This window comes from Pyrus communis, chromosome 17 (assembly GCF_963583255.1).
Source record: "Pyrus communis chromosome 17, drPyrComm1.1, whole genome shotgun sequence".
Lineage (NCBI taxonomy): Eukaryota > Viridiplantae > Streptophyta > Magnoliopsida > Rosales > Rosaceae > Pyrus > Pyrus communis.
In genome coordinates, this window is record NC_084819.1 from 808,099 (window position 1) to 1,090,075 (window position 281,977).

At 36.8% G+C, this 281,977-nt stretch overlaps 25 protein-coding genes, 4 long non-coding RNA genes, 1 other non-coding gene and 3 pseudogenes across 63 annotated transcripts in view; 18 read left to right on the forward strand and 15 right to left on the reverse strand.

Annotated features, from left to right (window-relative positions):
* Window positions 1-1,466, forward strand: part of LOC137723071 (uncharacterized) — a 7,843-nt gene extending 6,377 nt beyond the window's left edge. The window contains exons 11-12 of the mRNA XM_068462226.1: window positions 677-796; window positions 1,174-1,466. Coding sequence (XP_068318327.1) covers window positions 677-796; window positions 1,174-1,350 — 297 coding nt within the window. The 3' untranslated portion in view covers window positions 1,351-1,466. The remainder of the gene's footprint in view (window positions 1-676; window positions 797-1,173) is intronic.
* Window positions 1,467-4,265: 2,799 nt separating this feature from the next.
* LOC137723072 (uncharacterized) lies at window positions 4,266-6,116 on the reverse strand. Its single transcript, XR_011066846.1, has 3 exons — window positions 5,960-6,116; window positions 5,064-5,149; window positions 4,266-4,891 (listed from the first exon to the last, which is right to left on the reverse strand). It is a non-coding gene; the product is annotated as an uncharacterized lncRNA (long non-coding RNA).
* Window positions 6,117-14,287: 8,171 nt separating this feature from the next.
* LOC137723073 (uncharacterized) lies at window positions 14,288-18,668 on the forward strand. The gene is made up of 9 exons (XM_068462227.1): window positions 14,288-14,774; window positions 14,875-14,967; window positions 15,214-15,318; window positions 15,850-16,002; window positions 16,406-16,504; window positions 16,611-16,739; window positions 17,219-17,398; window positions 17,916-18,032; window positions 18,265-18,668. The coding sequence occupies exons 1-9, from the start codon at window positions 14,424-14,426 to the stop codon at window positions 18,427-18,429; spliced, it is 1,392 nt and encodes a 463-aa protein (XP_068318328.1). The 5' UTR covers window positions 14,288-14,423; the 3' UTR covers window positions 18,430-18,668.
* Window positions 18,669-19,999: 1,331 nt separating this feature from the next.
* LOC137723074 (O-fucosyltransferase 1) lies at window positions 20,000-24,852 on the reverse strand. 2 transcript variants are annotated; one of them, XR_011066847.1, is made up of 10 exons: window positions 24,755-24,852; window positions 24,486-24,654; window positions 23,363-23,441; window positions 23,211-23,281; window positions 23,019-23,107; window positions 22,419-22,542; window positions 22,048-22,331; window positions 21,197-21,326; window positions 20,316-20,998; window positions 20,000-20,229 (listed from the first exon to the last, which is right to left on the reverse strand). XR_011066847.1 is itself a non-coding variant. In XM_068462228.1 (9 exons), exons 1-9 carry the CDS (start codon window positions 24,760-24,762, stop codon window positions 20,393-20,395), a joined length of 1,560 nt encoding a protein of 519 aa, XP_068318329.1. In that variant the 5' UTR covers window positions 24,763-24,852; the 3' UTR covers window positions 20,000-20,392. The 2 variants fall into 2 exon arrangements, 1 of the variants encoding a protein (XP_068318329.1); XM_068462228.1 differs by having other exon boundaries at window positions 20,000-20,998.
* Window positions 24,853-26,894: 2,042 nt separating this feature from the next.
* On the forward strand, window positions 26,895-31,324 carry LOC137722927 (tubulin-folding cofactor B). Of its 2 annotated transcripts, XM_068462054.1 has the most exons (8): window positions 26,895-27,272; window positions 28,046-28,164; window positions 28,293-28,354; window positions 28,531-28,572; window positions 29,671-29,804; window positions 29,997-30,066; window positions 30,856-30,907; window positions 31,012-31,324. In XM_068462054.1, the coding sequence occupies exons 1-7, from the start codon at window positions 27,016-27,018 to the stop codon at window positions 30,901-30,903; spliced, it is 732 nt and encodes a 243-aa protein (XP_068318155.1). In that variant the 5' UTR covers window positions 26,895-27,015; the 3' UTR covers window positions 30,904-30,907; window positions 31,012-31,324. The 2 variants fall into 2 exon arrangements, with proteins under 2 accessions (XP_068318155.1, XP_068318154.1); XM_068462053.1 differs by having other exon boundaries at window positions 30,856-31,324.
* Window positions 31,325-32,034: 710 nt separating this feature from the next.
* TRNAY-GUA (transfer RNA tyrosine (anticodon GUA)) lies at window positions 32,035-32,122 on the forward strand. The gene is given in 2 exon segments: window positions 32,035-32,071; window positions 32,087-32,122. It is a non-coding gene; the product is annotated as a tRNA-Tyr (tRNA).
* Window positions 32,123-32,160: 38 nt separating this feature from the next.
* On the forward strand, window positions 32,161-35,542 carry LOC137722995 (actin-related protein 2/3 complex subunit 4). Its single transcript, XM_068462140.1, has 8 exons — window positions 32,161-32,291; window positions 32,536-32,601; window positions 32,859-32,911; window positions 33,695-33,722; window positions 34,376-34,450; window positions 34,742-34,846; window positions 34,936-35,025; window positions 35,333-35,542. Exons 1-8 carry the CDS (start codon window positions 32,289-32,291, stop codon window positions 35,420-35,422), a joined length of 510 nt encoding a protein of 169 aa, XP_068318241.1. The 5' UTR covers window positions 32,161-32,288; the 3' UTR covers window positions 35,423-35,542.
* Window positions 35,543-36,218: 676 nt separating this feature from the next.
* LOC137722350 (protein NO VEIN-like) lies at window positions 36,219-63,167 on the reverse strand. 3 transcript variants are annotated; one of them, XR_011066755.1, is made up of 15 exons: window positions 62,525-63,167; window positions 61,924-62,255; window positions 60,979-61,645; window positions 57,566-57,661; window positions 56,658-56,838; window positions 55,404-56,042; window positions 52,786-54,506; window positions 51,966-52,178; window positions 48,749-51,016; window positions 46,505-46,614; window positions 43,482-43,902; window positions 43,094-43,408; window positions 42,490-42,747; window positions 36,646-37,847; window positions 36,219-36,554 (listed from the first exon to the last, which is right to left on the reverse strand). XR_011066755.1 is itself a non-coding variant. In XM_068461331.1 (14 exons), the coding sequence occupies exons 1-14, from the start codon at window positions 63,116-63,118 to the stop codon at window positions 36,756-36,758; spliced, it is 8,907 nt and encodes a 2,968-aa protein (XP_068317432.1). In that variant the 5' UTR covers window positions 63,119-63,167; the 3' UTR covers window positions 36,219-36,755. The 3 variants fall into 3 exon arrangements, 2 of the variants coding, with proteins under 2 accessions (XP_068317432.1, XP_068317434.1); XM_068461331.1 differs by having other exon boundaries at window positions 36,219-37,847; XM_068461333.1 differs by lacking the exons at window positions 60,979-61,645; window positions 62,525-63,167 and having other exon boundaries at window positions 36,219-37,847; window positions 61,924-62,054.
* A 2,988-nt stretch (window positions 63,168-66,155) lies between these two features.
* LOC137722351 (protein NO VEIN) lies at window positions 66,156-83,204 on the reverse strand. Of its 2 annotated transcripts, none has more exons than XM_068461334.1 (13): window positions 82,520-83,204; window positions 81,443-81,780; window positions 80,076-80,739; window positions 79,268-79,372; window positions 78,484-78,679; window positions 75,288-77,062; window positions 74,352-74,564; window positions 71,758-74,025; window positions 69,886-69,995; window positions 69,074-69,476; window positions 68,672-68,986; window positions 68,115-68,372; window positions 66,156-67,740 (listed from the first exon to the last, which is right to left on the reverse strand). In XM_068461334.1, the coding sequence occupies exons 1-13, from the start codon at window positions 82,973-82,975 to the stop codon at window positions 66,616-66,618; spliced, it is 8,226 nt and encodes a 2,741-aa protein (XP_068317435.1). In that variant the 5' UTR covers window positions 82,976-83,204; the 3' UTR covers window positions 66,156-66,615. The 2 variants fall into 2 exon arrangements, with proteins under 2 accessions (XP_068317435.1, XP_068317436.1); XM_068461335.1 differs by having other exon boundaries at window positions 81,443-81,713; window positions 82,520-82,651.
* Window positions 83,205-84,705: 1,501 nt separating this feature from the next.
* LOC137722554 (probable methionine--tRNA ligase) lies at window positions 84,706-92,457 on the reverse strand. 3 transcript variants are annotated; one of them, XM_068461586.1, is made up of 18 exons: window positions 92,303-92,457; window positions 91,377-91,560; window positions 91,136-91,280; window positions 90,887-91,040; window positions 90,567-90,722; window positions 90,068-90,298; window positions 89,809-89,952; window positions 89,244-89,334; window positions 89,060-89,166; window positions 88,822-88,936; window positions 88,240-88,358; window positions 88,059-88,124; window positions 87,802-87,930; window positions 87,557-87,700; window positions 86,820-86,940; window positions 85,878-86,089; window positions 85,693-85,794; window positions 84,706-85,096 (listed from the first exon to the last, which is right to left on the reverse strand). In XM_068461586.1, the coding sequence occupies exons 2-18, from the start codon at window positions 91,510-91,512 to the stop codon at window positions 84,866-84,868; spliced, it is 2,403 nt and encodes an 800-aa protein (XP_068317687.1). In that variant the 5' UTR covers window positions 91,513-91,560; window positions 92,303-92,457; the 3' UTR covers window positions 84,706-84,865. The 3 variants fall into 3 exon arrangements, with proteins under 3 accessions (XP_068317687.1, XP_068317685.1, XP_068317686.1); XM_068461584.1 differs by having other exon boundaries at window positions 85,878-86,092; XM_068461585.1 differs by lacking the exon at window positions 92,303-92,457 and adding an exon at window positions 91,698-91,718 and having other exon boundaries at window positions 85,878-86,092.
* Window positions 92,458-94,526: 2,069 nt separating this feature from the next.
* Window positions 94,527-100,204, reverse strand: LOC137722626 (probable sucrose-phosphate synthase 3). The gene is made up of 12 exons (XM_068461674.1): window positions 99,640-100,204; window positions 98,549-98,781; window positions 98,390-98,453; window positions 97,579-98,274; window positions 97,226-97,360; window positions 97,012-97,143; window positions 96,747-96,923; window positions 96,613-96,666; window positions 96,451-96,513; window positions 95,297-96,247; window positions 95,079-95,206; window positions 94,527-94,947 (listed from the first exon to the last, which is right to left on the reverse strand). The coding sequence occupies exons 1-12, from the start codon at window positions 99,916-99,918 to the stop codon at window positions 94,659-94,661; spliced, it is 3,201 nt and encodes a 1,066-aa protein (XP_068317775.1). The 5' UTR covers window positions 99,919-100,204; the 3' UTR covers window positions 94,527-94,658.
* Window positions 100,205-105,319: 5,115 nt separating this feature from the next.
* LOC137723175 (uncharacterized) lies at window positions 105,320-105,937 on the forward strand. Its single transcript, XM_068462349.1, has 2 exons — window positions 105,320-105,688; window positions 105,815-105,937. Exons 1-2 carry the CDS (start codon window positions 105,320-105,322, stop codon window positions 105,935-105,937), a joined length of 492 nt encoding a protein of 163 aa, XP_068318450.1.
* An 8,744-nt stretch (window positions 105,938-114,681) lies between these two features.
* Window positions 114,682-122,989, forward strand: LOC137723141 (uncharacterized). Of its 2 annotated transcripts, none has more exons than XM_068462312.1 (16): window positions 114,682-115,080; window positions 115,166-115,267; window positions 115,372-115,438; window positions 115,526-115,707; window positions 115,892-116,146; window positions 116,926-117,009; window positions 117,107-117,154; window positions 117,259-117,323; window positions 118,027-118,075; window positions 119,269-119,527; window positions 120,077-120,198; window positions 120,706-120,786; window positions 120,885-120,959; window positions 121,593-121,777; window positions 121,881-122,028; window positions 122,371-122,989. In XM_068462312.1, exons 1-16 carry the CDS (start codon window positions 114,733-114,735, stop codon window positions 122,566-122,568), a joined length of 2,268 nt encoding a protein of 755 aa, XP_068318413.1. In that variant the 5' UTR covers window positions 114,682-114,732; the 3' UTR covers window positions 122,569-122,989. The 2 variants fall into 2 exon arrangements, with proteins under 2 accessions (XP_068318413.1, XP_068318412.1); XM_068462311.1 differs by having other exon boundaries at window positions 121,881-122,031; window positions 122,371-122,988.
* Window positions 122,990-123,986: 997 nt separating this feature from the next.
* Window positions 123,987-128,235, forward strand: LOC137722823 (uncharacterized). Of its 2 annotated transcripts, none has more exons than XM_068461924.1 (6): window positions 123,987-124,311; window positions 125,222-125,491; window positions 125,597-125,675; window positions 126,563-126,690; window positions 127,321-127,561; window positions 127,802-128,235. In XM_068461924.1, exons 2-5 carry the CDS (start codon window positions 125,252-125,254, stop codon window positions 127,552-127,554), a joined length of 681 nt encoding a protein of 226 aa, XP_068318025.1. In that variant the 5' UTR covers window positions 123,987-124,311; window positions 125,222-125,251; the 3' UTR covers window positions 127,555-127,561; window positions 127,802-128,235. The 2 variants fall into 2 exon arrangements, with proteins under 2 accessions (XP_068318025.1, XP_068318024.1); XM_068461923.1 differs by having other exon boundaries at window positions 125,222-125,503; window positions 127,802-128,211.
* Window positions 128,236-129,087: 852 nt separating this feature from the next.
* On the forward strand, window positions 129,088-130,995 carry LOC137723732 (pentatricopeptide repeat-containing protein At1g50270). Its single transcript, XM_068462926.1, has one exon. The coding sequence runs from the start codon at window positions 129,126-129,128 to the stop codon at window positions 130,968-130,970; it is 1,845 nt and encodes a 614-aa protein (XP_068319027.1). The 5' UTR covers window positions 129,088-129,125; the 3' UTR covers window positions 130,971-130,995.
* Window positions 130,996-135,726: 4,731 nt separating this feature from the next.
* LOC137722970 (uncharacterized) lies at window positions 135,727-140,650 on the forward strand. Of its 3 annotated transcripts, none has more exons than XM_068462107.1 (12): window positions 135,727-135,839; window positions 135,940-136,042; window positions 136,125-136,188; window positions 136,316-136,417; window positions 136,521-136,585; window positions 137,046-137,141; window positions 137,312-137,391; window positions 137,507-137,723; window positions 138,310-138,365; window positions 138,985-139,080; window positions 139,427-139,610; window positions 140,368-140,650. In XM_068462107.1, the coding sequence occupies exons 1-12, from the start codon at window positions 135,787-135,789 to the stop codon at window positions 140,488-140,490; spliced, it is 1,239 nt and encodes a 412-aa protein (XP_068318208.1). In that variant the 5' UTR covers window positions 135,727-135,786; the 3' UTR covers window positions 140,491-140,650. The 3 variants fall into 3 exon arrangements, with proteins under 3 accessions (XP_068318208.1, XP_068318210.1, XP_068318209.1); XM_068462109.1 differs by having other exon boundaries at window positions 137,046-137,120; XM_068462108.1 differs by having other exon boundaries at window positions 136,319-136,417.
* Window positions 140,651-140,747: 97 nt separating this feature from the next.
* Window positions 140,748-144,055, reverse strand: LOC137722969 (uncharacterized). Its single transcript, XM_068462106.1, has 4 exons — window positions 143,689-144,055; window positions 143,440-143,566; window positions 143,149-143,319; window positions 140,748-142,000 (listed from the first exon to the last, which is right to left on the reverse strand). The coding sequence occupies exons 1-4, from the start codon at window positions 143,874-143,876 to the stop codon at window positions 140,912-140,914; spliced, it is 1,575 nt and encodes a 524-aa protein (XP_068318207.1). The 5' UTR covers window positions 143,877-144,055; the 3' UTR covers window positions 140,748-140,911.
* A 19,622-nt stretch (window positions 144,056-163,677) lies between these two features.
* LOC137723508 (pentatricopeptide repeat-containing protein At1g62720-like) lies at window positions 163,678-166,101 on the reverse strand. Its single transcript, XM_068462705.1, has one exon. It carries the CDS (start codon window positions 165,948-165,950, stop codon window positions 164,052-164,054), a length of 1,899 nt encoding a protein of 632 aa, XP_068318806.1. The 5' UTR covers window positions 165,951-166,101; the 3' UTR covers window positions 163,678-164,051.
* A 7,223-nt stretch (window positions 166,102-173,324) lies between these two features.
* Window positions 173,325-175,001, reverse strand: LOC137721694 (pentatricopeptide repeat-containing protein At1g62680, mitochondrial-like). The gene has a single exon (XM_068460720.1). The coding sequence runs from the start codon at window positions 174,718-174,720 to the stop codon at window positions 173,779-173,781; it is 942 nt and encodes a 313-aa protein (XP_068316821.1). The 5' UTR covers window positions 174,721-175,001; the 3' UTR covers window positions 173,325-173,778.
* Window positions 175,002-179,470: 4,469 nt separating this feature from the next.
* LOC137722248 (disease resistance protein RPV1-like) lies at window positions 179,471-187,159 on the forward strand. 6 transcript variants are annotated; one of them, XM_068461210.1, is made up of 8 exons: window positions 179,471-181,704; window positions 182,489-183,223; window positions 183,589-184,693; window positions 184,789-185,028; window positions 185,103-186,035; window positions 186,122-186,653; window positions 186,690-186,741; window positions 186,877-187,159. In XM_068461210.1, exons 2-7 carry the CDS (start codon window positions 182,706-182,708, stop codon window positions 186,737-186,739), a joined length of 3,378 nt encoding a protein of 1,125 aa, XP_068317311.1. In that variant the 5' UTR covers window positions 179,471-181,704; window positions 182,489-182,705; the 3' UTR covers window positions 186,740-186,741; window positions 186,877-187,159. The 6 variants fall into 6 exon arrangements, with proteins under 6 accessions (XP_068317311.1, XP_068317310.1, XP_068317308.1 ...); XM_068461209.1 differs by having other exon boundaries at window positions 179,471-179,825; window positions 181,101-181,704; window positions 186,122-186,741; XM_068461207.1 differs by having other exon boundaries at window positions 179,471-179,852; window positions 186,122-186,741.
* A 219-nt stretch (window positions 187,160-187,378) lies between these two features.
* On the reverse strand, window positions 187,379-188,789 carry LOC137723177 (pentatricopeptide repeat-containing protein At1g12775, mitochondrial-like; annotated as a pseudogene).
* Window positions 188,790-188,882: 93 nt separating this feature from the next.
* LOC137721674 (uncharacterized) lies at window positions 188,883-190,093 on the forward strand. Its single transcript, XR_011066698.1, has 4 exons — window positions 188,883-189,085; window positions 189,451-189,514; window positions 189,871-189,902; window positions 189,987-190,093. It is a non-coding gene; the product is annotated as an uncharacterized lncRNA (long non-coding RNA).
* A 1,139-nt stretch (window positions 190,094-191,232) lies between these two features.
* Window positions 191,233-192,880, forward strand: LOC137722609 (uncharacterized). 3 transcript variants are annotated; one of them, XR_011066780.1, is made up of 7 exons: window positions 191,233-191,404; window positions 191,523-191,581; window positions 191,784-191,917; window positions 192,127-192,190; window positions 192,431-192,542; window positions 192,619-192,726; window positions 192,820-192,880. It is a non-coding gene; the product is annotated as an uncharacterized lncRNA (long non-coding RNA). The 3 variants fall into 3 exon arrangements; XR_011066778.1 differs by having other exon boundaries at window positions 192,633-192,726; XR_011066779.1 differs by having other exon boundaries at window positions 192,638-192,726.
* A 207-nt stretch (window positions 192,881-193,087) lies between these two features.
* LOC137722611 (uncharacterized) lies at window positions 193,088-195,605 on the forward strand. Of its 2 annotated transcripts, none has more exons than XR_011066781.1 (5): window positions 193,088-193,369; window positions 194,009-194,084; window positions 194,596-194,682; window positions 195,161-195,221; window positions 195,362-195,605. It is a non-coding gene; the product is annotated as an uncharacterized lncRNA (long non-coding RNA). The 2 variants fall into 2 exon arrangements; XR_011066782.1 differs by having other exon boundaries at window positions 194,035-194,084.
* A 2,428-nt stretch (window positions 195,606-198,033) lies between these two features.
* LOC137722251 (pentatricopeptide repeat-containing protein At1g62720-like) lies at window positions 198,034-200,383 on the reverse strand. The gene has a single exon (XM_068461221.1). It carries the CDS (start codon window positions 200,230-200,232, stop codon window positions 198,334-198,336), a length of 1,899 nt encoding a protein of 632 aa, XP_068317322.1. The 5' UTR covers window positions 200,233-200,383; the 3' UTR covers window positions 198,034-198,333.
* A 4,556-nt stretch (window positions 200,384-204,939) lies between these two features.
* LOC137722249 (disease resistance protein RPV1-like) lies at window positions 204,940-211,684 on the forward strand. Of its 9 annotated transcripts, none has more exons than XM_068461213.1 (9): window positions 204,940-205,230; window positions 205,319-205,371; window positions 205,440-205,468; window positions 205,618-205,854; window positions 207,150-207,835; window positions 208,174-209,278; window positions 209,374-209,652; window positions 209,760-210,647; window positions 210,732-211,452. In XM_068461213.1, the coding sequence occupies exons 5-9, from the start codon at window positions 207,327-207,329 to the stop codon at window positions 211,302-211,304; spliced, it is 3,354 nt and encodes a 1,117-aa protein (XP_068317314.1). In that variant the 5' UTR covers window positions 204,940-205,230; window positions 205,319-205,371; window positions 205,440-205,468; window positions 205,618-205,854; window positions 207,150-207,326; the 3' UTR covers window positions 211,305-211,452. The 9 variants fall into 9 exon arrangements, with proteins under 9 accessions (XP_068317314.1, XP_068317318.1, XP_068317313.1 ...); XM_068461215.1 differs by lacking the exon at window positions 205,319-205,371 and adding an exon at window positions 211,460-211,684 and having other exon boundaries at window positions 204,999-205,230; window positions 210,732-211,306; XM_068461217.1 differs by lacking the exon at window positions 205,618-205,854.
* A 199-nt stretch (window positions 211,685-211,883) lies between these two features.
* On the reverse strand, window positions 211,884-214,128 carry LOC137722252 (pentatricopeptide repeat-containing protein At1g62720-like; annotated as a pseudogene).
* Window positions 214,129-221,414: 7,286 nt separating this feature from the next.
* LOC137722253 (TMV resistance protein N-like) lies at window positions 221,415-226,088 on the forward strand. The gene is made up of 6 exons (XM_068461222.1): window positions 221,415-221,946; window positions 222,304-223,408; window positions 223,504-223,782; window positions 223,889-224,812; window positions 224,897-225,654; window positions 225,757-226,088. Exons 1-5 carry the CDS (start codon window positions 221,435-221,437, stop codon window positions 225,650-225,652), a joined length of 3,576 nt encoding a protein of 1,191 aa, XP_068317323.1. The 5' UTR covers window positions 221,415-221,434; the 3' UTR covers window positions 225,653-225,654; window positions 225,757-226,088.
* Window positions 226,089-226,169: 81 nt separating this feature from the next.
* LOC137721782 (pentatricopeptide repeat-containing protein At1g62720-like) lies at window positions 226,170-228,786 on the reverse strand (annotated as a pseudogene).
* Window positions 228,787-234,342: 5,556 nt separating this feature from the next.
* LOC137723699 (probable magnesium transporter NIPA2) lies at window positions 234,343-238,438 on the reverse strand. The gene is made up of 9 exons (XM_068462891.1): window positions 238,342-238,438; window positions 238,027-238,225; window positions 237,829-237,885; window positions 236,103-236,193; window positions 235,781-235,941; window positions 235,574-235,701; window positions 235,348-235,485; window positions 234,889-234,981; window positions 234,343-234,754 (listed from the first exon to the last, which is right to left on the reverse strand). The coding sequence occupies exons 2-9, from the start codon at window positions 238,151-238,153 to the stop codon at window positions 234,584-234,586; spliced, it is 966 nt and encodes a 321-aa protein (XP_068318992.1). The 5' UTR covers window positions 238,154-238,225; window positions 238,342-238,438; the 3' UTR covers window positions 234,343-234,583.
* Window positions 238,439-239,541: 1,103 nt separating this feature from the next.
* Window positions 239,542-246,943, forward strand: LOC137722540 (uncharacterized). 7 transcript variants are annotated; one of them, XR_011066771.1, is made up of 10 exons: window positions 239,542-239,728; window positions 239,845-240,506; window positions 240,915-241,355; window positions 241,523-242,042; window positions 242,814-244,306; window positions 244,387-244,946; window positions 245,298-245,366; window positions 245,558-245,644; window positions 246,008-246,081; window positions 246,212-246,939. XR_011066771.1 is itself a non-coding variant. In XM_068461567.1 (6 exons), the coding sequence occupies exons 2-6, from the start codon at window positions 239,978-239,980 to the stop codon at window positions 244,560-244,562; spliced, it is 3,159 nt and encodes a 1,052-aa protein (XP_068317668.1). In that variant the 5' UTR covers window positions 239,542-239,728; window positions 239,845-239,977; the 3' UTR covers window positions 244,563-245,268. The 7 variants fall into 7 exon arrangements, 1 of the variants encoding a protein (XP_068317668.1); XR_011066773.1 differs by having other exon boundaries at window positions 244,442-244,946; window positions 246,008-246,943; XR_011066774.1 differs by having other exon boundaries at window positions 242,814-244,318; window positions 244,442-244,946; window positions 246,008-246,941.
* A 15,992-nt stretch (window positions 246,944-262,935) lies between these two features.
* On the forward strand, window positions 262,936-264,590 carry LOC137723060 (chaperone protein dnaJ 20, chloroplastic-like). Its single transcript, XM_068462216.1, has 2 exons — window positions 262,936-263,553; window positions 264,122-264,590. The coding sequence occupies exons 1-2, from the start codon at window positions 263,077-263,079 to the stop codon at window positions 264,278-264,280; spliced, it is 636 nt and encodes a 211-aa protein (XP_068318317.1). The 5' UTR covers window positions 262,936-263,076; the 3' UTR covers window positions 264,281-264,590.
* A 10,244-nt stretch (window positions 264,591-274,834) lies between these two features.
* LOC137723579 (protein ECERIFERUM 26-like) lies at window positions 274,835-277,865 on the reverse strand. Its single transcript, XM_068462777.1, has 2 exons — window positions 277,415-277,865; window positions 274,835-275,982 (listed from the first exon to the last, which is right to left on the reverse strand). The coding sequence occupies exons 1-2, from the start codon at window positions 277,838-277,840 to the stop codon at window positions 275,092-275,094; spliced, it is 1,317 nt and encodes a 438-aa protein (XP_068318878.1). The 5' UTR covers window positions 277,841-277,865; the 3' UTR covers window positions 274,835-275,091.
* Window positions 277,866-281,977: the final 4,112 nt, after the last annotated feature.

Genomic DNA, 281,977 nt, shown 5'->3' on the forward strand with positions numbered 1-281,977 from the left:
CTCACAAAAATGGCAGGATTAAAAGGGACAACTTTTCTTCGTAAGTAACCTTCAACTTGGACAAAAATAGGGAAATTGTCATCTATTTCTCCCTTCAAAATGCCTTCAGTATAGTGAATAGTCCTATCCAAGCAAATTCTCTCTAACAAACAAGGCCCAAAAGTTAAGTGTGAATTGCTCATTTAGGACTTGCTCATTTAGGACTTGTTTGGTGTCTAGGATTGAATTGGAATGGATAACTTAAAGATATATTGAAGGTAGAGGAGAATGAGTTTTTATTTTGATAGGAATAGACATGAAGAAAAGCATCTCCGTTCTAATCGGACCATTTTGGAGAGGATCGGAATGGATAAGTTTTCTTTTTAAGTAATCCATCTCCTACCTCCAATTGGTCACAATTTTTTTAATATCCTCCGTCAACTTACCTAAATAGTGGCTTATTCTTTCCTTTCCAATCCTCCATATACGAAATGAGGCCTTGGGTATTTTTTTAATGTCACTCACACACCGACCCTTGAGTTTAACCAAAGTTGCTTTTTGAAATGATAAAAAAGAAGCAAACAAAAATGCAGAATAATATTGCTTGAAAAGAATTGCTCTCATTATTTATCTTTTCAAAGTCATGTTGTATGGACTGTGGACAATGGCCTTACCTATTTCTGCTTTCTGTGTGTAGGAGGACGATGCAAAAGTGAAGAGAGCATTCCAGACTCTTTTAACTTTTGTAGGGAATGTTGCCAAGAATCCTAATGAGGAGAAATTTAGAAAGATACGACTCACTAACCCATCTTTCCAGGTAGAACAACTTATCTTGCACAGAAACAGCTCGCTTTTGAGTCCAATCTTTCCCGTTATGGATTTTTGTTCTCCTTCCCCTTCCCTGTTAAAGTTTGCGTATACCGTGGTCACCACTCTATCAACTATTAAGTTATACTTAGACCTATCAATGGATTGGGATCTGATCCGAATCCAATGGAATCCGATGTGATAATATTACAAAATAAACCAGTAATATCTGATTATGATCCGAATCTGGTATTCCGTTGGGCCGATCCGATCAAAATCAGAGCCGTTTACTGGTCTAGTTTACTCTTTCAATGTCCATGTTTCTTGTTTTGGTCAATAACTTATGTGTCTTTTCTTTTGTTGTCAAATCACTCACTGCCCACACAGGAAAGGGTTGGCTCACTAAAAGGCGGCGTCGAGTTTCTTGAGTTGTGCGAGTTTGAGAGAATGGAAGGGGGCGAGTTCTTGTTCCTTCCGAGGGACAAGGTTGACATGGCAGTGCTGAACTCAGCTGGGTCTGAGCTCGACTCTGCAATCAAGAATCCATTTTTCGGTGTTCTTTAAGTTAAAAAGTTTGATGTTTGGATTTGTTTATTACAGCACCAATTTGTCCATGATTAAAATATGGTTTACTGCTAAAAATTTGCTTATCATAATAAACTTAAGACGGTTACCAACTACCTTTTGGTCTAGCGTATATTTCTCTTCTTGAAATTAGAAGGTGTCCCAAACTCGAATTCCATGCTTCCATTGATTAAAGTTTAGCTCACCAGTTTTTATTATGATATTTATTTTGGATTAAATAAAAACTATTCAATCTGTAGGAGTCATTTTAATTCAGTCCTAGTTGGTTAAAACCTTATAAAAATAACCATCAAATGTTTTGAAAATTAGACATCTGGGTTATAGTGTTAAGTGATAAAGTGAATAAATTTTGAAGTGTGTTTTCTTGAATATCTAAATTTGCCTTTTTTCGATAAATTATCGTTTTACCACTAGAACTATTGTCACAGTTGAAATTAACCCCGTGAATTATTTTTAAGTAAGTTAACGGTCATAGTTTATAAAATATGAATTAAATAGAGATAGAAGTTGAAACATTCGGTAAATTAAACGGTTGTAGGCTTGAGAAACGAAACTCTACGTGTATGTTGTTGTACATGTTTTTTAACATAAGTGACAGGGAATTCATTTGCACATTTTTCTAGTTAGATCGAGATTATGTCTTCTTTATAAGTTTACTAAAGCTTAAGAGATAGACTAATATCATAATGTGACATCCCACATCGCCCAGGGGAGTGATCCTTAAATGTATATTCCCATCTCTACCTAGCACGTGGCCTTTTGGGAGCTCACTGGCTTCGGGTTCCGTAGGAACTCCGAAGTTAAGCGAGAAGGGGGCTAGAGCAATCCCATGATGGGTGACCCACTGGGAAGTTGCTTGTGAGTTCCCAAAAACAAAACCGTGAGGGAATGGTAAGCCCAAAGCGGACAATATCGTGCTATGGTGGTGGAGCGGGCCGGGGAAGTGATCCGCCCCGGGCCGGGATGTGACAATTTGGTATCAGAGCCTAACCCTGGTCGTGGTGTGCCGACGAGGACGTCGGGCCCCTAATGGGGGTGGATTGTGACATCCCACATCGCCCAGGGGAGTGATCCTTAAATGTATATTCCCATCTCTACCTAGCACGTGGCCTTTTGGGAGCTCACTGGCTTCGGGTTCCGTAGGAACTCCGAAGTTAAGCGAGAAGGGGGCTAGAGCAATCCCATGATGGGTGACCCACTGGGAAGTTGCTCGTGAGTTCCCAAAAACAAAACCGTGAGGGAATGGTAAGCCCAAAGCGGACAATATCGTGCTATGGTGGTGGAGCGGGCCGGGGAAGTGATCCGCCCCGGGCCGGGATGTGACACATAAACTAATATCATAAACTTGCAGTATACTCGGATTAGTAGGATACACCCACCTCAGATAAGTGCATAAAAATCTACAATTGCTGCTCATATTAAAAAAAAAAAACAGAAATTATTATCTCCTAATTAACCTAGTCGCAACTCATCTTCACACATTTGAGTAATTAAACTTGTACCTAATGACAATCTGAATTTTTTTTAACCATTAATATTCCTATGACAAATGAGAGGATGGTACGATCTCTCTTTAAAAATGGCTTTTTTTTTTTTTTTTTTTTTTCCATTAAAACGGCGACAAAATTATATAAGTCAACAAAAGAAATTAAAATGGTATCGATACATTATTATTCAAAATTTAGAAACAACAATTACCTACTAAAATTAATATTTTCTCTTGGATTCTCATTCAGAATCGATTAAACAAAAGACAACGATTAACCCGATCTTTTTCTATTTCTAATGTTTGCCCTAATGTGTAATTTACATCCAAAACATACTTCTCACGTTTTTGTCCATTGTCAATATGCCAATAAACCAGCTATAAAATGCTTTGAGTAAATTTAGAATTTCCAACCCTCCAACAATGATAATAAATTTATTAATTGGGCGATATTGTGGAGGGTTGTTCAAAGATAAGGGTTAGGGTTAGGGTTAGGGATAGGTTTTAAAATTCTTATCTATACCACGCATGTCTCTCATTTTTCTCTATATGTTGATTCTGCAATCTTTTCTGTTCCTTTCCTCTTCTTCATGTTTTTCTTTTTTCGTTTGTTACTGTATGGCAAGTTAATTTTGGTAATCTTTCTGTTTGTTATATGTATGGCAAGTTAATTTTGGTAATCTTTGTATATGTTGACCAGTACGATTTACTTGATGACGATATATATGATGTACAGGATGTAAAAAAAGCATAGAACATTTACATTTATTCTTGTCTCCAAACCCATAAATACCTTGAAGTATAAGCTTGGGAAACAAGGCTCTACGTGCATGGCGACATACATTTATTTATTTTACACTATTATTTCCGGGAATTAAACTCAAAACTTTAGGTGCACCAAAGTGTTAAAACTACATTTCTTGAAACCAAGCGTTTAAAGTTTGTGTTTTTAAAGTAAAAAATTTAGCATTCATCCTTTTATCATTTTCTGTGGATTTTCAAGTGGTGTTGGCGCTACATGTCTACAAATTTAGGAAATTTCTCTCATAGCCACTACTCATCTCCACAAACTTGAGTAGTTATACATACTTAATAATTTATTCCCTTGATTCCAGAAAAATGTCGTTAGTTTTCTGCAAATTTTAATTAAAAAGTAGATGCTAAGTATTCAACAATATTTAAAGTGTGAATAAACAATCCATGTATAAACCACAACGTATATTGCAGATATTTTGATTTGTCAAAGTAAATTCACTAATATTAATCATCAGTAACATAAAACAATTAACCTGCAACATGAGAACATTTAAACATGAGAACATTTAAACTTCTATTTATTTGTTACAATGATATATTACATCAAGTAGAGATGGAAGAATAAATTTGTTTCAATTTGTCATTCCCGAAATTCGAATTTAAAATCTCTCACTTACAAGTCAAAATATATATTACTAGACCGTAGAACTTGGTGTCATTTTATTCCAAACTTACAAAGGGGCAGCTGCCATGGCAGAATCGCCTAACCCGCATTGCCATAACCATAGGTGATGTCCTTCATCTCTTCCTTATTGCAGGCCGAAACTGAAATCGGCGTCCTCACCATCCCTACTACGTACTGTCTTCAAAGTCGCTACCCATATCAATAGAACATCTTTGGCACCAGGTTTGTTAATTAGCAGCAAGGATCCATGGATTTTGATAGCTATTAGGGGAAGAAGGATGCAGCCTGCAGATTGGGATTATACAAAAATGGCGGTGTTTGACTATGGGTGAAGCCCGACGCAGGGTTTGGGTTCCATTTGCTGGCAGATACAGAGGGTAGTTGGGTGAGGTTTGTTCGAGGAGGATTAGGGTTTCGTGCTGTCATTCGAGTAGCCATGACTTCGCACAGGAAACACTGGCAGTAGCTAAACATGGAGGGGTTCGATGCCGCCTTGGACTACAGTGTTACACAGGAAACACTGGCAGTAGCTACATGGCGTGGCCTTGCCCTCAAGTTATTTCTAACTCAAGTTGGAGTCCAGCCATTCTCCTCTACATTTTAATAAATTAAAAAAATATATCAATAAAAAGTTGCAGAAAATTCAAACTAATTTACGAATAAAAAAAAAACCCTAAATTAATTCAATGTATAAAAACCCCTAAATTAAAAAATCCAACAACTTTTCCAGTCTACGAAATTATCAAAATCAAATTAAAACCAAACCTTGAACATTTCTTGAAAAGCATGCTACGTCCATGAGCATTGCGTAGATTTCCTCCTCTCTGAGATTGCTTGCAATCTCCTTGATCCTGGAGTGAAAATGATTCGTTAATTAAGCAACATAATTAGATAAATAAATTAAAAAAACACAATCACCGCACCTAACTTGTGAATTTAGTGAAAACATGTTCATAATATAAAAAATGCTCTTCATTTTTTTTATTTCTAAAAAGAATAATTTATTAAATAAGGGTAAAATTACTAAAAAGCAAAAGAAAACAATCCCATGTAAAGAGAGTTACTAACCATTTTTTATTTTAATTTTTTTAAAATCGTAAACTGTAAATTAAAAGTTTGTATTCAAATAAAACTAAAATATCCAAAACATAAGATTAAACTAAAATTGTGCTAATTGGCAAGAGACTAAAATTATATATGACCAGATCAAACCTAAATAGGTTTAGCCATGAACAAACATAGCTAGCTTATTATACAGAAGAATAAAAAACATCAATTATCAGATCCAGTGACCACACAGTTTAGAAAAAAACACAAATGACATTAATCAAGACCGAAAAGGCTAAAAGCACGGGATGAAGAAAGGAAAATACTTCTGGCGAAACCCCTATCCAATCCTTGAAAACTTGCGGGCCGTACAAGTTATCTATCTTTTAAAAAAATAAATTTTAATGAAAAGATGCAAATGAACTTTCCTAAAAATATTTGAAGATTTATTAAAGTTGGCGAATACAGGATTCATCAAACCTTCGTAGAAATTCTTTGTTTTATCAAATAAATTTGTAGAATTTTATGGAGTTTATAGTCAATAAAAACCATTAGATATATCAGGATGATCAATCAACTTAGATTAATTTACATATTGAGGGTTAAAAATATACCTAAATTCTGGTAAATCATGGATGCGATTACTCGTTGAGAATCGTAATCAAGATCACCAGCATATCCTCATCATCTTCATCATCTAGGGTTTTTGGAGCTACCCCACACATCCTAATTACCATCCTATGTTAGAAGATAAAATCCCCAACCAGAACCCAAAACACAATGTAAGAGTTTTTCAAGATGTACAAATGACTAATTACTGGATCAATTTATAGGGAGGATAGAGGGTTCTAGAACTTAAAAATGGGTACTGTTTGGCAAGTCTGCAAGAGATATTCCCATTCAGTATTCACCAACCTTATCCCTTTTTCCTTTTTACAGGCTCACCAACCTTCTTTCTCCACGCAAAAAAATTTAACTAATGATATAATCGCAATTTAAATTTTCAATAAACATACGAATTGGAACATGCCATAAAAAATAAAAAAATGCTGATAGAAAAAGAAAAAAAAAAAAAAAATCAAATGGTAACTCAAAAGAAACAAAAAATAAGAACATAACTGCCAAACAACTCAAGTTAAGAGCATTTTCACATACCGCGTTCACGAGAATATACGTTGTTTTATGAATGCGCAGAAGAATATTGGAAAGGTGTGACTACGTGCATGGTAATCCGTACGTACTCAATTAAATGTTTTTAGGTTTACTTACGCGCCGCACAAGTTATCTATTATTTCATGCATCAAGTATATTACAATATGACAAATTTCCTAAAAAATTGAAGTTTAGAGTTGGTATTTAAGATGTCATAATTAAAAGTGATTTTAACCAAGGGGATTTAGTGGATATGGAGTTTTGAAATGTTTATTTATTTACTAATATATATGGTAAAACATATGGGAGGAATATATATGTATATGGTAACAAATTGTGTTCTAAAAACATATGCAAGTAAATTTGCATATGTTTCCATTTCTTCTTGTTTTCATTTTTCATTTTTTGTTTTTGGCAAGTTCGTTGTGTTAATATTTGCTATTTGGTGGACCGGTACGATGTACTTGATGTCAATGACAATGTACAATGGAAATAGGGATGAATATGGAAATAAACAAATATCAAAATTATTAGGACATTTCCATTTTTTCTTGTTTTTAAACTTGCAAAGTAATTTAAAATAAAGATAGAAATTGAAACTATATAATTGAGCATCGAGCGGATCATGTGTATGTCCTAATTTTGGCTAAATCCAGTCCGCTCGTATACCATGTTACAATATACGTCCATCTCCAAATTGATTGTCAATGGATACAGAGTCCCAATGTCATGTAAACTCTCATGCAAAGATGTTTAGGGGTGTACTCAAATTAAGATTTGAAAGGATTTTAAATGATTTTAGAATCAGGATGTAATCCATTAAAATTTTAAAAGACTTTGAAATCATATTGTAGTCAAAGTAGGATTTAATAGGATTTAAAGAATACATCCAAATCCAAGTGTAGTAATTAAGATTTTAAAAGATTACATACAAATCTGTAGGTATTCAAAATGTTAAGATTTTGAAGAATTTCATTAAGTAAGAGATTTTGTAGGATTTGAAGTGAATTTTGTGCTTAATAAAGGCTAAAGAGAATCCTTTCTCCACCCTAAGCTTTATTTACAAGCTTCTCTCTCAAGCTGACTTCCCTTTCACCGCCTTCAGTGGCATACGACCGATGGTAACGTCAAACTTCAGCTCCAACTTCAAGCCTAAAAAGAAAAAGAAAAAGAAAAAGAAAAAACAAGGTCTTTTCTCCTTAATTAAACCCTAATCCCTCCTTTTTTTTCTCAATTTCCCTCCTTTTTCTTTCTGCTGCTTTTTTTTTTTCTCAATTTCCCTCCCTTTTCTTTCTGCTGCTCTAGGGGTTTCTGACCTCGTTGTTGATTGCAATTCGGCTGTGGCAGATGGCGTTAAATCCCAGTTCTTGTTTCTGAGTCACCGTTGATTGCAATTTGTTACGTAACTGGGATTTACATCCTCACTTTTGTGGCAGGAAGACCAGTGGGATCCGAATATTGATATCAAAGTACTCGTCCTCATCTGCAGTTTTCCTTTATGCAATATGAAGACGTTGCTATGGTTTAATTAATCTTGCTGCAAACTGGAAATTGTTTTAAGTTTGAGTCACCAAATGGATTTTGAATCGACGATATGTAGAAAAATTTATATTTCTCTGCAGTTCTGAAATAGATTTTGAATTGACGATAGGTAGAAATATTTGAAGGTTTAGGGTCCATGACCTCAAGGAGGAACTCCCACATGACATTTGTACATGTAAGGACTGTAATATAGGTAAAATCCGAGCATAGAAAAAGGAATAAATTGTACATAGCTGTAACATATTTCAGTACTATCTCTTAACAACGTAGCATGATTTCTAGATGACAACAAACTTGAGTACACACAGCGATATAATAGAGAAATGACTCTTACAAATGCAACATCTATTAATTCTTTCCATAAACATATACCAAAACAAGATCTACATTGGTCTTTGGCGGCGTGGAAGTCCTCTTCAGCTTCCTCTTTCTCACTCACAAGGACGCACACCCACAGTCCTACTCAAAATTTCTAGGTTGTCTGATTAAGAACAAAGGGGCAATCCTGGGGTCCTTCCTATACTTGATGCACTAACTTCAACTGCCGTGCAATTTTCATATAAATATTTTGCTCGATGGTACTTGTTCATCAAGTAAAATATTGATCTATTAACGACCTGGGATTGAGGATCACCAACAAAGTTCTTGCAGCCACTGGCATGCTGGCGAGAAACCAATGACCTGGTATTCAGAAGCAGAAACCAAGGCAATCAGTCTGCCATTCACCTAGTTCATGGTCAGGAACGAAACATGTCAGTGATACTATCATTTTCATATATATATATATATATATATATATATATATATATATCTATGTATCACTACAAATTGAAGAATGAGATTGTGAAATGCTTAAGGCCAGTTAAAGATAGATATACCTCTGGTAAATCAAAGATTCGATAGAAAACCATCCTGTTCTTCAACAACATCGTCTGCACCTTTATAATTAGTTTTCTGAAGCTACCCTGCACATCTCTGAAGATGTAGTTTTTGTTTGTGTACTTATCACCTCAGTTTTGGGTCTATTTATAAGAATGAATGTAGGGTTAGGTTTAGAGTTAGGTTTAGGTTTCTGGAAACCTCATCTAGTCCAGGTCATCGTCACTAGTGCGGCATATGTGTTTCTCTAGTTTCCTTTGTGAGTTAAGGGTAGGTTCATGGAATTTTTATCTAGTTCAGGTCATCCTCCTCTATCAGCTGGACAAGTACTTGCTTGTGTGTGTATTTCTTACCATTTTGGTTTATATTCTTTTCCATTTTTTCTTATAACTCTTTTGGCAAGTAATCTTGCTAGTTGATCTGACCAATTCGGGAAAAGTTCTTCTCTGTTCTGTTAGCGTACATATTTCGTAGCAGATGGTGTTTTACGGTAGTGACAGAAAACAATAATGTCTTGTCTTATCTTCTGTCCCAAAAGAGCTAAAATGGGCAAAGGATGGGTGGGATTTTGTTTTGCAGTTTGAATTGTTACAGTGCGGTTTTTGTAAGTGTAATATGGAAATTTTTCTTCATGTGTTTTCGTATTACGATTTTACTAAAAGGCTAATGGATTTGACCTTCAGTTTCCTGGCAGACGATTACTCAAGAGGTGACAATAAGTGAGCAAAGAGATCGAGAAAGTTTACTATTTGTTTGGGTCAGTATGATGCCGACTGCCACGATAAAATTTTAAAGGATCAGTTAAGTGGAATTGGTTGTTGAATCTATGAAGATGGTTTCCTCACTTTACTCGAGTATAACCAAGTTAGTATATTTATAATGACTACAAAATAATTAAACTTGGGTATTACATTAACGTTATTCATTTCCGACTGACCCAGTCTTTCGTCATCCTGCTTGTACTTGTCTTCCTTTTACTTACCAGTGCCTTTCTCTAGCTATCTTTACAGTATAGTGGCAACTCCCCTTCCATTTCGGGTTCATTAGTTTGTTTCCCCACCCATGCCTTTGCCCTACTTATGAGAAATTTTTTGGATGCTTTTACCTTTTTTCATTTGGTTCTGTAGATATTGATAAATTAACATATTAACTTAAAGATGTATTTTGGCATGTCATTGCTTGTGTAGATGGAAAATATCAATAAAAAAGGGAGGACCTAATCGTGGACTTGCTGCTGAATGTTATTGCGATCAGCACTCAGTGCAAGAATCTTGTTTGCTTAGAAGTTTCTTATGCTGATATGGATACAGCGACGGCAATGGTGATTGTGAACATTCTGCCTAATATTTAGTACTTAATCTTCAAGTCACCTATTGACCTGAAAGATCTTGTCTTGTTGATTGCGGGCTTCAAAGTTCACGCTTTGAACAATTGTGATGTGGGTAATGATTTGAATAATAAGTACTGGTTAGATACTGAGACAAAGTGAACGCACAATTATGTATCCAGATCGAGTTTGCTGTGAAATTGTTGCTAATTTGTCAGCTCCACCAGAACAAGAATTCAGCCCTATGCATTGATCCAGTATCCATATTTTGAATTCATGCATGTCCTTTCAATATGTCCTCCTAAACTGCATTGATTATTTCAATTGACTATATCATTGCACTGCTAAAATTTGGCTCGACAGAGACTGATTTCTTTGGGGACGGGTCCTCGGAGGATCACGTCCGATAAGTAGATAACTACTGATGATTTTTACTTATTAAGTTATGCACAACTAATGTCGATGACTATTGCCAAACATTCTTAGATTGACACCATACATTATAAGTTGGTCCCCTTCTGTTCTGGAAAAGACTCCTTGAGTGACACCATACAAATCCATATATAAGTTGGCCCCCTTCTGTTCTGGAAAGTGCAATGATAAATGAACACACGGACCTCAGAAAGTTCGAACAAATACTACAACCCGTACCTTGTAACCCACGATCAATACAATACTGTAATATTGCCCCACAAATAACAAGTTGTTGGAGTTTTTGGGATCGATAAATCCGACTGATTTTGTAACAGTAAGGAAATTGGGACAATATATTTTCCTATTAATATGTAGACGGTACAAAAAGCTTGTGGAAAATGAACAGAGGAAATGAAAATAAAGAACCAAAATGAATAATATTGCCAACGGTTGTGCTATCTACACACATTTCTTTACCTTTCAAAAACTGTTAATTTCTGTCATTTTTCATAAGAGTGTTTTCAATTGAGAGATAGAAATTTGAGATGAAAAAAAAAAAACTACATTCATGTATCATCAGAAGATCTAAATATAAGTTCTACACTAATAGGCAATATGTAAATTTGAGATCTTATTTATTTTCTCTTTGGCTCACACAACTCACCTTCTAAAGTTATAAAAAAAGAAAAAAATGCAAACACATATTTTTCTTTTCATCTTCCGTGAAGATATATAATTTACATTCTACCATCTGAAAGTTGTTCAACCAAGAAAAAAAATATAAAATGCCTATTTTAAGACATTCTACATCTCCCATCAAAGATATCTGTGATTATCTTTTATTCAACAACCCTCATGAGATTGGAATTCAAGACACAAACAACAAAGTATGTAAGGGTTGGTCATCGGCTAAGATAAATGCAGTCAGTTGCATTGATAATCACACCAGTTTTATAGAAGATTTGAACTGAATACCAACCTGTTTCATGCAAATACAAGGTTATACCAAGCTTGTATAACTAGTGTTTACAAGCTCCTCCTAGGCCCGAAAAGAGAATAGGCACAACCGCTCAATATTTTCATAGACATCTTCAAGAGAAGGAGAACTTGTTTGATAAGGTACAACGTCACAGTGGCGTTATGTGTTAATAATACAATGACATATAAAGAAAAACTAGACATATAAAAAAAAACTAATACATATATTGTATTATGACATAGAATCCTATTATTTTTAAGATATCCGTACAATAGAAGTCCATAGCCTAAAAAATGTCTGAAACTCTTTCTAGCCACAATTAAGTAGACCTCAAAGCACCAAGAAATCACAGATTTACAAGATATAGTTGCCTTCTTCTCCTTGGCATCCAAACCTGATCAAATTACACCTCATACACGTTATATTTTAGCTCATTTTGTTTTTTGGGGTCACAAGCTTCACAAAAAAGAAGTGGACAGAAATGCCCCCCCAAACAAAAAAGTTCAAAACAATCCAAAATAATGCAGGGGTATTTTCGTCATATAAATAGTGTTTTTTTAATAATTAATTATTTTTGTACAGCTTTCTTTTTTTTAATTTACAATTAGTACCTCACAATAGGCTAGCAATAATGTGATTATGTTTATTAAATATTATTTTCTCTATTCTTAAACACGTTCAAAACATCTTAAGAGGCGCGTAGTGCTGGTTATAAAAAAGGTCTTTCACATGTGCATAATAATGTGATTCAATTAGTTGTCAAAGAATTGTTGTTTTTCTTTTTTCAAACAAATGATATTATCTGCACTAAGGGGGAGGGGATGGGCTTAGCCTCACAATGAGATAACAATATTGTGATTCAATCAGTTGTTTATTAAATATTATTTTCTCTATTTTTAAACACGTTCAAAACATCTTAAGAGGCGCGTAGTGCTGGTTATAAAAAAAAGTCTTTCACACACGCATAATAATGTGATTCAATTAGTTGTCAAATGATTTTTTTTCTTTTCTAACAAACGATATTATCTACACTAAAGGGGAGGGGGGGCTTAGCTTCACAATTGGCTAGTAATAATATGATTCAAGCATTTGTTTATTAAATATTATTTTTTCTATTTTTAAACACATTCAAAACATCTTAAGAGGCGCGTAATGCTGTTTATAAAAAAGGTCTTTTGCACGCGCATAATAATGTGATTCGATTAATTGTCAAATTATTATTTTTTTCTTTTCAAACAAACGATATTATCTATACTAAGGAGGAGAAGGTGGGTTTAGCCTCACATTGAGTTAGCAATAATGTGATTTAATTAGTTGTTTATTAAATATTATTTTCTCTATTTTTAAACACGTTCAAAACATCTTAAGCGTACTGTTGGTGATAAAAAAAATGTCTTTCACACACGCACAATAATGTGATTCAATCAGTTGTATTATTTTCTCTATTTTTAAACACTTAAGAGGCACGTAGTGCCAATTATAAAAAAGACATTTCGCATGCGCATAATAATGTGATTCAATTAGTTATCAAATGATCGTTTTAGTTTTATTTGAACAAACGATGTTTACTACACTAAGGGAGAATGGGTGGACTTAGGGCTGGTTTGGTATTGCTGTGTTTTGAAAAAAAACTGCTTCTGCTATGTTGTGAGAATAAGCAGCTGTGAAATAAAGCAGCAGAGTGTTTGGTAAACTTTTTTGTAAAAGTGCTTTTGAAAAAAAAAAAACAGTATTAGAGTGTTTGGTAAACTTTTATGTAAAACAGATGTGAAAAAAAGCAGGTTTTTCAAAGCTAGGTTTTGCAGCTTCTTGTTTTTGGCTTTTTTTCATCCAAAACTGTGAAAAAAAGCTGAAGCTGAGTGTTTACCAAACACAAAAACAACTCCCAGCTTTTTTTTATAGCAGCCTTTTTCAGAATCACCTCAGTACGAAACCAGGTCTTAGCCTCACAATAGGTTAGCAATAATGTAATTCAATTAGTTGTTTATTAAATATTATTTTCTCTATTCTTAATGTAAATTCAATAGAATGTAGATGAAAATTGAAAGACCGATTTTAATGTGTGGATTCAGCTACTTTGATTGGTTTATGAGGAGTTTTTTCTAGCATTTTCGAATATTATTCATTCACTTCAAATATTTAACTTTTTTTTTTGTCATAAAAAAGTTATTGAAGCAATTAACGTATATAAATACATTTAAAATGTGTAAGTCGAGCATAGCACACCTTGGTACAAAAATTAAGAAATATGTTGCACTCATCCTATACATGCAGTTAAACAAAGTTTGTGACATGCTTCTATTATTTGATATAGTTTGCGATTAAGGGTAATTCTCAACTCTGACACTCTTGTGTTAGATATGATATTAATCAAGTTGATTAGAGCAATCTGTTTCACTCATTTAAGTTCGAATTTTACTCTTTATAATTTAAATAAATGAATTCAATGTGCTAGAAATATAACCTAATCCAATATGTGTCATAATACAATTGGTTAAACATTTTTTCTTAATTATATGACTATTTGTATTATTATACCGAACCGTGTTACTGGAAAAAAAATCTCTCGGTGGCGTGTTTTGATTCGTCTGTCAAGAAGGTTATATAACCCAACTCTCCTCAATCACTCACTCTCTGTTATCTGTCAGCCTTGTCTTCCTTCTTCGGAGAAGAGACTCGTGGCGACAAAACAAGCAGAAGAAAGAAGCTCCGTCGTCAGCTCACAGAACACACAAGAAAGAAACCCTAGATATTCAATCCAATCGATCCAATTCCCCCAAATTGCATGTTTCACTCACCTCAAATGGTGAAGAAGCGAGTCCCCGAATGGCTCAACAGCTCGCTCTGGTCCTCCTCGCCCTCCCCTTCCATCGACGATGATCGCGTCCAGCGCTACACCTCCAATCCCACCGCCGCCGGCCTGACCACCGAAATTTCAAGTTCTTCTGCCTCAGACTCTGAGCCGGCTTCCACGGTTCACCCGCCAATCCCTGTTGCTCCTCCCAAATCCACCAGGGAAGACAAGCCTCCTCCCGAGCCCCAATCCACAGATTCATTTCCGGATCACGAAGACAAGAGCAATAACACCACTCCGTCCCCCGAAGATATCTCCAGACAGTCTCAGCTCTTGGCCGAGGTTAGCCTATCTCTCTCTCTCTCTCTCTCTCTCTCTCTCTCTCTCTCTCTGCATGTGTAGCTGATAAATGATTGGGTTTTTCTTAACTTTTTGTTTGCAGCTGTCGAGGAAGGTGATTAATTTGCGTGAATTGCGGAGAATTTCATCGCAGGGCATACCGGATGGTGCTGGGATACGGTCTACAGTCTGGAAGGTGATAATGATTCGGGTTTTTTGTTTGATTTCATTAGTGTTTAGGAGGTGTTTGTTTTTAGAGAAAATGCGGGCAATTTCTGGTGAAAATTTAGCTTTATTATGGATAGAATGATACTTGAGGACTTGAAACGTACCCGTCTAGCCGATGGAGCATGACATAATGAAACAAGTGTGCAATTCTGATTTCCCATGATGCAGCCAAGGAACTGGATTAGTTTTAATGGTTGATAATTGTTGCTTGCAGCTTTTACTCGGATATCTACCACCAGATCGGGGGCTTTGGTCGTCTGAGTTAGCTAAAAAGAGGTCACAGTACAAGCATTTTAAAGATGAGCTTTTGATGAATCCTGTAAGTCATGTTTATTGTTTTCACGCTACATTTTTATGTTCATGTTTGGGTTTTAAAGATCAAACTGAAAAACTAGATTAATGGCATAGGGTTAAGAAGAACAGAGTTTGCTTTAATTGGGAGCATGAGCTATTTAAATCCATTGAGATGCTGACGAATATTTAAAAAAAAAAAAATGATACTATTGAAGCATCAGCTGGTAATGCTAATAGTGCAAAGAGTTGTTACTGGACAATTTTGTCTAGAAAGCATATGTCATTAATTTATTTCTGAAATTGAGAGCAGGGGTAACCCACAGGTTTTACTGCAAACGTTCCAATTTGGCAATGCAGTTATCATTATTTATCCTTGTAGTGTTGTATATTACATGTTTCTTGGTTCATAGCGGCTTAGCCAGCTTTGTGGATTTTAATGATTAGTTATGATAAAACGAAAACTGAAAGGTCAAAATATGCTATGTGATTCATACATTTTTCGTTTTTCAAATTCTGTGAAAATCTGGCTTTCTGAATGTTTCCTTTGGCTAGTCAGTCAGAAATCACGAGGAAGATGGATAACGGCACTACTAGCGACCATGATGAATTAAAATGTCAAAGCAAGGGGTTGCTATCAAGATCTGAAATACCTCATGGGGAGCATCCATTGAGTCTTGGGAAGTCCAGCGTCTGGAATCAGTTCTTTCAGGTAAATAGCTAGTGAACTTACTTTCTCAATTGATTAATGAGCAAACTTTCTTCCATTCCATTATCTACACAATGGAAAGTAATTTTTTTATAAGCCAACTTTAAAATAGTTTCAGAAACCAACAAACGTGTTTCACAGACTTAGAAAGTCATGGTACAAACAAACCAAGATTATTTGGGGAGAACTGATGAAGAAACCCGATGTTTTCAAGTAAATTGTGATGTGATTCTGTTAAAAGTGAAGAATGTAACTTGTTCAGACCATATGTATGATGTAGTTAATAATTCAACCTTCTGTGTAAATCTTGGTTCATTGTCATGTTTTACCGTTATAGAATGGTGGTAACAGTTTCTGGTGCAAAACCTCCTTTTGAGATATGCAACTCCAATTTTGGATCATGTAGGACACAGAGATCATAGAACAAATTGACCGAGATGTAAAGCGCACTCATCCAGACATGCATTTTTTCTCAGGGGACTCTCAAGATGCTAAATCTAATCAGGTTTGTGCTTGATGTACGGTTCAGACTACAGTACGGACAGTTATAAGATTTGTCAAATGCAAGTTACAACCCATTTGGCTAACTTAGTTCTATATAACAATTTCAGGATGCTTTGAAGGACATCTTGGTTATATTTGCCAAGCTAAATCCGGGTATAAGATATGTTCAAGGGATGAACGAAATTTTGGCACCACTGTTCTATGTCTTAAAAAATGATCCCAATGAGGAAGATGCGGTAAGAGTGCCATATATTTTCTTCTATGTTAGTATCATGTATGTTTTTCTATGTTAGTGTCATATATTTTTTTGGGAGCTGATGTTGAACTTCTGATTGTCCTTCATTTAATTTGAAATGCATGTTCTTCTGTTCAATATCTCTATATGGTTATACTTTTCCGGACTTGTAGGCTTAAGTATGACAAAAGAGGTTTTAATCATAACATGCACAAAGGGAGGGACAATTTAGAGTAATTTGTCATGAAACTATTCAGCATTGCCTATGATTTCTCTTTTAACAAAAGAAAATGATGAGTGACTGATTTGAGTGTTGGCTATGAACAATAAATTGTGCTAAGGCGTGGACAAGGGATGGATACAATGATGTACATCAGTGTATTGTCATTATGCTTTCGTGCAATAACACCTTTTCACTGTCATTCTATTTATCATTGTTGGTCACTTCTTCTCATTGTTTCCAAATGTCAAGTTTTGTAGGCCTTTGCTGAAGCAGACACCTTCTTTTGTTTTGTTGAATTATTGAGTGGCTTCCGCGACCATTTCTGTCAGCAACTCGATAATAGTGTTGTTGGAATTCGTTCCACAATAACAAGATTATCACAGCTTTTAAAGGAACATGATGAAGAGCTATGGCGTCATCTGGAGATCACGACCAAAGTAAGATATTTTATGCATCTATCTTTTTTTATTTTCCAATCTGAGTTCTCTACCTTCTAGTTTACTGATTTTTGTGCATCAAACCTGCAAACAGATGGAACACAATTGAAAAGATGTCTGCATGCTATGATATTGGTTTACAATCTGTACTTTCACTAAAAATATTCGAGTTCTTCCTGTCTTTTGGACAACAATTTTTTACTCTTAGTTGTGTTCTTTTTTTTGGGGGGGGGGGGCTCTCTGATGCCTCCAAATAAAAGTTACCTTGAAATTATATGTTACTAGATTCTTTCTAGTTCCTGGTTCAAGGTTATCCAGTGCCTGCCTTAGAGATGTGATCAAAATCAATGATTTTTCGTAGATGGCTGAGAGAATTATTATTTTGTCTCCTGTTGACAGCCTTATTAAATGCTTAAATATTCATCACGTCAAGGGCTTCATGGTTACTCAAGAATATTGTATGTAGTTCGCTAAAATACTTGCTTAGTACTGACTGGGTTTTAATTTAAAATGACAGGTCAATCCCCAATTTTATGCATTTAGGTGGATCACCCTCCTCTTAACCCAGGAATTCAATTTCGCAGACAGCCTTCACATTTGGGATACACTTTTAAGTGACCCCGAAGGTCCTCAGGTAGTATTTTTATTACTTTCTCTTCCCTTTCTTCTTTTGTTGTCAGGGTGTTATTCACCACCCTTAGATGGTCAATAATATGCAAATCAGTTGAGCTATTAAACTTGACTAGGGTTGAGGTCCCAAGATGCAAACTATAAGTGGTGCTCCACTCTTAGGAGTTTGCTTTTGGTTTTGTTTTTTTCTTTTGTTTGTTTGTATGCTAACAACGAAGCTAACTGACAAACTGTAGGAAACCCTTCTTCGAGTATGCTGTGCAATGTTGATTCTCATTCGGAGACGCTTACTAGCAGGTGATTTTACCTCAAATCTCAAACTACTGCAGAGCTATCCTCCGACAAACATCAGCCATCTGCTCTACGTTGCCAACAAGTTGCGGGTACAATCCTCAGGCTAATTTACCTTACATTCACTCCTTTTTCTTCTTATCTTCCATCATTTTGTGTTTCAAATGTCCATGTTTTGTAAATGACCGGATGTATATGCTCTTAGAAAATGGTTGCCTTCAATTAATTTGGTTGAATAGTCTGGATAGACTTGTTTCGTTTTTTCCACCAATTCTAGCAGGGTAAAATTGTCTACTGTGACACTAGTCATACGAGTTGATTTGGTGGATTGTCGAATGGTTTGCTGTTATTTTATCTGTTTGTTCTTGTATCAATATTTGGACAGAAAAAGCATGCTAACAATGATCAAGGGGTAAAAACACATAGGCCATGCGCCCCACAGGCTAGAGGGGCACAGGCTATAGGGGATCTTTTATGTATGAAGACTTGACTAACCTTATAATTTTAATTGCATTGAAACTGTGTCTAGTTCTCATTGCTCGAGACCCTTTCGAGAACAACTCGATCCCTCCTTGCGAACAATTGAAGCCTACTTTGACACCCCTCGAGTAATATGACAGCAAGTGAATATATCACTTACGACGAGATAGTTCGACAAGCACTCGAGATGGGGTCGAGCAGTTCTCGAGGGGTGCTCGAGTTGTTCTCAAATGGGGTCTTGAGCATGGAAATCAGGCTAAAGGTTTGAATGTAATTAAAACTGCAGGGTCAATTAAGTCATTTTCACACGTAAAGAGGGCAAAAAATCTAAAGCATATTGAAAAGAGGGATAAAAGCCTTCTTGGGTTTGAAAAAAAGAACTTTAACGAAAAGTTTTCGGTACTGTTCATTTTAATAAAAAATCACATTTTTACATTAAAAAATCAATCTTGGTACTATTTACTTTATTTTTTATTTTGTCTTTATCGTTAAAATTTAAAGTTTTTAAACTTTTTTCATTGGTTTTTTTTTTTTTTTTTTTTTAAAATGAGTTTTTTTTCTTCTAAAATTCCAACCCACCCCCACCCCCCCAAAAAAAAAAAAAAAAAAAAAAAAAAAAAAAAAAACCCACCATCCAAATTGACTCCGGACCAATCGAAAGTTCAGCCATCCAAGTCACTAAGAAATATTGAAAAACGACAGTAAGCAGCAGCACGCTCGGAAGCGCCCCTTGCATCCAAACTGCTATCATCTACCCTACATGATTAAACCTAACACCGCGAACTTGTATACTGAAGTTGCAAATCACAGTTTGACATACGTATAATAAAAAATACGTACTTGTATATTGAAGTTGCAAATCACAGTTTGACATGCGTATAATAAAAAATACGTACGCACAAATATTTGACATGTAAAGGTGAATCGACTCTGTACATGGATATAGCCTAGCAAAGGTGAATCAACCCTTCAAGAGCGCCCATAAAACACCGAAACCCAGAAGGATGGCAGGGTGAGGCTCTCAATAACAACTAAGGTTCTAGAGATGCCTCCACGTGAAGCCTTTGTTCCGTCCAGGCATTCGTTGATGCTCACGACTCCTCCCACCGTGGGAGCGCACTATCGAAAAGCGAAAACCAGAATGAGCAAGGAGCATACCAAGTAAGTTTATGGTAATCGTTTATTTTGTTAAGGTAAGACTTGAAAAATCGTTAGACTATGTCACTACGGCCATACATGGCAGAATCATACAAGGAAGTCGATTCAATATCATACAGTAGCTCACAAAGTATATGTTTAGATCACAGCACAACAAATTTGTAACTATCAACGTGTCTCGTGTGTCATCCAGCCACAGTATCAGTGCCAACTTGCCGTCTTCTTTGTCGAAATACTAAATCACAATGGTCGGAGATTCATAGAACATGAACCTGCCACCAATCACCAACATGGAACCGGTCTCAAATCAGACCGCCGAAAAACCATCAACTTATATGATTAGAGAAACCCCATATACCTTGTCAATTAGGCAGACAGGGATTCAACAATATGGCGGCGGCACAAGTATCCGCTAAAAGTCCTGCAACTACTTTCTCATCTTTCGGCTACAGATATTGTTGAATTTGATTCCCGGCCATCCGTTGCTTCACTCAACTGGCCCTCCAGAATTTCCAAAACATTGTCCGGTGGACATTTATCTTCTGGATTCTTTGGAGATGTTTGGCAGAAACATTCCGGCCAAGAATTTGTATAGAAAGACTCAGGTGGGATCCTCTTGTGGGGCCCGCCAAGGTTAGTCTTGAGCATGGCTTTCCTTATGGCTTCTTCAAAACCAGCTGTCCGTCCCTTCTCTCGATCAATGAAGATTGGAGCAAGAGCTTTCCTGTCGGGTCTAAGTGTGGTCCGGAAGCCATAATAGAGGCGGTGTCCAAGGAGATTGTTGGCAAAGTTGCTAGGGCCATCATATGTAGGCATAAAAATATCAGAGAGGAGACAAACCATGTAGTCCACTGCAGACCCTAACAATCCCTGGGTGTTTTCTGATAGCTCGTCTGTGGGATCCACAGAACTGTGGGTCTCAAGGTGAGGGAACAAAGCCCGAAACGGTTTCATGAATCTCTCCCCGCCAAATAGTTCACCGGCAGCTAGGTATATCCTGGTAGAATTATTAAACCTCATTGCACGTAAAATAAGGCCAACCTGCATACAAATGGGGTGACAATTTTGTTAGTATTTTAATATAGAAAATGTCATCTGTATCCTGTTATCTCAAAATGATAAGAAAAACATAAGATACCGATGCAAGGTAACAGCCATCCAGGTTAATGTTATAATCTTAATATTGATGGGCTCCATATACTGCAGAATGTAAAGCATTAACAAGATAGATAATATTACCTCTTCAGGAGTTAATGGGCACTTTCCAATGGCTCTTCTTTCCTCGTAGACAAGCTTCTTTGGCGCGAAATTTTCTTTTCGATACTTCTTCAATATCTCTTGCTCTTTGGGGTTGAAAATATCAAAGCAGCTGGAGAATAATCATACCAGATGTTAAGGCCTCAGATAAAATTCTTTTTCAAATATAAACTCATGAACTATTTCGGTCTTCGTCCAAAACAAACAAAAAAAATTACCCCTTGCCTAGCTAGTCCAGCGGCTATGAAATATGAAATTTCAATACAAGATATAGAGGCCAACAGTCTAGTCATTCCTCATTTTATGTAAGGATTTCGCTAGTAACTTACCTCATTTTAGTGAGACTACATAGAATGCACTGTTGTGCCAGAATCTTAGTTTTGCCCAATTGACACTAAAATAAAAGGTTAAAGTTCAGTTAAAGTAGTCGTGTTAAATTATTTTTCAACCTTTCTTTTACCTCTTTCTTCTCCTTGTTCTGAATCAACGAGAATCAAACCAATCTGTATCCTATGTCCCTTGAAGCATAAGTTATGCTGGGAAGCGGAAACTATGACAGGGGTTGGTTAAAGGGAACCCCCACTCCCACTTACCCTAAATATTTTACAGAAGTACCATCAAATCTTTGAAAAGTTTAACTCAATGTGTGCGTACACAAACATATTTCTACATGTAATTTTGTGTGTGATTTGCTTTGGTTTTTTTTTTCCGCTCCTATTACATTCTTGTCTTATACCATATGCAACAAAGTCAACAATTTATGTGAGATCCGACCCTCCACCCCCATGTAGATGCAAACTTGAGCATAACAAGATAATCAGATAAGAATGTACCCAGCAAATGCCAGCATATCCATCTCAAATCGAAGATGTATGGACATGAAGTGACCTCGTGAGCGAAGCTTATCTACTATGGATTGACTTATCTTCATTATATTTGTCTTGAACCTCAGAGCATGATAGTTAACTCTGCACCTCAACCGCTGATACTCAGGGTTGTCAATTTCTTCTGCCAAGCGATGTGAAAAGGGAGTAAGATAAATAGCACCATGCTCCTTCATTTTCGCAAGTGCCTCTGTAGTATACCAACTGATAGGAGCATCTCGAGGGGGACGAAGCTGAGACAAGGTTTAGAGGAAGAGGGAGTTAACATTTCAAACCTATTGAAGAACTCAAATTGATGATAAAAAATACAGATGATTTACCTGTACAGCTTTTATCTTCTTGGTTTTCCCATTTTTGCGAATTTCTGGTATTTTTTGTACGATTTTTACATCATACCTCAATGACTGGATAAAATGCTCAACATCATAGATACCGCCGAAACCACTGCACATGTTACATAACAATTTATAGACTTAACAGAAACCAGCATACAATCGACAAGGAAAGTGCATAAAGACACATTACTCACAGTTCCTCAGAACAAATTCCTATGCTTTTCCAAGAAAATATAATATTTATGTCGTTATCATAAAGTAGGAAGGGAGATATTCATATGAAACTATGCAAAAAGATGCTAATGGTTTTGCAAGAAAATCCATTCATGAAGATATCTTGAAGCTTTCTCTTTCCATACAACAAAGCAATATACCAGTCTTTTTATTCACAGAAAATATGCGACACGTCTCCTATGTATCTGTGTTTTTGTCACAATTTTATCTACCTCATCTCTCTTGGTTAATACTTAATAGCCTCAGTCAGAAAATAAAGTTTATAAGTCTATAAAATGTGAATTTTGAATACACCAAGAAGTCAAATCTGCCTATGTGAATCAAGGATCAAAGAACCATTGAAATAGATACCTGTCATCATGCCAAAAAGAGTTTGCATCCAGTTCTGGCAGCACAAGTGTAGCATTCATGATTCTTGCTGCAAGAACTGCATTACATATCTAAAACGTCCAAGGGAGTAATAGAAGGCAAATATTTCCCTCGTCAGATACATGAGTGAAAATACGTAATTACAGACCATAGAAAACAGAAAAAGATACGAACCGCTGTACGTTGTTGATTAAGACCGCCATTACAGCGCACACGTAGGTAGCCATTAGTCTCACTTGGTGGAGCTGCCACAGTAGAAGCATCAGAACAATTTTAAAACAAACTTATTGAAACCATTCATTGGGGAAAAAAAAGGAAAGACATACGGGGCCAATCAGATCGTGGAGCTGATGATGGTCTCCAACCACCAGAATCAGCACTTCTCCAAATTTTATCCAAGTTAATCTGCGCAAACATGGCAAGATAACTATGAGTCAAACTTTCAGCATATAATAACAATCAGTTCCAAAAGTCACAGTAGTTCTTATCTTCCTTGAACGAACAGAACCTCTTAACTTCTTAAGAGTGTTTTGAAGACAAAGGGAGACGTGTGATTTAAGGTGACAAACTAAAAATGATATCCCACCTTTGTTATCCCTATCGCACACATACATGAACAATGTATAAGCTTGCAAACATTAAAACTTCAACTTAGGAGCCACCACAAAATACGCAATAAAAACTCCTAGTAACATTGAGATGTCGAATTAATGTAATCAAAAGCATCTCAGAAGGGTACTTTGTAAGGCCTAATTTTTTCATATTTTTAGATAACGTAAAATTGGATATGACCTGAGTACTTTACACTTGATTGCTTCATTTTTTACATAATTTCTTTACATAAACCGATCATGTTGATCAACAAGTTAGAAGATACTGGATCATCATCCTAATTATCTTTGTCATTGATTAGAAAGAACAGAAAAAATGTTATAGATCATTAATTTCCAACAATCTCATCCATAACAAAGATAATGCTTGGCACATTGGTGGCAAAACAAAGCGGCAGAATTTAGCTTCTGGCGGTCATTTGAATGCACCTAAACATCTAAATTAACAATCAAATCACTGCCTCAACATGATAACATACCTAGAAACCACTCCCAAATACACTGATTTACTCACATAGAGCTCGTAATTTGCATAATTTCCAAGCATCAGTGACATTTGCATACAAATTATCATAATCTAAGTAAACCATAGTCTTTTTCAAGTTAAAGCTCGAGCCGTCATTCGAAAAAAGCACTTCTTCATCGTTATTACAACTCCGGAAATCAAACCGAAAGCGAAATGCCTAAACCAGCATACCAAACTCTACTCACAGTAATATAATAAAACCATCGAATTCGGAAAAACAACTAAAAAAATTTCTTATCAACCAAACAGACTAGACTTCCTCCAAAGCTAAAACTGAACGGAGTAAATCCGAAAGCTCAGCTTCCAACTAACCTCGGAGCCAAATCCAGATCCACCACCACCGCCACTGGTCGTGGTCATAACCAGAAACGAAACGGTGCAGATCAGGAGAACTACGACGCCGATCAATAGCCTCCCAAGCGTGCCCTTCATCACCCCTCCTCCTCCTCCGGCAGCTTGCTTCGCGTGCTGCCTCCCCGGTCTGCATCAAATCAACGGAAAAAATGGGATTACTTTGTGTCTGGTTAGCGGGAAAGTAGAGAATCGGAGTGAGGGAATGGAAGGAATTAGTTGGGATTTACCTTCGCATTGTAATTTGAGATGAGAAAATTCAGCTTCTTTCTTCCTTTGTTTACACTTCAACTGCTGCCACTTTGTGATCTCAAGTCGCAAGGAAAATATATTCAGTGTTGAAATTATATTAAATAAAATAAATAAAAATGAAATAAATTGTTCTTAAAAAAAAAAAAAAAAAATCTCTACTTCCGAGTGATGTCAGAATAAATAGTTATAAAATAAAGTTATTGAGTATTTGATAAACTTTTTAATCTAAGAGTTCTTTTAACAGAAAAAATAATGTATGAGCGTTAGATAAACTTTTATATAAATTGTTGTGAATATGTTCAATAACTAAAAAAAAATATGGTATTCCATGTGATATAATAATTTCAAAGAGAATAATATAGGCGCAATAATTACAATTTGTTAAATATGTGAGATATACTTGTTATTTGAAAATTTCATTAAATATGCACTAATATGTTAAAAAAAAATAAAATCACTTCTTTTAGAAGTATGCTATACACATGTTTTTATTTTTTTTATTTTACGTTTTCCTACTATTATTGACAACAGTTTTTAAAAAATACCTATTTGTTGAAATCCCCCCTAAACGTGTAACTTACTGTCAATTTATCCCCTGAACTTTAATTTTTACCAATTACCTTCCTAAACTTTTATTTATGGCCAAATTCCCATCTCCTCTCAAGTCTCACACATTTCATCCATGGTTCCGTTAGTTAGTTTGGAGGTCAAAATCGTCATTTGGATCATTTTTGTTTCCTTTTTGAATTAGCATCTGGGATTCGAACAAAAAGAAAGGATTAACATATGGGACTTGTTGTGGGTCAGGTGGGTTGTGGTGAGGTGTTACTGGGGCTGAATTTGAGGGAAAGGGCAGTGGGATGAAGGGGGTGGCTGATTGTTTGAGGTTTGGGGTCGGTGGGAAGGGGCACAATCGGGTAGAAGAGGGAAAGTGAAAGAGAGATGTGGTTTCTTTATCTTTTTTTTTTTTTAATTAATTTATTTTTATTTTTAGTATGAATCATGGATAAAAGGCGAGAAATTTAAACGGCAGGGAGAATTTATCCATAAACAAAAGTTTAGGAAGTAATTGACGCAAATTAAAGTTGAGGGGACAAATTGACAGTTAGTTTTAAGTTTAGGGGGTGGGGATTTTGACAAATACCTTTTTTAAAAAAGTAATTTTTTTTGTTTTACCAAACACATTTGATGTTCTAAATTTTTTACAAAGTTGTTTTTTTAAAAGCACTACAATCACAAATCAGCCACAATAAACACAGATTTGAATGCAACTACATACACTCCACATCAACCTTGGAAGACTACGAGTTGAAGAACTCCAGTCATAAAAAGGGCTTGACTATTATGAAACTTTTAGTCCTTTAATATGTCACACCCTAATCTTGAGATATGCCCGGAATGATAGTAAATATCTCTTGTCTCATTAATGTGAGATTTACTCTCAACACTTATTATATTAGTGTCTATAATTAATTTCTTATGTGTAATATTAATGGATATATCCCCATTCAATTCGAATGAGCAAAAGCAATATCTCATTGCATATTATGGACCCCAAACATTCATGATTTGGATGTCGGAGAGTTGAAATAAGCATCGATCTGGATATTCGAGTCTTTCAAACTGTAGCTCAATCCATGTGTCTTTAGGAACCAGACACATATAGTGCATGGTTGTTGTCAATCTGTGTCGTAAGGTGTGAGTTAAGTCTTGTAATGACCGCAACCCTTGTGTTTAGTTACCACTATTAAATTTAGAACCCTAAGCAGACTACATATGATGTTCTTGTCGTTTGGTACGCAGACGGGACGGGACGGGACGGAACGGGATGGGACGGGACGGGACGGGACGGAACGGAGCGAGAGCAAAGATGCTCTCGGATGGAAACAAGGAGGAAGAAGAAGGAGACGGAGAAGTTATAATTTTGTGTTCCACGGATGTGGAACGAGTCGTTCCAGGGGGGGTGAGGTGGAACGAAAATTCACCCAAAACTCGTCCCGTGGAACAGCTTGTTCCACCCGTTTTAGGCGCACCAAACGTGGGACGGAACGCCTTGTCCCACTCTGTTCCGTCCCGTCCCACGTACCAAACGGTACCTTAGGCACGCGCTTTTAATCATTCTAAAAACATTTTGCAAACGATCGTACATTTTTCACTTAAAAGCAAAGTGCTTCCCTTGTAAAGTCTAGAGCTTTTGTGCTTCCATAGTAAAGTCTAGAGCTTTTCACAGTAAACAAAAATGGCGTCTCAGCTGCAGAAGATCGAAGGAGACGAATCTGTACTGCTCCGCGTAACACATTCCAATCTCAAGACCTTCTCCGCCGACATCCGCTTCTCCCTCCAGAGCTCCGTCGAGTCCGTCAAGGACAAGCTCTGGCGCAAATGCGGCACCTCCGTTGATTCCATGTCCCTCCACCTCTACGACGACGCCAACACCCTGGTCTCCACTCTCACCGACAACTCCAAACCCCTCGGCTTCTATTCCCCTCACGATGGGTCAGCTCTCCCTCGCCCCCTCTCTCTCGCATGTTATTTGTTAATTGTGATTTTTTATCTGGTTGCATTCTGGATTAGTGAGATTGTTGCCTACATCATATTTGATAAAATGCCGCAATGAATGTATGTTAGAGAAGTATAAGAATATGAACAGACAAGTTGATGTAAAATTGTAATACATAGATCAATTTGGTGTATATTAAACCGAAACTGAATCGAGGGTATACAAAAAGGAGAAAGAATTGAAAACTGACTGTATGAATTGATAGGGGCTTGCAGAGCGTGTTACAATGCCCTTGTAGACAGAATTTCGCCTCTACTTTGTCGATGTCCACCAGAATTACTCTATCGAATTCAAGTTCCTAGCACATGTATTTTTCTCCGAAAATATAATGAGAGCGCGCCTTATCTTTTGATTAATTGATCATCCCGTTTCTAAGCCACATGGACGATGGATCCGTCCATGGTGATTGCTTTACTGTAAATTACTATGTCATATTGACATAGACGTATGAAAGAGATGTTGATGAGTTGCTCTCATCAATGTGGGACAATAGCACTTTTGATTTTCATTCGAACTCCAACAATGTAGAATATGATTTGGTGATTCTTTTGGTTGGCGATCTCTCTAGGTTGGCCAGCTACTCAATCTGACAAAGTGATACCAATGTTTTTTAGAAACTACTGGTTCAGAGTTGCATTGTTTTGTTAGTGAGACCAATGTTTGTTAATTGTGATTTTTTGTTTGTTTTATGTGTTTTCGAAATCGAAAGATTCCGGCTACATGTTGTAGACTTGGATCCTTCGTCGGTGACCTCCGGGGGTTGGCTGGAGGACACATCGTTGGTGGAGAAGTACACCATTTCACAGGAAGCTTATGAGAAGAGGGACGGTGAGAGTTTCCCGATATATTTGTAATTTTATGTGAATAATGTCTGTAAAATGTGTGTTTTTATTTAGTTCAATGAATATTCTTACTGTTTTGTCTGAGGGTCCGTATTTCCGGGGTTTTGTGATCAGGTACTTTCAGAAAATTTAAGGACAAATTGGTGTCGCAGAACCCATCAGCAGTTGAGAACAAAGTAAGCCTTTCCTATATATGTTATCTATTCCTTTTGTAATCAAATTATACCCCATTGCTTCTACTGGTGTTTGCTAATCATGAATCAAATTGAGTTGCTTTTGTTGTTAGTCAGCATTGCATGTGGAAGTGAATGGATATGTTGATAAGTTTGTTGACAGAAGTTTCTGTTTGTAGATACCAGAGAACTACATGGAAGATCTCTGTGTGAATATTAAGGTCCGTACTTTTCCCATTTTACTTATTGGCAAAACAAGCATTTTCAGTCCTTTAAGATGAACCTATAACATTTTATAAGTATGATAATGAACTTAGATATGCGGAATAGATGATGGAAAAGAAGAAGCTTAAGAAACCAATAGATTCTGATTGCACCTCGAGTAAATTTTTTTTAAGACATTAGTCTCTTTTTATATATTCATATCAGTACTTGATTTTTTGTGGAATCACACTGCACTTTAATGAGCTGAAGATTCATAGATCATGCAGTAAAATCTCTCTTTCTTTGAATATATAATTTATATGTATACTTTCCTGGTGGCCATAAAATCTATGAAATTTGATCCCAAAGGGTTAAAGTTTGTAGAATTGAAGTCTCCATGGAGTTATTCATAATATTGTGCCATTAAAGGGTGATGGTGTAAGACTAATCTCACCTTTAGAAACCCGAAGAAGATGAAGTCATAGTCGACTTCAATGGTCAGCTTCTCCTCTCTTGCAGAAACAATATGCTCGATTTACAATAGGTCTAAGTCCAATAATGAGCGTCATATTCTGTGAGAGCAGTGACCACTATTTATATGGAAACAATCCTTGTGATTTCCCTATTAAAATCAGTGTAGGAAACTGACAGACAATTCCAATCCAACTATGAGTGCTAAGTATCAAGATTTAATTAAAGTTTCAATCCCAAACTGATTATGACAACTTTAAACTCTTTAACAAGACCTTTCCATACCAATTTCTAATACAATAGCCGGTTTCTAGCACCCACAATAATTCTCATATTCTAACAGATTATTCTTCAAACCTTGTTGGTTTCAAGCATTAGCGTCTAGGCGGATCATTTTTGAGATGCAGTTGGCATTTTCTTCAGCATTCAATATGGAACATGAACTGTAATTTTATATGAATAAATGAACTTTTTTATACTATTTTTTCTTTCTTGTGTTCTTGTATTTTGTCTAGGAGTTGAGATAATTATTGCTGTCTATATTCTTCTTCAAATTACATGTGTTAAGTTTCAATTTATCTTGTCTTATTTCTTGTGGACCAATAATCATGATTGTCTTAGCTGCCTTCATTTATATGTTGAAGGTCGGAGATAGACGTGAAGTTGAACCAGGGGCTAAAAGAGGTGTTGTTAAATATGTCGGTCGGGCAGAACCTTTGGGTCCTGGTTTCTGGGTTGGAGTTCAATACGATGAACCTTTGGGAAAGCATGATGGCATGTAAGTGAGCTCCTAAATCATGAGAAGTCTTTTTGGTTCTCATTTGCCAATAATAAATATTGTCAGTTTTCCTTTTTGTGTTCCCAACATATTTCTCAGTTATAAAATTTAAAATGGTTTTGGGAATTAATCTTGCATTCCTGTCTTCTGCATATTATTTGTTTGACATTATTCCTCTTCTTCATGTGATAGGGTGAAAGGAACGCGTTATTTCAGTTGCCCCCCACTTCATGGTGGAATGGTTCGGCCAGAAAAAGTAAAGGTTTGTATGCCTTACTCTGGACACGCTTTAAAATGTTTTCTTTTTCCTCCTGATTTCCCTGTAAAATGTTTTCCATTTGGTTATTTGGCAAGAAATAGGAATGTGTTTGTTTTAAACTTTAATACGACCTGTTAGCTCATGTTGCCACCCATCTGTGTGCTTGGAATAAATCCCCTTGTCATGACGAAAAAAATTAAATAAGCCAAGATGACAAACACAGGGGAATACAAAGATACATACTTCAGCAAAAACCAGCCTACGCCCCCGACTAGCTTTCACCTTTCCTAAATAAACTTGTACAAAATAATGGTCAAGAACTACTCTCAAACCCGAGCCCTTGCATCCAATATGGATACCCCTTGTACACCTTCTCTCAAGTCGTAGAAGTATACTCCTTTCTCCAGTTCTCCCTCCACCAACTCACCTTTTCTTCTCAAAAGAAAACCTTTGAGTTGAATGAGGAATGAGGCGGAAGCCTCCATAACAGTCACATGCGTGATAAAAAGTTACTGAAAGCCACTATGTAAATATTCAACCAAAAAGTTTTGGCCACGATGTTTCCACATTTTGTATGCCTGCATACTCTCTGTATCTGATTCTTCACAAGTTGTTAACACCATTCTGGTGCAAAAACCGTTCCAATCTGAAATGTTAAATGCAATTATTTTAAATGACCTAGAGAAAGACCCTGCTTATGAATTGAGAGGATTTCTTTACAACATGGCCTTTTTGTGTATTCACTGTACGACTTCTTTATGGATTTGACTAATGTGATTAGTACACTTTCAGGTTGGCGACTACCCTGAACGAGATCCATTTGAGGAGGATGAAATTTAAGCAGGTCTTAAGGAGAGTACTTATGTACTTCATGTTTCGGCCTGACCCTTTAGAAGCAATCATGTTTAAGTTTCCTTAATTACATTTGTTTTAGTTGTAATTTATCAGGAGCGAGTTATGCGTGTGAAAAATCCTTTGAAGTGTTCAAGGCAAGGGAAAAGTTGTTGAGGTTCCTCAAGGGTCGGAGCGGAACCTTCGTTTTGAGTCTGCCACCCGTAGTAGGTTATTACTGGAATGCTTGCCTTGCAGCTTGTTGGGAGGAAATCTGGGGATAAAAGAGGGTAAAGAAACAATGGTCTTGTCGAGATTCTTCGGATTGGGTTTTCTTACAACTGTGTGAAGAGTTTGCCAACCGGAGTTGGAATTCATTATTTGTGATGGGATTATAGGCTGCTATGAATGTGAAGTGGTTCAGTTGTTATCATTTACTGTGTTTGGGATTATTGAGTTTGTGAATATACATAAAAAAAAATAACTAAAATAAAATTAAAAAATTTGTAAGTGTCGTGTAGCGTGCATGCTTAAAAAATGCATGTTGTGTGTGTTTAAGCGTGTGCGGAGAGGCTATTAACAATTAATTGGGTATATATATGGCCATACTGTATAACCCTAAACCTTTATTCTGCCGCAATTAGCCCCGGTGACATCCTAAAAATATGACCCCTTCCGTTGGTATACAAGTAGAGGAATGCAGCGGAAAAAACATAGGTGTGAAAATCAGTATGCCAAAATCATCTGGTTCTTACAAGGTCCTTGCCCAAACACAAGGTTGAAGTTATGAATTCATATTATTGAGTGAGGATCCTCGCCGAATTCTTTTTGTGAAGATTATGGAGATTTTCAAATCACATCCGTTCATCATACATCGTGCGGTCAGAAATTATTATAAATTTTTTTGTTTAAAATTGAATATAAACAGTACTTGACGAAAACTGGCAGCACGATATACGATGAACGGATGTGATTGGAGGATTCAGCAAGGATCCTCTCTCCATATTATTAACCCTTCTGTCAGTTTATCCGTCAAGTTAGCGGGTTGAAAAGTGTAAATGTAAAACAAAAAGTGACAAGTACTATTCAACGGTTAATAGGCAAATACAAATATATTTACGTGGAAAGGTTAACAATAGTCCGACCTTAGCTCAGTTGGTAGAGCGGAGGACTGTAGTTGTATAAAACAGACATCCTTAGGTCGCTGGTTCGAATCCGGCAGGTCGGATTTTTTTTTTTTTTTCTTCCCCTTTTTCAATTTCCTTATCAACGCTCCGAACCCCCGATCGCTGATTGCTCCCTCCTTCTCTCGCTCGCCATACATCTTTTTTACCCTTTCTCTCTCTCGCCTGAACCAGTCCCTCTTCTCTTCTCTGCTCTGCTCTGCTCCAAACATGGTAAACCCATCGGATCTGTGAGCTCAGTTTTTACTTTCTCACTCTCTGTTTGGTTGCTGAGAAAAGTGTGTAACGGAGTCGCTTTCTCGGCGGCCAAGCAGACCCTTAAGGAAAAATTTGAGATCATTAAACCAAATTTGCATGATCTCTTGGGCATATAATTCGCTTAATTTCCATTGAAATTGTTGTTTTTGCAGTTCCTTTTAACTCTGACAAGGTTTATTTTTTTTATTTTTTCTCCCAGTCGAACTCATTGCGATTGTACTTGGCGTGTATAAGGAACACTCTCGATGCCGCATTGTGTCTACAGGTAGGTCTTCACATTTACGGGTCCAGTTTTATGCGAAAGCCGAGCCCTTTTAGCGTTGTTAATTTCTGTAGAGCTCTGATTTCTTCTCTACCTACCTGTTTTTCATGTTGAGTATCTGTTATGTTTATGTGTAAAATTAAAAGAATTGGGCAGATTACACTTGTGTTAGTATTCAGATGGGAATTGGTGAATTTCCACATGCTTTTAATGCCTGATTTGATTCTTTATCGTGTGTGCGTACGATGCGTTGTTTGCAGAATTTTCCTTGTCAAGAAGTTGAAAGGCATAACAAGCCGGAAGTTGAGCTGAAGTATGTTCACTTGCTGCCGCATTAAATTCTTTAAATTCTTAATTTTAATGTTTTGTAATTAGTATGAGAAAACGAGCTGCTTAAATCTAGTAAGGTGGCCAGTAGAGAAATGGATGTCTGTAATTATATGCTATTAAACTAAGTTTTGTCACAATAAGGCTTAATTCATTACTGTTTACTGCTTTTTTGTGTTTTAAGAAATATCTAGATTAGTCGTTTTGTATGACAAGTTAACACAAAGTTTACTGGTAAATGATGTAAGGAAATCCGAGTGAGACTATTTGGATATCCGAGTGAGTCTATTTGGATATAGTGCCATTATCAGTTGAGAAATCCCATTCCCTACATTGTCAATAGAAATTAAAACATGAGCACTCCTATCGCGGAAGGTTTTCCTCATTGTGCTACCCTTTTTTTTACAGGCATGATAAACACATGCATATTGTGTATTGAGTTTACCCATAATTCAGAATTTATGTTCTTTTTGGCGGAAGTTTTATTAAAACTAATCCAAATATATAGTACAAGATGTCCTCCCTAGGAAGACTATTGCGTTTCCTATGCCTCACCATGTCCTTTAGTGATTCTTTTGTCCTTCAAATTTTCACTTTTCATGTTTTTGCATGTATTTGTAGTTTTGTACACATTTAGTAAGGTCTTATGAGAACAATTGTGTTGCTCACTATAAAATGGGTGGTTAAATTCGAAGGATGAAAGAAACTTAGAACTATTGACTAATGTGTTTAGCCGAGAAAGTGTTAATCTTCTCTTAATGTTTTGCAGGACCAGCTCGGAACTTCTGCTAAATCCTGTAAGAACCATCCTTTTGGCATGATAAAGATCAGTTGCCGCCACCCTCTTTTTTTCCTGTCCTAATCTTAAAGCTTAACAAAGTTGGTTGTTTGCCTACATGTAGATTCTAATGCCTTGCACTATGTCAGGATTTACAGCTTTTCTTTTCTTCACATTTTTTCTTTCTATGCCTACTTTAAACACTGCAGAAGTTGTGGAATTATTGTATGAGTTAGAGATTTTGGCAAGGATGCTTCCCTTTCATTCCCAAACTTTATTAGTGACCTTTTTACCATTTTTGTGACGAATTCAATGTCAAAAAAATATGGGACTTAAGCAAATTAAATATGGAAAACTTGCTGTAGCTAATGACCTGGAAATCGTCATGAGCATAGATTTCTTAGTAAATCTCCCCACCCTCTACCTTATATGCTATTCTCGATAGCTCTACAAGATCTTTCCTCTATACGTTGTGCCTATTAAAGGTGGAACTTCTAGACTTCATAGCTTATGGTTACATGATGTTATAGTTGTCATTGAACACATGAACTCTGATGAGCCAGATACTCCTAAAAAGAATATGATGGATATCTTAAGCTCATGTTACCAAGATTTCGTTATTTTTTGTTTCCGTAAATATATGACACTCATTTTGTATTATTGCTGTCACAGGTTTTGATATGTCGAAATGAGGCTGAAAAATGCTTAATAGAGACATCTATAAATTCCCTTCGGATAAGCCTCAAGGTGAATATACTTTAGTATGTAGTTGGTATGCTCAATAGCAGATGTTCGCATGGACAGTGTTGTTGTGTTTTGTTTACCGTTTTACCATTGACTCTATCTTATAAAAAAAAGCCAGAAGCTACGGACTGTGAATCGGTGCTCCGAGTTTGTAATCTGTGTACTGTCTAATTTTTAGGATAGATTACAATTCTCGCCTGCAAGATTTGTAGTTGTATATAGAATTGATATCTATATCCCTTTTTATTTTCCCCTTATCTCTCTGTTTTTTTTTGGGTGCTCTCTCTTGTATAGGTAAAGCAGGCAGATGAGCTTGAAAATATACTCACTAAAAAATTTCTTAGATTTTTGTCGATGAGAGCAGAAGCATTTCAGGTGTTGAGGAGAAAGCCAGTGCAGGTACATTAATTCTTTTGTGCATAGGACAATATATTATGTAGATGAAGTCCCCAAATTACTCAAGCCTTTTTTTTTATTTTACTGTGCAGGGTTATGATATTAGTTTTCTTGTAACAAATTATCATTGCGAGGAGATGCAGAAGCACAAGCTCATCGATTTCATTGTACAGTTCATGGAGGCAAGCATTTTTCGAAACCCTATAAAATTCCATGCTTAATAGTGTTTTTATCCGTACGAGTTTTGAGTCACAAAATAACTGGTCAATTTCTACATTTGAGAATACCAATTGCCTCTAGTTGGGGTGTCGTAGGCTGTTTTTGGAGCATGCAAATTTAATCTCTGGAGCAAGTTTCTTATCGTTACACGGCTTGAAACTCGTACAATATTATTGACGTGTATACGATTAATAGTGTATGTTTATATGAGTTTTGAGCCGTATAACGTTGTGTTCAAATTGTTAACTCCATTGCTTCTTTGGGTTGCAGGATATTGATAAGGAGATAAGTGAGTTAAAGATGTCAGTGAACACCCGGGGGAGGCTGGTCGCCACAGAGTTTCTGAAACAATTTATGTAATATTTCTGTCACCAAGTTGTATATGAATTCTGCTTTCACATACGCTGTTGAACCGTCAAGACAGTTTGTTCTGTTACCGTCTCATAACGGTTTGCCAATGGTATGAAAGAAGCTTTGGAAGTGAGTTGGTTTACATAGCCCATATGACCAGTATTACCTATGTTATAAATAGGTTCTTGTTTTAATCACAAATGGTTCCTGTAATTACGCAAACGCATTTATTCACTCAAGTCAAAAATAGAGATGTTCATCGATGTCGTCTTTTTTATCTGTTTAGATTTTTTTCTGTTTAGATTTCGTCAAAGTTAGTGTCTTCACGGACTTCGGTTTTGATTCTGTCATAGTTTGTTTGTGTGCTCAGGTGCCACGCGTGGGGCGAATTGACTGTTGAGTATTAAGATTCTCAACTTTCTTTGTTTTTGAATATTTTATTAAAATGTATGTTACATGTATGTATAATTGTTAGTCTTCTAAGTTCTAACATAACAAAAAAGTTAAAAAGGCAGCCGCGTAATCTCACAAACAAAATTTTAATGTTTTTTATTTAAGTCTCACATACAGATGATTTTAACGTTCTCTAATTTTCTTTAATTTTTAAAAATTAGAAAAAGAAAAAAAAAAGAATTAAACCCCACTCCCATGTACTCTCTCACTCTCTTCTCCTCTCCTTTCAATAAAAACAAAAATAAAAAATGTTCAAGTTGCGTTGTCTGCCTTTTGCCTCCCGTTATTACAAATCTTTCTATTGTTATAATATAATGAGTTTTTTTTAGAATAGTAATAACAATTCTAATAAGTAAAACAAGAAAAAGGGCCAATTCCCACGTAAACGTGTGACAAGAAGCTAGTATTTTATAAAATCTCAGATATAATGTACAAATATGTCTCGACTGAGCTGATACCTATGAAAAGCAACTACACAAGTTAGTTCTTTCTTTAAGTACATATATACATACACTTTCCAGAATCTATCATTATACGTACAACAGCGACTCGATTCTTCACTGAACCATAACAAGTCCTGCTAGAGTTAGTATATCGTGGCACGCCTGATCGTAGTTGCTGCAACGCAAATTCCAGCAAACCAACCGGACTAGCACATCGGTAGGATATGACACGGATACGCTAAAATCTGGTCAAATGAGAGCAGCAACTCAAGATGTAGTTGTATAAAAGCATAGCTGCTGCAATTGTACCAAAGCAGAGCAGGGATCACTATGTACCTTTCTGTTCTTGTATCTACACATGCTAGTAAAACATGTACCTGCTGAACTGAACTTTGGATGCAGCCCAAAGCCGATCAATCACATGGGGGCCGGCTTATGAAGCACCGTCACGACAGCAGGAATAATTCCTTGTGATGCTTAGGCATCGAAAGATTCAAATGCAGCTTACCCGACTGACACAATTTCACAGGGTTCTTGTATACCGAGACCCTTGCAGCATTATTACCCAACAAAATGACATGCAAAATGCTGAAAGCTTCACCTTTTTCAACTGCGAATTGCCACTCCCTCATTGATATGCGAAACCAATCTTTTGTCCGGAACTGGGTTGCTTTAACTTCAATGAACTCTGTACTATCTTCCTTCTCCCTTATAACTATGTCATAGGGAAGCCCGGTTTCGTTACATTCATTGACCCACTTCACAACAGACTTTCCAGCTTTTGCTATCAAGTATTTAAAAGCAACAAGCTCACCTAGTCTCCCGGTCAGCATCGCATCTCTTCCATCTCTTCCACTGGATGTACCAGCATGTCTAGGTTGGTCTCTTTGGCTAATAAAACTAGACGAACGCATCTCAGGAGGGTCAGAAACAAAACCTAAGTTAATAGGATCGAATTCAATACGCATTCTATTGTCAGTCTCATTGCAAGCTGCACCACAATGTTCTTGCAGATCATTGAAGTCTGGCATGACTAAAGCTGCAGATGTCGTTGCTGAATCATCTTCAATGGTCCAATTAATGTCAACTGAACCTGGAGTCAAATTATCCAACTGTCCGATAATGCCACCAGAATCATCATGCATTTCTTTTTCCAAGGCACTGCTAAACTGTGCAACCGGTGCAGTTTTCCAATCAACAGGTGGCCACTTTATTGCTTTCCTTTTGGATTTTGAACAGCTTTCCTCATTTATTTCTGTCGAAGTTACACTACTTTGGAGTGACTTGTAATTGTCTGTCAATGAACGCACTGATGGCAGGGACCAAACAGATTCTCCGCCAGAAAGTTTTGGCACCTTTTGGCTGTTCAAGATAAAAAACTCTGTCTGCTCCTCAGTTGAACCTGATTCAGCCATGATTGTGATCATATGAAGGAAATTTGCCAAGTGTAATTCTGGAATTCCGTCAAAAAGCAAACGTGATAGCTCCACAAATAATGCGTGTGAATCTGGCTCTTGGTTCGTATACAACGTGCTACCCTGTATTTATAAGATGAAAATAATTATGGCTTTGAAAGAGAGTTTCCATGTCCCCATTATGCAAGTATCACAAGTGCTTGGTACAAAATCTTCCGAATTAAAAAAGCATAACCATCAACTATTAGAAAAAGATTTACATATTATGTTACCAACATGATATGATTTCAAAGGCTAATTTGTTAACATTGTAAATATCAGTATTTTGAAGGGCTAGGCATAGGCGCATCATGAGGAAGGCAGTCGAGAATCTCCTGACCAGTGCCTCCATTTAGAAGTTTCCTAGGAACGCAAACGCCTGACTGTGGCCAAGTTTTGTTAATCGTTTCGCCTTTCACCTAACAGTCTAATTTTGTGTCCTAAAAAAGGGCATGTATAGCCACTTTGTCAGGTTTTAAGAATGAAACCGAATTATGTACCCCCTTTTCTCTCCTTCCCAAATAGAATGCCAAAACAAATTCTGTACCCTCTTCTCTGTCTGATCCAACTCCCAACTCTCTCTTGACGCCGTCGGCCGTCTTAAATAGCTTCTCCTCCAACTCAAGGTCTCTTTTCCATTCTCCACAACATGGCGGCGATAACCTAGAAATTTTACCTCAATGCTAAATGATTGCTAATGTTTCTTAAGCTCCCAGACTTAGTATATGCTATTCATTCCACAGTTTGTTTTAAGTTTTAGTTAGTAAACTTTTTAAATTAATTAGCTTAAGTCCAAAGGATTATACCTCAGCACTTACGCTTACTGCTGGCCTTTCAAACCATTGGTAAATATAGTGATCCGAATGGTAACTGGCTTGGCAACTGGACTAAAGGTCTCTTGGAAGTCAATACCTTCTTGTTGATGAAAACCCTTTGCCACTAGTCTGGCCTTAAATCTGTCAATGGTGCCATCAGCCTTTTTCTTAACTCGAAACACCCATTTACATCCAACTATATTTTGGGAAGGATGAGAGGGGACAATGGACCAAGTACCAGTAGAGATCAATGCATTATACTCATCTTGCATTGCAGCTCGCCAATGAGCATGCTTAGAAGCTTGCAGGTATGTACTAGGAACATAATCAGTGTCAACAGGAAGAGGATGCTTAGTTGCTGCATAGGCATGAGGGAGAGATTTATAAATGCCAGCCTTGGATCTTGTGATCATGGGATGAGAATTAAGAGGAAGAGGAGGAGGATTGGACTGACTTAAGGGTAAGGTGGAGGATTCAGAAACAAAGTCAGAACTGGAAGCAGCAGGGACTGAAATGGGTTGAGAAGAAGGAGGGGGAGAATCGGAGGCAGAAGGAGAAACAGGTGAAGAAGATGGTGCACAGCTAGTAGAGAGATGGGGAATATATTTCTCAAAATAAAGATCCAAAGAGGAAGAGCTTGCTGGTGAGGATGGGTTGGGACAGAAACAGGGAGGCTGCAGGGATTGAAATGGATAAGAACTTTCATCAAAGACAACATGTCTGGAGATGTAAATTCGAGTGGTGAGGGGATCAAGACATCGATAGCCTTTGTGTTGAAGGCTATATCCGAGAAAAACACAACTTTTGCTCTTGGCATCTAATTTGCTGTGAACATATGGTTGGAGCCAAGGGAAGCATTGGCAACCAAACACTTTAAGTTTAGAGTAATCTGGGGGTTGCTTGAATAATAATTCCCATGGTGATGAGGAAATACCAGAGATGGGAAGCCGATTAATAAGATAGATGGCAGTGGAGAAGGCTTCAACCCAAAATACATGAGGAACATGAGAAGCAACTAGCAAAGTACGAGCTGTCTCAACAAGATGCCTGTGCTTTCTCTCAGCACAACTATTCTGTTCAGGGGTATGTGGACAGCTAAATTGGTGAAAAATGCCATGTGTACTGAGAAAGGAAGCAAAAGAGGTACTGATGAATTCACCCCCTGAATCTGAGCGCAAAACTTTGATTTTATTTCCAAGTAAATTTTCTACATAAGATTTGAAGACAACAAATGTAGAAAAAACATCTGACTTGGACTTCAAAGGAAAAAACCAGCTATATTTGCTAAAGTCATCAACAATGAGCAAATAGTACTTGAAACCACTGTTTGAGATAACAGACGCTGGACCCCACAGATCACAGTGTAGAAGTTGAAGACTGTGAGTTGTTGTTGAAGAAGAAATTCCAAAAGGAAGCTTATGATTCTTGGCAAGAGCACAATCTGAGCAGAAGAAATCAATAGAATCTGAGCGCAAAACTTTGATTTTATTTCCAAGTAAATTTTCTACATAAGATTTGAAGACAACAAATGTAGAAAAAACATCTGACTTGGACTTCAAAGGAAAAAACCAGCTATATTTGCTAAAGTCATCAACAATGAGCAAATAGTACTTGAAACCACTGTTTGAGATAACAGACGCTGGACCCCACAGATCACAGTGTAGAAGTTGAAGACTGTGAGTTGTTGTTGAAGAAGAAATTCCAAAAGGAAGCTTATGATTCTTGGCAAGAGCACAATCTGAGCAGAAGAAATCAATAGTAGACTTGCCTTGTAAGGACAGTTTATTAGTAGAAATTACCCTTCTGAAAATAGAGGAGGATGGATGACCCAAGCGTCGGTGCCAAACTTTGACAGGAGCCTTGACACTGAGCAGAGCTGAGGGAGAAGAAAGTGAAGAAGAGCTGGAGCCTTGAAGAGGGTAGAATCCATCTCTAACGGGTCCCCGCAAAAGCATCTTCCCCGAAATACGATCCTTGACAGTGGATCCATAAGGGTCAAGGGTCAATGAACAGTTATTATCTTTGAGAAACTGATAAGCAGACAAGAGATTATGTTTCATGTAGGGAACGTGTAAAACATTCTGCAGCTGAAAGGAAGTATGAGGAGTATGCAAAGCAGATGAACCAATATGATGAATAGAAAGACCTTTACCATCACCAATATACACTTTATCTTCACCAGTATAGGGAGTGGGAGAAGAAATGTTGGCAACATCATTAGTAATGTGAGAAGTCGCACCCGAGTCAATCAACCAAGGCTGAGCTGGTTTGGCAGATTGATTGACATACATAGCAGTGAGTTTAGCTGGAGGAATCCGACCACAGATGTCAGGATTCATTCGATCAAAACAATCAAGAGCCTCATGACTGTTAGAACCACAGATTTGACAGGGAACTTTGAAATGGGAAGAGCCTTGAGGATGACGAGAGCCTTGAAAGTTACGATTTCCACGAGTGTTGGAGTAATTGCCACGGTTCATTTGGAAATTGCGATTGCCTCTGTGAGAGAAGGAATGGCCTCTGTTATGTTTGCCACGATTTGCAGATTTTGATTGTTGCCAGGATGAAGATTGGTGCTGAGCAGCGAACACAGAAGGAGTAGGTAGCAGAGGAGGCTGAGAGTGCACCGAGAAGGCTTGAAAAGGTTCAGTAGCAGAGGATGAACTGATATTTTTGCGGCGAGCCATGGACAGTTCTTTAGTGAGAAGAAGACCATGGAGTTCATCAAGAGAGGTAGAGGACAATCGAAGCATGATTGAGTCAATGAAGGACTCAAAATCATCAGGCAAGCCATGAAGTGTGGCTGCAATTAGGTCGCGATCAGAAACGGAGGCACCAGCAGCTTGCAAGGAGTATGAGATTTCCTTAATTTCTTGAAGATACTCGGAGATGGAGCGAGAACCTTTCTGAACAGATTGGAGACGCGACCGTAATTGATGAATATGAGCCTCGGAAATTCCACCAAATCTCTGTTCAAGCTTCAACCAGAGGTCGCGAGACGAAGAAACACCCACCGTGAAGGGGATGATTTCCTCAGAAAGTGTGGAATTGAACCAGATCAAGAGATTTTGATCTTTTTCGTACCATTCCTCAAAGGTAGGATTAATGCTGCGATCAGGTAGGAATGGCGATGGACATACATCAGTACCATCAATGATTCCAAGAAGCTTGTAGCGCCGTAGAATTGGGCCAAACAGCGCACGCCATGGCAGATAGTTCGATCGTTTCAGCTTGATCGGCACCATGCTGCCGATGTTATGGATCGTAAGGGAGGTGTAGGAACTCAGAGGACTTGGATTTCCAGAGAAATTAGGGTTTTGAACCGACGGAGAAGACGATTCAGGTGGTGGCGAAGATGATTGCGCCGCCATAGCTTGCAAAGATGTTGATGCAAGAGAGATCGGAGAAGAGAAACTGAAGAATCAGAGGAGAAGAACAGAAAGATCGATCAAGAATCGATCGATCGTTCGAGTCGAGGGAGCGGAAGGATCGATGCTGTGAAGCAGAAATGGCGTGATACCATATAGAATCTGGAAACTTCCTCTGTAAGCTTTCCAATTGTATTTCTGAATTAATTAGTTTGTACACTGTGAAGACATATATATATAGCCTTTGGCTATTTACAAAGATACCCCTTAACTACCTACCTTATAACAGTTCTAACTAATCACAAACATTAGCACAGCTAATTACATTTTAGAGATAACAGACTATTTTACAGTAACTGAAATGGGTGACTTGTCATTTTCCCTAATATACCTCAGCACTTACGCTTACTGCTGGCCTTTCAAACCATTGGTAAATATAGTGATCCCAACCAACTTCTGAGTCAGTTTGTATTTTGGTGTAAGCATATAGGCATTAGGAACACACACACACACACGCACTTGATGAAAGACAAAAGAGAATACCTGCAGCAGACAGCTACATCGTTGCCTCTTCTTGGATTTAATTCCGAAACTCTTTATAACGTTCTGATAAAACAGCTTTTCAACAACTACTACTTGTAGACGATTTACTATATCAAATCCAAAGTGCTTGAGTTGTGTATATTTATCAGGGTGTACACTTTGTAAGTAGCGTTGTGCATATGGAAGAGCCCAATCCAGCAATGCAGCTTTAAAGCTACAATCTCCCAGACCGGAAAATAATGCCTGACGAGTTACAGCCTGCATGCAAATGCACAAAGTGGAAAGATGACAATTACATTTCTATCAAGTGTACACTGTTTCATCTATTTATTTTCTGCATTAATTTTGCAATATATGAAATCCTAAATCTTGTAACAACATATCTTTTTACAATGCAGATAAGCGGAGGGTTTCTTCAAACAACAAGGAGCTGGGTCAACTATTCAATCAAATGAAATGGAGCATGTTTTCTCATATAACAATATAACATAGTAACAATGCATGGGCAGATGTAAAAAGTACAACGTTTAAAATTCTTTTACTTCGAACTTCAAAGCATATTGCTAATGATTCAGAGACGCACACAAAACCAAAGATATCTCACCTCTGAAAGTGCAGGAATCCCTAAAGCTTTCAAGAGAATGGAAACTTTCTTAAATAGCATCTCTACATCATCATGACTTAGTTCACCGAAGTATAAAAAATGAACGCCATCCAAATGCGTAAACTGCTGTCTTAACATCAAATCATCACACCAGCAGACAAATCCAAAGGAAGGATGTAGAGAAACCCACTTATCTTGCACAGTAGGAAGCACCGTGCATTCAATCTTCGTAAGAGACCTTTTCAGATAAAGAATATCTTCAGCACTTGATCCTGACTTCAACCCATCAGTCCATTTGAGGAGAACTCGAAAAACCTGCAACAAGGAACTCTTACATCACCGTGTAGCTTGCACTAGTTATAATATTTCTACAAACTCGATTACTTACAGCAATAGCTGCTTGTGAAGGCAAAGCAACATTTGATAAATCTAACAAAATCTGAAGGTAGCTCCGAAAAGGTGGGGTCTCATGTACTCCAAAGTGACCAACAAAGAAGTCATGAAGGCCTGGGTAGAAATTACGAAGCATCTTATTTAAGGGGATGTGATTGACAGCTGTTGAGCTGCACACAGGACGGACAGCTGTTGAGCTGCACTCAGGATGGACCGCCTTGATAAAGTTAGAGGAATCATCCCAATATACTTCTTCAGGGGACAAAAATACACCAGACACCACATCCTCGTGACTGAAGCCAGATTGATATGGAACAAATATGGAAGGTCCAGAATGGAACTCGTCCATAATTATCTGCTTTGAAGGAGCCATTTCATTCCAAACTAATGAGTAAAATTTGAACATTTGTGCTAGGCTGAGACAGAAGACAAGGAAGTGTGGTTCAATATGGGCACAAGCAAGGAAATTAACAAATAAAAGAATAAAGGAATGCGAACATACATGAATCTCACATGTCAAGCATCAAAAAAAGAAATTGAGAAACTTTTTATGTGGAATTTTCTTATCACACTTTGGAAACTGTACAGAATAGCACAAAGTCTCACAAGTCTACAATCAATAGAGGTCAAGACCAAGCTTGGAACAGAATGCACTAGTTCTGATTTTATTTAATAAGAAAAAGACATCTTATCCCTGCTGAAAAAGCTTTAGAAAACTACATTGAGAGAATATGATGACTTGGTAGAGATAAACATAAGGTAAAAGTGTAACACCCCCAATTGAGATTTAGAAAAAATACCCCTTTTGGGAGGCCGAAAAAGACTTTTGCCCCCTTTTTAAATTTTATAGACTTTTACTGTTTTTAGGTGCAAAAAGTCTTAAGTGCCCTTATACCTAGGTTTAATTGTTTTCAGTCTCCCTTAAATTGCTTTGAAACCTAAGTGTTCTGAACAAGACGAAGTCTGTAAACTGTCCCACTTCCTCATGAATTTCTCTCACTGATCAACTACCTGAGAACGATCGTGCTTTTATCTCTCACGTAAAACCAAAGAAAAGGCAAACTTACGGCGTCGCGCCTCTTTCCAGGTTCACCAACGAGTAGTCACCTCGACGAGAACCCACCACCCACCACCTTCCTCCTCCTCCCTTGAGGGGATGTTGAGAAATGTTTGCAAGATCTCTTGAGGTGATGTTGAGAATAACTTGAGGGTTTTTCGAGGAGATGTTGAGAAAAGCTCGAGGGTCTCTAGAGGGGAGAATGTCTATAACTTGAGGGTTTTTCGAGGAGATGTTGAGAAAAGCTCGAGGGTCTCTAGAGGGGAGAATGTCTAGAAAAGCTCGAGCTGTCTCAAGAAAAAAAATACAGGGCCGCCGTCTTGCTTAGTGGGGGCGTCGATTCAAGTGTCGCTTCCTACCTCCTCCACGCTGCCAGTCACTCCTTCACTACCTTGTACCTCAAAATTTGATTCTAATTTTCTTCTTAATCTCAAACCAATAGATCTGAAACTTATCCCTATCTATTATGTTGTCCAATTGTTCAATATATATATATATATATCTTTTGTTGCTTTGGTATGGATCTTTTTCTTGTGTTAATTTCACTTTCATTGACGGATGAAAATCAAAAGCGCAGCAAACTCCAAATTTTTTATAAGCATAGATTATAGTGTGATGGTATAACTCCAGGACAAAGTCAGACTACCAAAAAGGTACAACAATAATATGAACTTTGTGATGGAAACTCGAAACGTTTATGCAGGTCAGTCGTAGAAACAGAAGATAGATAAGAATAATGAGAAGAAGAGGCATTTTGTTTGCCTCGTTCCAGGTAAAAAGGGAAACAGGTGTGTCACCTAGGTAAAGTGTTATGTCACGGGCTCCATAAGTGTCCACTACTAAGGCTGCCATGCACCAACATTGTCCCACTTAACCACCTAAGCCCAATATCCTGGGTGGTATCAAGACCAATGGACCTTTGGTGTGGAGTTTTATCTCAAAAGGCCTCGGGGCAATTAGAAGTGGAACACCTATATTTAAACCTTAGATTAATGTTGTACTTCTCCGATGTGGGATTCCCTTCACATCCATCTTGGCTTGTATCAAGCCAAACTTTTACACCAATAATAAGGGCACTAAAGTTTTTGTGCATGCAGAAAAGGGCAGAAATCTATAGAATTTAAAAACAGGAGCAAAAGACTTTTTAAGCCTCCCTAAAGGGCATTCTTCCAATTTTCTCAATACCCTTGTGACCGAAAGGTCACCGGTTCGAGTTGTGGAAATAGCCTCTTTGCAAAGCAAAAGTAAGGCTGTGTACAATAGATATTCCCCCAAACCCTCGCAAAGTGGGAGCCTTTTTGGCTCGGGGTTGCACTTTCTTTGTATTCCCATGTTTTTCACTTTCATCCATAATGAGGCTCACGGAAATGGGGTAGAGGAAAACCTAAGAAGACATATAAAGAGGCTATAAGAAAAGATATGGAATACTTGGATCTAACATAAGACTTGGTGCAAAACTGAGCACAACGGTGTTCAAGGATTCATATAGCCGGCCCCACTTAGTGGAATAATGCTTGGTTAGTGATGTTGGATCCATAATGAGGAATAATGGTTTAAACTACCATTTAACTCCACTGGATAAAATTGCTTTTTATGACGAAATAAAACATAGCTAAAGCGATACTTAAGAACTCATAAATAAATCTCTTTAAAAATGAGTAGAGACTTTGCCAAGACGCGAAAACTAAGAATCACACAATCATTTGCTTTATTCGCCCCACCAGCATGGTCTTCAGAGGAATTCTAATCCGACATTAACCTAGACCCAGTAACCTGTGGCTGACATCGGTGATCTTTGCTAAAGTTTAAGTTTAACAAAACATAGTGTATGCTTAGGTATTTTATTTTGATCCAGTTTCACTGATGATAATGGTTAACCCCGAAAAGGTAGATTAAGATATAAAATACCAACGACTGCACTTCCAGATAAACGAGGGAGAAAAAAAGTAATCAAAGCATACCTGGCCCTGAATGGTTTCTCACACCTCCAGAGTTTCAAAATCTCAAGAACATCGCCAAGAGAGATTCTTGTCTTAAACCCAATATCACTTGCAAACTTTCCACTTCTCACCTGTTTCAAAGAGAAAAAGGTAGCACAATCAACAATACAGGAATTTTTAAACGACTTTAGAGATTTCAACATAGCTGAATCTGTGATTGATAACAGTGAGATGAATAATGGACAACAAAAACTCTGTATAGTTTAAAGCTTGTTACTGGTTATTTGGTTTGAAGCTTGTTGTATGATACATCCTGCATTACAATAGCAAATACTGCAGCAGATGTCACACAACTTACAAACAAACAAAAAATATTTTTGTATTAATGAGTTAATTACATATATGTTCTCTCTCTCTCTCTCTCTCTCTCTCTCTCTCTCTCTCTCAAAGAAAAGAAACTTTCGGATTTTTTTGTTTTTTGTATCTTCTCACACTTACGAGGAAAAGTACATGACCTAATGTTGAGAATATAATTCCCACATCAGGAATTCCAATTTCTAAGCATTGCAATGCAACTTATGAAACCCTGGGTTCTCCACAAATTACCAATTAGTCAACATCACAACTGTAACAGTCTCTTGAGATCATATTTCTATGACTACAAACATCCCAATGTGTGCTGCTTTCATGTCTAGAGCTCACTAGCAATGAGGAAAAACCCACACATGTGGGGAAGTGTTAGAATATCAAAACAGATGTTCGCTCACGTCCTGACATCATACACTTCTCAGAACAGTTGTAAAGTTAACAATCAAAATTATTGCTAACTTTGCATCATAGCAAACAATATATCTACGTCTGAGACTCATCTTTACCAGAGGTGTTCTGTGTCACCCAATATAATTAATGTATATGTTTTTCCCAATCTGACCACAAGGGAGGAATGCCCAATCAAATAAGAGAATCTAACTAATAAGGGCTTAAGAAACTTTTGGATTACCCATAAACATTTGTCAATTTTTTTTAACAATTAAGGACATAGTTTAAACTTTCTCTAACAATTAAGAACATAGTCGATGTAGGCAACTCACGTACCAACACTTGGGATTTTTTTTACAGGTTTTGTCCTTGGTTGTAAAAACAAATTTACCACAAGTTATTAGGAAAGTTAAAAATTTTGGCAGGGGCCTAAATGTCAAACTCCCTTCAAATATTCCAAGTCTTGCATGTCAGTGTATAAAATCATTGGCTTTTCCAACAATTGATCCACGGTTCGATGCTCCAAATTTAACATCTTAGAACTGGAACATCTTTTTTCCTAAATTTCTCAAGCTAGTTAACGATTACATGGGTCAACTTAACAAGAAAAATCATATAAGAAAAATAATACGGTAAAATCCCTTTAAAGTCATAAAGTTGGGACCAAACTAATTTTATATCTTTAAAGCGGTTATTACTTAGTAGAGGTATAGTTAAAAAAATATTATTTAGTGACTTATTTATCCTTCATGAATGTTGTATTTCCTAAATAAGATTCTTGATGATGATAGTATGGAAATACCAAAAGTTTCATACCAAGAAGCTATAAACATGCTCGAAAAGTTAGAGACATTTTTGCTTTAACAAGAAAGTGCCCATGTTGACGAAGTATTACATACGCGCAAGCTCAAAAATGTGGCATCAAATCTAAAAACTAAAGCATTGTCTCAAAGAATAGAGAAATATTTAGTTCGTCTTAAACTTTTATTTGTGATATTGCAAATTTTTGTGCTCGTTGACAATTATTACCATGTGGCTGTGTGTTTCCTTAACATGGGAGTCGGTTAGAGAGGTTTTGTATAGATTTCATATAGGGGAGAAAAGGATGCAATGAGGACTTACATTTAGACATTTTCATAATGACGAAGAGAGAAAAATTAGCAGCTCTTTTAACACTTCTAGAAGGAGTTTGTTTGGTGGAAATGAGAGGGGATAAAAGGTGGTGGAAGCTGGAATCATCAGGGGATTAATCATACAAATATTTTTAGGGTTTAGATAGTAGATTGGAAGACCAAATCCTCATATTATATCATCAGCTATAGGATGACGTTACTATCATAATTTTCAGTGTGGCTGCTGTTACTTTAAGATCTCTATTAATTCCTGTTTTTGTTTCCGGCTTCTGGACTTCCGGTTCACTGATAGTAAATTTTTGTTTTAATAAATTGTTTCTTTTCCAGGAAAAATAAAGGAAAGGCGAGTTTGAGTGTACCATGTTTAACTAACCTTTGGAACAGAATATGGAGCAGATGCACCCAGAATCGAGCGCACTGCATGACAGTTGTGATACAAAGTTTTTGGATAGTGAAGTTCATCATCCATTGTTGATACTACCCATTGCACATCACAGATACTGCTTATAAACGAAGATCTGAAAGGCCATCTATCAGCTACCGATTTAGAAATGCAGTAACCTGTTGTTTTATCACTGTAGCAATCATCCCATAATGTATCGAGAACCTCTAAGAGATACTCACAACCTTTTTTGTCGTCATCTCCGGATAATAGGGTCAATAACTGGACTAATTCAGGTGACTCCCAATCAGTGGCATTCAATCCATGGGAAATGATGTCTTTATTGAACATCAACTCATTCAATAAAGCATCGGATAAACTACTGATTCCTTTCTCAACTTGAACTACTTTCACAAAATCTGTAACACCAATTTTCTGGAAAAATTCCCTCCATTTCATCAGTCCACTTGGGAGTGATCTGGTGGCAGGATGCTTCAGATAGGAGATGTCAATCTCATGCCAAACCAGATCCACCCCATCAATCAATTTATTTATGTCAAATGGGTTTCCAAATGCTTTACTGAAATGAATTGATGCTTCAGCTGGTCGTTTAAAGCCGCCATTTGTTAATATATATGCTTTGTTTCCTAGTTCTGAGATTATGTATTCCCGTTCAGAACGACAATCATAGCAGTCCAACTGTAGGTGAACCATTACAAAGCAAATATAATCATTCATCAAATTCTTATCACTGTCTGTAAACCTGTCATCAGATATATCCGGCAAGATGTGCTCCTTGATAATTTCATGTGCGGATAACTGTTGGACACCGATCCTACGAAGCATACTTGTAACTTTGTCAGATGTCGTCACATCCACGGATGGCACATCAGCACATGATGCAATGAGAAAGCCAGGATTTACAATCCTAAGTTTAGCATACAAATCAGGAAAAGACTCAAGTCCATGCTGACCCTCAAACTCAGTCTTTAAGGCATCAAAATGCAACCAAATTGGGCCTTCATCCACTGCACCATATGTACCGTCTGAAAGAGGGATGAAAGGAATTTTTCGAAGGGTATGTATGAATTCCATTTCCATTCCCGATTCAAATGAAGCTTTGACAGAAGAACTGAATGACATTGCATAAAGTGCACTTAGCCAAGTGGCCAGCCAACTCAGTCCCATTGATTTGAGGCCATTTTGTGTATGACATAAAGAATCCATAAGTTGAAGCAGAACTTTGGGTCCATACTCACTAATACCTAGAGCTCTTGCGAGCGGATCCGGCAGAAGTATATTTTTATCCAAGAACCCAAGGCCAAGATGCTCACGCAGTAAGGCATCAGGGAGAAGCAAACGAGCCTGTTTATTCCAACCTCTTAGGACTCCGCAAGGAGGAACCCATTCATTATTTCCCCCTTCCATGAATAAGCAATTCGATGCGCGTAATTTTGCAGTAATCAATCGCGGAAGAGGAGAAAAGAAACCATGCACTTCACCCGCAAGCGGAACAAAGGACATATAGACTGTCACAGCTCTCCCGGGATTCTCTTTAAAACATGGAAGAGAACAAAATGATTTCTCTGCATTGACAAACAAATCAGGAAATTCAGACAACAGCCACTGGTTCCAGGGACTATCTCCATCTACTTCCTCTCTAGATGAAGGAAGAACAAAATCACCCTGAAGAATAAATTTCAGTCCATATGTTCTGAGAGGGAGATATGAAAAAACAGGCTGTTGGATTAGATCGGAACTGTAATCACCATTATCTGATTCCTTCAAAGTAAATGCTATTGAGATTTCTGTTGTCTGTACATCAGTACGAATGAAATCTGCTTGCAATTTCTGAGATACTACAAACCATGTCATGTTCTCTTTTCCATGTGAAATCTTAACGATACCATCTCCCACAATATATTTTCTCATGACTGTAAGGGTATCATCGAGCAAGTTTCTAAACTTTATACACTGGAGGCGGTGGAGAAAGAGCAGTAGAGATGGATGAAGATCTGAAAACATATTAATTATGTTTTTCATGACAGTTCCATCTGATACTTTTGATCTGAAAGGAAGAACAATGCAAGTGTTCCAGCTGTTACAATCCCGTTTATCATCGTCAATAGATGTCAGGCTGCTAAACAAGTCAATATTGCGAGGAGGTACAACTGTGGGCAAAATTAAACCAATCTGACCCTCACTTATATCAAACTTTATATGAAAACCATTGGAATGTATTTCTGGAGCATCTGTAACCTGCACAAAGACAACAGCATAATAATGAAACCTCAATACAAGGTCTTCAGATTGTAAATTCCTTATTCAGTCATTGTAAATATTTCTTCTTTTCTAATAAAAGTTCCGTTTCTTTTCAAAGAAAACAAAATAAAATTACAGATATGCTGAAAAGCGTAGTAGGTATGCTGAAGGCTGTAACCGTGTTGAAGTGCTTTTTTGGCCTCTTTTTTGGGTGGTATAAAAATAATAGAAGAAACTATGTAATATGGAGCAGGAGTTGACTTCCCGAGCAAACTGGATTCAAATCCTTGTTTCTTGGATGCAGTACTCGTGTTATATGGCCAAAACAAAGTTCGATGAGAATTATTTTGCGGTAAGTATTTTAGGAAGAAAAGTATCACTTGGTGAATTGGGTTTGGGTCAAAGGTAAAGGGCAAAAGAGGCTTGGTATTGGGAACTTGCCAAGGACAAATGAAGCTCACTCAGATTAGGATTTTGGAGGTTCGAACAAGAGAGTGAGGGTCTTCTGGGTTGCTGTTATTAGAAGTATAAGTTGCATGAGGATGGGCGGGACAAATTGTCCTACATTTTAATGCTTAGCAATGCTTTACAATCATAGTTGAGTAGTCGAGCTAGACCAGTGGACAACTTGCTTCCTGTCTTGAATTGTTCTTTTCTAGTGAAGGCTATTCTGACCTATTAACAATTATAAAGGTTGTTGATGCCTAGAGCAACGATCCATGATCTGGCACTAAACTTTATTCAACTTAATTACTTGCAAATTTTCAGTGAAAAAAATACAAGCCTGCGCATCTCAACAACTACACAATCAACGTGATTACGACAGAGCGGGTACATGAGAACAAAACAAACAGAAACAATGATTGAAAGCATCCAAAGTTTTTATGTATAACGTTTTAGAGAGAGAGAGAGAGAGAGAGAGACTAATGTAATTTTCACAACCTACCCGAAAAACTGATTTGAAACCAATGCCCTTCTGCCCTATGTACCCAGCATTAGATCCTTTCTTGGTTGAATTTCCAACATCACATAGTGCCCTAATGTTCTGGGCAGAAAAGCCCCGTTCATTATTCAAAACAAGAATACCTGAATCTTGAAGAATGAATGTTAGAGTTGGTTCTACATTTGATGGGTAGGTATTATCATCAGCGTTTTGAACCTGCAGCGATAAAGAATAATTAGGTGCAACTAAAACACAATAAGCATATCAGAGGATTGTTTTCAACTCCAAACTCTGATTATAGCATCAAACATATAAAGATAGTAGAAGATTCAAATTGTAATTTTATAGTATCAACAAAATATTACTGATGAAATATGCTACATACAAAAAGACCAAAGAATAAACAGATAAACTATAGAAACTCAGTAACAGTTGTCTTGCAGATATTGATGTCTGTCCATTAAAGGTAACACCACATTAGTAAAAAGGAAAATCAAGTACGTCAAGCACGCTCATTTCTAATATTCTACAGTAAGAAATCCATATGTTGAAGATCTATGCCACCTGCAGGGACAGATCACCGCCAGTAGGGATGGGAAATCTACCAATTAGCTGAAAAAATTTCTTAATGATTATAAAATTTAGGCAGGTCCAGTTTATTGGTAAAAAATTCCTCAGCCACGGTTTGACCAAACCTTACCGGTCAGAATGTTTAGAATTTAAACATGCCTATTAACACTGGTATGAACCTATTAGTTGTTGCATGGGGAGAACTATGAAGTGCACTAAGCACACTGAAAGAAACCAAAAAAGGCAGCCTTACCAGCTCAAGAAGAAAATGGGAATCCTGAGAATACAATTCCTGCGAAAGGCAATGCAGAGCTCGACCTAACCGAGCGTGCTGCTTCTTTAGGATGATACTTTCAACATTTGACAGGCTTGAATCTAGACCAAATTCATCTCTCCTGATCGACTCAATTACCAGCACTCGATCTTCCAGCTCATTAAGTTCAGTATAATGCTCTGGGTAGCCACTGACAATTGTAGCTTCGGAAGCTTCTGCACAACTAATCTTTAGACAGGCTTCAGTACATTCATCTTTTTGCTTGTCTTCCATAACAGATGCACTCATAGTCCCTTCATAAGCGGCAAGCTTATCTGACACATCTTTAATATACTTTGAGTCTGACCCCGTTTTATGCCTAACAGTGAAGCATGACGACCCAGAAATGAATGAATCAGCAGCATCATAAGAACAAAATTTATGGTAATCATCAATCCATTCTATTATTCCAAGTGATAAGCCAACTTCATGAAGCATGAGCCGCTGCTCTGTTTGCTTGCACTCACCCAAAATGGCTGAAGCAGCATGTTTGAAAACAGATTGCATCCCTGAAAGCAATACATCGGCAGCAAAACTACGAAACTCTGCAGGTAGATAGCCAAGACAATCAATGACAAATCTTGATAAAACTGATTCACCGATATTCATCCGAGTTACGTCCCTGTGTAACTCATTACATAATTTACTTGTCGAACCTTCACCAACCATTTGCTTTCCAGAAAAATCTTTTTCTTGATTAAGAAAATTCTTACTGCCATTTACTTCCAGAAGATGATTCTTCAAAATGACTTCAAATGCATGCTGCAGATGAAATTTCAAAAGGGACACTGGGACATGTTTTTCTCCCCCAGATAGTGAGAACAGAGATAACATTTTCACTGCTGTTTGGAAAGACGATCCTTGAAGAGCAGCTTCCAAGAATGAACCTACAGTAGATGAATGGTCTAACCGAATCACTTTTCCATCCTTCGTCACCAAACACAGCAGTTCATCAGTGTTGACTTCATTCAATAACCATAGTACAAGTGGACCAAGAGAGGGAGCAAACAAGAGGTCCCAATGTGACCATAAGTTTAAATCCAACATCATTGGAGCTCTGAGTAGGACTTGAATTGCATCCTTGGAGGTTACAGATTCATGGGTTTTTGTTTTCTTACAGTGCTTTGATGAGTCTGTCGGGTCACTAGTTCCATATAATGTCATTGAAAATAGAATACGTTTGGAAATTGCAGTGCTTTTATGCTTCTCCACTATACTCAGAAAATCTTCTACAGAACTATTTTCAATGGTTTGGAAACTAATCAATGGGAACTGCTTCCTAAGCAGTAATGGAATATTTAGTTTGCAAATTTCTTCATCTTCCCATAAACTATTTATAGCTTGAGAAACTAACACAATAAAATAATGCTGGAGCATGCAAACCTCCAAAGGACACTTCTCACTTCCGTCACCAGTCAAGAACTTGCACAGCTCATGTGGAAGTAGACAGGCATATTTTTCTAAAAACATTAGAAATTCCCCAAAACCAAGGCACCTAAATTCCTTGACACGAAATTCTTCAACCAACCAAATTTCACAATTGCAAAGCTTTCTCAAGAAGATAAATATCTTCTCCTGAAGTGGCTCACCGCTGATGCACATTCCATGATCAAATTCAAAATATGTAGCAACTTTCCTGATTATGTCTTCAACTGACACACCTGTGGAGTATAATCACAAAATACAGTAAGGCACACCAGTTCTGTGAAGGAATGCACATGTGGAAGGCCGAAAGGGTGCAAAACTGAAGGTAGGGAAAGGTACGGTGAAAGGACAAGTTTTTACTTGAAACCAGAGACAAAATTTATTGCACAAAACTATGCCAGTACAAGGGCTGATCCAATGTCCACAAAAACAAAAACAGAAACAGGATAATAAACAAGATCAGCCTGAAACTTAGAATCTCATAGAAAACTCCACAAAATTAACTAACAGTAGCTTTCCAATTAAGAAGCCAAATCTCCAAATTCTAAGGTAACCGATGCCCTTAAAATAATATGAAATAGTATAATTTTTATACTACATATATTAGACCATTACACACGGCAAATTTGGCTATGAAGTCAGGACTTGGCTAGTCAGTGTACTCACTCAGTGTAATGGTTTTTTATTTTATATTTTATGTACGCTGGCTCATTATCAACTTTGCTTGGTAGTTGACCAATTGTATAGGAAATGTGTAGAAAACAGCGTATAATTATTTTCTTTTAATCAAACTATCACGGATAATGTCACTCCTCAACCTTCAAACCTAAAGGAGGATGAGGTTTCACCATAAATCTTATTGGCAATACGGAGAGTAGCCCAATCCTTATAACCACATGCAAGGTCCCTTAATTTCCTCATGGAATTGACGCTCTCAATATGCCCCTTCTCGTGTGGCGTCGTTTAGACACACATGGACAACACATATTGAGCACTCAAATGCAGATTACGCAATGGTAGCTCCAGAGTTTCTGGTCCTAATCACAATAGTCTTGAAAATATGGCAAAAATAAAAGTGCGTGATGCACCAGTATCTATTACCCTAGCTTCCGGATTAAACAAAATAACCTTACCATCTACCACAGCATTGACTTTCTCTTCCATCGCTTCTCCAGCAACAGCTACTTGACCACCTGCAGGTCCACATGCTACAAATTCGCATCCACTGTTCCGTGGCATTGGTGCTCTGTTCGTACTCTGTTGTGGCTGGGGATGAACTGGAAATTTCCCAACAGATCTGTTTGACTGAGCTGGGTGCTGAACCAATTCCAAGGGATCCTCTGGAGCCAAAGATGATCCAGTCTGTTGGAAGCAGTTCTTGTGAACGTGTCCAACTTGACCACACAGATAGCAGACTTTTTTTTCAAGAGGAGATCCTCTGGATGAGCCTTTGCCCGTGTTCTTTTTCTCACTCTTTTGGATTATCTTCTGCATACACCAGACTGGCTTACCAAGAACTCTCTGACGACGTCCACGAATTCTCAGACGACGTTGATGATCCTGCTCTGGGCAGCGTGAGGCTGCCACAACATTGTTGTAATCCATGGTGAGCACTCTCTGACGACGTCCACGAATCCTCTGACGACGTTGATGATCCTGCTCCAGGCAGTGTGAGGCTGCCACAACATTGTCATAATCCATGGTGAGCACTCTCTGATAACATCCATGAGTTCTCTGACGACGTCCATGATCCAGCTCTAGGCACTGTGAGGCTGGCACAAATTGTCATAATCAATGGCTTATGAGTACCGTGTAATGTTGTAATAAGCTTTTTAAATTCTTTCCAAAGAATGTCTAATCAGAATGCAGAGTTGTCTTTAGTCACTTGGCCTAGAAATAAATGATTTGTTCCTGCTTCGATATTAATGCTTCCTATCCCTTTTTTTTTTTTTTTTTTTTTTTTTTGTTATTCACCGAAGGATACATAGCAGAATACCTTTTTCTGCTGCACAGCAGTTATTTTGACTTACTCATGCAGCCATGCTAGTAGTCCTAACATAAAATCAATGAAGATTGAAAACATTTGAAACAGAAAAAGATTACGTTATTAAAAAATAAATGGATGATGTAACAATGAACACATCATACCATGTATAAGAACAAAATCAAATTGCCCTTTCATAACAGCCATCATTTTTACTCGCTTTGCTGCTCCCTCATTCAATACTTCATTCTCTAAATGTCCTTGACCTATACTGTTTCTAATTTATTTTATTCAAATCTGATAAAAGAAAAAAAATAAGCACGTAACCAAAATTTCAAGAAAGATACAAAACAATATAATAACCATTAGTAAAATATCAGACTACATAAAGTGCATTACTCACTCTGAGTATGTTGGGTAACATGTTCAGTAATGACTGGCGGTGCATCCTTAATATTTGATTCAACATCGGTGTTCAAATATTCAGAATATTTATCAGTAGAAGTTCTACTTAATTCGTGTTGGCCAATGGATTGGGATGTATCATACATGCTATCCCACATTCCACATTTGATAGATGAGACCTGAAAAATAAGTGCACATGCAACATCAATAAGAACTAACTGGAGGAAGTCAAACAAACAGCAGTAAGTTATTATTTTATCTACCTATTAATAACAAAGAAGCAAACTTACACAAACAAGTACTACAAAGCTGAAACGATTGATAGAGATAACATAGAAAATTGGAAATTGTTAAGAATGATAAATAAAAGCATAAATGTCCTCTAGAACCACAAAAATGCATTTTTAAAAACTTTTTTTTACTACATTTATTCTTTTTCTTGTATACATAAGATGAACTTCAACAGCAGTTCTGTAACGTAATGAACTTTTCAAGGCCTTCTAAATATGCAGAAAAACTAAAAGGCAAGATACAAAGTTAAGGAAAAGCCAATGACTGATGTAGTGCCTAAGCTAACAACTGTTGCCGGCACTAGCACCATGCCTATATGTAAATTAAAATGGGAGACATGGGTAACGTTCTATTTCCAAATACTCAGGTATTATATTAATTCCCTAAGCCCTCAATAAAGAATCACTTATCACTGAATATTAAATTAAAATGCAAAGTATCAATTTAATATTGAGTTTAATTTACGGAGCACCAGTAGTACTTATGAGACTTATGCATAAACAAAGAAACAGGTATATCAGCTAGACTTCTAACATCAACCACTGAATATTGCCAAAAAAATACATAAATTTAAATGCACAATATGTTGGAGACTGAATCAACCGAATGACTTACAGCAACATTCAATAATCCAATCAATGGGTCTGAAGCAAATATTCTGCTGATTTTTTTCATCCTCTTATCATAACACTGAAGCATGCTCCAAAGTACCTACAAGCAACAGAAGCCAGTTGCTGAGAACGCATATCTGTAGAACTTAAATCAGAAGCATTACTCAAAAACAAAACTAGATTGAATCCCAATATTTCTTGGATAAAGATGCTCAAAGAGAGGTTAGACATCTAATCATGCCCCAAATAAAAAGTATCCTCATTTTGCATCACAGATTCTTTTTTTCTTTTTTCGAAAAGAGAATTTAATTGTTAAAAGGCAATAAAATTACATAGTACAGACAAAGTGGTCAAGAAAAAAACTCCTGATAGGCTAAAAAGAATAGAGAAACAAAATCAGCTGAAACAAAAAGGCTTACCAAAAAGCAGAACTAACAAATACCAGCTTGCCAATTTAAAACAAATAATTGAAGCCCATAGTGCAAACTAAAAACGAACTCTTTCCCATAACTTTTTAACCCCTACACCCACACAATCTTCAAAAACCATTTTTTGTCTCTATCAAAACCACCCAGAACACAGCCAAAGTTATACAACCCCATATTAATTTGGCCTTCTTAACCGTCCACGCCATTTGTGGCTCTTACAGAGTAAGGAAAAGCAATCCCTAGGGATGATCCCACTTTTTTCATCTTCCTGAGAAACCACAATATCACAGGTAATGAGGAAGATACCATCAACTGATTCCATATTCTTCTTATACAATGTACCCCAATGGGGGGACAGGCAAAACTTTGGTCTCCTTCTCTGACCACGCCACAAGTATTTACCATACTGTGAGTCACTAACCACTCTTTTTGCTCAATTTGAATTATTCCCAAAAAATCCAAATGCGGCAAAAAATTCACAATGCCAAGGACTAGTGCCATAACGCCCAAAAGCCAGAAAATAACAGTTTCTTGTCCAAACAAACCACACTACAAACATATAGAAACCTACTCCAAATTGGTGGAAGGAAAGAGCAATGCAAAGAAATAAAATCAGCTTCTATGCACATGCTACCAGCTCCTTTGCAACAAGACTCACCAACTCAGGGATATATAGATATATATACACATATTTATTTATCCGCTGTCCTTTTCCAGCTCGGTAAAGTGCAAATAACTTACCAACTACACATCGACAACCATAGAGGCTGCATATCGACAGCTGTGAAGCTGAAGTATGGTCAGTCATAGATCCATAAGTATGATCCCACATGATTTGTGATGGATAACAGTCCTCATAATCATGGGCAGAGTCATAGGCATGATCCTTGAGGTAAGGGACCTCCAAAACTAAAATAGGACTCTTAATGGCACCCCTCCTCATGTCTCCCAAAGTCAAATGGCTAATTGACTTAATGGGCGGGATACTGGACCTCAAATCAGCCAATCACCGGATGTCACTGGTCTTTCTTCGTTCCTGGAGTGCTGCAAGTTTGAGGTGAGTAACGGGTAGAGGGTGAGGTTTTGGGAGGATGGTTGGTTAAAGGGTGGACCGTTGAAAGAGCAGTATCCTAGATTATTCTTGTTATCGAGATAGCACGACCAGAGCATTTCAAGTTTTGTGGCTTTTTGTCTTCTGTCATTGAGCTGGAATTCTGATTTCAGAAGAAATTTGAATGAGCTGGAGATAGCAGAGGTGGCTAGGTCATTACAGAAGGTGGAAAATGTTCGTTTGATTCAATCAAGAGCGGATACTAGGTGGTGGAAACTAGACAGATCCGGATTGTTCACTTGCAAATCCTATAGCTCATTCTTGTGCAACAACGGAACTGTGCAACATTTTCCAACCTTTTCTCAGATTTGAAAATCAAAAGCTCCTCCGAAAGTCAAAGTTCTTGCGTGGTTAGTGGCTATTGGGAAGGCCAACACCTGTGATCAAGCTCAAAGGTGAAGGCTTATTTGCATTTGTCTTCATTGGTGCAGTAGGAGGAGAGTGTTAATCATGTTTTTCTCCATTGTTCTTACTCAATACAGTTGTGTGGGAAATTGTTCAAGGAAGTTAGAGCTAGTTGGATTATTCCAAAGGGTTGTTTGAGCTTCCAAGCACCAACTTCAAATGGGAGGAAAGCTAAAGCTTTGTGGGGCTGTTTGGTGTTGGCAGTTTTTGGAAACATTTGGTTGGTGCGTAACAGAAGAGTTTTTTATTATAAGGGAGTGAGGGTAGAAGAACTACGGGGTAGAGTAAGATACTGGGCAGCCCGCTGGGCATCAGTTTTGAATGAGTTCAGGGATTATTCTCTTTCTCATATAGTGAGGGATGTGTTAGCAGCCATAAAATGATTTTGGTTCAGCCTTAGTTATTTGTAAATAGCCCTACTTGAGAGGTCTTAGCTAGTTTTGCTAGATGGTGGATTTCTAATCCACTTTTTTGTAATTCATGTAAATGTTTTAATAAAATTTTATCGTTTCTTCTCAAAAAAAAAAAAAGAAAAGAAAAATTATTTGCCACTATATAAAGATATAGCCTTCCACCATGAGAAGATAATTATTCGTCTGCCAAGAAACTCAAACTCTTGAATTTGCATTCATCCACTAAATCTACCAACTTAGGCATCGGAGGATCACAATAGATTGGTGTCAGTGTGACAAGGTCTAACCTATCATTTTCTTTCTTAGTTGCACAGACACTCAAGTAATTCTACGCTTGTATGGAATTTGATACCGCATAGACAATAAAGAAAAAATCCGATGAATTCCCTATAAAGTTCCTTCTAAGCCTCAAGTTCTAAGAAATATCCTGAGGTGATGCTAGGCAAAGATTACCGCACTAGACCAATAAAATGAGTCACCATTTCAAAAACCTTCCCAAAAACAAAATTTTACATTCCAACACCAAATTAAGACAATAAAAAAAGATAGTTCTAAATTCGATCATAGGAACCCTCGACAACTCCCATCCATTGGAATGCACCATACTTACACCCGATAATAGAACACAACATAGAGAATAATAGAAGTAACTTGAAAGTTTAAACCACAAGGGATAGTTGATAAACCAGCATAGCCCAACAATTTATGACACAATTAGGAAACTAAGGATAAAAATATAAGTGAACTTATTTCAAATGTTTTTCTTTTTTCTTAAAATGCCATACATAGAGGATATAAGGATTAATAGTTACATTAACATGGAAAACCCTCTAGCATGTCGTTCCTTACAATTATTTTGAGTCGAGAAAAAAATTAGTAAATCAATGAAATGTTCTATCAACTAGAACTTCATTTAAAGGTCTAAGAAAACAATGACTATATGTAAGGCACTAACATGCATCTGACCAATATACAGGACATTGACAAGTGTTTGATCTAGACAGCAAAATGTATCTTGATAATAAGTTGTTCATATGACACAACAACAGCAACAACATACCTCAGTCACAGTCTGCTCCTTACATGCATCCTTCCAAGTTGTAATAAACTTCCTCAAAAAATCACTGGAAACTGAAAGATCAGTTTTAATCATACTAATGTCCTCCTCGGTTTCATGGTCATTCTTAGTAAAAAGAACATCTTGTTCTACCTTGTCTCTCTTTCGTAATTTTTGGGGGACAGAGATGGGGCTGCTTAGATTTTCGTATTTTCTTTTCTTTTTTACGGACCCATTACCCTCATTATGCTTTTGGGTTCCACAAGCCGGAGAAGGGTGGTTTGATCCAAGCAAAGGCCTCTCCTCTATTGCAGACATGTAAGTAGAGTTACTCACTTGGTCCGAAATTTTAGCAGATTGTAACGAAAAGTTAACCTCGGTGCATGCATGACCTTTATCTTTGTCATCTTCATGTAAAAAATCCTTACCACCTCCATCCTTTGAACTTGAAGAAACAAATCTATCTTTCTTGTCACAAAATTCCTTTTGTACAACAGAAAACACTTCAGCATGCTGAGAAATGTCACAGAAATGCTTGTCTAGCCGCTCATTCAATGAGGTAAGAATTGGTTCCTTCTTCTTATAGCGGCGCATTCTAACTTGCTCTTGAGATTTAATTAGAGCGGCACGTTCTAACTTCCTGCCTTTCCGAATAGAAGAAACGTGCACCCTATGATCATGTAGTTTACTTCAAACAAGAGCATTATAACATATAATTTTCTAGTACTTTCAAAGGACTAAAAACTTAAGTTACTCAAAACGCCTATGCACGCCAAATGTAATTTTAACCACTCAAGGCATCAAAGTGAATCAATCCAGTAGTCGCAACATTTTCTAAATCTGTGCAGGCGGGAGGGGTTGTAAATCTTTTACTATACAAAATCATTACAATTATTAGACACAATGCCTATCTATCATAAAATAGAAGGAAAAAGATGTGAGACGTACCCCAAGCTACAAATTCGAATTCCGATATTTTCCTTGCTTGCAACTGATCGCCTCTTAACAATATAATCCAAAAATTCTTCAACAGAGACTTTACGTTTATGTTCTTGATACAAGGTGAGTAAACATAGTATCTCCTCGCTAGTTATCTTAAACACTTCAGTTGTATCAGAACTCACTGGGAAATAATGCAAAACAAGGGGGTGACGGAACAAAGGGCCCAATCCCAGCACTTCAAACTCCTCAATCTCCTCATTCTTGCAGATTGCAAGTTCCAAATCATACAAAGATGTAATTCTTCGAGCCAGAACAAAGCAATGGATAAATGAACTTATCTACATAACAAAAGAAAATGAGTAAAAATTAGAAAGATTTAATACATAAGGATACAAATTTGTATACATAATTTATGATAAGTTCCCGACGCAGAACAAATAATTTCCAATTGCAAATGAAAGGACATTTATCTTTTCCATCAATTACATTCCTTTTCCCACACTTTCTAAGCAACCAAACAAAGTGTTTACCCAATATATATATATATATATATATATATATATATATATAGAGAGAGAGAGAGAGAGAGAGAGAGAGTGACTATTACCCTGCCTTCGGTGAGCATGAGGCGGTGAAGAGAAGGGACTTGATGCATTTGAAGCCCGATAAGAAAGCTCCGGTCATCAACCTTGAGCATCACAAGCGCAGACTGTAACACCTTCCACGCCGAGACGCTCCTTCCTGCCGCCACAAAATCACCGCGAGCCTTTTCGACTGCCTGATCGATGCTCTCCAGCATCTCTTTCAGGTTCTCACATGAAGTCTGAGGCTGAAACGCAGAATTTGGGAGCTGTTGAGGATCAACATTGGGTTTCGGGTTCTCGGATGAGGTCTGGGGCGGAAACGTTGGATTTGGGAGCTGTAGGGGATTAAAAATAGGGTTTTGGAGCGGGAAGCTAGGGGTTTGGATTGGGAAATTAAGGCTTTGGATAGTAAAACTAGGGAAATTGGGGTTGTGGGCAAGGTAGGGGGCAAAGGCGGGGTTTTGAGGATAAATATAGGCTGAATTGGCGGGGTTTTGGTTTTGGAGAGAGAAATTGGGGTTTAGAGGTTGTGGGTATGGTTGCTGAGGCGGCGGCGGTTGTCGCCAATCCCGTTCTCCGGCGGAGGGCGGTCGGAAAATAGAAGGGTGCCTGAACATGGCGGAAAGAAACGGAGTGAAACTGGACAGCGGTGGACGTCCCTTTCTTAAAAAATAAATTCTCAATGTGTTCCACGCGTGGCTCCCTCTCGTCTCTCCTGTCGCTGCACCAACGAGGTCGTCCAGGTGTCATTAATTTTGGATAACAATCTAGGGATCTCATGATTATGATTGTTCATCGTACATCATACGATCAATTTTTATTAGTACTATTTATATTTAATTTTAAATTTTAAATTTTGAAGTGATTTCTGACCGCACGATGTATGATAAACGATCACAATCACGAAATCTTTAAGATCCCTAAGAAAAGGATCTGCGCGAGGACCTTTTCCTATTTATTTTGTTGATGCTCCAAACTTTTAGACTTGGAAATGCTGGGTGAAGACAAGATTTATTATCAAATCACATAATGTGACAGTTAACAAATGAATATTTTTGATAATTTTTTAAAAATATAAGGAAATATTTGGACCATATTTGTATGTTAAATTATTTAATTATGAATCACATAATATGATTTACAAAATATGATTTAAAGAAATGGTTTTTTTAGCTTCACGCATCTTCTAAAACAAGAAAGATTTATTGGTCAAGAGCTGGTTAGCGTTAGATAAAGGACCCGTTAACTCATTGCACTATCAACTTTGTGTTATAATTCTAACCCCTTCTGGATCTTGCTCTTTCATTGTCTTTGGGTTTTTCACACATTATTCTAACCTTGCCGCACCCTATTTATAAGTATAAGGTGCGGTTCACATGCCATTGTTCCGTATTATGGTTCGCATTCTAAATGGACAAAGTACACTTTCTTTCAATTTCCAAATTATCTTATAGGATTCCTAATCTAATTGAACAAGGAAACTAAGATTCCTTCCTAGTTCTTTTAGGAGAAGAAACGGTGCACCCCTTACTTTACCTACACAATCCTAAACAAAATAAGACGCTAACTTGACAAGCCAGAATCCTAACAATCTCCACCTTAGTGAGTCAAACCAAGCCTTGACTGTTGCATCCCAAAGTATCTTCGAACCTTCTTGAAGTAGCTCTGCAAATCTTCAAGAACCTTCACCTTGACAATCTTCTTCTTGCCTTATTCCATCTCAAGTGAGGAGGTGCTCTACCTTAATCAATCAATGAGATTGATAAGTTCAAGCAATGTATGAACTTATTGTTTGGCACTATCTTCATAAGGAACTCCACGATATTGTCGTCCATGTGATCAAATCACGTGATGTGACAGTTCAAAGTACTAAGAAATGATTGGACCATATTTGTAGATAAAATTCTTTAATTATTAATTACATGATATGGTTTACAAAATATGGTTTAAGGAAATGGTCTTTCTAGCATCACGCATCTCCTAAAACAAGAAAGATTTATTGACCATAAGCTAGGCAGCGTTAGATGAAGGACCCGTTAACTCATTGCACTATCAACTTTGTGTTATGATTCTAACTCCCTCTAGATCTCGCTCTTTGATGTATCTAGCAATAGACAAAAACTTAGCAAAATAGAGAAAATCAGAAACACAAGATTTATACTAGTTTATCAGAACTTTTGCCTACGTCCAGTTGTGATTTCTCTGGGTAGAGAAATCACGGCTTCCTTGATTAATAATAGAGTTACAATACTTTTGCAAACACTCTTAAAACTAATCGCCTTTAAACTATCTTGATTGTCTCTAGCTTTTTCACACATTATTCTAGCCTTGTCGCACCCTAATTTAAGTATAATGTGCGGCTCACATGCCATTTTTCCAGATTATGTTTCCTATTCTAAATAGACTAGGAAAGTAAACTTTTTTTCCTTTTTCAAATTATCTTCTAGAATTCTTAATCTAATTGAATAAGGAAACTAAGATTCTTACCTAGTTCTTTTCAAAGAAGAATCGGTGTACCTTTTATTTTCCCTACACAATCCTAAACAAAATGGGACACTAACTTTGACGAGCCAAAATCTTAACAATCTCCACCTTGGTGAGTCACACCAAGTCTTGATTGTTGCATCCCAAAGTATATTCAAACCTTCTTGAAGCAGCTCTGCAAATCTTCAAGAACCTTCACCTTGACAATCTTCTTCTTGCCTCATTCCACCTCAAGTGAGGAGGTGCTCTACTTAATCAATCAATGAGGTTGATAAGTTCAAGCAATGCTTGAACTTATTAGCTGACGCTATCTTCTTAAGGAAGTCTAAGGCATTGTCGTCCGTGTGAACCTTTTCAACCAAATCTCCTCAGACTCCATCAAATCTCTGATTTTGTGATACCTTGCTTCAATGTGATGTTATCTTTCATGAAAATCCTGATTCTTTGCCAAGTGAACACTTTAGCTGTCACATTTCAGCTTCACATAATCCTGAGTGATTCTATTTGGCTTACCCAGCCACTAAGCCAAATTGCTTCATTTCCAGCTTCACCCAAAGCAATGTACTTTGCCTCTGTGGTCAACAAAGTTGTAATTGGTTGCAGTAGTGCCCTCCAATTGGTCCTCCTGCACATGTAAAGACATAACCAAAAGTTGACATTCTCTTGTTCAAGTCCCCTGCATAATCGGCATCCACATATCCCTGCATTTTCTTTTTGCTTCTCAAACATGATCACTTGTCGTCAAGAACCTTTTAAGTAACGCAAAATCCACTTGACTGCATCCCAATGTTGCTTTCATGGATTTACCAAGAACCTTTTAAGGAACACAACCTAGTACACCAAGTATACAGAGCCGTGTTCCCTGCGCATTGAAATATTTATCCCGAGATGGGTGTGTGTAGCACACAACTACATGCTTTAGTTGTTTTTCTTCTTCTCCGATTAAAAAAATTACGTTTCTTAAAAATTCAACTCCACTCATCTCCAAAACTCAAATTATGTTCGAGTAAGGCGCAGCTTGTGTTCTAGTATGAAAGGAACTGGAAAAGAATGCCAACCAAAATAACAAGGTGGTCGAACAACAGCGCGTTCTTGCGGAGAGAAAACATCTCGTATATGATCCTCGAAAGCACGTAAAAAACTGGAAAGAAGAACATTGATAACCTAAAATGCAGAACTTGAAGTCCTCAACTTTCTTTACTGTGGTAAAAAAACTGTACAGAATCTTTGATAAGCAACTGTCATCTGGTTAAAAAAACCAAGTAAATTCTGTAAATATATACATTGTTGCCAGAGACAATTCCTATCCATTGTACATACAGACATCATAGAGGAGAGGTCATTCTCACTCCTATTAAAATCAATGAAGGGGACTGAATTGTTCGAATAAATATGAAGAATCCCGGCTGACAGCAGTAACTACACAGATAAAAAATTTGAACGAACAGTTCCCGGCATGTTCAATTCCAGCACAATTTTCACCCAAAAGTCAACTTTTGCTTGGAAATTAACTGGCCTATGGCTTTCCAATTAGATTTGATAAAATCCGATTAAATAAGAAGATCATCCGCTGCCACATCAACTGAGATAGGCCAATTGGGCATGCAGAAGAGACCACATGAAGCACCTTTCAGGACTGGGACACAATGGAAAATTCCTTCTGCTGCTCAGGCATCAAGACAGCCAAACGTAGTTTGTGAAGCTGGCACAATTTTGCAAGATTGTTGAATATTGAGACCCTTGCAACATTATTATCCAATAAAACGACATGTGCAATACTGAAAGCTTCACCTTTCTCAACCGCAAATTGCAACTCTCTCATCGATATTTCAAACCAGTCTTTTCTTGTAGACTTGGTTGCTTTAACTTCAATGTACTCTCTACTATTTTCCTTCTCTCCCAGAACTATGTCATATGGTAGCCCGGTTTCGTTATGTTCATTAACCCACTTAACAACTGACTTGCCAGCTTTATCAACAAAATATTTAAAAGCAACAAGCTCACCTAGCCGCCCAGTTAAAATTGCTTGTGTCGAATTGGGTGTACCAAATCTAAGCTGATCTCTCTTGCTAAAATTAGATGAACCAAAGTCAGGAGCATCAGACACAAGACCAAAACTACTAGGATCAAACTGGATATGCATTGCCAAGTCAGCCTCATTGCCAGCCTCACCACAATTTTCTTGCAGACGATTGGAGTCTGGCAAAACTAAAGCTACTGACGTTGCTGAACAATGTTCAATTGTCCAATTAGTGTCAACTGAAACAGGTGTCAAATTATCAGTTTGTCTGCAGATACCTTCAGAATCATCACCCAATTTATTTTGTACAGCCGTGTTAGGCTGTGAACCTGGTGCCTGCGTCTTAAAACCATTTGCACGAGCATAACCAAACCCTGGTGCAGTTTTCCAATCAACAGGAGGCCAGGTTGCTGCTTTGCTTTTGGATTTCGAACTGCTTTGTTCATTTACTTCTGTTGAAATAGAACTTGTCTGCAGTGGTTTATCACTCCTCATTAAGGAATGCACGGAAGACAAGGTCCAAACAGATTCACCCTCTGGAAGCTTTGGCACCTTTTGGCTATTTAAGATGAAAAACTCTGTCTGCTCCTCATTTGAACCTGACTCTGCCATGGTTGTGATCATATGAAGGAAATTTGCCAAGTGCAGTTCAGGACTTCCATTAAAAAATAAACGAGAAAGCTCCAGAAATAATGCGTGAGAATCCGACTCTTGGGTCGTATACAAAATGCTACCCTGTATTTGTGAAATGAAACGATTAAGTGTATGAAAGTGAGAAAAATTGCAAGTACTCATCACACCAAATTCTTGGTAGAAATATCTTCCGGAATCATAAAACTATGAGAAACACCATTCAATAAGAGAAGTTGATTAAAAGGAGGAACTTTTAGGGGATGCATAATTTATATTCTCTCTTTTACCAGAACAAAGTTGGACGATGGTGTCACATAACCTGCATAAGATGTTTCACATACTAAATCCTTGTATTTCAGAAGGATGTAAGTATATTGTGGTTCCAGGTAAAGTCTAAATCAGTTTGAAGTATAATAGGAGCATTATGAAACACAAACAGCAGGCATTCACATTCAATGAAGGATGAAATAACATACCGTCAGAAGGCAACTACATTCAACTTGCTTCTTGGATTCGCTTCCAGTACCCTTTATAACATTCCGGTAAAACAGCTTTTCAACAACTACTACTTGCAAACAGTTCAGCATCTCAAATTCAGACTGCTTGAGTTGAGAATATATATCCGGGTGCACACCATGTACGTACCGCTGAGCATATGGAAGAGCCCAATCCAGCAATGCAGCTTTAAAGCTAGAGTCTTCATTACCAGAATATATTGCCTCACGAGTTACAACCTGCATGTAAACGCGAAGGTATGGGGAAGTTTTAGGTGCATGAGTTAATTTCCATAATTTAGTTTTCCATTTTCTTTTTCAAACTGATAACCCTGAATTTTGTAATACAATGCATTGTTCAACTTAATGTGGCATAATAATACATAGCAACTTTAGAGATTATTATGACTTATTGAATTCCATTTATAACTCAAACATGTTGCTTATGTTTCATACACATGATCACTTGACATGTGCATGTTTGTGAACAAATAGAGACATCTCAGCTCCGCGCACATAAAGACATATCTTAATCTTACCTCTGAAAGAGCAGGAATCCCTAAAGTCTGCATGAGGATGGACACTTTCGTACATAGCATCTCTTCATCATCTTTACTCAGTTCACCCAAGTATAGAAAATCAATGCCATCCAAGTGCTTAAACTGCTTGCTTAATTTCTTATCATCACACCAGCACACAAGACCAAATGACGGATGTAGAGAAACCCACTTATCTTGTAAAGTAGGAAGCACCGTACATTCAATCTTTGTAAGCGAATCTTTCAAATAAAGAACATCCTCAGCACTCAATCCTGATTTTAATCCATCAGTCCACTTCAGGAAAACTTGAAAAACCTGACACAAGCAACACAAAACACTTAGATCACCCTGCAGCTTGCATTCATTGTCATATTTCTCTAAACTTGGTTACATAGTACTTACTGCACTAGCTGCTTGTGAAGGCAAAGCAACATTTGATAAATGAAGCAAAATCTGAAGGTAGCTTCGGAGAGGAGGGGTCTCATGTACTCCACAGACGTTCACAAAGAAGTCATGAAGGCCTGGGTAGAAATTGCAAAGCGTCTTAATCAATGGGCCATGAGTAACACCTGCTGAGCTGCACTGACAATGAATTTCTCTGATTTGGTCTACAAACGATGTGGAATCATGCCAGTATACTTCTGCAGGGGACAACAATGTACCAGATACCACATCCTCGTGCCTGAAGCTAGATGCATAAGGAATAAATATGGAAGGTCCTGAATGGAAAACCTCTGTAATTTTCTCCGTTGAAGCAGCCATTTCATTCCAGATTAATGTGTAAAATTTCAACATTTGCCCTAGGCTGGAAGACAAAAGAAAGGCAGACTATAAAGTGTGCAATCTTTTTTTTAAGATGCAAAATTTTTGCAGACCGTGCAAAATTAAACAAATACAATGAGAGTAAAGCGTCCATATACATATATGTTTTGTGTCGAGCATTGCTTAAGGTTGTGATTTTGAAGGGACATATATCTCCATATAAGAACATTGCTTAAAATTACCTCCCGATTATGTGGATCTAATGCCTATAAAAGCAAATGATACTGTAGAGGAAATGCTCTAGGTTTAAGCACTTAAATTTCTGTGGTAATAGTATTCACAAAATTGGTGAAACCAAAACATTTAGCGTAAGATATAAGAAATAAAAGCTAACAAAATCCCTCCTGGATAAAATGAGGTCAATCATGATGGAGGGAAAATCATAATCATACCTGGCCTGGAATTCATTTTCACGCCTCCATAACTTCAAGACCTCCAGAGCATCGTCAAGAGAAACTATTGTCTTAAAGCCAATATCACGTACGAAATTCTCACTTCTCGCCTGTTTCAAAAGAATAAAAAAAAATTGGAGCACACGGATCAAGAAACTTCAAACAATATTTAAGATTTTGTACAGCTGAAATTGTAGTTATTATATCCACAGTATAGCATTGTCTCACATCCATGTTATAGAACATAGAGCAATCGCAAAGTATGCCACTACGCCTTCCAGAAACAACATATGCAAAATATTCTTGAGGTGCATTGCTCATTTCATAATGTAAACAATAGGGATTGTTAAAGAGGATTGGAATCTAGAGCTATCATTTTTTTTTTCTTTTTTCAAAATTGGTAATAATATAGTCCTGTAATCAAAAGATGCAGCCATCTCCAAATTCTAAACATATAATAAATTCTAATATCTCTAACTAGGTGTAATTTCAATTTTTTTATTTAATAAATTTTCACCTTGTACCGTCGAGTTTTCTCTTGACAAAACAGGTTCATTCCGATATAGGTACCAAAATCTCCACATTTTCTAAAAAAAAAAACAAAAGGTTCTGGAACATCATTGTAAGAATCAAATGACCACCGGAGACTGCTTCACATGGGAAGGAACCAGACCTGATTGTGGAAAAAATAAGACTTGGAGTTGAGTTTGTTCGAAAAATTAGCATCAGATATGCCATAATTATTCGGTGGTAAAATACTGAACAACTGTGCTTCACTTGACCCTGGTTGGCTCAATAAAAAAATGAATAACCACATTCCAGAACCCAATATCCCCATGACTTTGACAGAATCATAAATCTTAACCCTCAGATGTCACCACGTATGAAGAAAATGGCCAGATAATCAACAGACCATTTAAAAAGGGAGGATTGGATTCAAGAGAGGTTTTGCTTTGATGAAGATGGCATGGGTGTTGCATTAGCGAGTTTTGAGGTAAATAATGGCAACACCCAGGCCATCTTAGTCAAGTGAGGTTAATAATCCCAACATAATCCTCCCATTTTAAATCGTTTCTTGATTTTGTGGCTTTTTCTTCATTTTGCACATGTAAACAGTTGGATATGAATTAGTAGGTGAACAGAGAGGCGGTGGGGGAATTATTAAGGAAGTACAGCGTCCAAACAGCAACACCGTATAAATAATGTTAATTAATTTATTAACTACCATAAAAAATTTCTTCTTCGTAGATGCAGCATCATAATATCCTTTTGTCTTATTATGAATTGTTTTATGAAGCGAGAAACTTTTATTTATGCTTCTATGGACAAGGAGAACATTAAACATGAAAGAGAACAGACAGGCTTATCAAATCGAATGATAATAATATAATGGTGTCACCAACCATTAACACCAATATTCAACTAATTCACATAATTAAAATCTTGAAGCTAAATTGTGAATCCTAGCGATTATGAAAAGCATGTCATATTAGATAATTAAAATACGATTAGAGAAAAAAAATATATATTAGAAGATAGAAAATAAAGTTGACATATAAATAATTGTGTAGAAGAAATCCAAAATATAAATATCACAAGAAGTCAAAGTTGGACATATATTAATTTCCCCACACAGATTTTCACAGAATTATTTACAATCATTCATCAGCGGATACCTACAAATATTCTCACACCAATGTGATTGAAGTTATATAAGCTTTATTGATACCATTCAAACTGTTAGGAAAAATCGGGAAGTGATTTAACATGCAGAAAAAAAGACAAAACATGTAGAAAAGAAATAAAAAAGGTCACAACCTTTTCCCTTCGGAGTAAAAAATGGGGAATTTCGTATGCAGGTACCAAACTAACCTTTGGAATCGTAAAAGGAGCAGATGCCCCCAGAGTCAAACGCACTGCATCACAGTCATGATATAAATGTTTAGGATAGTGAAGCACATCATCCATCGCTGATGCTACCCACTGCACATCACAGATGCTACTTATAAATGAAGATTTGAAGGGCCTTCTGTCGGCTTCAGAGTTAGAAGCACAATAACCAGTAGTTTTTTCACTATAACAATCATCCCACATAGTATCAAGAACCTCTAAAAGATATTCACAACCTCTTTTGTTGCCATCTCTGGCCAATACTGACAATAAGTCGACCAATTCAGGGGACTCCCAATCTGTGATATTTGGCCTAAGGGAAATTAAGTCCTTATCCCATATCAAATTCTTAACTACTCCATCTGAAATATCAGCTATTCCCTTCTCAACTTGAACTACTTTGACGAAATCCATTATCCCAATTTGCTGGAAAAATTGCCTCCACTTCTCCAGTTCACATGGGAGTGACTTTGCGACAGGATGTCTCAAATAGGAGATGTCAACCTCATGCCACTTCATATCCACCATATTAATCAACTTCTTTATGTCCACGGGATTACCAAATTCTTGACTGAAATGAATTGATACCTCAGAAGGTCGTTTAAAGCCATGATTTGTTGATATGTAAGCTTTATCCCGTATTTCAGAGATTATATATTCCCTTTCAACATGACAATCGGAGCAGCTAGACTGTAGGTGGAGCATAACAAAGCAGAGATATTCAATCATCAAATTCTTATCCCTATCCATTATTCTATCGTCAGACATAGCTGGCAGGATGTGCACTTTGACAATTTCGTGTGTAGACAACTTCTGGACACCAATTCGGAAAAGCATACATGTGAGTTTTTCAACTGTCGTCACATCCATGGATGACATATCTGCAGACACTGTAGAAAGGAGGGCAGGATTTACGGTCTGAAGTTTTGCATATAAGTGTGGAAAGGACTCAAGTCCGTGCTGAGCTTCAAGCTCAGTGCATGAGACATCAAAATGTAACCAAATTGGGCCTTCATCTATTGCACTGTAAGTACCATTTGAAAGAGGAATGAATGGAATTTTTCGAAGGTTTTCTATGACATCCATTTGAATTCTAGAGTCAAATGAAGGTTCCACAGATGAACTGAAAAACATTGCATAAAGTTCACTTAGCCAAAAGGCCAGCCAACCAAACCCCATTGATTTGAGATCATTATGTTTATGGCATAAAGAGACCATAACTTGAAGAAGAACTTTGGGCCCATACTCTGCAATACCTAGTGCACTTGCAAGTTGGTCTGACAGCACAATATTTTTATCCAAGAACCCAAGGCCAAGATGTTCACGTAGTAAACTGTCAGGAAGAAGTGAATGAGCACGTTCATTCCAACCTCTTAGGACTTTGCAAGGAGGAAGCCATTCATTGTTTCCCCCTTCTAGGAGTAAGCAATTTGACATACGTAATTTAGAAATAATCAATCGAGGAAGAGAAGAAAAGAAGCCATGTACCTCCCCGACAAGCGGAACAAAGGACATATAAGCTGCCACAGCTCTGCCTGGATTCTCTCTAAAACATGGAAGAGCACAAAAAGATCTCTCTACATCGATAAACAAACCTGGAAATTCGGACAATAGCCACTGGTTCCAGGGACTATCTCCATCCACTTCCTCTCTAGATGAAGTAATGGCAAAATCACCCTGCAGAATAAATTTCAGGCCATAAGTTCTTAGAGGAAGAAATGCAAAAACCGGGTGTTGGCGTAAATCTGGACTATAATCGCCACTATCGGATTCCTTCAAAGTCAATGCTATCGAGATCTCTGTTTTTTGTACATCACTACGAACAAATTCTGCTTGCAATTTTTTAGATACTACAAACCATGTCATTTTTTCTTTCCCATGTGAAACCTTAACGATACCATCTCCCACAATTTCTTTTCTCATGACAGTAAGTGAATCATCGAGCAAGTTTCTGAACTTGATACACTGGAGGCGGTGCAGAAAGAGTAATAAAGATGGATGAAGATCTGAAAACATATTTATAATGTTTTTCATGACAGTTGCATCTGATAACTTTGATTTGAAGGGAAGAACAATGCAAGTGTTCCAGCAGTCACGGTCAGATTGATCACTGCCACCAGAAGCAAGCCTACTAAACAAGCCAATACTGCAGGGAGGTACAACCGTTGGCAAAACAAACCCGATCTGACCCTCACTTATATCAAATTTGATATGGAACCCATTGGAATGAATTTCTGGAGCATCTGTGACCTGCAGATAAATGCAAGCATATAAATGAAGGCATACTATCAATGTCTTTCTGGACCATTATGGATCCAGTGGAGCAAGTCTCCTAAAAACAGGGAACGAAGCTGAGAGTTTGATTAACAAAAATAATAAATAATTCACAGCAACAGTAAAACATATAATCCATAGTTCCTATAATAAGGCTTGTTAGAAATTCAAATGATAGTACAACTGTATAAGGTACTTCACTTAATGCAGCAAACAATCAAAAAAGAATAGGTGTGGCTTGACATGAGAGAGAGAGAGAGAGAGAGAGAGAGAATGACAACTGCAGTGTTTTCACAACGTACCCGAAATACTGATTTGAAACCAATGCCCTTCTGCCCTATATATCCAGCATTAGATCCTTTCTTGGTGGAACTTCCAACGTCACAAAGTGCTCTAATGTTCTGGGAAGAGAATCCTAGCTCATTGTTTAAAACAATAATACTTGATTCTTGAAGAATAAATGTTAGAGTTGGTTCTACATTTGTTGGGTAGGTATTATCATCAGCATTTTGAACCTGAGACAACAATAAAAGAATAAATACGTACAATAATTAGATGTATAAAATTGTATTAAAACATCACTAGCTTATCAAAGGCTTGTTTTCAACTTCAGACTCAACTATAGTATCAAACATATAAAGATCATATAAAATCTAAATTTGACAATATGTTGTTGTAGGAGAAATTTCATAAATGAAAGGTGTTGAGAGTATGTCCTACGTTGAGAATTCTAAGCCCTGCATAACAATATATGCTATCAGGGGCATCAGGCAACAAAACAAAATATAAATAAATATATAAATATGCATAGTTATGTTTTTCAAACTATCAACCTGGCACCATGCTATAAACAAATAATAAAGTTGACCACTTAACATGTCAGGCTGTTTACAAAGATTTCTATATGTATAAATACACATGTAACCACTAGTCAGTAAACCCAGAAAGCCGAACAAATCTTAGCAGAGTTCATTTATTAATCAGAATCCAAGAGAATGTCCAGAAATTACATGAAAAAAAAAGTATATAACAAGACCGGGCATTTATACCATAAATGAAAGAGGAAAAAATTATATGACAAGACCAAGAATTTAGACGGTAAATGTAAATGAAAGAGGGGACATCAAACAGATAGTAAAAAGGAGGAAAACATCACATAATTGAGCAGATGACTGCACTAAGCACAATGAAAGGAGGAAAAAGACAGACAGACAGACAGAGAGAGAGGGCACCCTTACCAGCTCAAGAAGAAAGTGTGAATCCTGAGAATACAATTCTTGTGAAAGACAATGAATAGCTCTCCCTAAGCGAGCATGCTGCTTTTTTAGCATGATACTTTCAACACTTTGTAGGCTTGAATCAAGACCGAATTCATCTCTCCGGATTGACTCAATTAACTGGGCTGCATCTTCATGTTTATTAAGCTCCACAGAACTTTGTGTGGAACAATATCCATTTCTAGCATCAGAAGCTTCTGCGCTATCAATCTTCATACAGATACCAGTACATCCACCTGTCTGCTCATCTGACCTACCAGATGCACCCATGCTCTGTTCAGAAGCAGAAAACTTACCTGACACATCTTGCACAATCATTGAGCTTGACCCTGTTTCATAACTAACAGAATTCATACGTGAATCCGCAGATATGGACAAGTCAGTAGCATCATTGGAACAAAATTCATAGTAATCAGTAATCCACTCAACTATACCAAGAGACAACCCAACTTCATGAAGCATGAGACGCTGTTCTGATTTGATACATTCACCCAGAATGGCTGAAGGAGCATGTTTGACAACAGATTGTATCCCAGAAAGCAATATATCAGCAGAAAAATCACGAAACTCGGCAGGTAGGTACCCAAGACATTCAAGGACAAATCTTGATATAACAGGCGTTGCCCTATTTATCTTGCTTAAGTCACTGTGTAATTTACTACACAATTTACCAGCAGCAACTTCACCAACAATTTCTTGTCTAGACAGTGGTTCTCCATAATTAAAAGAATTATTATTGTCATGTACTTCCAAACCATCTAAATAATTCTTCAGGATTACTTCAAATGCATGTTGTATATGAATTTTCAGAAGGGAGACAGGAACATGTTTTTCTCCCCCAACTAGTGAAAATAGAGATAGCATTTTCACTGCTGTTTGAAAAGAGGATCCTTGAAGTGCAGCTTCCAAGAATGAATCAACAGTTGCTGAATGATCTAACCGAATCAGTTTTCCATCTCTTGTCACCAAACACAAAAGTTCATCCGTGTTGACTTCCTTCAACAGCCATGGTAAAAGAGGACCAAGAGAGGGAGCAAACAAAAGGTCCCAATGTGACCATAAGTTTAAATCTGACATCATTGGTGCCCTAAGTAAGACTTCAATTGCATCCTTGGATGTAACAGATTCATAAGGCTTTGCTTTCTGGCCACTGTCAGTATTGATTAAAGTGCTGTTCCATAGGACATTCTCCATCTGTGCTGATGACTGTCTAGCATAATTAGTTCCACATAGTGCCATCGAAAATAGAACACATTTGGAAATCGCAGCATTTTTATGCTTTCCCACTATACTTAAGAAATCTTCCACTGAACCATTTTCGATAGTTGTGAAACTAACCAATGGGAACTGCTTCCTAAGCAGCAGTAATATTTTTTCTTTAGTAATGTTTTCATCCTCCCATAAACTATTCAAAGCTTGAGATACTAAAACAACCAAATGGTGTTGGAGCAAGCAAACCTCCAAAGGACACTTCCCAGTTACGTCACCAGTCAGGAACTTGCACAGCTCGTGTGGCAGTAGACAAGCATGTTTCTCTAAGAACATAAAAAACTCCCCATAACCAAGGGATTTAAATTCCTTGACACCAAATTCTTTGACTAGCCAAAGCTCGCAATCACAAAGCTTTCTCAAGAAGATAAATATATTCTCCTGAAGTGATTGACTATCGTTATGCCTTCCTTGATCACTCTCAAAATACAAGGTAATTTTTCTGATTATGTCCTCAACAGAAACACCTGTGAAATTTAATTACAGAACACCATAAGGCATACAAGTTTCAAAGAGAAACATTAAAAAATGAGGGAACAGAGAAAGACGAGATATTATCTTATTATAAGGAGTTAAGAAAAAATACTTTGGTGTCAATAATTTAAACCTATTTGCGGCAGTAATTTTGACTGCCTACAGCTCAAAAGTGTGCTGGGGGGTACTGAAATCCATTTTTCAATTGTTAGATGGAATTACTATTGTAAAATAATAGAAGATTGATACCCATGATGTGATCCAAAGGGGGAGGCCTTATGCCTGCTAATCTCCTCATTCCTGTGTTATGTGTAAAGCAGTGGGGGAAAGTGTGGGTCATGTAACCTTACACTGTCCCCTTAGATACAACGGGTTGTAGAGATTGTTTAGCGAGAAATTTCTGGAATACTAAGTGCTAGGAACAGGTAAACAAGTAAGACATGGTTAGCTTTTTAGACACTAGTTATATTGTAGGTTATCTGGATGGAGAGGAATAGGAGAATCTTTAAAGAGTATGAAGGGGTGGAAGTGGATAAACAATGGAAAAAGGTTAAGTTTGGGCCTCCATTTGGGCTTTGGTGACTTGGGAATTCAAAGAATTATCTATTTCTTCTAACCAGGATTACAGGTGGTTGAAGATTTCTTTGTTGTTTTCACTCTATCTAGAGTTCACCGCAGTTTCTTTGTGCTTCTGGGATTTATGTTGTACTTGTATGTATTAGTGATGTTATTGATGAGGACTCCTTGTCCACGAATTGTAATTAATGTTTTCTTCACTATTAATGGCTTGTTTACTAACTTCAAATAGGGAAAGTCTGAAATATGGGTTATCAAATGGTTTTGTATTTCCTAGTTTTTCAGGTATTGGATTAAGAATGATTCCAAATGTGTTGGTAAATCAAAGGGAAGTCAGAAAATAGAAGAAACCCCCATTCTAGGTAAGTAAACATGAAATTATTATGTGAAGAAGGTGGTCAGTCATAGGGGTCAAGGGTGTTTTAGTCTTTTAGTGCTAGGGTTTTAAAATAAAAGTTGTCGATTTGTGGTTCCAGCAGGCCCATTAGTCTTTAAATTTCCTTGATCTACAAGGATCCGGTCATTATTTCCGCTTTCTAAAGAATTGGGTTATTTCTTGTTCAATTAGTTTTAGGTTTGTTATAAGTTGCATCATTGTAATTCTCTTTAGATAGTAATGAATAATTGAATAAGATCGATGGAGTTTTTCTCCTCTCCAGGTTAGTGTGATTCTAACCCTAGTTGTTATGCCCAAGGCCTCTACAAGTGATTCATAGAAACCCATGATGCTAGTAGTTTCTATCCTGTACTCATATTTTCCCACATTTTCCCATAATCCTTTTGTCCTGCATCATTATGCTTCTTCTGTTTCAAAAAAATTAAAATAACCATCACTTACTCTGCATATGCTCAACAATATGTTCAGTGATGACCTGCGGATCCTTCATTTTTTGTTCATCTTTAGTAATTGGTTCAACATCTATGCTCACATATTCAGGACAGTTATCAGTAAGACTGCCAGTTAACTCATATTGACTGACAGTTTGGAATGTATCATACATGCTGTCCCACATTCCACATTTGATAGACGAGACCTGCAACATAGAAATGACAATGTGAGTGATCATAAACAATAAAGGATTTCGCTGGTTATCACAATACAAAATAAAACTTCCACAGCAAACCTGTGGAAAACTGAAAGAAACACACATAAGACAAATTGAGAACCTTCTAGAGTAATTTTTTTGAAAATTTTCAGATATAAAGAATGATCTTAACCTAATATACAGGCCTATAAAATGCCATCTATAAGCATAACAACAATTTTAAAAACCATTATAAGCTACTTCATGTTCTTTTCTTGTAGACTTCCCATACTCTCAGGTACGACCTTCTCTTATCTTATATACAAGGCCTTAGCTGAATCTTACCTTAAAGCATTCAAGGTAATTAAATGTATTGAACCCACGATAGAAAAACTAAAGGCAAAAGGAACCACATGAAGTACACTAAAATATGTAATACAAGAGTTAAAACACCAAAACACACAAACATAACAAAAACATATATGCATCTCCATACTTTAATATCCTCAGGAATTCAATAATAAAAAATCTGCAAAACAATAAAATACTACATGTGAAACTAATAAGCTGATAATTAAACAGGCCACAATGACTTACAGCAACATTTAGTAATCCAATTAATGGATCTAAGGAAAACATTGACTTGATTTTCTTTCTCTTCTGAGCTTTAGTATTATTATACAGCAGCATTCTATCAAGTACCTACAAGAAACAAAAGATATTTTGTGAAACCGAATTTTGTAGAATAAAAAATGAAAGAACCCTGATACTTATAGCACTCGTAATAAGTTAAAACAGCGAAGGAATAAAAAATGAAAGAACGTGGGGCAACTTTTGTAATGCAAGGAAACACAATGTATTGGAATTATTTGACATGTATTTCTTATCCTTGTCAACACCCGGGGGATATGAGAAACATCAATACGTTTAGAACTCTGTTACTTATAGCACTCGTAATAAGGCTAAGTTAAAACAGCGAAGGAATAAAAAATGAAAGAACAAGGTGCAACTTTTGTAATGCAAGGAAACACAATTTATTGAAATTATTTGACTTGTATTTCTTATCCTTGTCAACACCGGTGGGATATGAGAAACATCAGCAAACACCTCCAGTTATTCCCTGAATATATTTCCTTTATATCCACGACCTTCCCCCATTAATACAATTCACTAAAAATATCAATCTATAAAGATATCAGCCAGAAAATGAAGCACATTTCCAGGCACAATGTTTTCTTCAAATCTTTGAAACCTAGAGAATATGGTATCAGTTACACATAAAAATCAAGTTCATTATAATTCTGAAAAGCAATGAAAATACATTACATAAACAGATACCGTACCATTGGCAGGTATGTGATATCTAATCATTTGTTTACATACCAAAACAAAAGCATGAACATACCTCTGCCACAGTGTGCTCCCGACATGCCTCCTTCCAGGTTGTAATAAACATCTTCATATAGTTATTGTCAACTGAAAGTTCATCTTCATGCAAATTGCTGACCTCATTGGTTTCCCTACCATTTTCCACAGGATGGGCATCTTGAACCTTATCTCTCTTCTGCAATTTGTGCGGAATGGAGATTGCACTGTTTATGTTTTCAGATTTCCTTTTCTTTCTAATGGACCCACTACTCTCATTGTGCTTTTGGGTGCCGCTAGCTGGAGAAAGCTGGCTCAATCCAAGACGTGTCCTCTCTTCTATTGCAGACGGGTAAGGACAGCTGCTCACTTGGTCAGAACTTTTAACAGATTGTGCTGAGTGGTTAACCTGACTACCTGTGACATGGTCATTATTTTCAAAATCATCTTCGGATGAATAATTCTCATTATCTTCATCCTCTGAGCTTGAAGAATCAAATCTAATGTGCTTGCCACGAAAATCCTTATGCATGGAAGAAAACGATTCAACACGCTGAGAAATGGTGCTGAAACGTTCATCTAGCTGATTTTTCAGTGCGGAGAAAAGTGGACGCTTCCTACATTTTGTATCTAATTTTTGCTCAAATCCCTTCGCAGATTTCTTTTCTAATCTCCTGGCTTTCCGAATGGCCGAAATATAATTCCTGTGATCATAAAGTAACTTCAATCTACGACATTATAAATTTGCATACATCATTGAAAAATAATAAATGAGATGACTACATAATATCATGAGACTGTCTTAACCCCTTAGAAAACTAAAATCATGGTTAACAAATTTAACCATCAATAAACTAGGATTGATACACACACACACACACACACACACACACAAACACACAGAGGTGATGACTCATATAAATTATAAATGACCAACTACTTCATACAGGTCCACAAACGAAGCAGAAACAAAGTCAACACATAATGCTTGAGATTGGGCCATTTTATTTTATATCAAAATGTCTGTGAATCCTGAATATTATTCATGACAAAGAGATTTTATAGTTAGTGGCAAGAATTGACAAACAGCATGCATTACCTCAGCAGAAGCATGCATCAAATATCCCTGTGACTCAAAGAGAGAATGGGCAAGTACTATAAGAGATCCTACTCAACATCCCTAATACAGAAGGAAAAAAATTTAACTGCCGCATGCACTTGCAAATACTAGAAGGAATTTTACTGCATGAAAGCTTCATAAACTAGTAAATCCAGCATCTTATAAATGCATATGAACTAAAGAAAAAAATAGATTTCCTTTGCCAATGTAATTCTCTGATCACAATTCATCTATCTACAAAACCGCTTTGTTAATCATAAAGTAGAAGCAACAAATGTGAGACTTACCCCACACTGTGAATTCGTATTCCAAGATCATCCTTGCTTGCAGCTGCTCGCTTTTTAACGATGAAATCTAAAATCTCTTCAGGGCTAAACCTTTTATTGTTAGAAGTATCCATGAACTCTGAAAGTAGAGATATTATCTCCCTACTAGTTATCTTAAACACTTTAGTTGTATCAGACTTCACCGAGAAATAATGCAAAACAAGTGGGTGTTGCAACAAAGGGCCCAATCCCAGCTCTTCAAACTGCTCAATCCTCTCATTCTTGCAGATTGCTACTTCCATATCATACAATGAAGTAATGGTTTGAACGCCAACGAAACAATGGATAAATGCATTTATCTAAATTCCAATAGAAAATAAGTAAAGATTGATGGGATTTAATACATAAAAGCATTAGATCTTATAAGACAAAATACGGAAAAGATGCAAAATTTTAATATTGTATCATATGCTTCTTTGGTTGTTGAGAAAACAAGAGAAAATAAATAGTTGCATGTTCATTGTGCTTGATTGTATTACTTTTACTTTACAAATGAAACTTCATATTCAAATGAGCGAAACAAAAGACAATATGTATACTCACCCTGGACAATTAACGTCCGGTGCATATAGATAGCAAATCTCCTTGCAATTGCTAATAAAAAGGTCAAGCCTTTTAGTTGCTCTCAACCCCAATCAGAAATATTAATTTATTAAATCACCTCCATTATGTTTAAACTACTGAAAAAAATCCGATGAAGCAAGATAACTTTTGCCAAAGAAAGGGTAAAGTAAAAAAATATCCTTAAGAAGCCCAGAGTTCTCTCGACTCTTTGGTCCAAAATTCCAATTCCTCACCCCACAATCAAATGTGGTCTCTCTTATATCCATGATTTTCTTTGTTTAATGTGGTTTCTCAGAGGTTGATTACAAAATACAAATCATGTATGTTTCCCCCAATACAGAGTAATTTCAATATATTCCTAACACGCAATCAAAGTGTTTAAATTACGAAAGAAGGATTACCAATATCAATTGCAACTATTTTCCCATACTTTATTAGCAACCAAATGAAGCATTACTTAGAGGGTACCATTACCTTCGCTTCGCTGAGCATGAGGCGGTTCAGAGACGGCACTTGCTGCATCTGAAACCCCAAAGAATCCCAGCTATCAACCTTGAGCATCAGAAGGGTCGACTGCGAGACCTTCCACGCGGAGACGTTCTCTCCTGCGGCGGCAAGTTCGTCGCGAGCCTTCCCCACTGCGCGGTCAATTCTCTCGAGCATATCTCTCGAGTTCTGAGGCCGAAAGACCGCCGAGCTCAAAACCTGCTGGGGAGGAGGAGTGAAGCCAGGGTTTTGGATAGGGAAATTAGTGGGAGGGAAGGTTTGGTAAGGGTTTTGGTAGGCACTGTGGGGTATGAAGGCAGGGTTGGAGGGATAGACATATGGTGAATTGATGGCGCTTTGGAGGGGGAACATAGGGTTTTGGGGTTGTTGCGGTGGCTGACCCCGTCCGCCGCCGGAGGAGCGGCGAGAAGGTCGTCCGTACATGGCGAGGAAGAAACAGAGAAAGAGAAGGGAAAATATTTGGTGGGTGCGTGGAGTTAGTTATTATTGGAGGGAGTTTGCACCCAGCTTCGTACTGGAGACCCAGCAGCAGCTTTTACTACAGGGCTGGCTAGCCACGCTCTCTCTGCACTCGGTGGGTTTGTGAGAGCGTTTTACGGCAGGCGCGAAATCTTTTTGTTTCTGAGGAGGTTTTGTTGGGGTTTTAGGTTGAGCGCCGTTCTTTCTCAGTGTCCTCGTTTATTCGCTTTAGAGGATGTATATATACGAGTAAGTAATTTGATGATAGAATTTGCAAACTAAATGACGTGTTACAAATAGGAATAAGTACGTTTGTCAACATTTAAGTAATAAATCAATTATCAACTTTCATGTTCTTTAATTTTCAAAATTTTGTCTCCAAATTTAGTTTCTCTAGTATTATCCTTTATATATATTATCAGTTTTGGTTTTTGATATATTTTGGATGCCAATAACATCCTTTTTTAAGAACACATAGTGCTTCGATTAAAAAATATATTACCATGTGTAAATTTATTTTCCACTTGATGATGTATTATTGGATTAAGATGTCATAATGATAATAAACTTATTATATGTAAATTATTTTTCGTACATAGGCATAAGGTTTCAACTTATTTAGGTGTCATACGTATAATTAAGAGAGTAATACGTTTTGGATCTCTCCCTTAATTAATGCAATAGGTTTGAACCCTCATTCATCCGTTAATAATAGTAAAATTAAAATGAAAAATAAAAAAGACGCAAATATTTAAAATGAGAGTGGCAGTGATCCATGTATTGGGCCAGCAACGAGCCCGCTTTCACCAACCCAACACAAAAGGTTTTATGTACATACTTAATTACGTGGTCTTCCGAGTAGACATAAGAATACAACTTTGGGACTTTAGTCGAGTTGGAAGGTGTTTTGACTACTTTCCTTTTGTTTAACCAAACACTTTTTAAAACACACTTTACATTTGTTTTACCAAACACGGTTTCAAAATATACTTTAAACACCGCTTCATTTTGTTAACACAAGTATTATTTTAAAATTTCTGTCTAGCGCCGCCTAGTAGATTTTGAAATACCGCTTCATTTTATTAACACAAGCATTGTTTTAAAGCAGCTGACTACTATCCCGATTAATCTTTAGTCATTTGAAAATTATGAAATGACTCTTAGACCTGCTTAAGTGTCCACCTAAACTCGTCTTGGTGTCCCGCCTAGGTCACAACTCAGACTCGACAGAAAATAGATAACTTTCATTTTGCATATCATTTTTTAAAATAAATTATAAAAGACTTATCGGATATTTAAATAAGCACTTATTATATTCTGATTTCCCATATTTTCAATATATTCTCACACTTTCTAATCAATATGTCATTCTATTTCAAAGAATAATACTGAAAGGTTGGTTGATCTGATTCCGTTTCGTTGCTTCCCCTAATTCTAAGTACTCCAATTATTTTATTCTTCCGTTTCTATCAAGTAGACATGCTCTTATATAAGGAATAATACTAAACTCATGAGTTCAACATATTGGTACAACGCTAAAATTTTCCGTCCCAATGTAGTAGTGATTCCTCAAAATATATTGATATCATACTCACTTTCTCCTGCCAAAAGGCGTACTAACCATTCAGCATTTTAGCACGGGTAAAATTAGTTTCAAATCCAAAATATGCAAACACCTTTTCTCTGTGCTCCCATGATAAAAACAAACTAGTTTCCATTGATGAGCTAAACTTCATTGGATACGGTTTTCCAAATTACCACACACAATGTATAAATAGTAGTCAAAATCTACAAACAATGGAAGCCTGGTCCAAAACTTCTTTTCCTTTTCAATCTCTAGAGTATCAGTTGTTTCTACTTAATTGACCCACCGGCAATAGAGGACACGGTGCAAACACCGGCTGATGTTGTGAGCGGAATATCTTTGTAGCATGCCACTAGTTCAGTGTTCGTGTGCAGATCCACCTGTAAGGTCTCCCACACCTTCTTCTTCGGGTTCAAAATCTCATCAGGCTCACCTACAAACCCGGGAAATGTAACTCTCTCGCCAACTTGTGCACCTTCTGGCGGTTCAACCAGTTCAACCTGAACGTGCACCCAACATTGAAGATATTTTATCAGTAATTACATTAGTGCCTAATTGTCCATGTCCATTGAACCATTGCATACTGATATTACATGCATGCTTGAGAAGGCTATGAAAATTAATATGTTTGCATTGGTGTCCAAAAAAAGTTACGATTACACAAGAAACGTGAGTTGCAAACGCATAAGTCTTCCCAACTGACTGATCAGAAACAAACTGCAGTCACTACGACTCAAGTTCGATTGAGATATTACTTTCTGATTACCAAAACCACTACAGGACTTGTTCAGACACAAAATTTCACAATATTATCACCACGACCTTATGCATAATAGGGTCAACACCTATAATCATGTGCCTACCAGAAATTAACTCTTTTACAGAAGCAAGTTTTACATAAAGCTGTGGAAATATATCCTCATAAGTAGAAAATGTCAGAGACCAAAAGTTAAAATTAGGTATCATCAAGATCCATATTCGTAGACTCCTTCGTTTGGTCACTCAAAGAGTGATTAATCATTAGCATTACAGTGGTAAGTGGCTTAAAAAGAGCACATAAGATGCAAAGACTATTAAAGGTTACGGAGCTGCTTACTGTGGTGTGTTCACTGTTTGAAGCAGCAAGAACCATTGCTTCTGACTTAATACCCCGCATGTTTGCTGGCTTCAGATTGCAAAGAACACATACTTTCCGGTTCTGCCACAGAACAGTCAATATGAATGTTGACAGAAATTGATACTAACTTTATTATTAAAAAATTGGTAGATGGAAATACAAACCTGCATTTTTTCAAGAGGTATATATTTGACAAGTCCACTGACCACTGTTCTGGTTTGTCCTTCACCAACATCAATATCCTCTACGTACAGTGAATCCGCATCAGGATGCTTCTGAGCTTTAGTAATGAGACCAACGCGGATATCAAGCCTACTAATAGAAATCTCTGCGTCAGCTGCAGATTTTGTGGGCTGTTGCTTTTTCTTTCCAGTACCTTCTGCCATAACAATGGCCTCTTAGAATAAATTCATTTTTGCAAGAAATAGTAATAAAGGGTGTAGTATTCTTTTCACGTACGGGTACCCACACTCAGGATAAGCTATGCATTTTTTGTTTTCCAGATACAAGGAGATGCTGCGTACTACTTATAGTGAGAAGTATAACACCATATGGCGAAGTGTGGAAATTATTATTTAGAAGTTAACTTTACTAATATAAAAAACTTGTGGACCAACTGTCAAAAGAATTGATGGTAACCTCCAAAAGCAAAATAGCTCACGCTTGAATAGAAAGATCAACACAGCAAAGAAAGATGTTTAGAAAACTGTTCAATAATAACAAGGATGCAAGTCCTATTTGGGCAACAAGCACTACTGGCAGTCCTCAACAAAGACCCCTCGCATCATTCCATAGATCCCCATCACAACATAAGATGTACAAAAGAAACAGGAAAAGATTATCCTGATAACAACAGAGCATGCAATAAAGAAAGGGTCTTCCTTTCGTAGAACAGGGCTTTTTCATAAAATAGGATATATCATTTTTTTACGTGTGATTTCTTTGGGCGTGTTTGTATGGTGGGGTGGGTGGGTGGTTTGCATAAGTATAAATGCACAAACCCTATATTTAAGAATGAACTGGGGTGGTAAAAAAAACCATAGTACTGCATGTGTGACATTTTTACCTAATCAACTAAAAGCAACCAGACATAATGGAATTCTAACCTGAAACTTTCGTTTTTTTGAGTTGTGCAGCCACCTTTGCTGCTTCAGCTTCTTCCCTCTCTTTTCTGTCAGCTTGACTTCCAGCAAACTTCTGCCTCCAGAATTCTACTTCTTCATCTTTCTGTGTGCAAATGTAACATTTCACTAATGAGAATCTACGAATAGGCAAGTGATGCAACAATTATAACATAGAGAATCCAGCATTAAAAATCAAAACCAAATGGTAAGTGCAGCCTATAAACTTATCTCAGGAACCAGCTTAATTGTCCAGCCGCTCATCTAGAGAAGCTTAAAAAAGAAATTTAGATAAGAATGTACTACTCTAGTGCTTTAGGATCTTGCATGACAGTCCAAATAATAATAATTATAAATATTTGGTTGGTAACTGCATTTACAAGGCAGCATTGCCTTGCGAAACAAGCTTTCCTGTGAAGCATATGCACCATGCAATTCAGAATAACTGAAATGCTGTATATTCAAGAGCTACTTGAAGTCCCCCCTCATCCAATCTCCCTATCTTATATTTTCTTTTAATACTCTTTTTCTTGCTGATAACATCAGCAGTTTCTCCACTATTTTTCTATATCTCGGCTAGTATTCCTCTAATTTTTTTCACAGAACTCCCTTTCTAAATAATGTGACATACTGTACTAATTTCCAATAAGATCAGGTTGTTTCTTCCTTACAAGTGTACAAAAACAAATAACAGGTAAGAGACTGCGCACAGCTGGACATACCAATTCCTTGAACAATGGCTCTGGTTTACCAATCTTGTGCCCAATAGGCACAATCTCCCAAGGCCGTCTAGCCCTATCAATATCTCCCTCATCATCACAAAGTGATAAGTGTGTCTCAGAAGGCAAATTAAGTTGCTTGAATACCTTGAACACAGTTAAAGAAAAAAAATTCAGCCTGGATGATCATAGTAACTTTACGTGACCGCAAAAAATATTTCACAATAACCCGCGAACAGAATTATTACTTCAAGAGAAAATGATGGCATAAAAGGTTCCAACAAACAAGCAAGAAGATGCACTAGTCCGACTGAGGTTCTCATAACAATAGCGCAACGAGGTTGGTCCTCTTTGTACAGCTTCCAGAACTGACTTTCCTGCATAATAAATGTAGATGGTGCAACTTAGGAGTAGCTCAATCATTGGCTTTGCAGTCATCTCCAAGCAATTTCACTTGAGAAAAGAAGTTATTCATTAACTCAAGGAGAGATTAAAACATGCTTACTTGCAGATATGCGTTCCCTTCACTAGAAATGGCCATCGCTGTTTTGAGTCCTTGCTTTAGCTTAACCTGCACAGAATACATATAGGAGTGTCAAAACAATGCAAGAGCAAAGTGAAAGAGGCAGGTAGAAGAAGAAACTTTCAATCATTTGCAACAAGACTCTGATATAAATTTTGATCACCTTCTCCATAGCTTCTAAATATTGCTCCACATATTTACCAACTTTTTCAGCTAGTTTCTCTGTCAAAGGATCTGCTTCTGCTTGCGGAGCATCTGGAATAATGGAACCATATCCTTGACCTGTAACCAGAATTTGTCAAGCAGAATACATGCATAGAAAAGTAAGCACCCAATGAAAATAGAGCAGGAATTTATTCATCATCCAACTGAGAGCATAGTCTTTTCTTAAGTAATTGGACCATGTAGGAACATAAAGACAATTTTGATAACACACTCTTACATTATCAAAATATTATTTTCTTTTTGTATCAAGACTTAATAATATAAAAGCAAAAACAGTTTTCTGTTTCTTTTAAATTCAGGGAAAGGGGAGGCCAACAGTTGGCTGTGAGTGTGCCAGTAAGGGCTTTACCACTAGAGTTATAACCTGGTCCCCGACACAAATAAAATTTGATAACGAGAACAAGATTGTAATATAATGGTTCCTTAAATAATTGACTGAATAAACTTCCTCATGGTATTAATTTTTCAAAGACAAATCTGCTGACTGGTCAATACTTTCAGAAACCAATGGCTGACTGACCTGAAGGTTTAGCAACAAAACTCAAAACTCGATTTATGAAGTTGCCCAAATTATTCAGCAATTCACTGTTCAGTTTTGCTTGCAAGTCGGCCCATGTAAATAATGTGTCTGATACCTATTTCACCAAAAATGAAAATAAAAGTTAAACAAGTAAAATAAGCTACAGAGAAAGAAGGATATACATTACAAACCATCACATGAAAAAACTAAAAATGAAGATGGGTATCATCAAAGTTACCTCAGGCCTATTAGTTAGCAAGTAGTATCTCCATACTTCAACAGGAATGTTTGTATCTTTTGCATTATTTCCAAAAACCCCTATGCCTTTACTCTTAGAAAACTTTCCTGTAAAAACCATAAAAATTTAGATCACCTAATTATAATCAGATTGTGGCAAAATCATTACTAGATAGTCAGCCAACCTGCTTCATAATTTAAGTACTCTGTTACACTGATAGTCTTCATCAAAGTCCAATTTTCACCAGTTCCAAGAAGAGTGGAAGGAAACATCACCTAAAGATAAATAAGTACATAGTTATAATTCTTTTTCCAAACAAGAATACATATGCAGTTGAAATTATATCACAAACATGAATAAAGAACTGCAAGAAAAGGAAGGCAAACGCCTAAGCTTTGATTTAAAATTTCATAGTGAAACTGTGGATGCAAATAATTGCTTCTTGGAGAAACTTATGAAGCTGTAGAGATCCTAACATTCCAATAATTTCAGAATTTCAAGCAATTATACAGAGTACGACTTTCACAACAACAGTAGTGAGCAATGATGATGGAAATCCCTAACGTATTGCTCGCAAACTATACCTGTTATCACATATACAACCAACCATACAACTAAGCTAAGGATATATGGTCAAAGATAATCACTGTGCTGTACTTATGTGTGAGGCATATTTAGAAAACGGTACTTATGTGTGAGGCATTTTAAGAAAACAATACTTACATGTGAGGCATATTTAGAAAACTTACTGTGTGGAATGGCACATTATCCTTGCCCATAAACTGATACAGCTCCACATTTTCAGGATTCTTCCACCATTTTTCCCAATCATCAGTGTAACATTTAGTAATGGAGACATATCCAATTGGAGCATCAAACCACACGTAGAAAACCTACAAATTGCACCGTTGGGACAAATTTAGTAAATTTTGATAATCATTAACAAAAATGCACAGAAACTGATAATCATTAACAAAAATGCGCAGAAACTTAGTTGCATGTATTAACCTTGTCCCTGAAGTTATCATGAGGAACTGGAACACCCCACTTCAAATCCCTGGTAATACACCGCTGCCTGAGCCCCTCTTTGAGCCATGCATTGGTCGCTTGAATGGCATTCTGGCTCCATGACCCAGCCACTGACATTTCATTGATATATTGTTCCAACTTATCCTTCAGCAGAGGTAGTTCCAGAAACAAGTGGTTTGTATCTCGAATTCGTGGAGTTGACTTACAAACCTGCTTGCAATAGGCAAAAATGAGAAATATAAAGGTGTAGCATAATCACATTTTTGCATGCATAATTGTTGCATGTGAGCGGGGAAGAGTTACTTTCAGAAACCCTTATTTATTTTAAAAAACAATCAGAAAACAAGAAAAATATTACAAGGGCTAGAACAAAAAGGTTATAAGCAAGAACAGGGCTCGAGTAATACGTGCAAACAATTCATGTTTTTCTTTTAACAAAGTTTGCATATGTACATAGTACACACAACATGGCAAGTACCTTGCACTTAGGATCTTTTAGTTCTGTTGGATTCAAAAGCTTTCCACAGTTCTCACATTGATCTCCTCGTGCAGAAGCATAGCCACAGCCTTGAGTCGGGCATGTCCCCTCCACAAGCCTGTCCGCTAAGAACCGTTCGCATGTGTCACAGTAAAGCTGAATTACAGTACTAATTCAAGTTAAAATAAAATACAGAAACACTTCTTCAAAATGTAACTTGATCGCAATGCATGAAGATAACCGTGTGTGCAAAGATTCACTGACTAAACCAAGAAAATGTGAAATAATTGACACAGTTCAGTGACTGCTACGGTTGCTACCTGCTGCATTGTGTTCTCTGTGAGCCAATCATTCTCCAACAGTTTCTTAAAAATAGCTTGGCATACTTCTGTTTGCTGTGGTGACGATGTACGCCCAAATTTATCAAAGCTTATGTTAAACCATTCATAAACGTCCCTATGAATTGCATGATATCTACATACAACAATTTGAAATAGTATAAGAGTAAATCAAACAAAAAAATAGAGTTAAATTTACAAAATTACGTAAACTTCACTGAAAAATTTTACTTGTCACAGATTTCTTGGGGGCTACACTTCTCTTCCAAAGCTTTGGTCTCCGTTGCCGTGCCGTACTCATCAGTTCCACATATGTATAAGGTATTGTATCCCCGGAGACGGCAGTAGCGTGCGTAGACATCAGCACTCAATACACCTGGCCAACAAAACAAAGCAAAACCAAAAATTTCAGGAGTCTGTTTGGTTCCCAAGGATATTAGAAGGAAAATAGAATTAAGGAAATGATACATACAGCCGATGATATTGCCGAGATGAGGGACATTATTGACATAAGGCAAGGCACTTGTGATAAGGATGTTTCGCTTGCCAGGGATGGGTAGCTTGGCAACCTTCTGGTCCCCCTTGGAGGTAGCTGTGAGGTCTCCCATGTCTGGCTCTCTACTTCAATGGCTGGCCAGAACCAGATGCTTAAAAAACTGCAACCCAAGATAAAAATAAAATTAAGACTTTTTTTCTGTACTATTTCCTCATCAGATTTTTTTAGTTTTCAAACAGGGCATACTGCATAATGTATTTGTTACACATTCTACCGATTGACCGAACGGAAAAGCACCTTTAAAAGCACTTCTATGAAGCCTGAGAATCTAAAGACACTCAAATTTTATAAAAAGCAAGCACACCCAACAACAACAATAACAACAAACCCTTATCCCACTAAGTGGATCCGGCTATATGAATCCTAAAACGCCACTGCTCCAAATGAATCCTAAAAAGCAAGCACCCAAAAGAAAGAAAGAAAACAGAACTTTGAAAAAAAAGGGAAAAACTTTTGGTTTTCAAGCACCGTAGACGCATGAAATTCCCAGTTGCAATCACACGAAGTAACCGAAATATTCAAAAAAAAAAAACAAAAAGGAAATCAAAATAAAGCAATACTTCAATACGCAATCAAATAATGCATGCAAATAAAAATAGCCCAAATATCAATAAATTTACTCCGACTTTTATCTACATGGAAAACCCTAGTCCGAAATTACACACATATATATATCCAGATAAAAAGTAAAATCCACATGAAAAATAAAAAAAACTGGATAAAAGCTGGGAGGGAGTGATGCGAAAACTGAGAAGCACAGCAATTTATTAGGATCTAATTTCGGAAGGCATAGACGGAGATGAAGAGGGAGAGAAAGCAAGAGCGAAGAGAAATTGGCTTACCGAGTTGTCCGTACGGTTGCGTTGCGGCTGCGAGAGAGCGAGTGAAACGGGAGCTGCGGCAGAGACAAAGTTTGGTTTAGGTAAGTGTCAAATTTCCACAAGGGTTTTGTTTAATGAATTCTTTTGTTGTGCCAATTTGACCCTTATAACTTATAAGTGCGCAATTGAAAGTGGACCGAAACGACACAATCGTATGGACAGGGCCACAGAAAAACCTGGTAGAGAAAGAATCGAGATCCACAGGAAAATCTCGGGTAACACACACGGTTGGTTTAATGGTTATAGACGTATTTCATATCTGTATTACACATACACGTTTTAGGTTTGATTCATAGCATTTATGAATAACGATCAGAGAATGTTGAAATGCCTCTATGGGTCTTCTTAACCTCTAAAAAAGTAGAATGAAGTGACAAAGTCAACATATGGTTCTTTTTTTTTTTTTTTTTAAGGTGAATGTGTTTCAATTTTTGCTTCAAATTCATTTAATTGAGGGATTTAGTTGATAACAATTATCGAACTAGAAACGAACTTTACACGCTAGAAGTCCTCTTGTAAATTCCCCCGTCTTTACGCAGAAGCTAGTCAACATTTCAGTTGCTTATTTGTATATATTTCCTAGGAATTGGAAATTCCCATAGAAGTCAATGGCATTTTCTTAATGCAACTTTAAACTTCTTGTGTTTTCTTTTCTTGTAGGCTACAAAGCCGAACCAGTATAGAACTGTGTTGTTTTGGTGGCTGGTTTGCTTGCTTTTGTCATATTTTTGCCTACAAAGCCGAAACAACTAATAATCAACGGTTCAGTTTGGTTTGGTTTTGAACAACACCACAATTAACAACACCATAATTGAAACCAAACAAACCCAAACCCTTGTTAATCAGTTCGGTTCGGTCAGATTAAACCTATTACAACATATCAAGTGTATTTTTCTTTCTAAATATAAAAAGTTAGGAGTGTAGAATGAGAATTTTGGAGTGTTAATAACAATTCCCAAAACAAAATGCAAAATAAAAGTTATCGATTTTCTCTCTAACTGGGGAGTCACGACCTAAGCGGTTTTAAACGGACTAGGCAGGCGCCTAGGAGGGCTAGGCGGGCACCTAAGAGGACTAGGTGGACGCTTAAGAGGGTCTAGGCGCCATTTCTTAATTTTCAAACGTCTAGGCACTAATCAGGGCAGTGACCAGTCGACTAGCGCCTAAGTGGAGTTAGGCGGGGATATGTAGAACAGTAACTAGAACTAGTTTCAGTTTCATTTTGCGCTTGATCGATCAAAAACACAGTTAACTCTCTAAAGGACAAAAAGAGAGAGAAACACAAGACCAAGAGCTGAAAAAAAGAAAAAAAAAAAAAAAAAAAGCCAGTTTGATTAACATGTCTGACTAGAATCGATATGAAGTGTCATGACTCATTACAAAGAGGTAAGGTTTTGTTTTTTCAAATATTTCAATATTTTATTTTTGCAATAATTTTATTTTCCTAAGACCAATTACGATAGTATCAGTAGAACATTTTTTATCAACGATGATTTCCAGTATGATTCCTAGTTTACACAAGTAAATGAGTTTCGATTTTTAGTCATTTAATTGAGGGATTTAGTTGGTGGGTTTAACAATTATCGAGCTGGACAGTGAAGAATAATGGTTTTTACACACTGAAAGTGCTCTTATAAATCTCCCTGTGTTTACGCATAAGCTAATCAACATTTCAGTTGCTTAATTGTATATATTTCCTAGGAATTGGAAATTTCCATAGAAGTCAATGGCATTTTCTTAATGCAACTTTAAAACTTCTTGTGTTTTCTTTTCTTCTAGGCTACAAAGCCAAACCAGTATAGAACTGTGTTGTTTTGGTGGCTGGTTTGCTTGCTTTTGTCATATTTTTGCCTACAAAGCCAAAACAACTAATAATCAACGGTTCAGTTTGGTTCGGTTTTGAACAACATCACAATTGAAACCAAACAAACCCAAACCCTTGTCAATCAGTTTGGTTCGGTCAGATTAAACCTATTACAACACATCAAGCGTATTTTTCTTTCCAAATATAAAAAGTTAGGAGTGTAGAATGAGAATTTTGGACAAATTCCTTAACACAACGTTCTGTCGTGTTAAAACATCGAACGTGCAGTTGCATTGGTTCGCTTTGAGAGAGTTGGGGAAATCGCAATGAATGAATACTAGATAATATCATAATAATCATACGAACAACAATAGCCTTCCGTGAAAATAGTAGTTCACTCATGCACGAGGAATAGAAGAGTACATAATCCGTAAATACTCACAAACGAATACAAGGAATACTTTACGACTTATCCCTGTATAGAATCAATACTTAAAACACTTCAACTCACGTTCACATTCCAGCAGCAGACTTGGAGACTTGCTTCAGAGCATTAGCAATCTCATCAGCTTTTGCTTCCTCATTTACGTAGGCAACCAAAGGGCTCTCGCGAGGAACAATGTCGTCTTTGAGATAGCTTCCTGATGTTCTTAGCAGCTCTTCCGAACCCTTTGCCACCACCCCTTTCATGATTATCGTCTTATGAGTTCCAGATATCATTTCTTCATAATCGGTGTCTCCACTTTCTCCAAGGAACACATACATGTTGGCGACATTCAATCTCCAACGAACAAAAAGGTACCTAAAAAATCAGGCATAAAAAAATGCATGAATCTCAATTTATGGTATTATAGACCCAATAGAACTATCCAATTTAAAAAACTGTCAGCTTATAGAGGACCTTGTGCGCCAAGTTCTAGATATCAACAATACCTGAGTGCCTGCGCTCGAGAAGCAAGGAGAGGAACAATTTGCATTCTCGTTGAGCTCCTGGAGTACATTGGATGGCAGCGCAGTCCCCGCATCCTGAGTTTCTGCCTCAAATCATCAACTTTCCTTGCCTGCAGAAGCATACATTTTGAATTTAATCAAACGAAATGAGCCGATTATTCTCTAAATTGCCATCACTCTAGTTTAGAAAGTTCATCTACCTTACTAGGATCCTTTATGAAGAATGAGATGCAATGTGCGTTGCTTGATTTCAAGTCTTCTTGAATGTGGCTGGAAGAAGCAGAATTTCCTTTGCCTTCAGGGGCATTCAACAGCTTCAAAATTGTTTTCTTTAGACCCTCACAACCCCAACGGTAGTCAATATGTGATGCATAATCTGGATCTGGGGAAAGTCTTCCGCCGCCTTCTGTATAAGTACCAGGGTAGTAAACTTCACTTCCACTGCTACAAACCAATGCGTCAAATTCGTTTGCCTGTATCTTCCCTGATGCCAAAAACTCTACAGTTTCTGACATTGGCATAGCCGTTAATAAAGCAAACCCTGTGACCCTAGCACTTTGAGAGTCTAGTCTGACAGCCTTAAATATCTCTTGAACTACCTGAATCATTTTCATTTTAGGATCTCCAGAGCTTTCGTAGCAATCAAGCGCTATAACAATCAATTTCCGTCTCCTCCTTAACATGGGATATTTACTTGACACATTATCCAACGGCTTATTTCCGACATCTTGATCTTTTGGACCGGAATCTGGTTTCTTGATCTTGCTTAGGACACGTTTCACTTGATCTTGCACGTCGTGGTCACCAGTGGCTGCAGTCACATCAAAAGATCCATTCAATGAAGCCTTATCCCCATCAACTGAGAGCCTAAGAGACATATCTTGCACATCCTTAAGAGAATCATTGAGAGACTCGTCAGCAGCCATATCATCCTCTGGGGTGTCAGTTTGCCATTGTGGATGTCTCATGCGGCAGGCTGCAACCCTAGTCAGGTAAGTCCGGCAATGTTCAGGCCATGAGTAGAGGTGTATGTTCTTCCAGCCATTCTTTCTACATTCACTCCATAAATTCTTCTCTGATAACAACTTAAGAAGTGCACCAGCAATCGACTGCTGATCATGAGGGTCCACAAGCAAACCATTATTCAGCGCCTGAAATGCACAACGTGAAAAGTAACTCGGTCATTATAATTGAAATCACTCTCTACTTTCTCTTAGCTCGCAACCTTTTGAATTTCAAGTTAAAAGAAGTAGAAAATGAAAATCCACAACCATCTGAATAAATTCACTTCACTACATCTCAAAAGTAACAGATGTATGGATCACAATTATTGAGTAAAAGATGTAATCTATACCCGATGTATATCAACCGGTCCACCGTTTTTTGTAGCCACCATTGGAAGCCCATGTGCTGCTGCCTAAATCATAGAAAGAAAAAAAGATGCATTAAATCAAAAGTCTCACTTTCTGGAGTAAGTAAAGATCGCTTCTAAAGAAAGAATCTAGAAAAAACTAACCTCAATCAAGGTTAGCCCAAAAGGCTCCACTAATGCTGGATTTATGAAAACACCCTGTCATAATTGATCCCTTTAGCACATAATCTCCGTTAAACAAAAAATTGCTATCTTGAAACTGTGATCATCAAATGAACCTTTGTTTTTGCCGTGAGACGGTATATATCTGGAACATCTGATTGCCTGTGATGCTTTGGATAGGCCACTTGCCCATAAAGGTCATACTTATCAATTAGTTTCAATACTGTCGTAAGAACACTAGCATTGCCGGTAGACATCTCATCTATGCAGTCCCTATTCCCCATTATCAGTGTCTGTTTAAACCATTTCATTAGTATTTAATCCCAATATTTAATTGCACTGTGTAATGGTAAAATTGAATTTTTGCACAAATCCACTTACAAGATTAGCGAGCTCTCTTAGAGGACCGCATTCCCCAAAGGCTTTTAAAAGAGTGGTTATGTTCTTCTTCGGATCTGGTCTTGACAAAGCCAAGATCATTGGCTTGTGAGGATTTGTAAGGAACCGCATCACCTGCCAAAGTTTGTTGAATATGAGGACAGCAAGCTGGTTAACATTTAAGTGCACAAACATATGATGGCGCAAAGGCACTCACTTCTGACCATATCGTTGGAATTGCTTTCGGGGAAGACCCATCAGTACCACCAATAAGTTGGTTAAGTTCGCCATCAACCTCAGGCGTATCTTCTTGAACCACAACATTACTGAAGTCCATGCCGGGAGGTATAACCTACATGAGGAATGCACTTAGTTCGGAAAAGAAACATGTGCACTGCCATCATTTACGCATATTCTCTATTCCTTTTCTAATTGACCAACACTCAGAAAGATAGATCCTTGGTAAGGCAGTGCTAGGTATTTAAAAAAAAAAAAAAAAAAAAAAAAAAAAAAAAAAAAAAAAAAAACAAAGACAATCATAACTCATAAGGAACAAAGCCACTAGCGTACCACCATCCTTGGCATGTAACGGCCATGGCAATTTACTCCTCGCCTAGCACGAGCACGCAAAACTTTCTCAAGCTTGACATCAAACCCATCGTAAAGCCCCCATTGCTCTTCGCTCTCTTGTTTTGTACTTGTAATAACTAGTTCTGCAGCATCAAGGGAAAGTTCTTCTGCTTCAATCCTCCTCATAATTTTATAAGTAGAATTGATGTCCTCCTTTGATTGGCGTCCCTGCTTAAGAAGCTGTTCAAGCTTGTTTCTTCCAAGTGAGTGCCCAGTTAAAACCATTGGGACATTCAAAGCACCAGAAAGAAGAGCAGCACTATCCCCTGCATCTGCGTAGTGGCCATGAATTACATACGGCCAGACAGGCTGTCCTTTACCAATCTGTTCTCCCAAAACTTTGGACATGTTAAGAATGTGAGCTAGAGCACCATCTACAAATTCTTGAATATATGGCCAGAGTACTTCTTTGCTGAGATATTGATCACGGGGTCCAAAAGGGATTCTAATAATATATGCTCCACTGCTTTCTCCTAGACCACCATCACCATCTTCAGGACCTGCAGTTAGCATCTCTGTTGGCTCACCATAGCTCCAATCAACATCAGGACATGACACTTGGCGCGTAAAGAGATCTACCCTATAAACCCCAGGCATTCTCGCAAGAGCTCGGGAAAGCTCTACCACATATTTGACCTGATAATGTGTTCATAAAGCCATGAAACATAGTTGTAAATGCAAGTAACGGTATAAAAAAAATGAATTTAGCTTTATTTCCATAGACTAGAAAAATGTTATGACCACCAAATACCTGTCCACCTGTATCAGAGTCTCGACCGAGCTCCATGTTTTCTCCCCGGACCAAACCATGCAAACTGTTGATGAAGAAAAGTTTCAATTAGTGAAAGATTGTATTACAAATTGTAATGGCAACTACATGATAATTGATGTGTAACGTAAAGAATTATACCTGATTAGAACAATGTAAAGCTTCTTTTCCTTCTTATCGTCTGACCATACTTCCAAGTTCGAAATATTACGCTGGAACCTTTTCCTTGGTGTATCACCTAGTTGCATCTCCCCCAAACCATCCCCTTTCTCTCCTTCGGACAAGTCCTCCGACATGTCTTCAGTTGCATCCCTACGTCCTTGTTCCCGCTCCCATCTGCGGTTTGCCAACCGCTGATGTTCCTCCACCTCCAACTACAAGAGCCATGCAAGTATGAGCTATCGACTTCTCCAAAACTAAAGTGATGGCAATTGAGGGCAGAGAACACAAAGCAGAGGGGAAACATGTGTCCCATTGACAATGTGAGCAAATTGCCATCGATCATGAGTTAAAAATGGAATTGCCCTTTTCTTTTCGAAGATAATTTCTGACATAAATTACCTCAAAGACATCATTCGGTCTAAATTCAGGGCTAGTATAAACACGAAAAAGAATTCAGTACAAGTATGAATTATCCAATACCTAACTAATGTATTTCCAAAATCTTAGTAAAACAATGGAAAGAAATTAATCAAGGCGACCCCAAACAAACAAGGCTCCACGCTTTGTGAAAGTCAAGGAAACGTTTATCATAAGCAATTTTATCTTTGCTTTGTAAAGCGACTGTTTCCACGATTCAAACCCATAACCTTTTGGTCAAAAGGAGCAACACTTCCGTTGCGCCAAGGCCCGCGCTCTTCAAAGTAACCACCTCAAACAACCTAATTGCCACTAATACCACAATCTAGTCATTTTCACTTGCAAGTCGGAAGCATCACTAACTTGCGAGTTAGATAACTAATTATTATGGTTGGCTATTGTGAGTACTTTTTTAATGTACCAAGAACATCACCATAAAATAATATCACTTTGACGGTGTTTCGTAACACAATTATTCCCAAATATTTTAAGATCACAAACCTTTTTATAGAATATCGTCGTGTATAAATAAATAAAAAAACCTAATCAAAATATAGAAAAATAATTAATAATTAAACACACACGTTGCATTAAACCATTAATTTCTTTCTTATACAAATCAAAGGAGGAGGAAGAGGATTAACAACAAGAACCTGTTTCTTCTTACGGGTAAGGTGCCAAATGCGCCAGCACATATTCTCGAGCCTGGAGCCCCGTTCCCGCGTGTTGCGGGTCGCAACCACCTTGATCCACGTCCGGTAAAGGTCCGACTCATCGACCCCCGTCACCACCTCCTCCACGAAGTACTTGGTCGGATTGAAATGTCCTCTATCTCTCAGATTCTCCGGCACCGGCTTCTGCTCCTCAATGGCGGAGGCGCCGCTGTCCAGTATCGCCTCCAAGTACCCATTAATCCACTCGTTTCCGGCCATTTTCTCGTAAAATGTATTCGATTTGTTTTAATTTACAATTTTCAAAGAGAAAATATGATTGGGTTTTTAAAAACGAAAGCAGAGGAGTGATCGTGACGCAGTAATTCCCATGACATGCAGATACTCTCTTGGTTCTTCTGTGCGTCTTGATATTTTCTCGGACTTTCAATTCTGTGTGATTTTCTCGGGAAACAAACAGAAAATGTTGTGTTGCGTGTGAAATCAACTCGGCAGCAGAGGAGCTTTTGGGATTTGGAATTTGGGATTTGTGAGGAGTTTTGGTTGAGTTTGGAGAGCTAGCGAGAGTGAGAGAGAGAGAGAGAATAGAGAGATGGATGCGGAGAGAGAGACACATGGCGTGGAATGGTGGGTCCGCAATTCTGACACGTGTATAGAGGATATTGAGGCTCACGAGAGGTTGGCTTCGCACACGTCTCCCCGTGATGGTTGGTTGAGTCACTCCTTTCAAGGTCATCCGCTTCCCAATGCGAGATGACCGCATTGCTTTTCTTCGCCCGAGAGATTTGGAACCAACTGCCCCAAGCTGCTTTCCTCCGCGGGAGGGAAGGAGATTTTTTTTTTTTTTCCTTCCATTGTTATTGCATTGCAATCATTTTTTATTTTATTTTTTATTTTATTTCCAATTTCTTTTATACAATGATACTTTTTTCATAAAATTATATAAGGAAAATTAACAAAAAGTTTAAAAAAAAGTTTTAATGAAAAATGATAAATAATTGTGTAGTGAATAATATCAGAAAAAATGTAAAAATATAATTTTTCATTAAAAATGAACATTACTGAAAGTGTTTCGTTAAAACTTCTAATTATATAATGATACTTATTTTTGTTTATACATGGGGATTTGGGTTAAGCTAGATAACCCAATAAAGAATCACAATAATTAAAATCATACTCATTATCGATGTTGTTGAACTTGAAATTTCTTGCGTATGCGTAAATAAATTCCACTATAATGTAGTACTGAAGAAATTGGAAAACAACAAAGTCTGCACTATGAGGGTAGAGAATATTTTTATTTATGTATACAAAGTTATATATTTATACTAAAGGAGTGAGAGATATAGTTAAACAACACAATGAGCTAGTTATTGATAAATTTGTGTTGAATTTACAATACAATATTTGAATTTAAGCTCCCTCACTAACAAGTGAGAAAGAATAATACTGAAATATAGCATTAAGTGGCAGTTCAAGCTTTAAAGTTAAAAATAACTTTAGATGAGGATGATAATGAAAAAAAAAAAAAAAAAAAAAACCCAAGAAAGAGCTAACTACATTTGACCTTGAAATTTGAGGTGATTGTCAAAATGGTGATGAATTTCCAATTTTCTCAAATTGTATTTTGAGGTTTTGAAATTGTGTCATTTTACATATTTTGTCTTTTTGAATGTCTAAGCATGCATTATTTGACGAGTTTTTTTTTTTTTGGTCAATATAGTGCAAGTGTAAATTACATGCTAGCCATGTAAGGATCTCAAGTTCACCATGCCATGAATTTAATGAATTAGCGTAAAAACAATCAGACAAAGGTACAAACTAATATAATAAGAGATACTTTGAGATGGCACAAATTGATATAATTGTAAAAGATACTTTGAGATGCAACATAAGAAAATTGAAACTTCATGGTCCCATTTTGAAATACTTATACTGTGCATTTGATGTAGAAGTATGTGGCAGGAAAAGAAAAACTCTTCCACCTAGTGGTAATCACTATCAACCAAACTTTATATCTGCAAAAACTTTAGCTTAAATTGTTCAATCCTTTTTCAAACTGCAGTTAAATAATTATACTACCTTCCCAAACTACCTACATTATTCGTATTTTAGCACTCACGACCACAAACTGAATGATCAGCATTCAAACAAATATAATTGGCAATGCATGCACATTCAGACACACTAGCATGTATTTCATTTTTGCCTTCCTTATCAACTATACTATTATATACAACGAATTCACCATCATGTGATGTTCCGATTCACTAAAACAATGACATGTGTTAATTCGCACATATAATTAATTTACTACAACGGAATATCACAATAACGTTAAATTCGTTTCATATAAGTCCAACTTGCAGACACTGAAACTAATCACTTAAATAGAGTTGTGTTTACCAACTAAATTACTGAAAGAATTGAGCCTATCAGTATCACATGGTCCTCTATCAGATGTTTCTGTACGTAATAATGTTGGAGTTCATTTGCAAATTGTCACATATTGTCACATCCCGGCCCGGGGGGGACCACTTCCTGGGCCCGCTCCACCACCGTAGCACGATATTGTCCGCTTTGGACCCCGACCACGCCCTCACGGTTTTGTTTCTGGGAACTCACACGAGAACTTCCCAATGAGTCACCCATCCTGGGAATGCTCTCGCGCGCTACTCGCTTAACTTCGGAGTTCCAATGAAACCCGAAGTCAGTGAGCTCCCAAAAGGCCTCGTGCTAGGTAGGATGGGAATATACATCTAAGGATCACTCCCCTGGACGATGTGGGATGTCACACATATCGTTAGTGTACATATTATCAAGATACTTGATATTATATTCTTCATATTAATAGTAATTTGGTGTGAATAATACTTATCTCTTCAATTTGAATTTGACTTATGCGGGCAGTTTCTTAACTTCCTAATACCTGTTGGGAAGGGATACTTAGTATCCTATATAACACCAAAGAGGTCAGACACGAAAAGATAGGATAATAACATACATCTGCTGCATATACTATACATATCATTTGGAAGAGAGAGCATGCAAAAGTTCGCTAGAATTCAATTCGGTGCTGGAACTTTGAATTATAGATAGTTGGATCCTGAGAAACGGAAGCTTATTGAATTACGAGCACGGAATAGAGGTGCAATTCTGTCTTTAAAACACTGCAAAATTTGCAGACCTCTATCTTTTCAATCAAGTCAGTTTTCCTACTTTCTTGTTTCTTTTAGTTCACAATATTACAATTAAATTGTTTGTAATACAATATTAGATTATAATTATTTCAATTGTTTATTATAATTTGTTATCAATAAAGTTGTATTCTGATTGTTTTGTTCCAACACTTCATTCGCTCCTGTGTTGATGAGAGTCCTTCTCTCTGACTGAGAGCTTTTCTCATCGCTTATGTGAGGGTTTTCCAATTTCGGTATTCCGTGCAGCGCTCCTAGCTATGTCCAGGGTCGGTGCCCGTCCCTTCCTTCTTCTTTTTGTTTTTCCTTTCCTTACTTTCTCTTACTGTTGTCCCCCTGCTATCCATCCCGACCACCCCACAAGCCATTGATCTTACTCGACTATGTCCTCAAATTCATTTTCTTTTCTCTAATCACTGTTATCTCTCCATCTTCACGTCCCTTATCTATCCTTTGCATTTCTTATCGCTCTTTTCACCCGCACTGATTTCATACCAAATTGGATTGCAATCACTTTTGACTACGATCTGTTGCGGTCTATTGGGAAGGTGTGTGGAGTTGCGATGTTCACACCAGCTCAGGTGTTTGCACCACCACTTTCTTTTGATCTGCCTTTGTTGGCAGTGCCGCTTGTGGGATTCGCACTAGCTTGGGTAGCGATCGGAAAGGTATTCCTTGCTAGGTGATGGAGTCCCCTCCTTCCATCTTTGAGGAGTTGTTTTGTTGGATTTCTGCCGTTCGAATTCGTTGGGGTCAGTTTTCTGCGCTGATCCTGAAGTGTTGCGGCGGCGGTAGTAGCATAAATCTAGGGCTTTCTTTCGTTTTGTACTGTTTTTTAGCCTCTTTTGTTTAGATTCTTGGTGTTTTGTTTGGAAGGTCCATTTTTCCTTTGTGCACTTGGTTTGGGGCTTTGTTGTGTAAATTTTATGTTGGTAATGAGTGTAGAATGATTTATTACTCGACCAAAGTTTTTGGTTTCACAAGAAATGAGTGTAGAATGATCTAATTATTCGTAGAGATCGATAACAATCACATTAATTTCGATGGCTTTTAGTACTAGTGAAATTAATCATAAGATTAATGAAACCAAAAGAAATAAAAGCTATAATTTGCCAAAAACAATTATGTAATAAGAATTCGGCTTACTCAAAGTCGGTGGAACACTTCCATTAATTCCCCATTCGCAGCTTTAAACTAAAGTCTTGCATGTTTCAACTTTCTCAAAGTACAAAATTAGAACTATGCTTAATTAAAAAGAAAACGAATGAAAATGCCTTGAAAACTTTGAATTTTAACGATAATGGCAAAATAAAAGGTAAAGTGAATAGTATCAGGATTGACTTTTTAATGTAAAAATGTAGTTTTTCGTTAAAGTAAACGGTACCGCATGCTTGTCGTTAAAACTCCCTAATTAAAATGATATACGTGAAAGTCTTGTTTGAATCATTTATCTTTTGCATGCCACGCATTGCTTGTTTAATTTGATGAGTGTTAGACTTTATATATTTCATAAACAACTAAAAACACTAACATGAAAGAATCCATAAATTATGCTCATTTGATAAAGTACTCGAAATCAACACGGCATGTAGGAAAGATGAACTATCTTGGATAGAACCGTGCGGAATAGGCTAAACCATGGACTTCTCCTTCGGTGGAAATCGTATTGGAATTCTACGGAATAATGTGTTAGTTGACCAAAATCTTCTGCACACTCAACACTCCCTTATACTTGAACTAATGGGGCGTTCATATGAGTTTTCTGTGTGTTGTGAGTAGGGACCTTAGCCTTGTATTTATATGACTTAACCCTAATGAATCTTCCCATCATAATGTCATTAGGATTCCTTGCAGTCCAAGGATAATTGATACACCAAATCTCATTCCAAATATGATAGAATTAGGAGCTCTTATTTCCCAAGGAAATCCGGAATATATTAACTTTACTTAGGGTACAAGCTATAGCTATTAATTAAATTCTAATCTTATTAAAATTCCAAGCATTTTTTAAATTAACTGTATAGACCTATTAACCGTTGGATTATGGTCCAACGTCCAACAATGAGTTCATAGAAAACACCAAAGAGCTCCTCTCACCTTGGTACATCATTTTACGCATGTTGGCCTAAAATCCTCCCACGTAGCAAATTGATGTTCGGTGGCCTTTCAGCTGGCCTGAACGCAACATACAACAAGCTCTGTGCATGCATAACAATCCCCACGTAGCAAATTGAAATTCGGTGGCCTTTCAGCTGGCCTAAACGCAACATGCAACAAGCTCTGTGCATCCATAACAATCCCCACGTAGCAAATTGATGTTCGGTGGCCTTTCAGCTGGCCTAAACGCACGGCAAACATGCAACAAGCTCTGTGCATGCATAACACCTAGCTCGCATTCGGTGCTTATAAAACGAACCCAAAACAACTGCAAAAACGCGCACATAGAAATTAACTGAAGCAGAAAAATGGGGAAGGCGAAGCAGTTAGCACAGGTACTAGGATCACTAGAGGGTTTCACAACCAAAGAGAATTGGGACAGGTTCATCATCGCCATCCGAGACGGCAACTATGCCTTCGAGTGGTACGAGGACTGGTCCGAGCTCCAAGGCCCACTGATGTCCAATCTCCCAAAGCCCGAGTCCCAAACCCTACCGCTGCAAGTACTCGTGCCCGGTTGCGGTACTTCCCACCTGTCTGAGCACCTCTATGATGCGGGATTTAAGGCCATCACCAACATTGACTTATCTGAGGTCGCCATTTCCGACATGCTGCGCCGCAATGCGCGTATACGCCCTGGTATGAAGTGGCAAGTCATGGACGTCACTGCCATGCAGGTACTTACTATAATTAATCACGATCCATTAATCGACTCGAAATTGGAAACAAATAAAGAGCTAGCGAGTTTGTCCTAATTAATTCAGTGCTAATTATTGTTTAATCATGGCTTAATTTCACTACAGTTCGAGGATGAGAGCTTTGACGTTGTTGTTGATAAAGGCGGCCTAGATGCTTTGATGGACCCAGAGTTTGGCGTGCAGATGGGCAATCAATATTTACAAGAGGTGTCTTGTAGAACTTTGTAATACTGTATTTGCATGGCGTCGCGTGTGTACGTATTTGCAGAGAGATTTTTAATGTACTTGCAAATCCGAACACAAGCTGGTGCACAATACATTATAATATAATATCATAGCATAAGGCGTTTATAGTATAACTTATTATATAATTGTAGAATATCATTTCATTTGTATTATGTTGCGTGGTGTAGCGAAATGTGCTACGAGTAGACTAAAGAACATCTCACATATGCATGCATGGCAATCAACGTATATATTTCTCCTCACACAAAGTTTCCCATTTGGATGAAATGATCACCTGAACCGTTAATTTAATTTTTCTCACTAAGTAATACTAATTAGTGGTTGGTTTCTCATAAAGATTATTTTTTCATCCAGGTTAACAGAGTTCTAAAGTTTGGGGGCAAATTTATTTGCTTTACTTGGGCGTGGTCTGATGTTCTAGGTGGGTAATGTCAAGCTTTATAACTTCCTATTCATTCTTCATGGTGTAGGCAATTGAGTAAGGACGTCTTGTTTAATGAAACACGTAACATTTCACAATAGAGAAATTTCAATGTGCTCAAAATACGGAATGATACATCACGTATCTCTATACAAATGGTGGATCTTGTGTTAAAAAAGTAATAGCATAAAAATAAAATTTACCACCACTTATATAATAACACGTAATGTACCACTTATATTACGGGTATGAGAAAAAAATTTCTCTTCCCAATGAGAGAAAATTTGAGTTCTAGAAGATTTATTCTGAGTTGAATACAGTAAATGACCAATAATTTGAAAGAGGAAAATTAAACTAGATGGGTCCAACATTTTTATGATTCGAAGGGTCCGACAATCAATAGAATTTACCTAACGTTATAAGAATCAAACTCATAACTAGTGTGGATGACCTTAGAACTTATTGTCGGAGTCGAACAATACAATGTTCCACCACTTACTTCCTTCGGAGTGCCAAAACTTTACAGAAGGTCAATTGGGTCGGCAACATATGTCACATAGATGTACAAATGTTGCTTGCTTAATTCTCCTATATCTTTGGAGATGCTTGTATCTTCGATTACGGATAATATAAATGTACGTGCAGTGCTTGTCTATCACTTGCTATATGCATATCTCCAGGTTCGCTTTTCTCCACCTTCCGCTTCGGCTGGAAAATGGGCTTTCATGCCATTCCTCTGAACCTGTCTACCAAGCCTAAGGGCCATAACCTTCAAACCTTTATGATGGCGGCTGAAAAAGAGATGCCTACTGCACTGCATCAAATTGCAGTATCTTCACTCAAAACTGCTTCTCATGAAAATCAGGTAAAATATAGTTATTTATTGAGAGTTTTAACAAAAAAAACCTACGGTATTGTTCACTCTAACAAAAAACCACATTTTTACACTAAAAAGTCAATCCTGGTACTATTCACTTCACCCTTTATTTTGTTCTTATCATTAAAACTCAAAGTTTTCAAATTATTTTCATTAGTTTTCATTTATTTATTTTAATAAGGGTATATTTTTTATTTATAATATTTAGATGTCTTGATGTCTTAATTAATTTTTCTTACTTCAAAAAATACGTGACATCTTTTGATTTGGTCAAAATAAAAAAAATTGATTATATAGGGTGTATTCATTAGCAAGTACGTATTATCCATCTAAAAATGTGACTATCAGTAGAATTTGAGAAATCTTCTATGCGGACATTATTTGTACACATCTTTTTCTTCTTCTGCACACTCTTGATTATTTCGGTTCATGGATTCTTCTTTAATTTATTTAATCTAACGTCTACAAATAAGTACACGTGGAGAAAAAAACGTGTGGGAAAATTATTTCTCTAAAACTAATAGCTAGACTTTCATTTTTTAATATGAGATTCACTCGCACTGTATATAGTATGTGGATTGATTACACAAAATAGTTTTATTTTTTAAAATAAATTTTATTTTGGACCAATTATTATTTCTCATAAGCTTTGGTTTGTGATTTTAGGGCTGTAGCTTCCAGCTTGAAGCTTTTGAAACTGAGAACCGAATTCGTAGAGAATGCTCTACTTCTGGTACTACTGGTGGTTCTGATGCTGCTCTGCGCGCTTGAAGATCAATGAAGTGGCTGGGTCCGTATTTAAGTAGAATAATAAGGTGGATTTACCACCATGGATATGAATACATATCCTCTATGTAATGAATAAGGTCTCTCTTTTATTTTGTGTGTTTGTAATAAGAATATGGTGGATGTACCATCAAAATTCCTTTGTTAAGGAGGAATAAAAAGTATATATATATGCACAAGTTTTGTTTGTTATGTAATTTGTTGTTCTCTTTCCCTTATGAAACACAGTATTTAGATACAAGACTCACACTGACTGTAAATTGGTTCGAAACAAATTTTGTATTGAGTTCGTCTTATTCAAGTTCTACGCTTGAAAGAAACAAACCAAGCTTAATTTAAGTGGTTTAAGAAACAACTCAAACTTAAATATTGATATCTTTGATTCGTCTTTTCACTCAAACTAGGATTGGTCGTACAATCTCGACACATCATGATAAGTTAAAATTGAATTTAAATGATTGTCGCATACTGCCATTTGGGGGAACAATACTATTCATAAAGCCACTAAGTTCCTCCCTAAACTTGTATAATTGACGTCCGGTTTCTCCCTTAAACCTTTTATTAAGAAAAAAAATAAATTAAGTATGCCAGTACATCAACACACAACTCAAAAAATGGCCAAAAAAAAAAAAAAAAAAAAAAAAAAAAACCCATTGGGCATGTTAGAACTTGTATGATACAAGTTTACTGTCATGAAGATATCTTGTGTTGATAATATAAAATATATAAAAAAAAGCATATTCTTATGCCATCGGCATAGACCACACAACTTAAGAATTCATCATCACGATGATATCCTGTGACAAATACAAAACATGTGAAAAAATACACATATTCATATAAAGTGATACACTTATCATGTATTTGTCCTTTATCCATGCCTTAAAGGCTGGACTAGAACTTCCCCAAGTCACTGTCCTTGAATAGGCAAAAATAATGGAGATTCATGAAGAAGTATTGCGTTATTTACATGTGAGTGGTATTATTGGATTGATCATTTGGTGGGAAATTTTCTTCATTTTAGATATCATCATTTGTATGGCAAACACAATTAGGTTTCCTTAATAATAAATAGATAGTAAGAATAGTATTACTTGAACGAACGATGTGTGTAATTTCTTATCCTACTATAGTACTACTCATCTATTTCGCTTCAACCAAATGACCTCTTTCCCTTTAGACCATCTTCAACCTTTGGGTTAAAACCTAAAATTTTTAGCCCAAAAAAATTAGGTTTTAACCTAGAAACAGTTTTTCTCCTTCAACCCTTTTGGGTTAAATTTTTAGCCCGAGATTATTAAAAAATGAATTTAGGATAATTTCTTTCTTAGAGTAACTTTAAAAAAAAAAAAAAAAATTATGTAGATTATCCTAAGTTAATTTTATGAACATTTTAATCTCAAAATATTTAGATTCCAATAAATATTGAAAAATCACTAAACCAACACCATGAAATTTGTTGAACACTATGAAAGAATATGTGTCACATCCCGGCCTAGGCCCCCACCATATCCCTGGCTCGACTCCACCGTAGCACGATATTGTCCGCTTTGGGCCCTGACCACGCCCTCACAGTTTTGTTTCTGGGAACTCACACGAGAACTTCCCAATGGGGTACCCATCCTGGGAATGCTAATAAATATTGAAAAATCACTAAATCAACACCATGAAATCTGTTGAACACTATGAAATAATATGTGTCACATCCCGGCCCGGGCCCCCACTAAATCCCGGGCTCGACTCCACCGTAACACGATATTGTCCGCTTTGGACCTCGACTATGCCCTCATGGTTTTGTTTCTAGGAACTCACACGAGAACTTCCCAATGGGTCACTCATCGTGGGAATGCTCTCGCCCGAACTTGCTTAACTTCGGAGCTCCGATGGAACCAGAAGCCAGTGAGCTCCCAAAAGGCCTGGTGCTAAGTAGAGATGAGAATATACATATAAGGTTTACATGATCCACTCCTCTGGGCAATGTGAGATGTTACAATATGAAACACATAAAATATTTTTTTTTAAATTACTTTAGTTGTTGGATTTAAATTTTGACCGTTAGATATTTTTTTTTATCGTTGGATTTGGTCAAATTAGATCTTAACCGTTGGATTCAATGAATTTATAAATATAAAATTAAAAAAAAATATACATATATATTGTGTCAGCCCCACTAACTCAGGGGAATCTTAGGCTAAATTTGCCTCATAAATGAGTTTTAAGTTTTAACTCATATTTGTCTAGGGGTGGTTCGGTATGGGATCCCAACCCGAAAATGGGATCCCCAATTCCAAACCGAAAATTTTAGAGACGAGAAATTGAAGACCAATCCCAAACCAAAATTTTGGTATTTTGAGATGGTTTGGCATTCCCAAATTTCATACAAATTGAAATAGCAATCATACATACCAAGTTAAATTAACATGCAACCAAAATAAAATAAGTAACAAACCCAAAAACAAAAAAATAAGTTACAAACCTAATATGTTTGAAAACTAACAATACAATTTTTTTGATTTCGTGTTGAAGAATTAGACACATTTGTGGGAGGTTCGTACCAACAGACGTGGCGATAAAGGGCTATAGTTACTACATGCAGACCACACCAATTATATTGTTACTAGTCTTTAGCAACAATTCAAATGTATAATTATACATACGTTATATATTATTTATTTTCGGTTCAGTATGGGATTACCAAAAGATTGAGTAGACAATACCGAATCTCATACCAAAATTTCCGGATCGATTCAGTATTTCATCTCAAAAATTTCAGGAACTTTGGGTTGGAGTTTTTTTTGGTTTGGGATCGGCATTTTTTTGGTTTGGTTTAAGATTTTCAGGAATTTTTTCCAGCACTATATTTGTCCCAAGAGTTAAAGCAAGTTGGAATAAATAGAACCAAATTTGAGTTTTACTATAGGAAGACTTTGGATGTGGTCCCTAACTATCAATATTTTTTTACTGAAGCCTTATTGGTTTTCAATTTTTGATCGAAATCCCTGAAATTAATGTGATCATTTATTTCTATGTATGTTACTATATTATTTAAATAAAAAATTGAAATTTATAGTTGTTTATATTAATGAGATTTTAAATAAAAACCCATAATTTGTGAGATTAAAAATATTAAAATATAAATTATACTATTGTGTTATATATATATGTGTGTGTGTGTGTGTGTGTGTGTGTGTGTGTGTGTATGGAAAGAAAAATACACTTGTGAGGAGTGTAAAATGAGAATTTTGGAGTGCCAATAACACTTCCATATGTGTGTGTGTGTGTGTATATATATATAAATATGGGTACATTCATCAAAATTAACAAAAACATTATTGTACCAAAACATATGTACATTCTTCAAAACCACACAAAAAAAGTAATAGATATTAGGCTCAATAACATTAGTAAATATCTTCGATTAAACTTGACATAGATACATTCTCAAATCAAAAGAAAATAATGTACCCATTTAGTTTAAAAATAGATTAGAGAAAAATTGAATAGATTTTATATAAAAAAAAATGTGACAACCCGTCCCTAAAATTTCATTTTTATTTATTTTAATCGAGGGAATTGACGAAAATGCCCTTAGAGGCGAGGGTATTGACTTCCATTGATCAACGTGTTTTAAGACGTACGAAATATTCTTCTAGTGTATTCTTGAAGTACTCGGCAATATGGGCACGTAGGGCATGCAAAAGCGGATTTGGAATAATGGTGTGACCAATTATTATTATTTTATATATTTTCATAAGTACTATTATATTATGGGAAGATTATATTTGGTAAGAAAGGAGATAAGGAAATGAAGAAACAGAAGAGAAGGGGAGGACTGCTGCCCAATCCGATGAGGAAGCTGAGAGGGCTGCTGCCCAATCAAGAAGATGAGAGAAGTGAAGGACCAACCAGAGAATAGAGCAAGGAAGGGAAAGGAGGGAGAGGAGATGCGCCGGATCTCCTTGACCTGTTTGTTCCTCATCGGACTTGCGCGACCCGGCGGTTTTCCATCATTTTTAAGTCGATTTTTCTGCTACTCGAACCTTGCCACCACCTGAAAATGAATCATCATCTTTCCCTTTTCCAATTCCATGCAAAACCCAATTCTTTTAACCCCAATTTCAGGGGAATTGAGCTATCAAACTCATGGGGGTTCCGAAGGTTGCCACGGCGGAATCCGCCATTTGTGAAGTGTTTCTCTTCAATTACCACCACCAAAATACTCCTCAAAAGGTCAAGAACAAAGCCCAATTAGTGGTTGGAGCGTCAGAGTTGATTTGAGGACAAATCACCAAACCAACACCCAAAGTATAGGATTCTGACAGGTTCATAGCAATTTGGAGCTTTTCTCAGCCAAATTAGACTTGGTTGCAGGTATAAAACTTGCTCTAATAATTGAGATCTTCATTTCTGTGAAATTTTGGAAATAGTTGGATTTTCCAGCTAGTCGGGGCGGCTGACCGTCACCCATAGCGGTGGGTGGCTAGGGGGTCGTCGATGTCATTCTTAGGCTAAATTAGATGCCTTGAGTTCAGTCTTGGTAATTGTATGAGATAGGTTGATGGTTGGAACCTAAATTCTCTACGTTACATTATTTGGTAAAAGTGTGAATCGACGATCTGACAGTTGGATTGTCACCAAATTTTAATACATTGTAGTACGTAATATCTGAGGACCATAGAAACTTACGGATCAGTAATCCAACGTACGAATCTTCCCGAATTGGATTTGTAAGTTCATAAAATAAAATGTTGACTACCACTTGGTTTTGGCAATTGGCGAAAATCCGAACGTTGGATCGTAATGAAACATTAGGACGTTATTCTAGGAACATAATGTGGATCCTTGCAAGTAACGGATCATAAAATGTGACATTTAACCTTATGTTTTGGTGGTTAAATGTTGTTCATAAATTAATGTGTGAAGAATCAAGAAATTGAAGTAAGGAAACGTAAGTAATGATAATTAAAGTGTCTAGTTAGGCTTATCACCGATAATTATTCCCGAAGATAATAGTTCGAGAGTAGGGCGTTATAGCTTATGCATTTTATGCCATATTATGTATATGTATATACTTGAAAATGTTATAACATGGTTGAGTATTAGATTGCATCATGGTATATCTATATGTATATTACTTGCACATAATTATTGTGAACGCTTTGAAGTGCAAAGGTGAACACAGGACACCCAGGTAAGTTCAGGTGAGTTTATGGTATTAGTTGGAATGATGGAGTTATGGCATGACTACATGTATATTTTAGGCAACTCCGACTTTGTCGTACAGGTTGTAATAATAGGCAACTCCGACACTGTCATACAGGTTGCCCATGAGTCGTATATGTTATAATAGATGCAGTTGAGCTCATAAATATGCACCCTGGTGTTAGTGCTCCCGCTCGTGGCTAAGGCACAATCCTTCACGTGATGCTCACCTCCTGCACTTTACGCTCACATTGGATCCAAGGTAGGTGCTCTGTCCTGTCATATAGACCACTATAGGTGGTTCCGACTCGTATGTGACTCTCGATTATTCACACAGTCTTCACGTGATCGTAGCACTTGAGCGTACCCAGTCCTATCGTACATACCACTAGAGGTGGTTCTGACTCGTGTGCAGGGATATGTGATGAGCTATGAGTTCAGCTATACAAGCCACAAGAGGTGGATCCGATTGTCATATTGTTTGGATATTGGATGAGCTATGAGTTCAGTCGTACATGCCACAATAGGTGGATTCGGCTGACATATTACTTCCATGGAATTATTTCATCTGGTTTACTTATTTCATTATGCTGAGATGTTGGGCATGGTATACATGTGGATTTTGCTATTCCGAGTATAGTTTCGATATCGATATGTATTCTATTTTCTGAGAAATTATTTAAGTTTTACGACGAATGGTTATTACTTTTGTTAAGTGTAATGGTTTTGAAGAGCTTGTTTTCGCCCACTCACATTTTATGTTTTGAGCCCCTCCAGGTTTTAGGAGCAAAATTTCCGTATCGACGAGGATTCGTGACACTTCTTAGTACATGTGGCTTCTTATGATGGTATAACCATTATTTTTATTTTGCTGTACTTTACTTATGCTTTGTATCACGTGTGAATAGATCCATAACCACTCACCGAGCACTCGTTTAGTGAGGCACTTTTAGGTTTTAAATTTATTCATAGTTTATGCATTATCATACTTTATGGCTTCGTCACCTTCCAGGCGTCACCCAACACAACTCATTTGGAGTTCTAGTGGACATTCCGGGTCGGGGTGTGTCAAAAATGGTACATTTTACATATAACAAATTGATATATTTAAGAATGGGTACATTTTAAGATTAAAACTTGAAAAATAATTACATGAATGGGTGCATAAAAGATTAAAAAATTGAAAACATTTTATAAAAATGCTAATGGGTGCAATTATTAATTTTGAATGTACCCATTAGCTTTTTTATAAAATGTTTTCAATTGAAAATTCAATTACCGTGCAAACTTATTCTAATTTATTTATTTTAGAAATGCTTTGAATTGAAAATTAGTTAGGAGTTTAATAAAGTTGTGAGTTTTAAAATTCTAAATCAATCATTAATTTTTATTTTAAAAAAGTTATCATTGCGTAACTTGGATTAAAATCTTAGAACTCTACAAACCAAACCCCAAATAAACCCAGACAGAGCAGAGAGAGAAGCCGCAAAAATGGGGAAGAAGGAGCAGTTAGCAGAGCTACTCGGAACCCTAGGAGACTTCACCAGCAAAGAGAACTGGGACAAGTTCTTCACCATCCGCGGCACCGACGACTCATTCGAGTGGTACGCCGAGTGGTCCGAGCTCAGAGATCCTTTGCTCTCCCACCTCCCTCCCCAACCCCAAATTCTCGTCCCCGGCTGCGGCAGCTCCCGCCTCTCCGAACACCTCTACGACGCCGGCTTCACTTCCATCACCAACATTGACTTCTCCAAGGTCGCCATTTCCGACTGCCTCCGCCGCAATGTTCGCCACCGCCCCGACATGCGCTGGCGCGTCATGGACATGACCGCCATGCAGGTAATCCTCACGCAATTTTAACTCTTTTTAACTCAATCGTCATCGAATGATTTGAATGATCGGATTATCGTTGCGAAATTTACAGTTTTCGGAGGAGGCATTTGATGTTGTAGTTGACAAAGGTGGATTGGATGCCTTAATGGAACCAGAGATGGGGCCTAAGCTTGGGGATCAGTATTTATCAGAGGTTCCTTGGAATTATTTTCATATTTAATTTTATGTTGTCAATAATTTAGTTTCATTCGTAATCGGAAATTGTTTGTTGAGTGGCGTTGTATTGGTATTTTCCAGGTGAGAAGAGTTTTGAAGTGTGGGGGGAAATTTGTTTGCCTTACACTGGCAGAGTCACATGTTCTAGGTATTACTTAATTGCTTTCGGTTCTGCATTAGGTATATTTAAGTAAAATTCTTAACTCTTAATTATCTTGTGGTACTGCAACTCCAGCTTTGCTTTTCTCGAAGTACCGGTTTGGGTGGAAAATGGGTATTCATGCCATACCTCAGAAACCGTCTAGTAAGCCAAGCCTTCAAGCATATATGGTGGTTGCTGAGAAAGAGGTTTCCAGCGTGTTGCAGGATGTCACCACATCTTTCAATAAGTCTTCTTTTGCTTGTAGGGGAAGTCAGGTAAAATACCCGACCTACATGCCTTATTTACCCATAATTCTTGCACAATAAAGATTACAACTGAATAACTAGTTGGTAGTAGGGAGTGCAATTTGCAATCTTTCTTTTATGGTGTAAGCTTGGTTTCATAAATTGGTAATCTAGTTTCTCGAAAGATTGACAGAAGCTTTTTGTTGTGGATTAGGCTTCTGGACTTCTTGAAGCTGTTGATAAGGAGAACCAAATTCGTAGAGAATACTCCCTTGGTTCGGATATATTGTACACTCTTGAAGAGTTAAATCTTGGAGCTAGAGGGGATTTGACTAAACTTTCCCCAGGCAGTCGTTTTCAGCTTAATTTGGGCGGTGGATCCCGTTTCAGTTACAGAGCTGTAGTTCTTGATGCTCGGGAATCATCTGGTCCATTTGCGTATCATTGTGGGGTTTTTATTGTGCCTAAGGTTTGTATTTGTGAACTTCTCTGGTTATTGCACATTTGCACTGTATTGTACCATAGTGCACTTACACACATAAATGTAATGAAAATTTTGATCCAAATAGAGTTATTTTGACCCAAGTCTTCTGCAACCCTTTAATGGAAATGCAAAATGGAAGCATCATAACTTGTCAAATTACATATGCTGCATGTATAATGTTACCTGACTTTTATGAAATGGGTTTGTCTCATGAAACCACAGTTGATACTAGTCCTGACCGTTACATGCTTGTTATTCTGGCAATGCATCTTGCTTTCAGTTGGCTGTAGCGTTGTGCCATCCAAGTATCCAACATTGGGTCTATCTTTCATCCATCACCTTGCCTGGTTTGTTAAGAAATTAAGAGACATATCTCCATGAAAACATCTCTTTCGCTCTCTCAGGTCTCCAGTAACTAAGATAAATGTTTTAGGATATTGTATGATGTGCATTAAGGATTGTTTGTACAGTGGGCTATTCATATCGAGTTCTGCCATATTTTGGGAAAATGTGTAGCTATAAGGTATATTGAAACACGCTTTCACTTATTAGTTGTCATGGTTGTCTTTTTGAAAAAAAGAATAGGGAGGAAGAAGTTGACAAACAGAATCAATTTTATATGCTTGCGGGGCTCAAATCTACGGGAACATCATAACAATTTTACGATTATATCCTGTGTAATTCATCTCCAATCTAATATTTTCTCTGTATTCTTAATTTGTCTATTAGTTCCTGTTAAATAAATAAGTAAATTTATATTTCAGACTCGGGCTCATGAATGGCTATTCTCCTCTGAAGAAGGACAATGGATGGTAGTAGAAAGCTCTAAGGCAGCTCGTCTAGTAATGGTACAATTTCATCAAAGTCATAATATCTTTGTCGTCCTCATTTTGGAGGTTATTCTTTTTGTTGCTATTCTAAACCTGATTTATATGTTGAATTAAGATTTTATTAGATGCCAGCCATGTTAGTGCCAGCATGGATGACATTCAGGTAATGCTTATTTGTCTTAATCTTTTGATGTGGCATTCTCAATTCTGACAGTTTAACCCTATTAATTATGGTTATTTACTATCTTATTTTGGTCTCCCTTTCAGAAGGATTTATCTCCCTTGGTTAAACAATTGGCGCCTGGAAAAGATGACAATGGAGCCCAGATTCCGTATGTACTCGCATCACTTCTTTTTGTTTTATATTCCAGAACGCCAACTTAATATATATATCTATGTATAGTTTTTGGAGATGAAATGACCTGATAAAATAACATAGTTATCATCATTATTCTTGCTGTGATTTTGTCTTGTGTGCGCCTATCAATAAAATACCCCACAGATTAGTTGTTGGAGCAACCAACATAGGACACTATTCTAAGGATGCTAATACTATACTTTGAAGCACATTATAGAACTTTGGTACCTTGATGTTTTCCAAGTTGTCATGATGCAAATGCTCATTACCTGCCAAAGATCATTTCTAGTATTATTAGCACCGATTTATGGGTCCCCAACTGCAAAAATATTAAGGTTTTTGTTTTGAAGCTGCTATTATAGGATCACTGTTACCCCCATTTGAGAATTATCAATACTTATACTCAGACAGAGGTTGTCAGTTTTAAATCGTTTAATTTAGTACAAAACTAAGAACAATTTGTCCTGTCCTGACTCAATGTCATCAGTAGGGTTGACTGTTGACTTTGTGACTTGTCTAATATGACTTACACATTAATAATGAATTGCTTTTATGTTTTCAGTTCCCTCTGGTCTTGTGGTATTGCAATACAAAGTTTTATGATAATATCTCTGTACTCTATGGCTCAGGCAGTTATACGTTTCTTACACATTTGTATTGGCTGGTTGCTTTTGCAGATTCATGATGGCAAGTGATGGGATCAAGCAACGAGATATTGTTCACCAGGTTTTTTTTCTTTTCCCTTTTTTTTTTTTTTTTTTAACTACGAGGACGTTGATTTTACTTGTTTACAATTGGAAAAGGTTGGTGGAAATTATTAAGCAAATGCCATTACTTCTTCTTCTATTCATAATGCAATGGAATATAAATTATGTAGATACCAGTTGAAGTATGTAGATACTAGTTGAAGTGTTACTAAATAGTCTAAATTTAGTATATAAGCATAGTTTAACAAAGTTCCACAGAATTTAACATAGTTTTCTTAAATTTCTAGAGCTTATGGTCACCTTCACCTACATAAGGATTTGTGACTGTCTAAAGTACCTTTAGGCTTGACAGTGCTTGTTCCCTAGATAGCAAGATAGTGACTCGTATTTATGTGGTAGCTTTAAATTCTGCAGTAGCCTTCGATGCCCCTATATCCTGAGTTTAGTGGTGTTTGAGCTTTGGGACTCCATAGTTTGTCTGACTTGTTGACTTGGCTGTGATTGCCCTCAGTTTGGTGGTGCTTGAGCTTTGGGACTCCATAGTATGTCTGACTTGAAAGGGACAGTGGTGTCTTCAAACATATAAACATGGCACACTTCTTTAGCTTCTTACAACTAGAACTTGCCCAGAATAAGCTCCAGTCAAAGTTCCCTATAAAGTAGGTCATAAGAAGCAACAACAAAGCATAGTCAGAGGTGCAAGGAAAACTTCAATTTCATAGTTGAATTGCTCAAATTTGTGTTTCTTATCTGATGAAACTTGTTTAAACTATCCCATCCAGGCACGAAGCGACTGAAACATTGAGAAGGCTTTCCCTCACTAAGCCTGGCTAACTGAGATCATTTAGAAAAAGTTCCAAGTTTGGTGTTACCCTTGGCCTAGCCCATTCGCTCCCCAATTGAGGCCCACCCACTAGTCCCCAGTACCAAGGTCCACCCCACCCCAACTTTGTAGGCTTGCTCCGTTCCTGATCCCGTACTTTGACTGCTGGTTGCCCCCATACAATAATACGATTCTTATAAGGTTATAATAGTTATTTCAAAATAAGGTTTGGATCCATTGTCGATGTTCTGAAAAATGGATGCTGTGAAATTTATTATGAATGTCTTCATGTCACACTATTCTTTATCAGCCTTTGTGTATGAGATGGATACCAATCTTCTCATGTCCTTTAGTAAATGAAAACATGTTTCGCTTGCATGCATCTGCAGGTCACATCAACAATAACTGGCCCAATTATAGTTGAGGACGTGATTTATGAAACTGTTGATGGTGATATCAGTCGCATTCTACCATCCAGAGATTTGACATTTCGTCGCCTTGTTTTCCAAAGAAGTGAGGGTTTGGTTCAGTCTGAAGCTCTTCTATCAGAGGAAGGATCTAACAGTAAAGTTGTTGGTGAGACAGAGAGAAAAAAGGCAAATTCATCTTCCAGATCTAAAAGAAAAGGAATCCAGAAAAGAAGTGGTGGTATTGAATCTATTGATCTGTGTCTTTGCCAATATAATTTGAATTGAGTTTCTCTCCTGCTGGTTTGTTTTGCTCCAATCATGAAATTTATATCTGTTCTAATATTAGTATCTTCTTAATTGTCTATTGATGGAACATGAAAAAGCCTTATGCTGATTAGACAAAACCTTCTGAAAAACCTACCTGCATGAATTTTCGCTTCTTCTGACAAACCATTCTGAAAAACCTACCTCAAAGTCAAAAGAATGTAGTATAATTCTTCTCAAGAACTAAATAGCATAGTGAATATACATGCATGTTGGAAACTTTTAAAAGTATCACTGCGCCTGGTACTGGTGGGCTTGACACACGGAGTTGTAATTATCAAATTATTCTATTGTCATTGTTTTACCCATTGTAGTTTTGTAACTCTCTATCGTGTTCCATAAGCCTAATTGAAGATATCATTGTTTCTGCTTGTGTCCATTTTATCCTTTGCATTTTCCTCATTCAGTTTTACTTAATTTTGTTATTTTTAATTTGAATAATTTCGTTATTTTTAATTTGAAGAAACAAGCCACCGGCTGAAGGTCTATCATGGATATTTGGCTAGTTCTTACCATACAGGGATTATTTCTGGATTAATGTTGATCTCTTCGTATTTGGAAAGCATGGCATCAGCTCACAAATCAGTAAGCATTTTATTTCTGACTATCTTTCAGTAAAAAGGTCTTGCTTGATGGCAAAAAAAAAGGATTGGCTTCTGGTTGCTTTATAATCAAAATGTGATTAAATAAAAAAGCTATTTTAATTTCCTCCTTAGCACCCTTCTAAAGATTTCACCTTTCCTCCTTAGCACCCTTTTAAGAATGTCACCTTTAGGAGTAATTTGAATGAGGAGCTCATACAGCTTGGTAATTTTTCATCTCGGATTAGTAAAGTTTTGTTTAACTTCAATCCAGTCCGAGAAAAGTGTTAGTCTTCTCATGCCCAATGATCATGTTTTAATTTCTTTGTGTTTTAATATTTTTTTTTTAAATGAAGTTTTTATTTTCTATAACATAAATTGAAAATTGTCAATCGTGTTCTGACTGTAGAAACATTTATATATGCATGGTGTTAGGCTTTAGTTTAATGAGGGCAAATTTTTATGTTCATCTATTAAATGTACCCATTCACACTGCTATATGCATTCTCAGGTTAAAGCAGTTGTAATTGGTCTTGGAGCAGGTTTACTTCCTATGTTCCTTAACAGATGTCTGCCCTTTGTGCACACTGAGGTAATTTTACGCTTAAACCATCTCCCAGAAGTAAAAAAAAAAATCAGAGTTTCGATATCGTCTAGTGCAAATGCGGTAATCACTTATTATTTGTACAGGTGGTGGAGTTGGACCCTGTAGTCCTCAAACTTGCAAAAGAATACTTTGGTTTTGTTGAAGATGATTGCTTACAGGTAGTTCACTGTACATCATACTTCTATTTGAACACCCTATGGCACCCGCGCCCCCACCACCCCATTGTTGCCCTCAACGCTCAACTAATCACTGCTAATTTCTTTATTTTATTTTTTCATTTGAAGTTTGTTTTTAATAATATGTCTGTTATAGTGATTTTCAAGAAGGGTAAATTTCCATTAAAATCTGGGTGGGGAAGTAAATCTTTTGGGCATGGAGATCACCTTTTTTAAAAATTTCGTATGCTTCTTTATGCTTGATTGCTGGACTCGATAATGAATTTACAGTTTAGTGTAAAGCGTTTCAGTTGCATGTCAGTTTCAAATTATTCTCTGTACAATCTTTGTGATAGTGTGTAAGAGTAAAACACTGACATAAGCAAATTGACGATGATTGAGGAAAGAAGCATATCAGTTAAGATGGACAAAAGATTGGAAAAACATATCTCTTTAAGTTTGGTGTTCTTTTGTTTCCTTGTTTTGGAATACACATTGAGAAAGCACTTAGACGCAAACATAGCTCCTGGACATATACACAACCTGTAAATGAAATTATACTTTGTTATCCTTTGTATCTTGAAGTTGTATTGTACTCAATATGTATCACTTCTTAGATTTATTTTGGCGTATCAGGCGTACGTTGCTGATGGGATTCAGTTTGTTAGAAATATTGCAAATTCTGCTGCTTCTGATGAAACTTCTCTTGTTCAAGACAAGAAGGATGCTCAATGCAATACTTCTTCCAATGGTGATTTCGAAAGCAAGGTGATTTCAAAGGTTGACATACTTATTATTGATGTGGATTCGGCAGACTCAAGGTGAATTCAGACTGCACCTAGTTTGCAAGTAAATTTATCCATATAAAAAGCAATCTGATGTTAAAGCCATCAAATTCTAATAAGTTTCATTTGTCATTTACAGCTCTGGGATGACCTGTCCTGCAGCAGATTTCGTGGACGAATCATTTCTTCAGACTGTAAAGGATGCACTTTCTGAGAAAGGTCTATTTATTATTAATTTGGTATCACGGTCGCAAGCCATAAAAGACACTGTTATTTCGAGGATGAAGGTGGTAAGAATAGGAAACTAATTTTCGTTATTGTTCATATAAAAATTCTCTTATCTCTTGTATCCAGGAGATTTGTCCTACCAATACATGTAGGCTTTAAAAGTCCTTTTTCAACTCACTTGAATTAAAAGAAAAGATTTCGGTCTGACACTGTAGGATTAGGATCGTGAAAAAAGATTGGCTCTGGTAGTTTTTCTGCTAAATCAAATTGGCTTGAAGGCTCTCGGTTTAATAATGTAGTGTTAATTTCAGTAAATCGTATTCCTGTTAGGTTGTCCACGTGATAATGTGCTTGAATGGTATTCACGTATTTCTGATCTGCAATTTAATTTTGTACTTCAGGTGTTTAGCCATATCTTCTCCCTTCAGCTTGAAGAAGACGTCAATGAAGTTATCTTCGGTCTTTGCTCAGCTTCTTGTATCGAGGAGGTTTGCTTCCCTGAAGCCGCTCTTCAACTTGAGAAATTACTAAAACTGGAACACCCGGAGATAAGCCAAAGCATTATAAATACTACGAAGAAGTTGAGACATTTGAAGTGACTCCAATTGATTGAAGTTTTCAGAGATGATGCCTCTAAATCATGTCATTGGCGCCCGCAACTCAAACCACTTGTAAGAAGAGTCTTCAGGTTCAATTAATATTGTGAGAGGATACTCGTTAAGAATGCGCGCTGGAGCCGCGGATTGGTTCTCTTGTTCAGCTACTTGAATGCTTGTTTGGGTTACTCTGCCATCGAGATCTTGTGAGAATGATCTGTGTTGCCTGTACGAAAGTCACAAAATTATTGAGAAAAATTGGTTACAATTACAAAGACAAGACTAGTGCAATGAAACGAGATATCTAGATTGTTCCAATGTTGCTACATATATTTTCGTTCAAAGACGGCTTCAATATAATGTTATCTTTCGTTAAAACTTCGAAGTTGATATATGACAAATTGGCAGAAATACGTTCTTGCAATCGGTAAATGTGGTACAAACAACGATATTGACTCTTTCCTTGTACATAAGCAGTCTTGTCCCACTCAAGTTTGTTGACCCCTCTTTGAATCAATGCTGGCAAATCTCTAGGTATACAAAACTCAACATTATCTTTAATAACCTTTCTTTTATTTAAATATTTTTCACTATTTAAATTGAATGGGGAAGGGTTATCGAAAAAAGGCTAAAATCAATATCGGGCTAAAATTTTAAGTCATGCCTATAGAATGATAGAAGCTGTTTTTCGATTATGGTAATAATGTATTATATTTATGTTGAGTTTTATACTTTGTGGTTGATTCATTGTGTGGTCTAACTTAACGTCGTGTTGTATTTGTGTTAAGTTCGATACCTAGTTAGTGGCTGACCCATTATGCGGCCTAACTCAATCCTGCACAGAATAGAATATCGTTGTTTAAAAAGAAAAGAAAAAATAATTTTCCAACAATACTATTTTTACTTCTATATTTCTTTCAAATTTATTGCATTCATATTGCATACATTCTTTTATATATATTTTTTAAATTCCATATTCATTATATGCATACTATATACATTTTGCCCCCTTAGTAGAATGCAAAACATAGTCCAAGATCCAAAAATAATTAGATGGAATGTAATCATAAAATAAAAGGAAAACTAATGGAAATGACTTGAAAATTTTGTGTTTTAATCAAAATGACAAAATGTTGTAAGTGAATATTACTATGAGTGACTTTTTAAAGTAAAAATGTCATTTTTCGTTAAAATAAAAAGTAAATGTCTCGTTAAAACTTCCTAAATAAAACTTCCAATAAAAAAATTACTAAAATAAATAAATATAATTGTCAAACTCGTAATTCGCTTAAAAGAAAAAAAATCACAGCAACCTCCGGTTCACACTCACCGACCGCGAATTCGATTCGTACTCGGGCCATCTGCATTTGACTTTTTCCAAATAAAACTCCGGAAGAGAAAAGGGAAAGCAAAAGCATCAGACTTGAATTTCTTTCTCTCTACAAAAACAAACAACAATTTGAAATTGGATTTTCCAGGAAATCGCTTAACATAACAGTGCTTCTTGATTTGTCTTAATCGCACAAGCAGAAATTCGGAAACAAAAAGGAAAGACAAAATAAAAAAATAAGGAGAGTAAGAAAGATACATCGAACTTTCTCGGCGTTTTTGTATTTTGTCCCCATTTCCTCGCCGTTCTTATCCTTCTCTGCTTCGGCTTCTCTGTCTATATAAATCGATTTGGTTGCGTGAGAAGAACATTTCTGTTCTGCCCCTTTCGTTGTTCTGCTCCTCTCGCCGGTAAAGGTACGATTTTTATTTATTTTTTATTTTGTTTGAAGTATTTTCTTGGGTTGAATCTTGATATTCTTGATGGATGATTTCTGGGTTTTGGGTTTTTTGTTGTTTTGATTCATGGGTATTTATTTTTCCAATTTGTACATAACATGTACATGTGTTTAGAACTCTGTATGTATGTATATATGTATGTATGTGTCTGTGCATATATATAGGTGGATATTGTATCACTATTGTTTGATCGAATTGGAAGGATCGTTTTGCATTTGAAGCCAGATTGATTTAACCACTTAAACAACAAGGGGTTAATTTGTTTCTGGTGGCACTAGGTTAATGGACTAATTTTGTTGTAAAAGGGCCTGTTATTGAATCTTGTATTGTAATAATGAGGGTTTTCTATATCGAAATTTAATTAAATTAAAGAGAAAAACCCCTTTCTCGCATACAAAAGAACAGGAAAGCGTTCCTAGCAGTGCCAGGAATCAATTTATCCCAAAAGATTCTGTAACGTCATGACCCTAAGTTGGTAATAGCATTTCCGGGTAAACATGGTTCCAAGAGATACGTTGAAACTGTCGATGTAGAAATCTGATATCGTAAATCACTGTTTTTGGAATGAGGTTTTGTTTTAAGGTAGCTCCGTTTCATTGGGTGGTGTAGGTGTCTTTCAGATTTTGTGTTTGATTTGGATGATTGGATCTAATTAGAATTTGCAAAGTGGAAAATGTATTTAAAAATCGAGACCATAGGTTGATGCTCATTTACACATTGATGTTCTCCCATATGTAAAGGAACACGTTACACTTAATAACTTTTTTAGCATGCTGTGTTACAGTCTTACTTTATGACTTTATGATGTGGCTGCTTACATGACTTGTCTCACATTTTACTCACACTCATCTGTTCTTTGTATGTGTAGCACATAGCGCAGATCCATTTCTGCAGAAGCATGGCCTCACACTCATTGGGGCAATCTACAGAAGGGAAAATGAGGAATTCTCAAAGGGGGAAGATGCCACTAATTGTGGACCTCAACTATCCAGCTCCTTCTGAGGACACGGTTCTAAATGCCAGATGTTCTTGGGACAATAACCAACAAGTTCAGGACGAAATACATGGTCGGTCAGAAGCACAAGCTTCAAATGATTGTGAGGTTGTCGATGATGAAGTGGTCATAATTTCCCCAAGGGTATATGCTCAAGTATGAGTTTTGGATTTCTTCTATGATTCATTTCTTTATATCTTGCCTTATTTCTTTACGAGCATACTTATTGATTCTTTTTCCTGCTACCAGGCCAAGAATAACTCCAGGAGAAACCTTGAGGTGAGAGATGGGCCTGCTACAAACACTGAAAGGCAAAATGGCCATACAGGTTAGGTTTCAAAGTGTCTTTTATTCTTAAATCATGCTTTTATATGGTTTGATTTGAGTAGAATTGATTATTTTTTTACACGTTTAGAAGATCCCCTTGTATGTGTGTGTCCTATTGTCCATAAACAAGAATTGTTGTGCTTTGAACCATGAATTTTCTAGTCTTTGTTTGCCTGTGATTGTGTGGCAACCGGATTTCCTCAAACATTAGTAATTTCTGTTATTTCCTCTAAAATCCAGTATACTGAAGTTGTTTTTGATGTATGGAGCAAGCTTTTGAAGATCCATTACTCTGCCATTATTCTGTATCTAAGCAATTCAGTATACCTTATTTTGCATTCTGATGCTTTTGGTTCTAATTTCTCAAGTTCGTTTCATTTGACATCATCCATTCGTGCTTTATGGTTCACTAGTTTTGAAATGGAATGGGGTAAAGAACAGATGAAATTTAGGAGTATAAATTAGTAAAGGATCGTCAACAAGGGCTTTCTAGTGCATTGTAGATTCTTATCCAAGACTTGTATCATTGTTTGTATGAACAGTTACACCACATAGAAAGCAATTAAATTTGGGTGTGCAGTTTTTTCCCCTGCTGGTTCACACATGTTCTATTTAAATGTCATCAATATTTGAAGTAATTATTTCAAAGTGAACTTAGTGATTCTTGTGATTGTTTACATCAAAACCCTGAACCTTATCTAATACTTGTGATTCTCTGTTAAAATTTTAATTTATTAGTGCCACTTTTTAAAAGGCATATCCTTTACACACACACACACACTTGTGTAATAAAGGAGGTCTTGAGCCTTGCTTTATTCTGCTCTGTTAAAGTTTTTTTGGGCATCTCCATTACTTGAAGTCTCTTACATTTTCATATTTAATCATCAGATGTGCCGCCTCAATTACCTCTACCTCTACTTCCTCTTCATTGCCACAAGCGTAGAAGAACTTTACGAAATCAAGCAGTTTTGAATTGGGAGCATCATTTTAGCTTGGAAGACAATGACGAAAACAAGGTGATACGACAGTTTCCTTTCATGATATATCCTCATGTGGGAATTTATGTTTTTAATCTTTTTTCATTGGTGTTCTCATAAAAAAGTTGTCTAAATTTGTGTCGCTATCTTCCTTTGTCCTTTGTTTTGTTTGTTGTTAGGTTGTTTTCTAGATATCTCTAAACTAACAGATATTTGTATGAAGTGTAGAGCTCTGTTTATCAATTTGAGCATGATACTGAAAATATCCTTGGAAAATAAATTTTGGATAGAAGCCTGGGGGTGCTTCAGTTTTAAAACTGTAGTGATGACACAATCCTTGATGTATATTTCAAAATAATTAGGCTCTAGAAAGTGTTAGAAGGCCTCATGATTCACTATTTTACTGAAGCGGAAGGTGTTAAAATTTGTTAGTAAATGTCGGAAAGTGTTAGTGAATAACCTCTAGAAGGTGTTAGAAAGAGTCAAGTTCTGTAGAAGTTCTACTTTTGATTAATTGGTTTCATGTGACCACTTATCCACACAAAGCTTGTCGTGTTGTTCAATAATTATAATTACAAACTCTGAGTTTAATAAAATTATCAGCCTTAATCAAGTTACTAATTGTTTGTCAAAGTTTTATTGCTAAATCCATGAAGTTTTCTGCTGCAGATAAAGGAAGTGTCTATTCCAGAACTTCCTGAGAACACGCCACCCCCAGAGACACCCTCCTTCAGCTGCCCAATATGCTTGGGCCCGTTGAGTGAAGAAACCTCAACAAAGTGTGGTCACATCTTCTGCAAGATGTGTATTGAAGCCTCAATAAAAGTTCAGCACAAATGCCCAACTTGTCGTAAAAGGCTTAGAAAGAAAGACACCATCAGGATATACCTGCCTACCAAATGATTGCAGGGTACATTTCTTTCTTTAACGAAGCTGATTATTATTCTGACTGATTTTGTTGTAAAACACTTGGCGAACCTTATTTTTCAAATTTAGGGGTCTTTATGAGCAATTATGTTAAACCATAGGCAGAAAATGAGGCAAACCCTTCCCCCTTCGTGTTTGTATTTGCATATTTGTCGGAGATGCTTGATCGACGCTCCTAATTTTCATCTAGTATGGCTAATTGATTCCTCCCCGTTTCATGCAGGTGGCTAGGTATCACAGGGAAAGGGCAGTTTTGGTGAAGCTTGCACAACATCTATTGATTTTCCTATACCCTATTAGGTTTGTCATTTCCTATGGGTCTTCTTCTTGTATTGGGGCTGCCTAGTTCTAGAATTTACAGGTTAACTAGCTCAGGCATATGTAAAGTTCAGACACTCTCACATCTGCGAAAACTGTAGTGCCGGGCTTCGTCGAAATAGTTCCTTCATGACCCTATTTTTTTGGTATTCGGTTAGCGGACGGCAGGCAGCACTGTACTGAACCATAATAGCAAGGAAATGTTTTGTCGACGAAGTGCTGCTTCTTGCTGTCTCTGTATTGGATTATAATTGGACACTGCTATTTTTTCCATTATGTTTTGTTTCGTCCATGTGCCCGATTTATTTGTTTCAAGGTTATGATTTTCGCAGTCTTTTAGCCACTAGCACTCCAAATTCCGTTTGGTCGCTGTATGTTTTTTTTGTAACTAAATTGATCCCTGTGTTTACACAAGTCCTTGCGTTTAGAAAATGCCCGTGATACGCACGTGCAGGGGCAATTATTCTTTTCGTTTTTTACTTCAAACCATGTGGCACCATCTGATTGGACGTGGGGCCCGAATACTTGTGCCACATCATGCCCAATCGAGCTGCGTGACTAAACTTTTAAACTCTATGCTAAAGAACTTGAGACAAAATGAAACAAAAATCGAATTTGTGAGGTAAGTTACAAAATTTAAATTTCTAAGGAGAAAATAAGAATAAATCGAGTTCTAGAGACATAATAAATAATCCATATTATAATTTTATAATTTACCAATCTCAAATATTTTCTTTATTTTTGTTATAAAAGTGGATGACTCACATGAAGAAATATGCAACACCCACCACTTTTTAATAGCCAACAAATGTTGAAGCTGTGTTGCCTACGTTCACATCTATTGGTGTTGCCTACGTTCACATCTATTGGCCTTAACAGAGAAGATATAGTGTTCTTATGTAAAGGCTTATCAGCTCACAAATATACAGATAGAGAGTAGAGAAGAAAGGACGCAATCTCTTGTTTCCATTGCTTTGTAAATCCACCTGATAATAAGAAAGATTACTACTGATGGCCCGATGACGTAGGCACACTTGTTAAACTTTGTAAATATTGTGTCTTATTTACTTTATATTCTACTGCACACATACAATTGATTCACAACAATTTTCTCATTTTTGGACAATTTTTTATAAGATGATATTCACAGAGTACTCAATTTTCTGCCGCCAAATCAAATGAATTTAGTAACACAGTAACAAAGGTGTTTGGGGAGGGAGAAAATTTGAATGTCGGGAACCAGCATTAGCAGCAAGATCAACCCTTTTCACGGCGGCGACGGCATCTTCATCCTCCTCTCTCTGTTTCACAAACACACCACCCTTCACCATTTGAAGCAAATTCACTCCGTCCTCGTCACCTCTGGCCTCTCACACAACTCTTTCTTCCTCGACCAACTTGTGACTACCATTGCAGCATCTCAGCCTACCCATCTCGCCTACGCTTCGGTACTCGTCGACCGCATCGAAGCACCCGTCACTCACCTATGGAACTCCATCATCAGAGCATTCTCTGCGAGTTCAGAGCCTCGGAGGTCACTCCTTTTTTACTCAAAAATGCGCACGACTGGCGTTGCTCCGGACAAGCACACCTTCCCTTTGCTTCTCAAGTCATTTTCCAAGTTGAAAAACGAAAACCCATTTCAGTTTTACGCTCACATAGTCAAGTTTGGATTGAGTTCTGACCAATTTGTGAAGAATTCGTTGATATCTGTGTTTTCTGGTTGTGGGTGCTTAGAGTCTGCCTGCCAGGTGTTTGATGAAAGTACCCAGAAGGATGTGATTTCTTGGACTGCATTGATTGACGGGTATGTCAAAAATGATCAGGCTGTGGAAGCAATGAAGTGTTTTATGGAGATGAGATTGATGGGAATTAGAGTCGATGAGGTGACGATTGTTAGTGTTCTTTGTGCTGCCGGAATGGCTGGCGATATTTGGTTTGGACGCTGGCTTCATGGGTTCTATGTAGAAACAGGTAGAGTACAATGGGATGTCTACATTGGTAGCGCTCTTCTGGATATGTACATGAAGTGCGGCTACCATGACGATGCTCGTAAGGTTTTTAAAGAATTGCCAATTAAAAATGTAGTTTCTTGGAGTGCTTTGATAGCAGGTTATGTGCAATGTAAGAGATACAAAGATGCATTGCTAGGTTTGAAATACATGCTTTCAGAACATGTTAAACCTAACCAATTTACATTGACAAGTGTGCTTACCTGTTGTGCTGACTTAGGGGCACTGGATCAAGGAAGGTCGGTTCACGGTTATATATATAGGCATAAAATACAAGTGAACTCATTACTTGGAACGGCATTAGTGGACATGTACGCAAAATGTGGGTGCCTTGGTGAAGGTCTATCTGTTTTCCAAAAGTTGCCAACCAAGGATGTCTTTGCTTGGACTGCCGTAATTAGTGGTTTGGCAATGGGTGGTAATGCTTTAGACGCATTGAACTTCTTCTCGCGTATGTTACAGAGTGCTGTTCTACCTAATGAAGTTACTTTCATCGCTGTGCTTAGTGCTTGTTCTCATGGAGGTCTTGTAGACAAGGGATGTAAGCTTTTTGAATCGATGAATGAGGTTTTTCATTTGGAGCCTAATGTAGATCACTACGGTTGCATGGTTGATTTACTTGGTAGGGCTGGGTACTTGGAGGAAGCACGAAAAGTTATCGAGGACATGCCAATGGTGCCTTCAGCTGGTGTATGGGGAGCTCTGCTCGGTGCCTGTATGATTCATAAGAATTTTAAGCTAGGAGAACTTGTCGGAAATCATCTGATCAATCTACAGTCTGATCATAGCGGAAGATATGTACTTCTGGCAAACTTGTATTCGACATGGAATAAATGGGAAGCAGCTTCTGGCATAAGGAAGCTCATGAAAGGGAAACGCGTCGAGAAGATAACAGGGTGTAGCTGGATCGAAGTGAATGGTGCAGTTTTCGAGTTTACTGCATTCGACGAATCGCATTCTGAATCGGATGATATATATGTGATGTTGGACAACATGTTCTTCCAACTGAAACGGGCTGGTTATGTTCCAGATGCTAACCTATTTGGGTTTGACATTGATTAAAGTTGACGAGGGTGATCACTGGTCAGATTTGAACTTTTATTGCAGTCATAATTCAGTGCGAGTTTGATAAGATAAAAGAAAAGAAAAACTAAGGATAAAATCCCTAATACTAACTAAGATTACTAATTGAGGAGCAAAAATGCATGTGCGGTGCTGCGGGTTTTAAAGACCATTTAAGATGATTCTATTGCTTGAATACATGTAGTTTCATATTCAATTTAACCAAATAACGTTAAAACTATTTAAAATTCAATTTTATACACCATTATCATCCAAAAGATGAACCAAATAGCGTCGGACACATTTCTAAAGCTTCAGCCATGCAAAGTTCAAATTAAATTACAAAACAATACCAAAGTTTTAACCAAAAGAAATGTAACAACATTACTATTCATTGTTCAAATGAAAACCCGACAACTTCAAGTATAGCCCTCACAAACTTGTACCTAGCTTATATAATACGAAATGGGACGAGTAATATGTCCTTGAGCAATTCGGGCTAGAAATCAGTTGAGTTTAAGTTGAAATTGGTGGGCAAAGCATCAACCCGATCGAACCAATGCATCATTGTGTTGAAGTCAGTTTAGATTTGGACAGATTTTTACTTTATTCTAACTAGCCAGGTTGGGTTTGAAATCAGGTTGGCATGAGCACCAAGTTGATCTAACCCAAATTGCACCCCTATACTAGAAGAAAAACGTTGTCGCTTTCTTCTCATATCCAATTAACGTCAAAGTATGATTCTCTTCCCTCTTAATCTTTCTCCCCTCCCACTCCCTCTTATTTAAATGGCTACGACCAAACCACATCAACATTTTGTTTTGAATTTTTTATAAAGAGAAAAAGAAAAAGAAAAAATGAAAGTGTGAGAGGAGAAGAGGGAAGGAGATGAAAATATGAGGGGAGATAATCCTATTCCATAAACGTCAGACAACCCAGACATTGGAGTATTTATTTTCTTTCCTCTTATATCAATTCTTGAAGTTGGTGCTATCCACACACCTATTTTTACCTTTCACACATCCCTCTCAATTTCCGGTTGTTGGATCGAATGAATTGAAGATGATTAATGGACAAAAATTAACAAGAGTGTGCCAGAGGTAAAAAAAAGGTGCGTGAATAGCATTACGCTTCCTGAACGACATGGAGATTTAGCACCATCTCACAAGGCCCAGCCCAAGCCCAAATTGTTTGGGCTATCTGTGTCGATAGAAAAATAGGAGGCCGATCCAAATGGGTCGTTAGAGAATCCAAATTCAAAAGTGCAGCAGAGCGTTATAAGGAATGCGCTGAAGAGCGGGAAGAAGAAAACAGGAAAGAAATGTCAAATGAGAAGACGCTGAAACGGAAACCAAAAAAAAAAATTCCCAAAAAAACTGTTCGAACAGAAAACGAAGCAATTAATTAATTAAATAAAAAAATAAAAAAGAAAGAGAAAGAGGAAGAGAAGAGAAGAGGAGAGTGAGCGAGTGATTAAGCGTAAAGCTGTATGTAAACATTGATTTTGTTTCCTAAATAAGTTTTTGGGTTTTTGAATTCCAAGAAATAGTTTGCTCAATAAATTCAATTATCCCCCTTTCTTCCAGATTCACCGTTTCTCTCTCTACCTTGCCTTTCTCTCTCTACAGACCACAGGTATGCCTTCTTCTTCTTCTCTGTATTTGTTGGAGGATTTTGGATTCTGGGTTTTGATTTTATTCGCTGTTTATTTATTTTTTTATTTTATTCTCCAATTTATGTGTTTTTTGTTCTTCTGGGTTTTCTGAAATTTATGTGTTTTGTGCTATATTAGTCTGTTTAATGCATGGTTTAGGAAAGATTTGGCTTAAAACGAGAGCAGTGGCGTTACAGCCGACCGCACTAAGTGGGATAAAACTTGGTTGTCGTAGTGTTCAATTTGAGGATACGAAAGTAAAATTGAAACCAGGGAATATACTGTCTTTAACTTTTGAGTGCATTCTGATTAAATTTGTTAAAGAATTTTATGATTGTTTTTAATTAGAATTTGTTGTAATTTTTAAGATGTTTGAGACCCCATTTTCTGTATGTTTTTTAAATGGTAATTTCGAAACGAGAAATTGAGCACCAAATCCAAGAACATAGTAAGAACCGGAATGAAAGCGAAAATCTGTTTATTTTAGATGAACTATCATGGGGAAATTTGGTGGTGCACTCAGAATTGGTCATCTTTCTTTTTTTTATTCAAGCGATATTCTTATTAGTATATGTTTTATGAACGTTAGGGTGTGAATCGAAGACTAGTGATATATCAGCCTGTTAGCATGAGTACACAAGGATCTAGTGCATATCGACAATGGAATCTAAGAAACGCTCAAAGGGGAGGCATGAGAGATTTGGACCTCAATTATCCGCCTCCTCGTGAGAACATGGTTCCGACTGGTCCATTGCGAATACAAGCTCAAGGAAGTGGACATTCTCAAGGACAAGCAACAACTGCTGCGCATCTTGTTGATGATGATGATGTTGTTGTAATATCACCAAGGAAATTTGAAGAAGTATGGTTTTAGATTTGAAGTAGGATGAATTTTATCTTTAACATTACATCTTATACAAAAAACGCTTAGAGTTGATTTCAATTGTCTTGTGTGTGTGAATTAATTGCAGGCGAGAAATAATGCTCGAAGAAATCAGTCTCAAAGAAACGGTAGAGTCATAGAAGGTTTTTCTGAAGGTGAGAATTCTTAATGGTTCTTTTATGCATGTTTGCAGTGTGCTTGCAATTCTTACATTATGCAAGCATAGAAAGTTCAGTGACAATTCACTGTTTCTTTACGTATATTTTTGATTTATGCCTTGTTCGGTATCTTGCTTCTGATATTTGTAAATTTTTAGTTAGGGTTCATACACAGTTCCACAACAATGAATGATGTTTGATGTACCATCCAAAGTTCGTTATGTCTTTTTTAAGTTTTCTTGGTTGCACTGACCTACTTATAATATACTATCGACAGAATTGACAAATTGGTGCCAACTTGGAGATCTTGGAGCTTTCAACTGGGAGCTTTCCTTCAATTTCGATTTCATCAACAAAGCAGAGGATACTGTAAGAAGCGTCCCTAAGTTATTACGATGCTATTTCCTTGATTTCTTATATAATCCTTTTGTTGTCTTTACTTCGTGTAGCATATTGACTACTTGTGCTGGACATATCTGATGAATTCTCGTTTTTAAGAGCTCATGTTGATGTTATGAGTTCTATTATCTAACCATCAGATTGGTTTAAGTTTCTGGAACTAACCTTGGAAGTTTCGGATGGCAGATACCTAGCGTTTCGGTGACTCCAATAGCGCCCCAGACCCAGAATGTGCCCCTGCCAGAGGCACCTACCCTTACTTGTGCAATATGCATGGGCCAGTTGATTGAAGAAACGTCAACAAAGTGTGGTCACATCTTCTGCAAGGAGTGCATCGACACAGCCATAGCTACTCAACACAAATGCCCTACCTGCAGGCATAAACTTAGAAAGCGAGACACCATCAGGGTCTACCTTCCAAGTAGCAGTTAAATGGATTTTTTACCTCCTAGCAGCGGAATTTTATAGGTGGTGGTGTAACTGTTCTTGTTTTTCTCAGTTTTGGTACAAATTCTCATTGACCAAAATGATTATTTCATAATCTCGCTCTTTCTCTCTCTCTGTCTCTCTAGTTTTTGACTGCATCAAACTAGAAGCTTTCTCTGCATATTTGTTGATTTATTCGATCCAAATGTTTGATATTTATTGAAGGTGACCACGCTCCTAATTTAGTCTAATCCATATAACCCTTGCTTTATCTTCGCGCAGGAAAAGGTCTGTATTCTTAGGCATTGCTAGTTGATCTGACAGATTCACACAGCGGTTCAGCTGCCCAAAGGTTGCGAATCTTAGGTTTCCAGTCGAAGACGTTGGTTTTTCAAGTCTCCACAGTTTCCGTTTTGAGCTTTCCTTCGATAGTTGTATGGATTTATTCAGTTGTTCCGCTGCTGGGATGGTTTCGGTTTAAGATTTAGTTTCGAAAACAGGCTTAGATGTTGTTATCCTTGGCTTCTTACATTTTGTTACAGGCAGAAGAACTGGGAAGGCTGCCACTGGTAGTTGTGGTTTTCCAACATTTTTTGTAACAACGTAATTTGGCCGTCGGTATAAATGGAAGTTTTGACAACAAATATTTTTTACCTGGTTTGAGCATGTTGAGACTAGACTTGTCAATGAATCGGATTTTGAACGAATACAATATCCAAGTTACTCAACTGACAATAGTAGAGTATGTTTCTCTCTCCTATATTTTGGATGCTATAACGTTGGTGTTGAAATTAATCATGTAATTTAAGTAGTAAAATTTTCAAATTATTGTGCGTCATTAACATGGGTTATCGGTAATAACATCCTAAATTTGACTATTTAACGGCATTTAAAAAAAAAGGTAGCCTTCAAGAAGTGCTTAAGTTTGAAACTTCTGTGATGTAGTTTAAATGAATTTAGTATACACTATCTTTACCATGCTTAAAAGAGCTTAAGTTCGAATCCTCTGTGACTTAGATAAATTTAAATTATGAAGAAGGAAATAATTTGAATTTGGAACGTAGTAGGTTGAAAGAGAGTATGTATTTTTTATACATATCTAATAAATATAATGAAGCCCAACTTTCTAGTAGCCGGCCCAATTCCTTAAGCCCATAATTTGCGGCGTCCCTTGTTTTTTTTTTCCGGTTAATATCCGCAGCTTTTCAATTTTGCAATTACTCTTCTCAAATTTTGAATTTCGCAGCTCCATTTCTGTGCACGCAGAGGGCGGGAGCGAGAGCGAGAGAGAAGAAGATGGAAGATCCAATTTCTTCTTCAGAACCCCTCGACCTTATCACCCTTCGGAGGTCTCACTCTCTCTCTCTCTCTCTCTCTCTCTCTCTCTCTCTCTCTCTCTCTCTCTTCCTTTTTATTTATTATCTGAATTATTGTGGTTTAATTTGGTAGACAAGTGAGAGAGCTGGAAGAGGTTCTCGACCAAGATAATATCTCAGAATTAAATCCTTCAGAGTCTCAAGATGTACTCAGAGACTGCGGCCTCCTCCTCCAGGTTTTCTCGAAATTTTGCCCACTTTTTCGTCCAATTTGCTACCATTCTTCGAATTTCCCTCACCCTCCTTATAATTCTGCAGAGCAGACTTGAACAGATAGTGTCGGAATGTTCAGATGTCGGTCTCTTAGAGGATCAAGATTATGGTAATTAACCCTTTAATCTCTCTGTGTTTGTGTTAAATTTTATTGGGCAGTCAATTTTCGTAAGTGGGTTTGTGACATTTGATACTGTAACTTACTGCACAATGTGATTTGTCCAATTTTTTGGTAGAAGCGTACTTGGGACGTTTCGAGCAGGAGCTCAACTCTGTGCAGGCTGAGAGCACCAAGGTCTCCAATGAAATCGAGGGTCTTATTCAAACGCACGAGAAAGGTGAAGATTCGGTGTGATGTTGCACGCCAATGTGCATTGAGACTTTTTGTATGGTGTTTTCTTTGTTTATTACTTTTTTTGACCTTTTCTTTTGTATATGCAGATTTTCATCAACTTGATATTGATCTTGCGCAGTTGAAGTGTTCGTTGGATTTTGTTGCAAAAAAGGTTGGGTTCTGTGGATGAAACATTATTAATGCTTTGATTCAGTCTTTGGTTGTATGACAAGTTGTGCCAGTCCATTTGGTTGATACAAATGAGTTTGAATGGAGATCTATAATTTGTTTTTCCTCGTGAGTCTGTGGATATACATGTTGAATTGGATTACAATTATCATACTGTATGATATTGTTATTTAGCTCTTTATTGAAATACTATGTGTAATCCTTTTTAACCACAGTGTTCCAGTTGTGCAAAGTTCCCAGATTTCTGTGTTGTAACTTGTAGGACTTTACGCTTTCTGTGATATCTTGTTGATTCTTTCTTAGTCCCTTTCTTTTTCTCACTTTTTCTCAACTAATCCTGCTTATGTATACGATATCTTTCTTCCCACAATTTGCAAAATTTTGAATCTATTTGGAAATCACATATGAAGTCTCTCAAGAGAATATCTGTGTCTCATTTGCAGGATCTGGAGAAAGAAAAGCGGGATGCAGATGTAAATTACATTAAAAACGGGAAAGATCAGTTGGATCAAATGAAGGTGAATCCAGACAAATTCGAGGTTTCATTAACCATCTTATAATATCATTCTGTTTACTTCTAGGGTGCTTAGATTATTATACATATGGACTTTTTGCGATTGTGTCTTGATTCTTATGTAAGGAGTTCGTTTATTTGACAAATTTCCATTACCCTTTCACCATTTTAAGATGTTATGTGTTTAACTTGCAGGTACTTGAACTTGAAAACCAGATTGAGAAGAGCAGTAAAATTTTGAAGTCTTTACAGGATTTAGAATATGAATTTAAATGGTAACTTGCCACTCTGTCCTTGCTTACCATGCATTATGTGTGGTGTTTTTATTTTATGATGATATAGTTATGAACTATTCTTTTATATCTTAGTTGATTTGTTTAATTGATGTAGGCTTGATGACACAGAAAAGATTGAGGATGAATTTACAGGTCTTAAGGTCATTTCTTTTGGGGAAAACTGTATTCGGTTGTCACTTAGGACATACATTCCAAAGCTAGAAGAACTTTTGCCCCAACAAAAAATTGCCGATGCCATTGGGCCTTCTCATGTGAATCATGAGCTACTTATTGAACTTCTGGAGGGGACTCTGGATTTAAGGAACGTTGAGGTATCACAACATGAGATTATCTCGACTTATTTTCTTCATGAGTATTGTTTTTCAATAGCGTTTATAATTAGAGGCATTACTTTAAACATCAAAGCAATTATAGGTCTTAATAATGTTAAAAAATCTTTGAGAAAGCTAATCATGCTTGATCCATTATAACGAACCTTGTAAGCATGAAATATATCTTGAGTTTTAAACTTTTAAAAAGTCAACCACTTTGCTTTCACTGGTTGTTTGTGTGGTCAACATCTTTTTATTTGTTTTTGTGAAATTTTGCGGACCAATTTTTCTGCAGACATAGGATTTACAAGAGTTTCCCAGTATCTTATCTCTTGAAAGATGTGCCCTTCCACTATACAACAATTTTGTATATTAGGAGTTTTGCCCTAGTTTGTACATAAAAACCAGCCATCGGTTCATTGTGTATCACCTTTTCTACACTTTTTGAGGGTGGTATACCCGTATTTGATATAAGGGCTACATCCTGGTCGATCTTTTAAGTGAATTGCTAATTCTCTTGGGTTTAATATAGGCATTATACTATAGATCTTTTAAATGTATTGCTAATGCTCCTTAATTTGTACAGATTTTTCCAAATGATGTGTACATCAATGATATTCTTGATGCTGCAAAGTCTTTGAGGTTTGTTTAGTATTTGTCTTATGATTTTGTAACATTTCATTGTTTCATTCTTGTTGTCATGGTTTATTTGTCTGTTGTTTCTCTTTTCGCTATTGCAATTGTTAGTGTTTCAATAATTAAATGGCATGTAGTAATTACAAATCATATAAAGATATCTTGATGGTTAGACGGGAAAATAAAGTATCAGATATTATCATGAACAGGGTTTTCCAATTCAGGACCTGGCAGACAGCTGACACTATGGAGCTGATCACGATTCACAACACACACACACCCTTACATTGCTGAGACATATTCTTGAACAGATTTCTCTTTCTATATGTTTTAATTGATTTAGTCTTTGATAACATATATATTTGTCTTAAGCATGTTCTCTTTTCATACCAAATGACTGGATAGTAGTTGCTGCCCTTGCTATCTTGATATACTTGTTGCATTGACTCATGTTTATTTGCTGTACATGGAAATGAAAATGTAAGGTTTATTTAAATATTTGTCTTCGTAAGTATAAATATAAGACAACCTTATATCTATTTACTTTCCCACCAGAAGGTGAGGTTTTGTAAAACAAAATTAACCAGCATGTTATTTAATACAAATCATGAAATCCACTTTGCAGTAAATCTTCATTGCAGTGGTTTGTAACAAAAGTGCAAGATAGAATTGTTCTATGCACCATGAGGCGACTAGTGGTAAAAAATGCAAATAAATCAAGGTGAGACTTCTTCCTTAACAATTTTGTCCATGTATGTTTTATGCTCTAAATAGTGTCCGACATAATTCAATTCAATGTTTTCACTAATTTTTTGTAATAATGTTTTGTAATGTTTTTGTTCTTGTCTCTAGTTTGTTTTCAAAGTCAAATGAGATGGGAGAGGGAGATGAGGGAGTTAATAAAGCTGTTTTAAAAATTAAAAGTGAAGAATTCCAAATTGTTTTTAGCCTTACAAACGATTATATCTGTTCTTTTTTGCTCTCCTTTCTCTTTCCTTAATTAAGACAATATTACCCACAGAGTAGTAAATCTTCAAATGTTTTGACACAAATATTATTCCATGCAGACACTCGTTGGAGTACTTGGATAGAGATGAGACAATAGTGGTTCATGTGGTTGGAGAAGTTGATGCATTCATTAAGGTTCCACAAGGTTGGCCATTGCTAAGTTCTCCACTGAAAATGATATATCTCAAGAGCTCTGATCAACGTTCAAAGGGAATTTCTTTAAGTTTTCTGTGCAAAGTTGAGGTCAGTGTACGGCTCCTTATCTCTCATATTAGGTCTCTGTGTCCTTCTGGTGTATGTAAGTTTCGTCCAGGAGTTTCTTATTAAGTTATCTTCAGTTTTGTTATAATATGGATGCCCACCTTTGAGTTATCTGCATCTCGGACCACAAAGTAATCAAAACAGTAGAAATTGTGGATTCATTTTTAAGCAGGTAAAACCCAAAATGTGCAAGAAGTATGTGTTAAAAAAAATGTAAACAACAAAAATAAGAAGACATTTACAACAGATAAGGTAGAATACAGAAATGTTGAGTTCATCGTTTACAATGCTGTTGCATTTCGACTCTGGGTAAATTTGAGTAACTTCATCAAATTGAGGGGAGTTGCAACTTGCAAGCATGCCTAGTGAGATTAAACAACAACAACAACAACAACAAAGCCTTGTCCCACTAAGTGGAGTTGGCTGTATGAATCTTATAATGCCGTTGAGCCTGGTGTTGTGCCTAGTCTTTCGTTAGCTCCAAGAACTTCATGTCTTTTCTTAGATTAAACTTTAGACAATTTTAGTTTTCTTTGGAATAATTGGAAGCTTATATAAAAACAAGTTAACAGATTTCCCACAAGTTTTATCATATTTTTTCGCACGGAAGAAAGGTCATGTATTCTTCTTATTGTCTCAACTATCGTCGTATCTATGCATTTTCTCTAGTTTTGCATTGTGCTTTCTAGTGGTTCTTTTTTGGTTCGTAGTGTCATCTCTGATGGTTTTGATGATTTAGGAACTGGCGAATTCCTTGGGTGTGCAAATTCGGCAGAGCCTATCAAGTTTTGTGGACGCAATTGCAAAAGTACTTGTCGAGCAGATGCGCGAACAACTCCATGCTGAGACTTCTCATAAATGACTTGTATTCTTATCGGACATGTAGTCAATTCTGGGACTTCAACATTTTAGTATTGTCTTTGTGTGCCCAAAATTGTCCTCAACTTATTTGGGATAAATAGGATATGATGCTTTACCGCAGGGGCAAAAAGCATGCACCATGGTGCGTGTTCGATCCTCATCAATTCCCCTTCTCCCTAACAATTAACCATTTAATCCACTCATGACATTGTTTGTCATAACAAATGTTTTAAGTAACAGAAAAAATAAATAGACATGGAAGGTAATTTGTTTCAGGTAACAAATGTTCATGCAGCTTCAACAAATAACATTACAAAGGAAAGGATTTAACTATTAGTAAATGAAACGTACACAGAACCAATCGAGAAAAGTGAAGAATTCCTGGATCGACGGAAATGGATGAACAACAAAACACAACATCATTAGCGTCGAAAAGCATTGCGCTCACTTGCTTCAGGCCTGCCTTGCAAATAATGTGTTCGGCGACGTACACTCTCCTCAATCGTTGAGCTTCCACCCTTCTCGGCACCATATACACTAGTTTGAACAGCATCCAAGAAATTCCTACCACCGGAGTTGCCAGCCCGTGTGGCTTCCTGGGCATCATTCTCCGCAGCCTTTTTCAGTCGTTTCCATCTTTGCTCTTCATGCAACTCAGCATCCATTTGCATCTCCTTTAGCCTAGCAGCTCGCTCTTCTTCTGAAAGTTTAGGAGCACCATTCCTACGCTTATAATGTGGTTCATTCCGACCTTTCACGGAATATTTTTCTACGTCTGAACTGTCATTTTTCCCCTTGACACCCCCTTGCCCATCCTCTCTGGCAACTTTTATGGAGTGATTCTTCTCACCCCTATGTGCTCTGTCACGTGACACATCTTCAGAATTTGAATGCTTAACATGGTTCTTCTCACTTCGACGAGCTCTTCTACCCGATTCATCTTCAGAATCTGAATTCTTAACATGGTTCTTCTCACTTCGACGTGTTTTGTAAAGTGATTCATCTTCGGAATCTGAATGATTAACACGCTTCTTCTCACTTCGATGTGCTCTGTAACGTGATTCATGTTCAAAATCTGAATGCCTAACTGGGTTCTTCTCATTTCGACCTGCTCTGTAACGTGATTCGTCTTCTGCATCTAAATGTTTAACATGGTTCTTCTCACTTCGCCGTGCTCTGTAACGTGATTCATCTGCGGAATCTGAATGCCTAACAGGGTTCTTCTCATTCCGACGTCCTTTGTCACGTGATTCATCTTCTGAATCTGAATGCTTTGCATGATTCTCACTTCTACGTGCTATTTTACGTGATCCATCTTCAGAATCTGAATTATTAGCATACTTTGATATCTTGCGATGACTACTCTTCCTCCTTTCCACTTCAACAGTGTCATTTTCTGAATCGGATGCTTGTTTGGATGATGAGTGCTTGCGGTGCTTGGATGTGTGATGGCGCTTCTTCCGAGGTTCCTTCTTGTCATCTTCTTGCTCCGAGGGCTTCTTTGCATCTACCTTTTATTGCAAAAAATAAAAATATGGTCAGCATAAACATACCAGCTGTAAATAAAATCTGGTGTTAAAAGGCCGTGACATTTTTTTCCCTTATTTCAATGTTTCAAACATTGTAGCTTGAATGTTTCTCTTAAACAAATCATAAGCATCCGTAAAACCCTGATAAACATAGCAAAAGACTCAAAACGAGCATAGTAATAAATTGCTAGTGTTTGCTGGGGGTGAAACGCATGCCCTGTGAACAGATAATCTTCTCAAGTAAAAAAATTGGAAACAATGAAGACTTGTAGACCTACCAAGAGCATAATCCAAAGGACAAAAAGGACTTCCTCTGAATAGAAGGCTAGCTATAGTGATGTAGAACCAGTATCGGATTCTAGGGTTTTGTAATTAGAAGGCAGAAAAGAGAGGTAGGAAAAGAAGAATTAGAAGGAGAAGATCGCAGGAAGAGAATAGGCTGCTTGCTTAATCATTCAAACCAGTCAATATTGAGTTACAAAGCCCCTATTTATAATAATCTAACCTCATAGCACAACAGGACAGTAATCGTAATCCCACTCAAAAAAGTAACGTAATCATAATCCTAGATGAAATAGTGGGCCACACATGCAACCAATCCCGCATCGAACATCAAGCGTGGAAGCTTGGTGTTATATTAAACCCGATAACTCAGACACGACATGGACAATGTTACATTAAACCTGGTAACTTGGGCATGGCACAAACCCATAGGACCCACAATCAAAACCCCCTCTGATACCATGTCAGATATTCAGAGAGACGGGCCAATGGCCCACCCTAACTACCCTGATACTATCCCAACTTAACCATATATTGTTAGGTGTTGCGTTTTATCACAAAAGACCTCGATGTTAGTAGGAGTAGAACCAATACACTTATATATTGTATTTAAATTCTCTCTCTTAGACCCTAAAACCTCAGCATCGAACCAAAATAGCATTGACGACTAAATTTTACATCTACAGTTTTGTTGTTTGTATTGAGAGAGGCAGAATTTTATGTAATTTGGACACTTTCAAATCATCAATTCATTTATAATTACTTTGTCTAACATAATAACTAATCTAATCTATTGTTGGTTAGAAAAGAAAAGAAAAGTACTGGTAAACATAAAAATTAGAACTTACAGATTTGCGAATCATGGCCATCTGGACAGGATTGTTTTTAATACGCGAAAGGGCTTCCTGCTCGCGCTGCCGGATCATAAGCAAAGGATCCGAGTGGAGCTTCCTCCAAGCATCGTTGGCAGATTGGGGCTTTTCTTCGAAGAGAGCTCCCGGCGCGGTTGGCTGCTGCTCCTGAATCAGTGGTCACAGACGAACAAAGGATCAATAGAGAACGCGACTATGTAATTGCGGTGCATTACAGAAGATAGATGCATACAATTGGGAACTTAAAGACTTGAAATATCATTATACCTTGGCGGGGGCGGCCGTAGAGGAGGAAGGCGGGTCTTCGGGCTTGGGTAAGTTAAAAGCATCGGAGCCGCCAGGGCGCCCAACGGACAATCCGGAATCGTACAAGAACTCTAATCGCTCTTGCTTTCTGCAATTAACAATCAATCGCAGTTGATTAGAGAATTAACTCGGGCAATTAAAAAAAAAGAACAAAAACCCTAACCCTAAAAGAAAACTGAAAGAAGGAAGAAAGAGAATGGAATTGCTTACGGGACGAGGCCGGCTTGCACCTGGAGAAGGCGGAACTCGGAACGCTCGCGCTCCTCGACGATCTGTTTGCGGAGCTCGTCCAACTTCTTGTCTTCGGCGTCGCGCTTCTGCTCCGCCTTCCAGACGTTCTCGATGTTCCGAAGGCTGCCTGTGTGCCATCCCTTCTTGTTCAAGAATTTTAAAGCCATTCTTCTTCTGCAGAGGAGGAGGAGGCGGCGGCTGATTCAATTTCTTTGAAATGATAAAATTTCTAACTCCCACACTCGCAATCAATCTTTCTTGTGCCTCACCCTTCTCGTTGCCGTATGTGTTTTGGAGAAGATATAGATCTTTTTATTTTTTCCAGAACCCCGGTTATTATTGTTCCAAATTTATATTTGGCCCTATGATGAATGAAATTCTACAGTTTGAAGGAATAAAAACAAAACTAGAACTCCAAATATTACACTATGACACATGTATTTTACATGAAATTTCATTTACTCCTTACGTTCTACTTTGTGACACGTGTAACATTTTAGAAAATAATTTTTGAAGAACCGTGTAATACAAAATGATTTTTACATTTTTAAGATATGAAAATATGCCAGATAGTTTAATCTGAAAATAAAGTATTAGAATGAAAACATTGAAAACGCGCTCCAAATAATATCTTAAATGCAATTACATATAGTTGAGTTTCTGTCATAAAACTAATTGGTAATATGGAGAGTAATCTAACATTTTATAAGTCATTCTAAAGTCTATTTTTTTCATCAATGTGAGACTCATTCTCAACACGCTTTCTCACATGTGATGAACTTTCAAGCCTAACACGTGGACAACTGTTTGGACTTGATTTTACATTGTCGGCCGCGAAGAAAATGTTATGCCACCCATTTTTTCGGTCGAGATTGAAAGTTTGGTAGGCCTAAAAGAAAAAGTTCAAGTTTCTGAGCCAAAAATCAACTCAGAAAATGATTCGTCAAAGGAGTGTTTCAATGACGAACAAGGCCGATACACAACTTCAGATGAAAAAACCACATCAATTGATATGGTAATTGGAGACGTGACCTTAGACGTCGAAACCATGACAGTCGATATGGTTATTGGCCATAAAGTCAACATGGAGAAAACCCATTTGGCGAAGTTGTTCAAGTTGAAAGCCGAAATTGGTGAAATAATTATGCTCAGGGGGCTCAATTTTTCAATGCATTTGGCAGCCGAAAATGAAAAATATTTCGCAAAGTCAAAAAGATTCAATCATTTTTTATTTGGCTCGGTGCAAAATCTGATTGAAAATTTTGATATAAAAAGATCTCGACTTGGAATAAAGCATCATTGGCCTCCTCTTGATTATGGTTCGGCCATTTTCATTTTCTTTTGCTAAAAAAAAAAAAAAAATTACTTTCTTAACCATTCAGCCTTTTAGATTGATGCATAAAAAAATAAAGGGGCAACATTGGTATAATTGGCGATCAAGTTTTCCTTTTAAACCTCGTCGAGAGAGATTATTTGCTGCGTTGTTGCATGTTTAATTCAATGAAGGACACGAGGTTTGATGGCTGGGATCTGTCGAATGATTGTTATTTGGTGATGGTTTTGCTGTTTTTTCTCGGCCATATGTTTTTCGCCAACCCTATTTGTGTGTCAAAAATCTGCTCGACACTCAGTATCTATTTCGCTGTTGTTGTTGAGGTGATCATCAGCAAGAATAAATGATAATGTTCCCACGCATGTCGTATCAACAGTAAAGTCTAGCCAAAGTGGTTTTGTGGCTCCGATCTTCAATAGAAAAAAAAAAAAAAAAAAAAAAAAAACAGAGATGACTCAGTGGTCATGGTTTTTGATGCGCTGCCTCAAAAAGAAGACAAATGAAAAGCTTAATGTGTGTTCGTGACTTGATGGGTGTTCGTCGATCTCGACAATATTTTTGGTCTTGTGTACTTCTCGACCGAGAAAATACCATGTTTATTTGTCGATAGCGGATGCAATAAATGGAAGTCGCTGAACTGGGCGTGAGGCCTATTCATTTTTAACCATCGCCGAAGAAGAATATTTGATGCCTTGCTGTTTGCCTAATTCAACAAGGCCTCGTGGTCTAGTGGTGTTTTCGCAATTGGGCTAGGATCCCCACAATGGAGATTTGGCTGAATAAAGAAAATTGAGGCTGGCTTTGGAGTCCGTGCCACTGAAAGCCTGCTTGAAAATGGAGTTTTCTCAAAAATTAGTCAGAAATGATCGGCCTCGTCTTTGAGTTTGATTGCTGATGAGGACAAATGAGGGGATTTCGATATATATATATATATATATATATATATATGTTGTGATTCCATTGAGGGTGCCAACCGAGCTCGGCGGTCGAAGACTTACCAAATGAAGTGAAGTGGTTTTTTTTTTCATAGTCGAGATATTTTTTTCTCACTGAGCTCGGCGGACAAGTCTTTGCCGAGTAGAATGAGGCTTGAATTGAAAAAGTTGATTTTGTTGCTGGCGAATGACTCTTGTGCCATTGTTGTTTGGTACAAACCGCGAGCTAGTGAGCTATAGGAAATTTTGAAGTAGTGTTTGGATCCGATTTTACATCATCGGCCTAAGCAATCGTGGCCGTTGGATGAGTAGAGTTTTAGACCGTTGGATAATAAAATGGTTGAGATGATTTTCAATTACTATTGAGGAATAATATTGTGGTTTTAATCATACTATTATCTCTTAATATATATTAGATTATCTAAGCCTAATATTAGCTATATCCAGCTGGTTGTTTAAAGATAAGTGATGAGGCAAATCATATTACCAACTTGGAGGAACAGTTCAAGCGGGTTTGGGATGTTTGTACGACTCATGCGGCAATACAAATTACGAATGAATTAATTTCATTTAAAATCAATGCTTGCATTAGATAAAGGTGAAATGATGCAGTAGGTGGATGATGGTGATCAGGATCACATCGCGACATTTGATTTGCAAATGGTTTGCATGGATGAGACGGCATGAAAAATGAGCTTTTTATGGTCACCACGTGGAAGTTTAATGAAGATTATTTGGAATGGTAATTCCAAATGCATGCACTTGGACGTGAATATGGGTCTAAACATTGCACGGTTATTTAAAATGCTATGGAAGAGTTCCATGTGCTTGTAAATTGATATGATTGCATGGTTATCATAGTGGGATGACAGTTATCAAAGTGTGTTGCTCATTTGGAATAATATTCATAGGAATATTATTTATTCCGATTGGATACTCCTAAGTCACGACAACAAATTCATAGCGTATTCATCAAGGCACGTCCCTATAAATACAAAGCGGCAGAGGACATTCGAGGGACCTCCAATTCAACACACAATTGCTCGGCACAAACCTCTCAAACATCTTGAGATTTTTTTTTTTTTTTTTTTTCCGCCGACACATCTTCAGTTTGGATAAACAACACTGTTGCCGTAGAATCAGCCAGTCGCGAAGCACCTTCAGTTTGGATAAACAGCACTGCGTCAAGGCCGACTGGTTATCTATCCAAGTCTCGGTCGAGAAGGATTTTCGAATCTTTATTGGCAGAGGTCATCTCATTAGGCTTCTCGGCGAAGTGAGCTGTTACCAGGTTACTACATTCGGCACCCTGAAAGTCGAATTTGATATTGAACTTCGCAGAACTAGCAGCCTTGTCTTCAGGCTCGAGAACCCGAAGGCTGAGATGTGTGCCTTCCTCGGCCGCAGTCGCAAGATCAAGAAGTCAGCAACGCGCTCAACGCAACATTAATAAATTTTACTCATCGGCCGACGAGTTGGCACGCCCCGCATCAACAGAAAGACGTAGTTAGCTCATTAGTTACTCGGTCTACGCGCCACGTAAGCTTTGTAATTTTTAGGATCAACAAGTAGCTTGGCAATTTATTTTCGCCGAGTTACATTTGTACTCGGTGAAGCAAGTATTAGTTGCATACTCGGTGGAATTTGAAACGGAGCTTCATAAGGGTTAGAATGCATGTTTTGTGGACTTCTTGAAGAATTAAATCATGTTCAGATGCATAATGCCAATATGTGGTTTCATGACAAGGGATTTCACATTTCACCTCGGTGATGGTTTTTGGGATGAAGTTGACAACCAAATGGCTTTCAACCAAATGGCCTTTGGTGGGATATGGTTTGTCCAAAAGCTTGAGATTACATAGTAATGACCTTCGGTGGCATTCGTTCGGTGGAAACTCAACTTCGGTCAAACGTCGTTTTATATTCAGGTTCTATGAATTGATTTCCATGGGGTTTGACTTTCATGGCCATGACCATAATATGGCTGCGTCATAGCCTCTCTTTATTTGGCCTAATGGCCAATGAATCAGTAAATTCCCAGGTACCATTTAAACAATGGGAGCAAAGCCTTGTATGGAGAATGAAGGCAGCAAAGAGAAACCACAACGCTGGCAGAATAGAGGTGATTTTATCCGGGGAACAAAATTTCTTTTTCGGCAATACGACGTGATTTTGCTGGCTACAAACGATTAATTTCCTTAACCATTCGGCTTGTGAGTCGAAGTTCAAGGAAACTGAGGGCAATGTTTGGATCCGATTTTACACCATCGGTCCGTGCAATCAAGGCCGTTGAGTGAGTATAACTCCACACCGTTAAATAGAAAAGTGAAGATAATTTTGTCAAAGGATAATATTATGATTTTTTATCATAATAATTATTAGAAGACAAAATTATACTAGCATTATATATCCAAGCAAGCGGTGCAGTTCAAATGAGATTGGGACTCTTGTCATCGGATTGGAGCAGCATGGGTTTGATCAGAATTGTTAGGATGCATGATCTTAATGCATGCATTGGATAATGATGAAGTAAAAAATAATGTGATGTGATAAAGACAAGTGAGGTGATATTGCAATCTGCTTGCAATTAGCTTTGCATGTTGAAGTGTGTGGATTTAGTTAACAGGGCTGGATTGGTTGTTTTAATATTAATGGAAGGCTATGTTATGGGGCTCGACACACGTGTTGAATTTCTATCAAGAAATTTAAGTTCACAAGGAGATCAAAAGGATTTGGTTTGGTCACTGATGGTATATCATGAATATTCCGATAGTATCACAGAAAGACGGGTGCAATTTGGAAAACGTATTGGCAGGTCGCAGCTAAAGAGTATGAAGGAGACCTCACTGCTATACATATAGATGATGTGCAACATGGAAAGCTCATCTAATTCAACACACAAACCGCCTTGCACAAACTTTCGCTCTACGCGAAATCTCTCAACAACCTTGAGATTTTTATTTTCTTTTTCCCGCTCGACACATCTTCAGTTTGGATAAACAGTATTGTAAAAAGGCAACTGACGACATCTTCAATTTGGATAAACAGCACTGGAGCCGTAGAATCAGCCGATTAAGGAGTACCTTAAGTTTGGATAAACAACATTGCTTATTGGCCGACTAATTACCTATCCAAGTCTCGGTCGACAAGGATTTTCGAGTCCTTGTTGGTAGAGGTCACCTCATCAGCCTTCTCGGTGAAGTGAGGTGTTACCAGGTTCCTATATTTAGCACATTGAAAGCCGAATTTGATATTGAACTTCGCAAAATTAGCAGCCTTATCTTCAGATTCTAGAACCCGAGGGCCGAGATGTGTTCCTTCCTCGGCCACAGTCGCAAGATCAAGAAGTCAGCAGCGTGCTCAACGCAACATCAACACATTTTACTCCTCAGCCGAGCTCGACCAATGAGTTGCCACACCCCGCACACAACCAAATGACATAGTTAGCTTATTAATTAATCGGTTTGCGTGCCACCTATACTTGGTAGTTTTTAGGTCAACAACAACACAGTGGGGGTGACGTGGAGCGCATGTGGCCATTTGGCTTCACACATGGGACAACCTACTCTGATACTATATATATATATATAAATTCGTCTTTGGTAGTAATGGTGGAATGAGGATCCCAAGGATCCTCAAATCACATCCATCCATCGTACATCATGCGGTTAAAAATCATTGTAAATTTTTTTATTTAAAATTGAACATAAACAGTATTTGACGAAAACTAGCCTCACGATGTACGATGAACGTATGTGATTGTAGGATCCCCGAGATCCTCACAAAGAGGATCTGGCGAGGATCCTCTCTTGTAGTGGTGACAAACGACAATAAAGGTGGTTGTATTGGTGGGATTTAGATGGTGACAACAATGAAGTAATGGTGGCAATTGCCCTATACTTCGTTGTTGTTGTTGTTTTTTTTTTAACAGAAAAAAAAAAAAAAAAACAAACAAACAAACGAAGTGCATGGCAATGACTACATAGTGGTGGTGGCAAATAATGGTTGTGTTAACAATGTTTGTGAAAATGGTGGTTGAGAGGTGGTGGGAATGATGGTGGCAGAGAACGTGGAGGTGATGGTAATGGGTTGAAGAATGTGATCATGGTGGTGAGAGGTGGTGGTGGTGGTGGTGGTAATAATTGTAGTGGTGGTGGCCTCAACGGTGAGACGATGGATGTAGTTATAGCATAGTGACATACATGATTTTTTATTAAAATTCAAATTTTTTTCATAGTGTATCTTTTATTTTTTTTTTATTTTAGAAACTATTTTTGAAAAACAAAGAAAACATTAATTTCATGTTTTATAGAATTTGGCTAAACATTATTTTATGAGTTTTTTGTTTTTTAAGTTTATTTTCACAAAATAGTTTGTCAACGCATTTTCACCGTTATTGTATTTGCAAAATGAAACCTTATTTTGCAGAACGTTAACGAACCTTGATGGTGAGGCACGATTCGTACCCACTATACAAACCGGGTTCTTATCATTGATGAACAATTCACTTGTATTCTCAATGGTACGTCTGATAAGGATTATCAGAAATTCAATTGTTTTCTTGACGAAGATTTTTTTATTTTATTTTTTGGGTCATAATGAAGACTTTTTAATATGAAATGAGCAATAAACGCAGAGGGAGGAGGAAGAAGGGGAAGTACAGTTTTACTCCTTACCTAACGGATAGTTAATGGAAAGATTATTTTTGGATTAAATTTGCTAACAGACTCCATTATAAGGGTATAAATTTTAATTTTTTTTTTTTTACCACGAGATTATCTTCCAATTATCTTATCACCACAATGACCATTTATCCGATTAAGCCTAAAAGAAAAGGTGAACAAGAGTCGGAAGCCAAACAACAAATAATCACACTAGATGAATCACTTGCAAGCTAGAGATACCATGTGTGTTTATCATTTGCCTAAGAACTAACATTATGTTTGGATGAAGAAATTTAAGATTACTAAGAATGACGGAAATTGAATTGACGGGATTTTATTTTCTAGAATTTGTGAATTTTCTTGTTTGGTTAACCTAAAAGAACAATGGAATTGATTACGAAATTTGTTATTTTAAGCTCTCAATTATAGAAATTGGGAAATGACACATGTTTACATGGAATTTAAACTTGGGAATTGGAGGTCTCAAATTCCAAGTTTTTTTTTTTCACGCGGAAATTCTAAATTCCCATGTTTATGAATCCAAACAAGGGAATTAGTGCATGACAATTTACAAATTATGACTTTTATTCAAATTCTAAGTTTATTTCCCCCATCCAAACATAGTGTAACAGTCTATTTGGATATGGTAAAAACGCACAAAATTTTAATTAATTTTGGAAATTTAGGATGGGAAAGCAATTTTCCCTTGTTTGAGAACTTGCCGCGAGAGAAAAGGAAAATTTGAAGGAAAAAAAACGTGGAAACCGGGGATGAAGCTTTCCAAGTTCAATTTCTGTCTAAAAAGGTGTAATTTCCCAATTATTACTTTAGTCTAAAGAAGCTGGCAAAATTGCACTGTAGAAATGAACAGTGTTTTGGACCACATTTCAGTTTATTTACAACACTGCCACTGAATCTCTCGACTTTTGATCCCCGTGTGTGAGCAGTGCTTCAGCCAAAACAGGTGCTCTCTCCAGTTTTCATCTCTTCCATACTCAAACCCTAGCCGCTCCACCTCTCTCTCTCATCTCCTTTCGTTAGGTCCACTACAACTCAAAACCTCGACAAAACACAATTCCCCTTCTGCAAAAGGTCGAGAGTTTTCTCTCTCTGAGAATTAAAAAATGTGAGCTCGCTGATCTCTCTGAGAAACCATGGCCTCCATTTTTGTCAAAAACCAAACTCAGGCCTTGAGTCCACAAAATCTGGAGAGCTTTCTCTCTCGCTTTGCTCTCTATGTAAGCCCGAGAGAAATTCCTTGGAAACATCACGCCTGCAAACGAAGTTGCAGGCCCACACACCAGCAAACTCCATCTGAAAGCCGAACAATCCAAAGGTAAATCCCTTCGAACTCTTCGATTATGAATATCCATCGTCTTCCACCTCATCTTTTTCTTCTGTTACTGCTTCGACCAGTAGGGATACTTCAGGCGGTGCTGCTGTTGCTTCCGGCGAAACATCACCACAGAACCACCATCATTCACTTTGTTCTACTCAGGACACACAGGCGAAGGCCTTTCACTGTGCAGTCAGTTCTAAAATGTCCGGTCTTTCTGTGACGGGTTATCGAGTTCTTGCATCGGGTCGTTCAAACGAGGCATTCAGGTATTGTATTTATTTGATTAATTAATTAACTATTTATTGATTATATGTTTTGATTTCTTTTGGGTTTTTTTATTTTCGTATATTTCTGTTTTTCTTTAATAACTCTGGAATTTGGATTTTTGAGTTTTGCATTCATGCAACCTTAGGCTTCTGGGTTTGTTGTTTTAGAGCTAAAGAAGATAATTTAAATATAATTTGAATCATTGAAGTCATCACTCTCGCCTCTCTGTCTCTCTCTCTAAACAATTTCCAATTGGTTTTTAGAGAGAGAAAGTGGCAGCAGCAGCAGTGGGGAAGGAAGAAGAACTATTCCTGTTTCTGTGATCCTGCCATTCGAAGCTCTGGAGTTTGGCTTTGGCTCCGTTAGCTGTTGAGGTAATTATTAATCCATGCCTGGAGAGGGTGACAGTGAGAGAAATTGTCGGGATTGCTGGGAGATAAAGAGAGAGGGAAGAGTGGGGGTGGTGAACAGTGGCAAGTTAGGTTCGTGTATGCGGGATATGTGGAATAAGAATTCATTTGAGAGTTTTAGGTCTTTTTCAGCGTCCCTGTTTAATTTCTAGATTTGTGGTTTTCGATTTGCAACTGGATTTTGTGTTTTGGATTTTTTTTGTTTTGTGATTTTGGGGGTTATGTCTGCGTGCTTCGATCTTGCGTCTGGTTGTCTAATTTGATTTGGTTTTTTCTTTCAGGAAGCGCTGATCATCAAATTTTGGAGCTGTTGTGTGCGGCGTTGGTAGCCCTTTTGTGCTGAGGGTATACAATTTTTTGTTTTTCCCTTCGAGTCTTTTGTTAAGATTTTTTTTTTTTTTTTTGGTGGCCTTTGGTATGCAGATACAACTTTTGTTTAAATTTTTGTTTTTTCAAATTTTGGCTATTTTGTTTATGTGTTTAGATGCTCAGTGTGGGTTTATGGTATAGTTTTCCTTTTATTTTCAGGAAACGGTGCTTTTTGTTTTCTGGAACCGCTTGTAGAGCACACTACTTGAGGATCTCAGATCGAAGGTAAAAGGTAAAAGGTAAAAATCTCTGGCTTCCTTTAATGGTGTAAGCTTGCACGAAAGAGAGAAACAATAACCAAAATTTTATCTGAAGAGAACCAAGAATTTTGAAGCCAATTACATTGGCTTAAGAATTTCTTAGGATAGAACTTGCACTCGATCGACAGTTTTATTTATTTGCCTCTGTTTTCTTACTCGGAAAATATTATTTCCAGCCCTCAAAGCCAACCAATTGAAATTTCTGTTCGGGCAACAACCAACACATAATTGTAATAAAAAAGTAGCGAGAAGAAGAATGTAATACAGAGACACATGCATGTGGAACTTCATTGCTAGATTTTATTATTTATCATAACTCAGTAAAGAAAAATTACAGACGCTGCCTTCATAGGTTTAGGGTTTTATTTTAGATAAATTGCAGTGCACTGTCTGTGCTAAAAGTTTTTGGATCCAAAGCGGTCAGGATGCTAATTTATAAAGAATTTTTCTTTAAATTTTTGTGTTCTTTTGTGATTTCATTTTATCTGAATTATTCATTTAATGTTTGAGATGCACTACCTTGCAGAGTATTGTTCTCTTTGGGCTATAACAAGAAATTTGATTGTGCAGATTGTATTTGTTTTGGGATCTATAAAAGGATATTACAAGGAACATATATTGGCTGTTGATACCATACTTGGATTCTAAACTCTCCAAAGCTGCCTTCATCTGGGTTATTTTCTCAACATTCTCTTTTTCGTTTACGGTTGGTTTCGTATACCATTGCAAGTGTTAAATTTGTGATTTGTTGTTTATGTGGTGAAAAAATAGGATGCTAGAACAATTCAGATTATTTATTTGTTACACGAAAAAAAACTTTTAGAACTCCCGGTAGAAAGAGATTTCGCTAACGAAAAAGTGTTATTTTTTTGTGAGACTTAAGAGGTTACCTTCTCCAAACGCATAAATGGACTTTTGAAGAAGGCTTTTGACCTCTCTATCCTCTACGACGCTGAAGTTGCTCTCATGATCATCTTCTCTCGCTTTGGCATGGCCTGCCAATTTGCAAGCCACGAGTACATTTAATTAACAAATAATTCAACTAGCTAGCTAGGTTTGATGATCATCTTTTCAATTAATATTGTTTTGCTAACGTGTAATGCAGCATAAATAGGACCATTTCCATGTATAGAGGTAAAGTAGGGTTGCCTGAAATCAAACAACTTAATTTTGTGTTCCAATATCACAAAGAATGGTGCAGGAATTTTCATATTTGGGTAGATTTTTATGAATTGTTCTCGAGCTAAAGGTTGAAATGATCTTATTCACTTTGATCTTTTCTAGAAGCTATTTGTTAATGGTTGTTAACTTGGCTAAATGAGTTTTGCAAGCTACCATTTTGTTTAAATGTAGAAACAAAAACTAATATCCATGAAAAGAAAGATGAGTTACAAGGAAAGATAGGATATCCGTTTAAGCTTGACTGAAAGTTAGAGTGTAATGCTTGGTGATCATCTATTGCTACAAGAAGAAATTAAAAAAACTTTGTTATTTGATTCTCCACATTTTCATTGCTGATTCATCTATGAACAGTTAAATTTTGCTTTGCCTTTATTAATCTTGAGTTCACTCTTTTCTATTGTTATTATATATTGTTTTCAATTATATAATTGCAGCTTTCAAAAGAGGAAGATGGGTATTTTTGTTTGGAGAGAGAGGGGGAAGATAGTTAGAGAGGTGAATTATGTTGACAAATGGGATGGTGGATTATAATGTTGTATTAATTAGAATGTTAGGATTTTGTATCATGTTGTGTGAGTTAATGTTTTCTGTTCTATGTTGTGAATGATTTTGCATTCATAACTGCCAGGTTTTTGCCCCAGTGTTTATATGTGATGCATCAACATTTTTTTTACTTAAAATAACCCCAAGGGTTTGGCCTTTCTGTATTCTCATATAGCATTCAACCAACAACATGCCATTAGGTCTCCGTTCTCTACACAAACTAAAACAAATATTAAGTCCTTTGAACACCCAAATTCAAAACCAATAAGTAATGATAATTACATTATTGTCTTTCCCAATACACAACAAATTGGAACAAAAACTACATATATATATATATATATATATATATATATATAACACTTCCATATGCTTATTTTTCTTTCTTAGATGAAATTATCCATATGTCAAATCAACCATAGTGGATAATTTCACTTCATTATATATAACACTTCCATATGCTTATTTCACTTCATTATTTTTTGCATTCCAGTTGGTCTTTGTTTCGTTCTCAGATAGTTATCAGCATAAAGTAAAATTCCGTTCTTGGCTCTCTTTTTCTATACTGTAGCACCTGCTTATCTGTTAATGTAAATTTGGGTTATGTTGGATTTTTCAATTTGATTCTCCAATATATTTTTTTGATGACAAACTGTTCTAATCAGTAATTCCCCACTCTGAGAACTTGAGACCTTGGACTGATATTTTCTGGTATACTCACAGACCCCTGAGTTTTTTGTGTCTCCAGAGTTCTCCAGCCAACCAGACCCCTGGTTGCCATACTTTTGTTGCACGCAGATCTTCTGGTATACTCACTAAGCATAAATTTAATGGTTTACAGAAACTTTTAATAGTTCCATCCTAAATATCTTCCTTTATTCTTGATGCCATGCTACTTGCTCGACCCTTTCTTGCATCAGTTGTGTCACCAAAAATTAAAATGAAATGAAATAGTTTCCTTACATGCTTAATGTTGTGAATGCCGGTGATGTTAGAAATTTAGTGTTGTTGCTCTCTTTAATATATCCGTACTCATGTGTTTTACAGATGCGCAGTTCAAAAGAACTGGTTACTGCTTGGGTGAGGGTTTATCTGTATTCTTGCCTTGGAGTTGGATGCACTTTGTGTAATGGATTGTGATTTGTTTGAAAATATCTTTGGTGATGATTTTGAGTATAATGTGTTTTCCTAATACTGTTTTTCTCCCTCTTTGTAGTCCAGTCGTGCAGAAGACATCTCCATTAACCAGTAACAGATGAAATTGTTTGCTGTCGAGGTTCCCATGAAGAAGAGCGAAAATGCTGCAAGTGGAGGATAGATAGCAGCTCAAGACACATGGTATGAAGGTGTAGGTAAACTGTACATATGCATCTGGAAAAAGTTAAAAGTTAAGGCGGGTTGGCTGTAGCTTCTCCTTCTCGCCACTACAGAAAATACTTTTGAACTGCATTAAGCTGTTAATAAATTAAGCTTAAGCTATATTTTACTTATAAAAAATGAGTAAACTGTTTTAAATAGGAAAATTAAGTGCTCATATGACACACCCCGACCGAGATCAGGGCATGCTGGCCGTCACGCGAAGGTGACGTAGCCATGTGCGCGTGCGGAAGCTATTAAGATAGTAATATAAAAGTACGAAATATTTAAAAACCTAAAAGCATACAAAGTACTAGTGTATGTGAGACACAATTCAGAGCGAGTCTACAGCAGTCAAAACGGAAAAGATACGACGTATTTACACCCGAAGGTGACCCTACAATGGTGAATGTCTGTCAGAAATGCCGGGACGCCCTCTGGGAAAAACCACCGAACTTGCTAGACCACTAGAACCTGAAGGGGCGCAAAAACAAAAGCGTGAGTGGGCAAAAACAAGTTCTTTGAAAACTCTTTAGCAAAATACATTCTAACCCCTCGCCGTAAAACCTGTATACTTCCCAGAAAATGAACATATATACGTATGTATAGATATGTCAATCATGCTCCACATATGCCATTCATGCTCACAATATGCCATTCATGCTTGAGAATATGCCACAACAGAATCTCATAATCAAATATAAATGCTCAAGCGTAATTCACATCAATAACATATAATCTAGCAGCCGGGAGTCACCTAACGTGACCTGTACGGCTGCATCTAGAGCTCCACTCTCAACTCAATAACTGAATCTGCACACGAGTCGGAACCACCTATTGTGGTCTGTACGACAGGCTGGGTGTAATGTATATATGTATGCTCTAGTGCTACGATCACGTGAAGCTGGGCGATAAATCGCGGGTCACCTACAAGTCGGAACCACCTAATGTGGTCTGTACGACAGGCTTGCACCTATCTTGGATCCAAGGCGAGCATGCGGTGCTGGTGAACATACACGTGAAGGCTGGGCCCTGGCCTCGGGCGGGAGCACTAACACCGGGGGTGCAGATTATGAGCTCTCTAAACCTCTCAAACTACCATTGCATACAAACATAAATACCACTTACCTGGCACTTACCTGTGCGTCCACAGCACCAAATACACATATATAAATGTATGCCGTTACTAATACATGCGATGATGAGTAAACAATATTCATATGATGCATGGCATAAAACAATTAACCTTTTCTATTTAATTTCTGGGAATATAAATGTATATAGGTATATACGGAAAACAAAAGCCCACTCACTGATAATTAGAAGGGTCGTAGCCCCCCTGCCTTGAGTGTGTACGCTCGTCCTCGGAAAACGAATCACCTATACGCGACAAAGTTACGAAAACGTTAATTTAAAAGCACCTAAACAACTTCTCGTAATAACTTCTCATACATTGCTCAAATTGGACAATTGAATATACCAACGTGATCTACACAACCTCAGGATCACCCCCATATTTTTAAAATAATTTTTGGACCACGCACGCGCCCCCACGCGCCTGAACAGGCACGGACCCACGCGCCCCCACGCGCAGCCACGTGCACTGCACACTGACGCCGTCAACTGACGCCGTCAGGAATATTCCGTTAACCTGACGGAATATTCCATTAAACTTAACTGTCACCGTTAACTGACGCCGTCACTGCCGTTAGGAATATTCCGTTAAACTTAACGGAATATTCCCCTTCCTTCTCCGGCCAGTCGCCGTCGCCGGCGCCGTCGCCGGAAAACTGGGAATTTTTCAAACTTTGTTTTCTCCTTCGTTTTTCAACCATTTTTCACGATTCAAAAGCCAAAATGAAGCTTAGGACTAGTAGAATCACGATAGACTAGTTTCAAGGGCTAAAAATTGCTAGATCATACCTGTCCACAACTTCAAAAGTCGGCCAACTTTGAACTTAGCCTTCCCGACGTCAAAACTCGTCCAACGAACTACTCCCAAGCTCCTGGGAACCTCACAAACACAACTACAAGCTTAGAATCTCCTAAAACAAGCTAGATTAGGTTTGCATGAACAGTGTTCAAATTCGGACCTCGTCGAAACGACGTGAAAACGTCAAAGTTCTTACCTGGAAACGGCACCACTGAACTCCTCTCAGCCTCACGAGGGTGGTCTTGGTTTCTCGATTGGTGAAGGTTTGAGTATGTTTGTATGTATGTCCGTGTGTAGAGGAAGAAGAAGAAGAGAGGAAATGGACTCGGGGAGAGAGAGAGAGAGAGAGAAAGAGAAGACAGAGTGAGGGAATGAGGGAGGGAATCCCGGGAGAAAAGAAAATGTATGAGTGTGTGTGGTCCCACAACCCACACAACACAACACTAAGCGTAAACGAACAGATTAGGGGTAAAATCGTAATTTTCCATGTACGTTTCGATATTTCCGGGACGGGATGTTACATCATATTAGGTAAACTGTCACTTTTACAAAGTTTTCTGGTAAATTAGATATATAGTTTAATTCGAAGAGTTGTATTGACCTTTACTTTTGTTAAATTATGTAGTTTAATTACGTCCCCTTTGTCCAATCCCTATATATCTGCTTAACTCTTGGGTCAATTATTTGCCAATAGGAATGTTTAATTGCTTGATCAATGATGTCAGTTCAGTTTGAAGAAGAAATTGGACTTTTGTTCAATAGGGATTGACTCTCACATATGAGTAAGATGTCTCAATTGTTCATTGATTCTTGGGTGCTACGTCTTTTTAGTTGCTTTGTGTGGAAACTATTCATGCCTGTTGCAACTAATATATTCAAGTCCCGCAGCAACGCGCGGGCATATTTTCTCGTCTATTCTAAAGTTGGAGGGGAATTGGCACTGTTCATGGCTACAGTAAAACAAATGCCACTCGATTTCATCTTATTTGCAAGAAACCCATCTGATATGGGCTGGGTTGGCCGGTAATTAATAAAGGTTAGGAGGGTAATTTTGTCTCTGACCAGATTTCCATATATTTACGGTTTTACCAGTCTATTCTAAAATGGGCCCTTGATTTTGCATTATTTACATTTCTACCATTGTTTGTAGCTGTGCTTCATTTTTATTATAAGTTGGATCTTCAATTTTAACTTATTAACCCTTTCTCTCTCTCCCGACTCTCCATCTCTCTCAACCGTCACCATCTTCCCCTTCTCCATAAAACCCAGAGGCCGAGAGGCCTGAGTCCACATCACGATTTGCCACTCTGGCGAGCCTCGAATCCATTAAACACCCACTAGCTCCCTGGACTCCCCTTTCTTTCTTTCAATCAGTGGCTTCGAAGGTGACTGTGAGAGAAAGAGAATGGGTCATCGGGATGCGGGGAGAGAAACAGAGAGCGAAGGGTGGGGATTGTGAACAGCCGTCGTTCCCCGGTCCAGGATTCACTCACAATCGTCTATGCTCTGTTGCACCTTCAGATGAGTCACTTCTTGCTTTTGATTTTGGACTCAAATAATATTTTATTATTTCTTGCATTTATATCTGCTTGCATGATCAGATGAATGACCTTGTCCTTATGATTTTGTACTCAAATCTTAATATTTTATTATTTCTTGCATTTATATCTGCCTGCAGAGTCACTTTGTCCTTTTGAATTTGTGCTCAAATCTTAATATTTTATTATTTCTTGCATATATATATGCTTGCAGGTTCGCTTTGTCATTTTGATTTCGTACTTAAATATTTATTATTACTTTAGTCTAAAGAAGGCTTTTCAATTGCACTGTACAAATGAACAGTGTTTGGGTCCAAATTTCACTTTATTTACGAGGTTGCCACTAACTTTCTCTGCCGCTGATCTTCATGCCGCGTGTTGATGATCGTGGAAAGGCAGGGTGCGATGGTCATTTTAGTCTGTAGGGTTTCGAATGGATTGGGTAGGTTAGAGACTTTCATTTCCTTTCTTTCTAAAGCTGCAGTGGGACTCGGTGAGAGCATGCTGTCGGGAGAGAGTGAGCGAGCAGAGAGAGAAAAGGGAGGGAGGGAGAGAGATAGGGATTTGGTGAGAGGAAGGCATGCGGCTTGCAGGCAGACAGAGTCACAGGTGGTGTACGATTCGAGGGAGAGAAAGATAAGGGATTGAGGGGTGATGCTCGATTTGGGAAGAGAAACAGAGAGAGAGGGAGAGCGCGATTTTGGGGTTAGGCGACGGCGGGAGAGAGGGCGATGGTTGTTGCATCAGTGTCACTCGAAGAGGGTTGCGAGAGAGTGAGAGTGCTGCGTTCTAGGGTTTGAGAGTTGGTTTCAAGAAAGTGGGGGGGGGGCAGAGTTGGGGTAAGGCTTGGGCTGGGTTTATGGAATGGGGGAGGAGAGTGGGTGTGGAATGTCATGGAGAGGAAGGGAGAGGGAGGTCTGCCAGAAAACATGAGTTGCAGAGCTACAACAAGGGAGATGGGCGTGGATTGGCAGGGAGAGGAAGGGAGAGGGAGGAGTGAGGCTTGCCAAAAAGAGTGTTGGATTGATTTTTCCTCCTCAAATAAAGGGTTGGTGTCGGGATTGAGGGGTGGGTCCAAAAATGGGTATGGTTGGGAGGGAAAGAGGGATGGCAGAGACAGAGGTCATGGAGTTGGGCGTGGGAATTCCACAAATCAAGGGCTGCTGTCAGTGGGTGTTAATATCAGCAATGAGCAAGATTGGGATGTGAGTTCTCTCAACCTTTTGATTAATTTTTTCTATTTTGGCTTTTTATATAAGCTATGTAAATGTTTAATTTCTATTTGAAAACTTGGGGAATTCTAGGTTTATTGTTTATGGAAGAAGCACAGTCTCAAACCCCTCAAACGATCTCTCGATCTCTTCTTCCCAGCCTATGGCGAACTCCCTCTTCCCGACCCCGAAAGGTACCGCCGTTGCCTTTACTTTCTGTAATTTTTGGGGTTCGTGAAATTATTCAGTTGAATGTAGGTTTTTATGTTTGTTTGAAAATTTGTGTTTTAATTGTTGCTCACTCTTTTTTTTTTTTTTTTTCTTGCAGTAAAAGACTTCGCATGAGCCACAAGGTTAGTGAAATTATTGAGTTGAAATTGTTAGTGTTTTTCTTTTGTTTTTTGTGAATTATAAGCTTTGTGAAATTATTGAGTTGAATGTTGGTTTTTTTGTTCGAAAATTTGTGCGTTAATTGTGCTCACTCTTTGTTTTTTCTTTGCATTAAAAGACTTCGAATGAACCACAAGGTTACTGAGATGATAGAGTTGAAATTGTTAGTGTTTTTATGTTTATTTTTTTGGTGAATTATAAGCTTTGTGAAGTTATTGATCTGAAGAATGTTATGTTGGAATGAAAAAATTGATTTGAATTATTAGATAAGCATGCACTATGTAGGAATTCAACCCATGGCTAGCCAAAACCCACCTCGACGGGCTGAGTCTGGTGCACCAGGAAATGGTTCTGAATGACCTGCTGATGCCCTTGCCCTCATAGGTATTATTTGTTCTAATTGAAATTTCTAATAAGCAATTAGAAGTAGGGAAGTTATAGCTTATTGCTTTGTGGAAGTTAAGTCTATATGGGCATTCTATATTGCCACTGTAACATGCTTAAGCTATTTTGTTGGTTGTAATATCAATGTGTCTCATGAAGATTCTAAGGAAACGCAGATGGGAGGAGCTCAAAACGCTTTGGTTGTTGGTCTATCTGCACCAAGGGCACCGTGAGTAGTTTCTTGCTTACAGGTGTATTAATGGTTGTTTTCGTGTTTATTTAATATATCTATGTTGCACATGTTTCAATTTATGCCTCTTCCCATGTATGAAAATCGCGTTTATTTAATATATCTATGTTGCACATGCTTTAATATGTGTTGTTGATGACTGCGCTCTCTCATCGAACCAGAAATATTTTTAGACAAATCTCAACTTCCATATTTAAGAAAATGAGTGGCTTCTTTTAACAATGCACATTCCGAAAAATTAAGTTCAATTCATGGATGTTTACATTGAACCTGCAAGAATCATTAACTCATAAAAAATTATGTTTTGTATTTTCTTTATCGCCTATCGCTTCAAATTTTTATCTAAAACACTGTTGAAATGCTTATCGGTTGCGTTTTGTACCTCTATTCATTTATGATTGTGTTGAATTTATTCAGGTCCCGCTGCAACGCGCGGGCCTATTTTCTAGTTACAACTATGATGAGAGTCGCAAATTCATGTGGAGGAAATCTAGGGCGTACCAATTTTCACGAATTGGGATGATTGGGTGCCAAATTCCAAATAACAGAATTTTAATTATTGTAAATTGTAACCCCCGTCACTTAAAATTCTAAATTTGGACAAAAATGCTCCTAAGACAAAAAAAACTTTAAAGGCATCCCAAAATAATGCATCCAATAAGGCAGAGGCATTTTCATCATTTTAACAGTGTATTTTTTAATAATTAATTTTTTGTGTATTTTTTTTAAATTAGTACCTCCCAATAGGTTAGCAGTAATGTGATTCAACCATTATGAGGCTAAGCCCACCGCCATCCCCCTTATTGTAGATAATATCGTTTGTTAGAAGAAAAAAACAATCATTTGACAACTAATTTAATCACATATTATCCGCATGCGAAAGAATTTTTTTGTAACCAGCATTACACGCCTTTAAAGATGTTTTGAACGTGTTTAAAAATAGAGAAAATAATATTTTATAAACAGCTAATTGAATCACATTATTGCTAGTCCATTGTAAGGCTATGCCCACCCCCTCCCCCTTAGTGTAGATAATATCGTTTGTTAATAAAACATCATTTGACAACTAATTTAATCACATTATTATCCGCGTGTGAATGAAATTTTTTATAACCGGCATTATACGTCTCTTAAGATGTTTTGAATGTGTTTAAAAATAGAGAAATTGAATCATATTATTGCTAGACTATTGTGAGGAACTAATTAAAAAAAAACCAAACAAAATTAATTATTTAAAAAATAATGTTAAAATGACGAAAATGCCCCTACTTTATTTGATATATTATTTTGGGATGCCCTTGAAGTTTTTTGTCTTGAGAGCATTTTTGTCCAAATTTTTTTGTTGAAATTTGATGACACCAAAATCACTATTCACCTTTCCATTTGCTTTTCCATTAGCTTTATATATAGATTTAAAAATTCATCATCATAGTGTAAAGGTTTAACTAGTTCAGTTGTAAATATCAATCACCGATATCATGTAGTTGTTCGTTAGTGACATCCGAAAACTCACGCAACATATACCTAGTTCATCACGCAAGCCACACTCAGGAGAAATATTCTGCAAAAAAAATTGCCTTCTAAAACAAAACGTCCACGTTGAATTTCGAGTTCAGGTATCAATACTTTTTCGATCACTTCTTTATACAAGCCCCGTAGCTTCAATGGTTCTCTCCGATGTACCGCCACGAGCACTGATCTTCATCCATTCCAAAGTTTACCACAACTAACAATATTGCGTGGTCACTAGAAGTTAGAACAATAAATAAAATGTGCACATAATGTAGGATTTAACGAGGCAAAACCCACCATGGGAAAAATTGTCGGGCTCCCAAGCCAGGACAAACACTAAGAGAAATGAATTACAAAACTCATCTTGCTAGACAGTATAAAACATCATCTAGCTGGTTATGTTTAAGGAACATCAACAATGCCAACAATTAGGATACAACTATATATATGTTGGACAATTTGAGCATTATCCTGCTAATCCAATGTGGCTTTTACGGCGAAAACGCCCCAAAGTTTGTTGCATTTCCAGATCAGGCATCAATCCTATTTGGATCATTTCTTTAACAAGCCTCAAAACTTCACCGATTCTGTCAACGCTTATATAGCCGTTGACCAAGGTTTTATAGGAAGCAATATCAGGCGCATAACCCATAATCACCATTAAGTTCAAGACCACCTTCGCCTTATCCATTCTGCCATGCAAACAATATTCACTAACCAGCATACTGCAAGTTATTGTGCTGAGTTTCATACCGTATTCAATTGTTGCCTCAAATATTTTGTGAGTCTCTTCTGTCATCCCACCTTTGCAGATAGCATCCAAAAGTATTACCAAAGTAACGGTATCAGGCGAGAGTCCCCGGCCTACCATATCATCAAACAACCTTGTGGCTTCTTCCCATTGAGCTGTACGGCACATGCCATGGATTAAACTGTTGTAAGTGATAACATTTGGGGCAATACCTTCATCTAGCATTCTATTAAACACCCTTGTAGATTCTCTCAATTGGCTGGTCCGGCACAATCCATTAATTAAGGAGCTGTAAGTCACAACATCAGGCTTTTCCCCGCTACTGATCATTTCTTCCACAAGATTCAGTGCCTCCGCTGTCTTCCCTTTCTTGCATAAAGCATTCAGAACAGCATTGTATGTAACAATATTAGGCAAGGCTCCATAACCAATCATGGTTTTGAAGAACCTCACACCTTCCTCCCAGTTACCAGACTTGCATGATGCAGAAATCAAGGAAGTAAAAGTGACAACATCAGGCTTTATGCCTTTCGTTGTCATATTTTCCAACAGAGTAAGTGCTTCTTGAATTCTTTCTTCCTTGCAAAGACCGCTGATAAGAACATTATATGTGTATACATTGGGTGAAATTCCACTGTTAAGCATGCAAATCAAGAAGCTCTTGGCTTTTTCCAACCTCCCTGATTGGCACAATGCATAAATTAGAGTGTTATACGTGACAACATCTGGCCTGACTCCTTGATCTACCATTTCTTCAAACAGAGAGAGCACTTCTTCCCAGCGACTCATGTTGCATAACCCATGAATCAAAGTGTTATAAGTGATAATATCCGGTACAACACTTTTGCTGATCATATCTCGAAATACGGTCAAGGCCTCATCTACTTGTCTTTCCTTACACAGGCTATTTATGATGGGATTGTAGCAGTCTTGTTTGGGCTTGAACCTTCCATCTTCCAGCATATTCATAAGTATCTCAAGTGCCTTAGAAGTTTTCCCAGGCTTGCATAGTCCTTTGATCATGGTAGCATAAGTGATTTCATTGCATGTGTATCCCTTCTCTTCTATTAACTTGAACAGCTCCATTGCCTCAGCCCAGGAACTGTACTTGCAAAGCCCGTGAAGTAAAGTATTTATAGAATGAGCATCGGGTTGAAGACCATATTTAAGGGTAGTTGCTAAAACAGAGAAACCCAAGTCCACCCGGTTCAGACGGCACAAGCAATTCAGAACAATATTCATTGTACAGACATCAGGTCGGAATTGAGCGCAACCCATCAACTGTTTACACATAGAAACCACAGCAGAATACTCCTTCATCTTGGAGAGTGCCCCAAACAAACAATTGAAAGTCCAAATAGAGGGCAAGGGTTTGGTTTGAATCATGGAATCGAAGTAACCGAATGCTTCATCTTTCCTAATCTTTCCAGATTTGCATCGAGTTTGAATCAAATTGTCCGATTCCGAATGGGTTTGATTAAATCTATCTGTACTAGTAGCACTAGCATTGCCAGCAGCGGAATGAAATCCATCTTTTTTGTGCAGAAAGGTAAAAATGAAAGAAGGATTACCTGTTGAGTTAGGAAGTCTCGTGGTTATCACCTTTATCTTCATCTTCCACAGATTCAGCCCAGTTCATGAAATCCCATGAATTTCAATCCTTCTCTGGAATCAAGCTGCAATTGAAAAGAAACTGACTTCAATTGGTTCTTGTTTCAAACCCTAATTCAGTATTCTTAAAAACAACACCTTTATGCTCATGACATAAAATATGCAACATGTATTTACGGAGTGTTATAATCTATATAAGACTAAAAATGTGAAGTTTTTAAAAACTTCTTACATAACGCTCTATTATTATTATTATTTTTTTTTTTTTTTTAAGGAATACAACTTAATTAAAAAGAAAAAAACAATAAAAATACAAAATAAAACTACCTCACGCGCATGAGTAAGTGACCATTTGTCACAGTGATAAAAATGTGTTGTGCCAAGTTTGAATCTCGTCGGGAATTAATCTAACATTTAACTTACTAATGCTATCGTAAACATATGACAAAAGAATTAGCATAAATGAAATGCGATGACCAAAAAAGTGAAACTTTCATAATATCTAAATTGCCCTTCTTCTATTAGGCATTTCTGAGTACTTATATATGTAAGTTACTTTTTAATGACTTTGTTGAGTCAAACTAACGACCTAAGATAATGTTAAGGGATCAAATTTTTTAAACAAAACCACAAAGTTAATGCGCACTTGTCCTATCACTAAATTTTTTGTTTCATTCTTAAACTATAATTTTTGTTTCACATTATAAACCCCAAATATAGTAAACCAAAAAATACCATTGTACAATCCTACAACAAGCAAAAGCCAAAAAGAAGTTTTAAAAAACCAATATCTTGATCAATGTAGAGTTTGTTTGAAATTGCTTTGAAAATGACTTTTTAGAGAAACTATTTTTAGATTCTAAAAGTGCTTAAGTATTTCTTGCAAGAAGACAATTATGTGTTTCTTGCACGAAGCAATAAAATGTTTTTCAGAACTTACCTGCACTTTTATTAAGTATTGGTTCCAAAAACATTTTCCTCAAAATCGCTTTCAATTATTTCGAAGGCTGGACTCGCCACAAACGAGTTCGCTTCTAGAATTCCTCAAATGAGTTCACCTTGCTGTGACTAATTTTGAGTTTGCTCCATGAGTTCATTGTTTCTTGTTTTCAGCAGATTGTTCTAGGAGAACGTTGCTGGCTGAAGCACATAATTCAAAGAGCAAACAACTTCATCATCAACATCTAAACACGCATACTGAATCAGCTGTGCACACTATTAATGCAGCGAAGGATTCCTAATCAAAAGGAAATTACATACAGAGAAGCTAAAACGCCTGGGACTAGGACTGCGTATGAATCTCGGTTTCCTTGACAGAAGCAGATGACACGATGGAGACGACGGTGGTGGAGTTGCACAGCGAGATTAAGTAGTACGTGATAGATTTGAATCAATAGGCCATGCCAGTTCATAAGAGCAGACAAATGGATTACTGTTATGGAGAAACAACAGAGATTACCGAAAGCACAAGTCATCGATGCAGTTTGAAAGAACTCTACAACTAAAATCCCTTCTCTTAAGCTGCTTAGCTTCGTTATCGATTACCTTAAAATCAAAGTATAATTTGACCGCCCGAGCAAGAACAGAACTACATTACTTTGATCCAAAGGACAGTACCTCACATGGATATAAGTAGCAAGAAGAGATACAATTACAAAAGATGTGTTCGACAGCACTAGTGGCGTTAAATCTGGGGGAGAAACCTAGTCGTGTGGCGACACATATATTGGGCTAAAAGCTCAATCCGGATATCCCAGACCATTTGGAGTGATAAAACTATATATGTGTGTGTGTGTGTGTGTGTGTGTCAATCTCTGAAAGCCAAACACAAACTAAATCATCAAATTTGTTTTGGCATTAATTTGCAAATACGCACCTCACCATCCACATCTTTACATTTGAAGCACGCAAGGATGCAAGATCAAAAGAATAACGAAGTGCTTTTTCGTACTACATCTATATACACTAAAAACAATAATGGGCTAAAGAAGAAGCTCCTGAATCAGAGTGGGGAGGAGAACCATACTAATCTGACGCCGCTTACTCAGGACTCTGCAGGAGATCAAGGTCCAGGTCAGTTCTATAATTTTATCAGTTGATCGAATCCCTTGAACAAAAAGGATGTCACTTATACATCAACTACAGTAATGCTAATCCTCCTCTTTTCACACGTGCAAAAAGGCAGACCGGTACACGTATGTATTGCTCATTACAAGCAAAGTCATGCACAGAATCATACTAAAGGAAGGTGGAATGCCAGAGTTACAAAAAGTTCACATTGTAAGCATGGTCTCTCGGAGTACTTATTTCTTTAGACTTGTAGAATAAAGGACAGCAAGAACAAAACTAACTTCTTCTGATACGAACCTAGGTCAGATACACCCGGCCAAAAGGAGCTTTAAGTGGAAGGTAGAAGTCACAATACCTATCAAAACGGCTTGATTTCACACTCATATTGCCAAAACGTTATTGAGGGATAAAGAAAATTATTCAATTTAAACACAATAGTTACATAAAAATTTAGAGTTGGGAATTCATGGTCCTTATTGACTTGATTTCAAGCTCGATAGATCAGTCAATAACCATACCTAATTGAACAAAGTACAAATCGGATTGCATTAAACAAATTTCTAACCTTTACAATTCCCACGACACTGCAGACATTCATACATACACAGCAGAGAGCAGTTTCTTCAAGGTAAGGCATTATCCATCGAGAATGTATTGATCATCTTCATTATTTCGTCCTTCATTGCTCCAGCACTGTTCACGAGCCACGCGTCTGTCTGTTTCTATACGATGTCAACGCATTGGTCTGGTTCCAGAAGTTCTCGACCCTTCTTTTTTTATATCTGTTTCACAAAAGCTTTTCTTGTATAAACTGTATTTAACTCGGTCAGGTTTCCGACGTGGAACTTTACATTCTTCAACGCTCATCTCTCCCTTGTGTTTCCCGGACCCTGGCAAGCTAGTAATGACTTTGATTTTCTTCTTGCAAAGGTGGACATGAAGTTAGCTTCTGGACTAATGAAAGCGCATTCTTAGATGAGGGAGGGAGGGAGGACCAGCTCAGCAATCATCGCTGTATTATGCGGTATCCAGTCGGTCTGTTTTTTGTAATGGTCATGTGGTGCATTTCTCATTTCTCCTGTCTAATTCTTTTATAGTCTATTTCTTCATCACTATGCTTTAGTTCCTTGGAATTTGGAAGTTCCTTACCCAAACATACCCCAACACTGCGTTTGGATGAGAAAATTTTAGATTACTACGGAGGGGCCAACATTTAATCCTTAGCTACAGAGCATTTGAAAACTGAACGAGTTTAAGCTTATACGAAAAAGAGTTTCCATTGTAGCACAAGAGCACGTAACAGAAACAAGAAAAACCTTCTTTAATATAAATTTCCCCATCACACCGAAATCTATTTAATAATATATGACCACTCTTCTTTAATATAAATTTCAAACCAGGTAGCGTATTATTCTGCACATGAAGCATTAGGAAAAATCTTCAAAGCTCCATCCATTCTCGCCTTAAATTATTTGTGAACCTCATCGGTCATCCCTCCATTGCAGAGAGCACCAGAAAGTATCTTCAAAGTTATGCAATTAGGTAAGATTCCATGGCATAACATTTTGTCAAACAACCCTGTGGCTTCTCTCCATTGGTTGGTACGGCACAATCCATTAATTAAGGAGTTGTAAGTCACAACATCAGGCTTTTCCTCTCTACAAATCATTTCGTCCACCAGATTCATCGCCTCTGCAGTCTTCCCTTCCTTGCATAAAGCATCCATAACCAATCATGGTTTTAAATAACCTCACACCTTCCTCCCAGTTACCAGACTTGCACGAAGCAGAAATCAAGGAATTAAAAGTGACAACATCAGGCTTTAGGCCATTCGTTGTCATTTTTCAAGCCGAGTAAGCGCTTCTTGAATTCTTTCTTCCTTGACGGCCGATAAGAACATTATATGTGTATACATCGGGTGAAATTCCACTGTTAGGCATGCAAATCAAGAAGCTCTTGGCCTTTTCAAACCTTCCCGATTGGCACAATGCATAAATTAGAGTGCCATAGGTGACAACATCTGGCCGGACTCCTTCATCCACCATTCCTTCTAACAGACAGAGCACTTCTTCCCAGCGTCTCATGTTGCATAACCCATGAATCAATGAGGTATAACTGAAAACATTCGGTACAACACTTTTGCTACGTACTTATCCAATCACTAATTTTTTTTGTTTCATTCTAAAACCATAATTTTTGTTTCACATTCTCAACCCCTTAAGTACTGAACCAAAAAATAACATTGCAGAATCCCCCAATAAGCAAAGCCAAATCCTAGAACCATAACCAAAGAAGTATTTAAAAAATCAATACCTTGATTAATGTCGGGCTTTGTTTGAAACTGCTTTAAAAATAATTTTTTAGAGAAAATATTTTTATATTCTAAAAGCATTTAAAATATTTCTTGCAAGAAGATAATTATGTGCTTTTTGCACGAAACAATAAAATGTTTTTCTATGACTCACTTGCATTTTTACTAAGTATTGGTTTCAAAAATGTTTTTACCAAAACCGCGTTCAATTATTTTAAAGGCGGGACTCGCTGCAAATGAGTTCACTTCTAGAATACCGCAAATGAGTTCACCTTGCTGTGACTAATTTTGAGTTTGCTCCATGAGTTCATTGTTTCTTGTTTTCAGCGGATTGTTATAGGAGAACGTTGCTGACTGAAGCACATAATTCAAAGAGCAAACAACTTCATCATCAACATCTACACACTGAATGAGTTGTGCCTTACATAAAATTTCATTTTACTCCTTACACTCTATTTGTGACACATGTAACATTATTACCAAATGATTTTTGAAGAATTGGGTAAAAAGATAATGACAAATAGAATTTTGCACTTTCAAAATGTGAAAATGTGTTTGGTAGTTTAATTTGAAGATAATGTAATAGAATGAAAACATTGAAAATGCGCTACGACCAACATCTTTAATGCAATATATATATATATTTATATATGTATGCATATATATAAATTCGTCTTTGGTAGTAATAGTGACGGATAGTAGTTGAGACAAGACGAAGCAATGGTTAGAGTGGTGGTACTGGTAGTAGTTGTGAGTGGTGACAAACGACAATAGAGGTGTTAGTAATGGTGGGATTTAGGTGGTGACAACAACGAAGTATAGGGCAATGGTGGCATAGTGGTGGTGGTGGCGATGCCTACGATGGTGAAAAATCATGGTTGTGTTTAGTGGTGGAGCCACATTAAAGGCTACCTCGGGCTATAGCCCCAGGTAGCTTTTGGTGAAAAATAAAATTTTGCATGTAATTTTCATTAATTTTTTAATGCAGTCCACCATATATTTAGTCTCTAATCCGAATTCGTTCGGTTTAATTATATAATACATTTTACAAACAATCTCTTTTTCTTACATTATTTTTTTCTCATCGCTTCTTGTACATGTACAATTTTGGACTTGTTTGAATTTTCACCTGTATTTGTTTAATAACGAAAATTCTTGGCTCACCTTGTGAAAATTTTATGAAGCTAGCTGGTAATGTGAAAAATACGATATCAAGTTTCTTTGTTTATATATGTAAATTTTTAAGCTAGCCCACCCAGTTAAAAATTTCTAGCTCCGCCATTGGTTGTGTTAACAATGGTTGTGAAAATGGTGGTTGAGAGGTGGCGGGAATGATGGTGGCAGAGATTGTGGAGGTGGTGGAGGCCATGGTGAGGGTAATGGGTTGAAGAATGCGATGATGGTGGTGAGAGGTGGTGGTGGTGGTTATAGTTGTAATGGTGGTGGCCTCAACGGTGAGACGGTGGAGGTAGTTATAGCATTTTTTTATTATTAAAACTCAAACTTTTTTATATATATCTTTATTTTCTATTATTTTGGAATCTATTCTTGAAAAACAAAGAAAACATCAACTTCATATTTTATAGAACTTTGGCTAAAATTATTTTATGAGTTTTTTGTTTTCTGAGTTTATTTTCACAAAATAGTTTGCCAAACGCATTTTTCGTCCGTTTTGTATGTGCAAAATGAAAACAAATTTTGCAAAAGGGCAGTGAATTATATCTCAAAGCCTTCGGGCTCAAAATTTTCTAGTCTATTGCGTTTAGTATTGTTTTATGATGCATATTTGTACAATGAAAAACCTCGGGATTAAAAACTTAATTTAGAAGTTGTGAATAAATTGTATTGGTTGCATTAGCGCTCTGAGATCAATTTTTGACTCGAATATTATTAATGAAAATTGTAGTTCTATAATCTTTTATATAACTTTCAATCCTGCAGCAATGCACGGATACAAATTCAAGTTCTAAACTATTGATGCACTAATAATTGCGCCACCTGGATGCTATGGTGAATTGTTTGTGTAGGTTAGTCCTTGTTGAGATTAAATTGCTTGCTAGTGGTAATGATTGTGTAATGATAAAATCTAGCTAAATAGGTCTTGGACTTTTAATAGTTACCTATTAATAACTGAATAGGTTGATTTGTCACGTATGATCGAAAAAGACAATTCCAAATTTTAGACAATCTCTAATAGTGAAGAACTATATTTTTAACCCTCCATGAATTTTTTTATGAAAAAAAAGATATTTGTTAAAAATAAAAACCTCTAGTACAACCATTATCAATACAATCGAAATTAATAGCATTGAGCGCAATAGAAGGTAAGCTATAATCCTAAATATGAGGATTCTCAATCGTCATCTCTCCATGATTTTATAGCCTGAAATTCATTTGATTTTTATTTTTTCTTGGAATTAGAAAAAAATACCCAATAGAAATTGTTTGGAAATTTCTCAAAAGAAATTGTTCGGAAATTTCTCACAAGAAATTGTTCATTAACTGACTGAAAAAATTCGCAATTTTGTATGTAAAGGTAAAGCACTTGACGGGAGGCCCCATTCGGTGTGCCCCCTTGTCGACTTTATTGAAAATTGTCGTCAACAAACTTAAAATATTCGCAACTTTGTACGTAAAACGCGTAAAGGAGCCCACATCCTTTACTTTTGTGAATGTTCGTTTCGCACACATCTTTTACCTTTTATTCCGTCTGAACGCGCATGGCTTCTGCAACGAAATTGCTCAGCAATTTCGTCCTTTACATTTTTTATGGTTTTTTTTTTTTTTTGGGGACTAATCTCTGATGATTTTTCTCAGTCGTCGTTTTTTTATTCCGTCTGAACGCGCATGGCTTCTGCAACGAAGTTGCTGAGCAATTTCGTCCTTTACATTGTTTATGGTTTTTTTTTTTTTTTTTTGGGTCTAATCTCTGATGATTTTTGGGTCTAATCTCTGATGATTTTTTTGGGTCTAACCTTCCTCCCAGTTACCAGACTTGCATGATGCAGAAATCAAGGAAGTAAAACTGACAACATCAGGCTTTATGCCTTTCGTTGTCATATTTTCCAACAAAGTAAGCGCTTCTTAAATTCTTTCTTCCTTGCAAAGACTGCTGATAACAACATTATACGTGTATACATCTGGTGAAATTCCACTGTTAAGCACGCAAATCAAGTAGCTCTTGGCCTTTTCCATCCTCCCCGATTGGCACAATGCATAAATTAGAGTGTTGTAGGTGACAACATTAGGCTTGACTCCTTGATCTACCATTCCTTCAAAAAGAGAGAGCACTTCTTCCCAGCGATTCATGCTGCATAACCTATGAATTAAAGTGTTACAAGTGACAGTATTTGGCGCTACACTTTTGCTGGTCATATCCCGAAATAGGGTCAAGGCCTCATCTATTCGGCTTTCTTTACAAAGGCTATTGATGATTGGAATGTTGCATCCTTAGTCGGGCTTCAACCTTCCATCTTTCCACATCATTATTAGTATCTCGAGTGCCTTAGAAGTTTTCCGAGCTTTGCATAATCCATTTATCATAGTAGCATAAGTGATTTCATTAGGCTTGACTCCTTGATCCGTCATTTTTTCAAACAGAGAGAGCACTTCATCCCACTGACTCATGTTGCCTAACCCATGAATCAAAGTGGTATAACTGATAATGTCCGGTACAACAGTTTTGCTGATCATATCTCGAAATAGAGCCAAGGCCTCATTTATTCGGTTTTCTTTACAAAGGCTAGCGATGATTGGATTGTAGCATGCTTGGTTTGGCTTAAACCTTCCTTCTTCCCACGTCTTGGTACCATAAGTGCTCTCGTCGCATGCGTATCCTTTTGTTTCTATTTCTTGGAAGAACGCCATTGCCTCTGCCAGGGAACTATTCTTGCAGAGCCCGTGAAGCAAACTAGCCATAAAATGAGCATCGGGTTGAAGACCATATTTAACGGTAATTGCTAGAACAGAGAAACACGCGTCCCCCCAATTCAGACGGCACAAGCAATTTGCAAAAATAGCCATTGTACTGACATCAGGTTGGAACTGAGCGCAACCCATCAACTGTTTGCACGTAGAAACGACAGTAGAATATTGTTTCATCTTGGAGAGTGCCCCAAGCAAACAATTGAAAGTCCAAATAGAGGGCAAGTGTCTTGTTTGAATCATGGAATTTAAGTAACCCAATGCTTCATCTTTCCTAATTTTTCCAGATTTGCATCGAGTTTGAATCATACTCTCCGACTCCAAATGGGATTGTTTAATTCCATCCGTACAAGTAGGATTAGCATGAACAGCGTCGGAATGAAATCCACCACTTGTATTCTGCAGAAATGTAAAACGGAAGGAAGGAAGATTACCTGGAGATGGAGGTCTTGTGGTTATCCTCTTCATAGGAGCTCTTAAACTACTATTCTATCAAATTACACTAGCATTCTGGCACACACAAAGTTTGTGGGAAATTTTTTTATTTTTGTTTTAGAAATAGAAGAAGAGAGGAAGGGAGTGATAGATAATATGGGTGTGAGAAGTTTTTTATTTTTATTTTTATTTTTATAATTAGAGATATGTTAGGATCACATATAGGTGAGGCTTTGAAAAAAAAAATAACAAAATTTGATTGTGTGAAATTACATTTCCACTCCATATTTCTTATTCATATTCTGCTTTAATTAGAGGGTTAAACTAGTAATTTCATAGGATTTTAGTTCACAAAGAATGTTTTATTAATTAGTAGAGATGAATATTAAATGACTATTCTATCAAATTGCTACTTTAAGATTATGCTTCAATGTAGGGTGTTTTTTTTTTGTTTTTTAATTTTTAATTTTTTTTATATTTTAGGCTACGCAAGCTTGGATAAGTATGCCAGACTTTAGAATGCCAATCTATTTAAGAAATTTGGAATTGGATGTCACTCATCTTTAATCGATCATATGCATATGTGTTAGTGCAAAATTGACAATTCTTAACAAAATACCTAAGTTTTTATGTCGTAGATTAGTGCATGTTTCAATTCTAATTATTTAAGTCTAAATTTGTCTCTCTCGCTTTCGATCACAAAAATAGCAACGTTTCAGCAACATCAACTGAGATAAATTTGGCATGCGTATCATTCATATAGTTTAAGTTTTTATTTAATGGGCTGATTTGGATTAATTTATTAATATTTATATAGGGGTCTAGGTTCATAAGTGGTGGCTGCTGCTGAATAACACACACGAGATTAACATAGCATTAGCACCGAGTGCATCAGAATATATGTTTTGGCTGCCACATGCGATTTTGTTTTGAAAAGAAAAAGAGGTGCTGTTGTTGCCCTTGTGTTTTGAAAGGAAAAAAGTAGACTGCTTTATTTGTCAGTCTTTCAACAAGGCATTAGCACCAACTTCTTAATCTTGCGATTGCGGTCGGGGAAAAAACAATTATCGGCCTTTGGATTCTCGAGCGTGAAGACAAGGCTGCTAGTTCTGCGAAGTTCACGAATCGTTGATGTCGGATTCGGTCACAATGATTATATTCGTGAAAGTATAAACACGTCGAATCGACACCAGACTATATGGACACAAGTACTCAAATGAGATGTATGTCTTGATGGTAAATGTGGTTTGGCCGTCAGAATGTCGAACTCTAAAACTCACTTGTGAGTATCCAATCATAAAATCATTCGGCGTTCAATGTGCCGAATGTCGTAATTCGTAACACCTTACTTCGTCGAGAAGACTAATAAGATGACCTCTGCCAATAAGGATTTGGAAACTTTTCTCGACCGAGACTTGGATAGGTAACCAGTCGGCCTCGATGCAGTGCTGTTTATCCAAACTGATGGTGCTCCTTGGTCGATTGATTCTACGGCAACAATGCTGTTTATCCAAATTGAAGATGTGTTGGTGGAAAAAGAAAATAAAAAATCTCAAGTTGTTTGAGAGGTTTACGCAGAGCAATTGTGTGTTGAATTGGAGGGGGCTTATTCCGTTGCCATTGCATCTGTATTTCTAAGACTGATGTACTTGCTTGGCACGGCCTGATCCTAGGGTACAGTCCTATTTCAAATTCCCATGTATCTGACATGACTTGATCTTTAAAGGATTGCATTTGATCTTTGGTGACGTGGCTTCACCACTTGTTTTCCTCCATCCATTTTCACAACACCAACCCGAGAAACATGCATTAAAAACCTAGCCTTCCAAAAAACCTATGTTCCTAGGCTTTATCTAAATGAATATTAAATTCATTTCTAATTATCACCATCTCATAATTTCATCCCATCCATGCATCATGACTTTTCAAACCTCATCATCAAAAGTCTAGCCTATATAGGCTTCTTACCTCGTCATAACTCCATCACCATCAAATCCTAGGCTTATCATATCACCACCAAAAGCCAAACCTATCTAGGCTTTTGCATGATCACCATACCTGCACTTATCCAATTGATGTCGTGCATATCCCAATATTCCATGTGTTCAAATTAATTGGGATTTAGACAAATATTAGGTTTAAATCATTTAACATATTACTACGAGATAATATCATGATTAAAATCACAACATTATTTTCTCAATAATAATTGAAAATTATTTCAACCACTTTGTCATTCAATAGTCTAAAATTATGCTTATCCAACGACCTTGATTACTCAGGCCGATAGTGTAAAATCGGGTCCAAACAATAATACATTTTACAAACAATCTCTTTTTCTTACATCATTTTTTCTCATCGCTTATTATACATGTACAATTTTGGACTTGTTTGAATTTTTACCTGTATTTGTTTAATAATGAAAATTCTTGGCTCACCTTGTGAAAAATTTCTGAAGCTAGCTGGTAATGTGAAAAATACGATATCAAGTTTCTTTGTTTATATATTAAAATTTTTAAGCTAGCCCACCCGGTGAAAAATTTATAGCTCCGCCATTGGTTGTGTTAACAATGGTTGTGAAAATGGTGGTTGAGAGGTGGCGGGGATGATGGTCGCAGAGATTGTGGAGGTGGTGGAGGCCATGGTGAGGGTAATGGGTTGAAGAATGCGGTGATGGTGGTGGTTATATTTGTAGTGGTGGTGCCCTCAACGGTGAGATGGTGGAGGTAGTTATAGCATTTTTTTAAATTAAAACTCAAACTTTTTTATAGTGTATCTTTATTTTCTATTATTTTGGAATCTATTCTTGAAAAACAAAGAAAGCATCAACTTCATATTTTATAGAACTTTGGCTAAAATTATTTTATGAGTTTTTTGTTTTCTGAGTTTATTTTCACAAAATAGTTTGCCAAACGCATTTTCATCCGTTTTGTATCTGCAAAATGAAAACTTATTTTGCAAAAGGGCAGTGAATTATATCTCAAAGCCTTGGAGCTCAAAATTTTCTAGTCTATTGCGTTTAGTATTGTTTCGTGAAGCATATTTGTACAATGAAAAACCTCGGGATTAAAAACTTAATTTATAAGTTGTGAATAAATTGTATTGGTTGCATTAGCGCTCGTAGATCAATTTTTGACTCGAATATTGTTTATAAAGATTGCAGTTCTATAATCTTTCATATAACTTTCAATCCTGCAGCAATGCACGGATACAAATTCTAGTTCCAAACTATTGATGCACTAATAATTGCGCCACCTGGATGCTATGGTGAATTGTTTGTGTAGCTTAGTCCTTGTTGAGATTAAATTGCTTGCTAGTGGTAATGATTGTGTAATGATAAAATCAAGCTAAATAGGTCTTGGACTTTTAATAGTTACCTATTAATAACTCAATAGGTTGATTTGTCATATTGATCGAAAAGACAATTCCAAATCTTAGGCAATTTCTAATAGTGAAGAACTATATTTTTAACCCTCCATGAATTTTTTTATGAAAAAAAAAGATATTTGTTAAAAATAAAAACCTCTAGTACAACCATTATCAATACAACCGAAATTAATAGCATTGAGCGCAATAGAAGGTAAGCCATAATCCTAAATATGAGGATTCTCGATCGTCATCCCTCCATGATTTTATAGCCTGAAATTCATTTGTTTTTTATTTTTTCTTGGAATTAGAAAAAAATACCGAATAGAGATTGTTCGGAAATTTCTTACAAGAAATTGTTCGGAAATTTCTCACAAGAAATTGTTCATTAACTGACTGAAAAAATTCGCAATTTTGTATGTAAAGGTAAAACACTTGACGGGAGGCCCCATTCGGTGTGCTCCTTTGTTGACTTTATTGAAAATTGTCGTCAACAAACTTAAAATATTCGCAACTTGTACGTACACGCGTAAAGGAGCCCACATCCTTTACTTTTGTGACTGTTTGTTTCGCACACATTTTTTACCTTTTATTCCGTCTGAACGCGCACGGCTTCTGCAACAAAATTGCTGAGCAATTTCGTCCTTTACATTTTTTATGGTTTTTTTTTTTTAGGTCTAATCTCTGATGATTTTTCTCAGTCGTCGTTCTTTTATTCCGTCTGAACGCGCATGGCTTCTGCAACGAAATTGCTGAGCAATTTCGTCCTTTACATTTTTTATGGTTTTTTTTTTTTTTTGGGTCTAATCTCTGATGATTTTTCTCAGTCGTCGTTCTTTTATTCCGTCTGAACGCGCATGGCTTCTGCAACGAAATTGCTGAGCAATTTCGTCCTTTACATTTTTTATGGTTTTTTTTTTTTTTTGGGGTCTTATCTCTGATGATTTTTCTAAGTCGTCGTGTTTATATACATTCATATATTTGTTACTTGAGCTAGGGTAGAATGCTTTGCGGATAAATTTATGTTAGTATATTAGTTTTTTTGTTATAAGATATTAAATTATTTTTTTTGGAGTTGGAAAATGCATAATATTAGAAGATTTTAATTGATTTTTAATATTTTTAGAAAATATAAAATGAGTATAAAATAAATAAAAATATATAATTAGATAACTGGACTCAGTCCTAAAAACACTCTACATTTTTGGACCTGGATCTAAAAGCCCCTTAGTTTTTTTGTTATAAGATATTAAATTATTTTTTTTTGGAGTTGGAAAATGCATAATATTAGAAGATTTTAATTGATTTTTAATATTTTTAGAAAATATAAAATGAGTATAAAAGAAATAAAAACATATAATTAGATAATTGGACTCACTCCTAAAAACACCTGACCTGATCTAAAAGTCCCTTTATTTTATTGAAATATGCCACCGATTTATCAAAATCCCTCATCCCTTCCTTTTCTCACTCCCTCACCGATTCTCTCTCGCCGTTCTCAGTCTCTCCAGCCGCAAACCCCTTGACATCGCATATACCAGCTGAGACCGTCGTCATCGTCACCGTATGAACAAATCTATGCTCAGAAACCAGAGATGAGAGCCCCAAGACCGTCGCCTGCACCCCCGTCTCAGAAAAGTGAGCCAAAATCTCGCGAGATTCAAGCTGCACACGAACGGATCCAAAGGCCGAACCTCCGATCTTGCTGAAAAACCGTGAATTTGGTGCCAATTCGAAGGAAATTTTAAGCCCAGAAAAGCCTTGGTTTCCTGGTGAGTTCTCCGGCCGATTTGGATTAGGTAATATTGTGATTTGCAGTTTACTTGATTATTACGTGGTATCTTTCAATTGCTTTATACTATTATGAATAGGGAAGTCTTACTTTCCTTAACATCATAATCCACGGTGCTTTTTCTGAAAAATTCTTGCTTTGTATTCCACTCATTTACCTTTGGAGCAAGTGAAACTTTTCTTTTAAAAATAAAAGAAAGCCCAATGGTGGAGAAGTTGGAGGCGACAATTGTTGCAAGTTGTTTGGAAAAAAAATGGAAAAGAAGAGAGCACTTGCCTTTGTGGCTTTGAAAAGTGTGTGTGTTTTGTCGACTCGCTCTTGGAGCACTTGCCTGGTGCCTTCTCATTGAGTATTGGAGCATTAAAACACAGTTGTTTGTGTTTTGTCGACGTAATTGATGGTGTTCATGTTACACTGTGATTCATGATGATGATTTAATTGTTTCTCGATTTGTAATTGTTTGCGAATAATGTGGCATATATGAATTGCAAATCTGTGTTTGTATGAAAGGGATGTCATATCATGTTACTGACTTAATTGTTTATGTTTTTCATATTTGCGAATGGTTCAAGAGAGACAGGGGAGGGGGGACAGATGGGAGAGGCAGAGAGTAGTGAGGGATGAGAGAGAGTGACAGTGTTGGGAGATGGGGGTGAAGTTTTTTTATGGGGAAAAGAAACCCTTGCTTTCTATTCGTGTTCTCCTCCCACAATTTGTGCCCTTAGTTCTCAATTTGATTCACATAAAAAACCCAGAAACTTGAGTTACGAAAATTTCAATTTTTTTGGTGTTTTTGATTTATTTTCAGTGTTAATTTCTGATTAAATTATTATTTTTGATAAACCCATTCAGAATCTGATCTGGGTTTTGCCTGGATTCCAGAGTAAAAACCTTGAAACTTGAAGGTATAAAACTTTCAAATTTTTTTATTTTTTTTAATTTTTTTTAATTTTTTTTAATTTTCAGTGTTTCTCTGATTAATATTATTCTGGGTTTTGCATAAATGCTAATCTTGCTGAATACCTGCCATGTAAGTGATTTAATTTTTGCTTTTCGAATTTCTACTTTTCATGCATAATTATGAACATGTAGATGATTTATGGGTAATTTTTTTTTTTTTTTTTACTTAATCTCCAATTCAAAGTGAAGGATATTGAATTTTGTTATCATTTTTAAATTCAAGAAAGGCAGTCTGTGCTGCCTCTTCCGTTCTGATTTGAAGAAGATTTCTCAAGCGGCTGTAATTTCATGGCAGGTTGGTTTAAAGCAGTTCCAAAATTTGGGATCGTTTGGGATATTTTTCGGTTTTTCTGTCCCTCGAAAGCTGTGGGATTTGTTTTCTTCAATTTTAAAATATTACAATTGAATTCTTTGTTTGGGTAAAAATTTAATTAGATTCTGTATGGGTCCTGATGAGGCACTGAATTGGGTTTGAGAGTTTTGATATTATGAGAGAGATAGGGAGTATATAGGGAGAGAGGGAGGTAGGTGATTTGCAAAAATGGAGGGTGAGAGAAAAACGGGAGAGAAGGGGTAGTACATTATATTTTGATTTTATAATTTTGGGGGTTTTGTTTTAAAACTTTTTTAGTACTTTTTTCGCAGATATAGCCTACAAATGTTGACCCAAAGGTTGTAAATAATCATTACTTCCTATTACAATTATTAAAGTTAATTCAATTGACTAAAGTTGATTTGAATGTGATGATGATGGCAACTACTAACAACAAAACAACAATCTCCTTGGATTATGGAGAAAAAACCGAAAGGTGAGGAAGAAAAGAAAGGAAAGGAAAGGAGGAAAGAGAGCTCTGCACATGCAAATGTCAGATAGCTTTCGGTGTACATGTAAAGCAAAAGTATACAATAATTCCGATAATAATTTTCTTCTAACTCTGTTGACTTACTGTGTTTCTTATTGTTAAGCATATAGTTTTCAGCGATCTCTGGACATTCCCCATTTATGCATTGTATTTGTATATTAGTTTCACTTAGTTGAAGGTCTTGAAAAACTTCATTTAATAAATCCAAAATGCGTATTCCTTTAGGTGCCGTTTGATAACCATTTGGTATTTAGTTTCAATTTTTTGTTTAGATTTCTATTTGGGCATTTACGATAACTTTACTTTAGTATATGTAGATTTAATATTACAATTTAGTATAAATTTATTATTTATCTTCTTCTTAGGTTCTTCAAACATTTTGCTTCTTAGAATATCATTTTTGAAAAAAGTTGGAGTAGTGCATTTTATAGTGTGGTTGAAGTGGGATTTTTGAGAGGGACTGGTGGATCTCTGAAAAGGAACTTGGTGGAGGTAATACTGAATTTAATAGAGTTTGGTGTTTTGCATCCATTGAACAAATTTTATAAACACTGAATTTAAAAATTGAATATACAAATAAAATAGTAGGTCAAATTCATTATTAGTTCTCTTAACTTCTGTTGAATAGATTTATACTATTGTAGGTTTAATAAATATTATTTTTAGTTGATAATTACTTGATGATTTTGAAGTGTGTAATATCTTTTGAAATGTATATAAAAACCAAGCTGCTTCTTACCAATCCCGTTCACTCATCTATCCCTCTGTTCATTCAGATTATGTTTAATTTATTTAGGTTAAATGTGTCTTATTCATGCAGTTAAGGCTGGTGCATTCAAGTCCCACAACAACATGCAGGCATATTTTCTAGTTGCTTCTACACTAAGAAGCATCGGCATTCGTCACCACTCCTCGTTCCAAAGTCAACTGTTAATTTGTGAACAAGTTAATACTTATGAATCATGTAGCCTGTCAAACATTAATTGAAACTCTATTGAAACAATCACCTGTTTGCAACAATCATCTGGTTGGCTTTGATGGCTGAAGAAGCAACAGCAGCAGCAGCTGCCTCATCTTCCTTTCCTCCTCCTCCTCGTTTCACCAATTCATGGAAGTACCATGTATTCTTGAGTTTCAGAGGCGAGGACACGCGCTACAATTTCACAGGCCATTTGTTTACTGCTTTGCATCGAAAAGGAATTAACACCTTCATGGATGATTATCTTTCAAGAGGAGAAGAAATATCAACAGCGCTCCTCAAAGCGATTGAAGCGTCGAGGATTTCTGTCATTGTATTCTCCAAAGACTATGCTTCCTCAAGGTGGTGCTTGGACGAACTTGTTAAGATCCTTGACTGCAAGAAATCAAATCAACAAATGGTGGTACCGGTATTTTATAGGGTGAGTCCCTCGGATGTTCGAAATCAGAACGGTAGTTATGGTGGTGGACTTGCTTACCTTGAGTGCAAATATAAGGATAACGTTAACAAGATCCACAAATGGAAGACAGCTCTTTCAGAAGCAGCAAACTTGTCTGGGTGGACTCTCTTGGATAAGTATACATTATTACTTTAACACTTCCTTCCGCTTTTGCCTGTTTCAATTTCTCTACTCTTTTGGTATATATAGATTTAAATTTTTTGTGATAGGATCAAGAATCAAAAGACACAACATGTCATCGATTTGTGGCCTTGTCATCCATTTGTGCATATCTAGATTCCAAATTTAGTGTATAAATTAGTGTCTCTAGCATCCATTGTCCAATCTTCCCAAACTATAAAAAAAAAATATATATTGGTTTGTAAATATAACTAGAAGGAAATTCTGTTCTACTTGTGTGTGTGTGTATTTTCTTCCCTCTTTTGAAAAAACATGGGAAAATGTCATTTATAAGATGTTCCTTGTGATTTTATACTTGCAGGCATGAAGATGAATCGAAATTTATTCATAACATTGTTGAATGGATTTCAGCACAAGTAATAAGCGGTACATGTTTGGATGTGGCCGAATACCCAGTTGGAATAGAGTCTCGTGCACAAGAAATAAATAACCTCTTACATGTCGGGAGAAATGATGTCCGTATGGTAGGTTTATGGGGGATTGGTGGAATTGGTAAATCAACAATTGCCAAAGCTGTCTATAATTTAATTTCCCACAAATTCGAAGGCAGTTGCTTTCTCAACAAGGTTAGAGAAAGTTCAATGACGGATAAAGGATTGGCCAAATTACAAAAGACGCTTCTTTATGAGATTCTAGGGGGAGACGAGTTGAAGGTGGCCAATGTTGATAAAGGAATCACTTTAATTAAGGAAAGATTAAGCAGTAAAAGGATTCTCTTAGTTCTTGATGATGTGAACGACATGAGACAGTTACGTTACTTAGCTGGTGGATCAGATGGTTGGTTTGGCATTGGTAGTAGAATTATCATAACGACGAGGGATAAGAAACTGTTAACTGCTCATCATCATAATATTTCGATATACGAGGTGAAGGAATTGAACTATCGTGAATCTCTCGAGCTCTTCAGTTGGAATGCCTTCAAAAGCAAAGGACCTTTGGATGGTTATGTGGAACTTGCACACCATGCTATACGGTGTGCTCAAGGCCTTCCATTAGTTTTGAGAGTTTTAGGTTCACATCTGTACCGTGAAAGTATAGATAAGTGGCAAGCTATATTAGATGGTCTGATCAAAAGCCGAGAAATTCAAGACGTTTTCAAGATAAGTTATGATGCATTGGATGAAATAGTGAAGGAAGTTTTTCTTGACATTGCGTGCTTCTTTAAAGGGGGAAGCAGTAACGATGTGATCGAAATATTAGAAGGTTGTGAGCTAATCCCCAAGCATAGCATTGACGTACTCATACAGAAGGCCCTCGTAAATATAGATCATGGTTTTATATGGATGCACGATTTGGTAGAAGAAATGGGTAAAGAAGTAGTTCGCCAACAATCACCCAATGATCCTGGAGAGCGCAGCAGATTGTGGTTTCATGACGATGTTTATCGTGTTCTGACAGAAAATACAGTAAGTCCATTCGACGACATTTTATTTGTTAATGAGACATGCATTTTGTTTTATAAGGAACTTGCATTGTTAATACCTTTGAATTTTCATACTAGGGAACGAAAAACATTACAGGCATAAAGGTACAGCTGCTTGAATCGGAGAATGAGATACGCTTAAGTGCTACAACCTTCTCCAACATGAAAAATCTTAAAATTTTCATAAACTGTAATGGACGGTTTGTTGATTGGTCTAAATGTTCGTTGAAATCTTTGCCGCTCAATTTTAATCCGAAGAATCTTGTTCTACTCAACATGAGGAACAGCCAGATCACAGGATTCGGGGAGGGATTTAAGGTATATACGTTGATTTTTTTCTTTCTGTTTTATTTGAAATGTTTTCATCCTTTCCTCTCTTTTTTTCTTCACAGAACCTGACGAAGCTGACTTCTATAAATTTATCTGGCTGTCAATACTTAACAAGAATCTCCGACTTCTCCGGAGTTCCAAACTTAGTGAAGTTGGATCTACAATATTGCACAAATTTAACTGAGGTCGATCCATCAGTTGGATCTCTCAATAAACTTGAAACACTGACTCTTTCTGCCTGCTATAACCTTACAGTGTTTCCACCAACAATAAGCTTGAAATCTCTGAAAACTTTTTATCTTATCGGCTGCAAAAAGTTTGAGATATTCCCGGAAATTGTGGGCAAAATGGAACGCCTAAATATTTTGGAACTTGGTGGAACTGCTATAAAAGAATTGCCTCCATCAATTAAAAATCTCACCGGGCTTAAATCCTTATCGTTAAATGGATGTGAAAACTTTGCAAATCTGCCGCAAAGCATTTATGCGCTGCCCCGTCTTGGACATCTCAGTCTCAGTGGCTGCGTAAAGCTCGTTACGCTCCCTCCGGATCTTCCAACGAACTCAAACATTTCACTTGACAACTTTGGGCCAGTAGCAATTCCCAATCTAGGGACTATGCTTTTTGATGAATGCAACTTGTCGGACATTGATACCCTTGCAAATTTCGGTTGCTCATCTAAATTAAAAGTCATTTATCTATGTAATAGCAATATTGAGCGTCTTCCTGCATGCATTAGCAAATTTGTTTGGTTGGAGGGACTTGATTTGCGTGGTTGCAAGAGACTTCGAGAAATTTCAGAACTTCCACCAAAGATAATATGGATTGACGTTGGTGATTGCATATTACTGGAAATATTTCCAACGTTGTCAGAGATGATACGGGGAGATGGAGACATGAGACTCATTCGTTGGATGATCATGTATGGTTGCCAGAGGCTATGCGAAAAGTTGGCTTTGGACGTCTCCATGATGGCAAGCGTATTACTGCATCAGGCACTTTTCTCTCTCTCTCTCTTTTCCATTTATCCACTCTTCCACTATGAACGACTAATTAACATTTCATTATATGAATCTTACAGGCGGGGAAGTGCAAAGAAGCGATAAATATTATACTTCCAGGCAGTGAAGTTCCAAATTGGTTCAGTTGCCGTAAGGACGTACGTGTGACTGATCCTGGTTGTTCATGTGAAATTTTTATTGAAATCCCTCGGACTTTCAAATGGAAAAACACAGCACTTGTTTTCTGTGCTGCTTTCAAATTCATGCAAAATTTTTCTGGACTATGTTTTTTTTATACAAAGACTGAAGTCAATGGAGTACCTATAATTGACGTGGACCAGGATCTGGCATTGGACCCGGACCTGGACCTGGCATTGGACCCGGACCTGGACCTGATCCGGGACCTGGCTCATGTGTGGCTAAAATATATTCCATTATCAGCTCGCATAAAGTCGCAGGTGGATGAGGGTGGTGACCAATCAAAGCCGTATCTGTGTCGAGTTACACTTCGCCGCTACGGCGGAGAAGGGTTGCTCTTAAATGGCTACGGTGTCCACTTGGGAAATTTCAGGATGCCCGAGGATGGTGGTGAAGATGACGACGATGTAGGAGGCGAGGATGGTGGTGAAGATGACGACGATGTAGGAGGCGAAGTTGGACCAAGAAAACAGAAAAGGATGTTGGCGATCAAGAGTTGAATGTGAGTTGCAACATTTTCAAATCTCTAATCATGTTTTTATGATGGTCATTCTTCTGCTAACTCGACAAGTATGGGGTTTTATACAAAGTGCAAATAGTGAAACCATGAAATATGAACTGTATTCATTTCGGTCAGGTTCCGTTTTCCACGTGGGACTTCACATTCTTCAACGCGTCCGAGAAGGCCATTGATATACGATTCCTCACATCTCTCTCTTGTGTTTAAGGCAACGATTTGGCTCCATTTTAACGCTCTCTCCTGTTTTTCTTCTGTTTGTTTTAATTTCTTAGAATTCTTTGTGATTTTCGTTTACGGAAAACTAATCTCCATAGCTACGGCTAGGAGATAAACCTACACTATAACTATGTACTTTTATTATTTTGATTTTATTTTGGATTTTCAATGTCAATTTTATATTGTGGAATTTCTTATTTAATCTATTTTCAATGTTTCCACATCATCTAGCTGGTTGTGTTTAAGGAACATCAACAATGCCAACAATTAGGATACAACTATATGTATGTTGGACGGTTAGGCTTTTACGACGGAAACGGCCCAAAGTTTGTTGCATTTCCCGTTGACAAGCCTCAAAGCTTCACCGATTCTGTCAACGCTTACATACCTGTTGACCAAGGTTTTATAGGAAGCAAAACCAGGCGCATAACCCATAATCACCGCTAACCAGCGTACTGCAAGTTATTGTGCCGAGTTTCATACCGTATTCAATTGTTGCCTCAAATATTTTGTAAGTCTCTTTTGTCATCCCACCTTTGCAGATAGCATCCAAAAGTATTACCAAAGTAACGGTATCAGGCGAGTGTCCCCGGCCCACCATATCATCAAACAACCTTGTGGCTTCTTCCCATTGAGCTGTACGGCACATGCCATTGATTAAACTGTTGTAAGTGATAACATCTGTGGCAATACCTTCATCCAGCATTCTATTAAACACCCTTGTAGCTTCTCTCCACTGGCTGGTCCGGCACAATCCATTAATTAAGGAGTTGTAAGCCACAACATCAGGCCTTTCCTCTCTACGGATCATTTCTTCCACAAGATTCAGTGCCTCTGCTGTCTTCCCTTCCTTGCATAAAGCATCCAGTACAGAATTATATGTAACAATATTAGGCAAGGGTCCATAACAATTCATGGTTTTAAATAAACTCATAACTTCCTCCCAGTTACCAGACTTGCATGAAGCACAAATCTATTTGTCTTTCCTTACACAGGCTATCTATGATGGGATTGCAGTAGTCTTGTTTGGGCTTGAATCTTCCAACATATTCGTAAGTATCTCGAGTGCCTTAGAAGTTTTCCCAGCCTTGCATAGTCCATTGATCATGGTAGCATAAGTGATTTCATTGCATGTGTATCCCTTCTCTTCTATTAACTTGAACAGCTCCATTGCCTTAGCCCAGGAACTGTACTTGCAAAGCCCGTGAAGTAAAGTATTTATAGAATGAGCATCGGGTTGAAGACCATATTTAAGGGTAATTGCTAAAACAGAGAAACCCAAGTCCACCCGGTTCAGACGGCGGAAGCAATTCAGAAAAATATTCATTGTACAGACATCAGGTCGGAATTGAGCGCAGCCCATCAACTGTTTTACACATAGAAACCACAGCAGAGTCCTCCTTCATCCTGGAGGGTGTCCCAAACAAACAATTGAAAGTCCAAATAGATGGCAAGGTTTGGTTTGAATCATGGAATCGAAGTAACCCAGTGCTTCATCTTTCCTAATCCTTCCAGATTTGCATCGCGTTTGAATCAAATTGTCCGATTCCGAATCGGTTTGATTAAATCTATCTATGCCGATGACATAAAAATATGTGCAACATGTATTTACATATACTCTCTCTCTCTCTCTCTCTCTCTCTCTCTCTCTCTCTCTCTCTCTATATATATCATATATACTAAAACCCGTAGGGGTTGGGTACTGTGGATGACCAGTGTCCGGACGGAACTGCCCTCGCTTCTCTGTTTTCTTTCCGTTTGTGTCCCTGTTTTCCACTAGGCGCTCAACTTATTCTCTCGACTTCGAGAGTCATCTTGAGTTAGGGTTTTGTTCCTTCGTTGCTTTTCTTGATTTCGGCTTTTGCTCTTTTCGTTTTGGCTGTTCTTTCTTCCAATCCTCTGTTTCCTGTGATAACCGTGCTTTCTTTCGCGGAAATCATATATACTAAAACATTTTTGTCCCGTTCCTTTTCTTTCCTGTTTTGTACAGTGATTCCTTTTCACTGCTTTTGGTCCATTTTTTTTCCCATTTCTTTTGCTTCTCTTCTTTCGTAGCCGTCTGCTCTCTCCTCTCTTCGCCTCTGTTGGTCTCAAAGTGGATAGTTTTGTGGTGAGTTCGTCTAATCTTGCATCTGCAACTTTTTTATGCAACTGTATGGATTGTGTTCTGTTCAATTTTAGATGTTAGAAGCTTTTAATTTTTTTTGGGTTCAATTTTAAATGGGTTGTTGCTTTTGGAGTTTTCGTTTGATGACAGAGATGGGGTTTTTGGGGAGAAACTTTTAATCCATGAGCTTTTTAGTTAGGTTGTGTTGTGGGTCTTGACAAATGGATTTTCGATTTGTAAATGGATTTTCTGTTGAAATTGTTTCTCTTCTCATTTTTGGTTTTTTTTTTTTTTTTTTTTTTTTTTTTTTTTTTGTGCCATCGGGTTTTGCATGTGGGTGTATAATCATGTTTTCTTTTGAATTTCAGGGGATTCAGGTTTTTATTTTTCTGGAACTTTTGTCTGCAGCTTTGGAAGACATTTGTGCTTAAGGTGAGAAACTTTGGTTGCTTGCTTTTGGGTTTTGTTGTAGAATTTTTATTTTTTTATTTTTTTTATTTTTTAAGAGTTACATTCGTGGGAATTCATTTGGTCTTCTTTTTTCCTGCATCTGAAAAATGCCACATGATGTGAGTTTATAATTAAATATGAATATCAAAATGGGTTTTCTGTGCAAATTTTCTTTCTGATTTTATAGAACCGAAGAGGATGTTAACAATAACATTGTGTGATATGCGATCTAAAGTTCTTTGGTGAGTTATTTGGTTTTCTTGCCACATGGGATTTTAATACTTTTTTTTTCGTGGTTTGTGTGTGGTTTTCTGATGTGTTTTTATTTTTAATTTCAGAAAAAGTTAAGGATACGATCAAACGTTTACTGGTGAATTTTCTATTTTTCTGATTGTGTGTGATTTAATATTTTTCAAGCTTTGGGTATACTTTTCTGATCTGCTTTGATTTTTAGTTGCAGCAAAAGTTGTTGCTCGAATTTTCCAGTTTTTATCTGCGGCTTTGCAAGCTCTTTATCAACAAGGTATATCATTTTTATTCTTTTTCCTGAATCTTTTGTTGGATGGAATCGTTTTGTTTTTTTGGTGAGTTCTTCTAATCTCGCATCTGGTACTGTATTTTTTTTTCCGACTGTATAGATTGTGTTTTGTTGAATTTTAAATGGTAGAAGCTTCTTGGGTTCAATTTAAATGTGTTGTTATCAACTCTTGAATTGCTTTCGAAGTTGTTTGGCTACTCCCTTAACGCCCTTTTTCCTTTTCTTTTCCGCTTCTTCGATTTGCAGCCCCCTTCTTTTTATTCCTTTTCCAGATTTAGCTTTTTTCCCCTATTTTGTATCTTTTGGCTGATTTTGTGGATCTTGGTCAGTGCTGTGGGTATTGGTGAATTTCTAGCATGTTTAAGCGTGCAGTTTTTGTTATAATGTATGGATTGTGTTTTGTTCAATTTTAAATCTCAGAAGGTTTTAATTTTTTTTTTTTGGGTTCAATTTTAAATGGGTTGTTATCAAGCATTGAATTGCTTTTGGAGTATTCATTTGATAAGAGAGATGGGGAGGGGGGGGGGTTCTTTTGGGTGAAACTTTTGGTCCGTGAGATTTTTAGTTAGGTTGTGTTGTGGGTTTTCGCAAATTTCTATCGTGTTTATGTGTGCATTTTTTTGTTATAGATTTGGAAGAACATAGCATTTTTTTGTTATAGATTCAGATCATCAACATGTAGTTCAAATCTAGATCAAACCTAGATGAAATTCAGGTGACATTATTTATTGTCATTTTTTCAATAATTTACATTGTTTTAGTACCCAGGTTTACAGCATGAGCTGAAGATCCAAGATCATTTTGGCAGAGACTTAGATATTGAAGACACTAATTTTGCTCCTTATTTTATAGTTTAATGTCCTACTTTTTACATGTTTTATACACTTATAACACCCGCAGCAACGCGCGGGCACTATGACTAGTATATTCTATTCTATATATACTAAATCTCAGCAGATTGGCACTGTTCATTAACAGTGCCGTTCCGGTTTCGTCCCTCAGTTTCTTCATGGTTTTTCGGCTTTAGTGGGATTGTGCAGTAAATTGGCCATTTTGCCCTTCATCATAGGTGTTGCGCGTGCCTGCCTGTTTGCTTCTAAGCGATGTTGACACGTTAGTCTGATTCGAAGAGTTCTCCACCGTTCCTTTTCGTTGTTGGTGAGGAAGGTGCTCGAAGGCTCTTCCATTTTCTTCCGTCGCTTTTTCCTTTCTTTCCTCTCTGTGCTTTTCTCCCCGCGTCAACTCTTCGTGTTTCCCTGCTTCTCTCGCCGCGTCTATCGTCGATCGTCTGTTGTGTGAAGAGTCTCTTTTTCCGGCTGATTGTACTGTTTCAGGTGGTTTCTCTGCTTTTTTTTATTTTTTATTTTTTATCTTTTTATCTTTTTTCTGATTGGGAAGAAAATTTGTGTTTTCAGTGTGGTTGTTTAATTTGATTGGGTTTTTTTGTTTCAGGAAAATTGGTGTGCGAATTTTAGGGGTTTTTTGTACAACCTTGCAAACCCCTGATTAAGGTCTGTGAGTTTTTTCTTTCAAATCTTTTCTTATTTTTTTCGATGATTTGTGTGTGGCTGTTCCATCTAATTCGATTTAGGAAATCTTGGTCTTCGAGGTTTAGGGTTTTCATCTAGATCGATTGCTCGATCGATGTAAAATTGAAGTCCTCTGTTTTTTTTCTCTCTAGAACTCTGTTTTACTGTGTTGTTTCTGTTGCAGGTGGCGGTGTTTGCTTGGTTTTGTGCTCTGGTCTTAGAAATTGAATAGTTTTTTTTTTTTGGTGGTTTCGTGCTATCTTGAACTCCAAGTGGAAAGCCCGGGGAACAGGAAATGGACAATCACAATTATTATTGGTTTTTATATTTAATATTTAACTCAGTTTAATTAATTAAAATTTTTTCATCAATTAATTTGAATTATGTGGTGAAATAATCATATATAATTAAGTTTATTAGGTTGCTTTTTTTTTTTTTTTTTTTTTTGGGTGTGTTTTAGCATGTGGATCAGATTTCAAGTATTTTTTAGGGTGGGTAAAAAGGTTGATATAGTTTATTTGTTGCAGAGGATATGAAGAAGTGGAAAGGTACCTGGTGGAATGCGAGTTTTGATGCTTAATTCAAAGAATGGTAACTTAGCTATTTCATTTGCTTTTTGGCTATTTCATTTGCGCTGTACAATGCGTTTTAGTTTTGTTCAACTCATAGATAGTTTAACCCATGATATGTCTTCGCATCGTTCTTGGATATCATTAACTACTCCTTGCAAAAGGTGAAACTGAATATATACAAAATTTTATATTTGTGCATCAATAGATAACTATGACTAATTTAAAGAAATTGTTGCAATTTGGTATCAATTGTGTTCAGTTGTTTGGAAGCATGACTATGTCTGCAAGAGATTTACTGAGGATCCAGATTGTATCATGTTCTGAATGAGCTTGAAAGAGGAGTTGCTCTTCATCTGACAATTGCATCGCATGTGAGTAATGTCTTCTGTTTTCGTGTCTAAATTATTGAGAATTAACTTATACAGATGGGGATTAAGTGATTTAAAGACATTGCATTTTAGAATAGGTTTTGTTAATCTACCCGTGGTGGAACCCAGCTGTTGAGAGGCAACCATAAGATAGAATCCATCGGATAGGGCAGTACAAACCGATCAGGTACACATTTTTCTCCAGTTCTACAAAGTGTTCCCAACTATACAAACCAAAAAATCTATGTTAATATCTCTAATATTTCCTTCTCCATTGCAGAATTATGAGATTGGTTTGGAATTTGATTATTTCAATTTGTTTTTCTGGATTATATTTCAAGTTCAGTTGCTAAACTCTGTCCTTTGTTATTGGTTTTTGTTATTAGATTATTCTTTGTTGCTTTGGATTTAAGCTATTGTTCAATGTCTTTTCATATGAGTTCTGCTTTTTGCATTGTTCTTTTTTGTTATTAATGTTGGATTGTTGGGCTTATAAATTTAGAGCGGGTTGCTTTAGATTTTACTTGGAGTAGCTTGCGAATTGATTGCTGGGTTTTAATTTAGAGCACTATCTAATCAAATGAAGGGCCAAGAGTTTCTATTTGAATGATGGTCCTAGATCATTTCATTCGTTCCAGAAATGTTTCTGAATTTGAAGACTTAAAATCCAGACTAAAGAGTAGCATTATCTTGGATTGCCTATCTTAGCATGATGATTTTAAATTACAACAACTTTGAAATTTACATTTGGAGTGTATTTTCATGTACAGGACAAGGTGTGGATTAGATAGCAGGATCTGGTTGGAAGACAAGATTTTGTGAAAGAAAGGGTAAGAAAATGCTGATGAATTTTCTTTGTTGATCTGTGCATGTAAGAGCTCTTACTGATTGTTTTGTTTTCTTTTGGCCATGTAAAGGCTCTGTACATAGAGTTCACAATACATGCATAGTTTTTCTTTGTTCTAAAAATTTTAAGTTCCTATAATTCTTTTCCTGCATTTATGAATTCTAAATAAATGCAAATCATAAAAATAATCACAGTGGATAAAATTATTGGCTTTTATGCACTAATGAAATATGGCATCCTTTCAGCTCCCACCCAAGGGTTTTTTAAAGAATGATGTAATTAAATCAATTACATGCTCTATTAAGTATGTTTTATATATAGTTGTGGTAGTTGTAAGGGAATGAAATATTTATGCAGATAATTGGTAGTTTAAATATATAAAAATGGAGAATAATTATAAATGGAACACCTAGGATATTTAACATTGTTTTGTTTTGCATGTTTTCTCATGTTAGCACAGCTTTTGTTTATGCATTTTATTCAAGTGCTATTTTTTGTAAGTGTTAATTTCGGGTTGTACATCTACATCTAACAATTAATTATTCGTTTGGAATTTGGTTGTTTGTTAATTTCATTACTACCTATTCCCTCAACTTCACCTAAGCTGTTCTGCATGTATAAGATTTGTGTTCATGCAAGTGATTTCAGACAGATTTCAAGCTGGGGTGTAGAGATTTGATTCAAATTGGTGGATTTGGGTAAGAAACTAAGAAACTCTGATATTTTCTTTTGGTTGTAAGATTTGAAATGGACATGCATGTGACTTTCTTTGTGAGATATAAGAAATTGAGAATTTTTTTGTTTATTGTTCTAGGGTGGGAGGGGTATTGATAGATATAAGAGAATTAGGAATTTTAATCAATTTGATAAATTAAGAATAGCGAGTTAGCGATCTACACAAAAAATTTGTTAATAAATTGGTTAATAGGTTTTGATTTCCATTTTATTATTAGCTCTAATGCTTTTGTTTGACTTATGTGTATGATACAATTGATACGTTCTGTGTATATGAGCTTGCTTGAAATATAGCTAGGAATCATCTTTCCATTTTTTAGAATACTTTGAAATATAGCTAGGAAACGTCTTTCCTTTTTTTATTTGGGCAAACATTTATTTCCTACACTGTTAACTTTCTTTAATGCTTGCTCTGGATTTTAAGGTTCTTTTTAAAGTTTGGCACTAAATTGCTTTTCTTTTCTTGGGTGCAAGGAAAATGAAGGAAGAGAAGGAATTAAATTCTGGATTTATCAAACACTTTGTAGATATTCCATGCATTTTTGCAGCTGGAATCTTTTGGTAAATACTTAACCTTTTAATCAAAGCCTATGTATGCCAATTGGTTTTGTAAGTAGCATCAAATAATTAATTGCTTTTTTCTTGGTAAGTGCTTAAATGTTTACACTTTCAGTTTACCAGAAAATGATAAATTGAGACAAAGTTGGAACCTAAATTACCTAATAAATCAATATTAGCAAACCCATGAACTTATTTCGTGATTATCACAATATTGTTTCAATATCCTACTTTTGCTTGCAATTCTGTTCTCTCTAGGACATTAAGGTGCATTTTTGGTTTTTAAGTTTCACCGCCAGATAACAACTGTTTCATTGTGATCTCTGTGAGATTGGATATATGATTTAAAATTTTTGTTAACAAATGTTAATTGTGATTCAATTGTTTTCTCAATCATGTAAGGAGATGCAATCTAACCGACTGTAAAAGATGTCGACTATGTTGATCAAAAAATAGAAACTGCATGTCTGTATTATGACAGGAAATGGAGAGCAATCTGTCTCAGTTTTGGAATGTACTGGAATCAAAGAAGCTAACTCAAGGTGTTAACTTTGAATTTCCCCGAAATATCCTTTTTTTATTAATTATTTAGATGTAGAAATTCTCCATGTTATTTTTATTAATTATTTATTTGGGAGTGAAGTGAAAATCTGTAAATGCGGATTTGTGTTTGTTTGCCCAGATGCTATTTCAAAGCTGGAGGAGGCATTGTTGATTAATCCTAGGAAATATGATGCTCTGTGGTGCTGGGAAATGCTTAAATTGCTTGCGCATTATGCACTCCGGACCAGAATGAGGCAAAGGTTCCAAAAGGTGTTATACTGCTTCCAGAAGGCTTTCAACGAGGTACCTCCACTTACAAATTTGTTATTCTTGGAATTTGTAATCCCGCAGCAACGCGCGGGCATTACTAGCTAGTATAAGACTAAAAAGGTGAAGTTTTTAAAAAGTTCTTAAATACCGCTGTATTTTTATTAATTTTATTTTAAGGAATACAATTTAATTAAAAAGATAAAAACTATAAAAATACAAAATAAAATTACTTCGAGCATATGAGTAAGTGGCCCTTTATCACAGTAGTGAAAGTGTGTGGTGCTATTGCATGACGGCGTGAGCTCGAACTCTCAGGAGCTCATCTCGAGAGCTAATCTAACATTTAACTTACTAATGATATTGCTCTACATAAAAAATAAAAAAATAAAAAAAAAAAAGAAAAAAAGAAAACTACTTAGTTTATGTATTTTATTTTTGTCTTTTAAACAATGTAAATTTAAAATTTAAACTAATAAAATAAATAGAAAACAAATTGTCACAAGCGTAAACATGTGACAAGAGAACAAGCATAAATGAAATGAAAAGGCAAAAAAAGTGAAACTTTTATAATACCTAAATTGCCCTTTTTCTATTAGGAATTTCCAAACAAAAAAAAAATAAAAAATACGTAGTGGGATTATGATTGGTTTGTAAGTTCATTATTTTCCCGAATATATTTTATTACACCATGTTACTGTGTATTTATATACCTAAGTTGCTTTTTAATGACTTTGTTGAGTCACACAAACGATTTAGGATAATGTCAGGGAGATCAAACTTTTTAAACCAAATCACCAAGTTACTGTGTACTTATCCAATCACTAAATGTTTTTTGTTTCATTATAAAACCATAATTTTTGTTTCACATTCTAAACCCCAAAAGTAGTCAACCAAAAAATAACATTGAGTAATCCCCCAATAAGCAAAGCCAAATCCTAGAAGCATAACTGAAAGTTCTAGGATGAGTTCTAGTTTAACCTAAAAAGGGGTGAATAGGTTCCAAGTTAAAAAACCAATTCAATTTTCAATTTAATTTTCACATCCACAATACATATCAAATTATCATACTTATATGCAGTTAAAATAATAAATAAAATCTGCACAGGATGTAGGATTTAACGTGGCAAAACCCACCACTGGAAATATTCTCGGGCTCCCAAGCCAGGACAAATACTAAGAGAAATGAATTACAAAATTCATTTTGCTAGACACTCAATTAGAATGTAGTTTTGTCTCCACGCCTTTGCTACTCGATCTCTCTTCAGTCTTCGAGTGGAAGTGGCACGATACTAACGTGACCTTCAATCATTGCCACCTCGAACTTTGCAAGATACTAACGCCATCATGCATAATGTATGTAATGAAATGATTTTTGGAAATCAACCAATTATGAAAATCATATAGCACATTTTCATAATTGATTTCTAATTAAAGCGCATGAAAAATCAGTGAACAAATTTTTTTTTTTTTTTTTTTTTTTTTTTTGGGAAAAAAATTAATATTTTCTTTGAAAAACACTGGCAATAAAACTGATTTTTCTGAAACGAAAATTAAGTTGGTATTTTTCCTTTTCAACTTTATTTGTAATATAATATCAAAGAGGAGAGCACAGGACAAGAAAATATCATCGTCCATGACTCCCAAATCCTAAGAAGCTTCGTCATTCGTCACCACTCCTCATTCTAAAGTCAACTGTTAATTTGTGAACAAGTTAATACTTATGAATCATGTAGCCTGTCAAACATTAATTGAAACAATCATCTGTTTGCAACAATCATCTGGTTGGCTTCAATGGCTAAAGAAGCAGCAGCAGCTGCTGCCTCATCTTCTTCTCCTCCTCCTTGTTTCACCAATTCATGGAAATACCATGTATTTCTGAGTTTCAGAGGTCATTTGTATAGCGCTTTGCGTAAAAAAAGGAATTAACACCTTCATGGATGATTATCTTTCAAGAGGAGAAGAAATATCCACAAAGCTCCTCAAAGCGATTGAAGAATCGAGGATTTCTGTCATTGTGTTCTCAAAAACTATGCTTCCTCAAGGCGGTGTTTGGACGAACTTGTTAAGATCCTTGACTGCAAGAAATCAAATCAACAAATGGTGGTACTGGTATTTTATAAGGTGAGTCCCTCGGATGTGCGAAATCAGAACGGTTGCTTTGGTGATGGAATTGCTTTCCTCAAATGGAGGGCAGCTCTTTCAGAAACAGCATACTTGTCCGGGTGCACTCTCTTGGATAAGCATACTTACCTTTGATCCTGTTACATTAGCCGCTGACCAAGGATAATGTCAGGGAGATCAAATTTTTTATACCAAATCACCAAGTTACTGCGTATTATTTATCCAATCACTAAATTTTTTTTGTTTCATTCTAAAACCATAAATTTTGTTTCACATTCTAAACCCCGAAAGTAGTCAACCAAAAAATAACATTGAGTAATCCCCCAATAAGCCAAGCTAAATCCTAGAAGCACAACTGAAAGTTCTAAGATGGGTACTAGTTTAACCTAAAGGGGGGGGGGGGGAGTGAATAGGTTCCAAGTTAAAAAACCAATTCAATTTTCAATTTAATTTTCACATCCACAATACATATCAAATTATCATACTTATATGCAGTTAAAACAATAAATAAAATGTGCACATAATGTAGGATTTAATGAGGCAAAACCCACCATTGGAAAAATTGTCGGGCTCCCAAGCCAGGACAAACACTAAGAGAAATGAATTACAAAACTCATCTTGCTAGACAGTATAAAACATCATCTAGCTGGTTGTGTTTAAGGAACATCAACAATGCCAACAATTAGGATACAACTATATATATGTTGGACAATTTGAGCATTATCCTGCTAATCCAATGTGGCTTTTACGGCGAAAACGCCCCAAAGTTTGTTGCATTTCCAGATCAGGCATCAATCCTATTTGGATCATTTCTTTAACAGGCCTCAAAACTTCACCGATTCTGTCAACGCTTATATAGCCGTTGACCAAGGTTTTATAGGAAGCAATATCAGGCGCATAACCCATAATCACCATTAAGTTCAAGACCACCTTCGCCTTATCCATTCTGCCCTGCAAACAATATTCACTAACAAGCATACTGCAAGTTATTGTGCTGAGTTTCATACCGTATTCAATTGTTGCCTCAAATATTTTGTGAGTCTCTTCTGTCATCCCACCTTTGCAGATAGCATCCAAAAGTATTACCAAAGTAACGGTATCACGCGAGAGTCCCCGGCCTACCATATCATCAAACAACCTTGTGGCTTCTTCCCATTGAGCTGTACGGCACATGCCATGGATTAAACTGTTGTAAGTGATAACATTTGGGGCAATACCTTCATCTAGCATTCTATTAAACACCCTTGTAGATTCTCTCAATTGGCTGGTCCGGCACAATCCATTAATTAAGGAGCTGTAAATCACAACATCAGGCTTTTCCCCGCTACTGATCATTTCTTCCACAAGATTCAGTGCCTCCGCTGTCTTCCCTTTCTTGCATAAAGCATTCAGAACAGCATTGTATGTAACAAAATTAGGCAAGGCTCCATAACCAATCATGGTTTTGAAGAACCTCACACCTTCCTCCCAGTTACCAGACTTGCATGATGCAGAAATCAAGGAAGTAAAAGTGACAACATCAGGCTTTATGCCTTTCGTTGTCATATTTTCCAACAGAGTAAGTGCTTCTTGAATTCTTTCTTCCTTGCAAAGACCGCTGATAAGAACATTATATGTGTATACATTGGGTGAAATTCCACTGTTAAGCATGCAAATCAAGAAGCTCTTGGCTTTTTCCAACCTCCCTGATTGGCACAATGCATAAATTAGAGTGTTATACGTGACAACATCTGGCCTGACTCCTTGATCTACCATTTCTTCAAACAGAGAGAGCACTTCTTCCCAGAGACTCATGTTGCATAACCCATGAATCAAATTGGTATAAGTGATAATACCCGGTACAACACTTTTGCTGATCATATCTCGAAATAGGGTCAAGGCATCATCTATTTGTCCTTCCTTACACAGGCAATCTATGATGGGATTGTAGCAGCCTTGTTTGGGCTTGAACTTTACATCTTCCAACATATTCGTAAGTATCTCGAGTACCTTAGAAGTTTTCCCAGCCTTGCATAGTCCATTGATCATGGTAGCATAAGTGATTTCATCGCATGTGTATCCCTTCTCTTCTATTAACTTGAACAGCTCCATTGCCTCGTCCCAGGAACTGTACTTGCAAAGTCCGTGAAGTAAAATACTTATAGAATGAGCATCGGGTTGAAGACCATATTTAAGTGTAGTTGCTAAAACAGAGAAACCCAAGTCCACCCGGTTCAGACGGCACAAAAAATTCAGAACAATATTCATTGTATTGACATCAGGTTGGAATTGAGCGCAACCCATCAACTGTTTACACATAGAAACCACAGCAGAATACTCCTTCATCTTGGAGAGTGCCCCAAACAAACAATTGAAAGTCCAAATAGAGGGCAAGGGTTTGGTTTTAATCATGGAATCGAAGTAACCGAATGCTTCATCTTTCCTAATCTTTCCAGATTTGCATCGAGTTTGAATCAAATTGTCCGATTCCGAATGGGTTTGATTAAATCTATCTGTACTAGTAGCATTAGCATTGCCAGCAGCGGAATGAAATCCATCTTTTTTGTGCAGAAAGGTAAAAATGAATGAAGGATTACCAGTTGAGTTAGGAAGTCTCGTGGTTATCACCTTTATCTTCATCTTCCACAGATTCAGCCCAGTTCATGAAATCCCATGAATTTCAATCCTTCTCTGGAATCAAGCTGCAATTGAAAAGAAACTGACTTCAATTGGTTCTTGTTTCAAACCCTAATTCAGTAGTCTTAAAAACAACACCTTTATGCTCATGACATAAAATATGCAACATGTATTTACGGAGTGTTATAATCTATATAAGACTAAAAATGTGAAGTTTTTAAAAACTTCTTACATACCGCTCTATTATTATTATTATTATTTTTTTTTTTTTAAGGAATACAACTTAATTAAAAAGAAAAAAACAATAAAAATACAAAATAAAACTACCTCACGCGCATGAGTAAGTGACCATTTGTCACAGTGATGAAAATGTGTTGTGCCAAGTTTGAATCTCGTCGGGAGTTAATCTAACATTTAACTTACTAATGCTATCGTAAACATATGACAAAAGAATTAGCATAAATGAAATGCGATGACCAAAAAAGTGAAACTTTCATAATATCTAAATTGCCCTTCTTCTATTAGGCATTTCTGAGTACTTATATATGTAAGTTACTTTTTAATGACTTTGTTGAGTCAAACTAACGACCTAAGATAATGTTAAGGGATCAAATTTTTTAAACAAAACCACAAAGTTAATGCGCACTTGTCCTATCACTAAATTTTTTGTTTCATTCTTAAACTATAATTTTTGTTTCACATTATAAACCCCAAAAGTAGTAAACCAAAAAATACCATTGTACAATCCTACAATAAGCAAAAGCCAAAAAGAAGTTTTAAAAAACCAATATCTTGATCAATGTAGAGTTTGTTTGAAATTGCTTTGAAAATGACTTTTTAGATAAACTATTTTTAGATTCTAAAAGTGCTTAAGTATTTCTTGCAAGAAGACAATTATGTGTTTCTTGCACGAAGCAATAAAATGTTTTTCAGGCCTTACCTGCATTTTTATTAAGTATTGGTTCCAAAAACATTTTCCTCAAAATCGCTTTCAATTATTTTGAAGGCTGGACTCGCCACAAACGAGTTCACTTCTAGAATTCCTCAAATGAGTTCACCTTGCTGTGACTAATTTTGAGTTTGCTCCATGAGTTCATTGTTTCTTGTTTTCAGCAGATTGTTCTAGGAGAACGTTGCTGGCTGAAGCACATAATTCAAAGAGCAAACAACTTCATCATCAACATCTAAACACGCATACTGAATCAGCTGTGCACACTATTAATGCAGCGAAGGATTCCTAATCAAAAGGAAATTACATACAGAGAAGCTAAAACGCCTGGGACTAGGACTGCGTATGAATCTCGGTTTCCTTGACAGAAGCAGATGACACGATGGAGACGACGGTGGTGGAGTTGCACCGCGAGATTAAGTAGTACGTGATAGATTTGAATCAATAGGCCGTGCCAGTTCATAAGAGCAGACAAATGGATTACTGTTATGGAGAAACAACAGAGATTACCGAAAGCACAAGTCATCGATGCAGTTTGAAAGAACTCTACAACTAAAATCCCTTCTCTTAAGCTGCTTAGCTTCATTATCGATTACCTTAAAATCAAAGTATAATTTGACCGCCCGAGCAAGAACAGAACTACATTACTTTGATCCAAAGGACAGTACCTCACATGGATATAAGTAGCAAGAAGAGATACAATTACAAAAGATGTGTTCGACAGCACTAGTGGCGTTAAATCTGGGGGAGAAACCTAGTCGTGTGGCGACACATATATTGGGCTAAAAGCTCAATCCGGATATCCCATTTGGAGTGATAAAACTATATATGTGTGTGTGTGTGTGTGTGTGTGTGAATCTCTGAAAGCCAAAGACAAACTAAATCATCAAATTTGTTTTGGCATTAATTTGCAAATACGCACCTCACCATCCACATCTTTACATTTGAAGCACGCAAGGATGCAAGATCAAAAGAATAACGAAGTGCTTTTTCGTACTACATCGGTATACACTAAAAACAATAATGGGCTAAAGAAGAAGCTCCTGAATCAGAGTGGGGAGGAGAACCATACTAATCTAACGCCGCTTACTCAGGACTCTGCAGGAGATCAAGGTCCAGGTCAGTTCTATAATTTTATCAGCTGATCGAATCCCTTGAACAAAAAGGATGTCACTTATACATCAACTACAGTAATGCTAATCCTCCTCTTTTCACACGTGCAAAAAGGCAGATCGGTACACGTATGTATTGCTCATTACAAGCAAAGTCATGCACAGAATCATACTAAAGGAAGGTGGAATGCCAGAGTTACAAAAAGTTCACATTGTAAGCATGGTCTCTCGGAGTACTTATTTCTTTAGACTTGTAGAATAAAGGACAGCAAGAACAAAACTAACTTCTTCTGATACGAACCTAGGTCAGATACACCCGGCCAAAAGGAGCTTTAAGTGGAAGGTAGAAGTCACAATACCTATCAAAACGGCTTGATTTCACACTCATATTGCCAAAACATTATTGAGGGATAAAGAAAATTATTCAATTTAAACACAATAGTTACATAAAAATTTAGAGTTGGGAATTCATGGTCCTTATTGACTTGATTTCAAGCTCGATAGATCAGTCAATAACCATACCTAATTGAACAAAGTACAAATCGGATTGCATTAAACAAATTTCTAACCTTTACAATTCCCACGACACTGCAGACATTCATACATACACAGCAGAGAGCAGTTTCTTCAAGGTAAGGCGTTATCCATCGAGAATGTATTGATCATCTTCATTATTTCGTCCTTCATTGCTCCAGCACTGTTCACGAGCCACGCGTCTGTCTGTTTCTATACGATGTCAACGCGTTGGTCTGGTTCCAGAAGTTCTCGACCCTTCCTTTTTTATATCTGTTTCACAAAAGCTTTTCTTGTATAAACTGTATTTAACTCGGTCAGGTTTCCGACGTGGAACTTCACATTCTTCAACGCTCATCTCTCCCTTGTGTTTCCCGGACCCTGGCAAGCTAGTAATGACTTTGATTTTCTTCTTGCAAAGGTGGACATGAAGTTAGCTTCTGGACTAATGAAAGCGCATTCTTAGATGAGGGAGGGAGGGAGGACCAGCTCAGCAATCATCGCTGTATTATGCGATATCCAGTCGGTCTGTTTTTTGTAATGGTCATGTGGTGCATTTCTCATTTCTCCTCTCTAATTCTTTTATAGTCTATTTCTTCATCACTATGCTTTAGTTCTTTGGAATTTGGAAGTTCCTTACCCAAACATACCCCAACACTGCGTTTGGATGAGAAAATTTTAGATTACTACGGATGGGCCAACATTTAATCCTTAGCTTATACGAAAAAGAGTTTCCATTGTAGCACAAGAGCACGTAACAGAAACAAGAAAAACATAACCAATGAATTACCCCATCACACCGAAATCTATTCATTAATATATGACCACTCTTCTTTAATATAAATTTCAAACCAGGTAGCGTATTATTCTGCACATGAAGCATTAGGAAAAATCTTCAAAGCTCCATCCATTCTCGCCTTAAATTATTTGCGAACCTCATCGGTCATCCCTCCATTGCAGAGAGCACCATAGAAGGTAAGCCATAGAAGGTAAGCCATAATCGAAATTAAGCCATAGTACAATCATTATCAATACAATCGAAATTAATGGCATTGAGCGCAATAGAAGGTAAGCCATAGTACAATCATTATCAATACAATCGAAATTAATGGCATTGAGCGCAATAGAAGGTAAGCCATAATCCTAAATATGAGGATTCTCAATCGTCATCTCTCCATGATTTTATAGTCTGAAATTCATTTGTTTTTTATCTTCTCATGGATTTAGAAAGAAAAAAAAAAAATACTCAATAGAAAGTGTTCGGAAATTTCTCAAAAGAAATTGTTCATTAACTGACTGAAAAAAATTCGCAATTTTGTATGTAAAGGTAAAGCACTTGAAGGGGGGCCCCATCCGATGTGCCCCTTTGTCGACTTTATTGAAAGAAATTGTCGTTAACTAACTTAAAATATTTGTAACTTTGTACCTAAAACGCGTAAAGGAGCCCTCATCCCATGTGCACCATTTTTTTACTTTTGTGACCGTCTATCTCTCACTCATCTTTTACTTTTCTGACGGAGATCATCTTCATTAGGACCAACTCTAATGGTGAGCTAAAAGTCAAATTACCCTCCAAAATTTCCTCCCAAACCCACTCCCCAAGGGGAAAATTTGGGCTAAATGCTAAATGCTAAACCAATGCCAAATTCCCCCCAAAATTTAGCCCAGAAATCGGAGTGGACTTCAACCAATATTTATCGGAATTTAAATTTTTTTAGATTAAAATGTTCATAAAATTAATTTACGATAGTCTACATATTTATTTTTTTAAAAAAAAATTAACTTAACAAAACAAATAGCCTAAGTTCATTCACTTTAACGAAAAATCACATTTTTACACTAAAAAAAAAAACCTGATACTATTCACTTTACCTTTTATTTTATCCTTATCGTTAAAACTCAAAATTTTCAAAATTTTTTTATTAGTTTTCCTTATATATATTATAACCTTTTATTTCGTCTGAACGCACATGGCTTCTGCAACGAAATTGCTGAGCAATTTCGTCCTTCACATTTTTTATGTTTTTTTTTGGGGTCTAATCTCTGATGATTTTTTTCGGTCCTCGTTTGTGTGTTTATTTTATTGAAATATGCATTACAGAAAATGCTTTGGACAGATATTTATTTTACAAAAAATAAACTAACCTTATTTACAAAGTCTTCATGTAAACAGTAAAGACTTCAATTATCTGTACCCGTCAAATCCCTCATCCCTCGCTTTCCTCACTCCCTTACCGATTCTCTCTCGCCATTCTCAGTTGCCAGCCGCAAACCCCTTGACATCGCATATACCAGCTGAGACCGTCGTCATCGTCACCGTATGAACAAATCTATGCTCAGAAATCAGAGATGAGAGCCCCAAGACCGTCGCCTGCACCACCGTCTCAGAAAAGCCTTGTTTTCACGGTAAAAACCCAGAAACTTGAGGTACGAAAATTTCAAAATTTTTGGTGTTTTTGATTTATTTTCAGTGTTAATTTCTGATTAAATTATTATTTTTGATAAACCCGTTCAGAATCTGATCTGGGTTTTGCCTGGATTCCAGAGTAAAAACCTTGAAACTTGAAGGTATAAAAATTTCAATTTTTTTTATTTTCAGTGATACTCTCTGATTAATATTATTCTGGGTTTTGCAGAAATGCTATTCTTGCTGAATACATGCCATGTAAGTGATTTAATTTTTGCTTTTCGAATTTCTACTTTTCATGCATAATTATGAACATGTAGATGATTTGTGGGTAATTTTTTTTTTTTTACTTAATCTCCAATTCAAAGTGAAGGATATTGAATTTTGTTATCATTTTTAATTTCAAGAAAGGCAGTCTGTGCTGCCTCTTCCGTTCTAATTGGAAGAAGATTTCTCAAGCGGCTATAATTTCATGGCGGGTTGGTTTAAATCAGTTCCAAAATTTGGGATCGTTTGGGATATTTTTAGGTTTTTCTGTCCCGCTCAAATCTTGGCTCGCTAAAAAAACCGAAGCAGTTTAAGCTTCTTCAGCTTTTTGATTTGGATTGAAGATGATTTTTAGCCAAAAAGGGTAATGTTTTGTGGTAATTTTTTGAATCCTGCATCTGGGAGTTTTTATTTTTATTTTTCCAAAGCTGTGGGATTTGTTTTCTTCAATTTTAAAATATTACAATTGAATTCTTTGTTTGGGTAAAACTTTAATTAGATTCTGTATGGGTTCTGATGAGGCACTGAATTGGGTTTGAGAGTTTTGATATTATGAGAGAGGTAGGGAGTATAACGGGAAAGAGGGAGGTAGGTGATTTGCAGAAATGGAGGGTGAGAGAGAAACGGGAGAGAAGGGGTAGTACATTATATTTTGATTTTATAATTTTGGGGGTTTTGTGTTTAAACTTTTTTAGTACTTTTTTCGCAGTTATAGCCTACAAATGTTGTACATAATCATTACTTCCTATTACAATTATTAAAGCTAATTCAATTAACTAAAGTTGATGATGGCAACTACTAAGAACAAAACAACAATCTCCTTAGATTAAGGAGAAAGAACTCTGCTGCAAATGTCAGAGAGCTTTCAGTTTACATGTAAAGCAAAAGTATACAATAATTCCAATAATATTTTTCTTCTAACACTGTTAACTTACCGCGTTCCTTATTGTCAAGCATATAGTTTTCAGTGATCTCTGGACAATCCCTACATATGCATTGTATTTGTATTTTAGTTTCACTTAGTTGAAGGTTTTGAAAAACTTCATTTAATAAATCCAAAATGCGTATTCCTTTAGGAGCCGTTTGATAACCATTTGGTTTTTAGTTTCAATTTTTTGTTTAGATTTCTTTATGGGCATTACGATAACTTTACTTTAGTATATGTAGATTTAATATTACAATTTAGTATAAATTTATATATTATCTTCTTCTTAGGTTCTTCAAGCGTTTAACTTCTTAGAATATCATTTTTGAAAAAAGTTGGAGTAGTGCATTTTATAGTGTGGTTGAAGTGGGATTTTTGAGAGGGACTGGTGGATCTCTGAAAAGGAACTTGGTGGAGGTAATACTGAATTTAATAGAGTTGGGTGCTTTGCATCCATTGAACAAATTTTATAAACACTGAATTTAAAAATTGAATATATAAATAAAATAGTAGGTCAAATTCATTATTAGTTCTCTTAACTTCTGTTGAATAATTTATACTATTGTAGGTTTAATGAATATTATTTTTAGTTGATAATTAATTGATGATTTTGAAGTGTGTAATATCTTTTGAAATGTATATAAAAACCAAGTTGCTTATTTTACCGATTCTGTTCACTCATCTATCCCTCTTTTCATTTAGGATTATGTTTAATTTATTCAGGTTAAATGTGTTTTATTCATGCAGTTAAGGCTCGTGCATTCAAGTCCTAAGAAGCATCGTCATTTGTCACCACTCCTCATTCTAAAGTCAACTGTTAATTTGTGAACAAGTTAATACTTATGAATCATGTAGCCTGTCAAACATTAATTGAATCTCTATCGAAAGAATCATTTGTTTGCAACAATCATCTGGTCGGCTTCTATGGCTAAAGAAGCAGCAGCAGCAGCTGCCTCATCTTTTCCTCCTCCCTGTTTCACCAATCCATGGAAATACCATGTATTCTTGAGTTTCAGAGGCGAGGACACGCGCTGCAATTTCACAGGCCATTTGTGTAGAGCTTTGCGTCAAAAAGGAATTAACACCTTCATGGATAATTGTCTTTCAAGAGGAGAAGAAATATCAACAGCGCTCCTCAAAGCGATTGAAGAGTCGAGGATTTCTGTCATTGTATTCTCCGAAAACTATGCTTCCTCAATGTGGTGCTTGGACGAACTTGTTAAGATCCTTGACTGCGAGAAATCCAATCAACAAACGGTGATTCCGGTATTTTACAAGGTGAGTCCCTCGGATGTTCGAGATCAGAAGGGTTGTTTTGGTGATGGACTTGCTGGCCTTGAGTGCAATTATAAGGATAACGTTGACAAGATCCACAAATGGAGAGCAGCACTTTCAGAAGCAGCAAACTTGTCTGGGTGGCCTCTCTCGGATAAGTATACATTATTACTTTAACACTTCCTTCTGCTTTCGCTTGTTTCAATTTCTCTACTCTTTTGGTATATATAGATTTAAATTTTTTGTGATAGGATCAAGAATCAAAAGACCCAACATGTCATCGATTTGTGGCCTTTGTCATCCATTTGTGGCCTTGTCATCCATTTGTGCATATTTGGAGTCAAATTTAGTGGACAAATTAGTGTCTCTAGCATCCTTTGTCCAATCTTCTCAAACTATAAAAAAATATTGGTTTGTAAATATAACTGGAAAAAACACGGGAAAAACATGGGAAAATGTCATTTATAAGATGTTCCTTGTGATTTTATACTCGCAGGCATGAAGATGAATCGAAACTTATTCATAACATTGTTGAAGGGATTTCCGCGCAAGTAATAAACCGTACATATTTGGATGTGGCCGAATACCCAGTTGGAATAGAGTCTCGTGCACAAGAAATAAATAACCTCTTACATGTCGGGAGAAATGATGTCCGTATGGTAGGTTTATGGGGGACTGGTGGAATTGGTAAATCAACAATTGCCAAAGCTGTTTATAATTTAATTTCCCACAACTTCGAATGCAGTTGCTTTCTTAGTAAGGTTAGAGAAAGTTCAATGACAGATAAAGGATTGGCCAAATTACAAAAGACACTTCTTTATGAGATTCTAGGGGAAGACAAGTTGAAGGTGGCCAATGTTGATAAAGGAATCACTTTAATAAAGGAAAGATTAAGCAGTAAAAGGATTCTCTTAGTTCTTGATGATGTGAACGACATGAGACAGTTACGCTGCTTAGCTGGGGGATCAGATGGTTGGTTTGGAATTGGTAGTAGAATTATCATAACGACGAGGGATAAGAAACTGTTAACTGCTCATCATCATAATATTTCAATATACGAGGTGGAGAAATTGAACTATCATGAAGCTCTGGAGCTCTTCCGTTGGAATGCCGTCAAAAGCAATGGACCTTTGGATGGTTGTGCGAAACTTGCAGACCATGCAATACGGTGTGCTCAAGGCCTTCCATTAGTTTTGAGAATCTTAGGTTCACATCTGTACCGTGAAAGTATAGATAAGTGGCAAGCTATATTAGATGGTCTGATCAAAAGCCGAGAAATTCAAGATGTTTTCAAGATAAGTTATGATGCATTGGATGAAATAGTGAAGGAAGTTTTTCTTGACATTGCGTGCTTCTTTAAAGGGGGAAGCAGTAACGATGTGATCGAAATATTAGAAGGTTGTGAGCTAATCCCCAAGCATAGCATTGACGTACTCATACAGAAGGCCCTCGTAAATATAGATCATGGTTTTATATGGATGCACGATTTGGTAGAAGAAATGGGTAAAGAAGTAGTTCGCCAACAATCACCCAATGATCCTGGAGAGCGCAGCAGATTGTGGTTTCATGACGATGTTTATCGTGTTCTGACAGAAAATACAGTAAGTCCATTCGACGACATTTTATTTGTTAATGAGACATGCATTTTGTTTTATAAGGAACTTGCATTGTTAATACCTTTGAATTTTCATAATAGGGAACGAAAAACATTACAGGCATAAAGGTACAGCTGCTTGAATCGGATAATGAGATATGCTTAAGTGCTACAACCTTCTCCAACATGAAAAATCTTAAAATTTTCATAAACTGTAATGGACGGTTTTCTGGAGCCGTTGATTATCTCCCCAACAACTTAAGGTTTGTTGATTGGCCTGAATGTCCGTTGAAATCTTTGCCGCTCAATTTTAATCCGAAGAATCTTGTTCTACTCAACATGAGGAACAGCCAGATCACAGGATTCCGGGAGGGATTTAAGGTATATACGTTGATTTTTTTCTTTCTGTTTCAAGGCTAAAGAGTCGTTCTTTTTTCTCTGCCCCCTTTGAAATGTTTTCATCCTTTCCTCTCTTTTTTTCTTCACAGAACCTGACGAAGCTGACTTCTATAAATTTATCTGGCTGTCAATACTTAACCAGAATCTCCGACTTATCCGGAGTTCCAAACTTAGTGCGGTTGAGTCTAAGGGATTGCACAAATTTAACTGAGGTGGATCCATCAGTTGGATTTCTTAATAAACTTGAAGAACTAAGTCTTGTTAACTGCTATAACCTTGCAGTGTTTCCGACAACAATAAGCTTGAAATCTCTGAGAACTTTTGAACTTAACGGTTGCAAAAAGTTTGAGATATTCCCGGAAATTGTGGGCAAAATGGAACGCTTATGTTTTTTGGCACTTGAAGGAACTGCTATAAAAGAATTGCCTCCATCAATTAAAAATCTCATCGGGCTTGAATGCTTATCGTTAAATGGATGTGAAATCTTGGCAAATCTGCCGCAAAGCATTTATGCGCTGCCCCGTCTTACATATCTCGGTCTCCAACGCTGCGCAAAGCTTGTTACAGTCCCTCCGGATCTTCCAACGAACTCAAACATTTCACTTGACAACTTTGGGTCAGCAGCAATTCCCAATCTAGGGACTATGCATTTTGATGAATGCAACTTATCGGATATTTTTCTATGTAATAGCAATATTGAGAGTCTTCCTGCATGCATTGGCAAATTTGTGTGGTTGGAGGGTCTTGATTTGCGTGGTTGCAAGAGACTTCGAGAAATTTCAGAACTTCCACCAAAGATAAGACGGATTGACGTTGGTGATTGCAAATTACTGGAAATATTTCCAACATTGTCGGAGATGATACTAGTAGACGGAGACATGAGACGCATTCGTAGGATGATCATGTATGGCTGCCAGAGGCTATGCGAAAAGTTGGCTTTGGACGTCTCCATGATGGCAAGCGTATTACTGCATCAGGCACTTTTCTCTCTTTCTCTTTTCCATTTTTCCACTCTTCCACTATGAACGACTAATTAACATTTCATTATATGAATCTTACAGGCGGGGAAGTGCAAAGAAGCGATAAATATTATATTTCCAGGCAGTGAAGTTCCAAATTGGTTCAGTTGCCGTAAGGACGTACGTGTGACCGATCCTGGTTGTTCATGTGAAATTTTTATTGAAATCCCTCGGACTTTCAAATGGAAAAACACAGGACTTGTTTTCTGTGCTGCTTTCAAATTCACGCAAAATTTTTCTGGACAATGCTTGTTTAATATATGGATGGAAGTCAATGGAGTACATATAAATGACCCAGACCCGACTGGTTTTTTGTTTGTAACAAAAGGGATAGATGCAGCTACAAAAGGGATAGATGCAGCTCATGTGTGGCTAAAATATATTCCATTACCAGCTCACAGAAAGTCGCAGGTGGATGAGGGTGGTGACCAATCAAAGCCGTATCTGTGTCGAGTTACACTTGGCCGCTACGACGGAAAAGGGTTGCTCTTAAATGGCTGCGGTGTCCACTTGGGAAATTTCAGGATGCCCGAGGATGGTGGTGAAGATGACGACGATGTAGGAGGCGAAGTTGGACCAAGAGAAAAGAAAAGGATGTTGGCGATCAAGAGTTGAATGTGAGTTGCAACATTTTCAAATCTCTAATCATGTTTTTATGATGGTCATTCTTGTTTTGAAAGTATTTCTTCTGCTAACTCAACAAGTGTGTGGTTTTATACAAAGTGCAAACAGTGAAACCATGAAATATAAACTGTATTCATTTCGGTCAGGTTTCCGACGTGGGACTTCACATTCTTCAACGCGTCCAAGAAGGCCATTGATATACGATTCCTCTCATCTCTCTCGTGTTTAAGGCAAGGATTTGGCTCCATTTTAACGCTCTCTCCTGTTTTTCTTCTGTTTGTTTTAATTTCTTAGAGATTAACGCTTTGTGATTTTCGTTTACGGAAAACTAATCTCCATAGCTACGGCTAGAAGATAAACCTACACTATAACTATGTACTTTTATTATTTTGATTTTATTTTTTATTTTCAATGTCAATTTTATATTGTGGAATTTCTTATTTAATCTATTTTCAATGTTTCCACATCATCTAGCTGGTTGTGTTTAAGGAACATCAACAATGCCAACAATTAGGATACAACTATATGTATGTTGGACGGTTAGGCTTTTACGACGAAAACGGCCCAAAGTTTGTTGCATTTCCCGTTGACAAGCCTCAAAGCTTCACCGATTCTGTCAACGCTTACATACCAGGCGCATAACCCATAATCACCACTAAGTTCAAGACCACCTTCGCCTTATCCATTCTGCTCTGCAAACAATATTCACTAACCAGCGTACTGCAAGCTATTGTGCCGAGTTTCATACCATATTCAATTGTTGCCTCAAATATTTTGTGAGTCTCTTCTGTCATCCCACCTTTGCAGATAGCATCCAAAAGTATTACCAAAGTAACCGTATCAGGCGGGAGTCCCCGGCCTACCATATCATCAAACAACCTTGTGGCTTCTTCCCATTGAGCTGTACGGCACATGCCATTGATTAAACTGTTGTAAGTGATAACATCTGTGGCAATACCTTCATCCAGCATTCTATTAAACACCCTTGTAGCTTCTCTCCATTGGCTGGTCCGGCACAATCCATTAATTAAGGAGTTGTAAGCCACAACATCAGGCCTTTCCTCTCTACGGATCATTTCTTCCACAAGATTCAGTGCCTCTGCTGTCTTCCCTTCCTTGCATAAAGCATCCAGTACAGAATTATATGTAACAATATTAGGCAAGGGTCCATAACAATTCATGGTTTTAAATAAACTCATAACTTCCTCCCAGTTACCAGACTTGCATGAAGCACAAATCAAGCAATTAAACTGTTGTAAGTGATAACATTTAGGGCAATACCTTCATCCAACATTCTATTAAACACCCTTGTAGCTTCTCTCCATTGGCTGTTCCGGCACAATCCATTAGTTGAGGAGCTGTAAGTCACAACATCAGGCCTTTCTTCCCAGTTAGGCAAGGCTCCATAACCAATCATGGTTTTGAATAAGCTCACACCTTCTTCCCAGTTACCAGACTTGCATGATGCAGAAATCAAGGAAGTAAAACTGACAACATCAGGCTTTATGCCTTTCGTTGTCATATTTTCCAACAGAGTAAGCGCTTCTTAAATTCTTTCTTCCTTGCAAAGACTGCTGATAAGAACATTATACGTGTATACATCTGGTGAAATTCCACTGTTAAGCATGCAAATTAAGTAGCTCTTGGCCTTTTCCATCCTTCCCGATTGGCACAATGCATAAATTAGAGTGTTGTAGGTGACAACATTAGGCTTGACTCCTTGATCTACCATTCCTTCAAAAAGAGAGCACTTCTTCCCAGCGATTGATGCTGCATAACCTATGAATTAAAGTGTTACAAGTGACAGTATTTGGTACTACACTTTTGCTGGTCATATCCCGAAATAGGGTCAAGGCCTCATCTATTCGGTTTTTTTACACAGGCTATTGATGATTGGAATGTTGCATCCTTGGTCGGGCTTCAACCTCCCATCTTTCCACATCATTATTAGTATCTCGAGTGCCTTAGAAGTTTTCCGAGCTTTGCATAATCCATTTATCGTAGTAGCATAAGTGATTTCATTAGGCTTGACTCCTTGATCCGTCATTTTTTCAAACAGAGAGAGCACTTCATCCCACTGACTCATGTTGCCTAACCCATGAATCAAAGTGGTATAACTGATAATATCCGGTACAACAGTTTTGCTGATCATATCACCAAATAGAGTCAAGGCCTCATTTATTCGGTTTTCTTTACAAAGGCTAGCGATGATTGGATTGTAGCATGCTTGGTTTGGCTTAAACCTTCCGTCTTCCCACGTCTTGGTACCATAAGTGCTCTCGTCGCATGCGTATCCTTTTGTTTCTATTTCCTGCAGAGCCCGTGAAGCGAACTAGCCATAAAATGAGCATTGGGTTGAAGACCATATTTAACGGTAATTGCTAGAACAGAGAAACACGCGTCCCCCCCAATTCAGACGGCACAAGCAATTTGCAAAAATAGTCATTGTACTGACATCACGTTGGAACTGAGCGCAACCCATCAACTGTTTGCACATACAAACGACAGTAGAATATTGTTTCATCTTGGAGAGTGCCCCAAGCAAACAATTGAAAGTCCAAATAGAGGGCAAGTGTCTTGTTTGAATCATGGAATTTAAGTAACCCAATGCTTCATCTTTCCTAATTTTTCCAGATTTGCATCGAGTTTGAATCATACTCTCCGACTCCAAATGGGATTGTTTAATTCCATCCGTACAAGTCGGATTAGCATGAACAGCGTCGGAATGAAATCCACCACTTGTATTCTGCAGAAATGTAAAACGGATGGAAGGAAGATTACCTGGAGATGGAGGTCTTGTGGTTATCCTCTTCATAGGAGCTCTTAAACTACTATTCTATCAAATTACACTAGCATTCTGTCACACACAAAGTTTGTGGGAAATTTTTTTATTTTTGTTTTTGAAATAGAAGATGAAATAGAAGAAGAGAGGAAGGCAGTGATAGATAATATGGGAGTGAGAAGTTTTTTATTTTTATTTTTATTTTTATAATTAGAGATATGTTAGGATCACATATAGGTGAGGCTTTGAAAAAAAATTAACAAAATTTGGTTGTGTGAAATTACATTTCCACTCCATATTTCTTATTCATGTTCTGCTTTAATTAGAGGATTAAACTAGTAATTTCATAGGATTTTAGTTCACAAAGAATGTTTTATTAATTAGTACAGATGAATATTAAATGACTATTCTATCAAATTGCTACTTTAAGCTTTTGCTTCAATGTAGGGTGTTTTTTTTTTTTGTTTTTTTAATTTTTAATTTTTTTTATATTTTAGGCTACGCAAGCTTGGATAAGTATGCCAGACTTTAGAATGCCAATCTATTTAAGAAATTTGGAATTGGATGTCACTCATCTTTAATCGATCATATGCATATGTGTTAGTGCAAAATTGACAATTCTTAACAAAATACCTAAGTTTTTATGTCGTAGATTAGTGCATGTTTCAATTCTAATTATTTAAGTCTAAATTTGTCTCTCTCGCTTTCGATCACAAAAATAGCAACGTTTCGGCAACATCAACTAAGATAAATTTGGCATGCGTATCATTCATATAGTTTAAGTTTTTATTTAATGGGCTAATTTGGATTAATTTATTAATATTTATATAGGGGTCTAGGTTCATAAGTGGTGGCTGCCGAATAACACACACGAGATTAACATAGCATTAGCACCGAGTGCATCAGAATATATGTTTTGGCTGCCACATGCGATTTTGTTTTGAAAAGAAAAAGAGGTGTTGTTGCTGCCCTTGTGTTTTGAAAGGAAAAAAGTGGACTGCTTTATTTGTCAGTCTTTCAACAAAGCATTAGCACCGACTTCTTGATCTTTCGATTGCGGTCGGGGAAAAAACAATTCTCGAGCCTGAAGACAAGGCTGCTAGTTCTGCGAAGTTCACGAATCGTTGATGTCGGATTCGGTCACAGTGATTATATTCGTGAAAGTATAAACACGTCGAATCGACACCAGACTATATGGACACAAGTACTCAAATGAGATATATGTCTTGATGGTAAATGTGGTTCGGCCGTCAGAATGCCGAACTCTGAAACTCACTTGTGAGTATCTAATCACAAAATCACTCGGCGTTCAATGTGCCAAATGTCGTAATTCGTAACACCTTACTTCGTCGAGAAGACTAATAAGATGACCTCTGCCAATAAGGATTTGGAAACCTTTCTCGACCGAGACTTGGATAGGTAACCAGTCGGCCTCGATGCAGTGCTGTTTATCCAAACTGATGGTGTTCCTTGGTCGATTGATTCTACGGCAACAATGTTGTTTATCCAAATTGAAGATGTGTTAGTGGAAAAAGAAAATAAAAAATCTCAAGTTGTTTGAGAGGTTTGCGCAGAGCAATTGTGTGTTGAATTGGAGGGGGCTTATTCCGTTGCCATTGCATCTGTATTTATAAGACTGATGTACTTGCTTGGCACGGCCTGATCCTAGGGTAGAGTCCTATTTCAAATTCCCATGTATCTGACATAACTTGATCTTTAAAGGATTGCATTTGATCTTTGGTGATGTGGCTTCACCACACCACTTGTTTTCCTCCATCCATCTTCACAGCACCAACCCGAGAAACATGCATTAAAAACCTAGCCTTCCAAAAAACCTATGTTCCTAGGCTTTATCTAAATGAATATTAAATTCATTTCTAATTATCACCATCTCATAATTTCATCCCATCCATGCATCATGACTTTTCAAACCTCATCATCAAAAGTCTAGCCTATCTAGGCTTCTTACCTCGTCATAACTCCATCACCATCAAATCCTAGGCTTATCATATCACCACCAAAAGCCAAGCCTATCTAGGCTTTTGCATGATCACCATACCTGCACTTATCCAATTGATGTCGTGCATATCCCAATATTCTATGTGTTCCAATTAATTGGGATTTAGACAATTAGGTTTAAATAATTTAATATATTACTACGAGATAATATCATGATTAAAATCACAACATTATTTTCTCAATAATAATTGAAAATTATTTCAACCACTTTGTCATTCAATAGTCTAAAATTATGCTTATCCAACGACTTTGATTACTCGGGCCGATGTAAAATCAGGTCCAAACAATAATACATTTTACAAACAATCTTTTTTTCTTACATCATTTTTTCTCATCGCTTATTGTACATGTACAATTTTGGACTTGTTTGAATTTTCACCTGTATTTGTTTAATAACGAAAATTCTTGGCTCACCTTGTGAAAAATTTCTGAAGCTAGCTGGTAATGTGAAAAATACGATATCAAGTTTCTTTGTTTATATATTAAAATTTTTAAGCTAGCCCACCCGGTGAAAAATTTATAGCTCCGCCATTGGTTATGTTAACAATGGTTGTGAAAATGGTGGTTGAGAGGTGGCGGGGATGATGGTGGCAGAGATTGTGGAGGTGGTGGAGGCCATGGTGAGGGTAATGGGTTGAAGAATGCGGTGATGGTGGTGAGAGGTGGTGGTGGTGGTTATAGTTGTAGTGGTGGTGGCCTCAACGGTGAGATGGTGGAGGTAGTTATAGCATTTTTTTTAATTAAAACTCAAACTTTTTTATAGTGTACCTTTATTTTCTATTATTTTGGAATCTATTCTTGAAAAACAAAGAAAGCATCAACTTCATATTTTATAGAACTTTGGCTAAAATTATTTTATGAGTTTTTTGTTTTCTGAGTTTATTTTCACAAAATAGTTTGCCAAACGCATTTTCATCCGTTTTGTATCTGCAAAATGAAAACTTATTTTGCAAAAGGGCAATGAATTATATCTCAAAGCCTTGGAGCTCAAATTTTTCTAGTCTATTGCGTTTAGTATTGTTTTGTGAAGCATATTTGTACAATGAAAAACCTCAGGATTAAAAACTTAATTTATAAGTTGTGAATAAATTGTATTGGTTGCATTAGCGCTCGGAGATCAATTTTTGACTCGAATATTGTTTATGAAGATTGCAGTTCTATAATCTTTCATATAACTTTCAATCCTGCAGCAATGCACGGATACAAATTCTAGTTCTAAACTATTGATGCACTAATAATTGCGCCACCTGGATGCTATGGTGAATTGTTTGTGTAGGTTAGTCCTTGTTGAGATTAAATTGCTTGCTAGTGGTAATGATTGTGTAATGATAAAATCAAGCTAAATAGGTCTTGGACTTTTAATAGTTACCTATTAATAACTCAATAGGTTGATTTGTCATATTGATCGAAAAGACAATTCAAAATCTTAGGCAATTTCTAATAGTGAAGCACTATATTTTTAACCCTCCATGAATTTTTTAATGAAAAAAAGATATTTGTTAAAAATAAAAACCTCTAGTACAACCATTATCAATACAACCAAAATTAATAGCATTGAGCACAATAGAAGGTAAGCCATAATCCTAAATATGAGGATTCTCAATCGTCATCCCTCCATGATTTTATAACCTGAAATTCATTTGTTTTTTATTTTTTATTGGAATTAGAAAGAAATACCCAATAGAAATTGTTCGGAAATTTCTTAAAAGAAATTGTTCGGAAATTTCTCACTAGAAATTGTTCGGAAATTTCTCACAAGAAATTGTTCATTAACTGACTGAAAAAATTCGCAATTTTGTATGTAAAGGTAAAGCACTTGACGGGAGGCCCCATTCGGTCTGCCCCTTTGTTGACTTTATTGAAAATTGTCGTCAACAAACTTAAAATATTCGCAACTTTGTACATACACGCGTAAAGGAGCCCACATCATTTACTTTTGTGACTGTTCGTTTCGCACACATCTTTTACCTTTTATTCCGTCTGAACGCGCACGGCTTCTGCAACGAAATTGCTGAGCAATTTCGTCCTTTACATTTTTTATGGTTTTTTTTTTTTAGGTCTAATCTCTGATGATTTTTCTCAATCGTCGTTCTTTTATTCCGTCTGAACGCGCATGGCTTCTGCAACGAAATTGCTGAGCAATTTCGTCCTTTACATTTTTTATGGTTTTTTTTTTTTTGGGTCTAATCTCTGATGATTTTTCTCGGTTGTCGTTCTTTTATTCCGTCTGAACGCGCCTTTACATTTTTTATGGTTTTTTTTTTTTTTGGGGTCTAATCTCTGATGATTTTTCTGAGTTGTGTGTTTATTTTATTGAAATATGCCACCGATTTATCAAAATCCCTCATCCCTTCCTTTTCTCACTCCCTCACCGATTCTCTCTCGCCGTTCTCAGTCTCTCCAGCCGCAAACCCCTTGACATCGCATATACCAGCTGAGACCGTCGTCATCGTCACCGTATGAACAAATCTATGCTCAGAAACCAGAGATGAGAGCCCCAAGACCGTCGCCTGCACCCCCGTCTCAGAAAAGTGAGCCAAAATCTCGCGAGATTCAAGCTGCACACGAACGGATCCAAAGGCTGAACCTCCGATCTTGCTGAAAAACCGTGAATTTGGTGCCAATTCGAAGGAAATTTTAAGCCCAGAAAAGCCTTGGTTTCCTGGTGAGTTCTCCGGCCGATTTGGATTAGGTAATATTGTGATTTGCAGTTTACTTGATTATTACGTGGTATCTTTCAATTGCTTTATACTATTATGAATAGGGAAGTCTTACTTTCCTTAACATCATAATCCACGGTGCTTTTTCGGAAAAATTCTTGCTTTGTATTCCACTCATTTACCTTTGGAGCAAGTGAAACTTTTCTTTTAAAAATAAAAGAAAGCCCAATGATGGTGTTCATGTTACACTGTGATTCATGATGATGATTTAATTGTTTCTCGATTTGTAATTGTTCGTGAATAATGTGGCATATATGAATTGCAAATCTGTGTTTGTATGAAAGGGATGTCATATCATGTTGCTGACTTAATTGTTTATGTTTTTCATATTTACGAATGGTTCAAGAGAGACAGGGGAGGGGGGACAGATGGGAGAGGCAGAGAGTAGTGAGGGATGAGAGAGACAGTGTTGGGAGATGGGGGTGAAGTTTTTTTATGGGGAAAAGAAACCCTTGCTTTCTCTTCGTGTTCTCCTCCCACAATTTGTTCCCCTTAGTTCTCAATTTGATTCACAGTAAAAACCCAGAAACTTGAGTTACGAAAATTTCAAATTTTTTGGTGTTTTTGATTTATTTTCAGTGTTAATTTCTGATTAAATTATTATTTTTGATAAACCCATTCAGAATCTGATCTGGGTTTTGCCTGGATTCCAGAGTAAAAACCTTGAAACTTGAAGGTATAAAAATTTCAATTTTTTTAATTTTTTTTAATTTTATTTAATTTTCAGTGTTTCTCTGATTAATATTATTCTGGGTTTTGCATAAATGCTAATCTTGCTGAATACCTGCCATGTAAGTGATTTAATTTTTGCTTTTCGAATTTCTACTTTTCATGCATAATTATGAACATGTAGATGATTTATGGGTTTTTTTTTTTTTTTTTAAACTCAATCTCCAATTCAAAGTGAAGGATATTGAATTTTGTTATCATTTTTAAATTCAAGAAAGGCAGTCTGTGCTGCCTCTTCCGTTCTGATTTGAAGAAGATTTCTCAAGCGGCTGTAATTTCATGGCAGGTTGGTTTAAAGCAGTTCCAAAATTTGGGATCGTTTGGGATATTTTTCGGTTTTTCTGTCCCTCGAAAGCTGTGGGATTTGTTTTCTTCAATTTTAAAATATTACAATTGAATTCTTTGTTTGGGTAAAAATTTAATTAGATTCTGTATGGGTTCTGATGAGGCACTGAATTGGGTTTGAGAGTTTTGATATTATGAGAGAGGTAGGGAGTATATAGGGAGAGAGGGAGGTAGGTGATTTGCAAAAATGGAGGGTGAGAGAAAAACGGGAGAGAAGGGGTAGTACATTATATTTTGATTTTATAATTTTGGGGGTTTTGTGTTTAAACTTTTTTAGTACTTTTTTCGCAGATATAGCCTACAAATGTTGACCCAAAGGTTGTAAATAATCATTACTTCCTATTACAATTATTAAAGTTAATTCAATTAACTAAAGTTGATTTGAATGTGAGGATGATGGCAACTACTAACAACAAAACAACAATCTCCTTAGATTATGGAGAAAAAACCGAAAGGTGAGGAAGAAAAGAAAGGAAAGGAGGAAAGAGAGCTCTGCACATGCAAATGTCAGAGAGCTTTCGGTGTACATGTAAAGCAAAAGTATACAATAATTCCGATAATAATTTTCTTCTAACGCTGTTGACTTACTGTGTTTCTTATTGTTAAGCATATAGTTTTCAGCGATCTCTGGACATTCCCCATTTATGCATTGTATTTGTATATTAGTTTCACTTAGTTGAAGGTCTTGAAAAACTTCATTTAATAAATCCAAAATGCGTATTCCTTTAGGTGCCGTTTGATAACCATTTGGTTTTTAGTTTCAATTTTTTGTTTAGATTTCTATTTGGGCATTTACGATAACTTTACTTTAGTATATGTAGATTTAATATTACAATTTAGTATAAATTTATTATTTATCTTCTACTAAGGTTCTTCAAACATTTAGCTTCTTAGAATATCATTTTTGGAAAAAGTTGGATTAGTGCATTTTATAGTGTGGTTGAAGTGGGATTTTTGAGAGGGACTGGTGGATCTTTGAAAAGGAACTTGGTGGAGGTAATACTGAGTTTAATAGAGTTTGGTGTTTTTCATCCATTGAACAAATTTTATAAACACTGAATTTGAAAATTGAATATACAAATAAAATAGTAGGTCAAATTCATTATTAGTTCTCTTAACTTCTGTTGAATAGATTTATACTATTGTAGGTTTAATAAATCTTATTTTTAGTTGATAATTAATTGATGATTTTGAAGTGTGTAATATCTTTTGAAATGTATATAAAAACCAAGCTGCTTATCTTACCAATTCCGTTCACTCATCTATCCATGTGTTCATTCAGATTATGTTTAATTTATTTAGGTTAAATGTGTCTTATTCAAGCAGTTAAGGCTGGTGCATTCAAGTCCCGCGACAACACGCGGGCATATTTACTAGTTGCTTCTACACTAAGAAGCATCGGCATTCGTCACCACTCCTCATTCCAAAGTCAACTGTTAATTTGTGAACAAGTTAATACTTATGAATCATGTAGCTTGTCAAACATTAATTGAATCTCTATTGAAACAATCATCTGGTCGGCTTTGATGGCTAAAGAAGCAACAGCAGCAGCAGCTGCCTCATCTTCATCTCCTCCTTGTTTCACCAATTCATGGAAATACCATGTATTCTTGAGTTTCAGAGGCGAGGACACGCGCTACAATTTCACAGGCCATTTGTGTACAGCTTTGCGTCAAAAAGGAATTAACACCTTCATGGATGATTATCTTTCAAGAGGAGAAGAAATATCAACAGCGCTCCTCAAAGCGATTGAAGAGTCGAGGATTTCTGTCATTGTATTCTCGGAAAACTATGCTTCCTCAAGGTGGTGCTTGGACGAACTTGTTAAGATCCTTGACTGCGAGAAATCAAATCAACAAATGGTGATACCGGTATTTTACAAGGTGAGTCCCTCAGATGTTCGAAATCAGAAGGGCTGTTTTGGTGATGGACTTGCTGGCCTTGAGTGCAAATATAAGGATAACGTTGACAAGATCCACAAATGGAGGCCAGCTCTTTCAGAAGCAGCAAACTTGTCTGGGTGGACTCTCTTGGATAAGTATACATTATTACTTTAACACTTCCTTCTGCTTTCGCTTGTTTCGATTTCTCTACTCTTTTGGTATATATAGATTTAAATTTTTTGTGATAGGATCAAGAATCAAAAGACCCAACATGTCATCGATTTGTGGCATTGTCATCCATTTGTGCATATTTGGAGTCAAATTTAGTGTACAAATTAGTGTCTAGCATCCTTTGTCCAATCTTCTCAAACTATAAAAAAATATTGCTTTGTAAATATAACTAGAAGGACATTCTGTTCTACTTTTGTATGTGTGTATGTTTTCTTCCCTTTTTTAAAAAAACATGGGAAAATGTCATTTATAAGATGTTTCTTGTGATTTTATACTCGCAGGCATGAAGATGAATCGAAACTTATTCATAACATTGTTGAAGGGATTTCCGCGCAAGTAATAAACCGTACATATTTGGATGTGGCCGAATACCCAGTTGGAATAGAGTCTCGTGCACAAGAAATAAATAACCTCTTACATGTCGGTAGAAATGATGTCCGTATGGTAGGTTTATGGGGGACTGGTGGAATTGGTAAATCAACAATTGCCAAAGCTGTTTATAATTTAATTTCCCACAAATTCGAAGGCAGTTGCTTTCTCAACAAGGTTAGAGAAAGTTCAATGACAGATAAAGGATTGGCCAAATTGCAAAAGACACTTCTTTATGAGATTCTAGGGGGAGACAAGTTGAAGGTGGCCAATGTTGATAAAGGAATCACTTTAATAAAGGAAAGATTAAGCAGTAAAGGGATTCTCTTAGTTCTTGATGATGTGAACGACATGAGACAGTTACGCTACTTAGTTGGGGGATCAAATGGTTGGTTTGGCATTGGTAGTAGAATTATCATAACGACGAGGGATAAGAAACTGTTAACTGCTCATCATCATAATATTTCAATATACGAGGTGAAGAAATTGAACTATCATGAAGCTCTTGAGCTCTTCAGTTGGAATGCCTTCAAAAGCAATGGACCTTTGGATGGTTATGTGAAACTTGCAGACCATGCAATATGGCATGCTCAAGGCCTTCCATTAGTTTTGAGAGTTTTAGGTTCACATCTGTACCGTGAAAGTATAGATCAGTGGCAAGCTATATTAGATGGTCTGATCAAAAGCCGAGAAATTCAAGATGTTTTCAAGATAAGTTATGATGCATTGGATGAAATAGTGAAGGAAGTTTTTCTTGACATTGCGTGCTTCTTTAAAGGGGAAAGGAGTAACTATGTGATCGAAATATTAGAAGGTTGTGAGCTAAACCCTAAGCATAGCATTGACGTACTTATACAGAAGGCCCTCGTAAATATAGATCATGGTTTTATATGGATGCACGATATGGTAGAAGAAATGGGTAAAGAAGTAGTTCGCCAACAATCACCCAATGATCCTGGAGAGCGCAGCAGATTGTGGTTTCATGACGATGTTTATCGTGTTCTGACAGAAAATACAGTAAGTCCATTCGACGACATTTTATTTGTTAATGAGACATGCATTTTGTTTTATAAGGAACTTGCATTGTTAATACCTTTGAATTTTCATACTAGGGAACGAAAAACATTACAGGCATAAAGGTACAGCTGCTTGAATCGGATAATGAGATATGCTTAAGTGCTACAACCTTCTCCAACATGAAAAATCTTAAAATTTTCATATACCGTAATGGACGGTTTTCTGGAGCCGTTGATTACCTCCCCAACAACTTAAGGTTTGTTGATTGGCCTGAATGTCCGTTGAAATCTTTGCCGCTCAATTTTAATCCGAAGAATCTTGTTCTACTCAACATGAGGAACAGCCAGATCACAGGATTCGGGGAGGGATTTAAGGTATATACGTTGATTTTTTTCTTTCTGTTTTATTTAAGGCTAAAGAGTCTTTCTTTTTTCTGTCTTTTTTTCACAAGATCCTTTCCTCTCTTTTTTTTCTTCACAGAACCTGACGAAGCTGACTTCTATAAATTTATCTGGTTGTCGATACTTAAAAAGAATCTCCGACTTCTCCGGAGTTCCAAACTTAGTGAGGTTGGATCTAGACGGTTGCACAAATTTAACTGAGGTTGATCCATCAGTTGGATTTCATAATAAAGTTGAAAGACTAAGTCTTGCTAACTGCTATAACCTTACAGTGTTTCCAACAACAATAAGCTTGAAATCTCTGAGAAGTTTTAATCTTCGTGGTTGCGAAAAGTTTGAGATATTCCCGGAAATTGTGGGCAAAATGGAACGCCTATATTTTTTGGGACTTGAAGGAACTGCTATAAAAGAATTGCCTCCATCAATTGAAAATCTCACCGGGCTTGTAAACTTAATGTTAAATGGAAGTGAAAACATTGCAAATCTGCCGCAGAGCATCTATGCGCTGCCCCATCTTGAATGTCTTGATCTCAGTGGCTGCCCAAAGCTTGTTACACTCCCTCCGGAGCTTCCAACTAACTCAAACATTTCATTTGACAACTTTGGGTCAGTAGCATTTCCCAATCTAAGGACTATGCCTTTTGATGAATGCAACTTATCGGACATTGATACCCTTGCAAATTTCGGTTGCTCATCTAAATTAGAAATTTTTCTAAGAAATGGCAATATTGAGCGTCTTCCTGCATGCATTGGCAAATTTGTGTGGTTGGAGGGTCTTGATTTGCGTGGTTGCAAGAGACTTCGAGAAATTTCAGAACTTCCACCAAAGATAAGATGGATTGACGTTGGTGATTGCATATTACTGGAAATATTTCCAACATTGTCGGAGATGATACTAGTAGACGGAGACATGAGACTCATTCGTAGGATGATCATGCATGGTTGCCAGAGGCTATGCAAAAAGTTGGACGTCTCCATGATGGCAAGCGTATTACTGCATCAGGCACTTTTCTCTCTTTCTCTTTTCCATTTTTCCACTCTTCCACTATGAACGACTAATTAACATTTCATTATATGAATATTACAGGCGGGGAAGTGCAAAGAAGCGATAAATATTATACTTCCAGGAAGTGAAGTTCCAAATTGGTTCAGTTGCCGTAAGGACGTACGTGGGATTGATACTGGTTGTTCATGTGAAATTTTTATTGAAATCCCTCGGACTTTCAAATGGAAAAACACAGGACTTGTTTTCTGTGCTGCTTTCAAATTCATGCAAAATTTTTCTGGACGATGCTGGTTTTATACATGGACTGAAGTCAATGGAGTAGATATAATTGACCCGGACCCGGCTGGTTGTTTGTTTCGATCAAAAGAGATGTATGCAGCTCATGTGTGGCTAAAATATATTCCATTACCAGCTCGCATAAAGTCGCAGGTGGATGAGGGTGGTGACCAATCAAAGCCGTATCTGTGTCGAGTTACACTTTACCAGAGAGACGGACAAGGGGTGTTCTTAAATGGCTACGGTGTCCACTTGGGAAATTTCAGGAGGCCCGAGGATGGTGGTGAAGATGACGACGATGTAGGAGGCGAGGATGGTGATGAAGATGACGACGATGTAGGAGATGGTGATGAAGATGACGACGATGTAGGAGGCGATGATGGTGGTGAAGATGACGACGATGTAGGAGGCGAGGATGGTGATGAAGATGACGACGATGTAGGAGATGGTGATGAAGATGACGACGATGTAGGAGGCGAGGATGGTGGTGAAGATGACGACGATGTAGGAGGCGAAGTTGGACCAAGAAAAAAGAGAAGGATGTTGGCGATCAAGAGTTGAATGTGAGTTGCAACATTTTCAAATCTCTAATCATGTTTTTATGATGGTCATTCTTCTGCTAACTCAACAACTGTATTCATATAAACTGTATTCATTTCGGTCAGGTTCCGTTTTCCACGTGGGACTTCACATTCTTCAACGCGTACGAGAAGGCCATTGATATACGATTCCTCTCATCTCTCTCTTGTGTTTAAGGCAACGATTTGGCTCCATTTTAACGCTCTCTCCTGTTTTTCTTCTGTTTGTTTTAATTTCTTAGAATTCTTTGTGATTTTCGTTTACGGAAAACTAATCTCCATAGCTACGGCTAGGAGATAAACCTACACTATAACTATGTACTTTTATTATTTTGATTTTATTTTTTATTTTATCTTGGATTTTCAATGTCAAATTTATATTGTGGAATTTCTTGTTTAATCTATTTTTGGAATGATGAATATTAGTTATGATCCATAGGATCAACCTTTTTTTTTTTTTGTTCCTTTTTTTTTTGTAGTTCCGTTTCAACATTCATGCTTTTAGTGAACTATATAAATTGATTGATTGGTATGATTTTGGATGTTCGATTTAATCACCAAAAGGTTTTATATTGAGAAAACTTAACTGTCATATCTTCTAATTGAGAGCACACGTTGTTTGATTATCAGTTAAGTTACAAAAATGAATCGAAATAGTGGAATTGCATAATTGTATATAGGGGGAACCTCATATCTTTGCCTTTTCCTTTCTGCCCTGCAAACAATATTCACTAACCAGCGTATTGCAAGTTATTGTGCTGAGTTTCATACCATATTCAATTGTTACCTCAAATATTTTTTGAGTCTCTTCTGTCATCCCACCTTTGCAGATAGCATCCAAAAGTATTACCAAAGTAACGGTATCAGGCGAGAGTCCCCGGCCTACCATATCATCAAACAACCTTGTGGCTTCTTCCCATTGAGCTGTACGGCACATGCCATTGATTAAACTGTTGTAAGTGATAACATCTGTGGCAATACCTTCATCCAGCATTCTATTAAACACCCTTGTAGCTTCTCTCCATTGGCTGGTCCGGCACAATCCATTAATTAAGGAGTTGTAAGCCACAACATCAGGCTTTTCCTCTCTACGGATCATTTCTTCCACAAGATTCAGTGCCTCTGCTGTCTTCCCTTTCTTGCATAAAGCATCCAGTACAGAATTATATGTAACAATATTAGGCAAGGGTCCATAACAATTCATGGTTTTAAATAAACTCATAACTTCCTCCCAGTTACCAGACTTGCATGAAGCACAAATCAAGCAATTAAAAGTGACAACATCAGGCTTTATGCCTCTCATTGTCATCTTTTCAGACAGAGTAAGCGCTTCTTGAATTCTTTCTTCCTTGCAAAGACCACTGATAAGAACATTATATGTGTATACATTGGGTGAAATTCCACTGTTAAGCATGCAAATCAAGAAGCTCCTGGCTTTTTCCAACCTCCCCAATTGGCACAATGCATAAATTAGAGCGGTGTAGGTTAAAACATCTGGCCTGACTCCTTGATCTTCCATTGCTTCAAAAAGAGAGAGCACTTCTTCCCAGCGACTCATGTTGCATAACCCATGAATCAAAGTGGTATAATTGAAAACATTCGGTACAACACTTTTGCTGATCATATCTGGAAATAGGGTCAAGGCCACGTCTATTTGTCTTTCCTTACATAGGCTATCTATGATGGGATTGTAGCAGTCTTGTTTGGGCTTGAACCTTCCATCTTCCAACATATTCGTAAGTATCTCGAGTGCCTTAGAAGTTTTCCCAGCCTTGCATAGTCCATTGATCATGGTAGCATAAGTGATTTCATTGCATGTGTATCCCTTCTCTTCTATTAACTTGAACAGCTCCATTGCCTCAGCCCAGGAACTGTACTTGCAAAGCCCGTGAAGTAAAGTATTTATAGAATGAGCATCGGGTTGAAGACCATATTTAAGGGTAATTGCTAAAACAGAGAAACCCAAGTCCACCCGGTTCAGACGGCGGAAGCAATTCAGAAAAATATTCATTGTACAGACATCAGGCCGGAATTGAGCGCAGCCCATCAACTGTTTTACACATAGAAACCACAGCAGAGTACTCCTTCATCCTGGAGAGTGCCCCAAACAAACAATTGAAAGTCCAAATAGATGGCAAGGGTTTGGTTTGGATCATGGAATCGAAGTAACCCAGTGCTTCATCTTTCCTAATCTTTCCAGATTTGCATCGCGTTTAAATCAAATTGTCCGATTCCGAATTGGTTTGATTAAATCTATCTGTACTAGTAGCATTGGCATTGCCAGCAGCGGAATGAAATCCATCTTTTTTGTGCAGAAAGGTAAAAATGAAAGAAGGATTACCTGTTGAGTTAGGAAGTCTCGTGGTTATCACCTTTATCTTCATCTTCCACAGATTCAGCCCAGTTCATGAAATCCCATGAATTTCGATCCTTCTCTGGAATCAAGCTGCAATTGAAAAGAAACTGACTTCAATCGGTTCTTGTTTCAACCCTTAATTCTGTATTCTGAAAATCAACACCCTTATGGTGAAGAGGATTTTGCTTGCAACCTCAAAATCTTGTGCTGATGACATAAAAATATATGCAACATGTATTTGCACAGTGTTATAATATACATATCTTTATAAGATTAAAAAGGTGAAGTTTTTATAAAGTTCTTCAAATACCGCCCCATTTTTTAATTTTTTTAAGGAATACAAATTAATTAAAAAGAAAAAAAAACTATAAAAATACGAAAGGGATTCTCTTCAAATCCCTTCCACCAAATCCAGCAAGGCAACAAATCTGAACCTGTAAAATTTGATCCAAAGATTAAAGTTATTATAATTTTTAAAGTGAGCCTCTGTTTGTAGCCGTTAGATCAAATTTCAAATGTTCGAATTTGTGATCTTGGTGGATTTGGTGGAATGGATCCAGAGAGGATCCCCTTCCTAAAAATACAAAATAAAATTACCTCACGCACATGAGCAAGTGACCATTTGCCATAGTGATGAAAATGTGTTATGCCTTTGCATGCAGCGTGAGTTCGAACTTCGTAGGTGGCTAATTTAACATTTAACTTACTAATACTATCGCTTTAGTCCAAAAAATATAAAATAACACTATTAAAAACCTACCTCACGCACATGAGCAAATAATTGATGTATAAGTTACTGTGTCCTTTTATATGTAAGTTGATTTTTAATGACTTTGTTGAGTCACACAAAAACGGCTTAAAATAATGTTAGAGAGATTAAATTTTTTAAACTAAATCATCAAGTTATTGCATACTTATCCAATCACTAAATTTTTTTGTTTCATTTTAAAACCATAATTTTTTTTTCACATTCTAAACCCCGAGAGTAGTCAACCAAAAATTAACATTGTACAATCCCCCAATAAGCAAAACCCAAAACCTAGAAGCATAACCAAAGAAATTTTAAAAAATCAATATCTTGGTAAATGTAAGACTTGTTTGAAACTGCTTTGAAAATGACTTTTTAGAGAAAATATTTTTAGATTATAAAAGCACTTAAAGTATTTCTTGCAAGAAGACAATTATATGCTTCTTGCACGAATCAATAAAATATTTTTCTAGGATTCACTACATTTTTATTAAATATTGGTTCCAAAAACATTTTCGCCAAAACTGCTTTTAATTATTTTAAAAGCTGGACTTGCCGCAAACGAGTTCACTTCTAAAATTTCACGAATGAGTTCACCTTGCTGTGACTAATTTTGAGTTTGCTCCATGAGTTGGTTGTTTTTTGTTTTCAGCGGATTGTTGTAGGAGAACGTTGCTGGCTGAAGCACATAATTCAAAGAGCAAACAACTTCATCATCAACATCTAAACACAAACACTGAATGAGTTGTGCACATTATTAATGCAGCGAAGGATACCTAATCAAAAGGAAATCCAAGTACATATAGAGAAGCTAAAACGCCTAGGACTATGACTGCGTATGAATCTCGGTTTCCTTGACAGAAGCAGATGACGAGATGGAGACGACGGTGGTGGAGTTGCACAGGCAGAAAAAGTAGTATGTGATAGATTTGCAGACAAAAGTTAGATGCATATGCATGACTAACAAATCTCACTAACATCTGAGAGTTCCAATATATATAAACACAGCAGAGACCTATAATACCTCGTAAAATCAACAGACTTGAATCAATAGGCCGTGCCAGTTCATAAGGCAATCGACATAGCAATAAGAGCAGACAAATGGATTACTGTTATGGAGAAACAACAGAAATTACCGAAAGCACAAGTCATCGATGCAGTTTGAAAGAACTATACAACAGAAATCCCTTCTCTTAAGCTGCTCAGCTTCATTATCGATTACCTTAAAATCAAGTATAATTTGACTGCCCGAGCAAGAACAGAACTACATTACTTTGATCCAAAGGACAGTACCTCACATGGATATAAGTAGCAAGAAAAGATACAATTACAAAAGATGTATTCGACAGCACTAGTGGCGTTAAATCTAGGGGAGAAACCTAGTCGTGTGGCGACACATATATTGGGCTAAAAGCTCAATTCGGATATCCCAGACCATTTGGAGTGATAGAACAATACATACATACATACATACATATATATATGTATGTATGTCAATCTCTGAAAGCCAAACACAAACTAAATCATCAAATTAGTTTTAGCATTAATTTGCAAATACGCACCGCACCATCCACATCTTTACATTTGAAGCACGCAAGGATGCAAGATCAAAAGAATAACGAAGTGCTTTTTCATACTACATCAGTATACACTAAAAACAATAATGGGCTAAAGAAGACGCTTCTGAATCAGAGTGGGGAGGAGAACCATACTAACCTGACGCCGCTTACTCAGGACTCCGCAGGAGATCAAGGTCCAGGTCAGTTCTATAATTTTATCAGCTGGTCGAATCCCTTGAACAAAAAGGATGTCACTTATACATCAACTACAGTAATGCTAATGCTCCTCTTTTCACACATGCAAAAAGACACACCGGTACACGCATGTATTGCTCATTACAAGCAAAGTCATACACAGAATCATACTAAAGGAAGGTGGACTGCCAGAGTTACAAAAAGTTCACATTGTAAGCATGGTCTCTCGGAGTACTTATTTCTTTAGACTTGTAGAATAAAGGACAGCAAGAACAAAACTAACTTCTTCTGACACGAACCTAGGTCAGATACACCCGGCCAAAAGGAGCTTTAAGTGGAAGGTAGAAGTCACAATACCTATCAAAACGGCTTGATTTCACACTATATTGCCAAAACGTTATTGAGGGATAAAGAAAATTATTCAATTTAAACACAATAGTTACATAAAAATTTAGAGTTGGGAATTCATGGTCCTTATTGACTTGATTTCAAGCTCAATAGATCAGTCAATAACCATACCTAATTGAACAAAGTACAAATCGGAGTGCATTAAACAAATTTCTAACCTTTACAATTCCCACGACACTGCAGACATTCATACATACAGAGCAGAGAGCAGTTTCTTCAAGGTAAAGCGTTATCCATCGAGAATGTATTGATCATCTTGATTTTCTCCATCAACCCTAGCATCATCATGAACCAAAATATTCACATGGTGCAAGTTCTGCATCATTTGTGATAAATAATGGTTACTAGCACTTGTATGATCAGACTGTCCGGCTGGATGAGCAGGCCACTGAGAGACAATCCCAAGTAACTGGCCTGTAAGGTTTTGTTGCTCATGAAGAATACGAGTCTGCATCTGGCCCATCTCTGCCCGGTGGTGAGCCAACATTTCGTCAATCCTCGTCTTCCATTCTGTTCTCCTCCTATTCATCCTCTCCTCCCATTCCCTCTCATGAATCAACTCGTCCTCTTTTCTTGTTCTTTCTCTCTGTTCACTCTCCTTCTCCAATGCTTCCCATTCTAGAATCCTCTGCTTCTTTAACTTCTCTCTTGTCTTCTCTTGCGTCTCCTTTTTATTTGCCCATTCCTCCCATTTCCGCTCTCGTTCTTGCTCACACTCCATTCTAAAATTCTCACTCCTCCGTCTGTCCCGTTCTCTCTCTGCCTCGCGATGCTCAAACCGTGCCTCCATTTTCTTCAACTTGCCCAGTTGGTTACCTAGAAAGGCCCATGCCTTCTTCTTTCCCAACCCCGTCGACACGTCCCTCTTCTTCTTCCTCTTCTTTAAATTATGACCATTTTGATCAACTTCTTCGTACACAAACTTGTCCTCTCCATCCTGCCTCAACCGATCATTACGATTAAAATTCACCTCTCCCTCCTCCCGGTCAAACTCAAATCCCAAACCCATCACTGCATTCTCAACCCCATCAATCCCCGCTCCAAAATCCCCATCTGAATGCCCCAATTGCCCAAAGTCCACAAGCCCCATTCCCCTCCCACTCCCCACGAACCTCCCACCATTATCACCATCCCCATTCACAGACACCATCAAATCATTACCACTATTACTCACAATCTCCACATCCCCAAAAACCTCCTTATACCTCAAAAAATTCGACCAATGCGCGAGGCCCTCCATCCAATCAAACTCCTCCTCACTACACTCCCCACTCCCACCACCACTACTACCACCACCACCAGGTCCACCACCACCCCCACCGCCCCCCGAATTACACTCGGGTTGCTGCTTCTTAATCTTCTGCTTGACAAGCAAATACTGGTGCCTCATGTTCTGGACCTTGGTGGAAACATCCTTCCAAGACCACTGCCAACGATACGCAATCGGGTCTCGAACATGGTGCACAGAATTCACATAGCAGGCAATGGGTTTAAACTTTTTCTCTCTGGTTTTCATCTTAGCAAGGGTCCCATCAGAGACCATCTCTCCATATCTGTCGATCAGAGTTCTCTCCTCGGACTCTGTCCACTTCTTTCTTCTCGAGGGCATCATTTTTGAGCCCAAGAACCAATCTTTACTGTGCAAAAACAACCTCAAATCCTAGAGGCTAATGCCTAACAGACAAAATCTGACACACCCAGATCGAGAAAACATGAGAATTGAGCAGCAAAGTAGAGAGAATGGAGTGAGAGCTTACCTTGGGATGGAGATTGAGAACCCGTGGTGGGGATTTTCTCGGGAAAATTGGCAGAGAAAGTGAGGGGGAGTTGTGGGAGAGTGATCTGTGGGGATTCCTGTAGTTTTCTGAATCTTTTGACTCAGATGGTTAGGAGGAGGACCAACAGTTTTAACTGCGCACTAGAAAAATTCGGTGTCGAACTACCGGAGTAGATAAACTAGATACAAGGGGAAGAAGATTTGGTATGTCCGAAATTGTTTATGTTTTTATTTTTTTTATTTTATTTTATTTTCTTTCAAGTTATTTATTTATTTATTGATCTAAAAGAAATGGCTTATTACGAATTCGCCCCTAAAACCTATTTGTTTACCCACTTCGGTCCATATTTCAAAGGGAAATGACTTCTTGATAATGGCTGGCCATAGTTTGGGTAGGTTTTAGGTCAAAACAACGGGATTTAGATTCTCTCTGGATCCCCAGTGAGGGGATCCCGAAAATCAATGCATAGTAACCGTTTATCAAAAATCGTGTAGTCATAATTTTTATTTATTTATATTTTTTTAAGCAAAACGATACTGTTTTATTTTTAAAAATATAAAAAAACATTCAATTATGATCGTACGATCTTCGATGAAACGGTTACTATGCATTAATCTCCGGGATCCCCAGTGAGGGGATTCGGAGAGAATCTAAATCCCAAACAACGAACCAAATTGTACGCTTTTGTTGCCCCAATTTTAAACCATAGACAAATCATAATGGGTTAAAATTAAGGCTATGTCGAGGTAATATTAGAAAAATTATGTAACCTATTCATTTATAAAAATATTCATCTTCAAACGGTTAAAATACTTTATCTCATAACTCAACTTCAATTGTTGGAGACGCCGCCGTCAAAATCTAGCAAGACTTCCGTTCACCATCAATTATTCTACCATTTTCTATTTATTGGGTTTAAATAGGAGCCTAAATTTAATGTGAATAAAAGGGCGCAAATGTGTTTGAATGGTAAGTTGGGTGAAACGACTCATTGACTTGATGGACAAAAACTCTAATCTAAAAAACTATAATTATGAATTCTCATTAATTTACTAAATCTAACTTAGATATCGGTAACTTGGTATACGATCTAGTGGTATTCCATTTTACTTGTAAGGGAAATGTTTTAGTTTCGATTTTCGCCGAAGGCGAATTTGAACCACATGATTGCTAACCCATTGTGAGACTATGTCCATCTTCTTCCCCTTTAGGTGTAGATAATATGGTTAAGCCTAGAAATTATAATTATGAATTGGGGTGTGAACTTCTCACACACCTTTTTAATTTTCGATCGTCGGATCAGATGAATGGAAGAAGATCAACAGATATAAATTATCAAAAGGTGTGTGAGAAGTAAAATAGAATGTGTGGATAGCACACCACTTATGAATTCTCATTAATTTTTCTAAATCTAACTTCGATATTTGCAAAACTTTAGACTCCCACTACATCCGCGTGACAATTCACTTTTAAAGGCAAGGCAAGACTTCTTACTTGCCTGAGTTGCCTCTAGCCATTCATTTTTTAACAATTCACTTTTGTAGTATGCCAATCCTTTTCTCTGGGTGCTTTTAGCAAAAGCACAAGTTCAGCTAAAGCAAGAACATATGGATGGTGAGTAAGAAGCACTTTTCTTCATTAAAAGAATTTATAAATTTCATCATTTCCTGTAATTTAATTTCATCAGTAACAAATTCCCCCAAACTGCTGTAAATCTTATTTAACCATACAAGAAAACCTGTTCAAGAAAAAGGAAAAACAAATGGAAAGAAAATATATGGAAACTCAAGTACTGGGGAGTCCCTACAAACAACAAACTGCATCCTGATACTGTACCAGTGCATAAACTTCACTATCTGCAGCGCGGCTGTCAGGAATTCGAGGATGAATCTACGTGGCTCGGACTTTTGAATCCGGAGGGCTCCTTGGGTGGATCATTTCCCATGTCCTTTGTTTTGTGAAGGAGAAATGTACCGGATAATATAGTGATGAAACCACACAGTTCAGTCACTATCTGTGATCCATTTTGTGACTCCCAGTCCTGCAATCGAAGGGAGGGTAAAAACCGGATTGTGAATAAAACTGAGTATTTAGCATCTGTAGAAAATGATTCTCATCGATGCCAGAAGAGCGAGACAAATCTAAGCACTACAAACATTTTGAAAGTAAATGTACCTTAAACAAGATCACACTGGCAAGAATGGTGAATATTGTGAACATAACGTAGTAGACTGGAGATATAACGGCAGTGTTAAACGTGTCAAGAGCCTGCAAAAATTGCATAGACAATATGGACTAAGCATTCGCGGGATAACAAGATTTAGAGTCAGTTAATTGCACGGTATCTAACACTAAATAACTGATTTTTCAGGACCCCAACTGTGTGTGTTTCTATACAGCATCTGAAACTTTCTTACGAGTTTGGCCTTCGCTTCTCAATTTTTAGCAACTTATCGAGTTTGACAAGGTTCAAAAGTTTGATGATCTTGTAATCTTTAAACTGTCCAGACACTAAATCAAGTTAATCAACAACTTTGATTCTCTAACTTTGTAGATAACGGAAACTACAACGGTGACCAGGAAAATAGACTTAAACATAAACAGAATGAATGCGGTTTCTTGGGAACTATATACCTTGTTTAAGTAGTTGATCTGAAAAAGACAGCATACTGTCACTACCAACACAAAAATCCAAGTCTCGAAGTATTTGAATTGATTTGTTCCGGAAAACGTCAGCTTCAGAGCTATTCCCACTGCTTTCACACTCATAACCTTTAGACGAATCAGAGGTAAAAGAAGGATTACTTTATGGTACACCTAAATTCATAACATCAACGAGCTTCAAAATTTAGAAACAGACCGTAAGAGATCCCATGAGTGAACAGATACCAACGTAGACGATCATGTGGGTTTGCCCGTAGCGTGGCACATACCGGACAATGAGGACAGCAACCAGAATCAATACTATACATGTGTAGATGATGAAACCTGTGAATAACGAAATTAGTTGTACTAACTCTGTCTCGGATGTTCATAAACTAAGAGAGTAAGGTAAATCTGCAAATACCTGGCTGCGTAGCATGATGCCACACTTGCTTAACGGAATATATTGGTTTCTCTTGTGGAGCATGCAATACAATACTTACAGAACCCACCACGCAAAGAACACAACCAAGCACACCAAAAATATGCAATTTTTCCTTCAGAACAAAATGAGCAAGCACTGCACTGGAAAAAAAAATGTCGTCCTTATAAAATCACTCACACGCAAACACTGCTATTACAGCAGCATATGTGTACACACGCACAAGCCCATATGTTTAATACATCAACCGGCGGACAAAGGATATAACAAGAATAGACGAGGGCAGTGTCAAGATGTTTCATACCTGACAATAATACTTAAAGCTCCCAAGGGAGTTACGAGAATTGCTGGAGCAAATGCATAAGCTGCAAAGTTGGCTATCTCCCCAACAATCACTGAGAAAGAGAATAAATTCGGCATTAGCAAATGAGCATCAACCTCAGTAATTCTCTGATAAACAATTCTAACATAGCATGCAATAATTTGAAAAAAAATCCCATAAAAAAATTTGAAACAAATTGAAAGTTCAATTTATCTTAACAGGACATCTATAACATTGGATGAAAACACCAATTGGATAATCCCTTCGATTTCATATAGATTTTCCGATCAAAACATAACGTATGGATGGAAAACTTGAGGCTGTTAATGAAACCGCAACATCAACCCCTTGTTTCAAATAATATTTGTATATTTCCCCTGGAGAAACAAAGTCAATGATGTCACTGTTCCGTTCTCTCACACTCATACCTTCAACCTAAATAAAAGTTATATCCGAGTACAGATAATTAAATCATGTAGAATATCCAGAGCGTGTCAGTTGAGTATCATGTAAAATGGTGTGATCAAAAGCACTCCTAACCCCCGACCCAAAGCCACCTTTTCTACAGTTCTAGTAGACAAAGCAAAAACCAGAAAGAATCAAGAAGAAAATGCTTTCAGATCGGATCAAAGTGAAGGTCATTGTTTAACCATTTTGCGCACAACTTTCTGTCCATGACCATCATGACTATCTGCATTTCCGACCTCAGAGCAAAGCTCGGAAATGAGCTTCTTCGGTATATCCACACAAAGTGAATCAGAGCAAAGCTCGGAAATGAACTTCTTCGGTATAACCACACAAAGTGAAGGAAGATCTCGTTCTTTTCGGCTGTCTCTTTTTAAGGTTTCGACATATAAATTACTAGTTCTAATTACAATTTGGAAGTCTTCCCGAAATGACATCAGCTATTTCTATGCATGTAAAGAGTTTAATTTGTGCTTTTAGTAATTTTAGGTCTATAAAAACCCATAATCTCAAATTTTTGAAGTTTGATATCGACGGTTGGCCAATAATCATCCAAAGTTCAGTGTCCTGACAAACGAATGCCTCCTATCGGTCTGCCAGACTATAATACTTGTACAGCAAAGGAATCCAATATACTTTCTTCTAGAGGTTCTTAATTTTTTTTTTGAAGAACTGATGCCGACAGAGTTTAAGGAGACTAGGAGACTCATCACTATCCAAATCCATACTCAAATTTGGTACCGAATGTTGACTTATCAAACGAAGGCGAGTGGTCTATGCCCTTCTCCGGCCTTGGAAAAGCAGCATACTATAGAAGCTAGGGCATTGTTCGCCTTTGGATATGAACACTATTTCATTCTTAGTGAAAACCCACCATAGAGATTGAATGTTGATTTATCTTACTCCACTACAAATAAGTCGACGTTCAGATACTCTACCTTGGCTATGCAGCCAACATATTACAGGTTGCACAGCCATACCGCTATATGGTGTAGCAAAGCACAGCAACAAACAATATAAAAGATTCCAAATAAGTAAATGATGGCAGACGCGGCCTTTCCTTGCGAGGAGAAAAACAAATTCATCAGACAAAAAATGGGCGGAGAGAGACAAAAGAAGAGCTGAATTTATAAACACATCCAACAAGAATGAAGAATCCAGAAAAAAAAAACCAAAAAAAAACTTAAAGAATGCGACAATGCTAACAAACAAAGCAATTAGAACAAGAGATGATTAAACTTACTTGCTGTCATCCCAGCCCACCACAAGGGTTCATACAGGTACGTATACCCTCCTAATCCTGAATCCGAAAATCCACAAACTCACTTAACAAAATATCGACGAAAACAATACAATTCAATAAAAGTTACATAAAACACAAAATTGTAGGCAAATTTCCAAAGATATTTGAGGATTCACGCAACAGAAAAGGGAATGAAACCTGCTCTGGTTCCAGTAGCGCCGGCCTTTTTAAGACCTTTCTTCTTGATGATAAAACTAGCGCCAATGAAAATGCTTGAAGAAACCGCGAGAGTGAGTCCATGAACATTGTCACGCGATATCCCCATTGATCACACCAAATATGGAGGAAGACTTTGCAGGGCCAAGAAATATTATATCCAAAAATCCAAATTAATTTCCTGAATCCATAAAACCAGGCCAAGCAGATCACACAAATAACACAATCAATCCCAGAATAAATACATGCATTTAAATAAATAAAAATAGAAAATGATCATAAATATTAACAGCGTACCTTCTTGGCACGCTGCAAAAGAAGGCAATGGGAGTTAAAAACCCACCACCACCATGATGTCTGTAATTTTATGGGGCTTTTTTTTACATGCGACGTGAGAAAGTGATTGAATCGATGAAGATGGTAAATGGGGTTTCTGTGAAGGAAGGGAGAGAGAGAGAGAGAGAGAGAGAGAGAGAGAGAGAGAGGAGGGGTTTGGTGGTTTCTTGTGAGGCTGGCTGAGGCAACGGTATGTCCGTTACGTTGGCGTCTGAGAAACGAATGCCCTCCGCATCCCGCGCTCTTCTTTAAATGCCATATGCCTTTGTGAATTGTGATGTGTTATTTTAGTGTTGTTTCGAGGTTAGATCCTAAGAGAAAATTTTCGATCCGAATACGAGTGGTACATCACGTGTTTTAATAGATGTGGTGAAAAGTTTTATTTTTTAAGTTATTAAATTTTTAGCATATATATTTCATTATTTGTATAGTGACATGTGATATACCTCTTCGTGTACTAGTCGCATTAAAAATTTTCTCAAATTCTAGTTGGTATTCTACGAGAAATCTTTCAGCGTCCTGAAACTATACCAAGTGTTATAATACTAATAGTTAATATTTTTTTTTAAAATTTAATAATTGATGTATCACTCATGGTATTTTTTTTATTTCTCCTTTTCTATTTATTTTTTGTTAAATAAGAATGTTGTTTATTTATTTTTACGGGTAGACCAAAAAAATGCACAACTCATGGTATTAAATTTTTTTTTTATTTCTCCTTTTTTTATTTATTTTTTGTTAAATAGGAATTTTATTTATCATTTTAGCTAAAATAGTCATTAATATTGACATAATTCAATAAAAGACCGTCAATTTGTCACCGTCAATGATTTGGACTTTTCGTGAAAAATCTTTATTTATAAGAATTAAAATAATAAAATTACTCTTAATTTAATAAATAAGATCAAAATAACTTGACAAAACTTGAAAATATAATTTTATTTTGATATTATTTAACAAAGATTTTTTACAAATTATTTAAAATAATGATGAAAAAAAATTAACAACTAATTATATCGATTTTTAATCTCAAAAAACAAAATAAAAAGATACTTAAAAATCATTTGATTAATTTTTCTTTTCGTTGAGCGAATAAAAAACGAAATTAGGAATTAAAAAATTGAGAGGGTAGGAGTATATTTTGAGTTGCCCTTGTGTCCAAAAGATCCCATCTTATCGCGAACCCAAATCTTACGCCGTCCGCAACAGAGAGAATAGGTACGCTCCTTCCTCCCATCCATCATCGGACGGATTCTACGCGTTTGGCTGCTGAGAAAGTCCGATTTAACTTTCCCAGAAAATTGGGTTGGAAGAAAACATAAAGCCTCCTTGTTATTATCTAATATCGGTATTGTCATTGCTTTTTCAAGATTTCTTTTTTCTTCTCGTCATATTCGACTCGGCATCAATCAGGACATTATAGGTATTTGCTTCATCTGTTTTGGTATTTTTGTTTAATTTTAGGGTTTCGAAGAATAGTGCGAATGGAGGTTTTGGCTGATTGATCTTATTAGGGTTTTGAACTTGTTTAATTGAAGGACGGTTTTGGCGTTTAGGGTTTCTGTGAGGTTTGGTAATTGGGGGAGGTAGGGCATTGATGGCTGATCGAAATCTTGCACTTGTTAAGCCAATATGGATGAAGCAAGCCGAAGAGGCGAGGAGCAAGAGTGAGGCTGAGAAAGCCGCAGCGGCAAAAGCTGCTTTTGAAGCCACATTCAAAGATGTGGATAAGAATCGAGAGAAAGAAGTGGTGGCTGGATCAGATAGTGAATCTGAAGAAGCTGAGGACTTGGCGAACAAGCCCATTGGGCCGGTGGACCCTGCAAAGTGCACTGCAGCCGGGGCTGGGATCGCGGGTGGTACAGCATGTGCACCGTCTTCGTTTATGGTAGTGACTAAAGACTCTGATGGAAGGAAGGTTCCAAATGGTGGGGTGCAGATTAAGGTGAAAGTTGTGCCTGGAGTGGGAGTTGGGGGATCAGAGCAAGAAGGGATGGTGAAGGATATGGGTGATGGGACGTACACAGTTACTTATGTGGTGCCAAAACGAGGGAATTATATGGTGAGTGTGGAGTGCAGTGGTAAACCCATCATGGGTAGCCCATTCCCAGTGTTCTTCAGTGCAGGTATTTATAATTTATCGTGCTTTTATGTGTTGGTGTCAATGCATTTAGTCCAGAGTTCATAAATTTATTGCGGGTTTATTGTTTAGTGAGTGAGTTGTGCTCTTAGCCAATATTGTTTCTGTAATGATGTCAATGCTGCAAGTAGCTTGTGGTCTATATGAAATCCTTTGCAGCTCTTAAAACTGCTTCTGAGATGCACCGAAGACATAAGAGAAAAACAAAAACATTATTTCTAGACAAGAAAGTGACTGATAGGGGAGGTTAGGGTTTTTAAGGAAATATTTTTATCTTACATTCTTTTGCAAGACGCAGTATTAAAGCCTATTCAGTATGCATCTTGGATTATTCACAAGTTACTGGTTATCTCTCAGACACATAATTTTGAGGATTTGCTTTGTTCTCATGCAGGTTCCAGTGCTGGAGGACTGCTGGGATTGGCTCCGCCATCCACATTTCCTAATCTAGTTAACCAAACCATGCCTAACATGCCAAATTATTCAGCTTCTGTTTCAGGGGCATTCCCTGGACTGTTGGGAATGATTCCAGGCATTGTTCCTGGTGCTTCAGGAGGGGCTATATTGCCAGGAATTGGAGCATCTCTTGGGGAGGTTTGTAGAGACTACCTTAGTGGTAGGTGCGCCAAAATTGATTGTAAGCTGAACCACCCGCCTCACAATCTGCTAATGACTGCGTTAGCTGCAACCACCTCTATGGGAAATGTTAGCCAAGTGCCTATGGCACCTTCTGCAGCTGCAATGGCTGCTGCTCAGGCAATTGTTGCTGCCCAGGCTCTTCAAGCCCATGCTGCTCAGGTGCAAGCACAAGCTCAGTCAAACAAAGACTCTTCTGGTAGTTTCTCACATGTATTTTGGCTTTTGGTAGTCTTATTTGAATGTGTTTTTTCATGTTTTTGAGTTGTGTTGTTTTCATTACAATTGCTACATATATATATATATAGTTAAATATATATACAAATCTATATGTCTATCTATAACATTTTACCATCTATTAATTAGGTTCACTTGACAAAGCTGGAAAGGCTGATGTGCTGAAGAAGACGCTTCAAGTTAGCAATCTTAGCCCACTTCTCACTGTGGAACAGCTGAAAGAACTTTTTAGCTATTGTGGCACCGTTGTAGAATGTACCATCACTGACTCAAAGCATTTTGCATATATAGAATACTCAAAACCTGAAGAAGCAACTGCTGCTTTGCAATTGAATAGTATGGATGTTGGAGGCCGTCCTATGAATGTTGAGATGGCAAAATCACTTCCTCAGCAACCAGCTGCTATGAATTCCTCAATGGCTTCATCATCTCTTCCCATGGTGATGCAGCAAGCTGTTGCTATGCAACAGATGCAATTCCAGCAGGCTTTGCTTATGCAACAAACTATGACCGCCCAACAGGCAGCCAACCGAGCTGCAACCATGAAGACAGCAACAGAGTTAGCTGCAGCCAGAGCAGCAGAAATAAGTAAGAAATTTAAAGCTGATGGAGTAGAAATTGAAGAGAAGGAAACAAAAGAGAAATCTAGGTATGTTACATTGATTACAAATTGTCATTGTCTGCTGCCTTTGGATGTCTTATTCCAAAATGGTGAACTTAAACATTGAAAATACTTTGGTATATAGATTATGAAGAATCACGTGATGCTCAAATATTGTTACGCTTATAAATTGTTGAAATCCTCTGTTCTGGATATCTGAGGCTTTAGATTTTGTTGTCACAAATTTTATACAGGAAATAGTGTTCAACCTGTATGATTTTAGGGTTAGGGGAATTACCAGTCTTAATAAAAATTTCTATCCAATCCAGTGGAGTCCCAACTTAATGTACAAAATGGGGTCTCGGTTACTGTTGTTAGGTAGGTTAATGCTCAATTGTATTGGTGCTACTCCTGAGAATATTCTCCACCTCATATGTTTAAGCAATTAGTAACTAACGATGAGTCTGTCATTAACAGATTATAACATGAAAGCGGTATTCAGAGGTTCAGAGGCATGAGTTTTGGAGATTTTTTTTTTTTATTTATTTATTTATATTATTTTTTTTTATATCTTGCAATGGTTTCCTGTATTTGTAAATCTTATTTATTTTTTGTATGCAAAAGTTATAACACACTGTTGAGAAGTGCACATGTGATCATGAATAATGTCTGTTTTCATAATAGGAAACCATATAATTCTAATTGTTTATTTGAAGCAACGAAGTTTTCTTTATTTAGAAATTGTTTTAATTGAAAACTGTGTTGCCTTGTTTATAATCAAAGTATTTTCTTTTTGCTAATCAATTACTCCTATTACAGGTCTCCATCACCATCTCGTGCAAGGTCAAAATCCAGATCCAGATCACCTATAAATTATCGCCGAAGGCGGAAGTCTCCTTCTTACTCTCCTCCATATCGCTATCCAAGAGATCGTAGATCCAGATCCCCTTTGAGATCACGCCACTATTCAAGCTATGATAATGAACGCAGGCTATATAGAGACATTAGGAATGGTGGTGACAGAACTAGAAGGCGGGATTCAGATAGATCACATGATCATCATTTTTCTACGTCAAGGAGAAATAGGAGTAGGAGTGTTAGTCCTAGAACAAGAAAAACACGAGTTGATTCGGTGTCACCCAAACATCGACGAGAAAGTTCTCCACGTAGAACTCGAGCTGCGTCTAGATCACCTGGTCATCATACAGGAAGTAAGTCTTCTCCAAGAAAACGCTCAAGGTCAAAGTCTTCAGAAGGAAAACATCACTTAAGCGACCAAAAAGATGACACCCACTATGAAAAAGAAAAACATGGAGAAAGAAGGCGATCAAGGTCAGTGTCTGCAGAAGGTAAGGGACATAGAAGACAGTTATCACCAAGAAGTCCGGATGAAAAAAAATCCAGACAGAGAAGGCGGTCTAGGTCAAAATCTGTGGAAGTCAAGTACCGCTCTAATGAGAAACCAGACGAAACAAGAGATGAAAAATTAAAACGTCGTAGTAGAAGGCGGTCCAGGTCAAAATCTTTAGAAGATAAGCGCCACTCTGATGAGAAAACAAATGAAATAGAAGAAAAATCAAAGTATCGTGATAGAAGACGTTCTAGGTCAAAATCTGTGGAAGGGAAGCATCACTTGAAGGAGTTGGGCGAAGGTAGAGATAAAAGATCAAAGCATTGTGATAGAAGGCGGTCCCGGTCAGTATCTGTGGAGCCTAAGCACGACAGAAGACGTGGGTCATCCCCAAGAAGCTTGGATGACAATAAAGTGAAACACAGAAGGCTGTCAAGGTCAAAGTCTGCTGAAGGGAAGCATCGCTCCAATGATAGGGCATATAAAAGTAGAGACGAGAAAGAAAAGAGTCATAGGAGAAGACGGTCCAGGTCTACATCTGTAGAACCTAAGCGGCGTAGAGGAAGTATGTTATCCCCAAGAAGTACGGATGGAAAGAAACCAAAACACAGAAGAAGGCGCTCTAGGTCAGAATCTTCTGAAGGCAAGCATCCAGCTAGTTGTGGAAGGGATGAGAATGGTGGTGACAAATCAGAGTATCATGAAGATGGCAATGAGAAACCAAGTTCTGTGGTGAAACATTCAACAAAGAAAATTGATGATGGGGTGGTTATTTCAGCGGAAGAGGACTTGGACTCGAAGGAATCAATGCTAAATATGGGAACTGAAGATATTCCTCATACGAAAAAACATGGTTTTGTGCAAGATCTTGACAGTGAACGAACTTCTAGAGTCTCGTTAAATGTGGTGGAAAGCAAAGTGGAAGTGTCTTTCACTGAGAATCTAGCTCTTGGAACATCTGGTAATTAACAAGGTGATAAATACTTTTTCTTCAGTGTTGATTACTAGAATAGCTGAATATTCTACTTTTGTGGCTTACAGGACTGGAAAATCAAAATGGTTGTGAAAAGTTAACTGATGCGGATGATGTTTGCAGAACTGACTCCGGAAAGGATTACATCACAGTGAAGGCTCAGAAGAGAAGCTCCCTGATACCTAATGCAGATAACGCAGATATGTTTTCTGATGACACCATTGCCAAAGAGGAGAACTTGTGAAAATATGAAACCAGACCCTGGGCTGTTAGGATTCAAGAGTTTCTGCCGGGGGAGATGCTGACAAGTGCTGCAGTCGCTGCACTGATAATAACTTGGTTTAATTTGAGGGACTAACTGAGAAACTTGAAAATTCTGGGGAATGTTCTGTTGCTTCTCATTGGAAGGGCGATTTACTTGGAAGCTTGCTTAGCGTTTCTATTGTTGTATGGCTCTTCATAAGTATACTCTTTTTTTTTTTTTTTTTTTTTTTTCCTTTTAATCTTATTGCAGGTTCTTTGGGTCTCTGAGCTGATCTGGATATGGTTTAAATATTTCAAGGAGTGTTCTGATATCATCCACATCCAACATTCCAGTGTTTGTAGTGAGCTTCTTTTACTGATTGATGTATGTTGGACCGTTAACTCTATTATTACATTATGAATTACTCGACTGTTTATCTTTAAGAAATATTGCTACTTTCATGTTGTTTTGCTGTAGTAATTTTGTGCTTAATTGCTTTTTTGGGATGAAGATACGAATAATTGGTCTGTATAAAAGGCTGATCTATGCTGTAGGTCTGTTAGCAATTCCTTTCCTCAGAGTCAGCTTGTGTCTATAAATGTATCCTGTTGATAGCATTTATGTAAATAACTGAAGTCTTTATTCTTTGCGTTTCTTTGATCTAGTTGGTCACGGGTCCATCTTTTATTTATGTTTGATGGTATGGTGGGCCTGTTATATCTTGAACACGTGCAGGTTACGGTGATTTTGATTGGAGCTTTCTGAGATTCAGTTTGGCAGGGTTGATTTTCTCTGGATATGAAGGTATGCCGCCATAGACATTGATAGTTTCTGCATGGAGAGCTTATGCTGTTAAAGCTTCTGTCCAAGTGTTGAAAGTTTATGGGAGGACCCTAGTAACTTTCGCAAATGTTATAAATTGGTTCTTACTGTTTCCCCTCCATCTTTCTTTCTTGTGTTTTTTTTTTCCCTTTATTTTTTCCCTCTTTCCCTAGAAATTGGCTTGGTTGGGTAAATGCTACTTCTAAGGTCGAGTGAAATCAGATGTTGCTGGGATGAGTTGCACCAAAATTCCACAACAGGTAATGCAGAAACTTTCTAGGTTGAGTTCCATTTCTTGATATGACATCTGATTATACGCTCAGTTATAGTTGTATCAGTGGTACTGGAATTGTTCCTATGAAAGTAATCATACAAATGCTGGCGTTGTGCCGCTTGTTAGTTGGGTTGACCAGTGGAAGTTTTCTGTTTGATTGACCCTTATCGTTCTTGGTAGTTGCTTAGTTACCGGAGGACTGGCTACCAACTTTTTGTTTGCATACATATTCGCTGCATGTAGAAGTGGTATTTGATGTTGTTTAGTGTGATTTCTGAAACCCCATTCTATTTTCTTCGTTGCCCTCATTTTCTCTGGTCTTTTCCCCCAATTTCTTTATTTTATTTAGGGTGAGCTGTGGATGGTTAAGCACTGCTGTCTAGGCCTCAACTTGGGAATCGATTATGCTTGACTACAAATTTGGTATGTAGGATTCGATTGGAATGGACAACGAATTTGAAGGATTGGAATGGACTACCAATTTCTTCTCTCCTCGTACATCTTCCCCTCACCCTTTCTTTTGCTCTCCACTTTGTTCTCGTTTGGTATGTAGGATTGGATTGGACTGGACGGCTAATTTGAAGGTATATTGGAGGTAGAAGCGAGTGATGTTTCATTTCGATGGGATTTGAAGAGGATTATGCATCAAGAAAATCCTCCCTTCTAGTCCTACCATTTTTGGAGAGCATATTGGAATGGATAAGTTTCCTTCATGAGTAAATCCATCGTCTGCCCTCTAGTTGGTTATAATGTTTTCATTTCTTCCGTCAACATACCTTGGAATTAGAGAGTTATCCATTCCATTCCAATCCAATCTTACCAAACGAGGATTATTTTTTCTGTTTAGATTTGTTTCCAAGAAAATTTGTAGTTAAACCTTCGTCACTTAATGCAAGAGAGCTTTTGCCGTAGTGACGGAGAAATTCTGAGTTGTGGCTGCCATACGCGGCAGCACACTTTAAGGCTGTAAAGGACTCCTGCATGTTTGTTCCCACTCGACGCCACCTCCTTGTGAGCCTTCAACAAGGAATTAGAGAGTCGAGAGACTGGCAGTGGTGTTGGCATTGAGCTGGAAATTCATTTTCATACTTGATGCTGATGTCGGCATCTAAATTTCAAATTGAATGTCGTTTGGTCTCTATTTGTAAGACATTGTTGCCATCTATTGATGATGGATGGTATTAGTTTGAAATTTGACACAATATGATAACAATAATGGTTATTGTAGAGAAAAGCAAATCTATAAGAATTTTGGAACACTTCTTCCTCATGGGCAAGGATTCGGTACTTCGTGAATTGCAAATTACAAATTAACACATATGGAAGTGAAATTTAACCTGTAAATAACAAATTGACATATACATTTCAAAATGGGAACTATTATTGGCAGCAGGAAATTAGTTGTGCCCTCTTTGTAGATGATACCTCGTAAGTAGGGATTTGTAAAGTCCTCCCACATAATTTTGTACTGCTCATAGACAATATTTGGATACTAAAAGATGAGTAGGAACGTTTACTCAAAATTTTTCAAAATTGTTCGTTGTCAATTTATAGAAATTCATATTTATAATAAGAGCCGTTCATATTATAAATCACCCTATAAAGATTGTCTATGCAAAAAATCAATTAAAACTAAGATTGTTTAGTCATCAAACTATTTAAAAACAAATGAATGGTATTGGTAAAATCATTACGAACCGTCTCTGTATTTGCTACAATAGATTGACTAAACGACCTTAGTTTTAATTTATTTTTTGCAAAGATGATCTTTACAGTATGATTCATAGTATGAACGATTATGATCATAAGCACAAAGCTTTGTGATTAAAACACTAAGAGTTTTGAGTAGCCAAGTATTGTTCTTTTTCAAATCCCCTCTACATTATATTTTGGGTTTCATCATTCACCAGTTTTTGTCAGGTATTGTTTATGTTCAATTTTAAATAAAAAAAATTAATAATAATTTCTGATCTCATAATATACGATGAACAGATGTGAATAGATGATTCCCAAAATCCTCACTAAAGAAACCAGCAAGGATCCTCCTGGCAATTCCCCTAGCGGCAAAATAAATAGGTAGGGGTTGTCATCATAGCTTAGGTGTCATGTGTGTAAATGCTGTCGATGCCAACTGTGCCTGCCAATCTGCCCACCTGCGTTTTATCCGTCAGCGACACAGTTCAGTTTGCAAGTCTGTACGTCTCTTCTTCAGCGACGAAACTGCGGCCTAATAAAACCTAGCAAAAGAGTGGCTGCCTCGTGCCTACGAAAGAAACCGTAACAGAAAGTAAGCAGTGCTGGTGTTATTGCTCGAGTCCTTTTGTGGCAGTTTTCCATCGTCGGCATAACAAATTTTGTGAATGGTGTCACTCGAGTAACAAATTGGATACAATCCCCTATGCTAATGAGTAAGCGGGATAAACAACCTCTCTGTTAACAAGCATGAGATAAACAACCCCTTATGTCAATGGTGTCACTTGAGTCTTAACAGTTTGCTATCCTCGGCGTAACAATTTTTCAGAGCATGTTTACTTATATGATATGGGTATGAGAAGAAGTGTGTATGGGACAAACAACTCCCTGTATTAATGAGATTTATTTTATTTTATTTTGATATATAATACTAACACATGAGACTCATCTACTTTTTCATTCCACTTACTGTTAATAAACACATGAATAGAAATAATACTCTTTTTTTTTTAGAAATTCATTCTTCGCAAGTAAATGTGTCTTAAAAAGTGAAAACTCAATGCTAAATTTAAAAAATTAAATTTCTATTTTTATTTAAAAAATTTAAAAATAATTAGAAAACAAGATTTAACAGTCACCAAACAATAATTATATCTTTAAGTATCTGTTTCATGTTTCTTGTCTTTTATTTTTAGTGTTTTTTATTATTATTTTTTTTTTCCAATCGATGGGGCTTCACATTCCTATAAATTTGTTGACCCAATTTTTATTTTATTTTTTATTTATATTTAATTTCTTTTACACAAAGTAACCCAAAGAAGGAGAGAAAGATTTAATTATGCCCTTGGATTGGACGTAGTTGAAGCCCTTTGGTTCCTTTCTACTTTCTACAAGTGGAGCTTTAAGAGCATTTTCAAGAGAAGTTTTAAATTTTTGTCAAATTAGCAGGTGAATAGTATAAAAAAGCTATATTAGCCACTTAGTTTAAATTTTCATTTACAACAACATTCTCTATTTTATTAAACTTGAAATATTTTATTATTAACAATTCAGACACAACTCACTCATTTTGTAAAGCAATCTTCTCTCTCTTTATTTTCTCCTTGCTCAAATAAAGCATTCCGACTCCATATTATTTTCTTCATTTTTGTTGTGAGCTACAGTTATAGAAAAAGGAAGAATTGCAGGATAAATCTTAATTAATCAAGCAAAAATGATCTGGAAAAGAGCTTTCTCTAAAACTTTTGGATTGTCAAATGAGATATGAAAAAAGGAAAAATTGCTGGAGAGAAGTGGAGGATGAGTCTTACTTTCCCAGATGTCCTTAGCCGACCTTAATTTCCTTCTCTTCTAATTAATCGTCTGAATAAAATATTAGACCAGCAGCAACAGATGACATGTCTTCTAATGTGCTCTTTTACTCCCCTTTTCTGTGTGTTTGTTAAACTTAGGGTTTAGTGGTTTCCCCCACCCCCAACAAACATAAACAGCAAAACCCACCCCCCAAAAAAACATGAACAGCGAACAGAAAAAATTATATGCTTAGCCTTTGACAAACTCAAGGGTTAACCCAAGTAGTTTAACAAAAATGGTACGAGTCACGCTATACGGAGTATGATTTTCTCCCATTTTCTTTTCATCCCCTTTTCTCACATTCTCTTATTTTATATTTCTCTTGCTATAAAAAATCAATATAAGATGTTGACGTGACTTAACCGTAACCTTTCAAATAAGAGATATGAATGAGATCCGAGCTACCCAAAGCAATCGAAAGGCTTTCCATCTTTTTGCAGGCTAACGGAGGGAGGAGAGGGAAAAAAAGAGAGAAGATAATCCTACTCAATTTATATTTGGTTTGACAGTTGTAAAAGTTTCATAAGTAGTTCATCTACCAGAGCTTAGTGTATACAAGTTTAGCAAAAATAAAAAGCCATCATTGTTAAAAGAGAGATTATATTCACACATCCCAAATTACTTCTTTCACAGCTTTTTAATTTTTTTAATATTTTTCTATCAAGTGTAAGTAGTGTGTAAAAAATATTAAAAAAGTAAAAATATGTGAAAGAAGTAATTTAATATGTGTGAATATAATCTTTTTTTGTCAAAATTATTAGCCCTGATAAGCATGGATGCCAAACAAGATATTTTACTTTATTTATAGTACTTTTTTATGAAATTTATTTCTGCAGTTGTTAAATATATCTATATCGTGGGTGATGTGTGACCTTTTAAAATAGTTGCATTAATCCTTCCACCCTTCATTAAAATCTACTAAATCAGCCAAATCAGAACTTTAATTTATCTTAATATTCATGCTTGCCCTTTTTATTTATGTAATAGCCATTGTGACAGAAAATCTATTATTTATATAAAAACAACTAAATCAGCCAAATCAAAAACTCTAATTAGTCTTAATTAATATTCATGCTTGCCCCTTTTATTTATGTACTAGCCACTGTGACAGAAAATCTATTATTTATAGTTTCCTTACAACTTAAAGGCAATAAGAAGTAGATGTTTCATTATAAAATTAATTGGCAATATGAGAAGTAGTTCAACTTCTTATAAACCCTTGCAAGTTAAACATGTGGACAACACAAATTGAATGATGTGAAGCACATGTGGCCGTTTGGCTTCACACGTGGTCAACCTACTATGATACCATGAAGAAGGTTGAGGTTTCACCATAAAATCAATTGACAATGTGGTCAGTAGCCTAACCTTTTATAAGCCCTTGCAAGGTTTCTCGTTTCACTAATGTGAAACTCTTTTACTTTCACAGACTATACGAATAATTTTACTTCATGATTTTTTGGTCTAAAATCATAGGTATTGTCTTTAATTTAACCATCTATTAAGTGATGCTGTGGTTTAATAATAAAATACTTTGTGGTACATTCGTTCATGGTTTGACATCAAATTCTTTTAGCGACAACAAATAAATGTAGCTTGTTACCATAGCTTAGGTGTCTTGTATGTAAATGCTGTCGGTGCCAACTGTGCTTGCCTATCTGCCTGGGCACCTGGGGTTATCCCACCTGGGGTTATCCGTCAGTGACCGAGGGGTCGAACTTCAGTTTGCAAATCTGTCTTGTTCTTCTTCAGCGACGAAAACTTGACCTGACAATACCAATTCGAGAGAAAATGGAAACTAAAAAGAAAGAGGAAAAGAGTGGCTGCCTATGAAAAAAATTGTAACAGAAAGTAAGCACTGCTGTTGTTATTGCTAGAATTTTGTTGCAATTTGCCATCGTCGGCATGACACAATTTGTTAATGGTGTCACTCCAGTCTAACAAATTGGTTTGTTTATAATTTTTCATCAGTCCTTCGTGTTGCATCTTTTTTAAAGGTATTTTGGACGTTTGAACTATAATGAGTATAAACATGAGTATGAGAAGAAATAAGTATATGAGATAAACAATCCTCTATGTTAACAAGATATCTTTTGTTTTTTCAGGTATGTAATATCCAAAACTTGAGACTCGTCTACTTTTTTATTCTTTTGATTGTTGGCAAGGTTCTAAAAGACGTTAGGTCATCTCCAACCAAATGGTCCAGAGGGCCGAAAATAGCCCAAATATTGTCTCCAACAGAGGGTTAGGCCAGAGGGCTGTGGAATCTGAGAAGGCCCCACGGAATCGGAGAAGGCTAGAGGGCTGGAGGGCCGGCTGCCCCGGGGCTGGCCAGAATTCAAATCAATCATGTCGATTAAAACCGATAGGAATACATTCATATTATCGGTTATAACCGACAGTAATACATTTATACTAAATAATATGAATGTATTCCTGTCGGTTTTAACAGACAGGATTGATTTGAATTTTTTTTTTTTACAGTTTTATTATTATTTTTTATTTACGAAATTTTTCCTATAACTTCTATTTTTCATTTATTTTTAATTCTATTTTTTTTCCTATAACTTTTATTTTACAAAATTTGTAGTTTTTAACAATATTTAACAAATTATTAAAAACATTTCTAGTTTTTCATATTTGTTAAAAAAAACATTTAACAACATGAAACTTAAACAACATTTAAGTTGTAGTTTTTAAATAATAAATTATGTTTAGCCCTATGACACTCAGTTGGAGACAGTTTTTTATGATAGGGCTAAAACAGGCCCTCTAACCCTTTGGCCCTCGGTTGGAGACGGAATCAAATATGACCATGTACTGTTTATTAAAATATTAATATCTTGGAGAATCTTTGAGGGCCAGAGGGCTAAAATGAGCCCTCTGGCTAGCTATCGGTTGGAGATGGCCTTAGGCACTAATCAGGCGGTGAGCTGAGGTCTAGCGCCTAGGTGGATTTAAGTATATTTATTTATATCATAAAAAATACATAATTGTATTGTGATACATAAATTGTAAAATAAAAAGAAAGAGAGAGAAAGAGAGATTAAAGTATTAGAACAAACTGAAAATATGGGGCGCAAACATATAATGAGTGTTCATTCAAGTATTCAACAAGTTTCTTACAATTTATTGAACAAAAATAAAATGCAAAATGAAAGTTATCGATTTTTTGTCTAAGTGAGAGTAGTGACTTAAGTAGGTGTCTAGGTGGGTCTAGGCGGACACCTAAAGAGGTCTAGGCGCCCTAAAATGCAAAATGAAAGTTATTAATTTTATGTCTAAGTGAGAGTAGCGACTTAGACAGGTGCCTAGGTGGGTCTAGGCAAGCGCCTAGGTAGACTAAGCGGATGACTAAGAAGGTCTAAGCGCCCTTTTTAAAGTTTGAAATGCCTAGGGATTAATCAGATTGGTGGCTAGCCAAGAGGGAATTTTTGAAATAGTTGTTGTTGGTAAACATATGAATAACAATTATACGCTTTTTTTTCGAATTTTATTCCTTGTAACTAAATATGTCCTAAAGAGTGAAAACTCAATGCCAAATTTTGAAAACTAAATTTCAATTTTTGTTTTTTTTTTAACTAAAAATGATTACAAAACAAAAGTTCTATAATTAGATTTCAAAAGTGTTAAACAAAAATTAAAAATTAAAAATTTACTAAACGGTTTCTAAGCAATAACTATATCTTTAGGAAGTATCTATTTCTTGTTAATTTCTTGTCTTTTAATTTTGGTTTTTCTAAAACGATGGGCCTTCACATTCCTGTAAATTTTTTGACACGACCTTTTTTTTTCTATTTATTTAATTTCTTTTACACAAAGTAACCAAAGAATGAGTGGAAGATTGAAATTATGGCCTTGGACTGGATGTGGTTTATGCTCTTTGGTTCCTTTCTAGTTTCTACCAGTGATAAGAGCATCTCCTGGAGAAGTTCTAATTTTTTGTTAAATTAGCAAGTGAATAGTGTCAAAAAACTATTTTAACCACTCAGTTTAATTTTTCATCTCTAACAACACTCTCTATTTTAGTAAACTTAGAATATTTTATTATTAACAATTCAAACATAACTCACTCATTTTGTAAAACAGTCTTCTCACTTTTTCTTTTTTCCTAGCTCAAGAGTCCACCTTTGAGTTTTATTATTTTTTATTATTTTTTATTATTTAACTGATGAATATTTGCTTTGTAAATTTATAGAAAGACTGTTCATTTTCTTATAATAGAGATTCTTTATAAAGTTTATTGAAGATGTGTGTTTTTAAATTTTGGTTATTTTACAGCATTTCTTGGAGATGCTTTAACCCCTTTGCCAACATTTCAATTTCTTTGGTCCTCTTTACAGGGAAAAAAAAGGGATAAAGGAATAGCCACAATCCGTACACAAGTCGTGTCCATGCATGTGGTAGAAAGCTATTTGTATTATTTTTTTAGTGGTTATATAATGAAGGAAAATATTAAAATGATAACATCAGATAAGCTGGTAACTTTTTATTTTTGTTCTAAGCGATATTCTATACTAAATTTATACTAAAGGGAAGAGTAGTTCAAATTTAGAATGCAGTGAGCTAAAGAATAGACCATAACTATTAGAACAATCCATCATTTGCAAGTGATAACTTTGATGTGGCAAGTGATCTCACAAGTCAAGTCAATAACAATTTTATTTTGTTAGGCATGTAATATTATTTGACATGTATATTCTACTTTAACGGGTTGAGTTTTTGTCTTATTCATTGGTCGGTCAAGTTTTGCTCTCTTAAGGTTCTTATTTTGAAGATTTGTAAATACCAAATGCATATTAGCCACAAGATTATACTAATTTGGTTCTAAAGGCTTAAAATATTTGACAATTTAATAAAGTGAAACACGAAAATGAGTTTTTTAATGGTTTATGACTACTTTTAAGTTAGTTTTACTTTATTAAGTTGTCAAATAATTTAAACATTTGGATATAAACTAATATAATCTTATGATTAATATGCATTTGATTTTCACAGGTCCTCAAAATGAGGTCATCGTGATTAAGCATTGAACTCACCAAATAGTAAGTTAAACTTGAGATTTTCTAAGTGGAAATGAATATTATTGAACCGTAATACTAGTAACACAATTAAGTACTAGGACACTAAAAAAAGAGTACTTTGTCATTTCAGCAAATCGTAGTTTGCCATATATGCATATTCAAATCATCAAAAACACGCCACTTAGTATTACAGTATACTAATATTTATTTTTATTTGTAAGTGAGATGTTTTTAACTCGATTCTTGCTAAAGATGAAGTTGAACTACATTATTATAATAAGCTCATTGTTTAAAAAAAAAAAAATCATCAAAAACACAACAATAAAATATTTTCGGACACATGTCAAATTGTTTCTGGAAAATATTTTAAAATGTCTAATTGTGGGTAGGTGCCAAATATTGTTCTAATTAAAATACTATTACTGAACATATTATTTTAGCCTCTAGTGTACCAAAAAATATTATTATTTTTTTGTCAATTAAAAAAATATCATTCGAAAGGTTGATTGCCCTTGGATTTTTGGATCTTTCACATACTATGTAGGTGGTGGCTGGCTGATTGCCCTCCTCTTCTGCTTGTTGCTTGTTGCTTTCTCTGTAGCTTACCTTCTGTGTGGGCTTCTTGTTAGTTTGGCTTCGACCCTGGTTCTATGGTATCCAGTTTTTCAAATTTATATAATATGGATTATTGAAATAGTTCGTGAAAACAATCTTGAGTAATTTGATATTGATTTCCAGATCTCTTAGAATCTGAATTCGAGTTTTAAAAGCGTTTTTGGTCAAGCTTGTGAATTTTAAAATTCTAAGCTTGTCAACATTCTATTCGCCATCGGATAATAAGCAAAACTTGTTTGAATGTACTTTTAAAATAACTCAAAGCGCTTTTAGTTATAATGTTTTTAGGTTTTTGAAAGCACTTAACGTGCTTTTTGCAAAAATCATCATCAGTTATGTGCTTCTTCTAAGAAGCACTTAAAAACATTTACCAAAAATACTTTAAATCATTTTAAAAGCACATCCAAATGAGCTCATAACTTTCTCATTTATTGTAATTAGCATCTTGTAGGTTTCTGAGTATCTAAATTTAGCATTGGTGCATTTTCACATCAGTCGACGTCTGAATAATTGTAGGTTTTACATTTGTTTGCACCGCATTTCATCTCTCCTTCCTGTCTGTTCTCTACTAAACCCTAATCATGGCATCCACATTTGCTTTCAGTTATTTGGATCTCTATTTCTTCCCCCACCCAAAAACGAATTCATTCCACCGCTTCAATCCTTCCCCTATTTTTTCAGTTCATATTTCTCACTCTTCTGTTCTTTATCATACGATCTCTCTTCAAACCGTCTCCTTCTTGTTCCAAAGTTTTATATAGAAACCGATGAACCCAAATAAAGCTTTCCAACTCCATATTATTTTCTTAGTTTATGTTATGAGTTACAATTATTGAAAAAGGAAGAATTGCAGGATTAATCTTAACTGATAAAAGGAAAAATGATATTGAAAAAAGCTTCCCAACTCTAAAACTTTTGGATTGTCAAATGAGATATGGAAAAAGGAAAAATTGGAGGAGAGGAGGGAAGGATGAAGAAAAGAAGGGGGCATGAGATACTATGCAGAGGATGTAATACAACTAAGTTGACGTGGATGGATCAAAATTCATTTGATTAATCTAACGATTAAGATTTTTTTAAAGAGAACTTTAACGAAAAACTTATGATATTGTTCAATTTAACGAAAAATCACATTTTTACACTAAAAGTCAATCATGGTACTGTTTACTTTACCCTTTATTTTGTTTGTATCGTTAAAACTCAAAGTTTTTTAAGTCATTTTTCATTATTTTTTTTTATTTTTTATTTTTTAAATGCATGTAAACGCAAAGATGCTAAAGTAAAGACTTGGAATCCTCATTCTAGCTATGTTGAGAGCCCACGAGTAGATTTTGTTTAAAACTCGACATATAAACTTCAAGAAAGTTAGAGGGTAATGTTGAGTACATATGTAGACGTTGGCATTTCACACATGAATCAACTCTTATACTATAAAAGATGTGGAAGTTTTAACATAAAATCTTTAAGCACATGCAATTAGTTTTGTTGATGCACAAAATCAATCAAGATTTTGGAACAACGTAAAGTTTCAAGTTTGTGATTTTCGCCCGGTTGCTTCAGTCACCTAGTGATGACAATGTGTAAAGAGGTAGAGATAGGGAAGCAAACACAAGATGTATGTGGTTCACCCTAAGTCTGGCTACGTCCATGGAGTAGAGGAGTTCTCATTAATATTGAAAGGTTTACACAAATACACAAGTTTAAGCATAATCATCATTAGTAGGTTCTGATGATCAGTTTAAGTACAATAATGACATTAAGGATTAATTATAGGAGAATGGTCTCCTTTTATAATTGAGGAAAGTCTTCAGCTTTTGTTCGCGGTCGATGTAGGACTCTATGAGCTTTATTCTGACGTTGACATATGTTGTGTTGTAATTGGCCTCCTAATTGGAGGGAAACTTTTGTGCTTCGGTAGGGGTGCCTCAGCATGAACTCCTCAGTGGGTTCTTGAAAGTATGATGTCACATCTTGGCCCGAGCCCCAACCATAACCCGGGCTCGACTCCACCGTAACACGATATTGTCCACTTTGGGTCCTGACCACGCCCTCATGGTTTTGTTTCTGGGAACTCATACGAGAACTTCTCAGTGGGTCACCCATCCTGAGATTGCTCTCGCGCGAACTCGCTTAACTTCGGAATTCCTACAGAACCCGAAGTTAGTGAGCTCCTAAAAGGCCTTGTGCTAGGTAGAGATGAGAATATACATATAAGGCTTAGAGGATCCATTCCCCTGAGTAATGTGGGATGTTACATATGACGTTGACCAGTGTTTGGTAGTTTCGAGATTAGTCAAGTATGGTACAAACAAGTCTCTTCCTTTCTCCGATGTCCTTAGACGACCCTAACTTCCTTCTCTTTTTGTTAATCATCTCAATTAAAAATTAAATCAATAACAAATAACATCTCTTCAAATGTGAGATTCGTACCATCAACAAACCTAATGCTCCAGCGGGGAGTTGGGCTTTTCTTTTCCTCCTTTTTCGGTGGAGTTCTTGAAGTTAGGGTTTGATAGTTTCCAAGCCCCACCGCATAAACAGCTAGCAAACAGAAAAACTAAAACTGATAGGGTGCTTGGCCCTTGACAGACTTAACTTAAGGGTTAACCCACTTGTTTAACAAGAATCGTACGAGTCACGCTAAATTGTAATTCATTTGACAGTTGTACAAGTTTCATAAGTAGTTTATTTATCAGAGCACGGTGTTTACAAGTTTAGAAAAAAAGGAAAAACCATCATTGTCAACATTGTTAGCCCTGATAGTGATAAGCATGTATACTTAACAAGATATTTTAATTATAATTCTTTTTTTATATTTCTGCAGGGTGTTTATTTTTGAATTTGTGAAGACCCGGCGAGGATTTGTGAATCGTAACCATTCATTATATATTGTGCGATAAAAAATCATTTTAAATATTTTTATTTAAAATTAAACACAAACAGTACCTGACAAAAACTGACTGCACAATGTACGATGAACGGACACAATTCATGAATCTCCAAGATCCTCACCAAAAAATTCCGGAGAGGATCCTATTGGTTTATTTTCTATCTCGTGGGTGATGTATGACCTTCTAAAATAGTTGCATTTATCTTTCCACCCTTCGTTAAAAACAACTTAATTAGCCAAACATAATTGTTAGACTTACTTCAACCCTTAGAATAAAACTCAAATTTTAGGTTTTAAATTTATCTCAACTTACTTCAACCTTGAGGCAAATATGGGTTTTAACCCAAAACTCATTTCTAGGACAAATTTAGCCTAGGATTCTCCTGGGTTAATGGGGGCTGGTCCATCATATATGTGTATTTTTTTAGTTTTATATTTATAAATTCATTGAATCCAACTACTAAGATATAATATGATCAAATCCAACGGTAAAAAAGAAGATCTAACTGTCCAAATTTAAATCTAACGGCTAAAGTAATTAAAAAAAAAATTATTTTAAGTGTTTCATATTCTTTCATAGTGTTCCACGAGTTTCCTGATGTTTTTTTAATGATTTTTTTTAATATTTATCAGAATCTAAATATTTTTAGGTTAAAATGTTCATAAAATAAAACTAGGATAGTCTACATTTTTTTTTTCAAAATGTTACTTTAAGAAAAAAAATTATGCTAAATTCATTCTTTAATAATCTGGGTTAAAACCTAAATTTTCCGTGTTAAAAATTTTAGGTTTTAACCCAAATGTTGGAGATGGTCTTAAGGTTGGTTTGGGATTGTGGTGCTTAAAACAAAGCAGCTTATTAAAAAAATCAAGTACATTAAGGGTTGGTTTGGTATTGTTGTGCTTTGAAAAAAAACTGCTTCTGCTGTGGTTGAGAATAAGCTCATTTTGCTGCTTCACATTTAAAGCTTTTTTCCACCCAAAACTGTAAAAATAAGCTGTTTTTAAATGTTTACCAAACATGTTTTTGAGCTCAGTTTTTTTTTATATACACTTTTTATAAAAGCACCTTAGTACCAAACCAGTACTAAATGTGTTTGGTAAAACAAATAAAAAGTGTTTGAAAAAAAAAAAAAAAAAACTGTTGTCAGTTAAAGTAGAAAAGCATAGAAAAGCAGAAGCAGGATCTATCATGCTTCTAAAAACGATTTTTTTTTTCAAAGCATAGTAATAAATGCTCATTTAATGAAGTTTTCAAATGACAAGTATATCCCCACATGTTTTACAAAATTACAATTTTTGCCCCTACATTATTGTCATTGACAATTATTATATCACATTTAAATACTATATCTTTTTGGGTATTTAACATATTCAAAAGCAATTTATAAAAAAACTTACCAAACATTTAGACACTGTTTTTTTTTTTAATTTTTATTAAAGCACTTTCACAGAAAAAGTTTACCAAACACTTAACAACTTTATTTTATAGCTGTTTATTCTCACAACACAGTAGAAGTAATTTTTTTTTAAAAAGCACAACAATACCAAACTAGCAACGTTCATGCTTGACCTTTTTTTATTTATGTTGTGACAAAAAATCTATGGGTAATGTCAACAAGACTAAATGTGTAGATTAAATTTTGTAAACTAAATGATATAGAAGTTGATGATTGGATTATTACTTACGTGTTGATTAACGTGTTTGTTTCTTATAGGTGACACATCGTTTAGTTTGTAAATTTACTCTACAAATTTAGTCTACCTAGCATTACTTAAAATTTATTATCTACGAGAAATGCTAAGAAGACTATCTTAATTTATTATCTACGAGAAATGCTAAGAAGACTATCTTAAAAGTCAGACTTTCCATACACTCTCTGTCACCTCATGTTTTTGGTACAATGTTTTATAATGTTAGCACGAGAATTAACATTAAATTATGAGTGATAGACTCTTTGAGAAAGTCTCCTTAGCATTTCTCATTATTTATAAGAATAAGTTTACTTCATAATTTTATGGTCTAAAATTATTAATATTGTAACCATTTAGTACATGATGTATGATGTGGTTAATAATAAAATGCTTCAGTGACATAAGCAGTGACTTCTCACGTATAAACAACACTACCCTTCATGCACACGCTCACATGTGTGCATAAGGTATTTTTTGAATCACGGCATGCTACGCGCGATTTAAACGTTTTAAATGTATTTATATGTGTAAATTGACAAAAGAAAAGTCAAATATTTGAAGTAAATGAATAATCTTACTAGAAGAAACCCCTTATAAACTAATTAAAGCAACTAAATTCACATAATAAAATCAGTCTCTATAGAATGTACATTAAGAATAGAGAAAATAATATTTAATAAGTAATTGATTGAATCACATTATTGCTAACCCATTATGAGGCTAAGCCCACCCCCTCCTCTTTAGTGTAGATAATATTGTTTGTTAAAAAAATAATCATTTGATAACTAATTTAATCACATTATTATCCGCGTGCAAAAAACATTTTTTATAACCGGCATTACACGCCTCTTAAGATGTTTTGAACGTGTTTAAAAATAGAGAAATTGAATCACATTATTGCTAGCCTATTGTTAGGTACTATTTTTTTTTTAAAGCACAAAAAAATTAATTATTAAAAAAAGCATTGTTACAATGATGAAAATGTTTCTGCCTTATTTGATGCATTATTTTGGGATGCCTTTAAATTTTTTTGTCTTGGGGGCTTTTTTGTCCAAATATTTTTTGTTGAAGTTTGGTAACACCAAAAATACTATTTACCTTTTGTGTTGATTTTATATATAAGATATTATTTTGCAATATTTCCAATGTAATACTCTATCTCCAATGGTTATAATGGGATCACACACACACAAAAAAAATGTCCTACTTATATGATTTAATGTATATGACTCATAAAATGACACATCTATTGAAATAACAGATACAAACCTTGCAAAAATTAATCAACATGATACACGTCTTATAAACTGGCGACACGAAAAAATAATTTTATGTAGAAACCCTTGCATACTTTCTCAGTTTCTCTCTCTGCAAACACCTCCTGAACCTTCTAGGTCACGAAGCAACGTTTCCTTATGGATTCCAGACAGAGGGGATGGTTTTTCCCCCTGATATCATACTTCTGTCTGCACAATAAATTTGGCTTCTCTTTTTTATCTAATCAATTGTATTAAGACATTTGATGTATCAAATTGTGTTTTCTGTACATTAAATTTTTTTTTTCTACCGCATAATAAATTTGGGCATCTCTCCTATATCCAATCAATTGTAGTATGATACTTGGTGTACCAAACCGTGTTATCTGCAAACTGAAACATCTCTTCTAGTTCTGTGCCATTTATAATCAATAAATAGGAAACTTTTAAGTAAAATGCCTCAATGTAATTAAAAATAAAACTATTTAATATAAGTTATGATTTATTTTGTGAGACGAGGATACTTTATTCAATAATTATTGCCTGATCTGATGTAGATTTGCCTCTTTAAGCTGCCGATGTTGTGCATCTCGGCTTTGAGAGGCTGATTTCTTCAGATCTTGCTTGCCAAGAAGTCAAATCGGTCAAGATTGATATGTAGTATCTTGGTTTTTTTTTTTTGACCAAGTGTCGGATGGCTTTCATCGTTTCATTTTAAATGTTGTTGGAACCCTCCTCTTTGGGGTGTTGTTATATTTCAAGTCTTGTAATTTGGCCATTTTTGTTAATCAAATTGACTCTGGCTTCAGGAAAAAAAAAAAAATTGTCCAAAAATTTATTGTTCTCTCTTTTTTCAACCCCATGTAAATTTGTGCGTAACGGATATTTTACCCCTTTAACGTAAGTTTCCACCTGAACTTTAAATTTTTTGACCAAAACGCTGGTGAAACGGAAAAATACATTCATGTCCAAAATTCATTGTTTTCCCTCTCTCCATGTAATTTCTAGCATATAACGAATATCATCATGTAATATAAGTTTCAACCTGACACCTATTTTAAAATTGTTGACCAAACGTGATCCACACTTGTAAGCTAGCAACACAAGTAAATATTTTCATGCCAACAATTCATTGCTTTCTCTCTCGTTTCTGAGATTTTAGGAGCCCTATGGAAAATTTGTAAAAAGGACCCTCTTGAAGATAGTTTTAAGTTTTAAAAAAGTATGACAATGTATTGATACTAAAAAACATTCACTTAAATTAAAACAAAACCACTTAATACTACGATCAAGTGATATTTATCTTCACTTGTATGTGAGATGTCTTATGTTCAATTATTGCCAAAGGCGAATTTGAACCACATTATTGTTAGCCTATTATGAGACTTAGCCCACTTCCCCATCCTCTTAGCTTAGATAATATCGTTTATTCAACAAAATAAAAAAAATCAAAACAAATTTTGGCACTCACTGATTGCATGTTTACAAATGTCCGTAATGATAAGTAAAAAGAGCTACAAACAATAACCTTCACTAAATAATCACAAGCAGTTTTATCTTAAACAACCAAACATGAAAAAAAAAAAAAAAAAAAAAATCAGACCTCTAACTTTAAAGTTCACTTGAATATATAACATTGTTATATTATAAAATTAAGAAACTGTCGCTTTTCAGGGTGTTATTAACTCAAAAAATCTTATTGTACTCCAAGTTCTTATGTTTAGAAAGAAAAAAAAAAACTCTTATGAAGAGTGCACAATACGGTTTTAAGTGCTAACAAAAGCAATTTTTAAATATATAACATTATTACATAATGTTAAATGGCAAAAATTTAGGGGCCCCTTCAAATTTGGAGCCCTGTGCTATTGCACATTTCACTCCCCCTCAACGCCCTCTTTGTTTCTCTCTATCTCTCCCATGTGATTTTTAACGTAACAGATAATACAATTTAACGTAAACTTTCACCTGATACCCATTTTAAAATTATAGACTAAAACATGATATTGGCGAAATGAAAAAATCCTTATCCAGTAAGTATTTATTTATTACCATCAATCACCACATCACAAAAAATCTTTGAATAGGAAAAACGTATCCATCTCTTGTATTTCTTTTATTAGGACATCCATCTCTTGTATTTCTTTTATTAGGACATTGGAGCACCGAAAAGTCACATCCCAAAAACAAAACTACCAATTGCCCATTGAAACAGCAGCCCATAGTACAGTGTGATGTAGTCCAATATAATGTCCAATCCACTCCACAAATATTAAACATTTCCTTTCAATTTTTTTCTGAACATTCTTGATTCTGATCTTCTCCAAAATCCAACATAAATACACAAAAGATAGAAAGCAAACGACATTGCTGAAGAGAGAGAGAGAGGAGAGAGATGCAGAGCTATCGATTAGCAATCTCAGGAACAGGAAGCGATTCCTGCTTTCACATCCCAACAACCCACACAACCATCCCTACCAACATACCCATACCCGACCCCAAACCCAGCTTCCTCTTCCCCAAATCGGTTTCCTCCTTCCGGAACCGGTCCGGGCCCCTCAGGCTCAAAGCGAAGGCCGCTATCAACGATGGGTGGGTGGCGGAGCACAAGGAGCTCACCTTCTACGAGCTTCTGGGCATACCCGAATCCGGATCCGCGACCGAAATCAAGCAGGCGTATAAGCAGCTGGCCCGGAAGTACCATCCGGACGTGTCGCCTCCGGATCTGGTGGAGGAGTATACGGAGAAGTTTATCCGGGTTCAGGAGGCTTACGAGACCTTGTCTGATTCGAGAAGGAGAGCTTTGTATGATCAAGACATGGCCAGGGGTCTTCACCTTGCCTTCTCTGCAAGACGATACCAATCCGATGAGGTATATTTTTGGGTTTTTTTTTCCTTTTAATCTTCTGATGAATTTGGTGTTAATTTAATTCGATCTTTCTTCATATTATTGATACGGGTTTTAATTGGGGTTTTTTCAATTTCTAATCTTGGTGCTGTATTTGGTTTTTTGAGCTTTGATTTGGTGGGTTTTACCGGCCTCTGTAATTGCAAGTATTTGCTGGGATTGGTTCTGGTTTCAGAAGCCATGGTTTAATATTCTTGGCTTTCTATTTTATATCAAATCTCCGGTGTCTAGTTTAAATTCGTCTTGTGCTTTGGCAGCCTCGTTCATTTCATAACAGTTGTTTTCGATGACGGTTTTGGTTTCAGTTGTCTGAACCTTCCATACACGTTAATCTTCATGCCTCGATGATTAACGTATTTCGAAGGGTCAGACAACCGAGAAATCCAGAAATATATATTTCTGAGGCATGAAGATTAACATATATGGTAGTATAATATCAAAGGGAAATGGCCAAGATTAGCTCTTTGTTAGCCAATTGTTTTCCTATTGCGGAATGGCATTAAATTTCAATTTCGATTGTTTACAATTTCAGGGAGTGGAGGATGTCGGCAGCTGGAGGAATCGATGGCAAAGTCAGCTTTCTGAGTTGAAGAGAAGAAGCATGAACAAGGATGCTGCTACAAGAGAAGAACATATGTCATGGGGAGCTCGAATGCGCCGGCAAAGAGAAGGATCGTCCGATCAACTATAAAATAGGTCCTCCGGTGTTCTATGTATGTCTGCAGATGTATCTTCCCTACCTTCTTAGTCATGGTTGATATTGACAGAGGGAACTCAAGCTTCCATTTAGTTACCATATTTACCCTAGCCAAGCAAGGAAAGTATTTCAATATGCTAAACAGATGGATGTAATCCCTGTCCGTGACAATCATAATTAGAGGCAAGATATAATGTACATAAGGTTTTGTTTAGACTTTGTTACCTGATTAAACATTATTGCCAACTCTGACTTAGTACCATGTGAGCTTGAATTATTCCCAATTGAAATGGTATTCAATGAAGTGGAGGAGAAGTGTTCTCATCTGAATACAAGAGGAGATGTGTTCTCATCTGAACATTGGAGGAATCGACCTTCAATTTTAGTCAGAGCTTTGGTCTCTAAAAAAAAAAAAATCGTGGTATTGATCCCAGGACTTGTAACAATGTGGTGGCAGAACTTCAATTCACTTTTCGTCTCTTTAAACTCTTTATTTTGGAAGGAAGTTTTAACTGTGTTAGCGAAAATGACTATTCTTCCACGTTATAATAAATTTAGAGGATACTTACGAATTTTTAATTCAGGGTAATACTAGGAAAATCAAATTTTATAAATTAAAAGATGTGGATGTTGTAAATTTAGTTTAAAAATTTGGTCTTCCATTATTTTTTAATTCAAGGACTAAGGCTTCTATTGGACCAAAATTTAGGCATCATTGCTCTAAGTTTCAATAGCCAAGTAGGAATACGTACATGAATAGTACTTGCTGGCAACTCTTCGTGCCCGAGATGATCTTTTAAAACTCTTGATTTTTGTATAAATAATCTTCACTGTATAAAAAATTAGTTATAATTATGAAAATTATTATTGGCATTTCAAAAATTTCATTCTACATTCTAAATTTTTTATATTTGGAAAGAAAAATACACTTATAATGAGTTTAGATTGAAATTTTTAAAATGCTAATAACATTTCCAATGATTATAAGCACAAAATTATGTTATGTGAATTGCCACAATTAGTTGTTGAGTAGAAAGTAGCCAAGTACTATTCCGTATGGATAAACCTTAAAGCTGCAACTTGCCAATTTGATTAACTTTACAACTTGCCGAATAAAATAAGATGTTTAACATTATCTGGTAGAGTATGAGGTTTGGCTCTCTACGGTCACGATTTGTTGGGAAGGTGGTTGCGGGATGGGTTATTGCGGAAGGTTGTAATGTATCCACATTCGGTGTTGTTTGCTTTCATATACATCTCTTTTAATACTTGAGTTTTGTTAAAATTTCTATTGTAACCTATATTATCTTTTAACGTAAGCTCTATTTGAATTTATTTTAAAAATATTGATTAAAACGTGATACAGATCTTGTAAACTCGTGACACAGAAAAATACTTTCATGTTCATAAATTTATTGTTCTTTCTATCTCTCCTCATATGATATTGTTTGGGCCCAAAATATTATTGCTGGGCCGAGCAGCAGGATGTGCTCGGCCCAAGGAGATGATAAATACTATGGGCCGAATAATAGGGCCCGGGCCAGCTAACAGGGTCGGCCAAATCCTATCATAAGTAGTCCAGATAAATAGAAAGGTCGAGGAAGTCCTGGTACAACTAGGATTCTCGACCAGCAAGGAATGAAGTCCCGAAAAGAAGGAAAATTCAGAATCCCAGTAGGAGTAGGTTTGTTCGAAGAAGAAGCGAAATGGGACAAGGACTCCCAATCCAAATCGGAGTCGGTTTCAAGGAATAGGGCACTATAAATACAAGAAATCATGCAAACAGAGAGGACCTTGAAATCAGCATACAATTGCCCTGCGCAAAACCTCTCAACACCTTGAGATTTTTTCCTTTTCTTTTCCTGCCGACACACCTTCAGTTTGGATAAACAGCACTGTGGAAGCGCCCGGCGAGCACCTTCAGTTTGGATAAACAGCACTGCTGCCGCAGAATCAGCCGACCGAGAAGCACCTTCAGTTTGGATAAACAGCACTGCGTCGAGGTCGACCGATTATCTATCCAAGTCTCGGTCGAGAAAGGTTTTCAAACCTTTGTTGGCAGAGGTCACCTTGCTAGCCTTTTCGGCATAGTTAGGTGTTACGAATTACATTGCTCGGCGTACTGGTCGCCGAGTGGTTTTATGATTGGATACTCACAAGTGAGTTTCAGGGTTCGGCATTCCGACGGCCGAACTACGTTTACCATTAAGACATACATCACGTTCGAGTACCTGTGCCCATACAGTTTGGTCTCGATTCGACGTGCTTATACTCTCACGAATATAATCACAGTGACCGAATCGGGCTCGGGCGATCTGTGAACTCCGCAGAATTAGCAGCCTTGTCTTCAGACTGTAGAACCCAGAGACCGAGAGTGTTCCTTCCTCGGTCGCAATCGCAAGATAGAGAAGTCAGCGACGCGCTCAAAGCTACATCAACAAATTTTACTCCTCGGCCAGGCTCGGCCGACGAGTTGGCACGCCCCGCATTCGACCGAAGGACGTAGTTAGCTTATTAGTTACTCGGCCTGCGCGCCACGTAGGTTTTGTAATTTTTAGAGTCAACAGATATATAACAAAACGGATATTACCCTTTAACATAAGGTTCCACTTTGACACTCATTTTAAAAGTGTTGACAATACATGGTACACATCTTGTAAGCTATGTCCAAAAATTTATTGTTTTCTAACGTAACGGATATCACCATTTACATAACCTTCGATCTGATATTTAGAAGTGTTGACAAAACTGGTACACACTTTGTAAGTTGTCAACACGGGAAAATACTTTCATGTAAAAAAATTTATGTCTTTTCTTATCTTTTTTTTTTGGGGGTAAAAAGGTAACTATAACCACAAGAACAAGCAAACATACAAACGATACAAACAAAGGTCCAAACACAAAAGTACATATACAAACAAAATGGACCAGCCAAGCAAACCAAAGCAAAGCCCAACCACCAACAACATGGGCCTAAAACAGAAAAACCTAAAACAAGCCGAGAAACCCGAGAATTCGGCAGTTGCCACCGCTACAACAGTATTCCAAGATTCGCCCAATTCCACACCTCCAATCGCACGCCGACTCGTCGATCAGAGCATCCAACCCCAAGCATCACCTGGTACGCAGCCACCATAGAAGAAATCAAGCAACCAGAAGAAGAATTTCGGCTACTAGAAGAAAGAAGCCCGTAGAGGTCCATGAGTGTAACATCCCGAAATTTCTAATTCGGAAGCTAATTACTAAGATCGGCCCAAAAATTATTTCGGAAGATAATCACCAAATTCCTTTTCTTAGATAATTTTCAATAAAAAAATTATCTCAATTATTTTATTATGGCTGCATCTAATCTCTTTAGACTGCCTACCTACCCTATGAAGGGATCAAGCCTTTCGTAGTTCACAAATTCAATTTCTAAATCATTTCCGAAAATCATTCAAGTGACTAACAATCACTAACTGGGTTCAAACAAGCGAATCATACCAAATGCATATCAAATATGGTTTCAAAATATCGAAATACTCATGAAATGGTAGTGTTGGCTCACTGGCCATGTGCCACTGCACATGCCGCCGTGTATGGCGGTTTCCTGCAAACGGAAACCCCAAATTCCGACGAACCCTAAAAATTACCAAATTTTACAGGGTTGTAGAACACAACAAGGGGAAGAACTTTTATACCTGGGTCGAAGCCTAGTTCGGCCGGGAAGTGGCCGGAATACCCCTCAAACCGTCGTAAACCCCGATTTGGGTAGTTGTTGATTCGCCACCAAAATGAACTCCGCCACCTCATCCAAGGCTTGGGCCTTGCTCATAGGGTTGAGAGGAGTCTTTTGGTGGTGGTCATCGACGATGAAGCTCGTCGAAGCCACTGGAAAAAGATTAAAGCCGCCGGATGCACCCGCGGGTTTGTGGCTTCGATTTGTAAATTTAGGTTTGAAACCTAGAATTCTAACACCACAGGGATGTTGGGATTGATGAGAGCTTTCCATAGACACCAGAATCACCTTGAATGGATGTCAGACGGAGGAGTTAGAGACGGGTCAAGGAATTGGGTCAGGTCGGGTTGTATAGATCCAAAAGGATCCGATGCTTCCTTACCTCCCTCTTTTCTCTTCCTTCTTCCTCTACCGATTGGTTATCCTTCCCCCTCATTTTCTCTCCTTTATCCCTCATTTTCCTTCTCTCTTCATCATAGCCACACACGTCACACTCCCATTTCTCTAGAAAATCTGGAGCCATCCAATTTAATAATGGCAAAATAACTATTTTGCCCTCAACTTCAATCGTTAATAACTCATTCGTTATAACACCGTTTCATGAATGATTTTCACCTATACGCTCGTGGAATCGTCCTCTATCCCAATTTTGTCAAGAAATACGATAAAATATACGAGGATAAAATACGTCCTCATAAAATTAGGTTTAGTCAACGAGAGACATTTTCGTTTTTTCACTTTTCGATAAAATTTTCCACATAATCATATATTTTTAAACTTTTCAGGGTATTACATTCGACCCTCATTAATATATATATATATATATATATATATATTTTATAGAAATTATGAAATATTGCAACCACAATGCAAATCATAATTTCCATTAACGGAATTCCATAATCACCATGGAAATTGCACCAAAATCACAATGCAAATCATATATGTATCTCATATATATATATATATATATGTGTGTGTGTGTGTGTGTGTGTGTGTATATATTACATGAATGTCACTTATTCACAAAAATTATAAAATAATGCAACCACAATGCATATCATAATTCACATAAATGCCTCACTTATGAATAATGCAATATCAATGCAAATCATAATTCTCATAGAACTTTGTTCACAAACTTTATGAAATAATGCATTCGCATTGCATGTCATATTTTACAACAATAAGAATTCAAGAATATTCCACACACGTCAGTGATTCGCAATATACATGCATTTCACATAAATGCCTCATTATTCATAGGAATTATTAAATAATGCAATCTCAATGCTAATCATAATTCACACCAACATGAACTCGAGAATATTGCATATTGTAAAGCAGGATCATTCGCTCTAATACCAATTTGTAACGTCCCAAAATTTCTAATTCGGAAGCTAATTACTAAGATAGGCCTAAAAATGATTTTGGAAGATAATCACCAAATTCCTTTTCTTAGATAATTTTCAATAAAAATTTATCTCAGTTATTTTATTATGGCTGCATCTAACCTCGTTAGACTGCCTACGTACCCTTCAAAAGGATCAAGCCATTCATAATTCACAAATTCAATTTCTAAATCATTTCCGAAAATCATTCAAGTGACTAACAATCACTAACTAGGGTCAAACAAGTGAATCATACCAAATGCATACCAAATATGGTTTAAGAATATCGAAATACACATAAAATGGTAGTGTCGGCTCACTGGCCACGTGGAACATCCCACATCGCCTAGGGGAGTGGATCATGTAAACCTTATATGTATATTCTCATCTCTACCTAGTACGAGGCTTTTTGGGAGCTCACTGGCTTTGGAGTTCATCAGAACTCAGAAGTTAAGCGAGTTCGAGCGAGAGCAATCCCAGGATAGGTAACCCACTAGGAAGTTCTCGTGTGAGTTCCCAGAAACAAAATCGTGAGGGCGTGGTCGGGGCCCAAAGCGGACAATATCGTGTTACCGTGGAGTCAAGCTTGGGATGTGGTGGGGGCCCGGGCTAGGATGTGAAACCACGTGCCGTCGCACACGCCGCTGCGCATGGCGGTTTCTGGTGAACAAAAACCACAAATTCCGACGAACTCTAAAAATTACCAAATTTTACAAGGTTGTAGAACACAACAAGGGGAAAAACTTTTATACCTGGGCTGAAGCCTAGTTCGGCCGGGATGTGGCCGGAATACCCCTCGAACCGCCGTAAACCCCGATTTGGATAATTGTTGATTCGCCACCAAAACAAACTCCGCCACCTCATCCAAGACTTGGAACTTGCTCCTGGGGTTAAGAGGAGTCTTTTGGTGGTGGTCATCGATGGTTAAGCTCGCCGAAGTCATTGGAAAAAGATTAAAGCTGCCGAATGCACCCGAGGGTTTGTGGCTTCGATTTGTGAATTTGGGTTTCAAACCAAGAATTCTAACACCACAAGGATATTGGACCTGATGAGAGCTTTCCATAGACATCGGAATCACCTCGAACGGATGTCAGATGGAGGAGTTAGGGACGGGTCAAGGAACCGGGTCGGGTCGGGTTGTACATATCCAAAAGGATCTGGTGCTCCTTCACCTCCCTCATTTCTCTCCCTTCTTCCTCTGCCGATTGGTAATCTTTCCCCCTCATTTTCTCTCCCGTATCCCTCATTTCCCTTCTCTCTTCATCACAGCCACACACGTGGCACTCCCATTTCTCTAGAAAATCTGGAGCCATCCAATTTAATGGCAAAATAACTATTTTGCCCTCAACTTCAATCGTTAAGAACTCATTCGTTATAGCACCGTTTTACGAATGGTTTTCACCTACACGCTCATGGAATCGTCCTCTATCCCAATTTTGTCAAGAAATACAATAAAATATACGAGGATAAAATACGTCCTCATAAAATTAGGTTTAGTCAACGAGAGACATTTTCGTCGTTTCACTTTTTGATAAAATTTTCCTTATAATCATGTATTTTAAAATTTTTCAGGGTATTACAACAAGCAACACTTCCAGAAAGGGCAGACAACGAGAAAGTGGTGGAGTTGGGAACACCCGAGCCTGTGCAAGCACCGAAACTCTACACACCATCGCAGTGAAGCAAAATGACTGCAAATTGGAGTAAGGATGAACGAGGAGGAGGGATGCCAGTAGGATAAGAAGAAAAGGGCAAAACAAAATAGAAAGCAGGGGAAAAACGATGCCGAAGGTAGGAAGAAGATACAAAGAAAGGAAGGAGAAAATGGCTAACCAACCCTAGCCAAAGCTAGGGTCGGCGCCCTCCCCCCCCGCGGATCTGCACAGAATTGAAACCTCAGACAAAACTGAGAAAAACGCTCAAGCAGAGAGAAAGGCTTTCACAAAGGAGAGAATCTAACCTGGGTTTAATTAGTGGGCGTTTTTCTCTCTATCTCTCTACATGTGCAAGTGCAACGGGTATCAACCTTTAATGCACGCTCCAATCCGCTCCACAAATGTGTGTACAAGTGCAACGGGTATCAACCTTTAATGCACACTCCAATCCGCTCCACAAATGTGTGTGTCTATATATATAAGCTTCATTCCTGCCTCTGACCTTCTCATTTCATTTTCTTTCTATATTTTTTTTCTGAAACATTCTTGATTCTGATTTTCTCCAAAATCCAAAATAAAAACAAGAAAAAAAAAAAAAAAAAAAGCAAACACAATGCTAACCAGATGGATGATTAAGACTATGTTGCTTAAATGAACATGGTTGCTAATTTGACTCAGTAACATGTGAGTTGTGACAAATATTAGAAACATAGAATAAAATTGCTTTAATCATTGTTCTGAAATGCAGGGGAAACCCAAGTGTTGCCTTATTAACATAAAGTTTAAAGACTTTGAGTTTTGAATTAAATAATAGTACTGGCATTCCCGTTTACTTATTTTTCTCTAAAGTGGTTAGCTGTGAGGGGCATGTTGAATAAAGCAAAAAGTTTTATATTAGTTATCTCATAAAACAAATCACAACTGATATCAAATTGTCCAACTTTTAATTGCAATGAGAGGCCCTTTGCATAAAAACCTAACACCTATTAATTGCACAGATGCTTAAGTGCAGAAATATTGATGCCATTATTAGTGGACCGTACCCCGTCTCTCTGAAACTTTTTAACATTTTACCCAAATGAAAAGAAAAATGGCTTTAAGGTCTGGCTCTGGTCGTACCAAACTAGAGAGAAATATATTGTGAAATCCGAAAAATTATATTCATATATTTTATTTTTCAAACTATAGGATTTGTATTTGATAAGAATGGAAACGTTTGCGTCACATACAACTTACAAGAACAACATTCAGAAGCCGAGTAGGCTCATACATACAGATACAGATAACCTTAAAGCTGCAAACTGACGATTTGAGTAATATATTTACATTCATATCTTAGTTGATTTGAGTAACTTGACTAAGATGTGTGACACTATTTGGTACAACTCAAGCTTTGGCCCTACGGTCTTGAATTTTAAAGAAGGAGATGCCGGGATCGGTCATTGAAGAAGGTTATATTCATATTCATAGTCATGTTTGCTTTCATATCGATATCTTTTGCAATATGAATTGAATTTAGGGTAATGGATTCACTCTTTAAAGTAAGCTTCCACTTGACACTCATTTATAAGTGTTGATCAAAGCGTAATTCATTACCTTGTTTGGTGTCAATATGAAAAAAAAAAAAAAAAAAAAAAAAAAAAAAAAAAACAAACAAACAAACAAACTTAATACTAATTTGTTTTTTTCACTTTTTATTCTTAATATATGAGATCAATTATAAAGAAGAAAGGAAAGGCGAACTGTTGGAAAGAAGGAAAGAAATATAGAAGAATAAAAACGAAAATTTTAAAGTCAAAACAAACTTGAGATAGTTTTTTATTTTTTTAAATTTAGTTTTCTTGTGCATCATTCTTGCACCATGTAATTTCTCCATATTTCAAGCACAAAACTAAAAAATAAATGCTTATCAAACATGCTCATAACATATTTAGTGTCGTCATATAACTTGTATTTATTTTTATTTTAAGAAAGATAATAGATTAATTAAGTCAAGCTACACATAAGGCTTGGTCTACCAAATTAGTCTTACTCTCTAAATCCGCATAAGATGATGAGAAAGAACCAAGATCCCAGGAAATAAGTCATCAACTACAAAGTATGATACTTCTTTCCCACTCGAAGCGATTAGAAAATGGCTAACTCTCCGGTAAACCGACCCCCTATCCCCAGGACAACACAGTGACGATGGGATCCACTGTCATCCTAGTTGGAAATCAGAATGCCCTCTCACCTCAAATTTTCAAAAACAAGTAGTGGATAGAGCAGTGACTCGTTAATTGTATTCTTCCAAATCTCCATTGAGAGAGTCTTTTGTTTCAAGTTGATTTCCAACTCGTCCAGAATAATAAAAAGAACAATCTAGCTAATTTATTTCTTCGTATATTTAGGGCTTATTTGGCCATGCAGGTTGCTATCCTCCTCATCACTGTCAGTGAGTCACCTTGGTTTTAGACCTTTCGAACCCAACCGCAAAGTGACCTCTCTCATAACTCAGAAAATGATAGAAATTGAATTATTTGAAGGGTGTACCGAGGTGGGTATATATTCGATCGCATATTTTAATTTTCTTTTGTTTTTTGGTTGATTGATGGAAGCATTTTTTTTCTGACTCTTTTATTTATATTAATACCACCATCGACATATAACACATCAGAATTTGAATCTAGATCCTCTCTGGATCCTTAAAAACTGAGCTTAAGGTTCAAATGATCCGGACCGTTGAAATTTGATCAAAAGACTACAAACAGGGAGCCCCTCTAAAAGTTATAATAATTGTAGTCGTTAGATCAAATTTCAACAATCTGTCAGATGTGAAGCTTTATCATAAAAACCTCGGTATTAGTTGGAGTGGAGTTAGGATATTTAAATTCTTCTTTTCTTAATGATATGTGGGATATTTCAACAGATCACTACTTAGTTTAGTTTATTTTTGGTTTACGGTTGTAATGTAGAGAAAGGGCTTTAGTTAATTGGATATGAAAGCGAGTTTAATCAATTTCAATTTTACGTACTTTTTTAAATAAATTTAGGTGATTCCGATAATATAGATAATATGAATGGACCGTATAGTTGTCACACTGCTTATGGTTCAATCAATTTACTCATCTTAAAATTACAACGAAGAGAGGTGCGTCACGTGTAAAAAAAGTGTGCATAAATTAATCCTCAAATTATATCTTAGGTCCATCACATATCATCTCATCGTGTACCCATTTTATAAATTCAAACTTGCTAGGTCAACAGGCAATTCATCACTGTTGTAGAGACGTCGACAGAGAATAGTGATGCTCATCTCTAGCTGCTTTTGCTTATGCTGAAGAGTGTATGTCTTCATTTCATTCTATTTATTTATTTATTAGGAGGGTCCTCTAGGGCTCAGGAATTGTAATTTGAAGGTGTGTTTGTGTCTAGGTTTTCGATTGGTAAAGTTGTACAGTTTGATGATCACAAAGCATAAAATTAACAAAGTACTTTTAGGGAAGTGATCCTTTACCACAATGGTGGAATTGAACTCTTGCATGCCAGCGTGAGTTCTAATCTCATCAGTGGCTAATCTAAAAAGACTCTTGGGATACTTTCTAAGGTAGGTAGGACATAATTTTCATGTCACATTATTCCTCAGTTATAATTTAATGATGGTCTCAAAGCTTTAATAAAAAGTACGTAATACGTGAGAGATTATCATCTCGAAATAGTTATCACGTTGTACATTATATTATAAGTAAACAACATGGTTGATATTTTTCACTTATAAAATATATTAATAAAAAAAAACACACGTTACAATATAAGTGAGATGAAAACACAATGCCACAGTGTTCGGAATAAAAAAAATTGCCCAAATGAAGATTCATTGAAAATAAACAACAGGAACCCTAGAGCTCAATTATTTTTCTTACATATTTTCTCAACTTTTTAAGCGGTTGACTAATCTGATTCAAACCCTCAAACATATGGCAAGCCCTAGAGTTCAATTATTTGCACACCAAACCCTAACTACCGCCCATGCGAAACCCTAACTACCACCCATGCCCTAACTCATTCGAGCTCATTACCAAACAGCAGATCATTTTTCCTCAACTCAGATTTGACCCCAAACACTTCTTTCTCTGGCAGAATAACACTCACCACTCTTCCTCCATCACCAAACTCTTTAGCCCCAGCAGGCAGCAACAAAACAGCTCCTTCATCACCAACACCTTGTATGTTATAATGCACGCAAACCGGCTTATGTCCCTTCACTTCCAACCCATAAAAATCGACATCTTCCCAGTTCACAAACGTCAAGTTGGCTCCATACACAACAAAATCAGCTACTCCATTCTCATTCTCCATGGCCTCTTCGATTCGTGTTTTCTCGTTCTCGCCGGCTTGCTTGGCTAGCAAGTTTACTAGTTCTTTCGGATCCATATCCGAAACCCTAAAATCTGCCTCAACTGTGCTTATAGTCTGACTGTTGCTGTATTCACCTTTTGTTCTCTTATTTGTGTCGTTTTTGCAAATTGTCACCAATTTCGGTTGTGGCCCTTCTCTAACTGTGGCTATGCATTTCCAAATTAGGGCACAAATAAGTTCAAAAATTGGAATTTGGTCACTTTGAATTGGACCTAATATCTTGACTTGCAAGTTGTTTAGCTGCGTGGCAGTTACAGGGAACGAGAATGTTTCCATCTTGCATTTATTGGGACTTATCCAATAGTCACCAACCGAGTCCACGTGTCTGATGGAGAGTGGTGGTGGTGATGGATTTTTTGCAAGTTTTTGTTGAACAGTTGTGTTCGGTTTTGCATAATTTGGTAGCCTGCTGGGCTCCAGGCCAGACATGACTTGCCCTAAGCCGTTGATGAAATCTGATGCTGCAAATGCATCTCCGAGGACATGAGACCAGCTGAGGCCTATTGACATTCCTCCACATTTGAAATAAGTAACCTGCAGAAAATAAAGCATTATACCTAAAAATATTGTTTTAAAAATTTTAACCTAGCGCTACTTAGGCTCTAGACGACTGGTCACCGTCCTGATTAATTCCTAAGCGTTTGAATATCAAGAAAAGACGGCTAGACTTGCTTAGGCGTCCGCCTAGCCTGCCTAAGCACCTGCCTAAACTGCTTAGACCCGCTTAGGCACCCACTTAGATTGGGACTCTCACCTAAATAAGAAATCGACCACTTTCATTTTGCATTTTATTTTTTTCAATAAAATATAAGAGACTTGTTGAATAACTGGTCATACACTCATTATAGCTTGTTCCTCGTATTTTTAATATGTTTTAATACTTTATAATCTATATATTATTTTATTGTAATTTATGTATCCTAATACAATTATGTATTTTTTAAATATAAAAGATACTTATTTATATGATATATGATAAAACTGACTTGCCTAGATCCCACTTAACTGCCTAGATACTAGATCCAACTCCCCGCCCGGCTAACGCCCTTTCAAACCTTGCCAAAAAATACCCAAAGGTTGGTTTGTCCTTTAGCTTTTAAGATGTTGCATGCCAAGTCATCATAAGGCAATCAATCAAACTTAATGCCCAATATTAATGACTATTAGATTGGGAACATTAGCGTCTCTTAGAACTTGCCTAAAAATATCAAAAGGTTGGGTGGTACTTTAGCTTTTAAGAGTGTTGTATGCCAAGTCATCTTAAGCTAATCAATCAAATTTAATGCCCAATATTAATGACCATTAGATTGGGAATATCTTTTAGAACTTGCCTAAAAATACCTAAAGGTTGGGTGGTCCTTTAGCTTTTCAGAGTATGCATGTTGTCATAAGTACTATAGTATGGTATTGTTCTTCTTTATTAAGAAATGAAAGATTTTAGGTTCGAATCTCGTGAATGACGAATTTGATACCAAATTAAGTTGTTCATCGTGTGGGTTAAAAAAAAAAAAAAAAAGTATGCATATTGTATGGCAAGTCATCTTAAACGAATCAATCAAATTTAATGCCCAATATTAATGACTATTAGATTGGGAACATGACCAGTTCGTCCAGCTTGTCTTTTGGTTTTTTACTTGGTTAGAAGAGATTCTAGATTTGATCATGCAACATTAATATAAATTTGTAATGTTAAGTTATAACTCATTATGTCTTGTCCTTCAGGTTAAACGGCCGAAGATTTTTTCTTTTTTTTTTTTTCGCAACATTTTTTCGCAAAATTTGTAAGGAGTTTGATGTTAAGCTAAAAATAGCACGAATAATAAAACTAATCTACTCTCAAATACTTCAATCACAATAATCATATAGAAAAAGGGAAGTAACTTTTTTTTCTCAACTTGTAACAAATTACTGCCAACTTTTTAAGGTCTGGATATTCTTTGATTTAAAAAATAAATAAAAATTTTACCTGGAAGAGAACAACTGGAGAGAAGAATAGTTCAGGGCCAATGATTTGGTTAGAAGCAAGCAGCTTCTGAAGAGAGCAGTCCAACCCTAGCCATTCATCGATGGTTTTATCACACTGCGCTTCAATATACCTCGCACCGCAATCGTTACACTTCAGATAGGGCCGGCCGGATTCGGATCTCCGAAACCGGCCGCATGTCTGGTAGCTGACACATAACCATGTGAACATAGCTTCCTTTATGCGGTTAGTGGTCAGGCCTTGAGCCGCCTGGCTATCAAAGAAGTAGACTCCTCTAAGGTAGTGAAGCTTCATAGCCAAGTCCATGCCACTCGGGTTATGAACCACGTCCGAACCGGTAACCCTGGCTGGCCCGACCGATGAAAGCTTGATGCCATAGACCAAGTTTTCTTGACTGGCTAAGACCATGGTGGAGAAATGAGAGGGTGTTTGAGTGTTTAGGTTGGTGCCTAAGATTATGGTGTAGTTTGTAAATATATATGTGAAGGTGAGCAGTTGAGAAAATTACTTGACCTCTATTGCAGGTGAAACGTCAATTCAGAAGAACAGCTAAGCGGCCTTCATTAAATTTCATCGGCCCAAACCTAGAAATAGAGCAAAAATAGTTGCATTTTCGTGTAATAAAAATGTTATATTTAAAAAGAAAATTAATAAAAAGGATTTGAAAACTTTGAACTTTAATGATAAAAACAAAATAAAAGGTAAAGTGAATAGTATCAGGATTGACTTTTTACTGTAAAAATATGATTTTTCATTAAAGTGAACAGTACCGTGAACTTTTCATTAAAAATCTCATATTTAAAGGGTAATGCTTCTTATTCCATTATCAAGTCCTTGTTCTAAGTTATGATCGCAAACCTCTAATATCATTGTACAAAAAGAACACTATTTGGTTGCTACAAGTTCAGCAAGTAGTGGCTCTTGCTTCTATCCAATTATAAATAAACACGTATCCAGTCTGTGTTTACAATTTCAATTATTTTAGACACGTGTTCATTTGTGATTGAGTAGAAGCAGGAGCTGCTGTTGAATAGCCAAGTAGTGTTCTAAAATGAACTTGTTCCATTTTGAATATTTTCTTAATAAAAAAAAAGATCAGTATTATTTAATTTAAACATTGTTAGCGTAATGCAATCACATTAAAGTCTAATATCTTACATTTGTAGTATAATATGATGTTTACAAGATAAAATCCATTGTTTTTTTTTATGATTTTTTTTTAATCCAAAATGGTCTTTAAAATTGGCATAAGTCCTCACTTTGGTTCCTGACAGTCAAAATCGATAGACGTCGTCCTTGAGTTTGTCCATTATATGAAAAATTTGACAATATCCTCATTAAGTAGAGGGGTTGGTTTGACAAAACTACTCTTGAAAAGGTTGTCACATAGTTGTTCACGTGACAATTTGACGAGAATATTGATAATTTTTTCGCAGAATGATCAAAATAATTTACAGTGGACAAATATAGGAACTACTTCTATCAATTTTCATTGTCAGTGACTAAAATGGTGAGTTATATTAATCTCAATGACCATTTTAGATAAAAGAAAAAATAAATTAAAACTAGGAGCATGTTTAATAATTATTTAGTGTTTTTTTTAAGGCTTATTGTTTGGAATGCCTTGTGAACTAATTTACAACCGTTACTTTACATTCTGAAACTCTATATTCTTTTTGGACTAGAATTTTCTTCCCTCATTTTTCCATTCCCTTCCATCATCTCCTCTCACATTCTCTATTTTATCTTTCTCTTTCTATAAAAAAATTAATATAAAATATTGACGTGATTTAACCATGACCGTTCAAATAGGAAGAGAGGAAATGAAAAGGAAAAAAAAAAAAGGGAGAAAATCCTATTCCATTCTTTTTACCTCACTAACGCCTAAACCTGCAACCATTTCTACTTTTCCTCCCTTCCATAACTCTTAATGAGGGACAAAATGACTTGTTTACTCTTAGAAGTTTTTCACGTAGACAACACTTGACTAAGATGGAAGAAAGTTTGATGGACAATTCGAAAATCTAACAGTATAAGAAACTTAGCCAACTATATAAGCTCAGTGAGGTATTAGATAAAATATAAATATACTGTCAATGCCTTGCAAGTTCTAAGGAAAATTGGCGAATATTACCTCTAATTAAAAAAAATTAAAAAAATTAAAAAATCAGTTGGATAGGAAACAAGCATATGCATGATTCCTCATGTTATTTTTATCACCTAAATATACAATAATTTGTACCATATGATATGGCTCATGATCTGACTCCCCACGTGAATTAAAAATAAATCCTTAATAAAAAAAAAAAATTTGAAATTAATCTGACCCCGATTTTTTCTTCTTATGTTTCTCCCATTCCTGCCTCCTCCTCCCTCTTCCGTCGCAGTCATGAGTCATGGCACCTAATTACTTCTCAACGCTCCAGTGATTTTTCAGGGAATTTAAGGAAATTCATTAGGGTCACTTTATTCAACTGCATCTTTTTTGAAATTATTTATTTATTTATTTGTGAAATGAAAGCGTTGTATTCTGGTGGTCGATTGATTATGTGACTTACTAATCCAAGTCTCCACCCTCGGAAAGGGATCCTTTCCGGATACCTTCCATCTGAGTCTCATAACCCATAAATCCAGGCTGTTGAAATTTGATATAACGGCTATAAACATGAGAACCCATTAAAAATTCTAATAATTTTAATCGTTTAATCAAATTTCAAAAGCCTGAATTGTGTGGTCATGAGGCTTAGGTGGAAGGGATGAGAGGATCCCTTTCCTCCACCCTCCACCAAAAACATGAAACCAATAAAAATATGGAAACACTGAACGGGGAAGAACAATAATTAGAGGCCAAACGAATTATGACCGAGTTTCTCTGCCTGATGACATCCAATTTGCCCTGCATATCTCTTGTCAAAACAGTTGCCCTTGTACTCTTTCCGAATGTATCTCTCTTCACCATGACCCTCTTTCCTGGAACTCTCTCCTCGTCTGCAGTACTATTTTTGTCTTTAACCGGGTCCCTATCTTTCTCCTTATCCTTCTTTTTGTCTCTTCCTTTTCCCGATGCTTTCCTTCACTTTTATCTTTACTCTCTCTCTTCCCTTTGTCCTCTTTTCCTTTTTATGCTTCTTTTATCTATGCTTCTCCTGTAATTATTGACAAGTTATAAAAGAATAACTGGTAAGGATATATAATCAAGGCAAACATATCTACTGATTTAATAGATATAAATAAATAAAGAGGCTTCAGGGAACCCGTACTGATTAAACACATACTAAGGACTGACTTGCGAGAAATGCCACGGAAAACAACCAAATCTAAACCTGAGTGAATTCTTTCAGTCTATGGACGATATACTACTGATGTCTACTGATATGTCCACCGTCCAAACGTAACCCATACCCGTAAAGATCCTTGCTTTCCTTTTCGAAAGATCCCAAAAACCAGAAAAGAACAAAGGATAACAAATGTTCACAGTTTTCAAATAGTTTTGGCACTTAAACTATCAAATACATAGTTTTTGAAGAAATAAAACATTCTGTGAATAGTACACGAAACGTGAAATAAACCTACCATCACTCGCTTGAAAAAAAAAAAAACATTTTTTAGTTAAATGGAAATTACAATGAAATGATATGTACAAAGCAGTGTCACTAGTGCATCGGAAGCACAAATTGTACTACGCCAACAACCACCACCCACCAAATCATTGCAACGTGAGAACCACCATAAGATTGTTTCCTCACAAATAAAATGTCAGAACTTAAATAGGAGAAGAGAATACTAGCAAGACAGACAGTCAAGTACAAAGTAAGAACTTCAGACTTATAAGATGGTGCAGAAATAAGATATACAAAGGCAATCCGAAACCATAGTTCAAGACAAGCAAAACAGGAAAAACAACCAAGAAAGAAAATTAGAACATTTTAAATACAAACCAACAATAAAAGACTGATCATCAAAAAGCCGTTATCACCAAGATAAAGGAGAAGTAATACAAGGAAACTTCTTTGGTTCGTAGCTAACTTCCTACGCGGTGTCCATAACAGAATACAGATAACAATTATCCATACTCTCCAGTCTCCCAGTCATCAATCATATCCTACCATATAAAAAAAAATTAGCAATCCAAATTTCAGGGGACAAAGAAAGGAGGATGAAGAGATCAAGACAAGCAAATAGGGAATGAAAAAACGGAAAAGAAAGGAAGATTGTACAACATGATAAAAGCCCAAATCACAAAGTAAAAAAGAAAAAACGACAAAAGACATTCTCCAAGAAAATGCAGGAAATTTGAGCCTGTTGATTCCCAAAACAAATTATATCCCAGAATCTCTCTGTTTCCTCACCCTAAAAGTTTCGTTTTTCCAAGAAAATAAATAATTTTACTGCAACAAAGACTATAAAACAACAAAATAAAATGCGGTCAAGAGGACCACTAAAGGAAAATAGAAACGCATGAGAGAAACAAACCCCTCCTAAAATCTGAAACATTATCAGGCCTACAACATCATGGAATCCCCGCCAAATTAGTAAAGAAAGGAA

Bases quoted from the DNA above. Each gene is read 5' to 3' on its own strand.
- LOC137723073 (XM_068462227.1), top strand. From the start codon at position 14,424: ATGTTTCACTCACCTCAAATGGTGAAGAAGCGAGTCCCCGAATGGCTC. The intron at 14,968-15,213 runs GTGATAATGATT...TGTTGCTTGCAG, and splicing joins TACGGTCTACAGTCTGGAAG to CTTTTACTCGGATATCTACC. The intron at 16,003-16,405 runs GTAAATAGCTAG...TGGATCATGTAG, and splicing joins TCTGGAATCAGTTCTTTCAG to GACACAGAGATCATAGAACA.
- LOC137723074 (XM_068462228.1), bottom strand. The intron at 23,108-23,210 runs GTTCGTATCTTT...TGGACGTTTTAG, and splicing joins TTAATCAACAACGTACAGCG to ATATGTAATGCAGTTCTTGC. The intron at 22,543-23,018 runs GTATCTATTTCA...TAACATGTGCAG, and splicing joins TCTTTTTGGCATGATGACAG to TGGTTTCGGCGGTATCTATG.
- LOC137722927 (XM_068462053.1), top strand. From the start codon at position 27,016: ATGGCGTCTCAGCTGCAGAAGATCGAAGGAGACGAATCTGTACTGCTC. The intron at 27,273-28,045 runs GTCAGCTCTCCC...CGAAATCGAAAG, and splicing joins TTCTATTCCCCTCACGATGG to ATTCCGGCTACATGTTGTAG. The intron at 28,165-28,292 runs GTGAGAGTTTCC...TTTTGTGATCAG, and splicing joins AGCTTATGAGAAGAGGGACG to GTACTTTCAGAAAATTTAAG.
- LOC137722995 (XM_068462140.1), top strand. The intron at 32,912-33,694 runs GTATGTTCACTT...AATGTTTTGCAG, and splicing joins AAGCCGGAAGTTGAGCTGAA to GACCAGCTCGGAACTTCTGC. The intron at 33,723-34,375 runs GTAAGAACCATC...TTGCTGTCACAG, and splicing joins CGGAACTTCTGCTAAATCCT to GTTTTGATATGTCGAAATGA.
- LOC137722350 (XM_068461331.1), bottom strand. From the start codon at position 63,118: ATGTTCAGGCACCCTTCTATTTTCCGACCGCCCTCCGCCGGAGAACGG. The intron at 52,179-52,785 runs GTAAGGCTGCCT...TTATCGCTGCAG, and splicing joins CCCATTTTCTTCTTGAGCTG to GTTCAAAACGCTGATGATAA. The intron at 46,615-48,748 runs GTTAGTTAAACA...TCTTTGAAACAG, and splicing joins CTCCATATTCTGTTCCAAAG to GTGAGAAGTGGAAAGTTTGC.
- LOC137722351 (XM_068461334.1), bottom strand. From the start codon at position 82,975: ATGTACGGACGACCTTCTCGCCGCTCCTCCGGCGGCGGACGGGGTCAG. The intron at 74,026-74,351 runs GTACGTTGTGAA...ATTTATCTGCAG, and splicing joins GTTTCAAATCAGTATTTCGG to GTCACAGATGCTCCAGAAAT. The intron at 67,741-68,114 runs GTATGTTATTTC...TCACAAATACAG, and splicing joins AATGTAGTTGCCTTCTGACG to GGTAGCATTTTGTATACGAC.
- LOC137722554 (XM_068461584.1), bottom strand. From the start codon at position 91,512: ATGGGAGACCTCACAGCTACCTCCAAGGGGGACCAGAAGGTTGCCAAG. The intron at 87,931-88,058 runs GTAAGCATGTTT...TTTATTATGCAG, and splicing joins AAGGGAACGCATATCTGCAA to GAAAGTCAGTTCTGGAAGCT. The intron at 86,093-86,819 runs GTTAGAATTCCA...TTGTTATGGCAG, and splicing joins CAAAAAAACGAAAGTTTCAG to AAGGTACTGGAAAGAAAAAG.
- LOC137722626 (XM_068461674.1), bottom strand. From the start codon at position 99,918: ATGGCCGGAAACGAGTGGATTAATGGGTACTTGGAGGCGATACTGGAC. The intron at 98,782-99,639 runs GTTCTTGTTGTT...TGGCTCTTGTAG, and splicing joins TTACCCGTAAGAAGAAACAG to TTGGAGGTGGAGGAACATCA. The intron at 97,361-97,578 runs GTACGCTAGTGG...TTCCTCATGTAG, and splicing joins GTTACATGCCAAGGATGGTG to GTTATACCTCCCGGCATGGA.
- LOC137723175 (XM_068462349.1), top strand. From the start codon at position 105,320: ATGGGGAAGGCGAAGCAGTTAGCACAGGTACTAGGATCACTAGAGGGT. The intron at 105,689-105,814 runs GTACTTACTATA...ATTTCACTACAG, and splicing joins TGGACGTCACTGCCATGCAG to TTCGAGGATGAGAGCTTTGA.
- LOC137723141 (XM_068462311.1), top strand. From the start codon at position 114,733: ATGGGGAAGAAGGAGCAGTTAGCAGAGCTACTCGGAACCCTAGGAGAC. The intron at 115,268-115,371 runs GTTCCTTGGAAT...GGTATTTTCCAG, and splicing joins GGGATCAGTATTTATCAGAG to GTGAGAAGAGTTTTGAAGTG. The intron at 115,439-115,525 runs GTATTACTTAAT...CTGCAACTCCAG, and splicing joins GGCAGAGTCACATGTTCTAG to CTTTGCTTTTCTCGAAGTAC.
- LOC137722823 (XM_068461923.1), top strand. From the start codon at position 125,252: ATGGCCTCACACTCATTGGGGCAATCTACAGAAGGGAAAATGAGGAAT. The intron at 125,676-126,562 runs GTTAGGTTTCAA...TTTAATCATCAG, and splicing joins AAGGCAAAATGGCCATACAG to ATGTGCCGCCTCAATTACCT. The intron at 126,691-127,320 runs GTGATACGACAG...TTTCTGCTGCAG, and splicing joins AAGACAATGACGAAAACAAG to ATAAAGGAAGTGTCTATTCC.
- LOC137723732 (XM_068462926.1), top strand. From the start codon at position 129,126: ATGTCGGGAACCAGCATTAGCAGCAAGATCAACCCTTTTCACGGCGGC.
- LOC137722970 (XM_068462107.1), top strand. From the start codon at position 135,787: ATGGAAGATCCAATTTCTTCTTCAGAACCCCTCGACCTTATCACCCTT. The intron at 136,189-136,315 runs GTAATTAACCCT...ATTTTTTGGTAG, and splicing joins CTTAGAGGATCAAGATTATG to AAGCGTACTTGGGACGTTTC. The intron at 137,724-138,309 runs GTATCACAACAT...TAATTTGTACAG, and splicing joins TGGATTTAAGGAACGTTGAG to ATTTTTCCAAATGATGTGTA.
- LOC137722969 (XM_068462106.1), bottom strand. From the start codon at position 143,876: ATGGCTTTAAAATTCTTGAACAAGAAGGGATGGCACACAGGCAGCCTT. The intron at 143,567-143,688 runs GTAAGCAATTCC...TGTTAATTGCAG, and splicing joins GTGCAAGCCGGCCTCGTCCC to AAAGCAAGAGCGATTAGAGT. The intron at 142,001-143,148 runs GTAAGTTCTAAT...TTGCAATAAAAG, and splicing joins TGGCCATGATTCGCAAATCT to GTAGATGCAAAGAAGCCCTC.
- LOC137723508 (XM_068462705.1), bottom strand. From the start codon at position 165,950: ATGAAGATAAAGGTGATAACCACGAGACTTCCTAACTCAACAGGTAAT.
- LOC137721694 (XM_068460720.1), bottom strand. From the start codon at position 174,720: ATGAAGAGGATAACCACAAGACCTCCATCTCCAGGTAATCTTCCTTCC.
- LOC137722248 (XM_068461207.1), top strand. From the start codon at position 182,706: ATGGCTGAAGAAGCAACAGCAGCAGCAGCTGCCTCATCTTCCTTTCCT. The intron at 183,224-183,588 runs GTATACATTATT...TTATACTTGCAG, and splicing joins GGGTGGACTCTCTTGGATAA to GCATGAAGATGAATCGAAAT. The intron at 185,029-185,102 runs GTATATACGTTG...TTTTCTTCACAG, and splicing joins GATTCGGGGAGGGATTTAAG to AACCTGACGAAGCTGACTTC.
- LOC137722251 (XM_068461221.1), bottom strand. From the start codon at position 200,232: ATGAAGATAAAGGTGATAACCACGAGACTTCCTAACTCAACTGGTAAT.
- LOC137722249 (XM_068461213.1), top strand. From the start codon at position 207,327: ATGGCTAAAGAAGCAGCAGCAGCAGCTGCCTCATCTTTTCCTCCTCCC. The intron at 209,653-209,759 runs GTATATACGTTG...TTTTCTTCACAG, and splicing joins GATTCCGGGAGGGATTTAAG to AACCTGACGAAGCTGACTTC. The intron at 210,648-210,731 runs GCACTTTTCTCT...TGAATCTTACAG, and splicing joins CAAGCGTATTACTGCATCAG to GCGGGGAAGTGCAAAGAAGC.
- LOC137722253 (XM_068461222.1), top strand. From the start codon at position 221,435: ATGGCTAAAGAAGCAACAGCAGCAGCAGCTGCCTCATCTTCATCTCCT. The intron at 221,947-222,303 runs GTATACATTATT...TTATACTCGCAG, and splicing joins GGGTGGACTCTCTTGGATAA to GCATGAAGATGAATCGAAAC. The intron at 223,409-223,503 runs GTAAGTCCATTC...TTTTCATACTAG, and splicing joins GTGTTCTGACAGAAAATACA to GGAACGAAAAACATTACAGG.
- LOC137723699 (XM_068462891.1), bottom strand. From the start codon at position 238,153: ATGGGGATATCGCGTGACAATGTTCATGGACTCACTCTCGCGGTTTCT. The intron at 237,886-238,026 runs GTTTCATTCCCT...TTTCGGATTCAG, and splicing joins CGCTACTGGAACCAGAGCAG to GATTAGGAGGGTATACGTAC. The intron at 235,486-235,573 runs GTCTGTTTCTAA...ATTCGTCTAAAG, and splicing joins CACTCATGGGATCTCTTACG to GTTATGAGTGTGAAAGCAGT.
- LOC137722540 (XM_068461567.1), top strand. From the start codon at position 239,978: ATGGCTGATCGAAATCTTGCACTTGTTAAGCCAATATGGATGAAGCAA. The intron at 241,356-241,522 runs GTAGTTTCTCAC...TCTATTAATTAG, and splicing joins GTCAAACAAAGACTCTTCTG to GTTCACTTGACAAAGCTGGA. The intron at 244,307-244,386 runs GTAATTAACAAG...TGTGGCTTACAG, and splicing joins TCTAGCTCTTGGAACATCTG to GACTGGAAAATCAAAATGGT.
- LOC137723060 (XM_068462216.1), top strand. From the start codon at position 263,077: ATGCAGAGCTATCGATTAGCAATCTCAGGAACAGGAAGCGATTCCTGC. The intron at 263,554-264,121 runs GTATATTTTTGG...TTACAATTTCAG, and splicing joins GACGATACCAATCCGATGAG to GGAGTGGAGGATGTCGGCAG.
- LOC137723579 (XM_068462777.1), bottom strand. From the start codon at position 277,840: ATGGTCTTAGCCAGTCAAGAAAACTTGGTCTATGGCATCAAGCTTTCA. The intron at 275,983-277,414 runs GTAAAATTTTTA...TATTTTCTGCAG, and splicing joins CTCCAGTTGTTCTCTTCCAG to GTTACTTATTTCAAATGTGG.